Source organism: Gadus chalcogrammus, chromosome 3 (genome assembly GCF_026213295.1).
Source record: "Gadus chalcogrammus isolate NIFS_2021 chromosome 3, NIFS_Gcha_1.0, whole genome shotgun sequence".
In the NCBI taxonomy this organism is placed as follows: domain Eukaryota; kingdom Metazoa; phylum Chordata; class Actinopteri; order Gadiformes; family Gadidae; genus Gadus; species Gadus chalcogrammus.
The window spans coordinates 3525153-3813510 of NC_079414.1; the positions used below are offsets into that span (position 1 = coordinate 3525153).

Below are 288358 nucleotides of genomic sequence, written 5' to 3' on the forward strand. Positions count from 1 at the left end.
GGTTGGCTACTCCCACAGATCCAGCTCATGTACAGAGCAGCAATCTTAAATACGATCAGACCTTCATCACATTTTCCAATTCAGTCGGGCCTTGCCGTCCTATGGTAAATTTCCCTAAAAAAAACCAAAATGGGTGATTGAGTGCGGTATTTCAGTGTTTTACTTATTTGTATTAATATATTAATAAAGACCTGTTATTCTCAGTCCTTCATATGGGGGTGCCCCTTTTTTCAGGTCAGTGCAACTGCCCCTCAAAATTCTTGTGCACGTCCCTGCACACACAAATGAACGCAGACACATGCACACACACAACACACACACACAACACACAACACACAACACACACACACACACACACACACACACAAAGATAGGCACATATCTGTATGACAGTCAATCGTGGGCCTAATTCGTTTTTCATCATCAGTGCATCATTGATTGTCACAAACACCAACATTTACTGCAGTAGTAGGCTAGTTATATACCGCATGTTCAAACTGGCTGCGCCCGACCAGCACGAGAGCAACAACAACATTATCTCAGCTGTTGACGGACAGGGATCTGTTTCAGCAGGGCAGCACACACGTTCCTGTAGATATCCCGCACCGTCCCACTAGAAGCTGGTGTCGCCGCACCACATCACGGCGGGCAACAACTTGCCACGCGAGCCAGAACATTTAAATTCACTACGCACACGCACACGCACACGCACACACGCACACGCACACACACACACACACACACACACACACACACACACACACACACACACACCGACCTGGGGTGCGGAGGGGGAAGGGGGGGGGCGTTGAAGGCACACTTGGCCCCTGCAGCGCCAACACAGCCTCTGTCTACCGCTCCTCCGTCCGTTATACACACACTCTCCTTCCCGCGGTCATATCCCTGGCCTACACCAGCCCCGCTCATCTTCACACGCAGCCCGCTAGGCAGCACACGCATCCACACAGCCGGGCCGGTCAGCCACCACAGCTTCCAGAGGTCCCCCCTCCCCCCCACGCTCGCCGCCTGGTGCGTCTCTCTGCCCCGGGGTGGGAGCGCGTGGCGCCGTATTACCTTGAGCGCCTCGATGTCCAGAGACGTCGCCTGGTCCATCCCTGCAGACGACGCGCAATGCTCGGGTAAATCACGAGCCCACGGAGCCCGGAGGAGTCCCACGAGACGGGGAAAAGGAGCGGAAACAATGTCCTCCAAGTTGCGATTTAGGAATTAAAGCTGCAGTCACCGTCCGTTACCCAAACTAAGCCCAACATCCCGGTACCGGTCTCCCAGTACAGATCTTCCGGTCCCGGTCTCCCGTTACAGGTCTCCCGGTCCAGTTCTTCCGATCCCGGTCTCCCGCTGGCCGAGCGAACGGTGTACTCTCTGAAACCCCGCTTTGCGGACGGATCAGGACTCCATCTCACGGTGCTCAGATGTTTCTCCTGGTGCGTGCGGAGTGTGTGTCGGTTTCTCGGAGAGACGCTTCGTTCTGAGGGGAGCTGTCAGCCCACTGCTCGGTGAAATCCCGGGCTGAAGCGGGGGTCTCCGGTCCGCTGGATCCCGCGGGAGAAAAGTCGCCTCAGCTCTGCAGCGACGGAACCCCGAATCAGACAGACGATGCTCTGTCTGCTGCCTGTCTGCCTGCTGCCTGCTACCTGTCTGCCTGCTTCCCTGCCTGTCTGCCTGGGCGGCTTCCATGCGGCAAACCGCCAGAGATCAGCCCCTTGCGAAGGAGAGAGAGAGAGAGAGAGAGAGAGAGAGAGAGAGAGAGAGAGAGAGAGAGAGAGAGAGAGAGAGAGAGAGAGAGAGAGCTGCTTATGCTTTATTATTTTGGTGAGTGGCCTTAACGTTTGTGTGTGTGTGTGTGTGTGTGTGTGTGTGTGTGTGTGTGTGTGTGTGTGTGTGTGTGTGTGTGTGTGTGTGTGTGTGTGTGTGTGTGTGTGTGCGTTTGTGTGTATGCGTGTGTATGTTTGCGGGGGGGGGGCGCTCTAATCAAGCAGATGAATCGAAAACAGCTGTGAGTGAAAGCTGCTCCTGAGGCAGCCTGTGCTCCCTGGGCCAGCTCGAGGTTGGTGTGTGTGTGTGTGTGTGTGTGTGTCGGGGGGGTGTTATACATGTAGGGATGTGTATGTTGCAGGCAGGGCCGTCGGACTGCGGGGTAAAGGTGGACAGCTGTGGGGGGGCCCAAGGCAGAGGGGGGGCCCATGGCAAAAAAAAAAAAAAAAAAAGTATTTTATTTCTTTTGAATTATCCACCAGCCCATAGTGCTATGAGTCGCACAAGGCCACGTCCCCCGTCCCCCGTCCCCCCCGTCCCCGTCAACAATTGTTCTCTACCCCCCCCCCTCAACAATTGCTCTCTACCCCCCCCCCCCCCGTCAACAATTGTTCTCCCCCCCCCGTCAACAATCCAGCGCAGGGGGCTGGTAGGGGGAATTCGGGGGGGGGGGGGGGGGGGGGCATCAGTACTTCTTGTATACAGGGCCCAGGATTTGGTGCCACGGCCCTGGGTGCAGGTTTGGGGGGCCACGGAGGCCGGGGGGTGAGGGGGGTATCCACGTGCGGCGCAAAGTCTCTGAGTGGGACGTCTCTCTCTTCTCTCTCCTCTCTCTAATCTCTCTCTCCTCTCTTCTCTCTCTCCTCTCTCTCCTGTCTGTCCCTCCTCTGCTCTTCTCTCTCTCCTCTCTCCCTCACTGCTGCACCACGTGGTACCCCCCTGCCTACCGGCCGCTCTCCATACTCCAATAGCATCACTCAGTCCCCTTGCTGCGAGGAAAAAGACGACGTTAACAAATATTTCAGATAATTGCAGCCAACAGCTATTTTTTCATAAGAACTGAACAGACATGTATTCTTTTTCTTACAAAATGCGAACTTTGTATCTAGATAAATCTCACTGAGTGTGCGCAGCTCGGTTTTTTTTACATTTTTAATTGCTTTTAATCTATTTTGCCGTCTCAGCCTCAGAACCAGTCCGCTCTGCGTCTCACCTCCGGCCCCGTCACGGGTCGTCTGTACACGAGAAGACCTGGAACCTAGTGACGACTGCTGTCAAGGCCTCGGTCAATGTCACCCTTCTTTCACCTCCAAGGAGTTGCTGGTGGAGTTCCTCTCGGTCACCCCTCACACACGCACAGACACGCATGCACGTACACACGCACAAGCACACACACACACACACACACACACACAAACACGCACACACCTACACAAACACACACACACACACACGTACACTCCTGCAAACCCACCCACACATGTACACACATACACACACGTGCACACATACACACACATGCACACACACACACACGTACAAGCACGTACACGTACACGCACGCAGACACGCATGCACGTACACACGCACAAGCACACACACACACACACACACACACACAAACACGCACACACACCTACACAAACCCACACACACACACACGTACACTCCTGCAAACCCACCCACACATGTACACACATACACACACATGCACACACACACACACGTACAAGCACGTACACGTACACGCACGCACACACAAACACAAACACACGCATGCACTGATGAACATGAACACTGGACACACATGGATGCATGGACGTGCATACCAACGAGTGCAGACATTTTGAAAAGCACTCCAGGGAGGACAGAGGAACATTTGTTGAGAGATGAGATAACGGAGATCATGTTAATGAACACTCATCCCCTGTCTCTCTGCCACTCTCTTCCTCTGTCACACTCTCTTTCTCTTGCAACATTTATAGACTGCAGACCTATTTGTTTTCAGTTATTTATGCTTTTATTCTTGCCCTATCACCTGCTTATGTAATAGCACTGATTTGGAGCAAGGGATTTTCATTGGCACAGGAAAACCACATGTCCATCCTGTTTGTTGTCAAACGGTCTGTGATCATGTTTAGTTTTTTTCCTTATTCTGCTAAAGTGCTGCTTTTTGTCACCTGCTCCGTTATAGGGGCTGTAGGCAAGAGTAAGAGCTTATTTGAATGCAATCTGTTAGAAATGCGGCAGCCATCTGTCAACTGTTTCTGGGTGGGTGTACTGCTGGGGGAGAACATGGGTTTGAGGTGACTGCGGGGGCCTCTGTAGGAGCCCATAGACACCAGACCGCTCCTTGCTCAATTCTGACCAATCCAGGCTTCTCTTTCCTGCTCGGCCTGGGAAATCCATCTTTTCTTCCGGGGAGGGCTGGCAGAGAGGGGGGGGCTTCTTCCTCTTTTTTTCTCTCTCTCTCTACCAACCCCATTCAACATTGTGCGAAATACCCTTCAATATTCGGGGGGTCCCCATCCCTTGATTGTTGCGCAATACCGATCTAAATTATCTCAATATGCAGTTCACCCATCGGCGTCGAATACGCCGGGGACACGTCCCCACCAGATTTCATCATGAATCATTTTGTACCCACCACTTTAAAAAAATAAATAAAATAATATCAAGTTTAATTATTATGGATCATTACACGGGTCTTCTCAATGCCTTGGAACGCTCCGTTCACTTGCATGAGCTCTTCACAACTTCGCAGTGAATGCTAGATATAAGACTTTTTGCCTCTTATTATGGAAGCATATATGCAGCAAAATTCAAATGGCAATGCAATTTGCAATTCAATAAGTAATTACGTGATGCAATTGACAATGCCTTATGCAATTTCATAATGTAATTTATAAATACATTATTCAAAGTGTATTTTAATATGCAAAGTGACAATGCAATCCTCAATTAAATTTGCAAAAGTTATAACAATAAAAATAGAATAACATTTTGTCAAATTCTTTGAGTTCCTTTTTTCAAATTGAAAAGCTATAGCGTCCCCGTGATTGCAATCCGCTTCGCCAAGCTCCATGTGTTGCGATATTCAAATGACATTTCAATCCGTAAAACGAACGCTTTGCAAAAGATTTGGCAAAACGTTTTGCAAAACGTTTTCCAAAACGTTTTCCAAAAAGTCAATATGCAAAGTGGCAAACGTATCAGTCAATCAGCGTCTGGGCGGGAACTACGTCACTTTCTATTGCCTCCAAGGGTATCTCCACGGCGGGTCTCCCGACCCTATGTTTCGCACCCAGTGCCTGTAGCACTTGGGAAATCTTTCTGTTTACCACACTGGCGTCAAAACTTACCAGCGAGGATAAGTCGTCTATCCTATCTCCCAGAACACGCACTCTATCTACTGCATCTGTGTCTTCAACACGATTGTTCTCCACATCATCGGCCAAACTTCGGAGCGTATCAATAATCTCCATTGGTGACCACACTCAAAAAAATGTCTTTTTGGATTTACTTAAAAAAGTTATGTCAAGTGGTTCCACGCAACTGTGTTAAGTAACAGCTAAGGTTCTTTATTTTTTAATATGTACTAAATGAAATACAATAAATGTATATTCAATTTATAAAATACAATAAATGTATATTCAATTTAACTAGATTAGTTCATTTTTAGGGATTATTTTTACATTGAACCTACTTAATACTGTTGTGTATAACTTTAATAAATTCAACATAAGTGAATTGAGTAAATTCAATTAAACAATATTAGTTAATTATTATGGATTATTCTTACATTGAACCTACTAAATAATGTTATGTTCAACTCATTTAAGTTAAGTAGATAAGAAGAACACCATCATGATAAGTTAATTTTAAGTAAGATAGTTGCATGGAACCACACTTGACATAACATTCTTAAGTAAACTCACACTTAACACAACATTCTTAAATAGAACTCAGTAACTGAGTTGAATTTGTCCTAGTGAAATGCCTGGCTCTGTTAAATAGAAAAATAATGTTAAAATGGGAATCAAACAGTGTCTTATCAAAAAAATGCCTTTATTTAACATCAAATAGCATTTTCTGAAGAGTTATCTAGTCGCATAAATTGCAAGCAACTTCACAGAATGTAGTTTAACAGTTGCAATACATAAAATCTCAATTCCCTTGTATAGCCTCCTTGCTCGCACAAAAACTGTCCTTTAAAAGGTATAGTTCGGTATTTTTGAACCTGGGCCTTATTTCTGTCATGGGGTGCCTTAATCTACTAATTAGTAACATTTTGGTGAAGATCGGCGTAGTTTTGAAGCTGTTCAGACCATCTAGATGGGTATCAATTCCCATCAGGCCTTTCTGAAGAAATTCAAAACTGTACTTGAGATCAGGCGGGTAGCTCAAATTCAGATTGTAGATGAGCCCAAACAGCAGAGCAACGGCACAGGCGAGATCTCCAATGTGCTTGAGCATGACGACACCCTCAACAATGATCCCTACATCTTCTGGTGGATCGGAGGCATCTGCACCCTCATGTTTGATGACGTAGATCCCAAGGGCTGTCATATCCAGTTCGCTCTGGGCATTATCAAAGTTCACATCCTAAACCAGAACAAAAAGAGACTGTTATTGAGCATTAGATGTCATGTGTTGAACAGGTACATCTTTCTTTCTTTACTCCCATCATTAGCTTTTGTATTTTTGCTGCATATTTTTTTAACAAGTGTTATGGGGAACAGATTTAGCTTGGTAATGTCGATCAGATTTAGCTTGGTAATGTCGATCAAATGACTGCAGAGTCTGTGGTGAGCCTGTATTTCTATAAATGATTGGCTCCATGGTGCTCTCTGTGTTGCAGTAAATCAGGGAAACACAGAATTACAACCAGCTGTCACTTTAGTTTTGATAGCAATACAGGGTCAAGCAAGGGCAAAACCCTCTGTATTTAAAAATATGAAATATTTTAGAACAAAAACAGCCCAACTTCAGAGACTTGTAGAGAGAAATCAACCAGCACTTCAATCAACTTAATTTTAGTGTCTCAATTGTAAGACCTGGTAAACACTGTATTCAAATTTCAAGTTAAAATTGACCAACAAATATTTTCTTTAACAGCCTATTACACACTATAATTCATGCCAAATGTGGGCCATTGTTTTTGGAGAATAAAGTCCATTTGTTAATTCCTAGATGTTTTAATAATAAGTAGTGAATGTCAGACACATTTTTAAAATGTCCCTGCTTACCAAAGCTTTGAAGTTATCATGTCTTTTAATCTCCATATTTTACCATCATATTATATATAAGGAATATTATTATGTGATCCATTCCGCCATATTATTGCTACCAAAAATTCTATCATTGCCACAACGTTCCTCTTAAATCTACTGTACTTATTCTACGCTGTTAAATGGACATTTTCTTACACTTACCAGACATTCCTTGATGAGCTTCTCTGGGTCTTCATTTAAATACACAGCAAGTGATTTCAGGTTGCAAGCCCTCCTTGTAGCAATGGTGTCATTCTGTAAAAGAGGGAAATGTCACTGTACAACACTAAGCCTGTAGCTCATTGTAGCCTGACTCAGACATTTGTCTAAAACTCATTTCAAATGTTGTCTTGAGTGTAAAATCAGCAAATCTGAAACACTCCTCAAAAAAATAATCACAAACCTCGTTGATGGAAGCCATGATCTCTGCAATCTTGCGACCTGCTACTCCTCCCTTCTTAAGGCACACCCTGGACAGCTTAGCAGAGTGGTGGTCAAGTTCTGACATAAACTTGGACATCAGTGGGATGGTGGTAATACGTGTAAATTCTGTACTTATCTGGAAAGAAGAGTTGTGGGGAGGGGAGACAAACAACAACAACTTACAGCCTTTGGCAAGACAGAAATAATAAAAAGCTGCATGAAAAAATTTCTATCTTCAGTAGGGCTGGGTGATATTAGGTGTGATATCAAACTAAATGTAAATAATACAAACATTTACAAATGTGTGATGCCACTTGCAACATTCCAAATTCTGATACAATATTTGTTCAATATTGTTGTCATGTTGAGAGTTGGACACTTAATTCTGACCTACCTCACTTTCAGCAAAAAGAGCTGGCCATCTGCTTTGAAATTCTGCAATGGAGGGCATGTCGACTACAACTTCTTTCCTCCTGTAGGCAAAAGTTTTGTCCATCTTCACTTTTATGATTTGATTGTTGTCCCTCTTCTTGACCTCAGACAGTAATTCCAACCTCTCATTCTCAAGAGTCTCTTGGTTTTCGTCAACTGGATAGTCTGGCAAAAAATTCACCTCAGCTTTCCTCGGTTTCTTCACTTGATTTGGACTTGTGTGGCCTCCTCTGCGTTTCATGGAATTGATGCTCAATTCAGAGGTTATGTTTCTCAGGCTACTGCGATAATTTGCCATTTTATATTTTAAACTAATCTTCCAACCGTAGAATCCTGTCACAGAACCTTGCTCCTTTAGGCATGCATGTGTTTTAATCAAAGCCTCTGCAACATCATCAAACTCTGCACTTGTAGGGTATGCTTTGTACTTGATTATTACAGAAACCAAGGAGTCTAAAATTGCAGACTTGAGTTTTGGGCTTGGGTTGAGGAGGGTGCCATTTTTGTGATGTTCCTGATTGGCTTTCACAAGTTGCAGCTCTACTTCATAGGAAAACTGTGGAATAGGGAAGCTTGCTGGCCAGGCCTGAGATCTCAGCATCGAGGTTGGTGATGGTGATGAATCAGGGGTAGAGAGTATCTCGGTGTCGGTAGAAGAAAGGGAAGTGGATTCAACTGAGAGACTTCTCAGTACCTGAGGAGTACTACCTTCACCAGTTGCTTCCTGTGCATTTGTGATCACTTTAACCGTGCCCAAGTGTTGGAGAGCCGCTGTTGAGGTCAGATTTATAAATTCGTCAAAATCAACGTCCATGTATTGTAGCCGGAAGTCCTCTGCAACTGCACATTGTCTCTTGATCTCAAGTTTGAGGTCTTCTTCTGACTCTGGTATTCCAGAAGGCAGAGTCAATTTTTTGGAGTTGTTTTCTCCCATGATAATCCGAAGTTTAACTGGGGTTGTCATTTTTTGTCCAACCCAACAGTTACTCTACATACAAAAAAAGAAAAAACAGATTTAGACATAAGCAGTTATACAAGTCTCACAATACCTCTAGGGTGCAAGCATTATGTACTTATGTGGCTGAATGCAAGTGTTTGAATTTGCGAAAATTACTACTACTAAAATAATACTAGTGCAACAGATTTGCTTTACATTACCGTAGGAGTGTATGTATCTTTTCAAAGTCACCATGCAAACTCCTCCAATTCTGTAGTCAGATAGGGGGCAACGATCTGCTAGTTCACTTAACTCAATAAGAGAAACATTGGTTGGAGATGGATCCAATTGGAAGGCCCGGTAGTGTTCCCTGTACCATGACTTCATTTTTTTCACAATGAATTCTAATCCATCTTTTGAGACACACATCTGCACAATTTCTGCAAACTCTGGCAGACCACCAACTGATCCATGTGCTATTATCATGCTACTTCTGTAGTTTATGCCATCAACAGAGACATTCTGGGTCAGATTAACCACAGTAGCATCTGGGTACTTCTGAGTGAAGCTTAGTGCTACACCCTCTTTCAGGATTTCAACTGGAACTGTTGAGACACGTGCAACTTCCAGAGATGGTTTTTCACAACTTGATGTATGCATATAATAGCCTGTCATGAGTTGATGTTTATTGGCCAAAGAATGGGTTATGTTTATAAAGCAGTTTGTGTGCCTCACAACTTGCTTAAAAAATTCTCATTGTCCACAAGAAAACAAGAGGACCAAAGTGGCAAATCATTGATGGATAATGTTCGAGAAAGTGATGTTTTGGTAGCAGTCTTCTTTCTGGGAAAAGTTCTTGGAACCTATATCTGTGCTCTGATATTTTACTCTCCAAGTATGCAATTGACTCATTGGTATGGATGGGGCAAACTACCAAATCAACAATATCCTTCAAGTCTAGTATGAGTTGAGTTGCTGGTTCATCCTCTGGTGTCAGATTTCCAACAATAAGTGGTAACAACCCTTAATAGACACCAATTCTCGTGTGCATTGCCACCGATTGTTTTTTTACTTTGGAAGGTACGTGGTAACAAATGAGGGCGATTAGTCTTGTCTCCCCATTTGTATGGAAAACTCTGAATCGTCTGATTAAGAGTATCAAAAGAGAAATACTTCTTGGCAATTAAAACTCCAAAGCATTCAGCTAGCTCAACAGGCACTATGCCTTCGAAGAGATCATGCGCAAGATCAGGGGGGAAGCCTGAAGTAACCTTAAAGTGAGAAAGGCTTTCAGCTAAAACACATTTGTTTTTCACACCATAACAGTGTTTTCCTTCTTCAAGTGCCCTTGTTACATGAACACTATGCAACTCTTCAGTTCTCAGTTGAAATTCACCAAGAAGTTTTTACTTCTTTTGACTGAACCTCTTTACGTGTGGCAGTACAAAATCTACAGAAGTACTCTCCAGAAAAGTTTTCCACAAAACCGGCCAATCCGTGAACTCCAAGACTATCTGCCACTACACACTGGACTGTGCCTTTAATAAATGCTCCTAGATGGTCAATGAACACCCCTTCCTGCTCTAAAGTGACAAGGTCATTCAAAAGGGGCTGAAATATTTTCTGATAACCAAAGTTCTTTATATCATCACTTTTACATAACAATGCAAGATAAATTGAGGAGAGAGATGAATGAGAACCTGGTGGCAGGTTTCCTAGAACCCAATAAACTGAACAAAGTTTATGCTTTTTTCGGGATGTCCCCAATGGATTGCAGATTTCAAAGTCATCTATATAGAGGAACAAAGAGATTCTAAGTTCCTCACCAGATAGAAAATCACTGTTTAGAAAATGAAGACATCTCGAAAAGATACATACTGCTCCTGCTTTACTGAAGGCTGCTCTGCATGACTATCAACAACTTTATTGAGTATGTCCTTCTGTTTGAGTAACTGCTGTAATGATTTTAATATGGGAACATACTGAAAATACCTTTTTGTTTGGGACTCGAGTATGTATTCAATGGGATCAACCACATCGAAATGTTCCCTATAATACTGTCTCCGTTTGAAAGCAGTGCCTAGTGGGCCATTCTTTGCAGAAGCTTTTAACAAAGGGTTAAAAGAAGATAATGAGTTAGTCAGCTCTTTGATGACCAGCTGGTCTACACAGAGGTTGTGATTTTTGAAGGTATCTAGAATTACTTTTTTTGATACCGGTACAGATGCAGTGCTGATTAAAAAATGCAACTCTGTAAGCAGTTCATCAATTGCTGTGCTTGGAACGTGAAAATAATTTTCCAATTTTAGCAAAAGAGATGCAAATTTCAGCTCTATGGTTTTTGGTAAATCTTCAGGTTCTGTGTCAATTTCGATATCACCATCGGAATCTGCATTGCCATCTTCTGAGATTCTGTCATCTAGTGTGCCATCAGCTGAAGATTGAGGTTCACTTGTTTTTACAATGCCCACTTTAAAATCTTTTAATGTATATGGTTTGTGCTTCCTGTGTTTATGTGACTTAAAAGTACCATAAACATTTGTCTGAAACGAACATCCCTCAAACATACATTGCACCGTTTCGTGACTCTTAAGGTGGTTGTTGATGTGACAAAAATATTCTTGTGCTGAAGCTATGTCACTGCATGTACACAAATGACAATTAAAGATAACCACATTCACAGATTTTTGCACAGTTTGATTAGGATGAAATCTGCTTGAGTGACTATGAAGAGCATTCCATGTTTTGAAAACACAAGGGCAATGAGAATATGCACATGGGTGTCTGTGTCCAAAATGGCCATGAGCTAACCAGTAGTGCTTCAGAAGTAGAAACCGTGATGATGTCACTGTCTTGCACTGTTTGCATTGCCACATGAATGTCTGTAGAGAAAAAAGAAAGGGAAATGAGTCACTTATACAAAAGGTTTATCCACATGTGTAAAATTGAAACCAAAAAGTGCACAATGTGTGAAAGATTGAGTAACATTTGTTAATATATGGCTGTTGAAAAATTATATTTTTGGCCCGCTGTCCATGCTCAAATTGTTAATACTTTTAACTATTATTATGTGTCAGCAGTCGGAATATCTCTTTTAATATTTATTTATTGTTGCACTTCTTCTCCTGACCACAAATTAACATTGTATTACATTGGGGTAAGGGTGGCGCTGTTCAACTACTTCTTCTTCTTCTTCCTCTACTAACAGCGGTGCTTAACAACCAACGAAAAAGAGTGAGAAGACGCTGTGATGGAGCGCGTTTTCAAAAAACTAATTCATGATTTTTATTAATTCATACTATAAGTGCATATATGAAATATAAAAATGTTAATGTGTTGTGGGCCGGCTGAAATGGTCTCGCGGCCCGGAGGCCGGACGTTCCCCACCCCTGGCATTAAGAGAGGACACAGAAACTCCCGCTCTGTAAAACCCAACCTTCTGATTACTGTGGAGAAACTGTGTGTGTTCGAAACCGCCTAATTGCTTACTACCTACTAAATATTTGGCTTACTTCTCGAATCCTTAAATAATGATTGAGCAATCCATTTGAGTAATCGACGTTCAGAAGACCGTCCTTACTTAACCACCTCAGATGACGTGAATCAAATGACGTGTCAATAACCTACCAACCGGGCGCCGTTAATAAACATTATAAATAAATATATAAACGTCACAGTACACCTTCAACCTAAGGATTTGCGGTGATATGTTAAAACAATTGTTAAACAATTATTAAAAGCCCTGCTGCTGCGGCTCCCCGTTTAGCGCCATTGCTTCCACTGTTCTTTTGAATAGACGCAGTGCATTCTGGGGCAGTTTAGTACGTCTAGTAAGCCAGCGATGCTTACTCAAAATCTTTCCGGAAGTAGAAGACATTCGGATACTACTCACTTACCTAAACTCGCTTACTAAGTTCTCGCTTACTCAATTTGACGTCATAGTTAGTAGGAGTAGTAAGCAAGTACGCGGTGTTTGTTTCCACTGTTCTTCAAAATAGTCACTTACCGGCTACTTCCCCTGAACGTTCCTCTGATCCAACTGTCGCTCGCTCTGAGTGAGTGAGTGGTGGCAGGGCCACGGGGACGGTGTGTGCGCGTGTATGTGGAGGGGACGCGCATTTTCGCCCGCTCCTGGTTCACGTGATGGCTAAAAAAAAAAACCTCGCTTGTGTGTGCGCGCCGCTTACGTTAACGTTCATCATTTGCAAACGGATTCTTTCAGTTTAGCGTTCACAAAAATAGGAACGCTTTTAGTGCACAGCACTGCTCATATCACACAACCCAGTGAGACCTGACCGAAATGAACATGGGCTCTGCAAAACACACATGCCTCAACACACATCTCTACTCAGTTAGTAGATTTACTGATATAATCTGAGATGACGATTCTAAAACACTTTGCTGCTTTTATATTGACTATATATGTGTGTTTTGAGAGCTTTAGCAGCACAATTTATAACTAAAAACAACAAAATTGTAGAGAGCACAATACTTACATTAAGTAGACTTCATGGCCACGTTAGTTCTGCGGCAAGTGAGAAAATGGATGAGCACCACGTGGAGGTACGGCATCAAAAAATGACAATCTTCATTAAACAAACTATCTAATGCGTTTTATTCAAGAATGTTGTGTTGGCCCAATGAAAAGCTGTTGAGTAAACCTGCCAAAACACATTATTTCGTTCAAAAACCACAACTAACTCAATTAAATTTAGAAACACACACTAGTTAAGTAAATCTGATGAAAGAGGATTATTTTAACTCAACAATAGCAAGATTTCATTTTTTTGAGTGCATGGACCTGACACATACGAACTAGAAGCAGAGCCCGTCTACGAAGAGCCTGGGCACTTCCTATATGCCCCATTGTACCGATCTTGGTTGTAGTTCCATGAGACATCCACTGGGGGTGATCGCGTGCGAGTCCAGAATGAATGGGAGTCTATGGGGCTAGACGGCAAATTATGCCTCTTTCACCTGCTTGTCGTTGAAATATCGCAAATTTTATTGTAGATTCCGCAAGTTCAATATCGATTATGGTTCAAAAGTCAAATGAATGAGTACTTATGTCCTTTCGATTTCTTACAGTTTGGGCCGTTGTTGGCCATACACCCTAGCATTCTGCTAATGCAGTGGTTCTCAAACTTTTTACCATGAGTACCACCTTAGAAATGATTTGGCTCTCCAAGTACCACCGGAATTAAAATAAAGTGCGTAGGCCTATAACTACATAGAGTTTACACAGAAGCCATTAATATTAATAATACGTTTTATTACTCACATAACTTTACCTGACTGAAGCAACCAACTGTCTATAACTCATGTATTGTATTTAAACACTTGCAACGGGATAATACTAACAATTGAACAACTGCTTCAATAGGGCTACCCAGCAAATGGGGATATCATCTGGCATATAACATACCAGTCAATCTAGTGAGGTTATTAACAAGTATACTGCATTAAAGCATTCACAGCACTGAATATTAATTTTAACAACTGCAGTCAACCAATCATGTGAGGTTAATTTTACTGCATCAAAACATTCAAAGAATTGAACATGAATATTTAAATACTGGAGTCAAACAATCCTGTTATAAGCAATCATGCACAGCAAAGAGAGAAATCATGTGTAGGCCTACTGCAAAAACACTGTAATCAAACTATCATGAGTAAGAACAAGTGTATCATAGAAAAACAATGTATTCAGTATTAAAAAATACTGCAGTAAGTGCCATAAGGTCAGAATATAAACTATGTTTAGGTTTGAAGGAGAATGTACTCGGGCACACATTGAAAATTAGGCCTATCATGCTTAGTGAGAGGGGTACATGTCTGGGTCGATTGAGGTTAGCTTTAGCCTCAGACTTGGTTCTGTATCCAACCTGCTTCCAGAACACGAGATGAGGGGGGATGGCATCCCCCTTTGGAATTAAAATGATCAAAATCATCCCCCTTCTGAAACAGCCATCCCCCCTTCCCATCCCCTGTTATTTTATCAATTAATGTGGAAATATTACCGCTATTTCATTATAGCGGTTTCCTTTTTCAATTCGGCGCAAGCAACGTTACTTTTCCCAGGGACAGATTTGACAGCGATACTTCATCCTCGGGCAGCAGCTATTGCGCAAGCACGCAGGCGTACTTGCGAAATAGTGCCTCCACGAGCTCTCATTCCACACCGTACGAAACAGACACTGGTAGAGTGAAGCATTCTCTGCATCTCCGACATCGCTTCCGCAGGCAACTCTGTCCCCTTTTCTCCCTTTCATTCCAACCCGTGAGCAACGCTAGTCTCCCTTCTCTTCCGAATGCATTTTTGAAAAAAAAGAATAAGAATCAGTTTCTAAAATCCTTAAATGTGAAGCATGCCTCCGAATCGTGTGATGCGTCCGATCAGCTGCGTTTTTGGGGATAAAATAAGAGCGATGACATGACAGTAGTCATCGCTCTTATTTGCGACCAGAGAAGCCTGGTCGCAAATGGAATGAGAAAGCGCACAGCCTTGTCTGAAAGCGCAGGATATTCGCTGCGTCGCTGCATCCAAAAGTCCAGAAATGTCTGGCCTCTGAAGGCAGACTTCAACGTCTCGTCACAGGACGATTTTGTACAATTTTTGCTTCCCCTACTCATCGTCACAGCAGTTAGTCAATGCAGGTTTAAGATCATTGCATATGAACAAAACATTTTTTTAACGGTTGCTTCATCTTCAAAAAATTGCTTCAAAAAATCGTTCATACTCCGCGTACCACTAGAGGGCGCTCGCGTACAACCAGTGGTACGCGTACCACAGATTGAGAACGGCTGTGCTAATGAATGCTGATTGGTCAGGGACGGACTTGCGACTGATTACGACCAGAGACCCCTCTTGACGGTATCTGAAGCTGAAGCGCAATCAGAAACGTGTTAACTTCGACTTTCCGTCGAACTCAATTTTTGCGTACTGTATTTATATTTTCCTGCAGGCCCTTTTATTTTTTAGATAGTAGGCCCTATGTATGGTGAAAGTACATGGGCATAAATGGAATTTCTTCCATTTCTTGTGTTCAATGTTCAATGTGCTATATACATGGTAGGTACGGTATGACCACCTTAAATAATACAGTCAATGTCCCGCTCAATATCATTTCATCTGTCATTGTCTATTTTTCGAAAATAAAGATAGTTTAAAAAATAAATGCCTCGTAAATGTGCAATGATAAACTGCACTAACAGTGGAAACGGATTGTCCTTTTTTTCGTTTCCCAAGGACAGAAAAAGGTAACGTTCTTGCTTGCTCCTGTATGAATGGTCCTAGGCTACCTGAGGCTTCACCTGGTAAGGAAAGTTGCGCTGGAGCCCGGGTAATATCGCACATGGCTTATTCAAGATGCACGCTAGACATTCTCTAAAGTGTCGAGACTCAAGCACTTAACTTACCTTAACTGATTGTTCCATACAAATGGTTAGTTAACGATTTAACAACTTCAACATCTGCTATTACAGTCGTTATTTTTTTGTAGGACTTGGGCTAATGACCTTGCACAGAGGGAAAACCATCTACACCACTTGTCATTGATTTCTATGCATTCACTGATCTTTACAGATGGGTTTGTTTTAAGCCATTAAATATAATTGCTCTGCCCTGCAACACATTATAAGCTACACATGTTTGTTAAATGAGAAACATGGTCTGGGTCACATTGAAACAGTAACAGTTGTATAACAGTAATTATACAAACATTATACCAACATTGCAACAGGCAAGTTTATTCAAACATCACACTAACAAGAACACAATAAGAAGAGTATAAAAAAAAAGAGAAATGATTTAACAACACTGAAAATACTGAACAGAGGCAGGGGAAAAGGACAGAGGAAGAAGACTTGTCCGTTGTCACAGCATCAAGGTCCATAGAGATCAAGAAAGGAAGAGGCATGAGGAGGTGTACAACAGAACACTGCTCTCTAGCAGATTGTTTACTGATGTAAACTAAATTGATTCTAATCCAGGTTTCTATTTTAGGAGAAAGAAATGGCTCATAATCGTTACTAAAAAGAAAAATGCTTTATCATCGGCACTAGTGAGGATTAGAAAAAACACTCTCTGTAAGTAACATACATATGTAAAACATTCGCGCATTTCTTTTTTTTACATGAGCTCACTAAAACTCTGTAACTAGGGTATTAAGCAAAAAAAACCTTACCTCCAACAGCTGGTGTTATCGTTGCGGGAAAAGGGAAGTGCTTTAGAAACTGCCGTAAAGCAGTACCTCTGACAGTATGACAATGTGTGACGTCATCGCATGTTTTTAACGCCTTTTTAGAACAGATACGTGACCTTAAAAAATTCAATATTCAGCTGAGTTTATTATCTTAGCCCCACCTTTTGATAGCAACTTTCAAATTACTTGACAAAAAATTACATCGTGAGAAAAGTGGATTCTGAGGATAAAACCCCGTTGGCTCCCATTCATTCTGGACTCGCCTACGAGCGCCCCGCGTGGTCAGAGATTATTACTGCAACCAGTCCAGAAAACCGGAACTAACCCGCGAGTGCCCATTCTCCTCATATTAGACATAAGCTGTGTTCAAAATCGTTCCCTATACACTCGTTCCCTATTCCCTATATCGTGTACATGATATAGTGCACTATATAGGGAATAGGGAACGAGAATTTGGACACTACGCTGAACATTTCTAAACGTCATTTGCGTCAGTAAATGCACCGGGTATTTGTGTGACGCAGACAGATGCACCCACATCATGTAAACAAACCGGTCACTCACGACGAAAGCTGGAGGTTGTATTGATGTTGAATGTTACATTTCCTTGTTTAATTAATTTTGAATGTTAAATATTCTATGTCAAATCACAAATAAATTGTTGACATTTCTAAACGAAAGCTGGAGATTCCATCATTAAATGTATTATTTTTCGCGGTTATTCGGCTTCTTCTTCTCCCCTGGAAAAATACAACCGCATTGCATTGTGGTATACGGGTGTAACATTTAGGGAACATCGTATGTACCCTATTTTAAGTCCACTATATAGTGCCCTATATAGTGGACCACTGAGATTTCGAACACCCTACAAAATGGCGTGCACCCTATTTAGTGCACTACATCCATGATAGGGAACGATTTCGAACACAGCTCGTGTCTCTGCTAGAAGTGAACGTGTGAACAAGGAAATTACGAGCAAGTGACGTAGTTCCCGCCCAGACGCTGATTGGCTGATACGTTTGACACTTTGCATATTGACTTTTTGGAAAATGTTTTGGATTACGTTTTGGAAAACCTTTTGCAAAACGTTTTGCCAAATCTTTTGCAAAGCGTTCGTTTTGCGGATTGAAATGTCATTTGAATATCGCAACACACGGAGCGTGGCGAAGTGGATTGCAATCACGGGGACGCTATAGCTTTTCAATTTGAACAAAGGAACTCAAAGAATTTGACAAAATGTTATTCTATTTTTATTGTTATAACTTTTGCAAATTAATTGAGGATTGCATTGTCACTTTGCATATTGAAATACACTTTGAATAACGTATTTACCAATTACATTATAAAATTGCATAATGAATTGTCAATTGCATAATGTAATTGCAAATTGCATTGCCATTTGAATTTTGCTACATATATGCTTCCATATATAATGACGTCTTTTGTATCACTCCTCAGGAGGTCCGGTAACTTTTCAACCCCTGCTTCTTCGGTTGCTAAGAGACGTCAACGTCTTTGGCGGACTATTTCTCTGATGATCAACACTACGAATGATACATTGGCGATTTGGCAAGTAGCCAGTACTAATAATACCAATACTCTTTGGCTGGGATGAAGAGGCATCAGACAATCAAGTCATTTTAGCCTGAATACATAGGTAAGAAGCACCAGAGCAGGGTTGCTAGTACCATGGACAGTATCAGAACGATAACCTGTTGAACTAAATGGATGTGGTAGGCTACACCACGGGATGCATCTGCAGACCACTGCCACATAAATAAAGGTAAGACGCGATATTTAATTGAGGGGGGGAGTTCATGAGTTTTGGTCAGAATGCCTGATGTAGGCTAGTTTTGATGGAATGCGTGTTGTGAATTGAGAACAGCCAGCTCCCGATGTGATACAGCGTTCAGCTGTGCAACAAATATTTTTTTCTTTTTCAATCTTGACGACTTTTGTAGTGCTGGTTGTAGCCACACCTTTGGCCCTTCTGAACTTAAACACGCAGTCTTTTTTATGTTGTTAGCTTAGCCGTATCATGTCACGTTGTCAACATTGGATACATGGAGCAGAACATAGTGGGTCATATGTCCGATGCTTTTTGAAAACGTTTTCTTCATAAAACGTGCCAGACAGATTTTGTATAGGCTACATTTTATTCATTAGTAATTAGCTACATGGTAATGCCGTCTTTCAGAACCTTTCATTACCGGCACTAAAGAGAGAAAAAGGAAGCATCCTCATTGTACCCACTGGTGGATTTAATGATTCTGTGACCCAGTTCGCGTGATTCAGTTCGCCACGAGGAGTCGTTCACGAATCGTTGGTTCGTTCGTTCGTTCAGTCAAGTTTCCGGTAGCATTAACTCCACTGAGTCTGACTGACTCAGCTGAGAACCGTGCAATGGGGTCCATTCCATGATGCGATTTACCGCTACCGGAAACCAGGCTGAACGAACATACGATTCGTGAACGACTCCTCCCAGTTCAGCCGAGTTTCGGGTGAATCGATTCACCGGAAACTCGACTGAACGTGGAGGAGTCGTTCCCGATTCAGCCTAGTTTCCGGTAACGGTGAATCGCATCATGGAATGCACGCCATTGCACGGTTCTCAGCTGAGTCAGTCAGACTCAGTGGAGTTAGTGCTACCGGACACTCGTTTGTTCATTCAGTCGAGTTTCCGGTGAATCGAATGGTGAACGAGACGACCGAACGAACGAGAGAGACGAACCGGCTCGGTTCGTTCGTCCTAAAGACTTGTTCATTCGAACCGGTTCGCGAACGAACGAGCCAACAAAAAATGCACTTCCGAATGCGTCTCTGTCCCCAGCACATTTCAAACCAAACTGACGCCAATGAGTTCACCTATAACATTACAATATTTCATGGAAGCAAGCAATCAGTCAGTGCACTTGTGAATGAAAGCCTGCAGTATGACTGATCATTTGACATTATTTAACCATCCATCTAAATATAGCCTACATAACAATACACACACGCAGACAACAATTGTTGCTAATCCGATATGCTAGCCTATTCGTTAAGCAACACTTTAGCCGATTGGCAAAGTTGTGCATTACAATGCAAACACAACAATAATTGGCACCAATATGGCGCACTTAGAAGAGCAATCAACAACTGAATAAATGCCAGGAATAGCCTATCGGAGACTGGCACGCAATCAGTGCACTTGCGAATGAAAGCCTGCAGTATGACTGATCATTTGACATTATTTAACCATTCATCTAAATATGATCAAACAGATACATCATTGAACACATACACAAAGCACATTCGTCCAACCACGGTGGATGCTGACGTTTTACACAACAAGCCAAGCATCACCACGGCACGCTCTCTCACACGCACGTAAAAAATTAGGCCAACTCCTACTTGCAAGGCTAGGCTGCTTCACTTAGACCAAAACCAACCACAACGCCTTCATAACCATGCAGTATGCCGAAGCCGGAAAGGACATGCACGCACAGTCGGACAACAACCAACCACAACGCCTTCATAACCATGCAGTATGTCGAAGCCGGAAAGGACATGCACGCACAGTCGGACCACAACCAACCACAACGCCTTCATAACCATGCAGTATGCCGAAGCCGGAAAGGACATGCACACACAGTCTCACGCACCCATTTTATGCACAGTGCACCCTATGTCCCAGTTATACCACAAATCAGTCACTGCAAAGATTTAAGATAGCCTCTTAAGTTGGAATAACGCATCATAAATAGAGCATCCAAGATTATTGGCACACCCCTTCCATCCCTTGATTCACTCTACCACAAACGGACACTACGCAGAGCACGGAAAATCATCTCCGACCCCGCTCACCCTGCACACTATGCCTTCCAGCTACTGCCTTCTGGGAGGCGTTACAGGACAATTGCCTCCAGAACAACCCGGTTAAAAAACAGTTTCATCCCAACTGCAATAAACTTTCTGAACTCTGAACGTTAAGGATTAAGCATGGCCCTTATGTATTGTGTAGTGTGTATTTCTGTATGTATATTTGTGTTATATGTTTTGTAAGTTGGAACCTGTACCAAGCTGACAACAAATACCACCAGCTTGGCTGCGTGGTCATTAAAATAATCAATCATTCAATCAATCAATAGACCCAAAGTGTGTGATTGATACACTCTGGTTGAGCTTTCGATTGCCAGCCGTTTTTGGTATGACTTTTCAACATTACCTCTTTCTTCTGTTTGGCGAACATGGCTAATTTGCATAAGCACACAGGACTGTCTGGCTCCGCTTGGCAAAAAATAATGATATTTGTGAATAAATGTTTGGAATTCTGAATACTGGACATGGTGAGCTTAAAAACATTTAAGTGACCATTAGTGACAATAAAATATATACATATATATTTTTTTTACAAAATTTGAGACCCCCCTCAAATTTAGCTTTTTAGGCTTTCAGGGGGTTTCATTGGTAAATCGGTGGGGGTCGGACCCCCCAGTATTTTGCACACTGCCATTAAATTGTACCTACATAACCTTTAACCCTGTCTCTCTTTACTTATATCTTTAAATCCTGCCTACATAACCTTTCACCCTGTCTCTCTTCACCTATATCTTTAAATCGTGCCTACATCACCTTTAACCCTGTCTCTCTTCACCTATATCTTTAAATTGGACATCACCTCTAACCCTGTCTCTCTTCACCAGTGGCGGCCGGTGGTTTAAAAAGTGAGGGAGGAAGGACTGCGCGCTTGGTTGCCATTGGCCTGCTTGCACTTTAAGTAGCGTTTGGTGGCATACGTATGTGAGACTCAAGATGTTTCAGGGTGTTTTGGTGAATTACAAAATAACAGGGAGGGATAATTATGTGAATAAAATCTACGCAAATCCACCAGTGTCAGCATTGTACTTTGAAAGCTGATGGGCAGCATTTCTTGAAATGGACAACAAGGGCAGAAGGAAAGGACGCAAAGCCAATTAGTCAAATACGGCCTACTCTTGATTTGTCAAACTAAATAAAAAAATCTGGGCCTATCATTGCCCCTATTTTTGCCCTCAATGACTGAAGCTATGGTTGTAATTTGGCAATTTTTATTTTCAGCTACAGTTGTTTTTTAGAAAAATGAAGACACAAGACCAAAAGTGATGCCATTTAAAATGCATCATGCTCTGATTAATTCACTAACATCCTTTCCACAATATCAAACAGAGCGGTCAGAGTAACAAACAATTAAAAGAACAACAAGAACATTATTTCACAACTATTTACATGGGCTGTAAGCCTAACATCGTTTGAGGCAAATGTGGATTTTAATGGATCTTTCAGAAAGTTGGTCATGCTGTTAAACCATTTAAGATTGAGGAACTTCATTTATAGATCAAGTCGATCCTCCTCGCTGTTTGTGATGCAAAGATATCAGTCACCTCGTCATACCAAACTGGATATTTTTTAAGTGATTTCGAATTAGGCCTACGCAGGCCCGGAGTGGCTAATCGGGAGGACCGGGGGCCCGTTTCAGAAAGCAGGTTCAACAAACTCTGAGTTAAAACCTTAACTCTAGGTTGACCAACTCTGAGCTGTCAAACTCTAAGTTTTCGGTTTCAGAACAGGTTATAACACTTAGGTCAATCAACTCAGAGTCAAGGTAACCCTGAGTGAAGCCCGTGCATGAGGATATAAAAAGCCTTCATCAATGGAACACAGATAACATGATTCACCATGGCAATAAGGAGTAAACAGCCTCGATCCTCCTACTTCTCCCCAGTGGAGTTGGAAATATTAATGACTGCGTATGCAGAAAGTGAGCATATATTTTTTAAAAAGAAGCAATACTGTGGCAGCAGCAAAAGAGCGGGAGCTTGCGTGGCAGAAAATTGCTGACCGAGTCAATGCGTGAGTATTAATTGGAGAAAAAAAAGAAATGTTTTGTCTTGAATGTTCCACTTATTCAACAATTATATTCAATGTGTGTCTGTGAGCACAGGTGCAACCCAACAGGCACCAAACGGACTTGGCAGCAACTAAAGATGAAATATAAAAATGTAGTTCAAACAGGTAAGGTGTAATAAAGTACAAGCAATTGTGATGTAGTTTAGCCTGCCCTCATTAAACAGCATTTAGTGGCTACATTCAACATGTGATGCGTATATTTAAGTAATTAGGGAAATCTGCTAAAAAAAGAGAAATCCCAACACTGCCAGTATTTAATATTGTCTATATGAAAGCAACACATAAATGCCTTTTATACATACAAGTCTCCAAAGTTGTGTTTTCTGTATATATTTAAATTTGACCTCCATTATAGCCAACAGAAAAAAGGCTGAGGCCCGCAAAACAGGTGGCGGTCCACCACCACCACCTCTCACAGAGGCTGAAAAGATGGCCCTCAGTCAGAACATTGCTGAGGGCATCTCTGGGGGGAGCTCATCGGACCCACCCACGCCCCAGGACACAGGGGCCTACATAAGAGGTAAGTTATTCAAATGAATGGCATGTACGTGAAGGGAAAAACGGTCTGTCTAGTTACTGGATCAGATAAAATGAGACGGAGAGGTAATAAAGTCTATCGGCACGAGGACCTTGGATTTATTAAGTAAAGTGGCAACGGTTATACAGAGTCATAAAGCGTGAGAAATCGAATATGTCTAAGTCCCTAATCAGCGCTGATGGTTCGTCCAGAGCTTCGCCTCCGTGGAAGGTCTGCTTCAGAAGAAGGGGAAGAAGTGTCTGTGTGACACACTCTTATGCTGTATCTTCCTCTTGGTGAGGTGTGTGCGTTTGAGACGTATGTGGTTCTGTGTGTCTTTGCGTGACCTTGGCTCTCAGGCCCTAGTGTATCTTCTCGTGTTCTTCCTGATGGGGGAGCGCCTCAAAGAGTCTCCTGTTTGTGGCCCTCCCGTTCTGAGGATGAAACAGTGCATTGTCTGAGTGTTTACCATTTGCCTGGCGGAGAAATGGGGCCTTAGCTCTGGCCTCGACCTGACTATGTTATCATGTGTGTGTTATGTGTTTAAAAGTTGAATGTGACTGCCATGTGTTGTGCTCATCAGGCGTTAAGAGTTGACTATTGTAAGGTGACTGCCATGTGATGTGCTGATCAGGCTGGGGTAGGAGTTAGCTATATTTATAATGTACATGTGATGTGCTCAGCAGGTTATTTTGCCCAACATATCCCCCTCAAGTCGTCGCAAGACGACTTTTACTCATTAGGGATGCGAGGGATAGGACTCCAGCGCGGGACTATCATTATAACACTTTTAGAAGTAACAGAAAGAAGGCAAAACAATCATAAAAACAAACAACCATGAGTATGGGACTAAAACAACTCGCTGGACCGGGTGTATGGGGAACCACGTGGGAGAAACGCCACCCATGCTTCAGACATGGGTATGCCATACACACCCCACCTAGGGGGTGGCATCCACCCCGGCCTTACATCGCGAACAGACAATACCAACAATACTGGCCGCAGATAATACACAAAAAAGAGAAAAAAAAATAAAAAATAAAAAATAAAAATACAACAAGCATACAACAATACTAAAACAAATATCAAACGATACCAAAAAACAACAACAACCAACAACAAAACTAACACCAAACCCTAATAATAACAACGAAATGCAACAATAAAACAAACAGTAAACAATAAACAAAAATGCAACAATCACACAAATACTACACAATAACAATCACAGGAAAGAAATGCAGCCATGAAACGTGTCCCTAAATAATAGTAATAATAATAGAAAGATATGAGGTAGATAACGAATGGCAATCCCCCTCAACCCATCCCCAGATGACCACACACTAAGGATGTGAGGAGGAGTTAGCTGGTCGTGTAACAATAAGCAATCACACGCATGGGGTATTCGGGGTAGGCCCGGGGCACGGGAACAACTGAAACCACGGAATAGTCCTGAGCGTCATCACGGGCAGGTGGTCGCAAGGCGCCACCTGAGCATTAGACCCTTTTATTCAACTGCGCTCAGGACCTCAGCTGATAAACGGGCAATCAAGGCCCCTGGAATCTCGCCCGTGTGTATCCCCGAGCTCCATCTAGTGGGACAGCGATATAAACACAACATTTGCGTTCCCGGCGTCGGTTGCGTAGACGCGGGCATAGATATGGGAGCGGCTAAAAACAGTGAAGCGTACAGAAGCGAATACAGCCAGGGGCGCCCTCAAGCCTTAAGGGAACGGGCCGCAGCCCCTGGTGCCGGAACGCAGATCCCTGGTCCGGGCGACGTGGGTGCATCAGGTGCATCAGGTGGGAAGGGGCGGTGCCGTTGGCGGGGACGGGAATGCGGGAATGGGGCAGCCCACCTGGAGAGGTTACTAGCACGTCACAGGCGGGGGGGGGGGGGGGGGGGGGTCGTGGTGGGGTTTCAGCATACGGTGGTGGAAACAGGACGCCGGGGCCGTGCACCTGGAGAGGCCACTAGCACTCACGGGTAGATGTCCGGCTCGGCGAAGACACAGTCGAGCTCGTACTCAAAGTCAGGGGTTGCAGGGCGAGGGAGGCCATACTCACAGTCAAATTTTTCAGGCACCATCTGGTCGTCCAGGGGAAGCTCGTCCAGGCAATCCAGAAGGGGCATGAGGGGGGCTGCTTCGGAGTAGGGAGGGGGCTGTTGTTTCTCCTTTTCGAGGGCCGTGGTGATGAGGCGTGAGCAGAGGGTGCGGGCGCAGGGGATGCAGCTTCACCTGCAGCAGACCACAATCCCGACAAAGCCAGCCAGGGATGACAGGACGGCCATGAGAAGGCCCTTCCACTTGCCGAACATGTCAGTCATCCATTTCTCCATGGGGTTGTCGACCCCAGAGTCCTCTGCCATCTGGACGGAAAGAGCTCGAAGGCCGGCCAGGGCCCTTGTCACTGACACGTCAGGGGCCGTGTTGTTGGGATAAAAGTACAACATGTTGTCCTTATCATCCCACACACCCCTCCTTGCTCTGCCAATAGCATATCTATATCTATATAGTCCCTTGACCTTATCCGTGGAAAAATTGACAAACCGTTGCTGATTATAGTATATATTATTTATCCAATCAACATTTTTGTTAATAGTGGACCACCAAAACAGGACTGATTCAAACCCTGCCGAAATTTGATTGCATCATTCTTGGGTAGTTCGTCGGCTCCGGTCGTGTCTGCATCTGGCTCCTCCTCCGACCCTGGAACTTTGTGTTTCTCTTGCTGGAATTACAAACTTATGTACAACAGTTAGATGTTCAAACATATTTTCCTTAATTCTATTTCTAATTACTCTAATGGAAGTCCCTTTTGGGACCCTCGAATGTTAAGTGAAGGCATGGGTCGACCCTTAAGCATTTAATGCGGGGTTAGATGCGTCGTTCTGTTAGTTTTCATGCGATAACTCATTAGTGTAAACCGTAGTGCATTAGTCCTTTAATTTAGTACTCTAATTTAACTTTGTTAATCTTTGTCTCAAGCGTCCCATTCCTCTCTCCACCATACCTTGTGGTTTGAGGATTGTAGACACAGACTAGTCTTTATTCGACATGCAAATGTTGAATCACTTCAATCACTTCTCTGAATAAACGTTTTGTCTGAGCTTATTTCTGACGGAATTCCAAACCTTGTCGTGACTTCTCTAGTCCGAAACTTGATTACAGTAGCCGCACTTGGGTCTTTTGATGGGACTGCTTCTACCCATCTGTTGAACACTGTTCATTTTTATTTATTTATTTTTTATTTATTTATTTTTTTATTTTTTTATTTATTTATTACACTCATTTAGCTGGATGTCAATCATTGTTTGCAAGTATGGTGAAGAAAAACCTTGTTTTCTAATTATTATTATTATTATTATTATTATTATTATTATTATTATTTTAATTCTCCTCAATACCTCCCCCCTTGCGCAATGGTCAAAACCATGCGCATTAAATGATAAACAAATCTAAGAACGCCGTTGGTGAAACCAACGTCGAAACGTCTAACCTTAACCATCAGCAAACAAAACCAATCTTTTGGGAAGGGAAATCGAAACCAGTATGTCCAAAACCAAAGCCCAATATGGGTGGGTTTACCATCAGCCGCCTGAAACCACGCTGTTCCAAAGTCATGCACTAAACCGAAAAACGTACATGCGTTAGTGGGCTTCTATACCACAAAGGTAAAATAAAACAAAATAAAACGCGACATGCCCCGTTCCAAGACCACCTCTGCTGCCAGAGCTGACATGTCTGACTCCTGTTCCTCCTCCACCTTACACCCCACCCGGCACTTCCTATGATTGTTGCAGCTCGTGACTTCATGATCAAGTAAGCCAGTGCCCACAGCGACTCTGCCAAGTAATCGTGACTGTGCCTGCCTTAGGTCGTCCCGGGTGTCAAGGTGGGATCTTACCCGTCGTTGGCTAACCAGCCTTCCATACTGGCTCGCTGGAGGATGCCATACCTGGGATACAATCAATCCCCACCCATATGGTGGTATAGATCGCAAAGTGGAGGGATGGAGACAGAGTCTTCAGCCCCATCTGCCCTATGCAGCCAAGCGTGTGCGTAATGAATACACCTCAGGGAAACTATAAAACAAAAAGTCATTTATCAGAGTTAAAATTATTAAAGTGTTGCAGCAGCAGTAGTGGCATTTGAAAGGTAAACCCACTACTTCCGAATCCAAATTGACAACATAGCATGTAGGATCCCTTCCCAGCAGATGTGGCGTCAATCCACCTGTCATCCTTGACAAAAGAGATACACCCCATATTTTAATAGGTGTAGTCCTACTTGTACAGTTTATCAAGATTACTTTATTTTATTATTATTCTCCTTCTGTAATCATATCCATATTTATTCAATTATTCTTTCCTGTGTGAAAATAATATGAATCACTTAGTTAATAGCAACACCTTCTTTAGTCCAATTGCATTAGATTAGCATCACTGTTGTCCTATTAAAGTATCAACGTTATTGTCCTTATAACCTCCTCATGAACTTCGATGTTCTTCATCCTGAATGATAACTGTGTCAGGATGTTCATCATCCTGAATAAAAAACAAAACTAAAACTAAACTTAAAGAAAAACAAATTAGCCATAATGTGAATATCCGCTGCGTGTCTCCCTGTGACTCTCTCCCTCCTTCGGGAGAACACGCTCTCTCTCCCTCCTCAGTACGGGGTGCTGTTTGGTGCAAGACAACAGATAAGGGTGGAATGTGGCTTCTCTCTCTCTCTGCGTGTCTCCCTCCCACGTTGGGTGCGGCCATAACGCCTTGAAAGCGAGTGAGCTCTGGGGGCTGGGTGTGAGAGAAACCATGGGTAGTTCCTTTTCTCGGCCAGCAGAGGGGTTGTTCAGGTGAAACCTATGGACAGAGACTACAAAGAACTTCAAACATGGCAGACAGGGAACTACAAATTTATCAAAGCCTGAAAACTCAACAGAGCTCTACCTGCATTCCTTGGATATGTGGTATTTTATGCCGTATGGCCACCACACGCTTTCAGTTGAACACACTCTCTATTTCCTTTCTCTGTACTGTGTGTTAGTGTGTCTCTCTGTACTGCCTGAATGGTGTAGGTCGACAAATGGGGGGGGAAATGTGTTCTCTCTCTCTCACCCTTCCTCACTCCCCTTAGGGTCAAGCAGCAGCTAGGACCGTTAACAGATAAGCCTGGAATGCAACATCCTCAACTCTCCATCATGGAACAAGGCCTAATAACTATCTCTCACACACAAAAAGATCCTTCTGTCCCTTCATTCACAAATAACTTTTCACTTTATTATATATAACTTAATACTGCTCCACCTTTCCAAATTTCTATGTACACAAAACTACGAAGCTAACCACCGAAATTGGTACAGGCCTCGTCAGGCCGAACCAAAACACTCTCACAGGTTCTAACTTCCATACAATTCTAGGGAGGGGAACTACAACATGAGGTGGAGTAGAGGACTTCAAATATGGTGGACGGGGACCTCAAATGGGAGGACTACACATATGGGAAAGGGGATTACACTCTGGGCCTGAAAACCATACAGAGCCCCTTCTCGTGGTCCTGAAACAACCGTTCATTGTTAGAAAAACACGCACTCTATCACTACCTCCAACTGTCTAGAGGGAAAATGGTCCCTCTCGATCGTCCTCCGACTTTAGCTCTCCTTGCTATCTCTCTCGCTCCCTCTCACACACACCTACACACACACACACACCCAAACAGACCTTTCTCACTCTGTCTCCTCTAAACGCACACACAAACATCAGACACGGCAAAATAGCGTTGAGCATAGCAAAGCAAGCAAGCATTGCACACATAGCCGGGTTATCATTAATTGATTTATTTCTATATTTAACCGGCTCACAAATACGCTCGTCCTCTTTCTTTCTCTCTCTCTGGGCCTCTTACACACACACACACAGCCTCTGGGCCTCTTACACTCACACACACAGCCACTTCGTCACTCTCTCTCTGGGCCTCTTACACACACACACACACACACAGAAACATATAAACTCTTGCGTACGCGCACAGGGATGCACACAGTCTTTTTTCACACAGTCTCCCTTTCACTCATGCTCTCCTATTCTTCCACCCACGCTGACTCTCGTTCTCGACTCCATACACACGCACTTGCTCTCTGGTCGTGAAGGTGGGGGTGAGAGGTCTCTGCTATCCCTAGTCTGCGTCAGTTCAGGTGTCTGTCTGTCAGTCCCCGCATATGCAATGAATATATGGTCAAGAAATCGCTGTGCTTCTTCAGGCACCTCAGATTCACTTATCAAGGGCGGCGAGCCTTAGGCCTCGAGGGTGTTCTTTCACCACGCAACGAGCCTAGTTTATTTATTTAATACACAAACAAAGAGAAGGGTTCTAACCTTCTTGATACACAGGTGGGGCCTTTAACCCTCTTGATACACAGGTGGGGCCTTTAACCCTCTTGATACACAGGTGGGGCCTTTAACCCGCTTGATACACAGGTGGGGCCTTTAACCCGCTTGATACACTGGTGGGGCCTCAAACCCTCTTGATACACTGGTGGGGCCTTTAACCCGCTTGATACACTGGTGGGGCCTTTAACCCGCTTGATACACTGGTGGGGCCTTTAACCCGCTTGATACACAGGTGGGGCCTTTAACCCTCTTGATACACAGGTGGGGCCTTTAACCCGCTTGATACACAGGTGGGGCCTTTAACCCTCTTGATACACTGGTGGGGCCTTTAACCCGCTTGATACACTGGTGGGGCCTTTAACCCGCTTGATACACTGGTGTATTTATTACACATCCATTACTTGGCCATCGGTAGTCTCGTATCACTATGACCGATTCTTATAGGCCCTATGGTCTCGTCGGTATTCTTTCACCATGCAACGAGCCGATATTCGATGTGTCACGCGTTCAGGGTTAATCGGGTTTATGGGGAAATGCTGGAATTCAACTCTATTCGTCCCCACGAGATATCCCGTGGCGAACCGCTCTCACAGTCTCACCTCCTAATGTGGTTCCTATATAACTATGCAGAGTTTGGATTTTATCAACAGGTTCTGCCTACCTTTTGTTGGGCCCGAGGTGAGACTGCAGGAACCGGTCCGGTGCTCCGGGGTCCCGAGGTCGTGCCGCTCTCCGTCTCTCGTTTCCCAGTTGCGTGTTCAATTCAGAAAAAATCACGTCGAGGGTCACCAAATTGAAGGGAAAAACGGTCTGTCTAGTTACTGGATCAGATAAAATGAGACGGAGAGGTAATAAAGTCTATCGGCACGAGGACCTTGGATTTATTAAGTAAAGTGGCAACGGTTATACAGAGTCATAAAGCGTGAGAAATCGAATATGTCTAAGTCCCTAATCAGCGCTGATGGTTCGTCCAGAGCTTCGCCTCCGTGGAAGGTCTGCTTCAGAAGAAGGGGAAGAAGTGTCTGTGTGACACACTCTTATGCTGTATCTTCCTCTTGGTGAGGTGTGTGCGTTTGAGACGTATGTGGTTCTGTGTGTCTTTGCGTGACCTTGGCTCTCAGGCCCTAGTGTATCTTCTCGTGTTCTTCCTGATGGGGGAGCGCCTCAAAGAGTCTCCTGTTTGTGGCCCTCCCGTTCTGAGGATGAAACAGTGCATTGTCTGAGTGTTTACCATTTGCCTGGCGGAGAAATGGGGCCTTAGCTCTGGCCTCGACCTGACTATGTTATCATGTGTGTGTTATGTGTTTAAAAGTTGAATGTGACTGCCATGTGTTGTGCTCATCAGGCGTTAAGAGTTGACTATTGTAAGGTGACTGCCATGTGATGTGCTGATCAGGCTGGGGTAGGAGTTAGCTATATTTATAATGTACATGTGATGTGCTCAGCAGGTTATTTTGCCCAACATACGTTAATCCCTTTTCTAGTGTTCGCTCAGTAATGGCCACCCATTCATCTTAGACACAACTTGGCACACTGATTTTTCTTGTAGCAGTAGGCTACAGTTCTTCTCAATTGGCTGCTTTTGTTTTCAGATGTCAATCTATTTTAAGGTGACTCAGAGTTTGAAAATGGGTCACCTTGGGTATTGGGACCTGCACACTATTGTTACATTTTTTTAAATTAGGTGGGGCACTTTTCTGGGTAATCATCAACTGTTTAATCTTCATTTTCTACCAGTTACTGATGGTGTAATCTGTCTCGTGGAGCCTTCTGCCATAACAGACCTCCATGCTGTTGTAAGTACTCTTAATATTCCACCGATTTTTCATAATGGGTAGAATATAACACAAACATTCTGTTTCATTACAGGAGGATGATGAAGACACCTTATCAGCTGCCACAGAGAGCGAAGATGCAGAGAGGCCTGTTGAAGTATACACCTTTTTTTTTTAAATAACTTTGGCTTCAGTTAATAGTGGTGTTCCACAATACAACTTGCAACTTCTTTCTCTCTAACAGAGCAATGCTGGAAATTACAATGAGGAAGAAGGTCCATCAACCTCCACAGAACAGCTTACCTCAGTAAGATGTTGTTCAGCATTGACCCACAACTTACAATGACGCTAAGTAGACTTTGGGAAATTCAACGTCACTTATGTTCGTATAGCTCCCTGTGAAACAACTCTATAAGGTATGTTTGCAAGCACAAATCAACAAATTGCATCTGGAAATGGACCATATAAGGCTGCAGATCACAAAGACAAAAATGGAAACACAAATGCTGGACCATCAGTTAAAGGTGGGTGACGTGCCCACAGGTGGATGATTTTTTTATTGTTTCAACAACAAAGGATTAACAACTGTACAAAATGTGTCCTTTAAGGGAAAAAAAGAAGACCTCATAAAATGAGATGCATATTGTCTTTCTTTAACATTTGAGAGGTGATGGGTCAGTTAGAAATGATTGAAGCATTTCATGTCTCTAACAGCTCTTCCATCTCGTGCATCACCCGGGGGGGTAGGATTAATATCTGGATCATAGGGGGAAAGAGTAGGACATTGTTCTCCTCTAATAGTGGCAATGTTGTGGAGAACCACACATGCCACTATAATGTCACAAGCTCTTTCTGGGGTGACCCTGAGCCTACGAAGGCACTGGAACCGGGCCTTGAGTATCCCGATGGTCATCTCCACTCTGGCTCGTGTCCTGCAGTGAGGCAAGTTGTAGTGTTGCTGTGGGCCAGGCTCAGGGTCAGGGGTCAGCAGATAGCGCTGGCAGGGGTACCCTCTGTCTCCGAGTAGGTAACCATCGAACTCTCCTATGATAATACAAGATAGTTTATTTTCAGTTATTTCAGTTGCAATAGGAGGAAACTAAATATTGATCATAGGATGTAACTATATACTGTATATAAACTCACCATGGGCAAATCTGGCACTCAGTGTAGACTCACGAAACATTCGTGAGTCATGCACAGACCCAGGCCACTTTGCTTCCACATTGTTAATCATGTGGGCTCCATCACATATGATCTTCACAGTGGAGAACAGTAATTAGCTGTATAGTGAAGTATATTTAATTTGGAATGTTAAAGGCTACTATTAAGGCCTACCTGTACATTAATGCTGTGGACAGATTTCCTATTCACATAATCTCCTTCATTTATTGAAGGAGCTATGATAGGAATGTGAGTGCCATCTATGCAGCCAATCACACCTGGAAACCCTAAAATATATCAAATTGACTGATTAGTGCTTCAAGTCTCCAAGCTTTATGGCATAAATGAATTACTGCTTAAACTGATACCTGCAATTCTGTGGAACTCTTCTTTGAGAAGTCTGGTGGGTCTGTGACTTAGGAACACTACAAACGTGCATAGTAGCCGTTTCAGTGCAAGTGTCACATTTCGGACAGCCCGACAGACAGTTGCCTTGGACACATGCATTGCATCACCAACGTTATACAAAAAACTGCTGTTGGCAAAAAAGTGCAATACAAAGAATTTGCTCGGAACTGAGAGTGTGTCCACGATGTGTCATGTGAGCGATGTGAGGGCTGAGAATATTGTTTATATAAATTATTGATGATGCAGAGAAACGGAAACGCTCAAACAGGTACTCATCAGGGAATGATAAAACATCCAATCGGGGTCTAATAATCCTCTCCCGACTGATATTTCTGCGGAGTGGCTCTTCAATAAAAGGACACGCCATGTCTGCCACTGCCTTCATTCTGCAGGCTTCAACTTAAGAGCAGGAGAAACTCAGGGTTAGTTGATGAAAACCTGCCAGCGAGCAGGTTAGGTTCACGGAGTATGTTGCCAGGGTAACTGACTCAGAGTAAAGCTGAACTGGCTTTGTGAAACTGAAAAAACAGAGTTTCCCTCATCTCAGGGTTAACTAACTCAGAGTTTTCACTAAACGGAGGTTTAACAAACACTGAGGCCACGTTTATACGTAGCAGGGTATTTATAGAAACGAATATTTCCCCCCCTCCGTTTTCAAAAATAACATTGTGCACACAACATCGTTTTCAAAAAAGTTGTCGTTTACATCAAAACTGATTAATACGCCGTTGGGACATTATAACTATGCCAAACCTATGGGCGGCAGTGTAGGGAGAAGGATAAAGCCATGCAAGCCAATCAGAATCCTCAGAATCAACAACAACGAATAACACGAGCGTCTTCCTGTAACAAACAAACTGTAAACATAGGGCGCTCATATGACGTTAAGCATTTCCTGGCGCATAATGTGATGTTTCAGAACCTAAAACCCCGTTTCTACCCGTTGACACGACAACACGTAACCAGCGTTTTCAGAAATCTCCACTTTGGCCAGAGTTTTTAGAAATGATCGTTTTCTGTGACAAAAACTGCGTTTTCGTGTAAATGAGAGGCCAAACCGTGTGAAAATATCTGCGTTTTCCCTTCGTGTAAACGGGGCCTCAATTAACGCTGAACTCTAGGTTGATTGACCCTGTGCCGACCAACCCGGAGTTTTCGGTTCCACAGCAGCGGTTATGCATTAGTTCAATCAACTCGGGGTTGGTTAACACAGGGTTGTGCGCGTCCACGCCAAACCTAAAAAGACGTGATGTATGGATCATGGAAACCCTGATCGATATGGCGAAACGGGACGCTTATTTCAATGAAATGGAACTTCAGGTTCTCCTGGAGAGCTATGACGAGGAGAAGGACATTATCGCAAGAAAAGGGAACGCTAAAGCCTCTGCAACCCGGAGAACCAAAGCCTGGCAGCGGATCGCTGACCGCGTAAATGCGTTAGTTACACGTCAAAAGCATGATCCTTAATATTTGAGCCATGAATATATAGGTAAATATCCCAGTTAAGCATTCTTAAAGATCCTACCACACAACCCCTTTCTTCTAAAAAGATATGTACTCCGATTGCTTCCAAGCAGTCAGCGGATCAAGTATAAAAATGAAGTATAAAAAACATACAAACTGGTAAGCTTTTCCCACCATCGTATTGGTTTAAATTTAAATAAGCCATTTTTTTAAGCCAATCGTGAAAAGGCAGACAGTCGGCAGACTGGATCTGGCCCTCAAATTGTCTTGACCCCGGTGGAGGAGCTGTTAATAAACACAAATTCAGGGCGCCCTGGCATGGGGGGGGGGGTACCTGGAGGTACCTATCTCCTCAGAGAGTCAGGGGTCATACCCCACTGGTTTAATGTAGGTTTTTGTGTTGTTGTTTTTTTGCCTTCGAAGTATGCAAACCGTGTGCTTGCCACAGCGCATACTATTCCAAATGTTTCTTTTTTTGGTAACTGGGTAGAAAACCTAAAAGTGACAATTCATCAACTTGCTTGTAATAAAGCCGCCGGCTACGATCGAACATTCTCCAGTGGATGCAAGTCCGTCAGGACTATTTTATACTTTATGTTGTAAATGCCAAAATACAATACAAATCTTGGATGGGTCATCTGAAACGACTGAGATGTGCTCAGCATCTCCAACATATAGCCTAGATCAGGGGTTTTCAAAGTGTGAGAGGGTGAGCCCCCCCTCAGAGAAAAAAATTCAGCTGATTCATTCAGGGTCCCCGACTCTGAATTTTCTGAGTCGAATCAGATCTGCCTTTTCAGTCCAGAGATTCGACTATTCGGCGGGGTTTGTTTACCGGCGTCGCTATGGTGACCTAAATTATTATAAGCAACTGAAAACGATGCCGGTTTGAAACTAAAACTGTGATTCTGAAAAAAGTATAAATGCTATCAAAATTCCGTTTAGATAGCATTGAAGATACAAGTGTGTCGATTTGTTTAATGTTTTGAACGATGGTAAACTGTTGAAAAATGAATGAGTTACGATTACGAAGTCTAGAAGTAGGTGTATCAGAATGGGCTGACGTCTTCAATGAAAATGGCTGAAAACGAAGCGGTATGAAACTAAAACTGTGATTCTGAAGAAATTTTAGATGATATCGAAATTCTGTTTCGATATTATTGAAGATACAAGTGTGTAGATTTGATAAATGGTTTGCACGAAGATAAACGGTTGAAAATTGATTTAGTTATGTTACTTCTACAGTTGAAGTACGATTGATGATTTGAATCATCGACTTCCAAGGGTTTTTTCGGGTTTATTTTTCACGTCACGCCCCCCCCTGAATAACTCTGGCGCCCCCCAGGGGGGGCCCGCCCCACAGTTTGAAAACCACTGGCCTAGATATACCATTTGCAAAAAACGGAGGGCTACGCAAATAGTCTGGAGTGAACTGAGCCCAGGACCTCGATTGGTAGTGTTGGCTATGTGGCTATTTTAAATATAGGCTATTAAAGATTTGCGCGAGAATCTATATCTCTCCACTCCAGCAAAAAGTCATCCGATATGCCAAGATGTCGAGCCGTGGTCTTATCAATCGCTCCCGGTGGATTGCACGTATAATTTGCGCTCCGATATCAGCAGTTCTCTCATCAAAAGGGCATGCCATTGTGAACACATGAATTCTGCGGTGAACGCCGGTTTAAATACCCAAAACCGTGTTATGTTTCAAACTTAACCTGCGCAAAACCTGCTCCGACCAGGTTTGATTCAGAGCGTATGTTTCTATAGCAACTAACATACCGTGATCCTTTTGGAACGGAAAACCTAGGGTTACCGCAAACCCTGGGTTAACTTACCCGGTTATGTGATAAAACCGGCTTTGTGGAATACCCCTCTGCTTTCTGAAATGGGCCCCTGGACAATTCCCGGTGGGCCGGTCTGACTTTTGGGCCGCGAGGGCCGGTGTTCAATTATAATTTTTTATTTATTTTGTGCTGGTGTTCAGTCATGGCACTGAGTGGGTATCAAGTGTATGCTGTTACCGCTGTTACCGCTGGACGTCTCCACTTGCAGCTCTTTTCTTTTGTCATCTGTCATCATATCAGGGAGTTGGTGGTCTGTTTGATTATGTCAATGAAACTGGGACGCGGACACAGGTTAAGGGCACGCCCACCAACAAGAAACAGACGCAGACGCAGCCTGACGTAACGTCCGATCACACCGCAGACTTTCAGTGCGATTGTAGCCTAGCTCCAACCCCAGAAGTGCAAGAAAAATAATAATGCAAAATGGAAAATAAAAAGAGCAAGGGTGGCGCAGAAAAAGCGAGGATTAAAAAGTGAAAAGCCCTGGAGACACATGCAGCCAAATGTGCAAAAATCAGCAGCTTTTTCAATCAAACGTGCTCGCGGTATAAAACGACCAATGAAAACAATGAAACGGGTAAGACAAGATGTTGAACAAAATGCAACTTTACCTGCACCGTTCCAGTGAATTAATTAGCCTATCAAGTAAATTAATTGCGTGGCGTTGCAACGTATAGCCTGTCTAACCTAACGTTACATAATTTAAATAATATTATGATGCGACGCCACATAACTGGCCATAAACTTTGTCTTGTAGCCCCTCAGCCAAGCACCAGCCATGAGCCCACAGGTCTAGAGTGTGCAGGTAGGATTGCTCATTAAGTGAATGTTATTAGAATTAATATAATGAATAGTATTGTATAGTGTAGACCTAGCCTGGTCCTACCAGACTCTTACTTCATTTCATTTGCGCAGAGAGTCTGTTAGGGTTGAGGGTGCAGGCAGGCAGGTAGGACCCAGACGCAGACGGTTTAGGGAGAACAGCACTTTATTTATGCCTAAAGGCTAAGGCAAGGAACCAGGGAACTCAGGTGACAACAGGGAACAGGGAACACGCAGGACGAACAACCACAATGATAGCACAAGGAACAAAGGAAAGACAAGGGCTTAAAGGGACTCTCACCTTTGTTGCATTTGAGAATTACAGCACATTCAAATCATCCCGCCTTCCTCCAATGCCCCACCCCCTAAGCGTTATTTTTTAGTACAAAAGTTCTAGACTCCCATGGGTTATGTTTAGACTCCCATGGGTTGTGTTTAGACTCCAAGGGGTCATAATATCTACCAGGGGTCTAGTGAACAAGACATTTAGCAGGTGGCTCACTGTAATTTTATGGGCTTCGTGTGATACCGTTTTGAGGCCCCATGTTGAAGGACAGTGGTCCCACTGAGTATAAGAAAGGTGTATGAGCATTACAAGCAGAGTAGCGGGATAACGTAGCGTCCGAGGCCGAAATGGGTCCCCTAATCGGACTGAATGGTGCGGTTGTTTGCCAACGGTCTGGAGGTCTTCCTGGAGCTCCAGATTAGCGGGACAACGTCGCGTCTGAGCACGAAATGGGTCCCGTAATCGGACTGAGTGTGGCGGTTGGTTGCCAACGGTCTGGAGGTCTTCCTGGAGCTCCAGAGTAGCGGGACAACGTCGCGTCTGAGTCCGAAATGGGTCCCGTAATCGGACTGAGTGTGGCGGTTGGTTGCCAACGGTCTGGAGGTCTTCCTGGAGCTCCAGAGTAGGGGGACAACGTCGCGTCTGAGTCCGAAATGGGTCCCGTAATCGGACTGAGTGTGGCGGTTGGTTGCCAACGGTTTGGATGTCTTCCTGGAGCTCCAGAGTAGCGAGACAACGTTGCGTCCGAGTCCGAAATGGGTCCCGTAATCGGACTGAGTGTGGCGGTTGGTTGCCAACGGTCTGGAGGTCTTCCTGGAGCTCCAGAGTAGCGGGACAACGTCGCGTCAGAGTCCGAAATGGGTCCCGTAATCGGACTGAGTGGTGCGGTTGGGTGCCAACGGTCTGGAGGTCTTCCTGGAGCTCCAGAGTAGCGGGACAACTTCGCGTCTGAGGCCGAATCGGGTCCCCTTGTCGGACTGAATGGTGCAGTTGGTGGCCAACAGTCTGGAGGTCTTCCTGAGGCTCCAGAGGAGGGTAACTCTGTGAGTCCGAGTCCGAGATGAGTCCCCTAATCGGACTGAATGGTGCAGTTGGTGGCCAACAGTCTGGAGGTCTTCCTGAGGCTCCAGAGGAGGGTAACTGTGAGTCTGAGTCCGAGATGAGTCCCCTAATCGGAGTGAATGGTGCAGTTTTAGTACGCCGTGGACCACTTTGGTCTGCCATCGTCAGTCGCTACGGTCGCTACGGTCGCTTCTCGCTACTGTCTGCCGTGGAATCAAAACCAACCCTCTAGTTGAGGACGCGCCTTGATGACGCGGGCCCGAATGCGCCACAAGAAGCAGACGGAAAACCTTACATATCCATGCAGCAAACAGACAGGTCTGTCGGCCAATAAAGTCCTTCGGTCCAAAGAATTTTATTGGTTGAAGTTTTCACTAAATATTATGAGAGTAAAATAATTGTTTGTTATTACTCCTGGTGGGTCTGTCTTGCATATAAAGCCCAGTTCAGACCAAAGATTCACCTTGCAACGGCTTGCAACGAAACGGTTTTAGAACGTCGCAGGGGCGGTGTGAACGGGTCGTTGCAAGCTGTTGCAAGCCGTTGCAAGGCGTCGCAAGGAGTCGCCAGAGATTGAACATGTCAAATCGCAAGGTCCAGTTTTAGAACGCGGCGATTTAACTATTCCTCTTCAGCCAATCACAGCACAGAACAACTTGTACGTCACGGCCTTACTCCGTCCCGGTACCGTACTGTCCACTCCAGCATAAAACGAAGATTGAAGAAGGTTGGGGTTTGACTCATTTTCCCCGCATTTACAGTGTGGTCGCAGATTTCGACGGTCTGCTGTCATGAATTGTGACCCATCGGGGATTGCGACCTGCTGCTTGTGGACTCTGTGATGATCGCAGACATGAATAATTGTGTCCAAATACAAATATGAGGACGACAAATGACCTGAAAACATTTGGTTGGAGTTTGACTAATTTTCCCCGCATTTACAGTGTGGTCGCAGATTTCGACGGTCTGCTGTCATGAATTGTGACCCATCGGGAATTGCGACCTGCTGCTTGTGGACTCTGTGATGATCGCAGACATGAATAATTGTGTGCACATACAGATATGAGGACGACAAATGACCGGAAAATGCAATGTATCCAACAACGGGTAATCTAAACTAACTAAGCTCCAGCTATTTACTCCAATGCAGATGTAGTGGAGAATGACAAGACATAGTAACTCTAGCCTACTCAAGTAAAATAAAAATAAAACTAATTGCAAACCTAACTAATCGCAAACCTAACTAATCTAACCTAACCTACGCAAATGATGTTGCGGCTCTCAGCATGTGCCAGAGCGTTCACAGTTGCTATGGAAACCACCTAGCGTCGCAGCCCGTTGCAGCGCGTTGCAGCCAGTGTGACCTGCCCAGTTTTAGAACGTCGCAGCCCGTCTCGTTGCAAGGCGTTGCAAGGCGTTGCAAGGTGAATCTTTGGTCTGAACTGGGCTTTAGAGTGTTATTACCTTATTAATACCAATTCAACCTTATCCAAAAAAAAGTGTAAAAATGCAACAAAGGTGAGAGTCCCTTTAAGTAACAAACACAACGAGGAACAGCTGAGACACATTAGGGGAGGGAACAGTAATCAACACAGGAGGGAAACGCAGGGAAACACACCAAAACACGACAGACCATGACAGTACCCCCCCGCTTAAGGGTCGACTCCCAGGCGACCCACGACAAGCAAAAAAATGAAGAAAGTCAAACCCAAAACGGGTGGGTGGAGGGGCGCCAGGAGGGGGGAATCAAAAAAAAAAAAATGGACTGGGGCAGAGCGGAGGGACGACAGGCGGGCGGCCAGAAAACTGCCCCAGGGCATGGCAGGGAGCCTCAGGCGGACGGCCTGGGGGGCAAGCAGAGGCAGAGTGAAGGCGGAACCCTTCAGGAGGCCGGCGGCAAGGACGATGAGGGCTCAGTCCCTCAGGACGCCTGCAGCGGCAAGGAGACCCCTCTGAAGGCCAGCAGTGGCGAAGGCGGAAACCTTGAGGAGGCCGGCGAAGGCGAGGTAGAGGGCGGGTCCCCTCAGGAGGAAGGCCAGGTAGAGGGCGGGTCCCCTCAGGAGGAAGGCGAGGTGGAGGGCGGGTCCCCTCTGGAGGAAGGCGAGGTGGAGGGCGGGTCCCCTCTGGAGGAAGGAGAGGTAGAGGGCGGATCCCCTCTAGTGGAAGACCAGGAAGAGGGTGGGTCCCCTCTGGTGGAAGGCCAGGAAGAGGGCGGGTCCCCTCTGGTGGAAGGCCAGGAAGAGGGCGGGTCCCCTCTGGAGGAAGGCCAGGTAGAGGGCGGGTCCCCTCTGGTGGAAGGCCAGGTAGAGGGCGGGTCCCCTCTGTAGGAAGGCCAGGTAGAGGTCGGACCCCCTCTGTAGGAAGGCCAGGTAGAGGGCTGGTCCCCTCTGGAGGTAGGCGAGGTAGAGGGCAGACCCCCTCTGGAAGGCGGGACCCCTCAGGAAGGCAAGGTAGAGGGCTGGACCCCTCTGGAGGAAGAGGGCGTGCCCCTTCCAAAAGGTTTGGAAGGCGGGACCCCTCTAGAAGGCCTTGAAGAGGAACCCCCCTCGGGAAGGAGTGGAGGAGGGCCCCCACAGGCAGGAGCGGAGGGCGTGCCTCCCCTGGACGGTCTGGAGGGCGGGCCCCCTCCGGCAGGAGCAGAGGCCGGTCCCCCTCTGGAAGGAGCAGGGGGCGGGCCCCCTCAGGCAGGAGCGGAGGGCGTGCCTCCCCTGGACGGTCTGGAGGGCGGGCCCCCTCCGGCAGGAGCAGAGGCCGATCCCCCTCTGGAAGGGGCGGAGTGGGCTCAGGAACCGGACAGGGCTCGGGGACCGGAGTCAGTGCGGGTGCTGGAGTGCCAGGAGGAACCGGGTGGTACCCCAAACTCACCACCCCCACTCTGATTGTCCGCAAGGGAGGAGGCTGGTAGCTAGGGACCGGGGGCAGAGGCTGGTAGCGGGGGGCCGGGGGCAGAGGCTGGTAGCCGGGGGCAGAGGCTGGTAGCGGGGGGCCGGGGGCAGAGGCCGGTAGGGGAGGACCGGGGACAGAGGCTGGTAGCTAGGGGCCGGGGACAGAGGCTGGTAGCTGGGGGCCGGGGACAGAGGCTGGTAGCTGGGGGCCGGGGACAGAGGCTGGTAGCTGGGGGCCGGGGGCAGAGGCTGAGAACGGGGAACCGGGGGCAGAGGCTGAGAGCGGGGAACCGGGGGCAGAGGCTGAGAGCGGGGAACCGGGGGCAGAGGCTGGTAGCGGGGAACCGGAGGCAGAGGCTGGTAGCGGGGAACCGGGGGCAGAGGGTGAGAGTGGGAGCGTGGAGGCTTAGGCCGGTCACAAAAGTCCGGTGGCACCGGCATGTAGCTCTCAGGCCAAAAGACTGTGGGGCTGAGCAGCTCAACTGCCCACTCGGGCAAGGCGTCCTCCAACTCGGGCCTTGGAGAGACAGCCCTGCATGTACGCCCCACGATAGCCTCCTGCTCCTTCCTGCTGGGAATGTTCTCCCAAAAATCCATTGCTTTCATAATGAACCATAATAAATCCTCCAACTCACGGCTAAATTGATCGTCCGCTGGGTCCAATGATGGTGCTATCATTCTGTTAGGGTTGAGGGTGCAGGCAGGCAGGTAGGACCCAGACGCAGACGGTTTAGGGAGAACAGCACTTTATTTATGCCTAAAGGCTAAGGCAAGGAACCAGGGAACTCAGGTGGGAACAGGGAACACGCAGGACGAACAACCACAATTATAGCACAAGGAACAAAGGAAAGACAAGGGCTTAAGTAACAAACACAACGAGGAACAGCTGAGACAAATTAGGGGAGGGAACAGTAATCAACACAGGAGGGAAACGCAGGGAAACACACCAAAACACGACAGACCATGACAGAGTCTGGACCTACTCAATTGACAAACGTTAACTCACTTGAAGGCGGGTGTCTGTTGAAGTTTAAAACTATTGGATCTGCCCAGTGCCACTCTGGATCTGCCATAACCAATCTCTAACATTTGGCCGGTAATCACGTTGTGCGCAGGCTGTAAACAAACGAAACACCGTGCATGAAGATGCCCCTAAACGAGAGCTGACTTTAAGGATTCGATATCTGAACACTAATTTGCTTGATATTGCAGATAAGGACATGCTGATGTTGTATTTGTGAAATCTAAGTTCTGATTATGTTATTACAGAGTGCAACCCTTTTTATTTTATCAAATGTGATGTCATATTTTATTTATTCTTTTTATAATTTGTTGAAAAGGATGTTGTGTTGCAAAGAATAATGGTGGAGATGTGCACTCATGTTGAAATAAATCCCCATTGTGAAGCAACCATTACTTCCACTGAATTGGAATTATTTTAGAAAAAATACAGAGAATTAAAAGGCTTTAGAGAACAGTGCTCTATTGTATGCTTAACATGTAAAGTTATAATTACATTATTTAAATACGATAGGTTGTGATCTAAAGTGGGCCGGTCTGAGGCATGAAACTCCAGGGCTGAAAATGAGTCCCACTCCGGCCCTGGGCCTACGGCATGTGTAGCTCCACCTTTTTCGGCACCCTTTCAGATGGCTTGGTAACCCAACGGAGTACTGCAGAAAAATAGGTAGGCTCAGCGCGTTTAATTCAGGATCTTGACTAACTTTTGGCGGTGGAAAAGCCAATATAAGCAAACCGAGCTGCACCGAACCGCACTGCTCTGTAGAAACGCCAATATATGCGAACAGAGCCACACCGTACCGCAACAAACAGTACTGCACCGCGTGCTGGAAGCGAGGCATAAGACTGGGCGCCGGGTTTGTTGGTTCTCGTAGCCTAGACTTGAGGGATAACCCCTCCCTCCGGGCTGCTCCACAGTCAGTCACTTATTGGTTCATAGCGCAGCCAGGGCTCCAGCCTATTCCTGAATAGATTTAGGCGGGATTCAGACCCCTTAGTCCAGGGGTCTCAAACTCAATTTACCTGGGGGCCGCCGGAGGTAGAGACTGGGCCAGGCTGGGCCGCATCAATTATTCCACAGAAAAAAGTAGCACAACTGACCCAATCTAAGAGAATGATCAGGCTATCATTAGATCACGTTGGCTATGTAATCGCTGACCACAGGGGACTTTTCATAGTGGATGGTGGTAACCAGGAAATTTTAGCGTTCTTTGGCTTTTGTCGGGACTCAGGACACGCAACTCAAAATTGGGACTGTCTGGTCACCCTATCACAAGTGATAAAAAAGTGTGGCAAGCCACTTAGCAAAAATGTGCTTTTGACAACAACTCGCGGGCCGCACTAACAATAAACTTTGATATCAAGTAGGGGGCCACAAAATATCATCCCGCGGGCCTCAATTGGCCCCCGGTCCGCGAGTTTGAGGTCCCTGCCTAAGTCACACCCACTCAGAGGAGGAATTTCTGCCTCTCTACCATTGAAACCCATGTTATTCACCGGCCGCCAACACAGCTTGGAAAATGAATGGGAGTCAGTGGAGGCTGAGGGAGGTACGTTCTCAAGCAGTTATTACAATAGGCGATAGGGGGTGCTAATGTCCCTTTACCCAGGGAAATGAACATTACATATGCAAATCAATCAACATTTTTTATTCACAACAATGTTAAGGAGGATCTTTCTCTCTCTACTCACTGGAGAATCCTCCACTGGTCTTCATCTATTTCTTCAAATCGTACCTACATCACCTTTAGCGCTGTCTCTCTTTCTCCCAGATGTGCTGGCTCTATGCTTTGTATCCATTTTCCGTTGCAAAATTAATAATTTTTGTCAAGGCAAACATGTTTTTTTATCTATGAGGAAGCATTTATCCTCGGACAAACACATTGTATTTCTATTTTCTAAAAAATACTTTGACTTTGCGCTAAATTTTCTCCAACCATCCCTCTCTCTCTCTCTCTCTCTCGATCTCTCGATCTCTCGATCTCTCTCTCTCTCTCTCGATCTCTCTCTAACAAACACAAACACACATACACACCAATTACTTTCTGTAGTGCTTTCTCTTCTTAAACCACAAAGACATTTCTCTCTCACTCTCTCTCTCTATCTCCCTTCTAAACACACACACACACACACACACACACACACACACACACACACACACACACACACACACACACACACACACACACACACACACACACACACACACACACACACACACACACACACACACACAACCGGACCCTTTAGCCGCGCGCAGCGCGCACACGTCCTGTATTTGAATTAAACGGCTCAAGCATGCCCTGAATGCCTGTTACCACCTGACGCTTCGACCGGCACCTGCGGCTAAGTGAAGAAACCCAAAACAGAAAGGTATGATATCATAATGGATGTTGTTTTTGTCTTCTAATAACTGTGACTATCCCACCCATGACTATCTATTTTGCGAAGTTTAGAAGCAAGGTAGATCGGAGGAGAACATAGTAAACTGTTAAAATTGCTATATGCTATGCTGTATTTGATAACTACGTTGCGAGATTGTGTACAGTGTTTTAATATAATCTCTCTCTAGTCTCTACACGTATTTGTTTTTGCAACTTCGGATCGACTGTCATTAAAGAGGGAAAAATAATGAAGAGGAAGAAGGCAGACATAGCGTCCTTCTTCAGGGCAAGTGGAAAGAAGTCAGCTAAGGCAAAGAATGAGGGTGAGATGGAGAAAAAACAGGCAGAGAGCGAGGATGAGGAGCCCCCAGAGAGCAGCAATTTAAATGGACCTCCAGGTATACAGTATAGAGACTCACACATAGTACAGCTTGGTATGAGGTTATCTTATTTACAATTGGCTTAAAGTTTGTCTATTCATACAGGTCAGGTTGAAAGTGCATTGTAAAACATATCAGTTCGTTTTTTCAGTACATTAAAGTATGGCATATTTGTATTTGCTACCCAGAGACACTTTCACTAATATTATACTTTAGCTTATAGTGTGTTTGTTAAACACTATATAGCATGCATTATAAAACCTTTAGGAAAATTACCTGTACACCTTATTGTAATTATTTTTGATGTTTCTGAAAGATTGATCGAGAGCAGGACAGAAGAGTCCTCCCTGAGGAGTGGCCCCAGTGGATCCCCAGGTAAATTGTCAATCTTACATTGTATGTTGTACTCTTCTGCTAACTTTTTATCGATATTGTCCACAAGTTTATATTGTATATGTTTAATGCTGTAGAAAATGAATTTTAATCTTTTGTATCTGTGAAATACTTGGATAGTGGATCATTACACCTTGTGGAAAATACTTTAAACACCTATTAATGTTTTTAATATATATATTTAGATTCCCACAGAAGATTCAGACAGCGAGAGAGAGGAGCCTCCAACAACGAGTGGCGGCCCAAGGTACCTCCAGGTATACTCACTCTTTCAGACATACTGGACACTTTAATTCCACTTCAGTTTTGCCCAATCTGATACAGTGGCCTGATAATTCATAAACAGGTATGAGTCATACCACTCACCGTCCTCAACTGGAGTAGAGTTGGATGAATGGCCTCAAACCTATAACGTTTTAAGCAGATTATAGTGTTCAGATAATCCATTAGATGTAACATGGGATAGTACACTCCAATGTATGAGTTTATCTTGATTGTTATTAATCTCTGCTGTAATTTAATAATTGAATATGCCTTTTTTTCCATTTTCAAACAGACATTTCCAAATCAAGAACCGATAGATCTTTAGGGACATTCATTGAAGTGTTCAGTTTTAATGAGATGTCACTGTTTGGATTCTCTGTCTGATATGTGTAAATGTGGCTCAAACTTGAATCTAATCTTGCAGAGTCCGCCTAATACCCATTGTGAATATGATGTTTGTTATCATGTGTTTGATAGATGTTTATGGATCGAATTGAAGAAAAATTGACACTGCTTATTTAAACAGGCTGTTAATGCTTGTCATATTTACATTTGTTGGAATTCAGCAAATTGTATTCAGGATGTTATTTTATTTATTTTCATATTTCTATGCATTAGCTCAGTATTTTATACCTTTTGTTATTTAAAGATAAATCCATATTGTGATCAGACTTGATTAAAAAAACATTGCACTTCTAATTTTGTATCCTTGTTTTGTATTCCTGATGATACACTGAGAGAATTGACTTGGCTTGTCGCCATAAACTGAGGACATCTCTACTATAAAATAGAATACCTTGCTGTCAATGCATATCTGTACAGCCATTGTTCTACTCAGTCGTACAATACAAATAAAAACACAAATAGCAATCGGTAAATCAACACAGTTTAAAAACAAGTATGAATACAGAATAAGTGTATATTATTTTTTAAGTTTTAGCTTCTTTGTTACTTTGCCTTTATAAGAACAATTTAAATATATTGAATACTTTTCTATTGCACCTTCATCTGAATTCCGAATAATGTTGAGATGTTTCCTGTATGTGTCTTAAATAGCTCTGCATCTCCTGGTGAGACACATGCTTGCCACCCAAAAATTATCACTGGCCCCATCCTGGCCACCCCAATGGAAATTTCCTGGCTCCGCCACTGGTGTGAAGGATGAGAAGAAGTTTCCGTGGTCCCTCCAAAACCACCCGTGGAGCAATCAGGAATAGGATTTGTGCCTAGGTTATATTGAGCCTACGAGTTAATTCCCTTTGATTTATTAGATGAATTATTTAGTAAAGTAACATATTACTTACTTATCATTATTTAATTATAAATAATTAAATTCTGTTTTTTTAATTTGTTAATGCCAAATTATACTAAGCGAAAATGGTCTTATTCATATTCATTTATACCGTATTTATAACTATTCAATTCTGGTTTATTTGATCAAATAAATGGTGGTTATCCTTTGGACAAAACCTATTTATAGTACGGTGTTGTATGTATCGTTATTGTTCGTTTTGCAAGAGATAAAAACCTCTCCGCCTTCAAAAACTACAACATCCATAACCGTGAATGTAGTTCCTCTGCTAAGATTGGTGATCTTGGTAACCAATCCCTGGTCAGAGACGCCTCTGCAGCATCCGGACTCTCGTTCATCATGGCGATTGTTGTGAGGAAAAGCGCCGCTAAGCTGTCGGTGATGTCGGTGCTCCTCGTCCTGCTGCTGTGCGTGCTGCCAGGAGGAGGACAGAAGAAGAAGGAGGTACGGCCCCGCTCCTCTCCGTGTGTCTGTAAAGGATAGAGGAGGTGTCTGTAGATAGAAAGAGGAGGTAGAGGAGGTGTGAGCGGTCTGCATGGTGGAGAGGACGCTTCCGGATGCAGATCAGCATCTTTTATGTCGTCGTTGATTCCTGCAGCAATACCATCGTGTTATTGTATTACAAAATATTATGTAAAGAGAGAGTGTAAGACAAGATGAGGGTCAATGGACGCTTCAGATGTGTTCTCTGTTTAATTGCTGCTGGCTGTGTTGTGTGTCGCCGCCTGTCATTATGTTACACCTGTGCACGCGGACATCAGAGTGATGGTCGCGCGCTCTGTTTTCTAGTACGTTTCTCTGTTAGCTTATTCACTACACCATGCACTATACACTAAGCAGTAAGCACAATGCACTGCACTATGCATTATGCATAGTACACTATGCACCATACACTATGCACATACACTATGAACGTATAGTGCATAGTGTACTAAGCACTATACACTATGCACAATATACTATACACTCATCACTATGAACCATACACTATGCACCATACACTATACACTGCAATATCAGGGATGCAAACTACTCACTCTTTTGATACCACAATAGGTCGCTTGTGTGATTCATGCAAAGTCAAGGCTAATTCAGTAGCTCTTGTTCAGATGTTGTATGTTTATTGAACCAACATACATAAATTTCATATTTTCCATGCTTAAATGCATTTTTCACGTGTCTACTCTTGTTAAACGACAAAAAGAACAAGTCGTTTTAAAAAAAAACAACAGACACATGAGTGATTAGTATTTTTTTCAGTGCAAAGGGCCCACATACATCATCATTCAATGATGGCACAGAAATGAAAAACAGTGGCCCAACATTAAGTGCAACACCTATCATCATAATCAGTGCAGTTGTAGTGGCGACTTAAATTTGACTCTTTCATGACCTGACACATGGGTCTGCATTTGAATTATATGAACAGATACTCTATTTCCCATCTTGATTGAAAGTTAAGATTTTCTTGATCGAGTGTTCTTTACGTATTTACACTGCTCATGGACATGGCTCTCCTTGGCGCTATTGTTTGCATAAGAAGCGTCCCCTATCGGGGCACAGTATAATTACAATGACTGACTGATTCAGTTGCGGTAAAAATATTTAAATAATCTGCGGACCTGGCTGAGTTAGAATGCGGGCCACCATTTGTCCATCCCTGCACTATACTATACTAGGGTTGTGAATAACTCATATTTTTAATGGTCGAATAATCAGTGGGTGGTATGAACGAATAACCGATTATTCGATGTGTGCCGACATTCACAAAGGCAGCCATGGATCATCTTCAAGAAATCACTTAATATCTTAAATTAAAAAAAACATCTACCCGCTAAGTAGTTCCAGTCAAATTGTCTTTTGTGAAAAATGCATTAAACTGTAATCAGAAAACGCGGTTATATGCTATTAGGGATGGGCATTCGATTAAGTTGTCTTACTGTACGTCCACACCAGAAGCGAATTGAGCGACCAAATCGCTGGAAGTCATTCACTTTCTATGGGCAAGAGCGACCAAAGCGACCAAAGCGACCAACGCTACCAGCGGCCAAAGTTGAGCGACCAGAGCGTCAAAAAGAAGTTGAAAACTTTTTAACTTTATGCAAATGACTATGACTTGCTTCAGCGGCCAAACACTGACAGCCAATCGGAATGTAGACGCTCTTCGCTTGCGTGGATCCCAGGGAACACCGGCAGGCACATTGGTTCCTACCTACCTACCTTTATTCACTCACTGAACAAAATGTCGGCTGAAGTATTAATCGCGGCTGTAACTGGGCACCCGGTGTTGTATGAACCAACCCTTTTTCAGTTCAGAGATTGAAACGCCATAGTGGTTTGGATACCAAGTGATGACAAGCGGGAGTATTTATACATCTAGAACGTTCGTATTTAAGCGGGAATCATTTTCATTTGCTCTCCATGCCACCAATCTATCCAACCAATCGCGTGTAGCATGCTTTAAACAAAACCAAAAAAGTTTTTGAAATCGTCACATAAACAAACTAATCGACAAGACGAGGGATAAATGACAAGGGATATATCTCTTGTCTTTTATCCCTCTATTCCCCACTATTCACGGAGCCTGAGGTGAATAATTGTTAATTAAATAGTCTAGATAGATAGATAGCCTAGTCAAGTCTTTATTAATACCAAACGACACAAATCGTCGGGAATCCATTTAGGTGGTTCGGCCCACACAGGACAGTAGCCTACAAGACCACACAGAACAAGTCTGACTGGACATACACACAATACATCACATTACAACTAGACACGCGTTGATAGATAGACAGAAAGATAGGCCTAGATAGATAGATATGTTCCATTATTTGCCTTGCGGAGCCAACCAGTCCTGTGCACGAATGCAAATTAGCCATGTGCGCCAATGTCTATTTGTTTTGAGTGTGACGAATGAGTGCAGATCATGATTTGCAGATGCAGATCAGTGAAACATATAAACATATAGCTAGTGTGTGTGTTGCTTTGCAACAGTTCAGTCCCAGTCGCGGATCCATTTATATTTGCTGTGCCAAATAAATAATTAAATGAACAAACAAATGTTAACTAATTAATGGTTCTTGTAGAACTGTTGTATAAAAGCAATATCACACTCGAGGTTGTGCTGTTGTAGTGAATATCAGCACAGCTGTCATTATCTTCGGCACAATCACAGCCGTGCTGATACAACGCACTATCTCTCGTGTGATATTACTTAAGTATTTATATGCTATATTCAAAATGAAATGAAAAAACTAAAGCAGCGTGTTTTCCTAATTGGGATCTTTATTATCAGATGAACAACTCAGTTAAACCAGATCCGTTCAATAGTTATGCGCTACTCTGCTCTAAGCAACGGAGCATGCAGCTCGAAGCCGGTGCTCATAAACATTACTAACAATAAACACAACCCAAGTTACCTCCCAAAAGAATAACAACAATCATACAAAAAAACAATCATGTTACAACTTAACCAACCAGTCTACGGATTTTTGTTCAGAAAGATGAGCATGTTGACATGCTCTGGGATCAGACGCGACCGCAGCCTGGTGACCGTCAGTCCAGCCGCCGAAAACACCCGCTCTGAGGGGACCGACGTTACCGTGATGCACAAATACCTCCGTGCTAACTTGGCAAGTCGGGGGAACAACTTTATTTCTGCTTCGATGCTAACCTCGCCTTGAGTGGTAGGCCTATAGTGATGCTAACCTCGCCTTGAGTGGTAGGCCTATAGTGCTCCCCAAGAAGTCATTTTTTAAATAATAATGGTCCCACACCAGACTTCGCCGCGGCCTCGTCCGCTTTATGATTACATGGCTGTGTTCCAATATCCATACTATCCGTTCTTACTAGCCTAAGTTTGAGTACTTGGGGCGTTCCGATTCAGATTGGGCGAAAATAAGTGTACTGAAAACGGTCAAATTGCAAAGTGTGTGGCGATGTACACTTTTCGTACTCAACGGCAGCCACCTTAGCTACGTAGCGGAAGAGGGCTGAGCTAAAGTCGGCGCATTTTCCACATAACCTGCATTAATAGTAATTTTGTAGTTTTTATAGCTTTTTATAGCTGCTAGGCGTAAAGAGTTCACCATTCAAAGCGGGATGTTATTGCGGGGGAGGAGCCGCAAATTTAAATATTGCCCCCGTGTGTTTAATTGCGCACTGCATTAGTTTAATCGATGAAAAAATTACGGAATCGACGAAATTCTTGAAGATCAATTAGTCGATCGTTGATTAATCATGCCCATCCCAGACCCTATAGTATCTGTGGTATAAAGGCTGGGACGAATTTCAAATGATAAATATGTACAATGCATAACGCTTGCTCTCTGGCTGATAGCTGAGCGGACTACAATACCTCCCGTTACTATTCGTAGCTAAGGTCCGTCCTATTTACTGGAGGAGTGGACCTTACGGAAAGGTAATGATTGTTCCAGGTATTAGAACTCAGGCGTTACCAGGGAAATAAAGTTATGGCTTGTGAAAAACTTATATTTGAATGGGAAAAGTGTTAACGGTCCAAATGCTAAAAATCGATTTTGACCCTCGGGAACGAATAATGGAATAATCAAATATTCTGACTAGGGATCGACCGATACCGATTTTTTAGGGCCGATACCGATACCGATATTTTTTCATCAGCCTTAGCCGATACGCCGATACCGATTTTCTTGAGCCGATTTCTTTTTTTTTTTTTTTTTAAAGAAACATTTATTGAACTTCAATATAAAAAACAATATTTAACAAATAGTAAAAACAGGTGAAGTAGAACAAGTAAGAACAAGTAGATGAACAATATTTAACAAATAGTAAAAACAGGTGAGGTAGAACAAGTAAGAACAAGTAGATGAACAATATTTAACAAATATTAAAAACAGGTGAGGTAGAACAAGTAAAAAAAAAATAATAATAATCGGCGAGAAATAATCAAATATGCATTTTTTTTATTTATTAAGTTCCTTATGTTCTGTATCATTCACTAAAAAAGCATTAAATCATTCTTTAGTATGACCAACACAACACTGGAAGCAGTCAACATATATAAACTGCTCTTTCCTTTAGGCCAGGCCGATGTGTATTGATATTATGACATCTTTATTTAACTATGGAATTGTAAAAGAAAAAAAATATCGTACTTATCTCCAGTCAGTAATGGGAACAAATCAAAAAATAATGTATAAAAAAATTAAAAATATATATAATATTTTTCTTGCATTCTATTACCTCGCGGTTTGAATTTGATTAATCGTTCAGCCCTACTATGAATTATACACTATACTATACACTACAGTATGCACTATTTGCAATAGACTATGCACTATACTATACACTATGCACTGTGCACTATAGAATACCCTATAATATACACTATACACTATGCACTATACTATACATTATGCACTATACACTATGCACTCCGTGTGTTTACAATGACTGAGGGTATATATACTAGGGTTGCCGTGGTGTGGACATTTTCACACCGAGTAATACGCTTGTGTCAACACCGTTATTACCGGTATAAACGGTATTAACTTTGAAACTATAGGTCAACCGCCATCTTCTCCGTCAACTCCCCTGTCACACTCGGTGACAGCGGCTGGCCGCCAATTCTCGGCGTCTTATAACGTTCTATATATAATAGTATAATATAATTTTATATATCATAATATCACGGCCAAATGCTCTGTGCGCCTCCGGATGGCCGTGGCGCGGGGAGCTCACTTAGGGATTGGGCTTCGCGGGGTTTGTTTACCGGCGTTGCTATGGTTACCGGTCTTGTAAGGAAGCACGTCAATTCTCGGCGCGACAATTCTCCCACACAGCAGAACTGTGGCCTATTCTACACATTTTTAATTTTCTTGATTATAATTATATTATTCATTTTTACTGAATTTGTTTTTTATCACTGAAAAAAAAAAAAACTTGGTGTTGCCGGTGTGCAACACCGAGTAATCGGTGTTGGCCTCAACACCGGTAACACCGGTAATACCGTATACCGCGGCAACCCTTATATATACCTGCCTGAGTTCCCACTTCAATTTACCCTCTCGGACCCTACACATTTTGACGGTTTCATTTTGATGTAAATGTGATAGATGGCTCTGTGGTTCCAGGGGCGGGACTTTGGTAAAGGTGTTGCTGCGGTGTCTCTACAAAAGAGACAATGTAGCCATATCAACATGAGTAGTTCTAACTTGAAAGACAGTGAAATCTGCGAGCTGCTGATCATGTGAGAGAAGGTGATGCCGTCGCTTTAAACGATGACGGGGAAAGATGGTGTGATCTACGAGAAAAACGTAGAGGAACTTTCCTTGTGAGGCTTTGGTCAGGATAAAAACAAATGTTCAGCAAAATTTTGAATATGTTGGAGTTTTTGCACTTTTAAATAGTTGATCGCGTTTGTAGCCTACACTCAGATGTCAATCTTACATGCAAGTCTCTTGAATCATAAAAAAATAAAATCAATCGTATTATGCAAATGATTCTAAAGAGGTCTACTCACCATGCGTAGCCACACCTTCTCCATTGAACCAAGAAAGCCGTCTCCATGACGATGGGGGATTTTACCCCCTCGGTTTTACACAGGCAAGAGAGTGAAATTGCCGGGCGCGCCAAGCTGTGACCGAACCGGCTTGTCAGTGTAAAAATGCCTATAGAAGAAAAGACCCAACAGACCACCAACGTGGTCCGTGTTTTCAGGGCCAAGAAACTACAGCACAGCATCACAGATGAAACATGCAAGCACACATGACAGAAGAAAGACACACTCTGAATAGGAGTTAGACAGAGAGGCTGAGAACGAGGCTAGCAATCGTTGGAGACATGTGAAGGACACAGGATTCCAACGAGCATGGATTGCATAGTCTCTAATGGCAATTAACATGCAGGAAACCCAAATCTATTGTCCGTTGAATGGGCCTCTTTTCCTTTCTTCTCCTGGGCTCAGCTATCTGTATTTTAAAGACGAGACGGAGGATAGTTAATTGACAACACCTGCCACTAAACGCTTCCTCGTCTTCTTATCACATCCTCAAACACTCGCACCACCACACCTTTATTGAGGTTTTAATTAATCACTCATTAAAGACCGTAAAGGTAACAAGGGGGCCGGGGGACATTGAATATTATGCAGCATGTGGAGTATTGGCTGGTTGTCTGCTGTTGGCTGCTTGAAAGTCAAATGGTTCTTTCATGACTATTCAAAATATGATTGGAAGAATACACCGCTGGCATCCATCTATCCTTCTCTCTGACTAATAATACTCTCACCACAATAACACATTCCAACGCTGAATCATTCGGAATCCTTCTAGTGGCTGATTTGAGGATGGTTTCGTCTTCAGACCTACTTGCTGTTTTTTCTAATTGAGAAGCAACATTCTACCTTGGGGTTGTAATATTACGCTAGGGCTGCCCAATTATTGCATATTAATTGGTATTGTGATGTTTGCATTTGCAATTAACTAGGGATGCACCAAAATGAAAATTCTTGGCCAAAACCGAAAATGAGGAAATTATTATGCCAATTATTAGTACTACCATTGCTTGTATGGCTATGACTGTGTACTAACTTCATTAAAATCAAGGAATTGCAATTTTTGCAAATCGTTATACGTGGGTCTTTCTCAGAAATATTGAAAAACATCCACACCGCAGACATAATGGCGCTAATCCAGACAAGAGTGTGCTGGCCGCGCTTTTTGTTTGCGTCATCACAAATTTCTGTTTCGGCCGTGTTGTTTTTGGGCCATTTTCGGTGGCCGAAAATTCTTTTCACAATTTACCTGCTCTTGTTTTGAAGAGTAATAAGCGCGCCATTCTTTTCAATGGGAATTGCGACGGTCTCTATACTTTCAACATAAAGTGTACATATTAGGGATGGGCGTGAGGAATTGAAATTACTCGAGTACTCCTCGTTACAAATGAACTCGGTTGGTGGACAGGCAAACTCGAGTTTGCATATACACACAAACAAAGTTTTCTGAAGCAAATGTATACATTTTCTGTGCGGCGCCACTAACGCATGCCGTGGGCACAAAGCAAAAGAAATGTATCAAATTTCTGTGTGGCGCGTGCCGTGCCGTGTGCAGGCACGCCAGAATTCAAAAAGTTAAGAGATGGCGGTTAAAGCAAAGCGCAGCGAAGAATTGAAATACTTTCAAGAAATAGGAGGTCATAAGGTGAAATGTAAAATATGCCAAGCGAAATCGAGCTACCAGAGTACTACAAGTACTATGCGGCCACATATGCTCCTGAAACACAACGGTGAGTTCGGGAAAGCAGACCCGCAGCAACCAAGTGTGTCGGCTATTTTCACCGCCGCAAGACGCAGCTGTAATCCCGGCCGTGTAGAGAAGATCACAACGCTGAGTATTTCCATAGTCCATTTGCTGCCGTTTTATTTGCAGCTTTAAATTATTTGCAATGGTTAGGCTACTTGTTTTTTTTTTTGTTTTTTTTTACCGTTACAGGCCTTGGTTCAACGTAGGGATGGGCCGATAGTCGATTCTATCGACTATCGACGATAGATGGAATCCATCGTCGATCGTGTCAAGTAGCCGATAAAAAGACGATAATATTATATTTTAATATATATATATATATATTTTTTTTTTTATGATTATTTTTTTAAAAGCGCTGTGGTAGCTATTTTTTCAACTTAAAAAGCCCCGCAAATTGTAATTGAAATTAACTGGCACCGGTGGAAAACATACTATGTAGCGCTGACCTGCCGTATTCACTCACTGCTGCGAGAGGAGAGGGGAGGGGCTCGAAACCTACCGGTCTGCTCGCACGGCGAAATGACATCACACACACCCCGCTGCACCATTTCCGGGTTACAGCTGTGGTACATGAGCTGTGTTCGACTTCGAAATCGTTCCCTATTCACTCACTCACTATTCCCTATAGTGTTCATGATATAGTGCACTACATAGGGAACGTACAAACGAGAATTCGGACACTACGCTGAACATTTCTAAACGTAATTTGCGTCAGTAAATGCGCCGGGTATTTGTGTGACGCAGACAGATGCGCCCAGATTGTGTAAACTAACCGGGCACTCTAGAGGAAAGCTGGAGGTTGTTTTGATGTTGATGTTGATTGTTGATATTGTTGATATTTCTAAACGAAAGCCGGAGACTCCATCATTAAATGTAGTCGTTTTCGCCGCTTGCGGTTATTGAGCTTCGTCTTCTCCTCCGGAAAAACACGACTGCATTGCATTGTGGTATATGGGAGTAACACGTAGGGAACATCATATGTACACTCACATTTGGGTATTTTAAGTGCATATAGGGCATGAAATTAACCAGTGAGAATTCGAACAACACTACAAAATAGCGAGCACCCTATATAGTGCACTATATCCGTGATAGGGAACGATTTCGAACACAGCTACGAGCTGTGTGTCATCAGTGTGTGTCATGATGACAGCGCCGCCGGCGCAGACGCATCGAAACTTAAATCAGCGGCAGCTCACGGCTCACGCTGGTCCAAGGGGAAGACCATCGTATTTGTTTTTAAGAAAAAAATCGAAAAATAAAAACGCGATTTTTTTCAAAGCGATAAATTATTATAAATAATTAATATTATAAAATTATTATAAAGATGACCCCCCCGATAGTATCGACTATCGGCGATCGCTAGGGGGCGCTATCGGACGATGGAAGCTTGTAGACTATTGCCCAACCCTAGTTCAACGTGATTTAAATTGTGAGACGCATATTTATTTTTGTAAGGAAAATGTGTTTTGAACGTTTGCAAAAAGAAATAATGAATACTCTGATAACTCTGACTGTTTTGATGGAGAATAAGCATTACATGTTTGGTTGGTAATATTGCCGTTCATCATTAGGCCTATTCCTGCTGCAGATGCGTTGCATTCTAAAAATAGATTTGATTAAACGAGTACCCGATTTATCCTCGAGGAATTCCTTCGATCACTCGAGTTTGGAATTTACTACTCGTGCCCATCCCTTATATATATATATATATATATATATATATATATAAGTGTGGTGATCCACAAGTAAGACTGAGAGACATTCCAAGGAACTGTACCTTATAAGGGAAAGGTGTTATGGGATAGCAGTTCCGTTTGACCTCACTCGCGGCTCAGGTGATGTTATATATATTGAAGTGGAAGGTAAAGCTGACTCGACGCATCTCTGTCTCTTGTCTCCTCATTTATTGTGCTCCACATAAGCATCCATAAAGTAGCATGCCATGGGACCTTTAAATGTCGGCTTCTGTATTTCTGGTATCTCAACAATCCGAAAACAATCACTACCACATCAAGTCCATTTACTAGCCACATGCCAGCACATTCTGACCCTTCTATCTCCTATTTAATGGCTGATTTAAAATCCATACAGCCATAGAGATGATTCAGCAGCTCAAAGATTAACTTCACTTGCTCTCTATTATCACTTACGCAGCATGGCTATCAGGACAACCTCTCAGTGCAAAACCCTATCTGTATTTTAGCGTTCACCAATATTCAGCCTTTTCCTCAATATTGGAATTTATCTGGGCTTCCATAAGGGCTCTGCGGTAAAGGCCTCATACATCTTACATGTAGTGTGTCATGCCTACTTAGTCCATAGCCAATACGGGTGTACGGGTACACAAAAGTCACGGTTCGGACATTCCTCGGTTTTGAAGTCAAGGTACTGTACAGGACGGTACAGTTCATGGTTAAGTGGATCTTTTTTAAAAACTGCTTGTTTGTCAACAACGGAGAATGGCCGTAGGTCAGCAGCAATGAAAACACCAATAAACTTGGTTATGGTATTTGCATATCTGAATTCCTAGACAGAATGCGTGTACATGTTAAAGTGCTGTATGTTGAAACAGAGAGCCCTCTCCGTATCATTCTCCGTAGCTTACGTGCGCATCCAATATTATTGAACTATCCATCGACGCAATGGAGAAAGCAAAGGCTGTGATTGGTCCTTTAACTAAATAATTTCCGGAATCACTTCCCCGCTTTAACTTTGCACCTTATTTACTTTGTACATTGTTTACTTTGAACATTAAGGAGCAATAAAACACCAAATAAGATTTGAAAAGTTTTGGACGTTTATTTACAACACAACTGCCGCCGCGGCTCCTCCCCCGCAATAAACTTCCCGCTTTGAACGGTGAACTCTTTACGCCTAGCAGCTATAAAAGCTGTAAAATGTATAAAAACTACAAAATGACTCTATTAATGCGGGCTATGTGGAATTAGTCAACGTTTATTGTACTCAACATATAAGATTGATCGGCTGGCTAAATGCACTGTGTATCCGACATCCCGACCGAGAACTGCGAATGCTCGAGGGGTCTCCGTAGTTACGGAGTCGGATTACGGAGTCGGAGTAGTATACTTTCTTTAACGGTCCAGGGGGAACTCCGACTTCAACTTTTAAATTCCACGTCGCAAAACAAGCCTCTACATTCGCCATATTAACGCTATGTTCGCCACATTTACAAGCCTCCACCTCTGTAACCACCCAGATGTGTCTGTACCGTGACGGTTCGGTAAAAAAACGTGTATCGTTACACCCCTAATGGCCAATACCACAAGGCTTTATGAAGCCTCTGGGAGACCCTTCAAGGCTGCGACTGTTTATGCACAAAAAAATATTTAGATTCCACATAGTTTACTAATCAGGATTGGATTCAGAAACACATCTGTTTACATGAAGGGCACCACGTGCCCACATTGTCCCGGTCCGTTAACATGTAGCAGCTGTGGATTCATATCCCCGCTCCTTGTGCTCTTACACAGGTTTCAGCTTTGAACTGTGTACAATTGTACAATTTGCATGGTTTGTGACATCCTCACAAAGTAATGTCAACAAATGTTTAATATTAAGACTGCTCATCATAGACTGAATTTGTCTGTAAAATGTTTGCTTGTAATACTAATTTATTACTATGTGTGCCAATTATGGAACCAATTGCCCTCCTGACTATCCCCGGGAAGAGCGTTTCCTGTGTTCATGCTCAAGACTTCCTTGTTAATTAAGGGAGTTTTTTCTTGAGACTGTTACTTTGATTTAAGGATTACATTTGGGGTCACAATTGGCCCTTGGGAGATTCTTCTATCATGATGTATCCCAAGCCAGTCAATGTGGATGGATCGCTCTTGGTTGTAATGCCTGAGCAGGCATATTGGTTAGCAAGCAGCACCTGAAAGAGAGAGAGAGAGATACAAAGACACACACACAAGCACACACAGTCACATAGAGAGGCCATGACTGAGACATAAGGTGGTTATAATGTGAGGAATGGGCTCTCCCTGTCGGCGGCCCGGGGCCATGGCTGAGCTATGAGGATGGAGTTCTTATTTAGCTTGGAATGGACAAAATGGTGAAGCAGCATTTTGTATTCAAGTCTGTTAGTCTGTCTGCTTGCCTGCCTGCCTGTCTGGCTGTCTGCCTTCCTGTTTGTCTATCTGGCTGTCTGTCTGGTTGTCTGGCTGTTGGTCTGGCAGGCTGTAGTGTCTGTAATACATTGATACTGTAAAATAACATATGGCTACCACGACCATCATGTTTGTTGAGAGAAAATAAGTTGAAAGCGAAGTTCATGGTTGCTAAAACCCCAGGGTCACTAAGGAGTGTAGTATGTATGGCCCCTTCAGCCCACACAATTGTGATGAGATGCCAGTGTGAACCGGACTGATTGGAAGAGTCTATTATCAGTCCGGTTAACAACACCTGTATCTCATGTTTGTGGGCTGAATCCCAGCCTGTCTGTCCTTCCGTTGGTCAGTCGGTCTGTCCTTCTCTTTCCTTCTCTCCATTCTGCCCCAAGCTATTTATCTGGTTTAATGATCTGTGATTAAGCTGTTTACCCTTTTTATTGTTTTATTTCCTGGAGCTGCAGGGAGGAATGTTTGGTTGATGGATAGAAGAGGAGGAGACACTGCTGACGGGGCGAGTTGTGGATAACAGAAGGGAAGATAATGCTATAGAGGGGGGGAAAGAATGAAACCAAAAAGTAATTTAAGGCACCTCCACCACCACCCCCAGCTCCACCGGCCTCACCGCCACTCTCCTCCTCCTGTCTGCCCGCAGCGAGCGGGACGAATTATCAGGGACATGGAGGAGGAATATTTATACCTCTCTACCTGCTCCATGTCAGCTGGTCTGGAGTTTCCCTCCAGGCCGCGAGTCTGGCTGACTGCAGCACCTCGGAGACCCGCTGGAAGCCCTCCTCCCACCTCTGGGATCAGGGGCCAGAACAGAAAGAAGCACTCATAAAGACAAGTAGGATAAGAAAGGGGATCAAATGATGGAGAAAGACACGGAGGATGAGACTGAAAGAGAGGGAGGAGAGACAATGAGCAAAGAATAGAGAAGGAGAGTGAGAATGAGATTACTTTAGAGAGAGTAGGAAGAACTCAGAAATGGCCAAGTAGTGTCATAAATGGAAAGGGTTGCAACTACTGTCTGGGGAGCGTCCAAGCAGTGGATCAAAGTAAGCCTGGCTTGCTTTTCCGCATGCCTGCGTTTGCAACAATGACAGTAGCACCATAAACAAGCAGACCGCAGGGCTTAGCCAAGCACCCCCTGCTGGCTGTTCCACCCAGGCCTGGTGTGGTTAACACAGTGTAGGCACTGTGTGTGAGGCCTGCCCCTGCGCCCGGTTTAGTCATTGAGTCTATGAGCAGAAAACCTTTTCTCTTAGAATTTAATTTATTTTAAAGGAGTATTCCTGCCCTTTCATAAAAACAGTTAATCGTACAATTACAAATAGCTAATTTTGGATTAATATGTGTTTGTGATACTCATATTAATTAATTAATTAGCATAGCCATTGTGGCCCCTGCGGTGCTTTAGTGGGGCTCTCCTTGATGAGAGCCCGTTGTGGCCCCTGCGGTGCTTTAGTGGGGCTCCCCTTGGCCCCCCTGCGTTGCTTTGTGTGGGGACTGCTTTATTGGGGCTCCCCTGGGGTGCTTGGTCATCGGTCCCAGGCTTATGTCGAAACGTTACATCACTGCCCTAAGGTGAAACCTTTTGCAGGGAAAAATGAACGACAGCAATATATAGTTTCACTTGAATGGATATGGATTGTAATTATGCATGCAAAGTCCCTTGGTGCTTGGCTGGGAAACTTACTTTCAGGCACGGCCACAAATGCTTGTTTTGGAGAAACTGCTGGTCTGAAAGCTGCTGGTTGCTAAGCGACAACTGGAGAAACTACTTTGAATGAGCATTCCGCCTTTTCAACCTCTTACCCTAGTAGCTCTGTGCCAATTACATGTTTTCGTCAGAGTAAAACCAATGCAGAAATATGTACATGAGCCGTCGCATTGAGCATGCAACGAAGAAGTACATTTGGTTGTCTAAGGTGTAATCACAAGGGCATCGGCTACAGGTTCTGTGTGCCTGTGTGCGTGCGTGCATCCGTGCGGGAGTGCGGCCGTGTGTGACTGCGTGTGTATATGCATCTATAGTCATCATTATGGTAATGCTGTGGTCAACAGTATGCTATTCATTAGGTATATTTTCAGGAAACGTGGAATTAACTATATAGACATTCGAAGTTGAGTTGGAAAATATGTTTCTTGTTGCATACGGCATCCTGCCTGATAATTTGAACACAGTTCAACACATTCTTTATACCTTAACAACCCCACAATCTGGGTTGTGGTCAAACTGCCTAGATGGAGTAAATAAAAAAAGTTTGAAACTATTATTCGTTATTTTTTAATAATCCCAGTAACTGTAAATGCTGCAGTCGGCTTCTCTTCCCGGGGTTCACATATAAACAATAAGACCATAATTTCAATACTTATACAAAACAAATGTAATGAAAATGATAAGGGCGAAGACTAAATACAATAAACGATACAATGTACCGTCAAAAGGATATGATGAACATGGCTCCCTTTATACATTGATTATATATTCATGTTGACCCAAATGAGCAACACTGTCACTGAATTTTTTCTGAATTAATGAAGTGTCTTCAGATACTTTATTCACAGAAACTCTTGCCACCACTTTCATGGCTGTGGAAATGGAACCCAACTTAACCCTGTCTGGGCTTCTGAATCAGGTGGAGACCGTTCTTCTTGTGTCTGTCTCCTGATGGAGTCTTCGCAGTGAAAGGCAAGCATACCATGGTCCCGAAACTTTGGATCTATAGGTGTGGTTGTTATGCACAATGATAGGCCTATCTCACAAAAATCGGAAATGACGTCACACCGGGTAAACATTCTTCCGGCAAAGTCATTTCAGCTGTTGCCGTCAACACAAAAATGCAGCGTTTCTTCACCACTTCCCTGATGGGCTTTCCAAAATTACGATTTTAAGATGTGCAGAAGATTGTGGAGTCACACTCAGCAACACCACAGTCCAGGCTGAGAAAGGGGTACAAGTTCTTTGTGGAGGAGTTCGTACACAATTATCAAGGTAAGTGGTCTAAGGTGTTTTGTTGTTGTTAGTAGGCTACTCAATGGCCTTGCTCATTCATGTTTTGTGATGACAAGCAAACCATATACGATCCACATAAATCGTCAGAAATATTGTCTGTGTGTGAAATGTGTGTAAAATGATCATATTTGTTATGTGTAGACCATAATATTATGAATATAATTAGCCATGGTGGCTATGAAGTCTCCGTGTGTAGCGTTAGCATTTTAGCATTAGGTTAACCAAAGATAGGTTTAGCTAGTTATTTGCTGACTCGTTTTTGTCCGATCAGCGACATATTATTAACTTTATGTATATGCTCAGTGTCAAATATAGTTGATGGAAAGGTGGTAGTGAGAGGTAGATGCAACCGCTCGATGAGGAGGAATGAGGAGCCCCACATACTACAGGTTTCTGCCGAGTTAGGGCCCGTTGGCCCAAGTCTGTGTTTGTTTTGATAGTCTGTCTGGACTAACAACTGCAGTTGCAGTTTTCCTCTTCTGAAGTTCAGATCCTTTTCATTGTTCTTCAGTACAGTAGCGTGCTTAAGAATTGGCCCACCTAGCTTGCTGCAATGTTGTGGCTGTACAGACCTATGTATTTTTCTTCCTCTTCATTAAGGCACAAGCCGTAAATAAAGGAAATTTGTTCAGTGCATTAAAAGGACAAACATCTAGGCTAGTTCATGTTATAACATTGCTAAAACAACAGATGTAATGGTGGCCCAAGAGTTTTGCACAGAACTGTAAATGGCTTTTCTGCGGTTGCAGACTCCTTGCCAGTTTCCAAAAAGACCTTATATCAAGGTCCTACCTACTAAGTTCAGTAACTCAATTCTTATGGTGTTCACAGATCACCCTGGAGGCTGTTTTGATTTATTGATTCATTCTTTTAATGACCACACAGCCAGGCTGGTGGAATTTGTTGTCAGCTTGGTACAGGTTCCAACTTACAAAACATATAACACAGATATACATACAGAAATACACACTACACAATACATAAGGGCCATGCTTAATCCTTAACGTTCCGAGTTCAGAAAGTTTATTGCAGTTGGGATGAAACTGTTTTTTAACCGGGTTGTTCTGGAGGCAATTGTCCTGTAACGCCTCCCAGAGGGCAGTAGCTGGAAGGCATAGTGTGCAGGGTGAGTGGGGTCAGAGATGATTTTCCGTGCTCTGCGTAGTGTCCGTTTGTGGTAGAGTGAATCAAGGGATGGAAGGGGTGTGCCAATCATTTTGGATGCTCTATTTATGATGCGTTGAAGTTTCTTCCGGGAGAGTGAGTCTAGACTGCCGAACCAGACTGTGATGGAGAAGGTGAGGATGCTTTCTACGATGGCTGTGAAAGGAGAACAGAAGATGGGACCTTACCCTGAACTTCTTGAGCTGACGGAGATGGAAAAGTCTTTGCTGGGCTTTTTTGTAGATGTGGTCTGCGTTTATTTTCCATTTGAGGTTATTGCTGATGTGGGTTCCAAGGAGTTTGAATGTGTCAGTGATGGAGATGGATTCACCTTTAATGAGCACAGGAGTTTTGGGATGGTTGGCGTCTTGGGTCGATGATGAGTTCCGTTGTTTTTGATGAGTTGAGTATGAGATCATGGTCTGTACACCAGGTCACTGCTTGGTTGATCTGTGCACGGTATTCTGTTTCTTGGTTGTTGGTGATGAGTCCTATGATGGTTGAGTCGTCCGCGTACTTGTACAGGTTGACAGAGCTGTGGTGGGATGTGAGCTTGTTTGTGTAAAGGGAGAATAGCCAGGGTGAGAGAACACAGCCTTGGGGTGTGCCTGTACTGAGGAAGAGAGGGGAGGATGTGGTATTTTTGATCTTCACCTTTTGTTGCCTGTTCCAGAGAAAGCTTTGAATCCAGTGACAGATGCATGGGTCGATGTTCATGTCCAGTAATGTATTGAATAGTTTGGCCGGGTTTATTGTGTTGAATGCAGAGCTGAAATCCATGAACAGGATGCGGGCTTATGTGTTGGCGGACTCCAGGTGGTTCAGAATGTGATGAGTTGCTAAGATGACGGTGTCTTCAACTGACCTGTTGGCTCTGTATGCAAATTGATATGGGTCCATGAAGGGGGTGGTGACAGATTTCATGTGATTTAGTATGATGCGCTCAAATTATTTCATAACTGCTGATGTCAAGGCAATGGGTCTGTAGTCATTGAGGCAGGAGATGGTCTTGGTTTTGGGAACTGGGATGATGATGGATTCTTTGAAGCAGTTGGGTACTGAGCTTTGGCAGAGGGAGGAGTTGAAGATGTTGGTAAAAACCCCGGCCAGCTCCGCAGCACAGTGGTGGAGAACGGAGGGGCTAATGTTATCTGGGCCGGGGGCTTTATTCCTCTTAAGTCCCTTGAAGGTGCTCCTTACCTCCTCCTCGTAGATGGTGAAAGGGGGGGGGGGAGGGGGTCTGGGAGAGATGGTGGTGGAACCGGTGCCTGCTCAAACCTCCCATAGAAAGTGTTAAGTGAATCAGGAAGCTGATTGTCGCTGTCAGGTGTGGGGGTGGGTTTCTTTTTGTAGTTTGTCATGTTTTGTAATTTTTTCCAGATAGAGCGAGTGTCACTATTAGGGATTTGTTCTTCTAATTTAGTGGCATAGTTGGATTTGGCTCTTCTTATTGCAGATCTCAGTTTGTATTTGGCTGCCATATATTGTTCTTTATTTCCTGTCAAATGTGCTCTATTTTTCTCCTTTCTTATTATCTTAATGTCCTGGTTAAACCACGGTTTATTATTATTGTAGTGTTTGACTTTTTTGAGTGGAATGCACAGGTCAACGCAGTAATTGACGTATGACGTCACTGCTTCGGTGACGTCGTTCAGGTCACCTGCGGCATGGAAAATATCCCAGTCCGTGCACGCGAAACAACCCCGAAGTTGTTCAATGGCTTCGGGGGACCAGCACCCGAGAAAGGTTGTTGGTGTTTTGGAGGATTTAACTTTTTGCCTGTATTTTGGAATTAGCAGCAGCATTGCGTGGTCGGACCTGCCCAGCGGAGCCCTAGGGAAAGCACGGTAAGCCTCTCTGATGGAGGTGTAGCAGTGGTCAAGCGTGTTGGTCCCTCTGCTGGGGCAATTTACCTGCTGATGGTAGCCGGGGAGCTCAGATGATAGGTTGGTCTGGTTAAAGTCCCCGAGGACGATGACTGCTGTGTCCGGGTGTGAATTTTCCAGGAGACGTAGTTGGCTAACTCGGCTATGGTGGTGTTAGCGTTAGCCTCAGGTGGAATGTAAACACAGATCATAATAATTGATGCGAACTCCCGTGGGAGGAATGATGGTCTGCATTTGACAGTGAGGTATTCTAGGTGAGGGGAACATACATGTGTTAGTTCAGTAGAATTTGTGCACCAGCGTTCATTTATCATGATGCAAACACCAACGCCTTTTGCCTTGCCTGATAGTTTGGAAGATCTATCGGAACGATTAAATGTGAAGCCTTGAAAAATTACCGCTTGGTCTGGTACTGATTGATCCAGCCAGGTCTCTGTCAGGCAGATGGCAGAGCAGTCACTGTAGTCTTTGTCGGTTTGGATCATAAGTTGTAATTCGTCCATTTTGTGCCGGAGGGATCTTACGTTTGACAGCAGAAGGGCTGGGAGCGGTGGCCGGTAAGGTCGTCTCCTGAACCTGGCAAAGGTGCCGGAGCGGCGGCCCTTTTGGGCCGGCTGCCATGGTGTTGAGTGGCTTGCGCTGTCGATGTTTAATTCCAGTAATTTCTTCTCCAGCAAGGATGTAGATGGGCCCAGATCACTGTGAGAGGTGGATCTGAGGTTTAGAAGCTCCGATCGGGTGTACTGGATTATGCACGACACTTTACAAACAAATAACGCAGACACTAAAATGACAGACAGGAACACTGCTTGTACTGTGGCAAGCCTCACGGCCACCATCTTCCTATGCCTCAACTCCCCTCAAGAGAGAGAGAGAGGACAACTTGGTCTCTCAGAGCACAGCTGTAGCTGTGCTGCGGGCAAAGGCTTCTGTAGCCATGTAACCGCTCTGCTCTTCCAGACAGCGCATTATGTGCAGCTGGGCCTTGACGTGGTTCCACCTTCCCTGGTCTGTACCAGTCAACCACAGATGTGGCATCGACCGAGAACACAGGTGTGCTGTTGTGTCCTCTGTTCAAATCATACACTTCAGTTTTTGTCTAGAGTATATGAGCATTTCCTGTATGACTAAATTTTTGTTGTTCGTTTCAGGGAATCCATCCAGAGGCTGTGAGTGACCTTGTGGTGAAAAAACCCAAGTCGGTTGGGAAGAGTCAAGTCCACACTCTAAAGAGCGTATGCTGGTAAGACATTTGTTTTGCAATTTGCACTCACACTGTTAAACTTGCTCATTATGACAAGATGCATATTAGAATATATCTGTTATCACTACAATATAAAAAAAAACAGTCCCATTTTTATTTGACGTTTCCTCTAGGGCCCCTACCAGAACAACACATCTTGGCGTCTGGAGCAAAGCTGAGTGAGATTCCCCCTCGCCCCCTTTGATGTCCCACATCCTAGAGGGAATATCCAGCTTGGAGTTAGTACCATCTCAGCTGTGCTGACCTGGAAGTTGTCAGCAATGACCTCTTCTTTAAGGCCAGTTGCTACTCTACAACAGTAGATGAAAAACTCATCAATGACTGGAATCTTCCTTGAAGGGCTTGGTGTTGGAATTGCCTCTTGTCCAATCCTATGTGCTTTGCTCCATTAAACAATATATTGTGTTGAGGGGCAAACAGACTCCCAAAACACTTGAAACACTTCTTGAGATGGAAACCGAGTGTAATTTCATGGTCTGATCAGACACACGAAATCTGTTGAGGACAGTTTGTGGCCCCATGGATATTTCTTGCAGCTTTGCCTCCAGCTCAGCAATATACTCCAGGGCATCATCCAGTGCACCTACAAAAAAAGAAGACAAATCAGTCTTCATTACCATTCATTAGTATTCACCCTGTATTTTTATTGTATTGTTATTCTGTATACTTAACCGTTTATTTATATTTATTATTATTTATTTATTTGTACTGTTTTTTGTTTTTCTTTTTTTATATATTAACAACAGGTTAATTGTTGAGTGTTGTACATTGAGGGCAAAAACCAAAGTCAAATTCCTCGTTTCTTCGCAAACCTGGCCAATAAAGCTTTATCTGAATCTGATTTAATATGCAACCCCAGTTTAACAGTACGTCTGATGTTGATTGAATGTTTTAACGTTAACCATGCAATGTTTGGCAAAAGTATACAATAGCCCAACAAGTGTTGAACACAAATAACAGACATAACAGCTAGTTAGCACACATCTACTTACCGGCAGGGGGGCGTGTCGAGTAGTCATGTTCCCTGGTACCTCTCCGGTCCATTTGTGTTTTGTCCTCTCCTTCAGCTTTTCGAGCTGACACCCGTTTATACACAGGTGTTTTCTTCGGGGCTGTGGTGTAGCTGTTCCAGTCAAAACGACTGGGAACAGCTCCAGTATTCAGCGTAGCACTCCCGTCGTTATAATCAGCCGCTGAGAATTGCCGACTACAGACCAGTGTACTCCCCTTCTGAATTACGAAATTAACTCTGTCTGATCGCCCTGACCCACTGCTGTATTGGGTATTAGTTGGGAAGTCGTGGAAAGGTAAATACGGTTGTTTTTGGTTTTTGAATTGGCACATAGAGGTACACAACAGAAGCTTTTGTTTTTTGACTGCGCCATTGTCAAATATCATGGACTACTCGACCGGAAGTCCCTTTACCCGGTGAATGCAAAATCGAACACCGAACCAGGAAGTTGGGAGATAGGCCTATTGGAACGCAAACTCCTTATACCAGCTCCAGATGACCCTTAATCTGATCATCTTCTGGATATTCTACAGGTCTTCTCGGGCCGTAGTGGTAGGCCTCCTGCCTGACCTTCAGGACAGGACCCAATAGCTGAACAAGGAGGTTTTCAGAACAGTCCAGACCTTCACCGCATGTGAACGTGTTGTAAGTCCGATCCGGGGTCATTTAGATTTACAACAATTCAGGACATTTTCAAACCAGGTTTCTTTGGTTTCAGAGCATGTTTTTAGCAGCTGTCAATTCTGAGAAGCCTTTAGTTCTCTGCATTCTTAGTTCTAAAATGCCTGGATAAATCCTCCAGCAGACTCATTTGCACGCAAATACTTCCATTACTTTATACAATGAATTGAATCTAGCATGTAGAGCTGGATTCCCCCGCTGACTTGGTTATCTACATGCCGTGTGCCAGAGCAGTTCTCTGGCCGTCGCAGCACACTGAACAAGTACAATGTCTGATCAGGTACCAGATATGGCTGGGGGACAAGACGGTTTCAATTGAAAGCAATTTAGGGCTTGATTTGAAAATGGGCTGGGTTAAAACAGTGTTATTTTTGGGGCCTTGAGAAACAGCCTTCCTGAGCAGAGTACAGACCACCAGCTGGGAGGCTCTCTGGGCTGATTGTTTCCTCTACGTCTCTCTCCTATTAGCCCCAGTCATCTGAATTATTGATGTATTGTTTTCAGGGCTGTTGGTTTTTTCTCTCCTCCCAAGTGACAGATGGCTTGTGTTGTTAAGTAATTTCTCTACTCTCTCTCCACCCTCATCCCCCCTTTCTCCTCCCTCTCCCCCCTCTGTCCTTCTTTGACATTGTGGTAACAAATGTATCGCAGGATAAAAGGAAGTGTTAACTCTTCTTCCTGCGTTGTGTTTACAGGCCATCTCCATAGGCTTGACTGTGAACAACAAGTATTGTCACGCATCGCAGTGCCATCCATTTTGACCCCTCATATTGTGACGTTGACCGGGCTCTCCGTGGCTCGTCTGGTATTTCCACCAGGAGCCTCTTTGGTTGACTACAGCCGTAATGGTTTTGTCATTGAGGGTATCCTGAATTTCACTCCTTTTGTTTGCCTCGAAGACTTCTTTCTCGTCAATACTCAGCAGCATTGTCGATATCTGTTTGTCATTCTTCTGAATTGACTGGAGCTGGTACTCTAGTGAGCAACCGGTTCCTTCCAGCCTCAGATGCACAGTCCTTACTGCACAGCATTCAAATGTGGATTTGAAATGTGAATGTCAACCATACAAATGTAGCTTTGAAGCAGCACTGCTTTCTTTCTTACAGCACTCTGACTCTCAGACTTTGCAGAAGTTGCATTGTACGACCCTTTGTATTATCAACTGCATTTTGAGACTATAGCCCTGGGATGTGACTATAGCCCTGGGATGAGACTATAGTCTCATCCCAGGGCTATAGTCACATCCCAGGGCTATAGTATCATCACAGGGCAATAGTCGTATCCCAGGGCAATAGTCTCATCATCACAGGGCTATATTCTCACCAGAAGGCTGTAGTCTCATCAGAGGGCTATACTATCATCCTCACAGGGCTATAGTCTCATCAGAGGGCTATACTATCACCATCACAGGGCTATAGTTTCATCACAGGGCTTTAGTCTCATCATAGGGCTATACTCTCATCATCACAGGGCTATAGTCTCATCACTAGGCTTTAGTCTCATTAGAGGGCTATACTCTCATCATCACAGGGCTATAGTCTCTATCACATGGCTATAGTCTCATCACAGGGTTATAGTCTCATCAGAGGGCTATACTCTCATCATCACAGGGCTATAGTCTCATCACAGGGCTATAGTCTCATTAGAGGGCTCTAGGCTCATCAGAGGGCTATACTCATCACAGGGCTATACTCTCATCATCCCAGGGCTATAGTCTCATCATCACAGGGCTATAGTCTCATCCCAGGGCCCTGTGATCAAGGTCCCCCCCCTGTATGAATGATCTCTTCGCCTTGCACTGCGAGTCATGTAAAGTTATTTCATTAGTAACACGCTATTTTTCCATTCATACTTAGTTTATGTAAATCATTAATCTTTTCATGCGTTCAGAACCCTTGTCTATGCATCACATATCAAGTGGGGCAAGGCACAGGGCAGCAGCACTGAAGGTTGCTCTACAGTCTGAATGTTTGAACACAACAACATCAAAAAGCAGATAGGCCTACCTAGGATCCCGTATGTAGAAGTCTTAGTAATACACCGGGCAGAGCAACATCAACTACGCTGGACTTAAGTCTGACTTAATGTTTTATAATATATGTTTTACAGTATGCGCGGAACTGGTAACTGACGCCGGCAGGTCCATGCTTCATGCGTGCCCACAGCGACCCTACGAGCGCTATAGTATGAGCGACGACTGCTTTTATTTCTGCGGTAACGGTTCGACCAAATTCTGTCAAACTGTGTGTGGGAGCACTACACAATGCATAGAGCTAAAAAGTGTGTTTGTTGCAAAAGCGAAAATGGCGTGGCACGGAAGCGCAAAGGTAATGATACAACATTTGAAAAGATGTTGTATCGGAGTCATCCGTGACAAGGAAGGGGGCTGACAGCAGGGTAAGTCAATACAAAATCTCACATTTATTCAGTTTTCAAGTAAGAACATGCAACATAAGTCTCTCCTTTCTCTTGTTTGGTGTGTTAATGTATTCGTTATCCAGCTTTACAAGCATGAAAAGCTTATTATACTAACGTAAGCATTAGGTGTGTGTGTGTGTGTGTGTGTGTGTGTGTGTGTGTGTGTGTGTGTGTGTGTGTGTGTGTGTGTGTGTGTGTGTGTGTGTGTGTGTGTGTGTGTGTGTGTGTGTGTGTGTGTGTCCGCGTGCGTGCCCGCCCGCCCGCGACATACTATACTATATCTAGTATAGTATGTCGATACTATACTAGATATAGCACTATATTATATCTAGTATAGTGCTATTTTACATGCTAACATTAACATTGTCGCTGCAGAAAAAACAACCAACTATGAGTGGCTTCCTGATTGGAAGAACATCATGTACACCACAGCAAGCATCTGTCATGACAGATAGCATCCTTAACATGCTTGTCACTGACATGAGGCCTCTGTCAATGGTCGAAGATGACAGCTTCAAGACAATGACTCACACCTTGAATCCTGGTTATGGAAAGAAAATTTGAACAGACATTCAATGAAGTGAAGACTGCTTTAAACAACGGCAACAACAGCAAACTTGCTCTCCCCACTGATGTTTGGACAAGTGTAGCCATTGAGGCCTACCTCGGTGTTACTTGCCACTACATCACAGACGATTGGGACATGAAGTCAATCTGCCTCACTACCATGCCACTGCAGGACAGACATACTGGATCCAACATCGCAGAATGGTTGGAAGAAGTTGTAGCCAGGTTTGAAATCCCTCCTAGCAACATGATTGCCATAGTCCATGATAATGGTGCTGTCACACCAAAATTGTACCGGGGGCGAAAATTGTACCTCCTACATAATCCGAAAACATTACGTCATTGTTCGACGTGATTGTCCACTGCCAGGCAGATTTCAAAAAACATTTGCGCTCATGTTGCCAAAGGCGAAATGACATAATACAGATAACACTTGTTTTTACTTTATATTTGTATTGTATTGAATCTATCTAGTAAACTGAGTGTTTAAAGTGTATCATAATCTAGCTAGCTTGTGTTAATACACTCAGTTTACTAGCTAAATGCAATTAAACAATTAAATACAATACAAATATAAGTTAGCAACGCTAATAAATGTCATTTGTAAAATAAGTGATTTCTGCTTAATGTTATTTCGTCTTGTGACGCTCAATGAATGAGCGCGAATGTTGGCAATTGTTCATGAACCTTCCTACGTCATCGTTCGACGTGATTGTCCGTTGCCAGGCAACGTTCAACTAGATCGTCCGTTGCCAGGCGACGTTCGACGCAATTGTCCTTTGCCAGGCAGGTTTGGAATTTTGAACGCAGATTACGTAAGCGGTGAAATTTTCGCCCCCGGTACAATTTTGGTGTGACAGTGCCAATGTTGTGGCTGCGGCACGCATCCTGGAGGAGAAGAATAGGTGGTCATAGGAGAAGAGTGCATTGCAGTTGTCATACCTTGAAACTCGTGATCGATGCTGCAATCGAAGCATTGAAAAGGCTGTTGAGGCTGCAAGATGTCTCGTGGAACATTTAAAGAAAAAGTGAGCTAGCCAGCGGTAAGGTACGAGCAAAACTCCAACAAATGGTCACACCTGAGCACAGCCTTGTTCAAGATGAAAGCACAAGGCGGAACAGCACCTTTTATATGGTCAGTCAACTGATTGAGCAAAGATGGCCTGTAACAGCAACACTGTCTTACATCTCTGTCACACAGAAAGGAAAAAGGTACCATGATTTGAAACCAGAACAGTGAAAGAAGAACATTAGAAGAACATTTAAAAGCCCTCAAGGCTTTTGAATGTGCCACTGTGTTCATGCGTGCAGAGAAATACACAACAATATCTGCAATACCTCCACTTGTGAAGGGGCTATCCAAGTCCACCGAGAATGTTGCCTACGAGTCGGGGCCGTTGCAGGCTTTTCAACTCACTGCTCGTCACTTCCACCAATACAGCTTCTGCATCAACACCTCTTGCCACTCTACTTGATTCACTCCTTGGTTCCAGCAGTGAAGAAGGGGATGGATCAAGTGGAGATGATGATGATGTCAACACCAAAGTAGGAAAATAAGTCCTCAGAAACTTGCTAAGGAAGAAAACCCATTGCAGTGGTGGAAGAATAACAAGGACAAATATCCGATATTGGCCAAGCTAGCCAAGTCCTACTTACGCATCCCTGGCACCTCGACACCATCAGAGCGGCTGTTCTCTGCCGCAGGCAACGTAGCTTCCAAGAAGAGAGCAAGCCTTAGCCAGGTGTGTGTGTGTTAGAGCACCAGGCAAGAAGGCGTTAATGTCAAATGTTAATGTTGAAACAAATACAGTGTGGACAGATTGGTAACTTGCATTTTCCTTTATTTTTTATTATTTATTTATTGTTCTAACAGATCAGGCACTTCACTGAAAACTGAAAACGTAATTTTGTGCACTTTATAAAAGAAAGGAGCCTTTTAATTTTTGTATATGCTGTATATACATTTACATATAAAAATGTATATCATACATTGTATGTTTTTTTTTTTTTTTTTCCAGTGTTTGATATTTTTTAATATTAATATGACTTTTCATAGCTCAGGGACGTTGGAGCAATAACCTGTTTTTAAACTTCAGTCTGCACTGTGAAAGTAATGTTTTGTTTTTGAATAAAGATGCGGCAATTACAAATGTTTCTCTTTTTTATCCGATTCATCGATTAATCGAAAAAATTATCTACCAATTAATCGATTAATAAAATAATTGTTAGATGTAGCCCTAGATTCCTGTATTCTTTCACATCGTAATATATCTAGAAGAACAAAAGCATTGCAACGTCATGCCTTTGTGTTTATACACCCACTGACCTTGTTATGGTTCTAGACACACAGACAGCCATTACCTCTGCACAGGCCCTCCTCATTCATCTGGTCTCCCTGGCTTCGGGAGGGGCAATATGGGTGTGTTACAAGGACTAGTAGTTTCCTTTAGAATGCCTTGAGATAAAAGAGAAGTTATTACTGGCTGAATCCCATCTAATGCTTCGGGGGACAAACGATACTGTCGAATACAAGGCAAAGTAGCATCTGACTTTAATGTAACTTTAAGAGGTGGTGAAGAGTTTACAAATCCTGCATGATTTTTATGCATGGCCCATAGTTTAGATGGTACCTGGGATAAACTCTGGGGTGGACTGTTATCAGGAGACGGTGCTGGAGAGTGTTTTTCGAATGTACAACTCGAATTCGCAAACAACAGGGTTTTCAAATCTAGTCTCCAACCGTCAGACTGTAGCGTGTGCAGTATACCTGTAGAGGTCGCTGATGAACTAATGGGTTTTGTGTTGTGTAGGGTTTTAATCATGTTTTCTAATTATTGGGGTGTATGTGTTGGTGAAATAGCTAGTATGATGTGTGGTACTGTTGTATCATCGTGAAGGAGAGAAAATTGGTATTTTGTGAGAGACACAACTGCAGCACAACCGGCCTAACCAATGTATAGTTGCGTGATAGGATTAAATGCATCAGTGTGATTTAGAAACGAGCACGTCTTCTGTTGATATTCTATTGGTACGACGTCGTTAAACAATGTAGCGTTACAATGAAAGGTTTCAAAAGGCAACATTTGCGTTAGACCAACGGCGAGAGATGGGGACGTTTTAGACAAACTTTGAATGTTTTCGATATTGCAGATATCAACACTAGGTTTTCCTAACAATCTCCACAAGTAAGCAGTAGTTACTTCGGTATGCGTTAACAATTGGGAAGCCTGAATCAACTTATTATCGGGTATTTGCATAAACAAACCATCCGGAGTACCAAAAATTACTGCATTTAGTTTACACAACATATCTCTTCCCATTAAATTAACAGGAGAGGAGGGAGAGATTAAAAACTTCTGTTCAAACGGGACATGTGATACAATAGTAGGAACCGGCTTTGATATTGTTTCACTCATCGCTATGCCAGCAATACCAACCGTTCTCAATGTTTTGTTACTTTCTTGTAAAATACCAGTTTTGTTAATAGCTGATACTGTAGCACCAGAATCGACAAGAAATTCAAAATGGTTTTGTCCTACCTGCACGGAGCATTTAGGATTTTCGGTGGGGGTGGAAGACAGTTGAAGAAGCGTTGTCTGGATCGTTGTTTCCTTCTCCAAGGGGTCCTAGTAATGATTATACTCACCTGGGCATTGGAGGGGGTTCTTCATGGTGTGGGGGCGCGGACTGGTTCCATGCGCGGGGCCGACGGTTTGGCCTCGTCGCTGTGTTTCTTTCTGCAATATTTGACCAATCTTTTCGCAGTAATAGCATCTGGGGGGGTTTCCGTCACGTGTGTCCTTTCCATACAGGTCGCTGTGGTTATGGTTATCTTTAACTTGACTTTTTTTCGAATTAAAATCGTATTGGTCTCGGTCATTCTCATAAGTACGTTCTCTGTACTCCTGGGTCTGTTTTTTTTAACTGTCTTTTGTTCCGTTCTTTGTAGTTGTGCTGCAGAAACATTCCTGCTTGATGGTTACTTAGGTTAGTTTTCTTTTTATCTTTAAACATGCCTAAGCGTTCCATATTAGCCAATTGTGTGGTTAGTTGAGTTAGTGTTTTTTTCTGCCGTTGCAAATCAGTTAGAATGAGAAGAGAGGGAGTTTGTGGGTTAAGGCAGTTTATAAACGTTTGTACAGTAAACATCATATTTGAGTTAGGCCTGGGCGATATATCGATATTTTTTCAAACGCGATATGAAATGAGACCATATCGTCAACATCGATATAATTAAATTTGCGTTGAAATTACAGCACATTTGTCCCAAATAACACCAGTTTCGAACCGCGCCTGCCGCCTGCTATTTCGTAACTCTGCTTATGTCTCTCCCGCTCTGCCTCCGGCTCACACACACAGTCTCTACCTCCCCCCCCCCCGCCCCCCCCCCCCCCCCTCCACTGACTCACGTCACTTTTTGAAATCGCAAAACATGAGCCGTATTCGAAATCGTTCACTTTTCATTGGGTATTTTAAGTGCACTATATTCTGCATGAATTTAACCACTGAGAATTTGAATACCACTACAAAATGGCGAGCACCCTATATAGTGCACTATATCCGTGATAGGGAACGATTTCGAACACAGCTATGGAGTCCGCCTGCACAAGCAGCTCTGAGGAGCTTGTTTGCAAGCGAAAGACCAACGGCTCCACAGTATGGAAATGGTTTGGATATAAGGTGTCTGACGAATTACAAAATCACGTAATTTGTAGAGAGTGCTTAAAAACTGTCGCAACCAAAGGGTTGCAATTCTGTGCATAATATTCCGGAGGTGCACACAGCTTTTGGCCGTGATATTATATGTTATAATGTTCTCATATACGAGGCGGAGGCAGTTTCTAGTCCACGTTTTATTCAACCATCAAACTGTATTCAATTCTGAACGGTAGGAATAGTAATTGTAAATCGAATTGGTAGGTAGGTATAGTAATAACGGCAACTCCACAGTAACTTCAAGGTTTCTCACTCCGCGAGACCCAAACATAAAACATTAAAGGTCCCATGACATGAAAATATCACTTTATGAGGTTTTCTAACATAAATATGAGTTCCCCTAGTCTGCCTATGGTCCCCCAGTGGCTAAAACTTGCGTTTGGTGTAAAACGAGCACTAGCTGTTCTGCTCGCCTTTGAAAAAACGGAGGCTCAAGCGCGCTGATTTGGAATGTTTTTAGGTCCGTCACAAAGCATCTAAGCTCCTCCCCTTACTCTGCCTGGCCCGCCCAGAGACGTTGGCCCGCCAATGAGACACGACCGTGCGAGCGCCACATGTGTGTGTGAATACACACACTGTAATGCAAGTGTTTCTTGTCGGTTCTTTGACGTCTCTTGTATTTCCACAACGAGACTGTAGTGGGGGTTATCTGAGCCATGGTTGAGAAATAATTGGGGGAAAGGAACTTTGGCTTTGACTCGCTGAAGTACATGAACTGCGACATGCCTCCCGTGTGTTCTAGAATATTTACAGAACACGGCTAAAGGCTGTGTGCGCCTCGCCATTGCGATACATCCACTGTAAACAGAAGGCAGGGTACCATGGCTGCAAGCTGCTCAGGGCCACACCCCCACCCTCCTCCTTGACCCGCCTCGCTCCTCCTCATTTGCATTATAGCTACAGACACCAAAACAGCGCATTTGGGGGAAGCTCAATGTGCGACTGGCTCGGAGTGGCTGTAACTGCACCAAGGCAGAATTTCGGGAACGTCTTTGAATACTGTGTTAGTTGCCCACTAATACCTATATCAAAGAATACATAAAATAGCATGTCATGGGACATGACATGCAACGGCCCCCCCACGCAGTCGTTACGGTTCATAATATTTCGGAGGCGCACAAAGCTTTTGGCCGTGATGTTATATATTATAATGTTCTCAAATACGAGGCGGAGGCAGTGTCTAGTCCACAGTTTATTCAACCATCAAACTGTATTCAATTCCGAACGGTAGAAATAGTAATATCAAATCCATCCCCCCCCCCTCAAACATCGATATTTATCTTATATCGATATTCTGCTTGAAGATATCGAGATATGACTTTTGGTCCATATCGCCCAGCCCTAATTTGAGTCCATTGTTATTCCAGCGCTTTCCTCCCATGTGTGTCTAAAACGTTGAGAAAATTCTACGGGGGCTTCATCTGGTTTCTGTATGGTCTGAGTAACAATGGAAAAGTCAGCACGACTTGATGCTTCGGCTTTTACCACTCTTTCACAGACTGTGTCCAACCAAATGTCTAGGGAGATGTTGTTTCTTCTGATCCCCATTCGGCTCTTTGAGGGACGTGAAACAATTCTCGAACTAATTGCCATTTTGAACCGTATGCCAATTTTAGAATGATTAACACGTCTCCTGGTAATGGACTGTAAATTGTACACATTTGATTCAACCAATGTAAAAAAGGTGTTGGCGCGCGAAGGGGATCTGGAGCATCTTTGGCCATTGATTGCGCTTCACTTGGTGACCAAGGTTTCAATATCGCGGAGTCGCCTATTGTTATTTTCGGGCATTGCTCAATTTGACACGACTGTGAGGAGGTTGTAATGGGTATTGTTGGTGCAGCGCTAGACGCTGTACCTGAAGCACCGAGTTGATTAGATTCTTTGGATTTTCGGGTTGCGATTGCTATTGCGGCGAGTTCGGTGTCGTCTAGTCCGTTATCTGTGGGCAGTTTGGGAAACAATCCTGTACAGTCTTGGTTAACGGAAAGTCCTACTTTACGCGCTAGTTTCTGCAATCTGTTTAGGTCTATAACGAGTTGACGTTGGCTCCATACACAAAGTGTAGTGAGGACGGTTTTGTCTTTTATGTTGTTTTGGGCTGTTTTAATAGCGTCTACTTCTGCGGCTGTTAACTCTATTTCAGTCATTAATTTATCAACATGTTCTGCATTACTAGTTGCTGTTATGTCCAACAGAGCTGTTACAATTCTGGCCAATCTGGGTTGATTTGCATCGTTTTTTGGAAAATGTTAGACGCGATTTCTGGAGTTAAGTCTTGTTTACCTGGTTTCGGTATTGGGTGTCTTTTTTCCGTGCGAATCCATGCATCTAAACAATTCTGTGTGTAATGAAAATCCCATTTCGGATCTGGTCCAGATGTTATCGTTTCTTTTAATTCTTGTAGTTTGCAAGAATCAAAATAACCACCTATTGGCCAACAGCCATCTGTCCATTCATACACATCATAAGTAAATGGAAAAACCGAGTATATGCCTTCTTCTCTCAAGACTATATCTGCGGGGGATCTTGGTGGCACTATAGGATCGTTTTTTTTCTTACCATAGCGGGTTCTTACCAGGTCCGCTCTTTTTTTAATTTGCTTAGATACCGTTATTGTCACCTTAGCGTCCCGTTTTGATGAATGGGCGCCCATTTTACTTCCTTATGACTGTGGGAGTCAGACGTTCTCTTGGAAAGAAAACACAAACAAATTAATACAAATAAAGGAATACACACACAGCTGATACAACAGATAGGGATATACGAAACAAAACACAATCATTTGGGTTATAGTTTTACGTCATGAATTCTTTAATTCTAAAAGTATGTTAATGTATTTAATAATTTTAAAACATGTGGAACTCAACGTAAATGGAGACCACAGATCTGTTTGATAAAGAAACAAAGTAATGTTACCTAACTGAATAACATTAATCATTTTGTACAAAATCTGTAAATCAGAGTAAAGTCAATGTCTCAAAGGAGCCTGATTTATTTATTTCTATGTTAGTTTCAGGGTACTCACTCGTGGTTTGTCAATCAAACCTGTTTGAAGAAAAAACTTCTGTAGAGTTGAATTGTCCTCTGGCTCTGGATCATTGTCCTGAACTGCTACGTTTTTCGGGCATGCGTTCCTTGGACATTGCTATTTATCTGAAAAAAAATCTATACAATCTCTCAGATCATATTAATACAACTCAGCAGTAAATCTATTACGATCACATTCAAATACATTTAGAATTTCGGGACGGCGTAAAAACTGCTTCTCCAGCGCTGTGGAGAGAAGAAGGGTCTACAAGAGGTTGTAGACAACATGAAAGCAAAGCATGGAAAGAAAGTTTAGGATAGAAACACGGCGCGAAAAATACAAAACATAACAATTAGGATGAGACACAACGATGTTCTTTATATATTTTTTCTTTTCACAACCGAGGGGGGCCTATTCCCTCAGATGTTTCAGTGCCACACTTACTGCTGGCACTGTTTTCGGCCGTAAAGGCCGGACGTTATTTCTCTATTATATTTAGCTTTAACACTCGTCCACTTTTCTGAAACAAGATAAGTTTAGTAACATGACAAGAAAAGTTGAACAGTGGTTAAATCAAATTTTCCGCCGTCGTTGGTGTCTTTAGGTTGGGAGGCTCCTCTATTTTGTGTACATTGATTCATTCAGGCTCAAACAACATGAGGCCACTCAATTCATCCTACTTGGTCTTCCCGTGGGCGCAATCATCACCCCTATTTGAAATAGATCTCTTGTCTATATTCATCATACCAGTGATGATATGATGAGCAGTGCAAAAACCGCAAGCAGTGCAAAAACGGCGGTCAAAGGTCCGGGTCAGAATTGCTTATCTTCCGAGGGACATACACTACCCATATCATGTGAGGTCCAAAACTGGTTGGCCGTATGTGGGGTCCCAAACTGGTTTATTACTACTTACTGAATGGAATTTACTTGGAATTCTTACCAACCTAACTCTATCAATGTATGTAGTTCTCTGGAGGGTTATTACCCTTAATGAGAGTCGTATTTTAGCGAGTAGAGCCAATACAAAGGAGTCTCCGATGGTACAGGACATCCACTCGGATAGGAAACTCAAAACGTTGCAGTCCAAGGTCGTGATAAACCTCCGCCAACACTCCTACATACTTCACATAACAAGAGAGAGTCTGCAGTGCGGAATCTTGCTAATGATCCACAAGGCACAAGCTTCCCATTCGTAGGAACAAACAGTCTACTACCGGCCAATCCTTGATGCCTACGTAGTACGGATCATCAATTGGTAGGGATACCTAATTCTTGGATATTTTAGCAAAAAATATCAGACAGAGCCTCCGCCTAAATAAGAATTTAAATGAAACCTCATGCTTTTAGATCGCTCTTCCCGAGGGCGTCATATTCACCCTTATATAAAATAAACCACTTGTTTACATTCATCATACCAGAGGCAGGGCAATTATCCACTTATCCCCCCTTTCTTTTTAATGTACGAAGTTCTCTGGAGGGATTATTACCCTTAATGAGAGTCGTATTTTAGCGGGTAGAGTCAATACAAAGGAATTACCAATAGTATTGTACATCTACTCATAGGAATCTCAAAATGTTGCAGTCCAAGGTCGTTATAAACCTCCGCCAACACTCCTGCATACGTCACATTAAAAAGTGAGCTGAATATTTGTTTTAGTGCTAATCGCATCCAAAGGTCCGGGTCAGATACTATTCGCATGTGTTCATCCATTTTCCAAATTCCGGCAAATTCAGAGGGTCTGAATGGCAAGATAGTAATTAAAAAAAAAACATAACTTACCAGTCTGATGATCTCATATTGGGATCCTGCCGACAACGCCATTTGATGAAGAGAAACTTCTCTCGAGGACACGTCGGACAGCGAAATATTTGATTTAATCTTAAAGCATGATCATGGGAAAAGTACAGGCAGCAAAGTTACCAAGGATACATTTCATGAGACAATAGATGAACAAGATTCTTATAGGGAAACGTTTTCATTGTTGGTAGGGAGTGGGAGTGACCTTAGGCCAAGTAAATTTGCAATACAATAGGTGGAAATTGGACATATCTGCATGTCTGTAAGACATGGCTGTTAACAAGTTTACACAACAAAGATGTCAGTCGATTGGCCTGGTCTCAATACCAGACTCACTGGCTCCAGTGGGAATTCAAATCCGAATTACCTTAACCTCTCTCAGTTAGAGAGGAAGGGATGTGTTTTAAGATACAGGGAGAATGTATACAGTTCCTTCTAATGTGCATAATAATTATATAAACAAGGTTAATTTAATATTTATATGATTGTATATTTATAGTTATGATTGATATTTCCACGACAGGAGGACTCATTCAACTTTTTTACACTGCCAAATATTCACGTCTTATGCCTTTTTCCGCGCATTTACACTGACCGAGGTAATATACCGGCTTGATTTTGAACCCCAATTTACCCTCTTGGACCCAACACATATTAATAATAATAATAATAATAATTTTATTTAAAGGGCGCCTTTCAAGACACTCAAGGTCACCTTACAGAGCATAAAGTTATAAGACAGAGGTTAAACATGAAGAATTAATAACACTCAAAAGACGACTAAAGTGAAGGGGGGGACCTCACTAACCACCACCAATATGTAGCACCCACTTGGGTGATGCACGGCGACCAATCGACGCCCGAACGCTCACTACACACCAGCTTGAGGTGGAGAGTTAGGGATGAGGTGGAGAGTGAGGGAAAAGAACATTTAAACTATCGACAAATTCCCAGTAACAATCCGTCCAAGAAACATAGAAGACAGTGTGGGGAGACAGGACGGAGAGACTGTCAGGCGCTTGTTCACGGAGAGTCATGCGGCCCGCATTATATAAGAAAGTTTCAAAGCTAAGACAAGAGGGAACGAGGGGGAAAAAAATTGTCAATACCCCAAATATTGGTGGTTTCATTTTCATGTAAAGAGAATTAGACGGCATCACGGTTCCAGGGGCGGGACTTGGGTAGAGGTGTTAGGCTGCGTTGTCTCTACGACAGAGACAACTCAGGGATATCGACATGAGTAGTTTTAACGGGTGAGACGGCCAAATCCACAAGGTGCTGACCATCATGGGAGAGAAGGTGGTGCAGTCGCATTTAACGAAGACGGGGAAAGATGGTGCGAACTAGGGGAAAGGAGCAGAGGAACTTTCCTTATGATAAAAAACAAATGGTCAGCATAATAAAGAATATGTTGGCGTTTTTGCGTTTGTAGCCTAAACTCAGATGTATACTCATTCTTGCATGATAGTGGCTTAAATAATAAAATAATAAAAACATACAGAGAATGCAAATTATAAAGAAGTCTACTCTCCGCGGGTAGTCCCGCCTACTCCAAAGAACCGAGAAAGCCTGCTCCTTGACAAAGTGCGATTATACCCCCTCGGTTTTACGTAGGCAAGACAGTGAAATTGCAGGGTGTGCCAAGCCGCGACCATACCGCCTTGGCCGTGTGAAAATGTCTATTCTCCCTCCAGCTGGGCGTCTATGGCTACATTGGCTCTGTAATTTGGTTGTGTCTCCCTTGCTCCCTCATAACCTGTTCCCTATATAGTGAATGCTGTATAGTACAGTAGTTAGGGGATAGATATAGGGGGCCATTTGAACAATGATAATGTGCATCAATCCATCAGGGAGACGTTTTGTGGCATAAAGAAGCGCAAACAGTTGTTTCATGGTGACCGCTCATTTACATGAGATTTCTCTGCAGCAAAAGGTATGCTTTGGAAATACGTGCATTTGTTGGACCCTCATTAATGTTGCATTATGGGTATTACACTGTGCACTACATAGGGAACCATTTTATACACATTTTGTACATGACTACAAAACAGCCTTAATAGTGTGTTAAATAGGGCGCAAGTGGACACAAACACACACACTCCCTGTCTGGCTTTCTTGTGATTGACTCCATTCCTCATTGTACGACTGTATGAGTCTGGCCAAGCTTTTCACTCTCTTTTGTATTTGTTTGTTTCGTCTCAAGTTCTGTTTATCTGTCTCTCCCTCGGTCTTGTCCGTCTCCCTCAGTCTTGGTAACGGTACAACGATAACTCTTGTTGTTCCTCTCCTCTGTGCCTTTCTTTTGAAAGTTTCTCCCTCTCCCTTCTCTTCCCGACACCTAGTTTTTTTCACCATTTAACCTTTTGGAAAATGGCGTGTAATTTTCTTCAGTTGACAATGATGGAAGGCACAACTGCTCTTCCAACTGTGAAGGACATTAATACGATGCCCATTAGAAAGTTTCTGCTTTAGCTTAGTCCAGTCTGAATGACTGATGCATCAGAAAGATACAATGTATATACATACTACATAAAAGTGTTTTGAATTAGTTTTAATGTTTAGTTTATGTAGTATATTAGTTGATATACTTTAAGAGGGATGTGTGTACAGTATTCCACTTTTAAATGACCGTACATTAAATTATTCATCAGTCGTCCTATTTTGATCACATTAATAGTTCAAGAATAATCAAACCAATAAAGAAAAAGCACCGAAATGATTCCATTGGAAATTAAGGGAACAATTTGTAACATGTACTGAACAAAATCCTAGATTGACCATCATAATTCTTCAGAGTTTAGGGTAACATCCTGACTCTAAATACTTTCCCTTCCGGTCGGCCCGTTTGTTAGTCTGTTTGCCAGAGTGTTATGATTCCCTTTTGTCCAGATATGAAATATGTGCTGCAGCCATGAAGGCAAGAAGCCCACAAAGTAGATCCACCAAGATTGTACTGATTCTACCCAACCTGAGAAGCCTGGAATCAATGGAGCTGAACTTGAAGTTGGAGAAGGTCTCTAGCCTACAAGGATTTCAAGACCGACATGAGTTGGCAAATTAATTGCAAACCCGTTGTTAGCTGATCAAGTTACAGTGTAGGCCTTGTTGTCGTGTGTCGTTGTGTTAATTCTGCACTCACCTTAACCCAGTAATGTTCCCTCAGTTTCCTCAACCTGGCAACCCACGTGAGCTTGGACTCCGAGGAGGGGGGGCGGCCTGCAGTAAATTTTTTTAGCACACGGTGTCCATGTTACATATTGTACCGTTAAACCTTTGTACCAGATATGAGGCTGTTGCTCATGTTGGGTTTCGGATGTTTCTTTGTTACCTCTGATTGCAGCGAGGCCTATCTATCTGCATTGCTAATTAAGCTCAGTCTATAGCAAGCACTCCTGGCAGCTCAGTTCTTTAGGAGAGAGGCTGTTATCAGCGTGTTCCCATGTAGAATGGGTTTTATATATTTTATTCTTATGGGTGTCGAGCACACCAAACCCCCTGTGGGCTTCGATCCATGCTGTTTCCCCTACCCAGGCTGCTAGACACGCTGTTAATACAATGTTTACCAGTTCATCAGACACACACCACTTCATCACTTCGTGTACTGTCAGGGATGGAGAACGATATAGTACACCCAGAGAGAGTATAGTACACCCAACTAGATGTTAAAAACTAGATGAGGATGATTCCATGGCTGTCCTTGTGCAAACCAAACTGGGCATCTTTTGTTTACCTCTTTGAGACAACAAGGGAGCATAACAAAGGATTGTAAAGCAGCACTCTTCTTGAAGAATGGTGGCAATCAAATCTATTCATAAATACATTGAATGAAATCCTCTGGTAGATTACATTTGATTAATTCAGATGTCCATGTGAATCAACATAACAAGCCAATGGTTTAAAATATTAAGTATAATATAAGCATTTATTTAACAAAACAGCCAATATAAATGTTTTCAAAGGGCAGAAAATGTATTTATGATGTCCATGATCTTACTCCGCATGAGCAAGTGTGTTGTTGGAAACGGGATGTACGAATTCTTTGAGCAAACTTTTTTTAATGGATAAGTTTCTGTTGGATATCCATGGAAGGGTTTACGTTTCATTATGAAAAAGGTTCCAGGAGGATTCTGGTAGATTCCCGTCTCCTCTGGTGCAGGGTCATGAGAATCTTTACAATCAAATCACCATAAAAACAAACCGTGCTTTCTCATTATTGGGGTTTCAGTCTGACTAAAGCTGAAGTGGTGGGATGCGTCCTTTCCATCCCATTCTGTCCAGCTCCTGGAAAGCCTCTAAAGAGCTATTTATTGATCAAGTATAGCATGGTGTGTCAGTATATATTCATCCCTCAAACTTCAACAGTTTCAGTGTTCATTTGGACATTCATATTTCTCAATTATTAGGCTTTCTATGCATGAAGATACATAAAAATTAAAGTAAATTTTTTTTTAATCTTTGAATAAATTATCAAATAAGTGCTGACACAGCATATGAGCTTTCTTTTATTCAAGGCTTGATAACCCGCTTTCTTTTCTGTTTTTCTTTTCAAACAAATTTGAAAAGCTACAATTGCAGAGAGCGCGAGGTGGTCGGAGCTCGGCTTGCAGACTGTTTATCAGTTGGCTTCCGGAGCATAATTATGTTTCATTGTTGGGATACTACCTTAAATGTATGTCGTGCCACTTCACTGTGGCCCTAAACAATAAGCCCTGCTCCATGGGCAAGTTCAGAAGATGCAAACTCACTGGTTACAGCACCTCAGCACCAAGGCAAGGCAAGGCAACTTTATTTATATAGCACTTTTCATACACAAGGCAGACTCAAAGTGCTTCACATATAAACACTGTCATACAATAAAATAAAATAATAGATATTTAGCTGAAAGCTAAAGCAAACATAAAATAGAAAAAGGCATTTTAGTATTAAAATAGAAAATAAAGGCAAAGTAGAAAGTGCAATGTATTTAAGATTTAGCAGAAAGCTATAGCAAACAAAAGTCTTCAGTCTTGTTTTAAAGGTGCTCAGAGTTGGGGCAAGTCTTAAATCCTCTGGGAGTTTATTCCAGCTATTTGTTGCATAGTAACTAAATCCTGCTTTCCCATGTTTTGTGTTTACTCTGGGGATAATTAACAGATTGGTCTCAGAGGATCTTAGTGGTCTAGACGGCTGATGTAGTGGAAGCATATAAGTTAAATATTTTGGGCCTAAACCATGTAGGGATTTATAGGTTAGCAACATGATTTTAAAGTCAATTCTCTGACCTACAGGAAGCCAATGTAATGATTTCAGAATTGGTGTAATATGATCAAATTTTTTGGTCTTTGTTAGAACTCTAGCAGCAGCATTCTGAACAAGCTGAAGCTTCCTCAGAGTTTGTTTTGGGAGACCTGTAAGGAGACCATTGCAGTAATCAAGCTTACTAGTGATAAAGGCATGTACAAGTTTTTGTAAGTCTTCGGTGGACATGAGCCCTCTAAGTCTTGCTACATTTTTAAGGTGATAATATGCAGATTTTGTAACTGATTTGATGTGACTGTCGAAATGTAAATCTGAATCCATGATAACCCCTAGATTTCTGGCTTTGATTGAGGTTTTCAGGGACAGAGAGTGAAGGTGTTCGGTTACTTTAAGCCTTTCCGTTTTAGAACCAAATACAATTATCTCTGTTTTGTCCTCATTTAGTTGAAGGAAATTTCGGCACATCCATTCTTTCACTTGCTCAATGCACTGGCACAGCAGATCTATGGGCCGATAGTCATTTGGTGATAGCGATACATAGATTTGCGTGTCATCAGCATAGCAATGATTGTCAATATTGTTATTTTGCATGATTTGCCCTAGTGGGAGCATGTAGATGTTGAATAAAGAGGGTCCTAAGATCGAACCTTGTGGGACTCCACATGTCACGTTGGTTGATTCTGATACAAAGTCACCAATGGAAACAAAGTAGTTCCTATTTTGTAGGTAGGACCTGAACCAATTTAAGACGGTGCCTGAAAGCCCCACCAAGTTTTCTAACCTGTCCAGAAGTAATGTATGGTCTACAGAGTCGAATGCAGCACTGAGGTCAAGTAGCATTAGTATTGAGATTTTGCCAGAGTCTGTGTTAAGACGGATGTCGTTTACAACTTTAATAAGGGCGGTCTCCATGCTGTGCAGGGGTCGAAATCCTGATTGGAAGGTGTCATAGCAACCAGTTGATGCCAAGAAGTGATTAAGTTGCTGGAGGACAACTTTCTCAATGATTTTACTTATGAAGGGTAGATTTGATATTCGTCTGTAATTGTTAATAACAGAGGCATCTAGGCTCCGCTTTTTTAAAAGGGGTTTAATAACTGCAGTTTTCAAAGCTTTTGGGAACTATCAAAGCTTTTGTTAACTATCTGCAATATGTCTGCTGCTAGGCAGTCGAAAACATTCTTAAAGAGGTTGGTAGGTATTAGGGATGGGCATTTGAAGAAATTTCCTTGATCGAGCATCGCTAGAGTTATCGATCAATTATCGATTAATCATTAACTTTTTTCTAGGCTATATTGAAATTCCCGTTGGTAGAAAATGCAGCATGTTTTTATCAATGAAATCTTTATTCCAACAATAATGTATGGGCCAACATTAATACAATACAGTTAACTTGAAGACCTACAACTGTTTAACAGTTTTAAAATAATAAATACAGGCATTATAGGTTATAGGCCTATGCGGCGCTCGTAAAGTCCGAACAATGCGCCTACAGGCGCTCTTAAAGGTTTGGAAACGATTCAACAAGACTAAATCTGTAGCCTATTCCAATTACAATAAGTAGCCAACTTATCGGACAACAATAATCAAACAAAGGCAGTAGGCTAAAAGTGGGCATTAAACGGTATAACTGTTTTGAAAAGACGGGGGGAAAAAGGCCGACACATAATGCCTATAGGCTGCAGCCGGCGCGCGGAAAAGGCTCGCAACAAAAAGATGAGCCACCCATTTACAAACAATTGCATGAACTAGTCTATCTAAAAGCAATACCTTATTGAACATATATAAGGCTGAACTTGTTGCTAAAATATCACAGTTTTGGCAAAATGTAACGACTCCAAGAGGCACCAAGCCGAAAGAAAAGCGGAGCGAGAGACAACACATTAAGAAAAAAAAGAGCGACTCACATACGGTGGTGACTGTCCCTACTGTCCATAGCATAACTCCAGCCTACATATTTTTATTTAGGAATATAAGCATGTTAACATGCTCGCGGGTCAGATGCGAACGCAGCCTTGTAACTGTCAGTCCAGCAGCAGAAAACACCCGCTCTGACGGGACCGAAGTTGCGGGGATGCAGAGGTATTGTCGCGCTAACTTTGACAGGAACCTTCTTCCATTCACTTTCCACCAGTCGGCAGGGTGGTATTTCTCCCACATAGTGATATTCAATTAAATGCTTCAAGACTCACAGTATGCAACACAACGTCCTTTTGATCGATAACAATATAAATTGATCGACGCATTTCTTAACGATCGATTATCGAGCATCGATTAATTATGCCCATCCCTAGTAGGTATAGTATCAAGGCAACAGGTGGATGTCTTTAGTTGTGTCACAGTTTCCACAAGATTTTGAGAGTCTATAACAGGGGTTTTCAAGGGTTTTCAAGTGTGAGAGAGTGAGCCCCCCCTCAGAGAAAAAATTCAGCTGAGCCCCCCCCCCCCCCAAATATATTTTTTCTAAAGACCTGTATTTTGAAAGCTATCTTAATTATTTTACACATTTTAAATATCTCTGATCATAATTTTAAAACATTTGAAACATATTTTTTAAACATTTGAAACATATTTTTGAAACATATTTTTGAAACATATTAAACATATTTCTGAAACATTACAACATCTTTGTGCGTTTTTAAACACATTTCTTAACACAATTTAACAACTTTATCTAAGCATGTTTTAGCTTAACCTTTTTTAAATAGATTTGAACATCTTAATCTGTGTAAACTGCCAGTTTACACAGATTCATTCAGGGTCCCCGACTCTGAATTTTCAGAGTCGAATCAGATCTGCTTTTTCAGTCCAGAGATTTGACTATTCGGCGGGGTTTGTTTACCGGCGTTGCTATGGTGACCTAAATTATTATAAGCAACTGAAAACGATGCCGGTTTGAAACTAAAACTGTGATTCTGAAAAAAGTATAAATGCTATCAAAATTCCGTTTGGATAGTATTGAAGATACAAGTGCATAGATTTGTTCAATGGTTTGAACAATGGTAAACGGTTGAAAAATTAATGAGTTACGATGTCTAGAACTAGGTGTATCAGAATGGGCAGACGTCTTCAATGAAAACAGCTGAAAACGAAGCGGTATGAAACTAAAACGGTGGTTCTGAAGAAATTTTAAATGATATCGAAATTCTGTTTCGATATTATTGAAGATACAAGTGTGTAGATTTGTTAAATTGTTTGCACGAAGATAAACGGTTGAAAATTGATTTAGTTAGGTTACTTCTACAGTTGAAGTACGATTGATGATTTGAATCATCGACTTTCAGGTTTTTCTTCGGGTTGATTTTTTTCTCACGTCGCGCCCCCCCTGAAGAACTCTGGCGCCCCCCAGGGGGGGCGCGCCCCACAGTTTGAAAACCACTGGTCTATAACATTAAAGCATACCATCCTTGCCACGTTATTTTTGCCTGAACAGGGTGGTAGTCCAACATTTTTGTTTGAAGTGGAGATATTGATGGCGCGTCTGATACCTTCAATTTTATCAGTATAAAAAGCTGCAAACTCATTGCATTTCTGCGTGGAATGGAGATCAGGTGGAATTTGTGTTGGGGGGTTGGTCAGTCTGTCAACAGTTGCAAATAGGGTTTTTGCATTATTAGTGTTGGTTTTAATGATATTGGAGAAAAATGTTTCTCTAGCATTTTTTAAGTCTAAATTGTAGGCACGGAGGCTCTCTTTATAGATATCATGGTGAATATGAAGTTTTGTTTTACGCCAGATGCGTTCAACCTTCCTGCATTCTTTTTTCTGTGCTGTTACAGAAGCAGCTTTTCTCCAGGGTGCCTTTTGCTTTCCAGGAATCGTTTTAACCTTATAAGGTGCAATGACATCTATGACTTTCAAAATTTTCAAATTAAAGTTTTCTACAAGATCATCAGCAGAACATGGGTTTAGAGGTGGTAGCAAGGAGATGGCCTTTTTAAAAAGTACATTAGAATCTTCATTGATATACCGTTTTTTGACAGTGTTTGATTTTGTCTGTATGTCGGGAATAAAAGATATGTTAAAGAAAACATAAAAGTGGTCAGACAAGGAAGGATCAGTCACAGAGAGATCAGAAACATTGAGGCCCTTTGTGATAACCAGGTCTAGAGTGTGCCCCTTACAATGAGTAGCCTCTTTCACATGTTGAGACAGTTCAAATGTGTCCAAAATGGTAAAAAGTTTTTTTGCACACTTGTCATTCAAATCATCAGTATGAAAATTGAAGTCACCAGTTATAACTAGACAGTCAAATTCTGTGGAGATTCTAGACAATAATTCTGTGAAGTCATCGAAAAAATTTGCAGAATATGTGGGTGGCCTGTAAATAATTAATAGGAGAACTCTGGGGGAGCATTTCAATGCAGCACTAAGGTATTCAAACGATGGAAAATCACCAAATAACATCTCTTTCCCCTGAAATACATTTTTAAATATAGCTGCAACCCCTCCACCTCTTTTTCCAGATCTACATGCATCAAAAAAGTTATAGTCGGGAGGAGCTGTCTCTATCAGAACGGTTGCACTGTTATTTTGTTCCATCCATGTTTCAGTTAAAAACATAAAATCCAGTTTAGAAGTGTTAATAAAATCATTAACTAAAAATGATTTGTTATTAAGAGACCTCACATTAAGTAGAGCCACCCTGATGGTGCTGTTGATAGGCTTTAAGGTTGTTTTTGGTTTGGAGGCAATAGATATGAGATTTGTGAGGTTAGCAGTGTGTCTAAGTTTCCCTTTGTTTACTCTCTTAGTGGTTACAGCATGAATGCGAAAGTTGCCCTGCTTTGACGTAGGCTACCTTGGGTTTAGCAGATTATGTGAAACTTCCTTTATACTGTGTCTACGGCTGAACCTTTTTTTGTCTCAGTAATACTCAGGACTACTATCAGTACGGGGGGGGGGGTGGGGCGCCATCCTCCTGGGTGTTAGCAGCCTGCGGCCATGACGTGGCGATGCTATCATTGACACAGATGCAAGTTTGATGCCAGCATATTCCAGTTTCTTAAATTCGGCTGGAAAATTGCAAAGGGAGACATTGGAGCTGGAGTTGTTGTTGTGGCTATGGGAGAGATGAGGCTGGAGGTCATCGTCGATGGGGGAATGCAGAGGAGGGGGATGGCCGTTCCTCGCCAAGCCAGCATCAGCGATGGGGGAGGGCACAGTGTTGATGGCGTCGGGCGGGCTGTTGTCTCTCTTCAAGGTCTGTGGGCTGTCTGCTATCTGTGTGTCAGATAGTTGCAGAGTAGTTGTGTGGGGGAGGCTGTAGTCTCGCTTCTTCTCAACCTGTGCTCTGATTGTGGCCTGTGCGTCAGACCATGGCAAGATTGTGGCTTGTGCGTAAAGCGAGAAGAGAAGATTGTCCCTCAACAGTTTTGAGCCTAACCTGTTTGGGTGTAGGCCATCTGCTCTGAAAAGATATTTGCGCCCCCAGAATAAGTTGAAATTGTCAATAAAGTCCCTTCCTCTTTCATTGCAGACTCTGGAAAGCCATGTATTCAGTGCAAGTAGACGACTGAATCTGTTTATTCCCCTGTCAACTGTTGGTATGGGTCCACTGATGAAAGACTTGATGTGTATTTTGTCCAGTGTGTCCAATAGATCAGTGTAATCCCTCTTCAGAAGTTCTGACTGTTCTCTTTGAATATCATTAAATCCTGCATGCACAATAATCTGTGAGATTTTGGGGTTTTCCAATATGATTTTGGCTAGTTTATGGTTGATATCACTAACCATTCCATATGGGAAGATGCATGTTTTGATCTTCTTACCGGTTATATCCTTGATAGTTGAGTCTCCTATAATCAGAGTGTCTGGTTCATCTGTCTCTGGGATGGGCCCTTGTTGGACGGTGGCAGACACATGCGCAGCCCGCCTCCGTGGCGACTGGTTGTTCCGTCTCTGTCCGCACTGTCCATCCGGACGCATCTCGGGGCTCAGGGGTGCATCGGTGGCAGGCGCGTTCGTGGACTCTTGAAGTGGCAGGAACCGGTTCTTCAGTGGCAGGGTTAATTTCAGTGAGGGGCTAATCCGGCTGATACATGTAACTTTAGCTTTGGGTAGCTCAGCATTTGGTGTTGAGTGAACTTGTTGATTCACTTTGGTATGTTGCTTTGGCTTAGCGCCGACTCTGTGCCAGTGAGACGCAGCTGGAACTGTCTCTCTCTTGTCCAGCTTCGGGAAGGATACAGTGTAGCTTTGGTCATCTTGCTGTATCTGAGTGAGCTCAGCAAACTCACCCATCGGCACTGTATCCTGTAGGAGTCCTTTGCATTTTTCTACTGCTGCTAGTCTCGTTTCAATTAAAGCCAATGTCTGTTGCAGTTTGGCGCAGTCTGTGCATTTCCCAGTCTCCGTGCCTGAGATATCCGAATACGGAGGCATGTTGGCGATAGGAAAGTCCAAGGCTTTTTCTGCGGTCTGATCCAGGAGTAAAAAGTGCCAAAATATATTTTTGAATCGAGCGATTGAGGACGATGGAAACAAACTCAGGGCTCCAGAGTGCGCCTAATTTGGGCGCACATGCGCCTAGAATTCGGGGTAGTGCGACCAAATATTTTATTTGGGCGCACCGGTGCGACTGAAAATGTATCTGGTATAATTATTATTATTAATTTTTTTTACAGAGCAGTCTATTCATAATATTGTAATGACCACGGAAGAGGCAGTGAGTGAAGTATTGATTAGACAGCGATTTATTAGATACCTAAAATAAACCGGCAGTAACGGCGGTAAACAAACCCGCGAAGCCCAATCCAGGGGCCTGTACTACGAAGCTTCGATTAGAGGGTTAACGAGGTATGTTGAGCTGAAAGCCTGGGTTAGCTGTACCATGAAAGTCGATCTCTTTTAGCGTCGCAGTATCACCATGGTGACTTACGCTCGCAACCAAACCTGGTCGGGAGCAGCTTTTCAGCGAGTCTACGCGGAGATCGGCTACTTATATCGGCGTGCGCAGCTTCATAGCCCCTCCTCCGATAATGGCGTCACCATTTGTGGGTGTTCCCATGGACCTCGGCGCACTTATCGTACAGGCGTCTCTCCGGAGACAGAGGGTTTTTCGGGACAGAACCGATCCCTTGGCATTGTCTGACGATATTCTTTATGAGAGATACAGATTCGGCATTTATTTAAGGCATTTATTTAATGGTCAAAATATCATTAATCAATGGCGTAAATATCGACGGTGCAACCGGTGCAGCTGCCCGGTTGCCCCCCCCCGTCAACAACTCAGCGCAAGGCAGGCACGGTCCAACCCCCCCCCCCCGTCAACAACTCAAAACTTGGGTGTGCACCATAAATACGTGCTGGTGCACCCAAATTAAAAATGTAGGCGCACCAGTGCACCCAAGGAAAAAGTTAGTCTGGAGCCCTGATATATACTGTTGTAAATAAAATAAGATAAAGTAGATCTGAACGATGAATTAAGTAGTTTTTTCCAATGCCTAGCGGAGCTTCGGGAAACATGACCTCTCTCTCTGGTTACTGTGCACCAAGGGTAGAGGAAGACAGTGTTAAAGCTAGGATAGGATTTTACAAGGTTTGTCATATTATTTAAATTCTCTGTACATCCAGACAGCAATCCCTAACTCAAATGCTCTTGTAAAAAAAAAAGACATCTGTGAGCCTATCCAATCATATTATTCCCCCCAAATTAATTGGTAGGCCTAACTGTTTTCTACTACCTGCCAGCCCGGCTATACACGCTCTGCCCATCTCTCAGTGGTCAGACCAGTCTCTACAAGACAGCAGTTGCTGGTGCTAGCCGGCTAGTCGTGTGTTTAAGGGCTTTGGAGGGGGGCCTGAAGGGGGGGCTGAGATTTCATCTGCTGGATGCTATTGAAACCCAGCTTACTGTGACTGTTTTTTTCAGAACCATAATAAATAAAATTCAGATCTATAATATTTTTTATAAGGTTGTGAGATGTATATTGAGTGGTTTGGGGATGTCAATGGGAAGTTGGGATCCTGTAATAAGTGGATATAATTATGATGAATTTATGATTGTGCCCTCAGGCTTAAGGCTCATTATGCTAGGACAGAAATGGCAATAAACAATGATGACTTTTGCAAGCTTATTCAAGCCAAATATGTTGAAACACAAATAGGTTCAAATATATATCAAGTCTGTAAGGAACCAACATGTCGATTTCCAGAGAAAAAATAACTCCCAAATGAACAAAGACAATGGGCCCTATCTTGCATCCGGCGCAAGTGACTTGGTTTATACCTGGTTTAAAGTCAGTGGCGCGTTGTTCAGATGCTATTTTAAGGGCGCATGCATACATGCGCATGCGATGCATACGGATTGCTTGTGCACCTCGCGCATACACTTTGCTTCTCTCATCTACATAGCCGCACATTCTTGGTAAATTATTTGGGAAAGAACAGCTGATGCAGCGGTAATAAGTTGTACTTTTAAATCAATGCATCTGCAAACACCGTACAGCAAACACATATTTTCTTGACACAGACATCGTGTAGGCCTACATGCCCATAACTTTTAGGATTGATGAGTAGGCCTATTTGATCGTGAAAAACATTGTTTTACCGCGAGTGAGTGTTAAAAAGAATGAATGAATGCGGGCGCGCATGTGTGCTCTGTTTAAACACACGCAAACTAAACACTCTCATCATCATCTCATCTTCGTTCGCTTATCCGGGGTCGGGTCGCGGGGGGAGCAGCTCAAGCAGGGGGCCCCAGACTTCCCTTTCCCGGGCCACATTGACCAGCTCTGACGGGGGGATCCCGAGGCGTTCCCAGGCCAGTGTTGAGATATAATCTCTCCACCTAGTCCTGGGTCTTCCCCGAGGTCTCCTCCCCACTGGACGTGCCTGAAACACCTCCCAAGGAAGGCGCCCAGTGGGCATCGTTACCAGATGCCCGAACCACCTCAGCTGACTCCTTTCTAAGTAAAGGAGCAGCGGCTCTAATCCGAGTTCCTCACGGATGGCTGAGCTTCTCACCCTATCCCTAAGGGAGACGCCAGCCACCCTTCTGAGAAAACTCATCTCGGCCGCTTGTACCCGCAATCTCGTCCTTTCGGTCATCACCCAACCCTCATGACCATAGGTGAGGATAGGAACGAAGATCGACCGGTAGATCGAGAGCTTTGCCTTGCGGCTCAGCTCTTTTCGTAACAACGGTGCGGTAAAGCGAACGCAATACCGCTCCGATTCTCCGGCCAATCTCACGCTCCATAGTTCCCTCACTCGCGAACAAGACCCCGAGGTACTTGAACTCCTTCACTTGGGCAAACTAAACACGTAACGCATAATACAATCAATGGCAATGTCTATTACCGCGGGGACACATGCATATTAGGATAGCATACAATACTGATAAGAAACAATGTTTATAATGTATTGCGTATATCATTAAATAGAACCACAGTTACCGCATATCATATGTTATAGCCTATCATACGTTTTCTTTGCCGAAATTTATTTGAGGACTCAGTATTTCTGAAGTTGTGGAAGAAACCCCCTTATTCCATGTGTGAATTAGGCCATATTATTTGGCAATAAACTAAGCCATTTGCAGTTTGAAATTCATGTGCATCTGTCTCATCGGAGACTGCAGACGCGCTGTCAAAATATCAACTCGTCCGATTCAAATGCGCTCATGGCTCTTAAAGGGGATGGGAGCTGGCACTCTCATTGGTTTGTTGCACGTTACGCCCAAACCACACCTACGGGTAATTAGGCTGCTTCAGACCAACCCTTTTGACACTTGCGCCGCGGCCTAAGCGTCATTTATCCGCCTGTAAAATAGCGATAGCGCCGTAGAACCGCCCACAAAGCTACTTGCGTTTTGCGCTTCCCACTTGCGTTTCAGACCGTTAAAATAGGGCCCAATATCTGGAAACATTGAACAAAGTTGCCAGTTACAGCAATGGTAAATAGAAAATGAAAATGCCAACAATTAGAAGAAACTGTGATCATACAATGCATAGTGTTCTGCAAGATTTACTCAAGAGAGACAGTGATTATACAATACATAGTGTTCTGCAAGATCTTGTCCCTTGACCAAGAATGGTATTTGACAAACGATTTGCAGGCTTCCACAGTTGCTGGTTCAGCCTTGTCAAGTGGTGCAGTTTTTAAGATGTAATATGTTCAAAGTTTCAGCCATTTATCAGGTTAAATCCAGTGTTTTATAATAGTTTACAGATGTAAAACCAGCAGTTATGATTTTGTTTTAAATTTCGCTTTGAATTGATATCAGAATGATCATCAATGATTCAGAACACATTTGAAGTAAATCAGATAAAACGTAGTTAGCATGAGTCCAGAAACTTTATTGAATTGTAATAATCAATAATTGTTTGTACGCATAACAGAATCAAAATTGGTGGGCTGGTTGTTAATAGTTAATAAGACACTTAATTATGCTTATTAACATTAATTGGTGTTAATAAGACTATCCATACATCTATCGTGTTAATAATAACATAATAAACTTGTTTAATCTACTTCATTTAAGAATGGTTGATTCTGAATGGCTGGGAGGAGGTCATTAACCCGGCAGGTTGCCCGCTGACTTGTAGGTTCTACTTGCTGCTGACTGAGCACAGCGCCATCAAATAGTAGATCAATACGCCGCTTGTGTTTCAGCCTTCAAAACGAAAGCTGGTAAATTGTGAAAAATGCATTAAACTGTAATTGGAAAACGCGGTTATATACTATGGACCATATAGTAACTGTGGTATGTAGGCTGGGACGAATTTAAAATTATAAATATGTAAAACTTAATGTTGAAAGTATAAACCATCGCGATTCCCATTGAAACGAATGGCGCAGAGATTATTCTTCAAAACGAGAGCTGGTAAATCTTGAAAAATGAATTAAACTATAATCAGACAACGCAGTTTTATACTATAGACCCTAGAGTATCTGGTATAAAGGCTGGGACGAATTTCGAATTATAAATATGTAAATTCCATAACGTTAGCTCTCTGGCTTATAGCTCAGCGGACTAGAATACCTCACGTTGCCAAGCCGTAGCTAAGGTCCATCCTATTTACTGGAGGAGTGAACAACGTTTCCGTTGCATAAGAGCCTTACGTTACCAGGGAAACTCAATTATGGCATGTGAAAAACTTTATACTTGGATTGTAAATAGCATGAAAATATAAATTAATGATCTTCATTTCTTTTCTTTGGCAAGTGACCATGGTATAAGCGCGATAATGCCCTTAGAGGTGTCCAAAACATTTAGATCGAGTTTGATCGATCAAGTTTGATCGATCGTTAATAAAGGGGACTACTTTTTGAGGGAGATGAACTCAAACAGAGTATACATTTAATAAGCATGCAATACGAATAAGAAAAAGCATAATTATTAAAGTATTTTAATTGTATTATTATGTTAGCAAGCAAGAAGTAGAATAAACGGGATAATCTCCTCAAGGCAGGGCAATAAACAGTTAGATATGCACGGCTCGTGGAAGGTTACCGCCGTCCACGAGCCGGGCATATCAAACTGTTCATTGCCCTGCCTCTTGGTGATTATCCCTTACTTATTGTGATATTCTAAGACTTTTCATAAGCACTTATTAGAAACGTGTTAACTATTTATTCATTACTTAATAATATTAATAATAGTCTTATGAGTTTCTTATAGTTAATAAAAACATTACAAACCCATTGTCTTAAAAACGAACCTATTATGTCATTGTTAAAACTTTACTAAGCATTTTTTAGGCTTATTTATGTTAATAAATCTGCACATGTTGAGCGAGTGTGATCTGTTTTGTGCCTCATATAATATATCCTTTAAAGGCTTTTATTTTGAAGGTCGTTTTAAACCGGAAGTTATGTTTATTCAAGTGGATGACGGCTTGACGCATAAAGGCCATAAGGTGAACCAGGAAAAAGTGGCTAGAAAGTGATTTTCGTTCCCACGTCTGGGCACTACTCTTTTTTCGCATTTTTGTATAGACAATGTCATTCTGGACATCAGATTAAAAGTTCGCCGCAAAATATCCTGCAGTTTTTTTTAAGAGCCATAAATGTATGAAAATAGGAATTACAAAAAAACGAAAATCTTATCCAGCTGTTTTTTCTTGCATTTATCTAGAGCAGCATCAGCAGAGAGAGGTCATGTTTCCCGAAGCTCCGCTAGGCATTGGAAAAAACTACTTAATTCATCGTTCAGATCTATTTTATCTTATTTTATTTCATGATCATAATACCTAACAGTATATAGTTTGTTTTCGTCGTCCTCCATCGCTCGATTCAACAATACATTTTGGCACTTTTTACTCCCGGATCAGACCGCAGAAAAAGCCTTGGACTTTCCTATCGCCAACATGCCTCTGTACTCGGATATCTCAGGCACGGAGACTGGGAAATGCACAGACTGCACCAAACTGCGACAGACGGTGGCTTTAATGGAAACGAGACTAGCAGCATTAGAAAAATGCAAAGGACCCCTACAGGATACAGTGCCGATGGGTGAGTTTGCTGAGCTCACTCAGATACAGCAAGATGATCAAAGCTACACTGTATCCTTCCCGAAGCTGGACAAGAGAGAGACAGTTCCAGCTGCGTTTCACTGGCACAGAGTCGGCGCTAAGCCAAAACAACATACCAAAGTGAATCAACAAGATCACTCAACGCCAAATGCTAAACTACCCAAAGCTAAAGTTATCAGCCGGATTAGCCCGTCACTGAAATTAACCCTGCCACTGAAGAACCGGTTCCTGCCACTTCAAGAGTCCACGAACGAGCCTGCTACCCATGCACCCCTGAGCCCCGAGATGCGTCCGGACAGACAGTGCGGACAGAGACGGAACATGAACCAGTCGCCATGGAGGCGAGCTGCGCATGCCTCGGCCACCTGTGCACCCCTGACCCCTGAAATGTGTCCGGACAGACGGTACGGAGAGACATGGAACAACCAGTCGCCACGGAGGCGGGCTGCGCATGTGTCTGCCACCGTCCAACAAGGGCCCATCTCAGAGGAAGCAGATGAACCAGACACTCTGATTATAGGAGACTCAACCATCAAGGATATAACCGGTAAGAAGATCAAAACATGCAACTTCCCATATGGAATGGTTAGTGTTATCAACCATAAACTAGCCAAAATCATATTGGAAAACCCCAAAATCTCAGATTATTGTGCATGGAGGATTTAGTGATATTCAAAGAGAACAGTCAGAACTTCTGAAGAGGGATTACGCTGATCTATTGGATACACTGGACAAAATACACATCAACTCATTCATCAGTGGACCCATACCAGCAGTTGACAGGGGAATAAACAGATTCAGTCTTCTACTTGCACTGAATACATGGCTTTCCAGAGTCTGCAATGAAAGAGGAAGGGGCTTTATTGACAATTTCAACTTATTCTGGGGGCGTAAATATCTTTTCAGAGCAGATGGCCTACACCCAAACAGGTTAGGCTCAAAAATGTTGAGGGACAATCTTCTCTTCTCGCTTTACGCACAGGCCACAATCTTGCCATGGTCTGACGCACAGGCCACAATCGGAGCACAGATTGAGAAGAAGCGAGACTACAGCCTCCCCCACACATCTACTCTGCCACTATCTGACACACAGATAGCAGACAGCCCACAGACCTTGAAGAGAGACAACAGCCCGCCCGACGGCATCAACACTGTGCCTTCCCCAATCGCTGATGCTGGCTTGACGAGGAACGGCCACCCCCCTCCTCTGCATTACAGACCAAAGACCTTGAAGAGAGACAACAGCCTGCCCGACACCATGGACACCGTGCCCTCCCCCATCGCCGATGCTGGCTTCGCGAGGAACGGCCACCCCCCTCGTCATCTCTCCCATAGCCACAACAACTCCAGCTCCACTGTCTCCTCCCTTTGCGATTTTTCAGCTGAATTTAAGAAACAGGAATATGTAGGCATCAAACTTGCATCTGTGTCAATGATAGCATCGCCAGGTCATTCCCACAGGCTGATAACACCAAAGCGGAGGGCGCCCCAGCCCCCCGCCCCCTGTACTGATAGTAGTCCTGAGTATTACTGAGACAAAAAAGGGTTCAGCCGTAGACAAAGTATAAAGGACGTTTCGCATAATCTGCTGAACCCAAGGTTATGTCAAAACATGGCAACTTTTGCATTCCTGCTGTAACCACTAAGAGAGTAAACAAAGGGAAACTTAGACACACTGCTAACCTCACAAATCTCATACATATTTCCCCCAAACCAAAAACAACCTTAAAGCCTATCAACAACACCATCAGGATGGGTCTACTTAATGTGAGGTCTCTTAATAACAAATCATTTTTAGTTAATGATTTTATTACCACCTCTAAACTGGATTTTATGTTTTTAACTGAAACATGGCTGGAACAAAATAACAGTGCAACCGTTCCGATAGAGACAGCTCCTCCCAACTATAACTTTTTTGATGCATTTAGATCTGGAAAAAGAGGTGGAGGGGTTGCTGTTATATTTAAAAATGATTTTCAGGGGAAACAGATGTTATTTGGTGATTTTCCATCATTCAAATATTATACTATTAATTATTTACAGGCCACCCACATACTCTGCACATTTTTTCGATGAATTCACAGAATTATTGTCTAGCATCTCCACAGACTTTGACTGTCTAGTTATAACTGGTGATTTTCATACTGATGATTTGAATGACAAGTGTGCAAAAAAACTTTTTACCATTTTGGACACATTTGAACTGTCCCAACATGTGAAAGAGACTACTCATTGTAAGGGCCACACTATAGACCTGGTTATCACAAAGGGCCTCAATGTTTCTGATCTCTCTGTGACTGATCCTTCCTTGTCTGACCACTTTTGTGTTTTCTTTAATATATCTTTTATTCCCAACATACAGACAAAATCAAATACTGTCAAAAAACGGTATATCAATGAAGAATCGTATGTACTTTTTAGAAAGGCCATCTCCTTACTACCACCTCTCAACCCATGTTCTGCTGATGATCTTGTAGAAAACTTTAATTTGAACATTTTGAAAGTCATGGATGTCATTGCACCTTACAAGGTTAAAACGATTTCTGGAAAGCAAAAGGCACCCTGGAGAAAAGCAGCTTCTGTAACAGCACAGAAAAAAGAATGCAGGAAGGTTGAACGCATCTGGCGTAAAACAAAACTTCATATTCACCATGATATCTACAAAGAGAGCCTCCGTGCCTACAATTCAGACTTAAAAAGTGCTAGAGAAACATTTTTCTCCAATATCATTAAATCCAATAATAATAATGCAAAAATCCTATTTGCAACTGTTGACAGACTGACAAACCCCCCAACACAAATTCCACCTGATCTCCATTCCACGCAGAAATGCAATGAGTTTGCAGCTTTTTATACTGATAAAATTGAAGGCATCAGACGCGCCATCAATATCTCCACTTCAAACAAAAATGTTGGACTACCACCCTGTTCAGGCAAAAGTAACGTGGCAGGGATGGCATGCTTTAATGTTATTGACTCTAAAACTCTTGTGGAAACTGTTACACAACTAAACTGTGGAGTCCCACAAGGTTCGATCTAAGGACCCTCTTTATTCAACATCTTCATGCTCCCACTAGGGCAAATCATGCATAATAACAATATTGACCATCATTGCTATGCTGATGACACGCAAATCTATGTATCGCTATCACCAAATGACTATCGGCCCATAGATCTGCTGTGCCAGTGCATTGAGCAAGGGAAAGACTGGATGTGCCGAAATTTCCTTCAGCTAAATTAGGATAAAACAGAGATAATTGTATTTGGTGCTAAAACGGAAAGGCTTAAAGTAACCCAACACCTTCACTCTCTGTCCCTGAAAACCTAAATCAAAGCCAGAAACCTAGGGGTTATCATGGATTCTGATTTACATTTCGACAGTCACATCAAATCAGTTACAAAATCTGCATATTATCAAAAAAAACTTGTGTACAAAAACTTATACATGCCTTTATCACTAGTAAGCTTGATTACTGCAATGGTCTCCTTACAGGTCTCCCAAAACAAACTCTAAGGAAGCTTCAGCTTGTTCAGAATGCTGCTGCTAGAGTTTTAACAAAGACCAAAAAATTTGAACATATTACACCAATTCTTAAATCATTACATTGGCTTCCTGTAGGTCAGAGAATTGATTTTAAAATCATGTTGCTAACCTATAAATCCCTACATGGTTTAGGCCCAAAATATTTAACTGATATGCTTCCACTACATAAGCCTTCTAGAACACTAAGATCTTCTGAGACCAATCTGTTAATTATCCCCAGAGTAAACACGAAACATGGGAAAACAGGATTTAGTTACTATGCAACAAATAGCTGGAATAAACTCCCTGAGGATTTAAGACTTGCCCCAACTCTGAGCACCTTCAAAAAAAGATTGAAGACTTTTATGTTTCCTTTAGCTTTCTGCTCCTGAGTTTGTATTTGTATAAGGGTTAGAGTCCTGCGTTTGTTTGTATTTGTATAAGGGTTAGAGTCCTGAGTTTAGTTTGTATTTGTATAAGGATTAGAGTCCTGAGTTTGTAGAATAAGGCCTTTGGTCAGGGTTAGAGTCCTAGAATATTGTAATAGCATGTCATCCAAGTGATTTGTTCATCTTTGCTAGTTTGTCAATGTTGATACGTGTACCTTTATTTTACTAAAATGCCTTTTTAACTTTCCCTTTATTTTCTATTTTTACCAGAAAAATACATGATCTGATACCAGAGAGAAAGGTTGCTGGGCTAGAGTCCTAGAAGCTGGGTTAGAGTCCTAGAATATTGTCCTTTAGGTCGGGTTGTAGTCCCGACTTGGGTTCCAGAGAGTCTGTTGATCTGATCTTAAATAACTTTCAATTTAATTTTCTCACTTTCTTAAATACATTGCACTTTCAATTTTACTTACTAAAAAGCCTTTTTAACTTTCTATTTTACTCATTTCTTTGCATATGTTTTCTTTTACCTATCTATTATTTTATTTTATTGTATAACAATGTTTATATGTGAAGCACTTTGAGTCTGCCTTGTGTATGAAAAGTGCTATATAAATAAAGTTGCCTTGCCTTTAAATGTATTTACATTCATTCTGGAAACATAATCTCTCCCACAAATTGACATTCATACATATACCTAACATTTGAGATAAGTATTTTAGCATTAATATACTTTCATTTGAATTTAAACCATGAAATGTACAAAAGAAATGAGAAAAACGCTTCAAAATAAGTGAATAGCAACCTGTACAATTGAACATACACATGGTACATTTTGCTTAACAATGATGTTTTATCCATTAAAAATTTCAGTAGATACTGTGTTATAAGAGGAAGTAAAATAAATAAATAAATAAAGAACGCTTTGGCCCAAAATGGATGACATCAATCAAAATATTGAATAATGCCGAAAATTGATAATACAACAAAAACTGCATTACAGTTCAGAATCTGTACACAATATGTTATAAAACAATATTTACCTGAACAAAACAATGTGTTGGTGTCACAGCAGGTCTTGAGTATTTTTTTAATATTTTTTTTTATTATTTTGTCTTAGCTTTGCACATTGTTAAAGCCATATCTCAGGAATTATTTGATACATTTTCCTCAAATTTGGCACAAACTCAAACTATGATTATTATAATTTTTTTAAGGTCAAGTGCACTGTAACCTCACATTTTATTTTTAAAGTATTTAACATAAGTAACTAAAAAAGAAATTGCAAAATACTTTTTTATTAGAGAACTAACTGATTATCGGTTCTCTAATAAAATTCTGAACGAGGGAGACATTGTTAATCTCTTAGCTATCACTATCATCAGAGCCATCTTCCCATGTGCTTTTATCCTCTTTTTCCATGGAAATATTGGCACAATTTTGGCACCGACACAAATCAGTACAGGACAGTCTTGCAGACATACAGGAACATCTTCCTGTCTCACATTTGCTCTACTTGCAGCTGCAGTGGACTACTTTTAACACACTCTCAGGGGCAGGATTTGTAGTCATCCATGTAACTTTTAACTCCCCATCCTCAACGTGCCATCCATTACCATTGGGTGAAGGGACAGACATTATACCTTTGAGAGAATGTCTCATTATTGCAGCCTGGTAGTTTGCCCTTTTGCAGTGTTGGTGCAGGGCATCACTTGTAGGGGGCATTGAGAGTTCCGGCAAAGCTGATGATGCCATGCAGAATGCTCTGTACCTTGCATCGTTGACATTTTCTGCAGATGATTGGCCATACAATTGGCACACATATTTGCTCAGCACATCAAATGTTGACTGGTCCAATTCAAAACTGCTTCCCAGATGTGTAAATGCAGACAGGTATTCTTCCTTTTCGCAAGCAACAGAAAAAACGTCTTTCTTTTCCCCTTGCCATGAAAGGCGCTTGTGGAGTCGCAACCTGAGAAGGTATGAATTCCAATAAGTGCCAAACACACACCGTTTCCGAGGGCTGTTGACAACTTAACAAGGTCAATGATTCTTGTCCTGTTGCCAACTCCCGTGAAGAAAATCAAGCTACATGGAAGATCTCTCCGCAGACTTAAAGCAATAACTGCCACATCTGTATCAGGGCTCTTAATGATGACTGTTTCATGTTCCTGTGCAGCATGATGTGCATGTAAGAACACCCTTGTGTCACATTCCTCATGATCACATTCAAGATCCTTAACAGCAATTACAGTTTGTGAACCATCTGTTACTTTGTGACACAGTTCTCCATGTGCTATGTAAACAGTCAAGTCTTTGCCCACAACAGTTAGATCAGCATCTTTCCACGCATCAAAGAGGAATTCAGCCAGTGCCGCTTTGTTTGTTCCATCAGATAGAAACTTTTTCCATTGAGTTGGTGTCTTCTGGGTCCTTCCATAAATTTGCACCTGTTGTGTGCCACCAACAGCTCTACGTGACCGTTCTACATTCTTAATGCTGATTTCAGGATACTGGTCTATCACAAAGTCTACCCTTTCACACTTTTGTACTGCAGAGCCAGCTTAACTAAGTACTAGGGGTGTGACGATACACTCAGCTCACGAGACGAGACGAAACATGATATTTGGTTCCCGAGAACGAGACGAGACGAGATTTTAAGAAAACTACAATGACAAAATAGAGCTGTCAAGCGATTAAAATATTTAATCCTTGATTTTTTTGTCCCATAATTCTTCTCATTTTAATTCTCTTATCAACATGGTGAAGTGCATCGGCTTGCCTTGTGCAAATGATTTTTTATTGATAACAACATTGGCATATACTGATCATAACAGCACGATACAAAAAAAGAGCCTATAGTGCAATTAAACGACTGCTTTGAACAAATGTCATTTGAACTTGTCATTACTGCTACTTTGTTTTGAGCGAAGAAAAAAAAAAAATATATATATACATTTTTAAACGCCGTTAAAATTGGTTTGCGTTAACGCCGTTAATAACGCGTTTAACTGACAGCTCTACAAAAGTATATGACTGGACCAACAGACTTTTATTTAACAGAGTTGCACATGCATTTTGAAATGTTTCATTATAACTCTTTACATGCATGAAATTGAAACTAAAACTAAAATTTATAAAAGTTGAAGTAAAATAAATTAAATTAAATAATTCTCTTTTTTTCAAGTGTAAACAATATTATGTGCAAAAGGGTGTGACGATACACTCAGCTCACGAGACGAGACGAGACACGATATTGGGTTCACGAGAACGAGACAAGACGAGATTTTAAGAAAACTACAATGACAAAATATATGACTGGACCAACAGACTTTTATTTAACCGAGTTGCACATGCAATTTTAAATGCTTTATTATAACTCTTTACATGCATGAAATTGAAACTAAAACTAAAATTTATAAAAGTTAAAGTAAAATAAAGTAATTAAATAATTCTAATTTCTAAACGTCATTTGCGTCAGTAAATGCGCCGGGTATTTGTGTGATGTAGACAGATGCGCCCACATCATGTAAACAAACCGGGAACTCACGAGGAAAGCTGGAGGTTGTATTGTTGTTGAATGTTACATTTCCTTGTTCAAGTTTTTTTTAAATTAATTTTGAACGAAAGCCGGAGACATCATTAAATGTATCCCTTTTCGCACTTATTCAGCTTCTTCTTCTCCTCCGGAACTACATGACCGCATAGCATTGTGGTATACGGGAGTAACATGTAGGGAACATCGTATGTACACTAAAATTTTGGGTATTTTAAGTGCACCATATAGTGCATGAAATTAACCAGTGAGAATTCGAACACCACTACAAAATGGTGAGCACCCTATCTAATGCACTATATCCTTGATAGGGAACGATTTTGAACACAGCTTATGGCTGCTTTCGCTGCTTCCCCTGCTTCCCCTCCTTCTCCTCCTCTTCTAATTTTCCTTCTCCTTCTTTAGGTTCTGGTAGTCTAGACGTAGCAAATGCGCATTACTGCCCCCACAGGGCAGAAATAGAAGTTTGGATAGCTCAAAAATCTCGGGAAACTGATTTTTAACGGGACGGGTAATATCGTCGAGTTTAATCTCGCGAGATCTCGTGGCACGAGATCTCGTCACACTCCTACGTACTGTAGTATGGTGTCAGCGAGCTCTCCAAAGGTGGGTGGTCTGGACTGAAGGGCTTGTATGACCGCCATGCTATCGAACAGAATAGCTCCATTTGCTGGGATTTTATCAACTAGGCAGTCCCCACCTTTAGCCTCTAATAAATCCTTGAGAGCTGATTTGTTAGTTTTGGCAAGTGAACCATCCATACTGGCTAGAGGATAGGAAACCGTTCCCAGTGAGTAGGATAGAATCTCCCTAAGGTCAATTTTTCTACTCTGGCCTATTATGAGCAGTCTCAATTCAATTCAATTCAATTTTATTTTATTTGTATAGCCCTTAATCACCATTACAGTCTCAAAGGGCTTAACAGGCCAAAAATACACGGGCAAGAAAAAACTCCCTTGAATCAGCAAGGAAGAAATCTTGAGAAGAAACGCAGTGTAGGGGATCCCTTCTTCCAGGGATGGTCAGGAGTGCAATGGGTGCCACAATTGACATACAGGTAAATACATGCACATCATATTAAAATGGTGATGGGGTTCTGGCCGGTTTTCCATGAGGAGAGTCCAGGCATCCAGTCCAGTACCCGCAACACGCTAGTCTGGAGAACAGCTTCTTGTCAGCCCGTAGAATCACATCCTTGCCCGCTGCAGATTTCTTCTTCGTCTTTGCCTGGTCACTAAAGGTTTTCAGTTTAAGCGCCTTGATGGGAAAGAATATGTCGACAGATTTTGACAAAAGTCGCTGGTCCATAAACTCTTTGACAGCTTTTTCCCATTTGTCTGGAGCTGCGAGCAAATCCTTCTGGATTTCTTCAACTGCTACTGTCCCAGAGCTAAGACACACAATACTTTTGTGGTGTGTGTCGAAAGGGTTCAGCATTGGATCTCGGGTGGAACTTATTCTTGTCACAGCCTTTTCATCAGCATGAATCCGTGTGCTGTCAAGGTCTTTCCGTTTCCGTTGTTCAGGAGATTTACCTGCCATTGACTCACATTGTCTTGTTATAGCAGCCCTTTCATTTTGTGATAATATCCAGCGATAAACTGCAGCTCGATTCTGTGTTATCCCTGTCCATCCACTAGGGGTGCAACGGATCACAAAGCTCACGGTTCGGATCGGATCACGGTTTTTGAGTCACGGGTCGGATCATTTTCGGACCAACAACAACAATGAAGATAACAAGACAAATGTGACTTTAAATAAAATCTTCAACTGTGTAAAAACAAAATAAAGTGACAAATTAGTTAATAATCCTGCTTCCTTTAAGCATGGTCAATATTTAAAAAAATTGCAATCTGAGGCATTATTATCATTATTCCTTCTTCTTTTTAACATGGATAGGATAGTAAATAATCCCTAACCCTGGATTTACAATTCAGGATGTCTGCATTTCCTGGGGAGAGTTTAGAGTCTACACTCTCCCAAGGCAATGCAGACATCCTTATCTTCTTTTTTTTTAGTTTGGTAGCGAAATACAGTTTCTGTGGTGTTTTATTTGGCATTTTGTAAATCCATTGATTTCGGTTGGGAGACTCATTGCTCATTGCAAGGGGGGTTGGTTGTAGTCTTTTCGCTCGGTTCTAGCCCTACTGTTGATACGGCGAACCGAGCGAAAAGACTACAACCAAACCTAAACACGTCCGGTTCCGGTTTACGTTCAATGGGATTTACGGAACGCCAAATAAAACACAACAGAAACTGTATTTCGCTACGATACTTGATGATGTTGCTAATACCGGAATTGTCCTCTAAACATGCGCTGATCACGTCAACGCACAACATTTCAGCCGATCAGCCGATCCGCGGATCACTTGCGTCCCGAACCGTGATGGTTGATCCGTACGGATCACGGGAAACCCGTGAACCGTTGCACCACTACCATCCACCTTTTGTCTTGGAATCTCGGTTGCATGTTTGCTCAATAGCCTGGTCACAGGCAATCGAGGCAAATCCATGGACACTTTGACGTTGGACAGTCCACTGGCCTTTAACGCTGAGGTCGTTGTGGCAAGGATGTGTTCCAGGCAAATTGACCATTTCCAGCCAGTATGCAGGTAGATACCTAGCATAGTTCACACGATCATAGGCAAAAAACATCGGCATCATCAATCGAACTGTTGACAGGTGGAGTTGCCAGTCAGATTCTCTTGTTGCTCTCACAAACAGAAGAGTGTTTGAACCATATCGATGTATGAACTCCAGAATGCAAATGTTTGGTTGACTGCACTTCTCCTTTCCACATATTCTGCATACTTACAACAGATTTTTTCAAATTTGTCATTAGCACCCAAAACTTTGATTGTTCCCTCTGGGAATACACATTTTATCTCCTCAATAACATCCAAACACTCATGTCTCTCCACTGGTGGCAAAGAGTCCAGGAAGGTGTTTACTCTGGCGCGTTGCAGACACTCGTACATAAGCTTGTGCGCACTTATGCTGCGGTTATACTGATGACCACTGATCACCCCATTGATGGATCCTGGGGCAACCACTTCAGACTCAATGAGTATTACTTGCAGTCCTGCATCTCCAAACCTTTTTCCTAGAATACCGAGGTAGGACATGCATGTGTGAAACTCGCCTAATCTTATCACTAGACGCTTTGTCAAGTCTTCGTCTTTCCAACGGATTTGTTGAGCTTTGGCATATATAGCTTGGTCAAATACTAACACGACATGGTCCAGTTCAAGCCGATCAGCAATTTGGACACTTCGCTTCAGAATTGTGTTTACCGTTGACATCTCTGTCGGTGAAGCCACAATGACTGGAAGATAATGCAGTGCTGACTTTTGCAGAGTAGCATCTCCTTGAAGCAATGTATGGAAACCTGTCCAGCTTGGGACTGTGCATCGTTCAGCAGCTATGTATTTTACAAAAACATATGCCAGTTCAGTTTGGGCTGCAGACACGGTGTTAAATCTGTATGTTTCCAGCTGCAGTGGAATGCTATGATGATGAAACAAGTTCTGTGGCCCTTGTCTTTTAGACTGTTGGTAGTGTTCTACAGGAGTGCTAGGGGGTGCTTTGAATGAGGACACTCCTTTCTGTAGTGGTCGTCTGTTTGTTCTTGACGCAGGTTCAGCGACAGAACTTTGCAGCATAATGCCATTTGTATGGTGAGTAGTTCCACGACCTGACAGTGTCTCCTCCCCAAAGTCAATATTGTCCCACACCAGTATTGTAGGATTCTTCTTCGAGAATTCAACCGGGATTTTGTCTCTGCCCTCTAGTAGTTGTAGTTGGGCAAGGCTAGTGTCTAGACTGACAACTGTGTCCCATGAAGCACAATGCCCTAGTCCACTCAGCAGTGACACAACCTGTGAGGAACCTGTTAAATGCCGAATACTTAGACCATGACATAATGATTTGGGTGTCTGCCTCCGACCTTTAGATGCAAGATACATAATGTCTTGACAAACAGATATCACTTTTAGGTTCAAATCTTCTGGAATATCAACATAACAGGCTAATGTTGGTTCCCCTGTTGCACCTACAATCCAAGCAATAACATTGTACAGTTCAAGTGGCACAACAGATTTTGCATCGGACACATTTAAATCATCTGATGTGGGTGGCCAGGGGCACGTCATACCGGGAGAGTCACATAGTAGCTGCTTCAATATCAGCGCTGCACTATAAAGTGTCCTTGTCTTCTCAGTCGTTTGCGGACCAGCTGTTGTTCTTGCCATGTGTTCAGTGTCACTTTCAGCTTGGCTTACTTCAGTTGACTCAGTTGTGTCTGTACCTGATGGATGAGGTAGCCTGTCTATCAGCTTATCTGCAGACAATGTCTCAACAAAAACCAGTTCGCAGATGTTGCGCTTGCCGGGGCAGTGAAACACCAGTTGGGGAAAGTCCAGGGTCAGCCTTCTCTTTAATTTATCCTGCCTGCAACATAAGAACACAGTGAAAGAGGAGCACAAGGGTGTAAATAAAGATATATTCATGCTGAAAAGTATTAGTAGTTTAAATATACTATCAAAGTCTTTTTATTTATTTTTTTGATATTTTCCAGCATAAAAGTGTGTTACATCGCTGCCAAAAAAAGCTTCTGTTGTTACCTGTAGTTTGAAGCATCACGATCTTCATGTTTTTGCACCGTATTTAAAAACATTCGTCGTAGCTGGTTCATTCTCAGCACCTCCTGATTTACAATTATCCTTAGGCGGATGATCCTCTCGCAGAATATGTTGTAGCTGGCATCAAATGTTGGTTCACTTCTGAAAACACACACGCACGCACGCACACGCACACGCACACACACTTAATATGTGCCAAAAGGTATGCAGTCAATATTGTAGCTACATACTAACAGCCTTTAGTGCATCTAAAACAAATGTAATATCATAATACCATTCAAAAAGTGAAACTTTTATTTATTCTATATTCATTTCATTATTCTTGACACTATCTGTCATGCATCTAGAATATGAATTGTAATTTATAATGTGTATATAATTGATAATGCAATTTAATAACTCACACTTCTTTGTCTGCGGTTCCAGTAACTGTTACAGCAGATTTTGTCAGGAACCTGGTGTACTGTCTGTAAGAGGACTTGTGGTACCGCACCTCCATGGCAACACAGTCTCTGTCTTGAATATGCAAGAGAATGCTACTGCCTTGCTTTATCCTGGCAGCGTTCATCAACAGGCCTAAAAATAAAAGATGATTAAATGGTTTGTAAGTGCTACGTGTACTGTGTGTGTGTGTGTGTGTGTGTGTGTGTGTGTGTGTGTGTGTGTGTGTGTGTGTGTGTGTGTGTGTGTGTGTGTGTGTGTGTGTGTGTGTGTGTGTGTGTGTGTGTGTTTACCTGCTGAAAGCGTTTCTGCCTGTGAAAGATGGTCCTTCTGCCGTTTGCCTCCCACAGTAACGCTCTTGTCCGTTTTCTTGCAAATTATACAAAAGGCAGGGAGCACAGGGCCAGCAGAACCGATAGGCAGGCCCGTCTTCGATCTTAGTTTTTTTCGTGGAATGTCACTTGTCGAGCCTGAGTGTTGTCCGATGCCACAGACTCATCTTGACCCACAAATGGCCCGTTTTTCGGCAGAATCCAATCGCTTTTTATCAATGAACCACTGGTAACAAGTGAAACCCAGCGTCATCAGGAATATCGTTATATTCGACATCGATGCAGGATTTGAATGTCTCGGCTACTTTATGAGACTCGCCATGACAGCAAAGCCACCGTTGTAAACAATTCCTGTATGTATCCCACCTTGTGATAGTGAAATCATTCACCTCTTCATTCCGTACAGACGTAACATGCATGTCGTATATTTTGTTGGTCTTTTTTCGAACTTTTTTAAGATGTTTCAGATGTTTTAGAGTATTTACCTCTTCATCGCTAGACTCAGTTGACATCGCCATCTCGGATCTGCGCGGCTACCTAATTGGTCGAATGTGAAGCACATGACAAAAACGTCGCCTTTCGGGATGAAAATATTCTTACGCTAATCAAGAAATAGTCCCGACTTTAAACACTAATTAAAAAAATACTGCAGGATGTCAAGTGGAGAACTTTTTTTTTCTCGTTGAATACCAAAATATCTTTTTTAAGGACCAAAAATTATTTAGTGCCCAGACATGGGAACGAGATGAAACGAAAAACGGGTTCACCTTATGGCCTAATATGCTTGATGAAGTGTTTGACGAACGTTTGGAGAACTTGTCGGAATCGTCGGCGCGAGCACCCAAGACCAACAACTGACAAACAAAATACAAGATTTGTCTAGTCGGTTTTTTTAAATGTTGATGTTCCAGAATACATTCTGAAGTTCTTAAAATTAAAAAAGAATCATATTTTTCAAAAGATGTGATTCACCACCATTGTATTTACGGTATATGTACTTTTTATTTTACCTTTTATCAATCTTGATAATATATCGCACTCATTAACTGTTATTAAGTGAAAATCAAAGGACTTATTAACCTTAATAAGCATTGTTCCCGCTTTAGATCCCATACCTGCAAAATGCATAATTAGCAGTTTAATAAAGGACTTGTTAACCTTAATAAGCACTATTCCTGCTTTAGATCTCGTGCCTGCAAAATGCATAATTAGCAGTTTAATAAAGGACTTATTAAACTTAATAATCATGGTTCCCGCTTTAGATCTCGTATCTGCAAAATGCATAATTAGCAGTTTAATAAAGAAATTATTAACCTTAATAAGCAGGGTTCCCGCTTTAGATCCCGTACCTGCAAAATGCATAATTGGCAGTTTAACAAAGGATTTATTAACCTTAAAGATCCCATGCCATTCTATTGTATGATGCTTTAATATAGGTATTAGTGGGCCACAAACACAGTATTCAAAGACGTCCCCGAAATTCAGCCGTGGTGCAGAGTTACAGTCACTCCGAAACAGTCGCACATTGAGCTTCCCCCAAACGCGCTGTTTCGGTGGGCGTGTCAAGGCAGGTCAAGGAGGGGGGGTGGGGGTGTGGCCCTGAGCAGCTTGTAGCCACTACCATGCGCTCTGTATACGGTGGGCGTGTCAAGGAGGGGGGTGGGGGTGTGGCCCTGAGCAGCTTGTAGCCACTGACAGTACCATGCGCTCTGTTTACGGTGGATGTATCGCAATGGCTCGTAGAAACCCATATTATACATAGATATCTATATCATATAATATATAATATTATCACCTGGCCCTGAGCAGCTTGTAGCCACGGTACCATGCGCTCTGTTTACGGTGGATGTATCGCAATGGCTCTTAGAAACCCATATTATACATAGATATCTATATCATATAATATATAATATATATTATCACGGCCAAAAGCTGTGTGAGCCTCCAGACGATAGGTTATTATGAATCTCAAACGACCGCGTCTACTTCAGATTGATGTGGAAGTGGAAGAACCAGAGTCCTTTGTGATTCATTATATCGTCTGGACGCGCACACAGCTTTTGGCCGTGATGTATTATTTGATATAGATATCTATGTATTATATGATATTATTTAGATATAGAGCAGAGCTCCAGGTCTGTAACGCAAGTGTTGTACACTTCCTTGTTATTTGGATAACCGTTCTGCTGTTGGTGTTATGGCATAACACGTCGGACTCTCGTCTCTGGTATTTCTACAACGAGACTCGTAGTGGGGGTTATCTCAGCCATGGTTGAGAATGAATTGGGGGAAAGGAACTTTGGCTTTGACTCCCTGAAGTAGGCTACATGAACCACGACATGGAGGAGAAAGGGATTGTTGGCCGCGAATGTATCCCGCTTGAGCCCTGCTTCCCGCCGCCTCGGCAGCGGTCAGCGCTAATCACCGCATCCTGAAGCCGAGGCGGTGGTCCATAGGCAGCGAGACTCCGGCGGGAGACGACCGCGGTCAACAATCCCTTTCTCCTCCATGTCGTGGTTCATGACTTCAGGGAGTCAAAGCCAAAGTTCCTTTCCCCCAATTCATTCTCAACCATGGCTGAGATAACCCCCACTACAGGTCTAGTTGTAGAAATACCAGAGACGAGAGTCCGACGTGCTATGCGCCATCACACCAACAGCAGAACGGTTATCCAAATAACAAGGAAGTGTACAACACTTGCGTTACAGTCCTGGAGCTCTATATCTAAATAATATCATATAATACATAGATATCTATAACAAATAATACATATTATCACGGCCAAAAGCTGTGTGCACGTCCAGACGATATAATGAATCACAAAGGACTTCGTCGGGTTCTCCGACGTCTCTGGTTCTTCCACTTCCACATCAATCTGTAGTAGACAGAACCGCGCGCTGCCTGCTGCCTGCTGCCTGCTGCCTGCTGCCGGCGCAAGGCACCACCGCCCGGCTCTGGTTCGCGGCGGTGGTGCCTCGCGCCGCGGCAACCGGCGGCAGGCAGCATGTCGCAGTTCATGTACTTCGATGTCGTTCTGCCATTGCATTCAAAATTCTGTAACTAGCCTGTTACTACGAACTAAGCAACTACCATACACGTATTAGCATTTAGCACTAGCTCAATCACGACTCCTTCAGAATTCTTGTGGGTGGTTACGAACCAACCAAGTGGGCAGGGCCATGAATAATAGTTTGACAACGCTACGTCACAGTGTCACCTTATCCAGATCGGCTCATTTCTTCTGCCTTTTTCCTTTCATTGCCTATTGCATTCAGCAGACAAACTGCATAGATTTCAAACTTACCACAGCTCACAAACTTATTCAGACCTATGTTATTTAACAAACAACAGGAAAAATGTGATTTTAATGGCATGGGCTCTTTAATGAAGATTAAAAAAATATATATATGTAAATATTATTAAAAGGACCTTAATATAAAGCGTTACCGGACAACTCTAAATAAAACAGAAGGTTAATTATGGTCTATATATAACATACAATTATTTATTATCTGAACGAAATGGTGATGAACATGCAACAGAACCAACACTGAATCAAAAAAAAAAAAATCAAAACAACTGCTGTGATTCCTATCTTATCAAATTCTGATGTTTCGAACCCATCTCAAACCTTTTAGAGGTAAAAAAAAAGTAAAAACTGCTGTGTGATGTTTGGGAGAATTATCTTCGCTCAGGCAGTGCTTAGCAACCATGACACCGGATCTTCTTAGAGCCCTCTTTTCACTGTGCTGATAGGCGTCATATCTTTAGCTAAGATACAGTACGTAATGCTATGTTATTCCTTTCTATGGTTTCCATTTCCCAGGGCTGGAAAAGCAGGCACGTTGTTGCTTGTCAAACTTCGGAGGTTTGACTAGCAATAACTAGGCTGTCAGCTGCTACTTGGGGAGGCACGATAGTGTCACCTCAAGCTTTAGGAGTGCTCTGTGGGGTGGAACCTTTCTGATGGTGGAAGAGGTTTCTGGTGTTTCCTGGTCGCCAACGTATTTTCACCTTATGCTAATCTGTGCTTCTCAGACTTCGGAGCCAAACATTTTAAAATAACCAAAGTTGTACGACCAATCTTAGGTACAATTTCTTCGTAATTGACAACAATTTTCCCTCACTCTGTTTTGCCCCCGGTCATTTTCTTCTGAGCAGTGTTGTGCTACTCCACACAATCTTGTGATGTTGTGAATGGCAACGTTTTGGCTGGACATTTTGGACTAATTTTGCCAACAGAATGGTCTGAACGGTGCTCTGAGTACTGGGATTTCTATATAGGACTTCCCCCAGTTTGAGTGTGGGGCGCTGCGTGCACCACGCGCTGATGTAGCCACCCCACTCTGCTGGACTCTGGGCCACTGCTGACGTAGCCTCCACCCTGCTGGACTCTGGGCCTCTGGGCTGACATAGCCTCCACTCTGCTGGACTCGGGGCCTCTGCTGATGTAGCCTCCAGTCTGCTGGACTCTGGGCCCCTGCTGACGTAGCCTCCCCTCTGCAGGACTCTGGGTCTTTGGGCTAACGTAGCCTCCACTCTGCTGGACTCTGGGCCTCGGGGCTAACGTAACCTCTCAATCTGCTGGACTCTGGGCCTCTGCTGACATAGCCTCTCATTCTGCTGGACTCTGGGACTCTGCTGACGTAGCCTCCGCTCTGCTGGACTCTTGGCCTCTGGGCTGACATAGCCTCCACTCTGCTGGACTCTTTTCTGTTCAGGGTATGGGGGAGCTACGCAGGGTCGGTGATGATGCTATTCGTCCCGATGGATATCCAGCCCTAATTAACATTGAAGCAATTCCACCAGAAAATAAAAGGATCTATCACACTGAAAGTAGGGGTGTACACAAAAGTCACAGTTTGGTACGTACCTTGGTTTTGAAGTCACGGTACGGTCCAGGACGGTACGGTTCCTAGTTAAGGGGCGAAATTAATAAAAAACTGCTTGTTTATCAACAACGGAGAATGGCCGTAGACTTCAGCAATGAAAACACCAATAGACTTGGTTATGGCATTTGGCCGTACTGAATTCCCAGACAGGGGTTGTTGAAATAGTGTCGTGAGCTGGGTTTGCACAGTTCTTTTTTTTTCACAGCAACGGTGATGGTAACACCTGGATGGTGCCTTTTCAAATGCGTGTGCTTGTTAAAGTGTTGTACGTAGACACAGAGAGCCCTCTCTGTAGCCGGAGAGCCTGTCAGAGCAATATTTTTTAACTATCCGTCGACGCAACGGAGACGGCAAGGGCTGTGATTGGTCTTCTAACAAAATAATTTCCGGAATCACTTCTCCGGTTTGACTTTGCACCTCATTTACTTTGTACATTGTTTACTTTGCACATTGAGGACCAATAAAACACCAAATAAGATTTGAAAAGCTTTGAAAGTTTACCTACAACACTACTTGCATGGTTTGTAGTCAACATATAAGATCGATCGGGCGGTGAATTGCATTGTGTATCCGACATCCCGACGGCGATCTGCGAATGCTCGAGGGGTTTCCGTAGCTACGTAATCGGATTACGGATTCGGGGTTGTATACTTTGGCTAAATGGTCCAGGGGAAAGTCTAAAGTTTATATTTCGCATCGCAAAAACAAGCCTTTACATTCGGCATATCAACGCTATGTACGCCACATTTACACAGCGCGGTCCACCTCTGTAACCACCCAGAAGTTTTGGTTCAAATAAGTGTATCGTTACACCCCAACTGCAAAGTTGGTCTTCACAACTTTAGTTTAGCTGCTATATATATAGCACAAGTGGACATGATTAACATGCGTAGCCCATGACTGCAGACCTTCTACCTGTCCCTTACGCCGGGATTCCACCAGACGCGTTACGGCCGCGGAACGGCTGCGCCGCGGAACGGCTGCGACTTCTGCCCTGTGTTCATTTCCACCGGGCGCGGAACGGCAGCGCAGAACTGCCTTGCGAGCCAGCCGTATTCACGCGAGATCACGCGATAATCCTAAACCTAATGTGTTCACCTTCCACTCCCAAAACTACTGCAATTAATTGCCACGCTTTGTCCTTCCGGCTATTGTCCTTAAAAGGATGATTTGGTACATAAATGACTTCATGTTTCTAAACTTCGACAATGAGTCTCTCGTCGTCCATGTTGCCGACCCTCTGAGACCCTTTGATTGATTGACTGCTGACCTGGTGCCACCGGTCATGACGTAATAATGTTGATGTGAAGTTGTGATAGGCTACATGAGCTGAGTATTGTGTTTTATTTTGAAAATTGACCGGATGCTCTATGGCTTTTACTTTTTCACTTCCTGTCCGGCTCGATCTGCTCTGTTGAAATTGATGCGGTTCAGCAACGGCTCGCGTCAAAAATAGAAGTGCTACGGAATGATAGCGCTGCGGCGCGGCGAGCCACTCCTGGGACGCTGCTGAGACGTTCCGCAGCACGCCTGGTGGAAATGGTCTCATTGATTAGAGTGGCAGCGATCAGCTGTGGTGACCGCGGCGCAGCTGTTCCGCAGCCATAACGCGGCCGTAACACGTCCGGTGGAATCGGGCCGTTAGCCTGTGTCCTTCTCCCCCCATCTACGCTCCCATTCCTCCTGTTTCCTAACTTTGTAACGACACATTTCCATGGTCTCGACCTCCTCCAAAAACATCAGTACTATAGAGGCGCTCCACCCTCTCTGTTTCTTCTCCTCAACTATTCTCGTATTACCATTCTGCCTAAGTTTACGACTTTTAATAAAATCTCCCCCGCCCCAAAAAAGAAAACAAACTAATCTTTCTCTTTGTGTGTGGTGTGCTTCTGGGGAGGTCACATGCTAGTGATAGCCTTTAATCAGTACAGAAACTGTCCTCTGGCCAGGGCATCTCTGTATCTTTGTATTTATTTATGCATTCATTTATTTGATTATTTTTAATCTGAGGGATGTGCCGATGGTTATGCCAGGGGTCGGGTTAATGGGACGCTCAGCCCTACTTGTTCTCTTAAATTGGAATTCTAATGACAAGCGCACACTTTGAATTATTTTGACCCTGAAAAATGTGGAGTCTGAAAATCCAGACAATTTTGGGGTGTAATTTTGCTCAAAGCATTTTGTTGATGGAGGTATTTAACTGTACTTTTTCTACAAAGCGAGGAAGAGAAAGTGTGAACAAAACAAAGGTGGAGAGGTAGGGAATGGAGAAACCTTCTGGGGGAGACTGAAGGAGAGCGCTCCTCTGCATCTTGATGAATTTGCCTTCAATGAGGTTGAATACACAGCAGTCCCATTCTGGACTGACGCGTCTCTGGGATTCACCAGACACCTAATGCCCTCTGCTGTGTTGGCTATACTCTGTCAAACCAATTCGATTTAAAGACATAAAGAAGAAAAAGAATATACCAATAGTCTTTATCGTTTAATATCCTCCAAAAAGGCGGGTTGTTATAACTCTTCATTTCATCTTTGAGAAAGAGGCACCCAAGGATAAAAACAACCGTAGTGAAGGGAAGTTATCTCCAAAGTTTCTAAAGACTGTTGGTAACCAATATTTTAGGTTAACCCTTCTCAGGGGCCAGCTTGTTTAGTGTGCTTTCCTTCAACCCCCCAGGTCTTAGACAGAGAGGGAAACTAGGACTATGTTGGCCAGCATTCAGAGGGCCTCTTCTTTTATATGAAGTATTTCTAAGCACATCTGTGTGTTATGGTTTGATCCTTCTATATTATGTTGGTAATATTGGAAGATCTTCCAGCCTACTGCTTTTTTCAAAGTCGATCTGTTTTATTGTGGAATGTGATTTTAGGCTTGCCTGTTCAGTCTACATGGAAGAAACTTTTTTATAGAATTCCAACACCTAACCGTCCCCTATTTGTATACATTATTAACCTGGTGTGCTCTGTTAAAGATATGTTGAATAGTACTGTAGTACTGATAAGGTGAATCTATTTAATTCTATGTTATCTGGAGCACTGGAAGGTAATTACGTTTTCTCTAATCAGTTTGTCACAAGTCCGGACGGATGGATCATTCTACCGAAAGACTGTTTTGGACAGACTAATTGGGCATCATTTCTGAGGCTTATAGAAGTGGTAGGCTAATGTCAAATATGCCATATGCCATGAGGAATTGAATGGGGTTGTCAAAAAATAGGCCAGTATATTGCAAAATGTTAATGAAATGAAATGTAGGGGATGAGAAATGTCCCCACATTTGTCACTTCCCCGTGGGGAACGGGGCGAGGCAGAGCCGGTACCGTGTTCACACACAGCTGCCACTGCTGTGGACTACATCAGAGCTCCTTCATGGGGGACGGCTAGTGAGCAAGGGCAGAGTCAGGCAATGATCAGGACCTAACCAATGCTAAAGCAGTGATTATCTGATCATGCTGTTATGGGCTGCATAACGTGTCCATGCACACCATATCATCTTTAATAATTTATGCAGGCGGATCTTGAAGGTTGTTTTGGAACCCTGTTTTAGTACAAAGTTGTTTTCTTGCTTTAATAAAAAACATTGGGGATTCACCACATGCTGCCTTCAATGAAGTCCCTTTGTCCTGATACACATAGCCCTGTTTGGCAGTCAATCATTATAATTAATTTACCTTATATTAACTCAAGTTAATAACTCAAGTTATTATAAGAGATCAAGAAAAATCAGCAAAACCCAATAAATGAGAAGGCAATGTGTTTGCTGATTATGGTACTTTGTACTTCCTGAAGCTTTTTGACACATCATGGCCGTCAGCTCGCAGAATGTCTGGGTTCCAGAGACAGTCAGGGAGCGGGTTGGCGAACCCAGACACGCATGTCGCTGGCGGTGTGAACCTAGTTTTGGGGGGCGGCAGATCTCCCAGACCGTGGCAGTGGCTGACATTAGCTCTTACAGTGGAGGTTCGGCCTTTAATGAGTTTCTATTAGGGGTGTGACGAGATCTCGTGCCACGAGATCTTGCGAGATTAACCTTGACGATATTACCCGTCGCGTTAAAAATCTGTCTCGCGAGATTTGTGATTTATCCAAACTTCTATTTGTCGCCTGTGGAGGCAGTATTGCGCCTTTGCTACATCTAGCCTGCCAGAACCTAAAGAAGGAGAAGGAAAATAAGAGGAGGAGAAGGAGGGGAAGCAGGGGGAGCATCGAAAGCAGCCATAAGCTGTGTTCGAAGTCGTTCCCTATCACGGATATAGTGTACTATATAGGGTGCTCACCATTTTGTAGTGGTGTTCGAATTCTCAGTGGTTAATTTCATGCACTATATAATGCACTTAAAATACCCAAAATTTGAGTGTACATACGATGTACCCTACATGTTACTCCCGTATACCACAATGCAATGCGGTCGTGTTTTTCCGGAGGAGAAGAAGAGGCTGAATAACCGCGAAAACAAATACATTTAATCAAAGTACCTTTGGGTACTTTGATTTGGTTTTGCACATAATATTGTTTGCAAATTATTTAATTTAATTTATTTTACTTTAACTTTTATACATTTTAGTTTTAGTTTCAATTTCATGCATGTAAAGAGTTATAATAAAACATTTCAAAATGCATGCGCGACTTGGTTAAATAAAAGTCTGTTGGTCCAGTCATATATTTTGTCACTGTAGTCTTCTTAAAATCTCGTCTCATCTCGTTCTCATGAACCCAATATCGTGTCTCGTCTCGTCTCGTGAGCCGAGTGTATCGTCACACCCCTAGTTTCTATCCAACTGTTTTGGTTTGTGTGGTTGTGTGTGCATACAGATTTGGTGCATGTGTTTGCCGTCGCCTGATATATACCCAAATTTGAATACAGGAATTCTTAGTGCTGCAGAACTTGATCCTCCAATGAAAATCGCTTGGAGAGCATGGCTAAGCTAGCATGGCTGTCTGCGCTGTGACGTCTGCACGAGGGGGGACAGATGCTCAGAGCCAGGTGCTGTGCTGTCATGAGTTTGACAAGGGCAGTTCGAGGCGGGCAGCAGTGGACTCCTCCGGTTGTATTCTCTGATGGCTCTCTTGAGCTTCTTTCTCGTTCTCAATGGTATTCTCCTGCCATTTGATAATAACACAATGGATTCCAGCACCCCTACCCTTTAACGTGTCCTCATCCACTGGATCTTCCCAAGGTTTCTGCCACTGGGCTCTTGGGATTATTTACTCTTTTGGGTGTCATCCAATCTCTGGACCCTGCAGCCTTTTGAGACTGTGTTAGGATTAGTGCCCTATAGGTACACATGGCTGCTGCTATACTCTACTACATGCACTAAGACATCTGGCCTGCTTACATGAGGCCTGTTATCATGCAAATGCTGGGAGCTTGACACAGGTAATTGCGGTGGACGTTTAGCAAATTGGACTTGCTGGCAGTGATGCTACCCCATGCTGATGGAGGCTGGTTATCAGCCACATGCTGTAGATTACGTAAATATTTGACCCAGGCTTAATACAGGCTTTGAGACCTTATCCCAGGGGTCGGCAACTTAGTTTGACATCGGGCCATTTTTTTTTCCAGCTGGGTGGCAGGTCAGAACATTATCAAAGGCTAGTTCAAAAAATGTATGAATGAAAGTGCATCTGGAACTGCGACGCAGGCCCGTCAGCTGGCTTAGTCATATGCCTACCAAGCACTTGATGACTCTTAAAAGACAGTACATATAAAAAAGTGTATGCCCTAATCACATAAATGTCATGCCTGATCACGTTATAAACAGAAAACGTGATTGTGATTATTGCATTAAAAAAGAAAAATAAGTTATTTCATAATGTAGCCGAGCGGGGGACATCCCGTTGGTATTTGAATAACTTTATTTGATCTCGTCCCCGAATAACTCTTAGTCTTAACCTTAAATATGAAGATAAAGTGAAAAAGTTGTGCAGTTGTCAGCCTGGTTCTCCAGCGGAGTCTGCCAGGTAAAAGTGTCAGTAGAAAGGGTCTCATAATGCAAAGGCCACGTGTTTGCCGCTCCTCCTTTCCTGTCGGCATATTTGGCAGTGTATATGGCGTCTTATGCACAGCAAAATCATGAGCAGTTCCAACTCAAGAGAAAGTGAAATGCGCGAGCTGCTGATCATGTGAGAGAAGGTAATGGAGTCGTATTAAACAAAGACGTTGAAAGATGTGCGGTCTACGAGAGAGACGCAGAGGAACTGTCCTTACAAGGCTTTTGTCGGGATATGAAACAAGGGGTCAGCAAAATAAAGAATATGTTGGCGTTATTGCACTTGTACATAAGCGCGTTTGTAGCCTACACTCACAGTGTAGGCTACAAACTGAGTTCACAGGCGTGAACTCAAAAAAATGAGTTCACAGGCGTGAACTCATTCTTGCATGCGGTTGTCTTCATTCATAAAAAAATAAAGACATTAGGGAATATGCTATTCTAAAGAGGTCTAGAATCCCAGCACAGCCCCGCCTTCTCCAGTGAACCAAGAAAGCCAGCGCCGTGACGAACGGGGGATTGAGATAAGACGGTGAAATCGCCAAGCGTGCCAAGCTTGGACCGAACCGGCTTGGCAGTGTAGAAAGGCCTTATGCTGGAGAGAGGGCAGTAGTGCGCAACTAAAAAAGCAGCCACCAACACTTCACGCAACACAATGGCGGGCCAGATATTTTTTCTTGCGGGCCAGTTATGGCACGCGGGCCGCCAGTTGCCGACCCCTGCCTTATCCCATTGGAGCGCCCTGGATGATTTTGTCAATAGAATAAACAAATTCCTTCCTTAAGGGCACCAGTGCGCCGGTACAAACTACACCCAGAGCAGCTGTGCACTGAACTAACTATCTAATACTGATATTGATTTGGTTTCAATTGAGTTGAATATGGCAATAAGGCAACTGCTGAAGGATACAATCATCCAACTAAAGGGTTGGCAGAATTAACCCACACGCAAGCACACATACTTAAACACACTGATCCATTCCTGTTCACACACTAGACCTTGAGCTTTTCCCTTTGAGGGGGCAGAACACATTGCCAGCCCGTCTCACCCATGACTGCAGTGGCCTTCAGTGGTGTGGTGAGGTGAGCCCTTCTTCCTGGTCATGTTGTTGAAGGACAGGCCTCTGTTTCTCCTCTTTCCTGTCTCCTTCCTGTTGTTTAACCAGCCCACCGTGTGTTCTTTAAACATGACTGATCCTCATCCTTGCCCCCAAGGCTCATGAGGGCCATCTGCACTGTGAGAGCTACAATCATTTCCAGGGACCCGTTTATTCCTGAAGAATTTCATCTTGTGTTGCAAATCGTATTGCACATGTTGTGTGTGTGTGTAAGTGAGTGATTTACCCAGTTGATCTGCTATCCATGGTTAGTCCATTCCCAGTAATCCCTCCCAAATGATATAGAATGCAGTGTGAGGGAGATGGAGGAGGATATGAGGAAGAAAACAAGTAGGACGGAGCGATGGAGAGGGATCATGTGTTTAGAAAGATGGACGGAAGGGGAGATCAGAAGAGGTAGACGGGAGGGTGAGCGAAATCTAATTTAATGAGAAAGAGACAGATAGCAAATATATTACCAGAGAGAAAGACGTGAGAGAAAGATTAATACAAGATGACTACGGGGCCCGGGCTGTATCTCAAAACACCAGAAATAATGACACATTAGGTCTACATGCAGACCTGCTCCATGGTCTTTCCCTAATAGTGGAGACATCCCTGGTTTTTATGACAAATAACACCCAACAAACTAATTCTCTCTCTCTCTCTCTCTCTCTCTCTCTCTCTCTCTCTCTCTCTCTCTCTCTCTCTCTCTCTCTCTCTCTCTCTCTCTCTCTCTCTCTCTCTCTCTCTCTCTCTCTCTCTCTCTCTCATTCCTTATTCTCACACTTGAAAGGATTGGAGTAATTTGTTGGGTACAACATTCGGTCTTTGTTTTCCTCTGGGAGGATTGCTGGGATGATTTGTAAACAACGCCACCGGCCCCACTTTACACCCATCGCCAGCGGTGATGGAGCGGGCAGAAATGCAGACGATAACCACATTGGGAGAGAAGAAGCGATTGGCTCATCCAAACGGACGTAAGGAGCAGTCGGGTCTGGAAGGAGCTTATCTGTGAGAACTGAACGGAGCTGAATGTCTTCCTGCTGCCTGCTGGACGCTATACATAACTGTGGGATTGTGATGTGCAGTGCCGCTGCTAGCTATTTTGGGGCCCCCCCCCCGAAAAAAAGCATTGGTTTCTGCCAGTTTAATCTTTTATTAAAACGCAAAAGTTAAATCTACTTTGTAAACACAAGTATTGGAATGTCCAATTTTTTTTAATTAAATAGTTATCCATAAATACAAACTTAAAACCAGAAGTATACAAGTAAGAAAAATTCTTCTATGAAGCAAAGATTTACAAGCAGAAACTATTTACACAAATATTTACACACTTTACTTTGTAAACAAAGACAGCCTATTTTTTTTTTTTTTCTTTTTTTTTTTTTGGGGGGGGCCCTCAGGACTTGAGGCCCTACGCGCAGCGCGTAGTGCGCGTTATGGGAGCGGCGGCACTGGTGATGTGCAATGATGTGCAAACAGTTTTATCTCTGGGAAAATTGCAAAGATTGGTGTGTGGTTATGTCTATTTCCAATCCATGGCCAAGTTGTGATGCTGTTAAGGCTATGAGCAGCGGTAGTAAGCCACACATTGACTCTTCAACAGCCAGCATTAAACAACAGAAAAGGTGTGAGGGTGACACCCGAAAGGTGGGGTTTTAGACCTCTCCAAGGACAGATTACACACATGTCCTCCTGGAACAAACTACCTTTCCCTTGAATTCATCTTTTCGAGGACCTTGAGTGGTGCAGAGAGTGAGAATACAAATCAAGTTAATGCTGAATGAAGCCTCTTCTCCTGGCGAGTAAAGGGCTCCTGCCTCCTACTCAGGCTCTCAGACCTGTGGTGGGAGCTTTGGCGTCGCACAAGACTTTAGTGTCCACATGTTCACCTGCACACAAAAACACCCACCCCGGTACAAATAAGACTTATCGGAGTGCAATTAGCATTGCTCATTAGGGCCTGCTTGCTGTGTTTTAACAGACACAGTTCCCAAAGCAGAATAATATGTTCTCTATTATTCAGTTGGAGGCTGTCCCAGAACAAGGGGGGAAAAGCCACTTTGTATGAGGGCCTTGGACGGCGGTCCGGAGCTGGGAGGCACCCCCTGTTGGGATGCTGCCAGCCTTCTCTCTTGCCTCGGCTTTTCATCCTTATACCTGATCCTTTTCTTTACTTCAGGCTTTATGGATTTTGGCATTACAGTTGACTGCAATATTATGTGTGTAATTTATTAACCTTCACTTTATAACTCTCTATCTTATTTCAAGGCTGAAACACACAACCACGACATGACAACATAATTCCTTGACATAAATTCCTGATTTACTCAACAAACAAAAGAGTCATGGTCATCAACCATGGTCAAGTTCAATGCCTCACGACTCATCAACTGTTTAAGTCATAAGGTTAAAATCATTGTTAATCCACAGTATCAAATCCTAGAGTCATCAGGTGTGGACCTTTAACCAATCAGGCTCCAATCTGCTGCCCCCCCCCCCAGTATCACACGTGTCCCAGCAGGGGCTGCCTGCAGGAGGACCGGTTGGCTCTCCTTCACTGAGGGGCTCCTGGGGCCCCCTGTATCATGAGGCTCCTCCGCTCTGATAGGGGGGCCGTGCCTAATGGCTGGAGTAATGGATCTGATCGTCCTGGCTGGCTGTGGGAATGGCTCATTGACAGGCAGACTAGAACATCCTCCGCCTCACCCTCCCTCCTCTACCCTTCTCTCTCTATCTCTCCATCACTCTCTCTATCTCTCTCCATCACTCTCTCTTTATCACCCTCTCTCTATCACTCTCTCGCTCTTCGATTTAATCTTTTTTTTTACGCTGCTTGTAGCACTTTACCATTGTTTTTGTTAGAAGAAAATACTTTTACTGAGCTGTTCTTGTTTTGCCATGTTTCATTTATCAATTGAGTGTGTGGGTGTGGGTGTGTGTGTGTGTGTGTGTGTGTGTTCCAAAACTAGCTAGTGGGAGTAACAGGATTATTATATAGATGGAGAAGCAGAGAGGGGGGTGAGCAAAACATATTGATAGACCACTAGTATTGCGCTTTCTCTCTTCACACCTCCCTCCCTCTCTCCCTCCCGCCCTCCCTCCTTCCATCTGTGCTTACTGGAGGAGAAAATAAATAGTTTTAACGGTCAGAGGCCTGGTCTGGGTTTACTTGTTGTTACTGTGTGTGTGTGTGTGTGTGTGTGTGTGTGTGTGTGTGTGTGTGTGTGTCATGAGGTTGCGCAGGTCATCCCTCAGCTACATTGTGGCTGTGGCCCTCATACCCCTGTCCTTGAGCAAGGCACCAGTCGTGGGTGTGTGGAGGTGCGATTCGATGGTTAACGTGAGGAGGAATAGTACTAGTTCTCAGTATCGATCCACCAGGGTCTGAGCCTACCCTGTGAACATGCCTAAATAAATGCAAATTAATTAGAATCAAATTAATTTGTATGGCAAAAACAAAATCGTAATCGATCCGGGTCTGTGTGTGTGTGTGCGCACGCTGCATTCTTTATGTACAGGATTATTGCAGCTGGTTAAAAGTTAATAAACTAAATAATTAAGCTTTGATTCATCCTCTGTTGCTGGAGAAATGCAGATAAAGAGAGATGGGGGAGAGAGATGTCGATTGAGGAATGAACGGATGGAGGGGAGAGGCGGGGGTTACAAAAGGGTGAGAGCTGAAGAGAGAATAAGATGTGGGAGATGTCAGAGAAAGCAACGGAGCGAGAGATGCGAGTGACCAAGGATGGGCTTGAGATGCCCTCAAGGGAGAGAGTGTCACACATGTTGGAGAGAGCGTCACTCATGTTGGAGAGAGCGTCACTCATGTTGGAGAGTGCGTCACACATGTTGGAGAGAGTGTCACACATGTTGGAGAGAGTGTTACACATGTTGGAGAGAGCGTTACACGTGTTGGAGAGAGCGTTACACGTGTTGGAGGGAGTGCTACACGTGTTGGAGGGAGCGTTACACGTGTTGGAGAGAGCGCTACGCGTGCTGGAGAGAGCGCTACGCGTGCTGGAGAGAGCGCTAAGTGTGTTGGAGAGAGCGCTACACGCGTTAGAGAAAGCATTACACGTGTTGGAGAGAGCGTCACACATGTTGGAGAGGGCGTTGCAATTGTTGGACAGGGATGCCCAGCAGAGAAGGGCATTAATATCAGTCCAATGTGAGGATGGTGATTCAGAAGGCACTTGTCAGCCCTACGCACAGCGCCACTTGGTCCTCGCATGAAGCTCATATTGACTGATATTATCACCAGGTGGTATTACCGGGTAGAGCATGTGTACAATTAAGGCTTAGTCCTGATCGCAGCGACCAGGGTTTGATCCTGCCTGTGGTCCTTTGCTGCATGTCTTCCTCTCTATATCTTCCATGCCTTCCTGTCTATCTCAATCAAAAGAAATAAAATAAACAAAAATAAAGCATAAAAATGCACAAAAAAGTAAAAAGGAACACCTAATGTGTTTGAGGTGAGGTGGCAGGTTGGGGGTGCTAGCCTTGGGATGGGCGGATTGTCGGACAGGAGAGCACTGTAGCTCTGAGTCTGGAAGTCCTGGGCGAGGATCTGCTTAATGACTGGATGAAAGTGGAGATATAACTTATAACATACAACACTGAAATAAGGTAGGGAGCACCCAAATCAAACACGTCCAACCTCCATCTAGTTAGCAACAGGAGTCATGTATTTGATGTTTCTGAGCCCGCAGGACTGGCAAGAATTTTTCAGAGAGAGAGGGGACCTCACCTACATTAAAAACACACAGTCAGATAAAAGCTTTCCCTCACACCCAAAACCACCCATATCCTCCCCATACCAACCATTAGTTATTAGAAAATAAACAGTTACAGTTAGGGTCATTCATATACACATAGACACAGAAAAGGAAAGAAACAAAAAAAATACAAATAATAATCAAGCAGGAGGAAAATAATTGCGGCTTCTATGCACATGATTAAGGAGAGACCGCTTTAACTAATGAAAAGAGGAAATGGCTCTAAGAGACCTAGGTAAGCCATTCCAAGTAGAAGGGGCTTTACATTATAAGACGCTCTTCATAATTTCTTTGGCTATTCGTGGAACAAAAAGAAAATATGGTCCGTATATCGACTTAGGCTATAGGATGACCCAGGTGAAAAAATATTATACTCCAACTACACTTTGAAAGGATGTACTAAGTACACTATAGTAGGGCCCGACCGATATTGATTTTTGAGTGCCGATGCCGATGCCGATTATTTTCAGAGAAAAACTACGATTACGATTTAATCGGCCGATTAAAAACAAAACACAAAAAAGCATATAAAACATAGTTTTTGATACCTTAAATATACTTTAAACACTTTTGACGAATATGTGAATTGAATGCAGAACCTTTGAGTGTTTTAGAATACATTTACAGTCAAAAATTAGTGTAATGTAAAATGTAAAATAAATAACTAACTCCCAATGTGCTGCGCTCGTGAGCAGTGACTAACACGTGCTTGCTGAGCAGTATGGTCTCACCGTTAGAGTCTACAGTATAACAAATGAACATGGCCTGGGACCTAAAGAAAAACAGGCACAACATGCTCAAACAACGCGTCTTGTGTACATTGGTGAGGTGAGCGCGCAGCTGCCTGAGCGAGCGTGCTTTCATGTTGTACGGTAAAATTCAATCTCCTCTTTTTTACTCCAGCTGAAGTTGTTAGTTAGCAAGGAGCGCAATCTGCAGGATACTAAGCGCAATAACATTTCTAAAAAAAAAATAATAATCGGTTGTAATCTGCGTCTTTTTGGCAGATGTTAAATCGGCAGGCCGATGAATCGGTCGGGCCCTACACTTTAGTATGTAACTGTATTATATTCTAATTTCGTCGTATACCAAAATGTACTAAGGTATACCTTAAGTACTACTATAGATATTAGGGATGGGCACGAGTAGTAAATTCCAAACTCGAGTGATCGACGGAATTCCTCGAGGATCAATCGAGTACTCGTTTATACAAATCCATTTTTAGAATGCAACGCATCTGCAGCAGGAATAGGCCTAATGATGAACGGCAATATTACCAACCAAACATGTAATGCTTATTCTCCATCAAAACAGTCAGAGTTATCAGAGTAATCTTTATTTATTTTTTCAAACGTTCAAAACACATTTTCCTTACAAAAATAAATATGCGTCTCACAATTTAAATCACGTCGAACCAAGGCCTGTAATGGTTTAAAAAAAAAAAAAAAGTAGCCTAACCATTGCAAATAATTTAAAGCTGCAAATAAAATGGCAGCAAATGGACAATGGAAATACTCAGCGTTGTGACCTTCTCTACCCGGCCGGGATTACACACGCGTCTTGCGGCGGTGAAAATAGCCGACACACTTGGTTTCTGCGGGTCTGCTTTCCCGAACTCACCGTTGTGTTTCAGGAGCATATGTTGCCGCATAGTACTTGTAGTACTCTGGTAGCTCGATTTCGCTTGGCAGATTTTACATTTCACCTTATGATCTCCTATTTCTTTAAAGTATTTAAATTCTTCGCTGCGCTTTGCTTTAACCGCCATCTCTTAACTTTTTGAATTCTGGCGTGCCTGCACACGGCACGGCACGCGCCACACAGAAATTTCATACATTTCATTTGCTTTGTGCCCACGGCATGCGTTAGTGGCATCGCACAGAGAATTGATACATTTGCTTCAGAAAACTTTGTTTGTGTGTGTATATGCAAACTCGAGTTTGCCTGTCCACCAACCGAGTTCATTTGTAACGAGGAGTACTTGAGTAATCGATTCCTCACGCCCATCCCTAATAGTTATACTTCAGTATACTCCAAGTGCAAATAGTATGCTAAAATGGCACAACTTTTGACAACCTTTTGAGTGTACTGAAGTGCACCAGTGAAGAGTATGATTTCTAGCATTCGAAACACACTTGCAGTACAATTGCATTGTATCACAAGTGTGTTTGAAATATACTTAAAAAGGGCATTACAGTTCAATTGATATTAGTATAGAAGTCTACTTTGAACACACTATTATCATACTTCTGTCATATTTCAAATTAAATTCAAATACACTTTCTGACTATATTTAGTACTGCTGCCTGGATGATTTTAAGGGCCAGTTCCTCCTGTGTGAAAAGCTCCCCCAGTGCAGACGTCGACATGCCTAGTCACAGCAGTCTATGAAGGTATCAATGTAAAATCAAAGAAAGAAAATCTAAATAAGTTGAAATATGACAGAGGTTTGATAATAGTTTGTTCAAAATACACTTCTATACTCAGATCAATTTAAATCTAATGCCTTTTTAAATATATTTCAAACACACTGGTGATATAATACAATTGTACTGCAATGATTTCAAATGCTAAGAATAATAGTTTTCACTGGTTGTGCCATTTTAGCATACTATTTAAACTTGGGAGTATACTGAAGTACTTCTATAGTAGTACTTAAGGTATACTTTAGTACATTTTGGCATACTTGAATTTGACGAAATTAGTACAAAATACAATTACATATTAAAAGTATACTTAACCCCTAACCCTATCCTTTCAAAAGTATAGTTGAAGCGTAATATTTGTTATCTGTAAACGTATTTATCTCCACTGATCTACTGTCATGATTAAGATTAATCCAGAGCTAGGCACTGAAGCACTAAGATCATCTTAATGCTAAGTGCTTAGGTTAGTCTATTAAGGGATTGGTACGTAAAGAATGGTTAACAATTATTCACACTCCAAAAATAAGCAAAATAACACTTTTTGCCGGGATTTATTTGTTTTTGTCAGCGGTTTGTTTTATTAGCGTGACGAGACAACCGTCACTCGCTGAAAAACAATATCCCGAGTTTGATAGCGAACAAATCAAATTGCATCATCTTAGGAGGTTCACGTGTAGCATATACTAAGAAGTATTATAGCAAGCTTTCCAAAAGCATAGCAAAATCATTTACCAAACACAGTGAGCTGCTACTGAAGCTGAAGATACCGTCAGTAACCAATGGTCAGCATGGTCAGAGCTGCTACTGAAGCTAAAGCTACCGTCAGTAACCAATGCAATCAGCGGTCAGTTATATCTGGGGCCACTACTGCAGGGCTGCTAATGAGGTAAAGTTAGATTGTGAAACCTAGCACACAAACAAATGGCCTACTAGAGGCTACCAACGCATATTTGTTTCAATAAAATCCTGGTTAAATTAACACACTAAAGATGACTACTGAGCCTTGTAACCGTTTATCTTACCTAAAGTAATGGAGGATTCGTCCTCTTGAGGAGACGCTGGTCCATCTTGGCCTTGCGAACACGGTACAGCGTCCGCCCTTTTGGTTCCTCCATGCTCAATGAGGTGCTTGATTCATGTAGCTCGAATTACATGGAATTATACACGGAAACATAATCCTCCCGCATTTCTTCAGACAATACGTGCGTGTAGTGTAGTCATACTTTTGAACGCCTTGGTGGCGTCGCGTCTTGGCCCGCTGAACAGCTTGCTCCGTCAGACACGCAACGCGGCTCAACATAACCACAGACTATATGGGTTGTAGCTGCTGCGGTACTGGGCCAATAATGGCGCATTAAATCGAAGAACGTTGCAGTAATTGGTTGCGCGCAAAATCATTAAAAAAAAAAGAAAGTCATTAATGAAGTATAGAATGCAGGTATTATTTGAACGGAGAAGTTTCGATGCTACTTGATAATGGGTTGTTTTGGTCGATACCTTAGTACCAACACCCAGCCCTACAGAACCTGTACTATAATGTTAAATAGTTGTTCTGAACCAGACATACAGTACATAAAAATACATTTCTATTCTGTAGAATAAGCAGTGATGAATTACTTCATATACACTTCCACTCTACATTATAGTATGAAAACATTATGCTAAAAGTACATGCCTTTGATGCCGAAATTGTGATATAAATGTATTTCAAATACATTTGAATACATTTTTATTAACAAAATGGAACACTTTAAAAGTACTAAATATGGTCAGAATATTTGAATTTACCGTATTGGTCCGAATATAAGACAGCCTTTTTTCCCCTCGAAATAGGTCAGAAAAAGTCGGGTCGTATTATATTCGGGTTCTAGTATTCAGAGCACAGTTTCTCTTCTTCGCCTCTCCCTTTAAATGTCAATACACATTCGCGGCCGCAGGTGGTGCCAGGAATTTGTTCCGGGAAAAAGTAGTCCAGCATCCTTAACAACCAGACCGTTACCAGTGTTTAAAGACAGGCTGACCATTTAGAGACAAGTGGCTCAAAAGTGGGTCAGGTCAATCAACAACAGCGGAGGAGCTATGATGCCTTTTTTTAAATGATGGTCGTCAATAAGGCAGAGTCAAGTAACAACTGCCAAGCTGCCAAGAAGTTCGGGGTCACGGAGTGTAACGTAAGAAGATGGCGAGCACCAAAACAACGTCTCGAAGATGCCAACAGTCAGCACAAATCCTACCGTGGTCGTTTCAGTGAGGTTGACCGGAGTTTTTGAATACGTCAGAGAAAACGCGCTTTGGGAGGAGCCAGTGGAAGTGGAGCAGCTGGGGAGCGATGACAGCGAGAGCGAACACAGCTGGGCAGAGGACGTGTGTGAGGATAGAGAGACATCGGAGGAGAAGTTTGGCGAGTTTTAGTTAAGTTTAGTTAAATATGTGGCCTGTATTTTCTCTGTTATTTAAAAATGTTCACAATGTTGCTTGATTATTGCTTGATATTAATTTTGAATCATACTGTACATATTTTGCCTTGAAAGTGCCGTGGCCTTTACTGGCATTATTATTATTGTCATTAATATAACAAGTGTTTAATTCACTGTGTTTTTAATATAGTTATTTTAAAATAATAAAAAGTTATTTGTACTGCAAATCTGGTTTGCAAATCTTTTTTTCTAAATGTTTGTGTTGAAAAACGGGGGGTCATCTTATAATCAGGGTCGTCTTATATTCTGACCAATACAATATATGACAGAGGTATGATAATAGTGTGTTCAAAATTGACTTACATACTACTATAAATTGAACTGTAATACCTTTTTAATTATATTTCAAACACACTCGTGGTATAATGCAATTGTACTGCAAGTGTGTTTCGAATGCTAGAAATCATACTTTTCACTGGTTTACTTAAGTACACTTAAAGGTTGTCCAAAGTTGTGCCATTTTAGCATACTATTTACACTTAAAGTATACCGAAGTAATTCTATAGTAGTACTTGAGGTATGCCTTAGTACATTTTGGTATACTTGAATGCGACAAAATTAGGACATAATTCAGTTACATACTAAAAGTGTACTTAGTACATCCTTCAAAAGTGTAGTTATAATATTTTTTCACCTGTGCCCTTATCCAGAGCTGGTTTACCAGCACACAACGTTTAAAACTGAGCAAAATCGATATAATGTCAATCAATAGTAAAGTATTTGATATGATGGTTGATTCTTTATATTGAGTAAAACGTTCATGTTCCGCCATGTTGATGCATATCACTAGTTAACAATATGTCACCAACTGGGCTATCAAAATCTGGCCCCAGTCGCCAAAATGTTATCCCCATAATTCCTAGCGATCTGAACGCGCCATAAGTTTATGCATTTGAAGGGAACCAAAGAACAACTTAAATTTTTTAATAAAGTACTATTCAAGTGTTCTACAATACACTTTTAGCTAAATTAAAGTAGTACAGTAACCTACCACTAGAAGTATTTGCAATTTTGTACACTTTCTCACTTGAATACAGCTTAAAATGAAATTACAATAAAATGAACTTTATCTAAGTATACTTAAATCCAATTATAATGAAGTGAAAATTAAGTAAACTTCCAAAAGCATTTGAATTGTGTATTACAAAGGACTCAAAAATAAGTTTACTTTTCATAAGTACACTAAATTACGACTTTAAATATTTGCAACTTAGTAAACCTTTTCTAAGTACAAAGAAATACAGCTTAAAATGAACTTGTATTAAAGTGAACTTTATGGAAGTATACTTAAATACACTTCTAATGAAGTGAAATTAAAGTAAACTTTATGAAAGCATTTTAATAGTGTATTACAAAATACTTGAAAATAGGTGTACTTTTCATAAATACTCATAATAATTCAAATGAAATTGCATCAAGTATACTTAAATACACTTCTGATGAAGTATAATTAAAGTGCATTTTAATAAAGCATTTTAATAGTGCCTTACAAGTGAAACTGAGTGTGGACTGAATTTCAGGTATGTCGTTTTTAGATGTATCAATAACTTTCATCTGCATATAGATGAATCTGACAGTCTGAGCAAATTTGTGGGAGATCATTTGTAAAGATGGAAAATAAAAGAGGCCCCAAGGAAGAACCCTGCGGGACACCCGTGTCAATTATTCTGGGCTGGGGAGAGCAGAATTGAGAGACACACTTTGACGACTGTAATGAAGAGTTAAACCAAAGATCATCTGATTTGGAAAGAACAATGGCATACAGTTTGTCGAGAAGAACATAATGGTTGACCTTGTCAAACACCTTAGTGAGGTCAATAAAAATTGCACCAGTAGACCTGTTGTTATCTTTTGCAACAAATATATCATTGGTAATAGTGCTGCATGATTAATCCAATCGCAATCGCAATCGCGATATTTGCTTTTAAAGAAAAAAATATGTATATATTTTTTTATTATTTATTCTATTTATTTTATTTAGTTATACTATTGAGAAAACCTGACAAGTTTGCCGAGCAGAAATACCTTTATTTTGAAAAAGATATATTTTTATTATTTATTACATTTTGTAAGATATTGTTATTTTGAAAACAGTGCTGTACACATTTTTTAGTTCTTGTATTTTATATTCTAGTTAAATTGTGGATGTTTGAGTTGAGAAATAAACATTCTAAAATTATCAGTAATCTGTGCGCATTTTACCTTGATAACCAAGTAAGTAGACTCATGACACCATATGTTTATTATATCGCAATCGCAATATTGTCCACACTAATTGCAATATGACTTTTTCACCAAATTGTGCAGCACTAATTGGTAAATGATATGATGTTGTAGAGTGATTAGGTCAAAATCCAGATTGATTTGGAGTCAAGAGGGAGAGATCGCTAATATATTTAGACAGTTGCTTAAAAATAAGCTTTTCAATTATCTTTGCTATATTATTGATTATGGAAATTGACCTGTAATTGTTGACATCGAGTGAGTCACCACCTTAGTAGAATGGAATTACTTTTGCAAATGTCCACTTTAATGGAGTAACACAGGTAGAAAGTGATACATTAAATGAGTCACAGAGTAGGAATGTTAGTATGTGAACAGGGAGTTTAATAAACTTAATATCCAGACCATCAGGGTCAGCACCATTAGAAGACTTTATTTCTGAGATGGCCTGTTGAAAATCAGAGGGATGAAATGTTGAGAATGAGAATAGATTATTGTTAAAAGTATTTGTTGTGGTAGAATATAAAAGCTCAGATGACTGTGAACAACAAGTTGAGGAAAAGTGCTGGTTCAGGGCATTGGCCATTGAGAACGGGTCAGAGATAATGTTGTGAACTCCGAGTTTGTCTGTAAGACTTGTTGGTTTTGTTAATTAAAGAGTTACATTTCTTCCAGAATTGCCTAGGGTTTCTGATGTCAACTGATAAAGAATGTTTATAATAATTTGATTTAGAATTCCTCGTTTTGGTTATACAGGTATTTCTTAATTTCGTATGTTCAGACCAATCACCTTTGTCATATGGTATCTGACCTAGGCCTATTTTTTTGAATAAATGTATCTAACACCATCAATACAAGGTAATTGACTACCCTTGACCTTAACAGAAGTCCATGGTTCATGGTTGTCCATGACCCTAAGAACCTCAGAGTGAAAGAAGTTCCAACATAAGGTATAATTTGAAATCTTGACCAGTTAATGCTTATTAAATCTTGGATGAAAGCCTCTGTATTAAGTTTTTTGCTCTGCCTTATCCTAATAACTTTAGGTGGCAAACGGGGTAGTCTTATTTTCCAAACACAAAAAACAATTGAGTGATCACTAAAACAAACAGGTAATACACCAGATTGAGATATTCTATTTGGGTGGGTAACCAAGATCCAGTCCAAAAGAGACTTGGACTTAGGAGTCGGATCAGTAATGAGTTGAGTAAAGTTTAGACTATTAAATATTTATTTTTCTCATGGGAAGACGAACAATCCAGCCAATTACGATTGAAATCACCCATTAAAATCCACAAATTTGCGTAGTCTAAATAACTAATAGTAGCAAGGATACAATTTGTTGATTCAAAAGGGGAATTTGGGGGTCTATAGATGTTACCTATGGTTATTCGCTTTGTTTCATGAAACGCAATATTAACAAATAAGCATTCAAAATGAAAAGCTCTCTCCTTTGGCATAATTAGTTCAGAAGATAAGTGTGAAGAGATATAGGTGGCCACACCCCCACCTCGAGTAGCTCTGTCTGCTCTATACAGAGTATAACCATCAAGTTTAACATCAGCATCAGATATTTCACTATTCAGCCATGTTTCAGAAAGTGTAATAATGCTTGGCTTATTGTAAGAAAGCCAAGCTCTTAGTAAATCAATTTTATGTGTCAAACTCCTAATATTTAAATGAATAATGAATAAACCTTTACCTATACTGATTTATCAAAGAAGAATAGACAGGAGGCTCGGGGAGAGAAGGCAAGATGACATTTACATACCTCCATGTACACACAAAGACACATAAACTGATCACACCAAAGCATAACCTAGAATTGTAATAATAAAAATAGAATGCAGGCATCAGGTCGCAGAATATTAAATGAAATATCGTTCATATTTTCGTGTGTACAGACCTCATTATGAGACAGTATATAGGCTATAGCAAAATGAGAAAAGCTAAGTAGCCTAGGCTAAATACATTACACTCATTGGTAACAGTAGGTTAGGCTTCAATATGAAGCTGCATAAACAAATTAAAGAAATAGTCTATGCTCAGTACATTTCATTCATGGGTGACAGGCCTAGACAAATTAAGGCAAGGCAAAGCAACTTTATTTATATAGCACTTTTCAAACACAAGGCAGACTCAAAGTGCTTCACATATAAACATTGTCATACAATAAAATAAAATAATAGATAAGTAAAGGAAAACATATGCAAAGAAACGGGTCAAATAGAAAGTTAAAAATCAAATCATATAACATACCCAAATTATCTGACCCTTCAAAATCAGCAAAATAAATTTCAATTGCGCTACTACAGGCTAATGAACATCATCAAAAATATTTTTTGGTTATGTTTTTTTAAATAGTAGACTACCATAAGCAAGACAGAAGCAGTCCATTCAGGTATGCATTGTAATTCCTGGAGAAACGTTTCAGCCTCTCCAGGGGTTTTGCACAGCACCGATTTGCCATAGGCGATGATCTTGAGTCTGGCAGGATAATGCAGGGAATATTCCATGTCAAGTTCACAGAGTTTCTTTTTGACATCATCAAACTCCCGACATTTGTTGAGTAGACTGTTACTGAAATCCAGGAAGATATGGACACGTTCGTCTTTGTACTTGAGTTCTTTGATTCCAAGGGCAAGTCGTAGGATGTTAAACTTATCCTGGAGACTGAGGATCTCACCAGGATAGGCCTCTTTGTAGATTGTATTAGTCTGGTGTTAGTCTTGTCTCAGTCTGGTATCCGTCTGGTATCTGTCTGATCTTAGTCTGGTCTCACTCTGGTCTTTGTATGGTCTTTGTCTGGTCTTAGTCTGTTCTTAGTCTGGTCTCACTCTGGTGCTAGTCTGGTCTCAGTCTGGTCTTAGTCTGGTCTCAGTCTGGACTCAGTATGTCGTTAGTCTGGTGTCATTCTGGTGTTAGTAGGTTTTAGTCTTGTTTAGTCTGGTGTTAGTCTATGGAAGTATATCTGTCTCATCGGATTTGGAAAATAAAAAGCCATTGAATTTTAAGCATTGAATATTTATGCTTTGAAATAACGTGTCTGAATTGTTTGCCTCTAAAATGAACTCTTTAAATATTCAACAAATAATTTTCACCTTATTTTTCAATGCAAAACCTAATATTATCAAAACCTATTTAACCTAATATATATATTCAATGTAAAAAAATTCAACATGCAAAATTCAGATGCAAAATTCAATGCATAAATTTCAACTTAAATATTTTCCACATCCCAAAATTCCACATGCCAAATTCAGCTACAAAATTCATTGTATGAAATTCAGTGTTAACATCCGGCGACCCATGTAAGAACAATCAATTCTAGATGCTAGGATCAAGCAAGGAGAGTGAGCGGCAATTGGAGCGTCACTTCAGGGAATGCAATGGTGACCTTAACCTGTTGTACGATACCATATGCTCTTACGTCACATTCTGTGCTGATAGTGTTATTCCCACCAAACAATTTAAGATCTTTGCAAACAATAAGCCATGGATAACCAAAGACCTTAAGAACTGTCTCAATTTAAAAAAGTTTGCATTCATCCAGGGTGACCAGCAGAGAGTTAAAGAGCTGAAAAAGGAGCTAAAGCAGAAGACCAAGCTGGCCAAGCTCAACTACAAAAACAAAATGGAGGAGAAGTTCATCAGTGGAGATATAAGGCATGCATGGAGGAGCGTTAACACCATGATGGGCAGGAATAAGAACACTGCTGCAGTACAATGCCCAGACAATGCTGCCTTTGCTGAAGAACTCAACACCTTCTATGCCAGATTCAACAACACTGACTCTATGGAGGAAATGGTCACTCTCCTATACCCCCCAGAATCTATCTGCATAGAAGAGAAGCGGGTTATATCCATCTTTTCCCATCTCCATTCCTCCAAAGCTCCTGGACCAGATGGGCTGAAGGGCAGAATACTGAAGGAGTGTGCAAGTCAGCTGGGTGGTGTAATGACGGAAATGTTTCAGCTCTTCCTAGATGCCAGTTTTGTTCCCAGGGCGTGGAAGGAGATCACCATCATCCCTGTTCCCAAAAAGCCCCGGGCTAAAGTTCTGAACGACTTCAGACCAGTGGCACTCACCTCTATCCTGTGCAAATGCATGGAGAGAGTTGTTGCAGGAGAGCTCACCACCACCATCGGTGAGAATCTGGATCCACTGCAGTTTGCCTACAAGCCAAAACGAGGTGTGGAGGACGCTACATTACATCTACTGGATACCATCACAAAGCACCTGGACTCCCAGAACTCCTTGGTCAGGATCTTATTCATGGACTTCTCGTCAGCATTTAATACAGTTAACATCAACACACTCCTGCATCGCCTTCAGCAGCTTCAGGTCAACCCAGCACTGACACTTTGGATCAAGGAGTTTTTAAAGGACAGACCCCAGCATGTAAAGGTCCAGGGTGTAACATCGTCCAACATCATCCTTAACACTTGAGTCCCACAGGGTTGTGTCTTGTCTCCCATCTTGTTCTTAATATACACCAATGAGATCACATGCAACATCAGTGGATTCAAGCTATTTAAATATGCAGATGATCTGGCCTTGGTGGCCAAACTGACAGATCAAAGCACCCTGTCCAAGTACACCCAATATATCACTGAAATGGCCCTGTGGTTCAAAGAAAGCTCACTGCAGTTGAACATCAGCAAAACCAAAGAACTGTGTTGCCATAGGAGGAGGGCATCTAACACCCCACATCCACTTTCCTCACCTTTGACCCTGGAAGGACAAGTAGTTGAACAGGTGGTGAAGTTCAAATACCTTGGCACAGAGATCGACCAACGTCTGTCCTTTAGCCAGCATGCAGATGGGGTTTACAAGAAGGGACAACAACGTATGTATCTCCTGAGGAAACTAGACACCTTCAATGTCAGTAAAGACATTTTGTCAACTGCCTACCAATCTCTGGTGGAATCCATCATCACTTGCAACATTACATCCTGGTACGGCTTCCTCACAAACGCAAGCAAAAGCAGACTTAATAGATTAACTAAGCAAGCAAGCAAGCTAATAGGAATACACCAGAAAGCGCTGGAGGATCTGTATATCCAGGCAGTGGGAAGGAAGACCAACTCCATCCTCTTAGATCCCTCCCACCCACTCCATCCTTGTTTTGATCTACTTCCTTCTGGCAGAAGATTCAGAATGCCTTTGGCCAGGAAAGCTATCTACAAAAAATCATTCATCCCCATAGCTATACACACACAGAACACTCATTCCTCAAAGAACTCACACAAATAACACACACACACACACACACACACACACACACACACACACACACACACACACACACACACACACACACACACACACACACACACACACACACCTCCAAGCCTTCAGTCAAAAGACAATTTTCTAGTATGGCAACATACTAGACAATAAAGCTTTTTGAATCTTGAATCTTTTTTAATCTTGAATCTTGAATCTTGTTGGATACCCGACTCTGATCCGGGATGGCTTGTGCAACGTTGGTTTCAGCCATGTCAAACGGCAACAGCTGTGATGATGGGTCTTTCTTTCTTGATACAAACGTTAATTCTAAACAGCATTTTACACAGTAGCCTATAATAGGAAATGCTCAAAGGTAAATCAACGTAATTAAACACTGACTGTATCTTATGGGGAAAGAAGCAACGTTGGTGGACTGTACTTAACGCCCTTTCCATTGTATGGGTCTGTAAAATGCTAATCAAATCAAATCAAATTTATTTATTAAGCACATTTAATAACAAGGTACGAGGGGGCGGTATTATGTTTTATTTATGTTTTTTATTATAATGCACAGTTGTTTTTTACATCAGTTATCAAATAAACAATGAACCTTTATGTGAAGTTTGTGTGATTACAGAGACTTGGGTGGATTTGCATGCAGCTTAAGGGTAATTGTAGTGGTTTAAGTGCCCCATTTATTAGGGCACAAATTGCGATCCGAGGTCGAGCTGGGTGATTAATCGATTTTTAATCTTAATTCGAATTTATGGTTTAGGTCAAATATATTGGTTGCCAAAGTCTGTTGTAACCAAAAGCAGCAGCCAAACATATTAATCCCAACATCTTAAACTGAGGCACGCAGCAGAGTGGGAGATGTTTGTTATTTATTTTTCTTTTGTGAATAATTTTTATTGTTTTTATTATTAAATCCAAACTTAAAAAATATTTATATATTAATCGTTCATAGAAAAAGAATCGATTCAAATCGATAATCAGGGTTTTGTAGGCCAAATCGCTCAGCCCAAGGTCCCTTTTCCTAGGTTTGGTGTGATGCTGGGGCGATCTGAAGCCTGCTGTAAACTGTGCAACGAGAGTGCAGAGCCGCTCTTGTATCATGTATCATGCCACTCATATCAGGCATTTGCCTCAGCTACTCAACATGCTATTGCCCGGTGTCACAAAACAAATGCACCCCTTACGAGTGATCGATGATGGTACAGATTTCACGTTTGTTGCGTGCATGTTTCCGCACATGAACAACTTCATGCCTGTCTATGCTTCAAAATCGTGCATGTTGAATTAATTGTGCAACAGCGGAATTCGGTGTAATAGCCGTTGTCGCTGGACATGGCTAAAACCTGCTTTGCACATGCCTTCCCGCATCAGAGTCGGACGGGTATCGAATGAGGGATGCTCTTATTCCCTCTCGCTCTCCTTGCTTGACCGCAATCTATCATCTAGGATTGAAATCTCTTCCTTGGGTCCCCGGATGTTAACATTGAATTTCACATATTGAATTTTGCAGCTGAATTTGGCATGTTGAATTTTGGGACGTGGAAAATATTTTTATCTTTAGTTTTATACATAGATTTTTGCATCTGAATTTTGCATATTGAATTTTCTAAAGTTGAATATTAGATTTAGAATTTGTGAACATTGAAAAATAACGGTGACAATTATTTGTTGAAAATTGAAAGAGTTAAATTCCGAGGCAAAAAATTCAGATCCGTTATTTAAATGCATTTCCGTGTTCTGTGTTCAAAATTCAATTGCTTTTTATATTCAAAAACAGATGAGACACATTTATACCCATATTAGTCTGGTCTCAGTCTGGTCTTAGTCTGGTTTTAGTCTGGGTTTAGTCTTGTCTCAGTCTGGTCTTAAAGCGGTCTGTGTTTGTTAACAGCAGGCGGTTCCAGGCAGTTGTAAACATTTTATCTTTTAAGTTGCAAACCGCGGTGGGGCGGAGCAACAGGGGCAATCAATGTTTCCGAATTGCTTTAAAGATCCGTAAAGTGAATGTGTCCTGATGGATGAAGAAGCCCATCCGTCGGTGGGTGGATTATTTTGTCTGTTATACGGCTTTCCAAGGGAAAACGGGGGAGGGAATGTCTGGGAGACGCAGAGACAGATTCTGCGTCAGAGATCGCACTTGGAGCATTCCCCTGTGTTGATATCAATATCTTTATGGAAAGAATAATACAACCCCCTACTGGGATCCGGTAGAGCAATGTGTGTATTTGTGTGTGTGTGTTTGAAGAAGGGCCGAAGGAAGAGGAAGAGCGAAGAGAAGATAATGTATTAACTATAGAGGAGTGAAATGGAGAATACATTATTACTTTTTGATGGACATGCAAATGCATGCATGTGTCCCACACCACAATCATGCGAGTAAAGAATGTTTCCTCATAAATGCACACACTCACACACACACATACACACCTAGAAGCACGCACACACACTTTCCTACGTGACCTATATTATGAGATCACCAGGCTGTGTGTGTGGGTGTTCTTTACCTTATACATGTTTTGACCTGAAGCCTGAGTGGATGTAATCATCAACGACACTCCCCTGCAGAGCTGTGTGCTCCTGCATCCCTTGACCTTGACTAGTGTGTTCATGTAAAGCATGAACACACTAGCAGCATCAGTTCACTTTTTATTTCTCAAAGCTACTACTGACTGATGCTGACAGATGACTTATCACAATGTTTTCTTGTCTTCTTTTCATGTGTTTCTCTCAGATACCAAACCGACCACAGCGATGTAAATACCGTCTGATAACTGATCTCATCCTCTGGTATGTTCCCTCAGAACCTGCTGTCGGAGAAGGTGGAGCAGCTGATGGAGTGGTCCTCCAGGCGCTCTGTGGTCCGCATGAACGGAGACAAGTTCCGGCGCTTCGTCAAGGCACCGCCCAGAAACTACTCGGTCATCGTGATGTTCACTGCCCTGCAGCCGCAAAGGCAGTGCTCCGTCTGCAGGTACACACCAAACACAACGCACCCAAATCAACACACACACACAAAAATCCAGACACACACACACACACATACACATACACTTATTACACACAAACGTAAAAATGAACACACACACTCACAGATGAACAGACACACGTACAAATCAACACACACACACAAATTAACTCACTTATTCAACCACTCACTCACTCATTCACTCACAAATTAACAGTGTTGGGCGTAACGCGTTACAAAAGTAACGCGTTACCGTAATATGTTACATTTAGGCAGTAACGGAGTAATACAATGCGTTACTAACTATATTTCGGTAATATTATTACAGCTACTGAGTCCGGTAACGCGTTACAATCATGGACACAATAAAAGATGGACCACGGACTGGAAAGTGGCCGCCCATTCATTCCTATACAAACTGCTCAGTGGCGCAGGGTAACATACAGGAGCGATTTGCTTCCGCGTTATGGGGCCAAGACACGTGGCCTAGTCCGTGACGTACCGGATGCAGAAATATAGAAAACATGCGTGCCCATCCCCCCACTCCGGTCCAACAACAATATAAAATGATACCATAATGCACCTGTTCTTTGTCTTTGGATCTTTTGAATAAATGGATCAATACATGATGAATCACAATGATCGCAAGCAGAGGACCGTGAGAGTTATTGAGCAGCAGATGAACCAGTCCAAAAATCGGACACGTTAACGGAGCACTGAACTAGGCCCTCTCGGATGCCATTTGGTTCACTACCACTCCTTTCAGCTGCACACCCCTCTTCCCCAGCGAGATAACGGCTAATAAAACGCTTGAGGTGGCGTTTTGAAAAGAAAAAACTTACATTTTTTAGGACATGGCATGAAGGTAAATTTTTGCGGAGACACATTCCTGTTCCCCACTTGTATTGGAGTGAACGGAGATATCTACTTCTGGGTCCCATGATTTGAGGGACCCGTCCACAGCCCGCTTAAACAGCTGCAATACCAGGCTTGGCCGCTGAGCAATGGTGGATTGCGGAAATATGCAGTGTTCCTGGGGGCTTGGTTACAATCCGAGCCACACAGACTCCAGCCCTTGTTTGGCTGTATATTTTGTCTATTAAAGGTCCCATGACATGCTATTTTATGCATTCTTTAATATAGGTATTAGTGGGCAACTAACACAGTATTCAAAGACGTTCCCGAAATTCAGCCGTGGTGCAGAGTTACAGCCACTCCGAGCCAGTCGAACATTGAGCTTCCCCCAAAGGCGCTGTTTTGGTGTCTGTAGCTATAATGCAAATGAGGAGGAGCGAGGCGGGTCAAGGAGGAGGGTGGGGGTGTGGCCCTGAGCAGCTTGCAGCCACGGTACCATGCGCTCTGTTTACAATGGATGTATCGCAATGGCGAAGCGCACACAGCCTTTAGCCGTGTTCTGTAAATATTCTAGAACACACGGGAGTCCTGGAGCTCTATATCTAAATATTATCATATGGCCTACAAAGATATCTATATCATATAATATATATTATCACGGCCAAAAGCTGTATGAGCCGATATCATGAATCTCAAACGACCGCGTTGGGTTCTCCGACGTTCCTGGTTTCTTCAACGTCCTCATCAATGTGAATTAGACTGAACCGCGACAAGGAGGAGAAAGGGATCGTTGCCGGGCAGCGCTTAGGCACCTCCGCCTCCGGCGGTGGTCCCTCAGCGGGGCTCAAGCGGGAGACATTCGCCGCCAACAATCCCTTTCTCCTCCATGTCACGGTTCATGTTCTTGAGGGAGTCAAAGCCAAAGTTCCTTCCCCCCAATTCATTCTCAACCTTGGCTGAGATAACCCCCAATACGAGTCTCGTTGTAGAAATACCAGAGACGAGAGTCCGACGTGTTATGCGCCATAACACCAAAAGCAGAACGGTTATCCAAATAACAAGGAAGTGTACAACACTTGCGTTACAGTCCTGGAGCTTTATATCTAAATAATATCATATAATACATAGAAATCTATATCATTTAATACATATTATCACGGCCAAAAGCTGTGTGCGCCTCCAGACGATATTATGAATCACAAACGACTTTGTCGGGTTCTGCGACGTCTCTGGTTCTTCCACTTTCACATCAACCTGAAGTCGACTGAACCGCGAGCTGCCTGCTGCCGGCTGCCCGCTGCCGGGCGGTGGTGCCTGGTCGAGTCTCATTGGCGGGCCAACGTCTCTGGGCGGGCCAGGCAGAGTAAGGGGAGGAGCTGAGATTCTTGGTGACGTCCTAAATACAGACATTCCAAATCAGCGCACTTGAGCCTCCGTTTTTTCAAAGGCGAGCAGAACAGCTAGTGCTCGTTTTACACCAAACGCAAGTTTTAGCCACTGGGGGACCATAGGCAGGCTAGGGGAACTCATATTTATGTTAGGAAACCTCATAAAGTGAGATTTTCATGTCATGGGACCTTTAAGACTTTGTTGTTTGGTCCTAACCAAAACATTAATAGGCTCTAATCATAAGTTCCTTGTAAAGTCTCTGTGGGACTGAAATGTTGAATGTGTTTCATTATTTATGCTGTTCTCATGCTCTTTTTTATTACTGCTATTTACTGCTATTTCAGGGCAGGATATATGCTCAGGTTCTAATACTTAATGGTCCATACTTAATTACAAAACATGCCCTGTCTGGTGGCTGTTAGACGTCATTCTTGAAGTGCACTTTTATTTTATTATTATTTTATGAAAATAAAATGACACTCGGCAATGACTTCCAATTGGATTAAGGAGCGTTTACTCTATTAGAAGTGTGGAGCGCTCTGTGGCTGAGTAAGCAACCAACAACAGCCATTCAACAGCTGGCTCACTCATAACCAGCCAACGCAGGGATAGCAATATCTCCATACTGCCGTTTTTCATGACATGAAGCACCACAAGTAGAGGAGGAGGCCTCAATGCTCCACCGTTACCGCGGTCGTTGGAGGGGATGTCAGTGGGACATCTACTGAGGAAACAAAGAACAGCTATCTAGTTCCCCATCTGCCAAGTGTCATAGATACAGACAGGTGTGTGAAGTGAACGCTGCCAGCTGTGTTGTGCATTTTTTGAAAAATAAATAAATATAGAAATGACCCCAATGCCGGTAGGAGTCATGCTGGTGTATCTCTGTACTCATGCTGGTGTACGTATGCAGCTTCAGACTGAGGGATCCTATTAGTGATCCTGTTGTAAAGTTATTCCTATTGTATTATGAATGGAGGCTGAGAGGAGCCTGAACATTGATCACAGGACATAGGGATCATGATATGAGACATGATGATACATTATTATCACGTGTATTTACGAGGGCAAGACACACCAACCATCAAATGATATCAATCTTCTGGAGGACTTGGGAGCTGAAGTGAGCTGCAGAGACACCTAGCAGCGGGCACCGGGTCAGGGTAACATTTTGCCGCCCTGGTCGGTTATGAGTATTGGTTAATTAGACGGAGCCGCACTCTAAAGCCACTTCTCTGCTGTTACTGGAAACATGAGGCTGGTGTTGTAATGCCTGGTATCCTCTGCCTCTGGCTGCGTCTCGCTGGTCACGGCGTTTCGACACCTTGTTCCAGGGTTCCCTCCCTCTGCCCCTCGCTGGTCCAGGCGCTCTGACACCTGGTCCCAGGGTTCCCCCTCCCTCTGCCCCTCGCTGGTCCAGGCGTTCCGACACCTGGTCCCAGCGTTCCCTCCCTCTGCCCCTCGCTGGTCCAGGCGTTCTGACAACTGGTCCCAGCGTTCCCTCCCTCTGCCCCTCACTGGTCCAGGCGTTCCGACATCTGGTCCCAGCGTTCCCTCCCTCTGGCCCTCGCTGGTCCAGGCGTTCCAGCACCTGGTCCCAGCGTTCCCTCTGTCTGCTCTCGCTGGTCCAGGTGTGCCGACACCTTGTTCAATCGTTCCCTCCCTCTGCCCCTTACTGGTCCAGGCGTTCCAATATCTGGTCCAAGCGTTCCCTCCCTCTGCCCCTTGCTGGTCCAGGCATTCCGAAACCTGGTCCAAGCATTCCCTCCTTCCGCCCCTCACTGTTCCAGGCGTTCCAGCACCTGGTCCCAGCATTCCCTCCCTCTGCCCCTTGCTGGTCCAGGCTTTCCGACACCTGGTCCCATCATTCCCTCTCTCTGTCCCTCGCTGGTCCAGGCATTCCGACACCTTGTTCAATCGTTCCCTCCCTCTGCCCCTCACTAGTTCAGGCTTTCCGACACCTGGTCCCAGCGTTCCCTTCCTCTGCCCCTAACTAATCCAGGCATTCCAACACCTGTTCCCAGCGTTCCCTCCCTCTGGCCCTCGCTGGTCCAGGCGTTCCGACACCTGGTCCCAGCGTTCCCTTCCTCTGCCCCTAACTGGTCCAGGCATTCCAACACCTGGTCCCAGCGTTGCCTCCCTCTGCCCCTCGCCGGTCCAGGCTTGCGTTCCGACTCCTGGTCCAAGCATTCCCTGCCTTTACCTCTCGCTGGTCCAGGCATTCCAACACCTGGTCCCAGCGTTCCCTACCTCTGCCTCTCGCTGGTCTACACCTTGCCCCAGCGTTCCCTCCCTGGCTTCAGATGGAGGGCATCTCACCGTTGGAGATGTTTTTGTGCATAAGGATCATTCTTCTTGCCGTATCATTATTCTGGTGATCGACGTTATAGTTATTATTTTTCCCATTCCATTCCAGTAAGTAGGAAGGCAAACATTCATTTGGCTCCATCAGCTGTCAAATCTGTTTGTTTTCCTTCACATCCAATCCGTTTGCCAGCCAAGCGTTGGGTCCAAATCTCCCAGGGTGCGCAGTTGATAAAACCCTCCAAGATATGCAAATTAATCTGCATAAATTCATCATTTTGTGAACCCTCCCAGATATTATGGAAATACTTGTAACAGTAGCAACAACAACAATAAGAACAATGCTGTGTTAAAACACTGCACTGAAAAAACTGAGAGAAATTGCTTTGGGGCTAAGATGTCCCACTGTTTCTGAACCATGGACATTTCCCCAACTAGTTTTGTAGATATTGCTATGTCTAAGCCCCACAGACAAAACAAATAATCCCCCTATAAATGAATGGTCTTTATTTATTTTCTATGGCAAGTGACCATGGTATAAGAGGGATAATGCTCTTGGACACCTGTCCAACATTAGTTCCGTCCGTTAATTCTTGTTTATTTGAATGGGTAAAAATGTTAACGGTCCAAATGTTAAAAATCTACTTTGACCCTCGGGAACGAATAATCAAATAATCGAATATTCTGTCCCATCCCTATTTTCGACCATTCCAGAACCATGGAAAGGTCTCTAGTAGGGATGGGCATAATTAATCGATGCTCGATAATTGATCGTTAAGAAATGCGTTGATCAATTTATATTGTTATCGATCAAAAGGACGTTGTGTTGCATACTGTGAGTCTTGAAGCATTTAATTGAATATCACTATGTGGGAGAAATACCACCCTGCCGACTGGTGGAAAGTGAATGGAAGAAGGTTCCCCAGGCTGTCAAAGTTAGCGCGACAATACCTCTGCATCCCCGCAACTTCGGTCCCGTCAGAGCGGGTGTTTTCTGCTGCTGGACTGACAGTTACAAGGCTGCGTTCGCGTCTGACCCCCGAGCATGTTAACATGCTTATATTCCTAAACAAAAATATGTAGGCTGGAGTTACTGTATGCAATGGACAGTAGGGACAGTCACCACGGTATGTGAGTCGCTCTTTTTTTTCTTAATATGTTGTCTCTCGCTCCGCTTTTCTTTCGCCTTGGTGCCTCTTGGAGTTGTTACATTTTGCCAAAACTGTGATATTTTAGCAACAAGTTCAAGCTTATATATGTTCAATAAGGTATTGCTTTTAGATAGACTAGTTCATGCAATTGTTTGTAAATGGGTGGCTCATCTTTTTCTTGCGAGCCTTTTCCGCGCGCCGGCTGCAGCCTATAGGCATTATATGTCGGCCTTTTTTCCCCCTTTTTTTCAAAACAGTTATACAGTTTAATGCCCACTTTTAGCCTACTGCCTTTGTTTGATTATTGTTGTCCGATAAGTTGGCTACTTATTGTAATTGGAATAGGCTACAGATTTAGTCTTGTTGAATCGTTTCCAAACCTTTGTTCGGACTTTACGAGCGCCGCATAGGCCTGTAACCTATAATGCCTGTATTTATTATTTTAAAACTGTTAAACAGTTGTAGGTCTTCAAGTTAACTGTATTGTATTAATGTTGGCCCATACATTATTGTTGGAACAAAGATTTCATTGATAAAAACATGCTACATTTTGTATTTTCTACCAACGGGAATTTCAATATAGCCTATAGAAAAAGTTAATGATTAATCGATAATGGATCGATAACTCGATCAATGCTCGATCAATGCGCGATGCTCGATCAAGGAAATTTCTTCAAATGCCCATCCCTAGTCTCTAGTAGTAACTGCTTTAGAGCAGCATTAGAACCATGGACTGGTCTTTAGCAGTAATGGTGCGGCCACACCAACCGCGTTACTCGCGTTGGATAACGCGAGTAACGCGCCTAACCTGTCGCTTGATCAGTGTGTGGTGGTTCAACGCTTCCAACGCGCCAACGCAGCTAGATGAGTCCATGTCCATGCCAGTGAACAGAGCGTTCCCTCTTCGTCATAACTATCAAACCAAACATCCTTCACATTCACCGAGCGAACATTATGAAAGTAAAATGCACATTTCTCGCTAAAAATGTTTCCATAAACGCATTTAATGGCGTAACTATGTAACTATTTCCACCCAGAATAAAGAAAGATGTCGGCCGTGGCTGCGCTGGAGTCCGAGGAAGGAAACCCAAACGCCGCCGTGTTTGGGTGCATAATAGAGTTTAGATCGGGTTAGATTAAATAATCTCGGATATAAATAACAATAATCGGGTTAAATAACTTCACATGGTGTGTCTGGTGTGTTTCCAGCATTCGCAGTGTTGATCAGCAGAGATATAGTCAGCCAAGACGTTGAGGTTGCTTAGCAACCAGAGACTCTGTCCATGCAAGTGAACGGAGCGTTCCCTCTTCGTCATAACTATCAAACCAAACATCCTTCACATTCACCGAGCGAACATTATGAAAGTAAAATGCACATTTCTCGCTAGAAATGTTTCCATAAACGCATTTAATGGCGTAACTTTGTTACTATTTCCACCCAGAATAAAGAAAGATGTCGGCCGAATGCTTCTGTGCAAGCTCACTACTCTCTGCCAGTGACGTCGGGTCAAGCTCCACGCTGATTGGCTATCGCGGCTAAGCGTCACGCATTGGAGCGTTGAAAGTTCAATTTTCTGAACTCCGGGCGTTGGTGCGTTGGGCGCGTTACTGCGTTTACGTGCGTAATTACGTGCAACTGCCGCGTCTAACGCCCCCAACGCAACGCTTCAACGCTTCAACGCATGTAATGGTGCGGCCACACGAACCGCGTTACTCGCGTTGGATAACGCGAGTAACGCGCCTAACCTGACGCTTGATCAGTGTGTGGTGGTTCAACGCTTCCAACGCGTCAACGCGCCAACGCAGCTAGATGAGTCCATGTCCATGCAAGTGAACGGAGCGTTCCCTCTTCGTCATAACTATCAAGCCAAACATCCTTCACATTCACCGAGCGAACATTATGAAAGTAAAATGCACATTTCTCGCTAAAAATGTTTCCATAAACGCATTTAATGGCGTAACTATGTAACTATTTCCCCCCAGAATAAAGAAAGATGTCGGCCGTGGCTGCGCTGGAGTCCGAGGTAGGAAACCCAAACGCCGCCGTGTTTGGGTGCATGATAGAGCTTAGATCGGGTTAGATTAAATAATCTCGGATATAAATAACAATAATCGGGTTAAATAACTTCACATGGTGTGTTTCCAGCATTCGCAGTGTTGATCAGCAGAGATATAGTCCCCCAAGACGTTGAGGTTGCTTAGCAACCAGAGACTCTGTCCATGCAAGTGAACGGAGCGTTCCCTCTTCATCATAACTATCAAACCAAACATTCTTCACATTCACCGAGCGAACATTATGAAAGTAAAATGCACATTTCTCACTAGAAATGTTTCCATAAACGCATTTAATGGCGTAACTATGTTACTATTTCCACCCAGAATAAAGAAAGATGTCGGCCGTATGCTTCTGTGCAAGCTCACTACTCTCTGCCAGTGACGTCGGGTCAAGCTCCACACTGATTGGCTACCGCGGCTAAGCGTCACGCGTTGGAGCGTTGAAAGTTCAATTTTCTGAACTACGGGCGTTGGTGCGTTGGGCGCGTTACTGCGTTTACGTGCAACTGCCGCGCCTAACGCCCCCAACGCAACGCTTCAACGCTTCAACGCGTGTACCGTGCCTAGACCAATGGTTCCCTATGCAAAAATGCCGATTTTCAACGCCCCTAACGCGAGCAACGCGGTTGGTGTGGCCGTACCTTAACACGCCTAGACCAATGGTTCCCTATGCAAAAATGACGATTTTCAATGCCCCTAACGCAAGTAACGCGGTTGGTGTGGCCGTCCCTTAACTGTTTGAAACCATTCCAGAACCATGGACAGGTCTCTAGTAGTAACTTTTTTTGACCATTCCAGAACCATGGAAAGGTCTCTAGTAGTAACTGTTTTAGAACATTCCAGAACCATGGACAGGCCTCTAGTAGTAACTGTTTTAGACCATTCCAGAACCATGGACAGGTATCTAGCAGTAACTGTTTTAGAGCAGCATTCGAACCATGGACAGGTCTCTAGTATCAACTGTTTTAGACCATTCCAGAACCATGGACAGGTCTCCAGTGTTTCTAAAAACTTTTTTCCGCCAAATCACACAAAATAGATACATTTGTCAGCGCGCTACCTTTTTTTCTCTCGGACAGCGAGTTAAAAGACACACATCGCTACAGCGCCAACATAGCCCTGCCTTCTGTCACTCACTCGCAGTGCGGTCTCTGGCAGTGATTCGGCACTAGTCTCATTGACCTATTTGACGTGTAAGCTGAAGGTTAGCCAGCACAGCTAGCATCTCAAGTGCAACACCTCCGCGACCGGTTTAGGTAGAGAAGGAAAACAGAGTAGTGACGGAGGAGTGCAGTTTAGAAGTACTTTGGATTGAGGCAAATTACCAAGGAAAGTCAAAAGACTCATGTAAAGTCATATGCATGAACACGGTTTCGGGTTTCATAACTGCACATAAACAGCAATAGCGTACTAAACTGCAACTAAACATGGTGTTTACAATCAATGACTAAGAGAAGGTTTCTGAGGAAAAAGGTAAATTGAATTGTGTTCTGATTGAATTGAATTAAATCAGAACACATCTTCTTCAGCCCAATCTAGTGGCCATATATATATTTTTTATATATATTTTTATATATTTTTTATGTACATATTTGAGAGTGCTTGGCTTGGTGTCATTCGATTATATTCGCCCTGAACTTTAAAGGGATACTTCACCCATTTAGAACCGGCGTTATATCATTATAAAATCGCTATTGTAATATAAATAAATATATAAATAAATATCAGTCTAAACCAGTCTCCCCTTGGCCCATTTTTTCTCATCTAATTTTCTCCCGAAATGACGTCAAATGACGCGTTTGACGTGATTTCGGGAGAAACCTCTTGTCCCGCTAGAAGGGCCGAGGACTACAACACACTTTTGGTGGCAAATTTTTCCACCAATAAGGAATGAGAGGGGGCGGGAGCTCGCGTACTGAGGGAATGAGGGGGACGGGAAAGCGACAGGTGGGCGGGGCAGCGAGCGCAATGCACTGTGGTAGTTGGAAGTTTTCTTACTTTGAGCCAGAGAGACCATGAAAACACTCTTTCTGCCTTTTTTCAGGCTAGGATGAACCGATTTAAAAAAAAAAAAAAAAACATTTATAATACATTGAATTATTTAATTCATAAAACCTTCATATTCCCACCAGTGAAGTATCTCTTTAAATAGAGGTTTCAAGTGTCAAAATTGTAAGATATCAACCTATTTGTGCCACATAGTACGATAGTGCTACCAACTGATAATGACCTACTGATCATTATTTCAGGTGGAAATGTAATCTTCCACTTACGCTGTGTTCCAGCTTTATTCACTCTTACCAAGTAGTATCCACATTGAGTATTTCACTTGCACAACAATCTTTCTATTGGCACCAAGATTTCATATTATAGCCCTTGTAGTTGTGGAGATATACTCTATACTCTCAGGGGCCTGGCAAAATGAGGCCCGTTCACGATTCCGATTTTAATTTGGGCATATGAACATGACATTCGGGCAAGTCGAACATGACCTGTACTTGCCTTATGGGCACGTGCTTTTGAAACCTTAGTGTCAACCCCTGAGTAGTAACTGTTTTAGAGCTAGCAGCATTAGAACCATGGACACTGGACAGGTCTCTAGTAGTAACTGTTTTAAAGCAGCATTAGAACCATGGACAGGTCTATATAGCAACTGTTTGAGAGCATTCCACATCCATGGACAGGTCTCTAGTAGTAACTGTTTGAGAGCATTCCAGATCCATGGAGAGGTCTCTGAAATTAACAGTTTGAGAGCATTCCAGAGCCATGGAAGGTCTTTAGTAGTAACTGTTTTAGAGCAGCATTAGAACCATGGACAGTGCTCTAGTAGTAACTGTTTTATAGCATTCTAGAACCATGGGCAGGTCTCTAGGAAAAACAAACCCTCAGGAACAGTGCATACTTCTGCAATCCACCAGTGCTCAGCGGCCAAGCCTGGTATTGCAGCTGTTTAAGCGGGCTGTGGACGGGTCCCTTGATTCAAGGGGCTCAGAAGTAGATATCTCCGTTCACTCCAATACAAGTGGGGAACAGGAATGTGTCTCCGCAAAAAAGTTTAGTTTTCTCTTTTCAAAACGCCACCTCAAGCGTTTTATTAGCCGTTTTATGTAATTATTTTTTGCTGAAGAAGGAGGGGTGGGCAGTTGAAAGGAGTCGTAGGGAAACATGTTGTTTCGGCCCGGCATTCGAGAGGGCCTAGTGCACGGCTCCGTTAACTTCTCGTGTCCGAGGTTTTTCCTTTTACTTAACATTAATGACGTTGATGGTTTTTAGGCACTGTGGTGACTTTTTATCACAAAGTGTTTTAGTCATAAAGGGATTTTTATACTGGTTCAGCTGCTGCTCAATGACTCTCACGTTCCTCTGCTTGCGATCATTGCGATTCACCATTTATTAATCCATTTATTCAAAAGATCCAAAGACAAAGAACGGGTGCATTACGGTGTCATTTTTATAATATTGTTAATAGCCTAATAAACATTTCAGTTGTTTTAGTATTTAATTTTTCATTTGCTTGTTTAGCTATGTATGACACTTAACAATGTTGGTGTAGGCCTATTACAAATATTTATGTGGGTAGGCTACTCCAACCTCGTTACTGATCGATACGTAAACATTTATTTGTATATAAATTATTGATAGCATTTTTCGTAAATAGTTGGATGGAATCTGTTTCTTAAGCAATAACATTGAACTGTATTTTTTTCTAGGCCAACATACATTTACTATCTTGTTGGTATTATATGTTATATGGAGCAATCTTTCATATTTATGAAGTTAACTTATACTTCCATGGTCGGTAAACAATGTGACTGCGATCGCTCAGACCTCTCGCTTATGATGCTACAATGCTAAAAAACAAGAATATTTCTGCATCCGATACGTCATGAACTAGGGCGTGGCTAGGCTCCCGTGATGCGGAAGCATATCGCTCCTTCATGTGACCCTGCGCCATTGAGCAGTTTACATAGGAATGAATCGGTGCCATTTTGGAATCCGATGTCCATTCTATCATATGTCCATAACTGTTTTAGAGCAGCATACCAGAACCATGGACAGGTCCCTAGTAGTAACTGTTTTAGAGCAGCATTAGAACCATGGACAGGTCTCTAGTAGTATCTGTTTTAGAGCTAGCAGCATTAGAACCATGGACAGGTCTCTAGTATAAACTGTTTTAGAGCAGCATTAGCACCATGGACAGGACTCTAGTAGTAACTGTTTTAGAGCAGCATCAATATGAAGGTATTATTGTAGCAAAAGTCCTTAGCATGCGTACACTAAATTCACAAAGGTTTAGCAGTAAATCTGAAGTCGTATATATTTATTTTGCATCTGTACACTAAAGTTACAAATGTGTAACAGTAAATTTGAAGTCGTAAATATTTTTTCTATAATTTTAAACACAAAATAGGGGATACAAGTCCTTTGTTACAAGACTTTGTGCATGACTCTTTGAAATTGTGATGCACAGGATAGGATTTGTGCACCCCAACTTCAAAGAGTCATGCACCATGTTGTTTTTCTCGCAGATACTTTTGCAACACGTCCATGGGCGTGACAAAATTGCAGCATAAACTAATGAAAGTTGCCGGCAGGGGGTGCATTTTTTAAGCTACACTGGGAACCATCCAAGCATATTCTCTTCTTTTCTGGAGTCTTGACAGAAGAGAAGAGGGCATCCTACACGACGGAGGTGGGTATCTTACATTATGTTAATGAAATTACTTAGGAGGAGTAAGTAGGAAGGAGTTTGGAAGCGCGGATGCATCCAATGCATGCATCCAGTGCATGCACGTTTAGATTTCACCACGTTCATCCAAGGCTGAACTTGTTTTTCAAAATTTAGGTCATCAACGAGTTGAATGAATGAACGAATGATGAATATAGGATCCAAACAATTTTTTTATAATTTCGGGGAATTCAGTTGAACTAAGTAATTTCATTTAACATAATGTAAGATACCCACCTCCGTCGTGTAGGATGCCCTCTTCTCTTCTGTCAAGACTCCAAAAAGGAAGAGTAAATGCTTGGATGGGTCCCAGTGTAGTTTGAAAAATGCACACCCTGCCAGCGACTTTCATTGGTTTATGCTGCAATTTTGTCCCGTCCACTGAAGCTCTGTGTCTACAGATACAAATCACTTGGCTACACTTGTACCACCTAGACGTGTTGCAAAAGTATCTGCAAGAAAACAGCTGACACTCGTAGCAGCAGATTCTAGCAGTTGTATTAATGGACTTGTGCTCGCTCATTAAAATGCTCAAAGAACATAGCGATCTATATGATTTTATTTGTGAGGAAATATTTCACAGATGTGCAACTTCGGATGCATTCGTTCACATTTGGGTTTATGAATGCACAGATTTTGTGCATGTTCTCAGATTATGAAACTCGGGTGTGCAAATGTGTTTTGCACCAACTGCGCTGCAATGATTGTAGCAAATGTCTCAAGTGCATGACTCTTTGAATTTGTGATGCACAGGATAGGATTTGTGCACCTGTAACAAAGGACTTGTGAACTTGTAGACCCTATTTTGTGTTTACAATGGCAGAAAAAATATTTATGATTTCAAATTTACTGTTACACATTTGTGACTTTAGTGTACACATGCAAAAGACTTTTGCAATATATATATATATATTGTTGCAGACGCCATGGAGGAGTGCGGGGAGTGGTAGGTTATTCTGGGGATCGTTAAGCAGGGGTGCTTGGGCTTAAGAGGGCGAGCAAACAGTCGTGTAGGGGAAGGAAGGCTAGAGAAGCTTACGCTAGCAAAGGACCGGCAGGATCTGTGTGATCGCCTGGCAGCGTGCTACGCCCTGAGAGAGAGAGACAGGTGGAAGGTGTTGGACGGACATTGAACTGGAGCATAAAGGAGGTGGACGACCCTTTTCCCACCCTGGTTCGGTTCACTCGGTAAATAAACCACTCTGCTACTCTCTGTGTGTTGTCATTTTATCCATCCGACTTGGTAGCGTGGAAACCCCACACCCACTGGCCCGCTACAATATATATATATATGTACGTATGTATTCTAAGTTTTTTGTAAACAATAAACAATAGGAGAATGATACAAGTCATGGTCACTCAAAGCTCATCCTACTGACTCTTGTAAAGTATAAAAACATATATTTATTTTTCCTAATTTATTTTTGTCTTCGTTGCCACTTGTGCATAGAGGCTGGCATTTGATTAAGGAAAATTCAGCAGGAACACTGTGACACATGCAGATACACACACACGTGTCCATGCATGCACACACTCACTAACACCAAACTGCTCAACAGAATGGCTCCCTTGAGAACATGCACATAAACTATTTTTATCTCTCCTGCCATGCGTTAATACGGGCATAACTGGAGCTCCTTCTCACCATTTAAAACACACACACACTCCTACCCCCTTTACATATTCATCTCATTATCTATCTATCTATCTTAAGAGCCTTTCCAGACCCCCCCCCCCCCCCCAAAATGGACTGCTTGTTTGAATCAGATGCAGCGCGCACATTACTTAATAATGTCAACACTTGTAGCGGAGGAGAGAGAGGGGGAGAGATGGAGAGGGTGGCAGAGAGAGAGGTAGACAGGCTGATCGGGAGTGAGAGACAGACCCGATCTTCCCGATTGGGAAGATTGAGAGAGCGAGAAGGACCCCAAATGATGGGAGCTTGTTAAATGCTGAGTTGGGAGCTGGTGTTAAAGGGAAACTTCACCCATTTCCATTAAGCGTTGTATCGTTAGAAACCCACTCGAATTTTTTGAATGGTCGTGCATCATTACCTTATTCCATCACTTCCTGTTTAAGATGACGCAATATGACGATTTTTGCGTAGAAGTAAATAGGAAGTGTAATGGCCCGTTCAGACTACAAGATTTCAGCCCGATTTTGCCCCGATTCTTTCGTCGCAGACAAATTTGCGAATCGTACATGATTTTGACAGGTCGGCGACGAGACGAGGTCTTGTAATGTGACATGCTTGTGATCTGCGATGTTTTCGTCAGCGACGTTCGAAAACCCCACGACGAAAAGTTTGGCATGGCCGAATTTTTTGGGGATTCGCATGACGTATACATTGTTGACATGAGGGAACCACGCCCCCAGTTAGGTGAGGGAAGCCCGCGAACAGCTGGAGCTCACGCGCAGTGTTTACCAACTGACTTCACTGCACTACACTGAGTAGGAGTATCTACTGCAAAAATGAATGCGATCAATAACAAGAAGAATGCTAATAAAGAAAACTATAGAAAATGGAGTGGAAATGTGGCAGCAACGTCACTGCATTTTCGACGTGTCCTCGAAGGACTTTCACGATAGGGTGAAAAGGGATACAGCCTGGCGAGAAATAGCCGACACCCTTGACCTACCTGGTAAGTTTGGAGCCATCAGCTGTTGACGTGCTAATAGCTATCATAACCTATCATAAACCGTCTCTGTGCAAAGGACCGCCAGCATAATGCCTATAGCTAGGTACTCTGGATCCAGTGTTGACACTTTGTTGCTAGGCTACGTTGTTGCTGCCTCTACTTTGTATAGTTCATGTCACGCGCAACACAACTACTGTGAGGAATTGCCGCATTGAGCAGATATAAAAACTACTGGAACCTTTATGACAAAAATGTAAAAAGCATTTATGTTGGTTCTAAATCCTAGATTTTCAAAATATCTTGCAAACTTGAATGATACAAAGAAGAGAGCATCGCACCCTCGAATCTTGTAGTGTGGCCAGTCTTACGACGAGACAAGGCCCGATTTCCTGGTTCTGTGATCGTATAGTGTGACATGTTAAATCGTGGAGGAATTTCTGAGAACCGTGTAGTCTTTACCGGCCATAAGAGGGGAGGATTGTAACGTCAGTGGGTCCCACCCCCCTATAGGGGGTGGGACCCACTGACGCTACAGACCTATTAGAGCAGTGCCAGTGGGTGGGACTTCACCAGCAGAAACTAACATCCACAGCATCTGAAGCTAGGCTAACAGAGGCTGTTGATAAAACTGAAGTACAATGGCGGAAGGTACAGGATCTGACAAAGAAGATGGCACCATTTCGAAAGAAATACAAACAAGGACTAATTCACTGAGTTCACCAACTAATACTCTTCACTAGAAATGTTGTGTGAAATGATTTTCAAGCAGTCTTGCGGTATCAGCTTGGTAGATGGAACAGTGAGGTGTCCGATAGGCGGAGATCTAGATCAGCGGGAGTGGCCAACGAAGCTGTGCATCGTGGTGCATGGTGGAAGTTGTTGTCTTCAATCCAAAAGCGCCAAAAAGCGGTCACTTTCTGCCTTTTCTCGGTCAAGACGGCACCAAATTAGAATTTTATTTTATTATTCGATTACACATAGGACCCAATTTCAATACATATTCATGCCTCCATCGGTGAAATGCTCCTTTAAGAGATCATGCAATGAGCTAGGCAACTAATCACCTCGCCCCTACCCGCTCCATCACTTCATCTCTCTCACTCTGTCTCTACCTCTCTCACATTCCCTGACTCTCTCTCGTCCCTACCACTCTCTCTCGTTCACTGACTCTCTCTCTCTGTCCATATCTCTCTCTATCTCGTCCCTACGACTCTCTCTCTCTGCCTCTACCTCTCTCTCGTTCCCTGAATCTCTCTCTCCGTCCCTACTTCTCTCTCTCTGTATCTAGCTCTCTCGTTCTCTGGCTCTCTCTCTCCATCCCTACCTCTTTGTCTCTACCTCTCTCCTTCCCTTACTTTCTCTGTCTCGTTGTCTATACCTCTCTCGTTCCCTGGCTCTCTCGTCTTCTGTACCTCTCTCGTTCCCTGACTCTCTCTCTGTCTCTAGCTCTCTCGTTCACTGACACTCTCTCCATCCCTACCTCTCTCTCTCTCTGTCTCTCTCTCTCTCGTTCACTGACTCTCTTCTGCCCTACCTCTCTCTCGTCCCCTGACTCTCTTTGTCTCTCGTCCCTACCTCACCTCCTTCCCTGACTCTCTCTCGTCACCTCTACCTCTCTCGTTCCCTGACTCTCTCTCGTTGTCTATACCTCTCTTGATTCCCTGGCTCTCTCGTCGTCTATACCTCTCTCGTTCTGACTCTCTCTCGTTGCTTCTACCTCTCTCCTTCCCTGACTCTCTTGTCCCTGCCTCTCCATCCTTCCCTGACTCTCTCGTCGCCCCTACCTCTCTCCTTCCCTGACTCTCTCGTCATCCCTACCTCTCTCCTTTCCTGACTCTCTCTCTCGTCATTTCTACCTCTCTCCTTCCCTGACTCTCTCTCGTCCCTACCTCTCTCCTTCCCTTTCTCTCACTCTCTCTCGTCCCTACCTCTCTCCTTCCCTGACTCTCATCGTCTATACCTCTCTCATTCCCTGACTCTCTCTCGTCCCTACCTCTCCCTCCTTCCCTGACTCTCTCACCACCTCTAACTCTCTGCTTCCCTAACTCTCTCTTTCATCACCCTGTGTTTTTTTACCAGGAATAGCTGATGCGCATAAGACTACGAGTTTATGTCTGGTGTTCGGAACCTGATTTCAGTTGGCACATCCGTAGCTCCATAAAAATGTCGTCCTCTTTAAATTTGGTATATAGTTTTATACTGCTTCTTGGTGGGAACTTTAAAGCCTACTGTGTCAATAGTGCCTCTGTGTGAGGTTGAATAAAGATCACTTTTATCTTACCAAGCATTCTTTTAATGCATACAAGCACAGACACACGCACATACGCACCCACCCAAGCACACTGGAAGGCCGACATACATTTATGCACACAAGGACACAGCAAAATACACAAAAACACGGAAACACAAAAAGACAATTACACCCGGACACACACGTGCGTACGTGAAACACACACACTCCCTCAGTTGCACAGGAGTTTATGGGTGCATTTGATGGGCTGTTTTAACACCCTGTGGGGCAGAATAACTCAAGTTAACATGTTTACGGTGACCACTTGCTTTTACAGCCATTACACTCAACCACTGGCAGAGGACGAGTAGAGAACCGCATATAATAATAATAAACACACACACAAACACACACACGCAGGCATCATTTCAGATATTTTTGCAGTTTAAAACAACACATTGTTTTTTGTAAAGACTATAAATGTGAATCCTATAAACCATATCAAACAGACGCTTGGCTCTGTTCACACATCTTGGGTATCTGGATTTGACACCATTTCTTTCCGCCTGTTCAGACGGGGGTGCTTACAAGATATCTCTGGTTATTATGCACCCACACATATGGCCATGCACCACATCAATGGTTTGAACATCTCCAAGAAGGAGGGAAATGCAGCAAGCGCACCGGACCAGCTTACATCGCTCTGGATAAGGCTGGGAATCCTGTTTAACAGGAGGATTTCAAGGGCTAGGATTCCACCTGGTTAACAGGAGGATTTCAAGGGCTAGGAATCCTCCTGGTTAACAGGAGGATTTTGAGGGCTATGAATCCTGTATAGCTAAGCGTATTGGGGGCTTCAGAGTTGTTAGCATATGACACGCGCATGCTTTATATTGGTTGAGGGTTAGTGTACACCACCTCTGAAAGTGGGCGGACACCACTCGCATTTTGAGAACTCTCTTTACGATCCTGCTCCCAAAAGAGGGACATGGAAGGCTTTAGTAAACAAGTCGTCTCCCCTGCAGTTCTCATGGTTTCACAGGTGTTCTGTTAATAATTAGGAAAGGTTCTAGTTTGCTGTAACTGTGCGTGGCCAGAGACACTGAGATGGTTAAAAGGTCTATGTAGGATGGTTGTCTTGGTAACTCCATTACTCCAGACTGATTGACAATACTTTACTAATCTTTGGGAAAGTCATTTCTATCAATAAATCTGATAAAACAATACATGTAGGACAGAATAATACACACATCACACACACACACACACACACACACACATACACACACACAACTCCCCACTTACAATCGATATGCAAGTAGTCACACAGAACATCATTTTTTGTTTGTTGTTGTCAATCTCAATTCCACTCAAATCTGTCCAGAAAAACTAAGATACAACCCATGCGCGGATAAAGATTAAAATGACGTGATTTAGAATACTGCCATGAAAAATATATTGGATGAGGCAGCTACTGGGAACATACTTAATATTATGCACAATCTTTGAAAGGCATAAAGTGGCTACAGAGCTAGTCCAGAGCATCTTCATTCTCACACCTGTAAAGGAACAACACTGGTCTGAGTCTACTGTAGATGAATAGAAAATGCCAAAGCAGAATGCTGTTCAAGGATAAGAATAATTTGCTACTTTGTGTAACAGATGAACAGTGTACAAACTGCCGATGGATAATATTTCTAAGGTGGGAGAAATTCCCTCTTCAAAGTATCAGAATAGCCCTTCAGAGTGGAGGGCTTGAACCCAGACCTGCTCCAATGGTTGGAGAGCCGTTGATGGGGTGTTAATCTCTCTGCAGAGCCCCCTGGCCCCGGTGTAAAAAACATACCCAAGGCCCTGACAGACACCCCACTGAGACCCCTCCAAGGGGCCGGCGCTGCGGAAACAAGGTTTACCACAGAAGGGTCTCACCCCCACAAGTAGAACAAATACTAGAGGGGGGCCGACCCCAGACACTTCGTGAAGGACGCAGTGTGAGCCAGAGATAAACAGAGAGAGAGAGCGACTGAAGGGAGGTTCAGACAGAGAGCCTGTGAGCCAAGGAGCATTGATCACATTCAAATTGAAAATGTTGAAATGAGAGAGGTTGAGACTGGGAGAGAAAAGGAGACAGAGAGGGATCAAGAGAGGAACTGAGAGTCTGGAAGGGAGAGGGAGAGACTGAGGGAGACGGAGGGACAGAGTATGAGATGGGGAGGGAGGGAGAGATGGGGACTGTACCAGACATAGTATTATCTATCAGGCAGCAGGCTGTGATGATTGCTTCCTTCTTTCATGGTTGAGATGAAGGGCAGGCAGGCTGGGTGAGTTAAAGGGCAGTTAAGAGGAGAAACACACATGTCCATAAAACAAGGAGAGGAGAGCAATAAGGTTAATTTTTCGCTGTTGCCCGTCATCGTCATCGTTCAGAAATACACTCTTATTACTTACTCTTACTCTTATCTTCTGTTAACGTCTCTCCACTGGTCTCTATACCTCATCCCACTGTCTCTCCCCTATCCTCATTATGTGGCCTGTCTCCAAAGTAAGGCATAATTTATAATGGGATCTTTAAATATCTAAGTGGTGTAAGGTAATAATGTATAATTTATTACTTGATCTTATAATATTATATATAAATATTTTTATAATTGTTATAATGAGATATTAAAGCGGTTAGATTCAAGAGAGCAGAGAATAATGTAAACTCCCCCCGCTACGTTTCTCAGCTTTGAGAAGTGTTGAATTCCATGAACCTGTGATTGACAGGCAAGATGGATTCTCTGAACTAATACAGGGCGGAGTTGACCTTGTTATATTAAAGGTCTAAACTGTAAACTGTACAGGGGTAGAAACAGATATTCTCACAGAGCATTCATTCACTAAAGCTGACGGATGGCTGTCACAAACTACCCTCAAATGAGGTATGAGGTGTTGGTGGTGGCGGTCTGTGGTGTTGTTGGTGGTGGTCTATAGTGGTGGTGGTGGTGGTTGTCTGTGCTGGTGGTGGTGGTGGTTGTCTGTGCTGGTGGTGGTGGTGGTTGTCTGTTGTCTGTGGTGGTGGTCTGTTGTGGTGGTCTGTGGTAGTGTTCGGTGGTCTGTGTTGGTCGTCTGTGGTGGTGTTGGTGGTGGTGGTCTGTGGTGGTTGTCTCTGTCTCCCTACCCCCGTCTGCAGGACACACCCTTGTCAGTGTGCTGTGAGATGCTCCCTGCTGCCAGCAGCGGGCTGTGAAACACGGCGAGGGGATATTTATTTATCTGGATTGTTATTTCTGGCTGATTTGTATTCCGTCTCGCTGCTCTTTGATGCCTGACTGACAATGCACAATGATAACACAATATCCAGATGTCCCAGGTGTCTGCGTTTGTGACGCCATGTTTTGAAGTATGTGCAGAGATGAGAAACATTTCTCAAGAATCTTGACATGCCATTTGATTTAGGATCAAAGGAAAACATGGGTTTGTTGGCTGCTAAGATTATTTACAAAAAAACTGAAAATCCCACCTACAAGCACAATGTAGGCTGTTTCCTGGAACATCTGAGCATGCCTTTCAATCAGCACAATGAGTCTCTATCTCTACCTATCAATCCATTGATCTCTAGTGAAGAGAGAAGGATAAACCTGTGCGAGGAATCAATTTGCATTCATTCATTCTTTTAAACACAGTTAAACTGTTTTCTCACTATCAAATACTCGTCAATCTGAAAAGTTATGGGATTGTACATGATGTCTATGTCAAAAATATATTTGTTTGCTGTACGGTGTTTGCAGATGAATTGTTTTAAAAGTACAACTTCTTACCGCTGTATCAGCTGTTCTTTCCCAAATAATTTAACCAACATTATAATTTACCCTAAAACAAGATTTTGATTTGGAAGGCTGGGATATAGCCTACTTTGCTCGAGTTTATTATTGTTATTACTATTATTTGAACGCATGGCATAGCCTACTAAAGTGTTAATTCATGCAGCCCCTATGGAAAAAATCCTTTTCCACATTCCACATCATCATCATCAGAATACTAAAATTTTCGTTTGCATGTTTGTTCTGTGCATAGCCTACTGGTGTGTAAGCAACACCAATCCGCTGGTGCACTTCGACCAGGTATTTGCCGGTCAGTGGCAATTGCTTTTTTGATCAGTAAAATAGCATCATGTATAATTTGCGCCGGAACGTGACCCTTCTTTGGTGTGGTGGCACGGGTTTGCTGCGGGGAAAATTCAGCTTTACGCCGAGTGCAAACTAGCAACGATACATGCGTCAGTGTAGAAAGTAAATTGCGCTGGGTGCAAGATAGGGCCCTATGTCTCTCTCTCAATCTCTCTCAATCTCTCTCTCCCTCTCTCTCTCTCTAGGCAGGCCAATGAGGAGTACCAGGTGCTGGCTAACTCCTGGCGTTACTCCTCTGCGTTCTCCAACAAGCTCTTCTTCACTGTGGTGGACTACGACGAAGGAGCAGACGTGTTCCAGCAGGTATCCCCTCTGTCCGTCTGGTTAGAGATACAGCCTCAAGCCCACACACCTGACACACGTACACAGGACCACCTCAACCCCTTCATAGTCACGTGTTGGACCAGGAATGTGGATCTCTTGGACAACGGATTGTGAAGTTCATGACTGCGAGGTTAATGCCTGGCCAATGTCTGATAGAGGGTTAAAGGATAACATTTTGTATTTTTCCACTTTGAGCCTGTTGTCTGATCATTGAGGGTCTTAGAGAGTATGGAGCTCTACCTCTGCTGTCCACTGACAGCTGGAAGGCGTTCCTCTTGTTGAAGGATCCCCCAGTGTACCTCCTCTGAATGGGCGTGCTTTATATTCTACATCATATTCTATCATTATGAAAATTAGAGATGCTCCGATCAGCATTTTCGGGGCCGATCACCGATTATCGATCCCCTAAACCATGATCTGCTGATTGCCGATCACTGGCAACACACAATGGAAAGGAATGGGAATCTTCCATTTATTTTTTCTATAATCTGGATAGGTGGAACTGGCAAGCACCAGTTTCTGTTCCAATAGACTCTTTATTTTTTCCTCTTTAGATCCCAATGACTGAAACATGTTGCTAAATGCATTCATCAAAGCCTCCGTGTACGGTACTGAAATGTGCCTGCACGCATACTGTGTATTAACAGTACTGAAATGTGCCTGCGTGCATACTGCTGTATTATGGCACTGAAATGGTACTGTATTTGGATCCCATGTCTAAGAGAGGGTTAAGCTTTTCGGACACGTAGTATAACGCCACGGTGTGTGACACATTTCATATACGGCGATTATAACGTTCCTACACAACAACGGATCTAGAAAAGTACAATAAAGTCGGCGCGGGTCGTAACCATAGGGATAACACCCCCCCAACCCCCCTTCCTAGAACTCTCAGCCAAAAAAATAACTCATAGCGTTTGAATTCCAGCAGAGACAGTGGGCTCATTTCCACTCGTATTGTTTTTAGGGGGAAAAAGATTTGAGTTTTTTTTCTGTGGTAAGATGTTGTTGAGATTATTCCTGCATCCCCTTTCTTAATTTCGTTGTTCTTTTGTATTTTTACATTTATTTCATTTGTTGTTTTATTTACACCATACAAATACACAAGGTATAATCTGCCTGTGCATACAAATACAAACAGGGGCATATGCACACAGTCTGACACACAAATACTTGTGAAACTCCTACACCATGGTATACATAATCAGCGGTCACCATGGCAACGCAGGCCCCTAGGGGCCGACAATCACAACAGAATTGTCTTGCGGTGACAGAGCGTGGAATCACAACCTAATGAGGCTTTGGTGTTGGGAGACAGCGGGCGTGCAACCAAACCATCCCCTCCTCCCTCTCTCTCTCCCTCTCCCCTAGTCCTTCTTTCTTTCTCTCTCTCTCTCTCTCTCTCTCTCTCTCTCTCTCTCTCTCTCTCTCTCTCTCTCTCTCTCTCTCTCTCTCTCTCTCTCTCTCTCTATCTATCTACCCCTCTCTCTCACCCTCTCTATCTCTCTCAATCTTGCTTTCTCCCTCCCCTCGTCTCTCTCTCTCTTTCTCTTTCTCTTTCTCTTCCTCTTTCTCTCTCCCTCCCCTCGTCTCTCTCTCTCCCTCCCTTCTTCTCTCTCTCTATCTCTCTCTCTCTCCCTCTCCCTCCCCTTGCTGCTGTCACTCTCTCTTCTGCTCAGCCTGTTTCCTCGATTTATTGGGTTCCTTATCCTCCATACCCCCCCCCTTTGGTTTCATAAGGTATTTTCCCATTCTTCCATTATCAACTGCTTGATATTCACTGGATGTGCTTCATGCGTGTGATAACTTCCATGTCTAACTAAGGCTCAGCCCCGTTCTGGTTCCATCTCTTTATTGTGTTGCTCTGTGTGTCTCTCTCTCCCCCTATCTCTCTATCTCTCCCATCTCTGAGTAAGAACAGAGGTCTCTTCCCCTCCTTTGCCCTCACGGTAGAGCCAGTGGCTGCTTTCTTGTAATTAAGAGAATTAGCATAACCACAGGCTTCTCCTCAGCTATAACTGTTATAGCATACATCCAGCGCGGCCCAAACGGATCTCCTCTCCATTCCCTCTCCTCTTTCCGCTCATATCTTGTCTCCTCCTCTCTCCTCTCCTTGCTTGTAGCCTTGCCTCTCCCCTCCTCCCCTCTTCTCCTCACCTTAAAGATACTTTAGTGATTAATACCCAACACTGAAGAGGCTCACACATCCAGTGACTCGTGATTATATAATCCTCATTCCCACTTAAATGGCATACTAACACACAATTACACACTCAAACCACGCACACATCATTAAACACTACGCAGGCCCATGTACAGCATTACTGACCGTGTGTGGAGGCCAGGAAAAAGCTTTAGATCTGTCTTAACGACGGACCAACATCCCCCCCGCTCACCCCATCCACATAGTGTCCGTCCGGCCCGCAGGACCGAGCCCCCCGTGCCCAGTAGAAACCAATGCTGCTTCCACCTTCATGTACCACCAAGGAGAGAGAGCAGAATGGATTATCCACACTGATAAGAAGGCGGCCTCATGTTAACTACTGTGAAACTAACACAGTTTCTTCCTCGTTCCCTCCATCTATTCCTACTTCTCCCTTCTCCTGATCTCTGGTCCCAGTGTGTCTCTATTCCCCGCTCTGCATCCTCTTCTCTCCATCTCTCCATCTGTTTCTTCAAACTGCATTAGCAGCTGGCCATGAATGTGGCCACCGAGGGACTTCAGTTGGCTACATGGAGCTATACCATGACATGAAGTACATCACTTAGCTTTTGTTTGGTATTCTATGCCTTCAATGGCTTCAGGATCTCTGCATTTTAAATAATAATTTTTAATAACTAATAGCTCTCTCTCCCCCTCTCCCTCTCTCCCCAAGCTCAACATGAACAGCGCTCCCACCTTCATGCACTTCCCGGCCAAAGGGAAGCCCAAGCGCGCAGACACCTTCGATCTCCAGAGGATCGGCTTTGCTTCGGAGCAGCTGGCCAAGTGGATCGCCGACCGCACAGACGTGCAGGTAGCTGATGCACACAGACCCCCACTGCACACAGACCCCCACTGCACACAGACCCCCACTGCACACGGACCCCCACTGCACACAAAACCCCACTGCACACAAAACCCCACTGCACACAGACCCCCACTGAACACGGAACCCCACTGCACACAGAACTAGGGCCTGCTGCCCTAGTGCCAAACCAACCATCGCACCACCGCGTGTACTGCCAACACACATCGTTGTTCATACCCACAAAGTACAGACACATGACCTTTGAGTGCAGAGCAGAGATGTGTTTCTGTATCCTGTGTATATTGTGTTGGTGTGCACAGGCATTCACAGATAATAACTGCTAATGTTGCAGAGGTTGGGGGATCAAAATGGTGTTCCAGATTGTTATAGCAGCCCTTCCCGATATCCACCTGACCTTTTCGCCCGAACCGCTGTACCGCTCTACCACTTTAGTGGCCCCGTGAGACCATCAGATTCGCCAACAAACAGGGCAGGAAATTGACTTTGCTCATGCTGAATCTCGTTGGAAACAAAGCAAAAAGATATTCTCCTCTGATAGAAATGCAGATTTTGTTCAACTTTCAACGTCCTTAGTCATTCTATCTTTGATCAAACCGGTTTGATTGGCCCGTTGATGGCTACGCTCTCCTTGAGCGCTGCCTTTGTGTTGAGATCCTGCGGACTGCTGCATTCTTGTCCGTTATGAAAGGAATCTCCTGCCCCCTGGCTCTGATTGGTCCTTTCAGTTACTGTATTTTTAAAGAGAGGAGGCCGGTCTACAGAGAGAACAGGACCTGAACCAAGAACAGGCCGGTCTATAGAAAGAACAGGACCTGAACTAAGACCAGGCCGGTCTACAGAGAGAACAGGACCTGAACTAAGACCAGGCCGGTCTACCGAGAGAACAGGACCTGAAGTAAGACCAGGCTGGTCTACAGAGAGAACAGGACCTGAACTAAGACCAGGCCGGACTCACCTTCAGTGCCACCAAACAACACTGTGAAAGTCTTTATTCATGTCTGCCTTCACAGGTTTATTCATCAATTTTTGCTCTTTAACCATTTATTTACACAGGGGAAAGCAACCCAAATATCCCATGATCATTAGCTGTTCCTGAAAAACCGATACCAAAAGCTTGTTAATTGATCAGTCAATTAACACAGCAGATCTCACAGCCTGTTCATACAAAACATAATTAAAGTTTCTAAATACCGATGATTATCCATGAATTTATGGTATTACTTTATACACAAAACGCACAATGAATGAATTCTAACTATGGTTTTAATTCCTTCATAGTGCATTGCTGATAATAAGTCGGAACGCTGTTGACAGACAGCGTCTCCATGGGCCGCTGGCTCGACAGCGGCCCATGGGTTTGCACTCTGGCTTCTTTTCCTCTACTTATTAGAGACGCAAGGCAATTCATCAAGGATAACAAGAGCAGGTCTCACTCCCTCGCAGCTGACAGCGGCAGCCTAGGATCCTTTATTGATACGTCGGCAAACCGGAGGCCTTCCTCATGCAGCCTGCTTTACATGCAGGGGCCCTACTGTAGGGAGATCCAGACTGCACTTAGACTAAGTACCAGCTACCGGCCACCTCAGCCGCGTGTCGCTTACATCAGATCAAAACAGAGGAGAGCACAGGGAATAGAAGACAGATAAACGATAAAAGAAAGGAGTAGATTGGGGCAGATGATTTAATAGAGGTAATGGGGGAACCTTAAGACTGAGGAGAGTGCCTAAAGTGGCTGGAATGGCTCAGCTTGGGGGGATTCGTCTTCATGTGGCGCCACGTAGCACTGGGCTTGGGCATTCTAGAAATGGCAATGAGGATGGATGATGGAGCAGGAGTAGGGCTAGCGGCCGCTAATCTCCGCCACATCCATCACTTTGTTGGGCCTTTTATGTCCAGCATTAGGCTACATAGGAGGGATGGATGGCATTAATTTGGCCCAAATTGATGTAGATGTCTCTCTCTCTGTCTCTCTCTCTCTCTCTCTCTCTCTCTCTCTCTCTCTCTCTCTCTCTCTCTCTCTCTCTCTCTCTCTCTCTCTCTCTCTCTCTCTCTCTCTCGCCCCACCCTCCCAGCTGATTGTGCATGGCCAATCTCCATTTGTGTTGGTTATCTTCAAACCATCTTTTCCCTTTGTAGCCCTTATTTGTGTCTTGAGGGCGGATCAGTGACTCTGAGGAGCCCTGTAGCACTCGGCCAGGTGGCTGAACATCTTGTCAGCAGACCCCCTCCTGCCGCTCGGCCAGGTGGCTGAACACTGTGTCAGCAGACCACCTCCTGCAGGACGGGGGTCCCTCGGGCACACACTGCTCTCCAGCAATGCAGAGTCAGAGCGTCGCTGGGTTGTCATGGTATCCAAGCTGGCTTTTTACTCCCATTATGTATGTTGAACTAAAGCAAGAGTTGACACTCTCTGTATATAGCATAATAATGTAAACAAAGGTTGTTAAACCTCTAGAGAGCAAAATGCTCAACATTGATTCATATGCAGAAGGAATTCAAATGGCCTTGTCGTTTCATTAGAAAAGTGTCGAAAAGTTCCTCTGTACTTTCCGTGGGCCAAACTGAACGTTTTTTTGTTAATGCAGCTTGGGCTGAAAGCCTCCTCACAGCAGTGTGCTGGAGTTGTGTCTGTGGCCCCTGCTCTGTGGGCCGGACACAAAGGATCCTGGATGGGCTACTTATTCTTCCTGAAAATAACTTACACAAAAACACTAAGCTGGTAGCCTTCCTCGGAACAGTATTGAATTAAAGTCTTTAGGGTTTGTTTTATTCAGGGAGACTCTTTCAGATATACTTGTCTTTTGTGTCAAATATGCCCTTCATTCTTGTCAAAAGACTCTCTCTGTCCTTTTTCTCTCTCTCTGTACTTCCCTATTGTCTTACTCAACCTCTACACTCAACCTCCTGGCCCGTCCTCTATTCTCTGTTGAACAGATTTACAATTGTGTTTTCTACAAACCTGTGTAAGGAATAGTTTGTTTCCGGCTAACTCTCTGTCTGACTATATCTCTCCCCCTCCCCCCCCCCCCCCCCCCCCCCCCCCCCCCCCCCCCCCCCCCCCCCCCCCCCCCCCCCCCCCCCCCCCCTCTCTCTCTCTCTCTCTCTCTCTCTCTCTCTCTCTCTCTCTCTCTCTCTCTCTCTCCTTCTCTCAATATCTTTCTCTATCTCTCTCTCACCCCCTCCCTCTCTCCCGCTCTTTCTAATTCTCTCTCTCACTCCCTCCCTCTCCCCGCTCTTTGCCCCTCCCCCCCCCCCCCTCTCTCCTTCAGATCCGTGTGTTCCGTCCTCCTAACTACTCCGGCACCATAGCTCTGGCTCTGCTGGTGTCCCTGGTGGGGGGTCTGCTGTACCTACGCCGCAACAACCTGGAGTTTATCTACAACAAGACCGGCTGGGCCATGGCCGCCCTGGTGGGTTGCACGCACACGCACACAGACACATACACGCACGCACGCACGCACGCACGCACGCACGCACGCACGCACGCACGCACGCACGCACGCACGCACGCACGCACGCACGCACGCACGCACGCACGCACGCACGCACGCACGCACGCACGCACGCACGCACGCACGCACGCACGCACGCACGCACGCACGCACGCACGCACGCACGCACACACTCACACTCACAGAGACAGACATGCACACATGCAAACACACACACACACTCTATCAAACACGCACAGACAAGCACACACACCAGCATAATCTCACACACATACACACAAACACAGGCACACGCAACAGCACACACACAACCTGACTGGAACAAGGTCACTGCATAACAAGGCATGTGTTTTGCTTCACGCACACACTGCTGGCTCATGGAAAAGCAGAGAGAACTAAGACCCTGTGTCCTTCACAGTGTGTGGTGTTCGCCATGACGTCAGGACAGATGTGGAACCACATCAGAGGACCACCCTACGCCCACAAGAACCCCCAGAACGGACAAGTGGTACGTCTGCCCCTTCGCTCCCCTTGGCTGGTCCTAGGGCTCTGCAAAGGGAGCAGGAGGCTGTACATTTGTGTGTGTGTGCATGTTAGTGCATGTGTGAGTCTGATAGGTGATGTGCTAGACTTGGTCTACAGACCTCTGCTGATACACTGCGGGCCAGCTGTCACGTGGTCCCTGTCAAGGCTGTGTGTGTGTGTGTGTGTGTGTGCGCGTGTGCGTGTGCGTGTGTGTGTGTGTGTGTGTGTGTGTGTGTGTATGTGTATGTGTATGTGTATGTGTGTGTGTGTGTGTGTGTGTGTGTGTGTGTGTGTGTGTGTGTGTGTGTGTGTGTGTGTGTGTGTGTGTGGTGTGTGTCAGAGTTACAGCTGGAGTATAAGAGTGCTTGTGGTAGGGAGAGTATATTTGTCTAGGCGGCTGGGACGCCATCCAGAAATAACAAGGGAGGGAGAGAGAGATAGAGAAAACAGTCAGGTGGTCAGCCTTTGTCTGTATGGGAACACAATTCTCTAAACCTGTCCTAAAAAAAACGCCTTACCCAGAGGCAAGGGAGATTACCACTGCATGTCCGTACTGTGTGTGTGTGTCAATACTGTGCATGTCAGTAGTGTGTGTCAGCAGTTTGTATGTCGGTAGTGTCTATGTCAGTAGTGTGTCTGACTGTGTGTGTGTCAGTATTGTGTATGTCAGTACTGGGTATGTCAGCAGTGTGTGTGTGTGTGGTTGTGTGTGTGTGTGTGTGTGTGTGTGCATGTTAGTAGTGTGTGTATGTCAGTAGCGTGTGTCATTATTGTGTATGTCAGTAGTGTGTGTTTGTGTGTTTTTAGTGTTTTTTCAGTAAGGTGTGTGTCTTCAGTAGTTTGTGTGTCAGTATTGTGTGTGTCAGTGGTGTGTGTGTAAGTCAGTGGTGTCTATGTCTGTAGTTGTATGTGTCAGTGGTGGCATTGTGACTGGAGGTGGGGTCACAGAGATACTTTTAGGACCAGCTTCCTCATGTAGAACAGTGTTGAATTGGCTGAATAGGCTGAAATTACTCTTTGAGTGCTGCAGGAGTGGCCAGGTCTATACATAATCTAGCTTCAGGAAAAAGCACACACACACACACACACACACACACACACACACACACACACATAAACAGTGATGAATAATGCTTGTGTTTTTCTTCCTCTGCTTTAACGCCCTCTCTTATCATGGCCATGGGGAAAAGGTCAGCAACACTGGCTGCTTCGTGCAGTCCAGTCATCCCCTATGGACACACACACACTATCTCCGTCCACACACGCATACACACACAAATACTAATCTATGTCTGCACTTTATATCAAACCCACTTTCTTTCTACATGCAAACAAACAATATGTCGAAGCGCACATAAAGCATTCTTAAAATGACATACAAACAGAACATTCAACTTTGGCGATACACAGAACAACCAAAGATTCACCTGCCACCACAACAGCATGTGGCATTGGCTCCCAGCTTTCCGTGAGCTTTTGAATCCGTTAGTTCTTGTGTGTTTGTGGTGAGAATGCAAACACACAACAAGCGAATCAATGAGAGGAATGAGTACCAAAGGCATGTATACACACCACGCCAGCTCCTCCTCAGGTGTCCGCCTGGCTTCAGAAACTGACACACTATATTCGATTTGATTCCACTAAGATTAAGTTTGTGATCATGACAATACAAGTGTTGCAGAAGCAAGGATGCTGTTAGCCCATTGCTCTATTTATTTTTGAATTGTGTGTCTGCTTCCACGGCTATATAAATGACAGAAAGATTGACAAATGATACAAAAGATAAAATTATTTTTTCTAGGAGAAAACACACGATGATGTTCTTTGCTTAGAAAGTTCTCTCGCTTTTCGTGTTTCTCCCATTCTCTATTCTTCCTCCACCCAACACAGAGTGGAGAGACAAGACCCCCCAAGCCCCTGTAGCCCAGTTTGCAGACCAGGACCCCGAGAGCCCAAGTCCCAGCGACATTGTGTACATCAATCATTCAGAGACCATGCAGATTATGTATTTTTTCTTTCTCTCTCTCCAAGCAGACACAAACTGTAGCGAATATTCTGCTCGCTCACACACAAAAACTAGAGACGGAGCCAAAAAGTAATTGTTAATTCCTCAACTGTATATTTCCATTAAAGAACACCCATTTAAAAAAATGCACACTCAAAAATGGATTGCAGTAATATCCTTAAAAAAAACGGACCAATAAGGGATAGAAGAAATGGGTCCAATTTGGATTGACATTCAATCTCATTATGAATCTGTAACACATGCAGCTTAATAATTGCATCGTGTTCAAGCAAGTGATAAAAAACACCTCGATGAGGGTTGTTTGAGGCCCATTGTGATCAATGTCCTGTGCCACCATGCAAACAAACACATGATTGTCTTCGCCCCTTTTGTCGCCCTATATGAATGTACGTGTAAATATGTATGACAGCAATTTTTTTTGCATACAAGCCAGTGTTTATTCCATGATTCATGTTTACAGCTCCAAACGCACCAACAAACACTCGTACGCCATCACGCTTGTTCACACCCACCGTCATTTGCTCTCACACTCTGCCCCCACCAGCTCTGTGTAGGGTGGCGGTGAAGGAGTGTGTAAAGGTGAAGAGGTCAGAGAGGACCTGGAGGGACGTGCTCACATGACTGGATGCATGTTTTACAGCGTTATGATGAAACCAGGAACATGAATACAAACGGCTGGATAAAACGCCCGAGATGAATCCATTTAGAGATGGGGTGTGAGTGTGTGAGTGTCATCCCTGAACCACTCTGAGAGGGCTGAGGCCAGAGCTCCACCTGGATCCATCCTTGCAGTGCCTCCTTCAACATGTCATTATCTTCTTAGTCTTCTAGAGGTTGCAAGAAAATCCACAAACAACATGCATATATGTCACTCATAATATTAATAATATTCATCTGGTGACACACACAAACACACACACTGCCTTTTCCTGTGAAGTGGGTACCCTTATCTTTCTCTCTTTCTGTCTCCTTCCCTTTTTTTTCACTTTCTCAAGTTCTCTCTCTTTCTGTCTCATTGGCTTGTGACCTTTTACGGAAACAAAAAAAACAAATGATCATAAACACACACACACACACACACACTTGCAAACATACACACATGCACACCCTAACGCAAACATGCACACACGCAATATACACGCATATACACATATGTACACACAAACTGCTGCACAATTTAACAAAGACACAAACCATGTGAGCCGGTGTTTACAGGAGGCAGACACGCGCCCTGCGACCGGGCCGGCAGCGCTGTGGAGCTATTTGTAAAGGTTATCTGGCTGCTAGCTATTAGCACGGCCCGCCGCCACTGATGGCCCCCGAGAGGCATCAAGCAAGGGAGAGTGTGTGTGTGTGTGTGTGTGTGTGTGTGTGTGTGTGTGTGTGTGTGTGTGTACTCAAGTCCTTATGTGCCTGGCAGGCCAATATATGCACATGTTCGGAGCTGCCTTGATTCGTTTGAAAGTCTGACAAATTGGCTGCTTGAAGCAATAGGATTTCAACTAATGTAAACAAGACCTTTAAATGTCAATGTATTCAAAAACTAACACACACACACACACATCACACACATACACTAACAGCTTAGTTGAAAATACCGTAAAGCTGGCTTTGAAATAATAAATACTACTGGAATATTAGGCAACCTACTTGCTGCTTCCTGCATCCAGAGTAGATATGGGGACCACCAGGGCGGAGGGCTTCCTTAGAATCACACGCATCTCATGCTATTCCTCTTCAATGCTTTATATTGAAGTTTAACTAATTCCGGTGAACACATTTTTAGACTCTCTGCCATAGCTAAATTGTCAATGTGTCAGTCAAAGAGGAGCGCTGATTTCAAAGGGCCGTTAGAAAACACACTAAACACTGTGTATATAGAGAAGCACAGTTCACATCGGATACCTGCACACACATACATACAGACACAACAATGTTCAGTGTTCTATTAACACAAGTAAGCTGCTCTTACTCAAAACCAAGCCACAAACAAACACACACACACACACACAAGCCACACACAGACACACACACGCACACACAAGCGTCACACACACACACATACAAGGTACACACACACACACACACACACAAGCCTACCTGCCGCGTGAATTCAATACTGTCAACATCACAGCTGTTTACCTTCCCCCCAGCGCCAACACAAAGGAGGCACTCTCCATTCTGTACAAGTCTGTGAGTACACTACAAAACACACACCCGGACTCGGTCTGCGTAATCGCTGGCGATTTTAATCAGGCCAAATTGAAAACAGTAATGCCACACTATCACAAGTGTGTGAACTTTGCAACAAGGGGAGAGAACACACTTGACCAGGTCTACATCAATATCAGACAGGCCTTCAGAGCTGTTCCCCACCCCCACCTGGGTTCATCAGACCATCTCTCTGTTATGCTAATCCCAGCCTACAGACCTCTGTTGACGAGAAGCAAGCCAACTGAGACAGATCAGGGCCTGGCCAGAGGGCTCCACAGCAGCTCTACAGGACTGTTTTGAATGCACAGACTGGTCGGTTTTCAGGGAGGCGGCCACCACCAACCAGGACGTCAACCTCACCGAATACACAGACTCTGTTACTGGATACATAACAAAATGCATGGAAGATGTAACCGTCACCAAGGACATTACAGTGAGAGCAAACGAAAAACCCTGGTTCACCAGGGAGGTACGTGAGCTCCTGAGGGCACGCAACATTGCTTTCAAGTCTGGGGACAAGGAGGCCCTCAAGTCTGCCAGGGCCAACTTGCACCGGGGCGTGAGAGCAGCCAAGCGTGCATATGGACAAAAAATAAACTCATACTTCACTGACACAAAGGACCCAAGACGCCTGTGGCAAGGCATCCAGTCAGTCATAGACTACAAACCATCCCCCCCACTGTGTGAGGACAACACAGACTTCCTCAACTCACTCAACACCTTCTTCAGCCGGTTTGAAGAAAATAACACCACAACACCCAAAAAAGCCTGGCTCATCTGGAGAATAAAAACAGTCACGCGCGGATGCTGTTCATAGACTTCAGCTCTGCGTTCAACACCGTCATCCCCCAACATCTGGTGGACAAGCTGAGTAAAAATAGGCATCAGCACTTCACTGTGCAACTGGCTGCTGGACTTTCTTACTAACAGACCGCAGACAGTCAGAGTCGGAAGCAACTCCTCAGCGACCACCATCATAAACACGGGGGTGCCGCAAGGATGTGTGCTATCCCCCCTGCTGTTCACGCTGATGACCCACGACTGCTGTGCCAAATTTGAAACGAATCACATCATCAAATTTGCAGATGACACAACAGTGGTGGGCCTCATCAAAGACAATGATGACTCAGCATACAGAGAGGAGGTACAGCTACTCATCAACTGGTGTGAGAGGAACAATCTGCTTCTCAACGTCAACAAAACAAAAGAAATTACTGTAGACTTCAGGAAGGAACAACCAACACACATCCCACTCATCATCAACGGCAGTGCAGTAGAGTCTGTGAAAAGCACAAAGTTCCTGGGAGTGCACATCACGAATGACCTCTCATGGACTACCAACACCACCGCGCTGGTCAAGAAGGCGCAGACACGACTCTACTTCCTGAGAAGGATGAGAAGAGCTGACCTCCCCACTTCTGCCCTCACCACCTTCTTCAGAGGTGCTATTGAGAGCATCCTGACCAGCAACGTCTCTGTCTGGCATGGCAGCTGTCTAGCTGCAGACAAGAAGGCACTGCAGAGGGTGGTGAGGACAGCAGAAAAGATCATCAGGTCACCCCTACCAGCCATTCAGAAACTGTACACTTCACACTGTTCCAAGCGGGCAATGAACATCATCAAAGACACAACTCATCCAGCACACAGTCTGTTCTCCCTTCTACCATCAGGGAAGCGGTACCGCAGCCTGCGGTCCCGCACAAGCAGACTGAGTAACAGCTTCTTTCCACAAGCCATCAGACTCATCAACACACTGAAGAAAACCACATGAACTTCACCATGTCACTGGCACTTTACTGTTGCACTTTACTTTACTGTTGCACCTTGTGACCACTGATTGTACTTCTGCTGCTGTGTGTGTGTGTGTGTGTGTGTGTGTGTGTGTGTGTGTGTGTGTGTGTGTGTGTGTGTGTGTGTGTGTGTGTGTGTGTGTGTGTGTGTGTGTGTGTGTGTGTGTGTGTGTGTGTGAGAGTTTATTGTCAATGTCTTATTTAAATGTTTTTTTTAACTACACATTGGAGTCTGGCCAAACGCAATTTCAAACTTCTGTGCTAACCCTGTTACATAGATTTTTTGACAATAAAGTACACTTGAACTTGAACACTTGAACTTGAACAAGCCATCCATTCACACGCACAAACATGCAATTATTGACAAATTCACATATACTTTGGACATCCAGTGAGGAACCAGATCTGTGAACTGAGTATTAAACATATGTGGTGTTTAACATATGTAACCAGTCAAATTACATCTCTTTACATGCGAAGAAGGGGGTTATCCCTTGGTTATTAAGAGTTGTTTGCTACACAGAAAGGTCTTTCCATGTGTTTCCATGAGCGTTTTGTAAAGTGCTTGTTAAGGTGCGGTAGGATCAAGAGTTCATGTGGGGGCCTTCTGTGGCCCCTGTCGTCTCCGCGAGAAGCACTGGTAGAAGGTCTGTTCTGCCTCAGCAGGCGCTGGTCTAGGAACCAGGCCATGTGATTTCAGATGTTCCTCTCATTTCTGACTCATCAATGCATCTCTTCTCGCCTGTCAATCTCCCACACACAGTGATGGCATCTCAGTGGCGTCAGGCGGGGAAATGCAAAGATAATTATTCATAAAACATTGAATGTTGGTCCCTTTCTCTCTCTCTCTCTACTTTCCTCCTTCAGGTCATCCTTCAGTTGTATCTCACCACATTCACACATCCAGGCCCAGACACTAGTCAGGAAACAGCCTTCTGAGATCCAAGTTTATTCAGACAAATAAAGAATACAGAATCAAATCTAAATATGTCAAGTCAATACACATTGTACATCTCTAAGAAACTTAGAAATATTAGAAATAGATTAAGGATATACAAATACTACCAAGCTACATAGTAATAGTTACACTCAAATATATATCTATTCCTAGAGTAAATACAGAAATCTAAACCGCATGCTTCACGGGCTGGGCTGCTCCACAGCACACAGTACCTAAACTACATCATTGCTACACAACATACTAGGATATTGAAATAACGTGTGCCTACAAACTTTAGCACTACTGAACTCTCCTTCCTGGCTGGAAAACGCCATCACATAATTCAACAAACCAGACGGGGCGCCAAACCAACGATCACATGAGGAGCAGAACACTCTCAGTCACTTAGTGGGTGAATGCCAAATGTGTGCATCATAGTGCACTTATGAACGGAGTCCCTCTCATGTCAATCAGATTCATTTCAAGTGGTCAGCCCTGGAACCAGGGATTCTTCATGCTAGTGGTCTGTTGTATGTTAAAGGTGTTTGTCTGCGTGTGCGTGTGCGTGTGCCTGTGCGTGCGCGCCTCTGTCTGCATTCATACACGTTGGTGCACATCAGTCCTGACGTGTTGGAGCCTGCAGCAGACGGCTAAATCATTACGTGCGTCGCAACCCTCAAGCACAAGCCGCCTGCCTCTGAAGGCGGAGGAACGCAACGCCGCCTGACAGCATTCATATCCATAGTTTCACCCCCGCAATTAAATATTGACGCTCCGCCAGTGTGTGTCTGTCAGAGGCCCAGACAGCCTCCTGCCAGGCGCCTCACACCGCCGTGAGCCCGCCTCAGAATAGCAAAGAGAGCCAGCAGGAGAGACGCCAGGGGTGTCCATGTAGTCTGAGGCCTGAGGGTCTGCATCACTACGACAACAACACATGCTCAAGAGCAACATAACAACACAACAACCTCCCATCTCCGGTCTTTATCCTAAGCCTTCTTCGGTCTTTATCCTCCCGCTCTCCGGCCTTTACCATCCCGCTCTCCGGCCTTTATCCTCTGCTCTCCGGCCTTTATCCTCAGCTCTCTATGGCCTTTATCCTCCTGCTCTCCGGCCTTTATGCTCAGCTCTCTCCGGCCTTTATGCTCCCGCTCTCCAGCCTTTATACTCTGCTCTCCGGCCTTTATCATCCGCTCTCCGGCCTTTATCCTCCACTCTCTCCTGCCTTTATCCTCCGTCTCCGGCCTTTATCCTCCGCTCTCCGGCCTTTATTCACCCTCTCCGGCCTTTATCCTCCGCTCTCCAGCCTTTATTACCCCTCCCGGGCTTTATTCTCCGCTCTCCGGTCTTTATCCTCAGCTCTCTCCGGCCTTTATCCTCCTGCTCTCCAGCATTTATGCTCCCGCTCTCCGACCTTTATCCTCCGCTCTCCGGCCTTTATCCTCAGCTCTCTCTGGCCTTTATCCTCAGCTCTCTCCGGCCTTTACCTTCAGCCCTAAAACAATATGCAAATATTTGTATTTCAATACTAGTTCACGAGAACAGATAGAATAGAGACAGAATATGCACGCGGTAGAGTATGTTGAATTTGAACACGCATGCTTGGTTGTGTTGAGTTTGTGTGTGTGTGGGGTTATGCTCTAGGGTTAGGATGACCTGCTGCCCACTCAATGAAACTCGATCCACCGTGCCTGCCCACACATGTGCCTTCTCTCTGACTCACAACACACACACATGCACGTGCACAGACAGGCACACAAACACACACAGGAGCCCATTGAGGGTAGCACACAGACAGAATTGGTACGTGTCTTCTGCAGAACGGAGATAGTATTTAGAGGAGCCACTCTGTTTACCTGATGCTTCCTGCCGTCATGTAAGGATGACTTCCTTCCTGTTTTTGCGAAAAGTGTCAATTCACATTCCTATGCTAATGCTGCGGTCAGCCTTTGTGTTTGGATTGAATGTAGACCAACATTTTCTTAATAAATCTCTCTCTCTCTCTTTCAGAGTTACATCCACGGCAGCAGTCAGGCCCAGTTTGTGGCTGAGTCCCACATCATTCTGTTGCTGAGTATCCTTCTGTGTGTGTGTGTCAGTGTGTGTGTGATTGTGCATGTAATATGTGTCAATTGACCCAAATTACTTAACCATTGTTTATTGTCCAACAGATAGTTTTCACTGAGAACTAATTTCATGTTCAATTCAAACCATTTGCAAATGTCTGTCTGAAGTGCTGGGTATGATTTGATTTACATTTAATACAATAACAATATCCCAGCAGGCTCATTCTGCTTCGCTTCAAAAGCATTGGAATTGTAAAATGTTCCTCATACGTGTATAAACACACACACACACACACACACACACACACACACACACACACACACACACACACACACATCACCTGCTTATGTACATTTGCAAGTGCAGACATCAACACAGGCTGACACACGTGAAAATGGGGCGTTACACAAACACACTGACGGATGCAGGTGAACACAAACGCAAAATCATCAATGTGCAAACACCCCTGTCCGTCGCTGTCGTGTCTGGTCGCTGCCAGAGAGGCCTTTCATATTTGAACCTTGTTTTAATGATCATAAAGTAGCGTTAAATGCGGCAAACAGCGAACAGCGAACAACTTCACTAAGGTCAAGTCTTTGTGATTTTATCTTTTAATTACTTCTTCTAGATATCTTGTTTTAATTAGGTATTCAATAAAAATTCACGATAAACGAAGCTTAGAGCAATATCAACGGTGAAGAGACCAGCCACAGTTACAAACCTGTCGCGCTTTTAGAGAATGTTTGGCCTCTTTTCTTTTACTGGTCAACTAGTTGTTCACAAACCTTCCAGCTACCCGTCAGGGGAAGGAGGGGTAAGTAGCATGTGAAGCTGCTTATCTGGGGTCAGTTCTAGTGGAACTCCACCGGATCACGTGGTCAAGTCAGCATAGAATCACATCCATTCCTCCCCCACTCATTGGCTCCGGTAATAAAGACCTGATTGAGCTTTACATCAGGCCATGGAACTAGCTACCTCTACCTTTTGTAAGTGTGTGTGTGTGCGTGCGTGCATGTGTGTGTGTGTGTGTGTGTGTGTATGTGTGCGCCTGCAGTAACAGCTGGTCTCCACGAGACAGCCTGCAAGTCCAGCATGTGTTGTTCCCTTGACAACTGTATCCCAGATGCAGCCATCACCATGGGGATGGTGCTGTTGAACGAGGCGGCTACCTCCAAAGGAGATGTGGGCAAGAGAAGGAGTAAGTTTCTCTTTCTCTCTTTATTCACTGCAGGCATTTAACCAATCACTCATTGCTAAAGTGACTTAGGCTTCAAAGGCTTTCAAATAAACGCAAAATAGCTGACGCAAACTGTGCAGGGGCAAGAGACAGAGCCCAACGTGGAATAAGAATAAATACCGTTCTGCCAAACACCCATATTCTGTGGGAAATTCCATGAATTGATCAACCCCCCCTCGCATGGATGGCTCCCACCAGAAAGGAGAGCAGTGCTGTGTGAGGCCAGTGGATCTCTTCAGGTTCACTCCTACCTCCTATTCTGATAGACGATTCCTGGAGATGCCTGAGAAGCTGGGGGGGAGGGGGCACATTTTATTATGGCTTGTGCAAACGGAAACACACTACCATTCCACACCGTCGTGACCTGTGTCCGCACAGCTGTCCATCGGCCCGTGGACGTGAGGTCACGCTTCAGGAGGACCATCTCGCTGGCCTCTCCAGGTAGTGCTGCTCGCACCATTCACTGAAGAAGGCTTTGTTCTACGAAACCGAGTCAAGGTGTTCAGCGGCACCCTTCTGAGGCTGTCGGATGTGGTGTGTGCATGGAGAGACACATTCATCATTACCATGTCATCAGCCCTGGCCATTTCCTTTTGACGGGAGGACGTTCCGAGGCAGAGCACTCTCGCCCTTTAGCGTGGATATAAGGGCTTGTTCATCAGGTCCGTAACTGTTGATTAAACACAAGGAGCCTGTTTGAATCCAGCCTGCTTCACGTGTGTGGTGAACTGAAGCAGCTCCTCCCTGCGTCTTCATTTAAACCCTGCAACACGCGCACAGTTCAGGCAGGGCAAACACTTGAAGGCAGTGTAAAGATGAACACACACGGCCCATGCGCAGGGTTCCACGCACACACACACACACACGTACACATCCTTACCGGGAAATGGACACACACGTGAAGGCACACACTGAAGTATTCTGTTTCTCCCACGCAGTCTCTTAGAGATGTTCTAAAAGCCATAATTAAAAGATAATGACGCGCACACAGGCCCTTCGCACACGCAAACAAACAGACACACACACACACACACACACACACACACACACACACACACACACACACACACACACACACACACACACACACCACTCCATACACACACTACCTCACACATGCACACACCTGTAAGTATCAGTAAAAACTTAGGCATATAATTATCCCCCCACCACTACACCTCCACCAAACAACCTCCATTACACCACCACCACAACCACTACACCTCCAACTCCCCCACTACCACTACACCTCTAGCACTAACACCTCCAGCTCCACCACAACCACTACACCTCTAGCACTAACACCTCCAGCTCCACCACTCACACCTGCAAACTTGTCGCTTTTCGGCGACAATTTTCTTGGTCAATTGGGTCAATTGGGTCATCCACTTGAATCGCGTAGAATCTGAGAGTTTTTTAGGTGTGTGTGGGGGGGGGGGGGGGGTGCGGGGAAGGCTTATTGCATAATTGTTATGATTCACATTTCTCTGGGACAATCGGAATCTCAGCACTGGCTTCAGAATCTTGAAGCACACAGCGCCAACTGAGCTTGCCTTTGGATTTGAAGTAGGGGTGTAGGCCTACGGAATAGAAAGTACACCAGTGGGAATTTGCGCTACGGTATGGATTTTGACGTTACCGTGAGACCGGTGTGACCGGTAGACAATGTTGTGTGTAACGCGTAACAAAGTAAGTAATGCGTTAATACAGTAACCTAACTACTTTTTCATGTAAAAAGTGAAGTTACGCGCAACTACTGAAAATATAGTAACAAAACATACCGGTAGTTCCTTTTTCAATTCGGTACCACATTACTTTTCCCAGGGACAGATTGACAGCGATACTGCCTTCTCAGGCAGTATGCTATTGCGCAAGCACGCAGGCGCGCAGCAAGGGCTCCTGCGTGCTTGTGCAATAGTCCCTTCACGAGCTCTCATTCCACAACGTACGAGACAGACGCTGGTAGGCAAGGCAAGGCAAGGCAACTTTATTTATATAGCACTTTTCATACACAAGGCAGACTCAAAGTGCTTCACATATAAACATTGTCATACAATAAAATAAAATAATAGGTAAGTAAAAGAAAAACACAGCAAAAAAAAATAGAGAGTTAAAAAGGCATTTTAGTATTAAAATAGAAAATAAAGGCAAAGTTATTTAGCAGAAAGCTTTAGCAAACATAAAAGTCTTCAGTCTTGTTTTAAAGGTGCTCAGAGTTGGGGCAAGTCTTAAATCCTCTGGGATTTTATTCCAGCTATTTGTTGCGTAGTAACTAAATCCTGCTTTCCCATGTTTTGTGTTTACTCTGGGGATAATTAACAGATTGGTCTCAGAGCTACTTAGTGGTCTAAAAGGCTGATGTAGTGGAAGCATATCAGTTAAATATTTTGGGCCTAAACCATGTAGGGATTTATAGGCAAGCAACATGATTTTAAAATCAATTCTCTGACTTACAGGAAGCCAATGTAACGATTTCAGAATTGGTGTAATATGATCAAATTTTTTGGTCTTTGTTAGAACTCTAGCAGCAGCATTCTGAACAAGCTGAAGCTTCCTCAGAGTTTGTTTTGGGAGACCTGTAAGGAGACCATTGCAGTAATCAAGCTTACTAGTGATAAAGGCATGTACAAGTTTTTGTAAGTCTTCGGTGGACATGGGCCCTCTAAGTCTTGCTACATTTTTGAGGTGATAATATGCCGATTTTGTAACTGATTTGATGTGACTGTCAAAATGTAAATCTGAATCCATGATAACCCCTAGATTTCTGGCTTTGATTGAGGTTTTCAGGGACAGAGAGTGAAGGTGTTCGGTTACTTTAAGCCTTTCCGTTTTAGAACCAAATACAATTATCTCTGTTTTGTCCTCATTTAGTTGAAGGAAATTTCGGCACATCCATTCCTTCACTTGCTCAATGCACTGGCACAGCAGATCTATGGGCCGATAGTCATTTGGTGATAGCGATACATAGATTTGCGTGTCATCAGCATAGCAATGATGGTCAATATTGTTATTTTGCATGATTTGCCCTAGTGGGAGCATGTAGATGTTGAATAAAGAGGGTCCTAAGATCGAACCTTGTGGGACTCCACATGTCACGTTGGTTGATTCTGATACAAAGTCGCCAATGGAAACAAAGTAGTTCCTATTTTGTAGGTAAGACCTGAACCAATTTAAGACAGTGCCTGAAAGCCCCACCCAGTTTTCTAACCTTTCCAGAAGTAATGTATGGTCTACAGTGTCGAATGGTAGCGCAAATCTGTCTCTGCAATCAGACATTGCTTCCGCAGGGATTTTGAAAGCAAGTCCTTACAACAAAATGCCAGTGGTGGAACGAGATGACAAACGCCGTCACTGTTTAACTGTCTAAGGACATGGTTCCCTTTCACCATGTCGATAGAAAGGGCTTTAAAGAGATGGTCAAAACACTCGATCCCAGGTACGCGTTACATGCCCGCACACCCTTCAGCCAAATTGAGATGCCAAAACTATACGGCAAGGTCCGCAAGCAAGTGGAGAAACAAATCCATGCTATTAAACATTAGTGTTTTTCAGAGATGGAAGTAACTTGAGAAAATATTTTAAAAAATATTATGCGGTTTTGCTGCCTTTCCAGTATTTTACCCCTTCAGAGGTATTTATATCGAAATTAGAAGATAAAATAAACATACTGTGATATAATACCGTTACCGTCTATGCCTCAAATCATACCGTGATACACATTTTAGTCCATACCGTATGGCCCTAATTTGAAGGAACTATCTTGTGTTAAATTCGAGGTAAGACAAGTATTTTGGAGCAAGAACAACAGCTATTTGTTTGCTTGATTCAACTAACGTTAGCTACCGCTTTTTGATGTGATATAATTTGCAATAATATTGTATTTTTAGGACTGAGTCAACGCCGAGTACTGCACGAACGTAGACCTTGCATAAAGTTAGTAAATTCTAACAACATAGGGCTATTTAGATAAATAATCTGGTAAGGGTGTTGTCCTAGGCTAATACACCAACAGCAAATTTCTGTATAATAAAAGGCTACATTTTGCATTGAAGTCTGTCATTAGAAATCGTTCCATTGTATTGTGTTCTACAACCTCCGTAATGAATTTTCACGCTAAATCCCGTCCAGGGTAGCTCAGAATTCGAGTAGCCGTATACTTCGAAAAAGCGATCAGTCCTTGGACCGATGATTCCCCCCCCCCCCCCCCCCGACACTGACACTGTCACCTTTTTTACTCTCTACTCCACCACGACATCACCACCTCCACCACTACACCTCCACCACTACACCTCCTCCACCACCTCCACCACTACACCTCCACCACAACCATTACACCTCCACCACAACAACTACACCTCCACCACAACCACTACACCTCTAGCACTAACAACTCCACCTCCACCACAACCACTACATCACCACCTCCACCACTACACCTCCACTGCTACACCTCCACCACAACCACTACACCTCCACCAACACCACTACACCACCACCACTACACCTCTAGCACTAACACCACCACCTCCACCACCACTACTACACCTCTACCACCACCACTACACCTCCACCACCACTACACCTCTGGCAATAACACCTCTACACCCACCACCACACCTCCACTACTAACCCCTCCACCACAAAGCCTCCACCACCAACGCTACACCTCTACTTCTAAATCTCCACCAACACCACTACACCCCCACTACTAAGGTCTCCGCCACAACACCTCCAGCACCACCACTACACCTCCGTTACTGAATCTCCACCACATCCACCTCCACCGCTAACACCACCTCCACCAATTCACCAGCTCCACCACCATCACTATACCTGCACTACTTACACCAGCTCCAACACTAACACCACCACCATCACTACACCTCCACCACTAACACCACCTCCACCACTATCACTACACCTCCAGCAATAACACCACCACCTCCATAACTATCTCCACTACACCTCCACCACAAAACCTCCACCTTCAACATCAGCAACTACTAAACCCTGTGGTCTCTCTTCACCTCCCTCTCAGTACCCCACTGTGTCATGTGGTCTCTTTTCTCTGTCCTCTCTCTCCTCTGAGTCCTCTCCTCTCTGTCCTCTCTCTCGACTCTCTCCTCTCTGTCCTCTCTCTCTCCTCTCTGTCCTCTATCTCATCTCTGTCCTCTTCTTCCTCCTCTCCCTCCTCTTCCTCCTCGCCCTCCTCTCTGTCCCCTCTCTCCTCTCCTCTCTCTCCTCACCCTTCCTCTGTCCTGTCCTCTCCGTCCTGTCCTCTCCGTCCTGTCCTGTCCTCTCCGTCCTGTTCTGCCCTCTCCGTCCTGCTTTGTCCTCTCTGTGCAGCTGTGTCTGTCGTCCCATTAGGAGAGGCCAATCATGCAGATGTACTCTGACTGCAGCAGGAGGGAGGGGCAGAGTGTTAAGATATGTGACGTCTCTCTCCTGTTCGGTCTGCTTTTCTTTTTTCTTTCATTAACCTTGCTGCTTATAGGGGCATCTTCTAGTGAATCTTATTACCTAGCAGAGGTGGCGAATGCTAGTATTCCATCACTCACAACAATATAAAGCCTGCACACATACACACACAGTTCTATTCAACACAGACAAAATGCTCCTCAACACACTGCTCCTGAAAACACACACACACACACACACACACACACACACACACACACACACACACACACACACACACACACCTGAAGATTTTTTTTAGCAGGGCACCTTGTCACACTTTTCACTCAAAATGTAAGAACAAAGTCTAATTTCCATGTCTTTTTTCAGTAGAGACTTTAAGGCATTTAAATAGTGATTGTACACATGTGACACCTTGCCCCAATATCAGGTGAGTTGTCACACAATGTGGGGTAGGGTGTCACACTGTTTTCAGCAAATAAAACAAGAATCTCTCTCTCACTTTCACTCTCACTCTCTGTTACGGCTCAAGACGGGGTGAACCCAAACGCACGGCACAAATGACGACAGGACGAGGTTCAGGAATGGCGACTCGAACGAGAATAACGAGAGTATCTAGAAAGGGCTAGAGAGGTCGGACGATAACTTAACCAGGTAAGTATAGCTGACGATCTGGCGACGAATGGTTGAATGACTGGGGAAGATATACAGGTGGGCGTGATTGGTGATGATGGTCAGGTGCGGGTGATCACCGTGGCTGGGTTGGGGAGTTCAGCAGGCCACGCCCCCGTACATGAAACAGAACATGACAAAGACAGACAAGACTAACAGAGAAAACTAGTGGCAGCTAGGATCCGGTGGGAGAGACCGTGACAGTACCCCCCCCTCTACGAACGCCACCTGGTGGACGTCTGGCAGTAGGATGCGCTTTATGGAAATCCGAAATCAATGTATCATCCATGATCATATTCCGTGACACCCATTGCCGGTGTTCTGGTCCGTAACCCTCCCAGTCCACCACGCCCCCTAGGACGTACGTCCAGCAACTGCCGGACCGTCCACGCCGGGTGATTGTCAATGATGCACGGTGAAGGTGGCGCAGGCGTAGCGACCGCCAGAGGACTGGAGGAGACAGGCTTGATCTATGACACATGAAACGTGGGGTGAACCCGAAGAGAGGGAGGGAGCCGGAGACGTACAGCACAAGGGTTTATGATGGCCTCGATTTCAAAAGGTCCAATGAACCGGGGCGCGAGTTTCCGAGAGGCTACCTTCAACTGGAGATCCTTAGTTGAGAGCCAGACCTTCTGGCCGGGGACGTAATGAGGTGCCGGTGTCCGGTGGTGATTGGCCTGTCGCTGGGAGCGGGTGGAAGCCCGAAGCAGCGCAGCCCGAGCCTTGTTCCATGTTTGTTGGCAGCGTAGGATGTGGGACCGAACTGAAGGAACAGCAATCTCTGCCTCCTGCGAGGGAAACAGCGGGGGCTGTTAGCCCAGGGAGCAGAGAAAGGGAGACATTCCGGTAGGGTCATTTCTGTGTGTGTTGTGTGCGTACTCAACCCAAGGAAGATGAAGGCTCCATGAAGCGGGATTGGCGGCTGTGACGCAGCGTAGCATGCCCTCCAGTTCCTGGATTGCCCGCTCCGCCTGGCCGTTGGTCTGAGGATGATATCCAGAGGAGAGACTGGCTGTGGTTCCCAGGGCCAAACAGAAGGCTCGCCACACCTGGGAGATAAATTGGGGGCCCCGGTCCGACACGATGTCTGCAGGGATGCTGTGTATTCGGAAAACCTGAGGGATCATCAGCTCTGCAGTCTCTCTCACAGAGGGAAGTCCGGGTAGTGCGATGAAGTGGGCTGCCTTCGAAAAACGATCAATTATGGTTACCTCTGGATGGAGGGAGACCGGTAACGAAATCCAGGGTGATGTTGGACCACGGACGACTGGGGATGGGGAGCGGGCGAAGCAGTTCTGACCGGGGTCTGTTGGTTGTTTTGTTGCGCGCACAGGTGGTACATGCGGCGATGAAAGACCGGGTGTCTCGGTCCATGGTAGGCCACCAGAACCGGTGTTGCAGGAAAGCCAGGGTCCGGTTGATCCCGGGATGACAAGCCAGCCTCGACGAGTGACCCCACTGTAACACGTCTGAACGGACTGCATCCGGAACGAACAACCGACCGGGAGGGCCCGTGCCCGGATCGGCCTGATGAGCCTGGGCCTGGGTAACCAAGGACTCAATCTTCCAGACCACTGAGCCCACCACACAAGTGGGTGGTAGAATGGAGTCCAAACCAGAGCACTCCTCGTCCACGGAGTGCAAACGGGACAATGCGTCCTGCTTGGTGTTGCGGGAACCTGGGCGATAGGAAAGCGACCAAAAAATAGAGCCCACATTGCCTGGCGGGAGTTGAGAGGTTTTGCAGATTGAATATAACTTAGATTCTTGTGGTCCGTCCACACGACGAACGGCAGTTCCGCCCCCTCCAGCCAGTGACGCCACTCCTCGAGCGCGAGCTTGACGGCGAGGAGCTCCCGATTTCCCACGTCGTAGTTCCGCTCTGGGGGAGATAGCCCTCGAGAGAGGAAAGCACAAGGGTGAAGCTTACCGTCCGAGGCTGAGCGTTGGGACAGTACAGCTCCAACCCCAGTGTGCGATGCGTCGACCTCCACCACGAATTGCAGCTTGCCATCGGGCTGCGTGAGAACCGGAGCGGAGACCAAGCGTCGCTTCAACACCTCGAAGGCCGCCGCGGCCTCCGAGGTCCATCTGAAGGTCACCTTGACGGAGGTCAGCGCTGTGAGGGGCGCGGCGATGCGGCTGAAGTTCCTAATGAACCTTCTGTAGAAGTTTGCAAACCCCAGAAAGCGTTGGAGCTGCTTGCGATTGGTGGGAGTAGGCCAATCAGCTACAGCAGTTACCTTCCCTGGATCCATCTCCAGCCTCCCCTGGCCGATAATGAATCCCAGGAAGGTCACCGATGGCACATGGAATTCGCATTTCTCCGCCTTGACAAATAGTCGATTCTCCAAGAGATGCTGCAGTACTTGACGGACATGCAGCTTGTGTTCTGCGAGGGACCGGGAGAAAATCAGGATATCATCAATGTACACGAACACAAACTGATGGAGCATGTCTCTCAATACGTCATTGACCAGGGCCTGAAATACTGCAGGGGCATTTGTAAGTCCAAAAAGCATCACCAGGTACTCGAAATGAACTAATGGGGTAGTGAAGCCTTGGTCCCTGCGGACCAAGTGGTAGGCGTTACGGAGGTCCAGCTTGGTAAAAAACTGTAGCTCCCCGCAGAGGAACAGAGGCAGAGTCTATGAGGGGCAACGAGTACTTGTTCTTAATCGTAATGTCGTTGAGTCCCCTATAATCAATGCAGGGGCGAAAGGACTTGTCCTTCTTGGAAACAAAAAAAAACCCTGCTCCTACCGGTGAAGATGAGGGACGAATAATCCCCGCGGCAAGAGAGTCCCGGATATACCCCTCCATGGCCTCTCGTTCTGGAAGTGAGAGGTTAAACAGGCGGCTGCTAGGGAGTGGGGAACCAGGAAGTCCAGGGTAGTCCAGGGGCACCAACGTGAGGTCCGGGGACTCCGGGACCGTCGGTGGAACGACTGCCGTAGGTGCTGAGGTGGAGCGTAAACAGTTCAATAGGCAATGGGTACTCCAAGCAGTGATCTTACCAGAGGCCCACTCCAAACTGGGGTTATGAAGACGAAGCCAGGGATGGCCCAGGACCAAAGGAGTCTGGGGTGAGTCGAGGAGGTGAAACGAAATCTTTTCCTGATGGTTACCGGAAAGCAGCAAGGACATGGGAGCGGTCTTATGCTCAATCCTGTCCAGGTGCAATCCGTTGAGCGCACTCACCTCCATAGACACGTTGAGTGGGATAACGTCTACTCCCAGCTGTCGAGCCACCTTTCGGTCCAAAAAACTCTCGTCTGCTCCGGAATCGACGAGGGCGGAGAGGGGCAAGGAGCGGTTCTGCCACGACAGAGTGGCCTTGAGCAGAGTACGGGAGTTAGAATAATTAGGGACACAACTCGATCGATAAACTTGCATGTATTGTGGCCCGTCCTTCCACAATACATGCAAGCGCCCGTCCGTCGCCGCTGGTCGCGTTCCTCTAAGGTTAGGTGAACGCGCCCCAGCTGCATGGGCTCTGGCTCGGGAAGGCTCGGAGGTTCACGAAAGGCCTCGGTAATCCGCGGCGGAGGTCTCACTGTCGTGTGCTGGGAAGGAAAAGATGACGGGGTCCGGACGACACTTTCCCTCCTTCGCTCCCGAATGCGGTTGTCCAATTGCATGGCGAGAGTAATGAGTGCCTCTAAGTCGGACGGCTCGTCCCACAACGCGATCTCATCCCGTAGATGATCAGCAAGGGAGCGCTGAAAAACGTCTCTCAGAGCGTCGTCACGCCAGCCGCTCTCTGCTGCGTAGATACGGAAATCAATCACAAGCTCTGCCACGCTGCGACTGCCCTGGCGTAAATCCAAAAGTCTCTGTGCAGCCTCTCGCCCCCGAACTGGATGATCGAACGTCCGTCGCAGCACCGTAGTAAAAGCTAAATAGTTCGAGGCCTTGGGACCCCCGCGGTCCATCTCAGCCGAAGCCCAGGTAAGCGCCACCCCCCGAAGGCAGGCGACGAGGTAGGCGACGCGGGAGGTCTCGGTGGCGTAGGTGAGGTGCTGCTGCTGGAAAACTCCTCCTACCTGGAGAAGAAATCCATGACAGGCTCCTGGATCGCCCCCATATGGTGCCGGGGTTGGGACGTAGGGCTCCCGACGTACGATAGGGGCCGTAGCGGGGGGATCCACGGACGAACCAGGGGAATGGATCGAGAGTGTCAGCCGGGACTCGAGGGACGACATTGCCGGAGCAAACCGGGCTAGGCTTGCGGAAGCCTCCTTCAGGTTCCGGGAATGTTCTACCCCGAGGCCGTCTTGGCGGCGTACCTCCTGGGTTAAATTCGCTAAGCGAGCGGCCAAGGGATTGGCTGCGTCATTTGTGTCGGCTGAGTCCATCTTTTGGCCAGATCGTACTGTTACGGCTCAAGACGGGGTGAACCCAAACGCACGGCACAAATGACGAGGACGAGGTTGGTAGCAATTAAACAGTTTATTGCTACACAGAGCAGAGGAGAATGTTCGTGGCGATCCGGAGTTGGTGGGTCGGGTAGATTGCCGGACAGATAGTCACCCTCGACGGTTCGGAGGAACTGGTATTCCGGCAGGAGAGGGGAGTCGAGTGGTGGACGTGACAACGATGACTGAGGAGGGAAACAACAGGATCCGGTGGGAGAGACCGTGACACTCTCACTCTCTCACACACACACACACACACACACACACACACACACACACACACACACACACACACACACACACACACACACACACACACACACACACACACACACACACACACACATTTGTTGCGCACATAATTTCATTATACATTTGTCACACCTACAAAATAGTGTAAAATTGTCTTTAAAGATCCCATGCCATTCTATTGTATGATGCTTTAATATTGGTATTAGTGGGCCACAAACACAGTATTCAAAGACGTCCCCGAAATTCAGCCGTGGTGCAGAGTTACAGTCACTCCGAAACAGTCGCACATTGAGCTTCCCCCAAACGCGCTGTTTCGGTGGGCGTGTCAAGGCAGGTCAAGGAGGGGGGGTGGGGGTGTGGCCCTGAGCAGCTTGTAGCCACTACCATGCGCTCTGTATACGGTGGGCGTGTCAAGGCAGGTCAAGGAGGGGGGTGGGGGTGTGGCCCTGAGCAGCTTGTAGCCACTGACAGTACCATGCGCTCTGTTTACGGTGGATGTATCGCAATGGCTCGTAGAAACCCATATTATACATAGATATCTATATCATATAATATATAATATTATCACCTGGCCCTGAGCAGCTTGTAGCCACGGTACCATGCGCTCTGTTTACGGTGGATGTATCGCAATGGCTCTTAGAAACCCATATTATACATAGATATCTATATCATATAATATATAATATATATTATCACGGCCAAAAGCTGTGTGAGCCTCCAGACGATAGGTTATTATGAATCTCAAACGACCGCGTCTACTTCAGATTGATGTGGAAGTGGAAGAACCAGAGTCCTTTGTGATTCATTATATCGTCTGGACGCGCACACAGCTTTTGGCCATGATGTATTATTTGATATAGATATCTATGTATTATATGATATTATTTAGATATAGAGCAGAGCTCCAGGTCTGTAACGCAAGTGTTGTACACTTCCTTGTTATTTGGATAACCGTTCTGCTGTTGGTGTTATGGCATAACACGTCGGACTCTCGTCTCTGGTATTTCTACAACGAGACTCGTAGTGGGGGTTATCTCAGCCATGGTTGAGAATGAATTGGGGGAAAGGAACTTTGGCTTTGACTCTAGGAACTTTGGCTTTGACTTCGCGGCGGTGGTGCCTCGCGCCGCGGCAACCGGCGGCAGGCAGCATGTCGCAGTTCATGTACTTCGATGTCGTTCTGCCATTGCATTCAAAATTCTGTAACTAGCCTGTTACTACGAACTAAGCAACTACCATACACGTATTAGCATTTAGCACTAGCTCAATCACGACTCCTTCAGAATTCTTGTGGGTGGTTACGAACCAACCAAGTGGGCAGGGCCATGAATAATAGTTTGACAACGCTACGTCACAGTGTCACCTTATCCAGATCGGCTCATTTCTTCTGCCTTTTTCCTTTCATTGCCTATTGCATTCAGCAGACAAACTGCATAGATTTCAAACTTACCACAGCTCACAAACTTATTCAGACCTATGTTATTTAACAAACAACAGGAAAAATGTGATTTTAATGGCATGGGCTCTTTAAGTTCCTTGACTTTCTAAGATTATCTATCACACATACACAGGGGAGTTGAAGACATCACCTGTTTTGTCTGTGCAACAGTTTTCTTCATAATCCTGATTAGTAATAGCATTCCTCTGCGACACTTTAATGGAACACCGTACTCCTGAGGGATCCACACACACACGCACGCACGCACACACAGGAATGCACACATTACAAGCCCATTACAGGTATAGAGGTGTGTTCAGGCGTCTGCACACACAGCATGCATTATTAATCAGTCCCTCCAAGATTTCGCCTAACCCTAAAATGCCTGATGTTGCGTGAGCTTTTCCAAAAAGTTTCATGCGATTCCAGTGCGAGAGGAAGTTAAAGTTTTCCTGATATTAAATATGAACTTATATCTGCAATTTTCCCAGAGTAATTTGTTAAATATTAAGTTATTACTGAAAAAAACATTAATTAAAAGAACAGAAACACTGAGAAAAGGTCCTATGAATAATTGATTCTGGATTCTTTCTGCGCTGGCAATTGACTTGGATGTCATAGTGATCTGCCTCGTCGTCTGACGTACTGCCTGCAGTTCTGCAGTTCTGTAGTTATGTTTTGCGGTGGCAGAATGCTTATCACTGGAAGATTTCACTTATGTTCCACCACAATAGCTGCGTTTCCATCTAAAAAGTGATGCGAATCTTTGGACAGTTCGCAAAAAAGTAATTTGAATTAGGTGCGTTTCCATCAAGTGCTTGGAGCGGGTAAATACCCTAGTTCTGCCTGGAGGTGGCGCTGTAGGCAAAAAAATTATGCTGATACTTGGCTGTAATAAATGGTAGAAGTAGAAAAGCTGTATCGTTGTTTGAGAGCTTTCCACATACTCCTCAACACATTCCAGGGCTTGTTGTATCCTTTTTGTAACATCATCTCTCTTAGGTCCTGATAAATAGTGGAAATACGTTGTTGTTTTCCATCTAAAATAGCTGTTAGGTTATTTTCTTGGATGAGAGCAAGGAATAGTTTAATCTCTTCGTCGGTCCACACGTATCTAGTATTTACATTGGCCATCTGTTCGATGTACGTAATTAAAGGATATATTTAAAGGATATACAAATGGTTAGAAATAGATACGTCGTTTCTCGAACACGTATCGTTGTTTGAGAGCACAATAGGGTGTTGACATTACACGTTGATGTCGGCAGGGTTGCTATGGGCGGTCGTTATGCGGAAAAATTGCTTTTAACCAAATGATGTTGGTTAAAATTGCGACACCGCTCTGAATTTGCAGTGATTGGTTGATGGTGCGTTGAAGTTGCAAATCGCAACATTGCGAAATCCTGGAGGGTCTGATTATTAGATCCAGACCAGATCCATGTGTGAATCATATTGTATGTTCAATTAAATTCAATTCAATTTTATTTGTATAGCCCTTAATCACCATTACAGTCTTAAAGGGCTAACAGGCCAAATATTTATAACACTTTACCCAAGCCCCCACAAAGGCAAGAAAAAACTCCCTTAAATCAGCATGGAAGAAATCTTGAGAAGAAACGCATAGTAGGGGATCCCTTCTTCCAGGGATGATCAGGAGTGCAATGAGTGCCATAATTGTTATGCCACCAATATGTCATATATACCCATCATATATACAGCCCATCATATATACCAGATGGGCTTGTGAGGGAAGGATGCAGTGATAGCAAGAAGAATGGATGTACTAGAAGGACAGATAATCAGATGGATGGATGGATATATCAGGTGGACAGATAGCAGATGGATGGATAGATGTTCTAGATGGACTGACGAATGGATGGATGGATGTACTAGATGGACAGATAAACGGATGGATGGCTGTACTAGATGGACAAACAGACGGATGGATAGACAGATGGATGGATGGATGGCTGTACTAGATGGACAGACAGACGGATCGATGTACTAGATTGACAGACTGATGGACGGATGTACTAGATAGACAGATGGATGACTAGAATGGATAAATACAAACTCACACACACACAAACACACAGGGATACATTCCGCACTGTTCAAGCAGATCAGTGGCACATCTACTCCACCTGGCGGTTGAGCTGACGGCCAATGGGGCTCAGCCCTCAGATCATTAGCATGCTAATTGAAGACTGCTACTGTTTAAACAGAAATTCTCCTTTTCTCCTCAATATTTTCTACCCAGATATACCCAGACTGTGTGTTTTGCTCCCAATGAATTGTAGAGCGTACTTTAGTTGGACACTGCGTGTCATTAAGGCAGCCATAGGCCTCCATATTTATCCCTTAATATTGATGTTTGACTTCACCTCTCTGTCCAAATTTGTCCGTCATCTTTTCTCCTAACATTCATTTCATTTCAAATAAGATGTTTCATGCCTGCATCTGAGTAGGCCTGTTGTAGGGTATAGTGTATATAGCTATATTTATTTGACACCACTCCTAACTTATGTTTTTGTGTGTGTGTGTATGTGTGTGTGTGCGCGTATGCGTATGTGCGTGCGCGTATGTGTGTGTGTGAGTGCTTGCGTGTGTATTTGTGTGTGTGTGTGTGTGTGCGGTTGTGTGTGTGGGTGTGTGCTTCTGTGTGTGCGTGTGTGTGTGTGTTCCTACAGTCATCTGTCTGGTGGGGCTGGGCCTGGTGGTGTTCTTCTTCAGCTTCCTCCTCTCCATCTTCAGGTCCAAGTACCATGGATACCCTTACAGGTAACCATGGCAACACCACTGTACCGCAGGGCTCTCACAGGCTGTACATGGTTCACACTCTGCTGTTCACAATATTAAATCAATACGCACCACTTAGGCAATACCATGGACCGCCCCAAAAACCATCCATCAGTGCACACTAAATAATATAAATTATCTGCTATAGTATTGGCCCACAGCGTAAACTGCTGTGGTTTTGGCTTGATTCCATATTACTGATTGACTCTGCTCACCGGTTAAACAAGTGTTGCAGTGAAATTGTCCACACAACGATTTGTTTTAGATAAACTGTTAGTCGTTTAACTCGCTGTTTCAGCTCCACTTTGAACACTGAAAAGGAGTTTTGGCCCCAGAGTTCCAGGGACGAGGGGGACCTGGTATCCCCATGGTTACGGCTCGTGGCAGCGCTGGGAAAGTTTTCAAGCTAGCACCGTGATGAGCCTAATAATGATTGATGTTGTGTATGAACTTATCACACCGTAGCATTACGGTGAGGGTCCGAGAAGCTTACCTCTGGGACAAAGCAAATGCTGCTGCTCAGACGAAGCTCAACGCACACACACACACACACACACACATCTTGTTGGTTGGAGGGGGTCAATCCTTTTTTTCGTTTTTATTGTATGTGACAGCGACAAAATGACAGAGGTTGCTATGCTTGCGTTGCTATTAACTTCTATTTTTTGCATATGTTTTTCTTTTACTTACATATTATTTTATTTTATTGTATGACAATGTTTATATGTGAAGCACTTTGGGTCTGCCTTGTGTATGAAAAGTGCTATATAAATAAAGTTGCTCTCTCTCTCTCTCTCTCTCTCTCTCTCTCTCTCTCTCTCTTTCAGCTTCCTCATTAAGTGAGAGAAGAAAGCGTGGAGGGGAGGAGGAACTTGAAGAGGAGGAAGCACATTTCTGTTGTGTAGACTGCATAGTGTTTTCATCAACTGTTGCTGTCATGTCCAAACTCCGAACTGAAACTGAAATAAATTATTCTGTCTGTTTACACTGAGTAAAGAAGCGCCTTGTCTCCTACTTCCAATGTTCTTGATAACGTAACGATCTCCAAAGTATGGCTACGTCTAGCGCTCTGAATAGTGTTTATGCAGTGTGTGAATGTGTCTTTATGATGCCCTTAACATAAATGCAAACCAAACGATTCTTCCCGGTTGAAGGACCTGGATAGCGGGCTACTGATTACATCTGAGCAGCTTGAATGCAGCAGAGATACCATGTTGGGCTGTGTTTACAGACTGCTCTGTCTGCTGTTCGTCACTGCTGATACAGGCTTGTTGGTCAGGGAGACCACCCCGCGCAAAGCTGGAGGAAAAGGAGAAGCTATGTCATCCAATAGCTAGAGGTGTGGCCTGTAATAGCAAGGGGTGTGGCCTTGAATAACTAGGGGTGGGGTCCCTAATAGCTAAGGGTTTGGTCTGTAATAGCTAGGGGTGTGGTCTGTCATAGATAGGGGTGTAATCTGTTATAGCTTTGGGTATGTTCTATAATAGATAGGGGTTTGGTCTGTAATAGATATGGATGGGGCCCTGTAATAGCAAGGGCTGTTGTCGGTTTAAGAACCATTTGAAATGCTTATTTTTTAAAAACGGATCCTATTTTAAGTAAATAGGATCCGTTTTTAAATAGGTGCAGAAACCTTGCGTTAATGCAGTGGGATCTCAGGACGCCGTGACTCCTCACCGGTTCTTCTCCTCTCCCCTCCTCCTTCATGTAATGGATCCACTGACTGGCTGAGCAGCCGCTCAAACTCAGTATAGAAGGGTGGGCCTGAGTACATGTAATCCAGCGATCATGTTTCCTGATGGGACTGATGTTACAGCCGAGCACGGCCGAGCGGGCCGCAGTGGGCTCAGCGGGATCCCCCTCCATGGGTATCACTGTAGCTGCTAAATCTGATGTTTAGATGAAGCCATGAGAGAACCCCTGATGGGGAACAGCAGCCCCCGGGCACAGGTCCGGACCGGGCTGAGAAACGCTCTGGAGAAAGTTCAAACACATTCATGGACATGCATCAACTAAGGATGAATGTTTAATGAAAAGAGCCAACCCCTAGTTTAATGGTAAGAGCCGACCGCTTGTTTAAGGAAAGAGATTAGCCCTAGTTTAAGTAAAGAGCTGAGTCCTAGTTTAAGGAAAGAGCTTAGAACCGGCCTCAAGGTGCCTCTAGGAACCCAGAGACCCCTCAGAACCTCCTTAGAACCGGTCTCAAGGTGCCTCAAGGTACTTCCCAGATGATGTCATGGTCTACGACAGCGGGGAGAAGCCAAGTGTCCAAAGATGATTGATGTTGTCTTTAGGGTGGAAACCTATAGGTCAAAGCTTATAAGAGTGTGATGAAGACCCAATGATAAACTGCGTCCTCTCTAGAGGGGTCTGTCCGTTCTGGGCTCCTGTAAAACCTGTGGGTGTGCAACATTGTCTCAATGGAGGAAGACCCTCCCTATGGAGTTATGAGGTCCTCTTTCTAGGGAACAGTCTAACAGATATTTTACCATTTTATTTTCATGGGATTAACAAAAATATTCTTATGAATATGTAACAAAGCTAGTGCTACACACCACCTAGGTGGCTTTTAAAGGCTCCTCCAGACAAGGACACAGGGTGGTGGTGTTGAAGCTGGTTAATTTTAAAGGTTTATAGATAATGATACATGACCTGGTGCTCCATGTTGCCATGCAGGAGATCTCCCCGAGTGTGTGTGGAGATGGCCGGTTCAACCTGTTGTACACTGATTACTCAATGTGCAACAGGTGTGCAGCCTCACCCGGTACCAGAGACCAGACACGGCCAGGTGAGGCTGCTTCAACCAGCCATCAGCCGAACGCTGCAGTTTGTAGAAAAGTCATAAATCCTATCCTACACATGACATTTGGGATTCTGCAAGCCTGCTTAGGCTTGTCCTAAAAACACTGGGATGCCATTTCCCCCTGCATACAGGCTGTTTGACAAAGGCCTGAGCCCTATGAGCTCATTAGCATACATGTACTCCCATTACAGCCATATATGGTCATACAACAGGAAACAAATGTATTAGAGAAAATGGAAAGAGTTTATTAAAGCGTGAGAAGAAGAACATGAGGGAAAACGCTAGATAGTTAAATATCTCTGCCTCTCAGTCCATCTGCTGATGTAACCTTTTCACTATGTCCACTTATCTTTCCTCTAATGTCCAGGGGCCGTATTCACAAAGCACTTTATCTTACCGCTAGGAGTGCTCCTAACTCGCGCTAAAACAATTTTACGTAGGACTTTTTTCTTAAAAGTTATTCACAAAGCCGCTGAGACCTACTCTTACTAAGGATGAATCACCAGGAGTGAACTAAGAGGGACGCGCCGTTGCTATGGATTACGTCGATTCACGTGCACGAGTTTAGAAGCGGTCAGTGCGGTGATTGGTTGTTTAGACAAGCACACTAAATCACAGAAAAACAAGGAAATAGCCTAGGCTAGAAATTAATTCCTATTAAGTAGTTATAGTGCAGTTAGCACAATACACGCATGGTGACAAGTTTGTGCAGACCACGATAATGACGTTGTAGCCTGCACGTTCAAGAGAGAGAGAGAGAGAGAGAAAGCAAACAATATTAACACGTAAAATTGAAAAATGTAAAGAAAATAAATGTTATGAACTACATAAATGTGTGTTGACTGATTTGTGCCAAGGTGTTTACCTAAAATGTGTATTCACAAAGTGATCCCTAAATGCCAGTCCACTCGGTTCATCTCATCTCATCTCATCTTCGTCCGCTTATCCGGGGTCGGGTCGCGGGGGGAGCAGCTCAAGCAGGGGGCCCCAGGCCAGTGTTGAGATATAATCTCTCCACCTAGTCCTGGGTCTTCCCCAAGGTCTCCTCCCCACTGGACGTGCCTGAAACACCTCCCTAGGGAGGCGCCCAGCGGGCATCCTTGCCTTGGCGGTGTGGAACCGCGGTGTGGAACCGCTCCACTCGGTTCCACACAGACAAATTCATTGTCATGTTGATCGCCATCATCATCATCGTGGTCATCGTCCTCTTCATCGTCGGCTGTGGAACGTTCCTCCGCTTGCAGAGGTTGTGTAGAATGGCACATACATTGATGGCTGTGCTTGCCCTCTCTGGGGTGAGGCCGCGGCGTATTTCGCCGTGGAGGACATTTCATTCCATCTGCCCAATTCCTCTCTCCACAACATTTTGTGTATGTTTGTGTGCTCTAACATAAATGGAGGAAAACAGTAAACAATAATAATTATGGATTCAACAAATAAAAGGCGTCAAAGAGTCAATACGATGGGCCGATTGCTCTGTCAGTTAGCATTGCGCTAGCTGTGCTGCGCTTTAAAACCATACTCCTTAAAACAGAGGTTTTAGAGTGTAACACGCAGCTGCGCACGAGGTTGAACGTGATTGCTGTGTAACGACTCGTACAGGATCAGCTGATTCCTAACTGACTCGTTTTAAACTGCTTGGAAACCGGAAATACTCTGATTTCTAGGATACCCCAGAGCAGATGCAGTCTTTACTTCATGGTGGAGGCATTTTGTGCTATAAATACCAACAAAAACTTAATAGGAATGTAAAATGAACTTTAATATAATAAAAACGCTAATAATGTTGACATATATTATGATATAGTCTAGCTACTTTTTGTGGAAATCTGAGTCTGGAATCTGCCCTAACCTACGTCAATCAAATACTTGTCATTGTTTTCTCTTGGTGTGTGTATGCAAACGTGATTACTTAATTAACTGAAGACGAACTAATAGGCCTATGTGAGTAATTAGGGTAATGTCACGCCTTTCAATTCTCGGAGAAGGAGAGTTACCTTTTTATGTTTCGTTGAATGATACGATCCTCTGTGCGTTCATTTATTTTTTTTACATACAAATAATCTGTTCTTTGTAGAGTTTTAGTTGGGCACTTTAAGCAACTCCTATATTGTAGCCTGTATTGTACTGAAGGCCTACACAGTAAAAAATAAAAAGTTGAGCAAACTCAAAATTGCAAGGCAACTTACTGCAATCAATTTTTGAGTTTTGAGCCCATCAAAAAGGTCATTTTCTTCTTTAGAAAAACTTGAAAGTTAGAGTTATACCAACTAAGATTTTTATATTTTACAAACTCAAAAAAATAAGTCAGGGACGTTAACTTAATATTTCAAATTCAGGTTAATATTATTTAAAAAAAAAAACATTTCAAAGAATGCAAAACGAGTTTTAAGTTCACTTTATTAAAATTAATAATTTGAAACTTCCATTTTACATTTCTGAATGCCAGACAGCAATAGAACAAGCAACTTGTAGCTAGTTCAGCAGCAGAGAATCGCTGTCTAAATGCAGCAAACCAAAGTGCAGAACAAGTTTGACATTATGGTCAAACTTGTTCTGCACGAGACGGGAGCACAGGTTAAACGGCGACGCAACTCTCGTGCCTCATACACCGCACGATCCCGAGAGCTGCCTTTATTTAACACACACCCGCAACACATAGCGCACCGCACACCCAACCAACGGACATGCAAGTCTCGGTAACGGTGGCGGCAACACTACGCACAATAAACAACACACAAACAATAAAGACCCCAAACCCGTTAACCCAACTTAACCTAACAGAAACAAATTGACAAAAGGCAATAAACCACTTTTTCCCAACCGGCATCACGAATACCCAGACTCCCCGGGGGGTAGTGTCGAAATGCGCATGTGCACCGTAGTTGGCCCAGCCTCAGACAGAGTGGTGCGTTTTAATATCCATCCGTCTCGGAGGTCCAAGGACGTTGCCTAGCGACACGCACAAACACGCCCCTTTTCCTCGGACGGCGATCTCGCCATCTCGGTTGAACTCAGTGGTGACCGAGTGAAATTCCGAGACAGAATTCAAGATGGCTGCGCCCATTGTGACTTGAAGTATGAACTGTTTTCATTGTGCTTGGACCACTTTGGTGGTTTACATGGTAATTTCAATCACTCGTATTACTGCAATACCTTACTGCGTCCGTATCTCTGCCTATGTACACCAATATATTGTATTTGTGTACAGCACTTTGGTCAACTACTGTTGTTTTAAATGTGCTATATAAATAAACTTGACTTGACTTGACTATGGCCTATAGCCTACTTATATTGGATCGCCTGGTCCTCTGCCAATGCTACCGCGACAACAGCTTTCCGGGTGGCGTCCATGTTTTCCTCCAACGACCGAGCGAAATAATAAAACGCTTGAAGCGTGGGCGTGGCATCAGATCCGAGATCCGAGTCGGTTCGCAGAGAATACTCGAACGCACCCTTACGTCCTACGTCACTCGCTATGGGTGTGCATGTGTGCGCGTAGCCGTTTGTCTCAGGGATCTGTGCACGAACTCACTTGCACTACAGGATTACGAGCGTCAGTGTCGTACGCGATGGAGGGTGGGTGACATTCCTACAGTCTGTGATGATAGGCTATATTTCTACAAATGACATGACGAAACAACACGAACTAAGCTAACATTAGACTATATCCATACCAGATAACGCCATACCAGCTAACCCTAACTATTTATATTAAACTCTGAACCACTTTGCAACAGGCAACTGTGTGTTGGTGTGTCTTATTGCTTCCCACGTCTGCGTCTGCATCTTTCCCACTCCTGGCTAAATAGTTTCAGCTTTTGTACTGTATATCAGAAATGATCACCCTGTACCACACTGCTGACTTGTTGATGTTTTGTGAGCACTCAGGCATTTCTCTAGGTATCTTAAGTTTCCTACTGGAGTCATCAAAACTTTGAACTTTGTTATTGTAAGAAATATTGTGTTGCAAAAACACTTTGTGTCTTACCCTTACCGTTACCCTAACCTTAACCCCAGTAACAATGAGTTGTTCTCTGACCACTAACCCATCAGGTCTTAGTTCAAGAGTTAACCACTTGAGAATCTTCAAACTTCGGTTGCCTAGAAATTGTAAAGACAGTGATGTGTGTACATTGTGCGAGTATCCGTCACTCGCGATGTGTGTGCAGTCCAAAATGAAAGAAAAAACCTTGCATCACTAGGGAATCGAACCCCCAATCATCAGTCTTTAAACGTTGGTCGTTGGTAACTGTAAACAAAGAGATCGCATTTTGTTTAACTGCTAACTAACAAACGGGTTTATGCGTTCACTGAACAAAGATTATGGAAATAAAAGACCACTTTTCCATCAGAAAAATCATCAGAACCGTTATTACCAACCCATAGACACTAAAAGCCAAAACCTTTCTCACATGCACACCCATCGCGAGTGACGGCTACGCGCACACATGCACACCCATAGCGAGTGACGTAGGACGTAAAGTCCCGCCCAGGTCGAAGTGGCGTCGATTTAGAGAGTCCCGACTTAAACCCGTGTGTCTTGCTAACAAAGAGACTACAGTGAGCCCAACTCTTGACCCAAAACTCAACATTGTTGGTTGGACTAAATTGCATTGCACAGTTGACATGAATACTTAAAGGCCCACTATGCAACTTCGGGAATTTCTTCGCTGTTTTTTTGGTTTTGGCACGCACATTTCTCTACACAGCGCCCCCTACAGCTTCGTAGTAGATATTTTACAACACTGTCGTAACAACTCGTTGACGAACCTTCCCCATGCACTTCTACGCGAGCCATGTGCATTTGTTTTCAAAGAACCCGGCGAATGCGTGGAGCCATGTCCGAAGTAAATGTTCATAAAGTGTAGGCAAGGTTATACATTTTTTAAATGGTGTATTTGTATTGCAATAAACATAAAGCCATCCTTTTTATAGTTGACGGGGAGAATTTATATCCTAGATTATAATTGTTTTATCTTAGGTTGAACAGAACAATCAGTGTGAGAGTGTTGGCCAACATAATAATCTAAATAAACAAGAACCTGGATTCGGGGATTCAGTTTGTATCTGGGGGACGAGACAGACGAACAGCAAAACACCAATGGAAACAAAGGTGTTTACATGGTTGCAACCAAGCAAGCTAGAAACATACAGGGCTCACAACAAAACGGTCGAGAAAACAATTTTTACAGGGCTCACAACAAAATGGTTGAGCAAACACATTTGTACAGAGACTATCAACATCAAGAATACCACGAGGACAAAGTTCACCCAAGGGTACTTTCAATTTCAAAAGCAACACGACCAAGTCGGAGTCTGATTTGAAGTCTTCTTTTTCTTTCAGTTCACGCTATTCCTGAAAATCTTGCCCAACGTTTACTCGTGTCTGGCCTCTCTGTCGGTCAGTCTCCCTTTTCTCTTCTTCTGTTCCTCCGACATTGGGTTTCTCTGTCTCTTTTTAGTCGGCTGATCTATGATGAATGTAACAATCCCTTAGTTACTTGTGTTTATATCGAGCCGGTTCCGTGTTTGGGGGTCTGTGCCGCAAAGCAATTCGTTACTTCGCGAGACCCGAGACTCCCGCGAGAGTGGGCGGCGGGTTGCCGGCAGAAACATATTCATTTTCTCCGCCAAGATGCGCAAGGGGGAGTTGAAACAACGAACAATCGAACAAAAATGTATAATGGAACCATCGCAATGACTCCTAGCCTGTTATATTAAGGTAAATCAAGCCAAAAAAGTTGCATAGTTCCCCTTTCACTCGTGTCTGATCTCTTTTCTGGTCCATTCTTCTTTTGTTCCAACGACAGTCGCCTCTTGGGTCCCTTATCAGTCGATTGATCCATGATGAATGCAACAATTGCCTCGCAACTGGCTGTTTATATCTAGCCGGTGCCATGTTTGGGTGTGTGTCTGTGCCGTAAAGCATTTTCGAAACTACAATCTGACTACATTTTCGAGGATACTTCCGCTGCGTCACATCCGGATTGGCTCGGTCCGAACAGATCAAGTTGCATATGCGCTTTTTCACTGGAGAGGCGACATGGGTAAATGACACACCCACCAATCGACCCAGAAATGGATGCAGAACCATCAGCATAACTCTCAACCTGCATACTTAATGTAATTTTTGCTAAAAAAGTTGCATAGTGGGCCTTTAATGTTTTATATTCATTTTACTCAGAAATCATAATGAGACCAACAATTTTAAGTTTTCGTTTTAACAGTGTACCTGCAATTGCCATGAAGTTGGCTTTGATCCTGTGTAATTGTTGAATGTCCAAAGGAAACCGGATAAACTGTTGGATGATATGTGGTCTAGAGAGCGCTTTGATAGTTTGGTTTATGGCATGGCTGACTGTTGGTTACGATATTCCTAAAGCATCGGTATTGCAAAGTTGCATTTACCCTGTTGCTAAATAACGTAGTGTTGCCAAACATTTTATTTCGGGACTAATCAGATTATTCCTGTTAGTCGGGGATGTTATTGCATCCCGCACTAACTCCACAACAAGTTGAATACCCTCACGATTTAGCCTATATCTTTTCATTACCTCATAGTCTTCCATTGTCTCCAAAACATTTAGTCTAGCAGCCATTTTACGATTCTTTGTGAATAGGTCTTACTGAGTTAGGAGTCCTCTTGAGGACTTTTAAGCTCTCCTAGACTTAGGTGCTACTTTTAGGCCTAAAATACTTTGTGAATTGCTCTTAGTGAAAAAAGGTAGGAGTCCTAAATTTAAGATTGACGCGCCAATTATTTTTAGGAGTTACTCCCAAATTCGCCAGTTAGGCCCTACTTTTAGTCCTAAGATCCTTTGTGAATACGGCCCCTGATCTCTTCTGGCATGTTGACACATTATCTGTCTTAATATTTCTATCTTCTGCACCACAGTTCCTAGAATGTTATAAAATATTATAAAAGCATACCGTCGCCCCAATCTACAGCCACAACGGTTTCCCAACATGGGTTATGTTCTGCATACATAAAGTAGTTTGTGGAACCTGCATAGAGTAGGACGAGGGGCCCCTAAAGGTGTGTCGCTTCCATTTATGACCTAATCAAAAATAACAAACAATATGCAAAATCTGCCTGACTCCATTTCTTCAATGTATTTTCATTCTAGGGAAATGCATGGATCAACCGCACTGCAAATGTAATGGAGAAAGAAAGAATATACATTATTTATTATATTAAGTTATTAAACGAGGCAAAGGGACAAAACTGCAGTACTAGCTAAGTCTTCCCAAGTGGAGCAAAGTGGGCTGAATCCTGTGACCCCTGCAGGGCCACAGACACTGCCCTGACTTGTGGAGGAATGATATAAAACCAGAATGCACACAGGGTTAATGCAGATAAAAGTAGATGAGACAACACCAGCCATTGTCCTTATAAGGCTGGTCAACAATCATCTCAACAATCGCCCTTTTATGACAGCTTTCTAGTGACGGAGACATACAAGACATAACGTCCGGTTAAGGGTCTTATCGTTGTAATGGTTCAACTCTTAATTTGGTCTGCCTGTGTGACTAGTTTGGTTTTGTGTGTTTCTGCAGCACAGTCTTAAAGTTAGACAGGAAATCATCGTCTGATATCCATTTATCTAGTTGAGAAAGCAAAACATTAGCTTTATGTTTTGCGCTTTACCGGGGGGCCAGCGGGGCATGATGGGGTCTTCACATGGTACAGTGTGTGGGGGCTGTTTAAGCCACTGCACGCTCCTCTTCAGTGTTGGTTAAGTTACTTTTAAAAGTAATTAGTTACAGTTACAAATTACTTCTCCCAAAAAGTAATTGAGTTAGTAACTCAGTTACCACATTGTTAAAGTAATTAGTTACTCAGCAAAGTGGCGTTATTTTTCATGTTTTATAACGCTGTTACGTTCTGTAACATCTTTAACGTCAAAGATGTTTATATTAACTGATTGAAGAATAAAAACACTATATACAGTATTTTAGAACATTTGGTATTTATTTGAACTCAATAGATTGCAGTCTGCCATATGATGCATAGAATTAAAACATAAAAAAAAATATTGAAAATAAAATTCAAGTGCAAATGTAAACTTGGGTAAAAAGAAACAACGGAAAATCTGACCATTAAGTAGTGCAATTCTCTGTAGGCTACTTGTATACCATTGCACAATAAACAGAACACTATCCAACTCTTAAATATTCAGTAGAGTAACAAAATTAAATATTGAAAATAAAATAATATTCACACACTTTGCATTCAAGTACAAAACCAAATACCCAAAAAAGTAAACTTGGGTAAAAATGAAACAAAGGAAAACTTGACCTTTAAGTAGTGCAATTCTCTGTACCTGTATACCATTGCACAATAAACATAACACTATCCAACTCTTAAATATTCAGTGACAAAATGAAATGTTAAAAAGAAATAATATTCAGCTATTCACACCTTAATCTATCTATACTGAAATACTCCTCTCATGATCTCATCTAACGATTAAACCAGTGGTTTTAACGTAGGAGGAGAAGCTTTTCAAATCTTTTGTCTGACAGCCTGTTCCTCTTCGGAGAGAAAACAAGTTTGCCCAGGCTGAACAGTCTCTCAACAGGTGCACTAGATGGAGTAGCAGCATTGTAACGTAGTGCAATTTTCTTGATGAGAGGAAATCCACACAGAGAGTTTAAGTTTTGCGCTGAAGATCTAATATAGTCTGCCACTTGTTTTTCTGCTGAAGAGGAGGTGTCCTCTTCATCCTCCTCAAAAGCAAAGAAATCGCTCTCTTTGGCTGAATCTGTGTGATGTGAAGATTTGCTGCTGGTACCTGGCTGTGGTTCTTCATGGACAATTTTACGGCACTCTGCCAGCAAACTTGCCCTAGCCTTATTCTTTAACTCCTGTGACCGCAGCCAGCGAAGTTTGAATTTTGGAAGAGTTACGGCAGCAAGTATCGCCTCTTCATTTCCCAGGACATCAGCAAATCTGGTTTTGAAATTATAAAAAATAATCACATTAAATGTATGTATCCACACAAATCAGTGTTATTATTATTATTATTATTATTATTATTATTATTATTATTATTATTATTATAATTAGTAGTATTTATTATTATGAGTACTACAGCAATGTTCACTTAATAAATAAAAAGTATTCAATTCATGGGTTCTTACTTTGACTATGGCGTCAGGAAGGTCCCTCAGTATTTGCAGGCCACTTTTAAGGGCTTCTGTCTTCAGCATTAATGTCTCCATCGTTGGTAGGAGTGTACCATGAAAACAGTTGTCTTCTCCCTGAAGTATATCTAAAGCAACTGTAAGGGGCTACATCGCAGTACAGTACTCCTTTAAAAACTGGCGTTCCCTTTCTGTTATCGCTGTCAGTCCTAATTTGGAGGAGATGGTGTTAAGGTCTGCCATGGATATTCCACAGATTCGAGCCAGGGCATCATAGAAGGAATTCCATCGTGTTGTACAAGGTACAAGCAGCTTTTTTGACACCAACTCATCAACTGTTTCAGTAGCCAAAGATGATCGACTAGTCTTGTTCCATAGGGCAGTAACAGCCTTTGATGCAGGTTGCGACAGCAGCCATTTGTCAACATCTGTGCATGAAATCAAATTTAGTGTGTGTGATGCAGATCTCTTGTGGGGGGGCAAAGTGATCACAACATCAGCATCATCAGCAGTTGCATGTAGAGCATCATTAATGTCTGTAAATGTCACCTCATCTTCATCATCTTCAGGATCACTCTCAAGTGGCTGGTACCTCTTATGCTTTAACGAAATTAGAGCCATTATCAGTCACTGTTGCTGTGATTTTGTGTGTTATCCCATATGTGTGAGTGTATATTGTCAAGCTCAACTGCAATGGCGTCATGAGTATGATGCCCCTTAAAACGTCTGCAGGCAAGAGCTGCTTTCTCTCATTCCATGTTATTTGGATCGATCCAATGTGCTGTCACACCCATGTAACTTTTATTGTGGGCAGTCCAGATGTCTGCTGTAGTTGAAATGTACTCTAATTCCTCCAATGACTTTTTGAGCTCAATATTATTTTTTTCGTATTCACTGTCGAGGTATTTAGCAAAAGTGTTTCGGCATGGGGCAACCCCCTGTCCTCCTCCTCGTATTGGTATTTTAGCAAGGATAGCTCTGAATGACTTAGACTCCACAGTGGACAGGGGTAGCATGTTTCCAACAACATACCCTGCAATCAGTGTGTTCAGCTCGGCCTTGGTCACCTGTTGCTGATGCTGACCCGAAAAATCGAGCATTGTTTGTTTAAGAGTGTCCCGTTTCCTTCTCTGGAGCTCACGCTAGCTGCATTTGGGCTTGGGGTTGGGTTAGCAGCTGCATCAGCAACAAGTGTCATATTAGCATGGGTTGATATAAGGTGCTTTATGAGATTTTAGTTACTTGAGGCAGGCGTGGATAAAGTTTTTTTTCCCTGGGCATAGCGTGCATGATACATAAACATTATTGCCTTTAATTTCCAAGAGTGAGAAGTAGTGCCGGTACTTCAGGTTATTGAACGCTACTTTCGAATTTCCCTGGCTCGTCGCCATTGTCGCTGTCTTGAGCTGTAGTCAGAGCGTGCAGTGGCTGTTTCCCAATGTCAAGGAAGCATGCTCAACGGCCGCCCTTTTAAGGACGCTACGTCATAGAACGCCGACAAGCACTGTTCCAATGTTGAGGACACTCGAAAGCCGCGCCATTTTTGCGTCCTTTGTTTTTGAGAATTCCGAGATTTTTCGAGGATGCATCGCTGCATCCTAGACGAGCCAAAACTACCCACAATCCTCTGCGTTCACTGGGCGGGTTCTTGAAAATGGCAGAGCAGTACACGTTCAAATAGCGAGGTTATATTAGCTTTCAGAAATATTTTGTGCCGTATTGCTTTTTATAGATTCATCATGTTAATGCAAATAATCAAGCCTAAAGACCTGTGCCACTTTTCAAACGTTTTTGCAACTTAATGATACGTTGCTATATTTTGCTTGGACGTAGCTGGTGTTAAACACCACTGTCACCAATGTCAATTTACTCGCTCACAAGATTACATTATTTATGTATACCTATTTATGTTTGTGTTGAATCGTTTTTTTTCGGGTCAGCCCAGCAAACGGAGGCTTTTGTGTGCCTTAGGGTGGCGCACAAACATTTGTTTACCGGTGGAAGGGATAGTGCCACTATCCAATGTTGTAAAATTAATGCACAACCGATCAATTGCAATGTTTGTAATTTTTAATGAACGTATATAATTGTATTTTATATTATATACTTATGTGTTCAAAGCACTGGTAGATTGTAGGCATAGATGAATAAATGAAAATCAGTTAAATAATATATCCAAATAAATACATGTTTATCATCTCTTTCTTTGTCTTTTTTCCCCTGCATAATAGTAATCAACCGTACTGTAAATGTGATGCATGAATTAAGTTCTCAGACAATTTCACTTAGTTTTATAAAAATTGAATGGATTTTCCTTTTAATAAAGACGATTCGATCAACCGCAACAAAGCTTTTGTGACTTCCCCAAAGAGGCTCCATGCGAAGGAGACATGACCGCATTCATAACAGACAAAAGTCAAATAAATATCGATCAGCTTGATTGCTGCCATGTTTTATTCATAAGCGCACATGTGTTTACAAGCGGACACGCAGTATTAAAAAGCGGAAGCGCTTCCACACTACCAAGTCGTTCCAAAGTCTGAACGTTACAAATGCTAGGAAGCACTCGAGCTAGCACTCTAGTCTCATCTCCATAGGACGCGACTAGCAAGGACGCGTCCTAGCAAGGCTGCAGGCTACACTTTGGGAAACAGCCACTGAGACAGCGTGAGCAGGGCATCCGCCCACCCAGCCGATCATCATCGCGTTTGCAACGGTGTCATCATCCCCACGCCCCTGCTCTCTCCACGCAGCTGGGGGGTAATATGACACTGCACGCTTCATTCAACCAAATTGTAGTAACGCGCCACTTTACATTATCAGTAACGATAACGGCGTTGCAACGATGACAAAAGTAATTAATTAGATTACTCCGTTGCTGAAAAAGAACTCTGTTAGTAACGCCGTTATACTTAATCGCCGTTACTGCCAACACTGCTTCTCTTACCGCTTGGCTCCTAGTGTGGCCCCACGGTCCGCCTGGTCTGACTGTCTTGAGCGCAATCTTTCTGCTCGGTGTGAGCTTCACGGCCATCCTGCTGAGCTCATCTCGTCTGAACGCAAGCGTCTTTCTGCTCGCCCACAACATGCTAATGGCCACCGGCCAGCTGCTCTGATCTTGCAGCAAGGTTGCATCAGGAGCAGGTTGGCCAGACTGTGTGTGTCTTCATCTACGTGTCTGTGTGTATGTATAATGTGTGTAAGTGTGTTTATCTGTGTGTGTGTGTGTGTGTGTGTGTGTGTGTGTGTGTGTGTGTGTGTGTGTGTGTGTGTGTGTGTGTGTGTGTGTGTGTGTGTGTGTGTATAATTGTGTATGTGTGTTTATCTGTCTGTGTGTGTGTGTGTGTGTGTGTGTGTGTGTGTGTGTGTGTGTGTGTGTGTGTGTGTGTGTGTGTGTGTGCGTGTGTGTGTGTGTGTGTGTGTGTGTGTGTGTGTGTGTGTGTGTGTGTCTTTATCGGTGCATTTGTGTCTATGTGTGTGTCTCTATCTAGGTGTGTGTCTGTGTGTATACAGTATGTGTGTCAGTGTGTGTGTTTTTATCTGTGTGTGTATGTGTATGATGTGTTTGTGTGTGTGTCTTTATCTGTGTGTGTTTGTGTCTTTACCGGTGCGTTTGTGTCGTTGTCTTTATCTGTGTGTGTGTGTGTGTGTGTGTGTGTGTGTGTGTGTGTGTGTGTGTGTGTGTGTGTGTGCATACAGTATGTGTGTCTGTGTGTGTGTCTTTATCTGTGTGTGTGTGTGTGTGTGTGTGTGTGTGTGTGTGTGCATACAGTATGTGTGTCTGTGTGTGTGTCTTTATCTGTGTGTGTGTGTGTGTGTGTGTGTCTGTGTGTGTGTCTGTATGTGTGTGTGTGCTTGTGTTTATCTGTGTGTGTGTGTGTGTGTGTGTCTTTATCTGTGTGTGTGTGTGTCAGTGTGTGTGTTTCTTTATCTGTGTGGGTACGTCTTTTTCTGTGTGTGTGTGTGTGTGTTTTCAAGTAGGGTTGATTCATCGTGTCCTTAAGACATGTATACAAAGGAGGTTTTATATTTACTTGATAAAGCACTTGTATAAGAACCAATGCATAAAATGTGTTAAACAATAAGGTATAAAAATACTGTGTCGACCATCTAGGTGTGTGTGAAACTTGAAACTTACAGGCACACCCTGAGTTTTGAACGCACTATATGCCTGTGGTGGCGAAATGAAGTATTGCTTGTTATGCTCATGTACGGTTCAGCTAGAATTTATTTGAGGACAACTCACTGCTCAGCTAGAGTTTACTTGAGGACAACTTACGGTTCATGTGAGGACACACCAGCTGGATTCATGTGATGTCATTAGTGGTCGTGTAGAAGTTGGCCAAGATCAAATTAGTCCCTATGAAAAGGCATGCCGAATGAAGAAACGAAGAGTCCCCCGGTGTGGGGACTCCATCGCTGACGTCTCCTGGACTTCATGGATAAAGACCCAGATGCCGGACTTCATGGATAGAGACCCAGATGCCGGACCTCATTGATAAAGACCCGGATGCCGGACTTCATGGATAAATACATAGAAACTGACCACAAAGACCCATGGACCAGGACCAGAACCAAGACCAAGACCACGACATAGACCCAGAAAATAGTAGAATGAGGAAAAGACGAGGACCCAGAAAATCTGAAGAAAATAACCTCTCTCCAAATACTCCGCAGCCCGTTAGAAGCAAGCCTTATCTACTGGTCCACGAAGGGAGGATTCCTACCATAGCCCTGCAGGGCTATGAAGGCTACCAGCTGTGGGACCAAATAAGTAGACACTTTCGGCCGTGAAAAAAGATCGAGTTTTCTCTCTCTTTCCCTCGTTCATTAGAACCACCATCCCATATGAAGCGGTAGAATCCAATACCAAAATACTATTTTTTTATATTTTTATCTGCTTATTGCAATGTTCCAAATATTAATCCTGCAAATAAAACTACAATCAAACCATCCTTTTTCTATCAATTAGTGAATATCTATTTGAAGAAGATTAGAATAGCGCTTTGTGATCAGTCAACAGAATCAGCATAAGCATCGTGGATCTTAGAGGTTACTTAGTCAGGTTCAAAGAAACATATCCCTAGAGTTAGTTAATCCAAACTCTTAAACAATCCTGCATGCATCCCAGGGGAGAGCTATCCAACAGACGCTATCGGCAGCCACAGCCCTGACCAGGGTTATTCTCAAGGGTGGGACGCCGAAGCAAGCGGGGTAGGTGTCTGGAAAATATGATAGTTAGCGCTGGGCGAGTCTCCCCACCGACCGTGAGGCGATATAGTCGACGGATCTAACAGTGTGTGTGTGTGTGTGTGTGTGTGTGTGTGTGTGTGTGTGTGTGTGTGTTATGAGTCATTATCTTGGTGTGTGTGTGTGTGTTATTTTGCACCTTCCCACAGAACAAACACACAACATTCCGTGGCAGTAGACTTTAAACATGTGTGTGTGAGTGTGTGTCTGCCTTGGTCCAGCGCGATTCCGTTTCTACTCTGCTGTGATGTGAGCGTGAATGTCGATGTGAAACACTTTGTAATCCCTGTGTTTCAGACTCCTGTCAGAGGACAACCGTTATGCCAACCACCTGTCAGTCATGTTTATTAGTGTCTGTGCGTGTGTGTGTGTGTGTGTGTGTGTTGTGGCATCCCGCCACGTAAACCTCGGCCTGGACAGGCACGAGGTACCGTGAAGGACGGGGTATACCACCCCCACCCACCAGCCGGCGACCGAGAGCATCCCTTTCGCCTCCCCAATCAGGGTGATTGGTGGACACCTGGCCGGTGGCAGAGGAGCCATCTTAAAGGGAGGTCGAGGACAGACAGCAACACGGCACAGCACGGCACGGGAGCAAGGAGGAAGTGCTCGTGTCCGGGAGAAGCTAGAGACCAGAGGCCCACGGAGGCCCTAGAGACTGCGAGCTCCTTGATTGTTTAAGTTGATTGTTAAATAAATGCCTGCAATGGCTTTAACCCCTGCTCAAAGTGTCGTATATCGGTGGAACCCGGCCCAATCGAGTACTGGGTTGCCACACATGGTGGAGAATACAGGCACCGGAAGAACCCACTACGAACCCCCGGTAAGACCCCACCAGTTCGGAATGCAGAACCCAGACGGGACTGATGCTGCCGCCACCGCGAGGGACGCCGCCGCCGCCGCCACCGCGAGGGACGCCGCCGCCGCCGTGAGGGACGCCGCCGCCGCCGCAAGGGACGTCGCCCTTGCTGGCGACATGCTGGGCGCAGGGAACGTCCGGTAGTCCGACCATCCCGGCGCGGGTGATGAACCGGGACACGCAGGCCCTCCTGGACACCGGCAGTGTGGTTACCCTCCTTCGCCCCGACCTGGCGGGTGGGAAGGCAGGGGAACCAATGGAGGTGGCCTGCGTCCACGGGGACACCCGGACGTACCCAACGTGCCACGTGGTTGTCCGCACCCCACACGGAGTGTTCACGATCCGGGCGGGGATTGTTCCGCAGCTACCGGTCCCGTTGGTAATGAGGGACTGCCCGATTTTCCGCCGGTTTTGGGACCCGGCACTAGAGTCCCGGGGCAGGAGAGATGCGGTTGCCGTCGCGGCGAGAGATGCGGTTGCCGTCGCGGCGAGAGATGCGGTTGCCGTCGCGGCGAGAGATGCGGTTGCCGTCGCGGCGAGAGATGCGGTTGCCGTCGCGGCGAGAGATGCGGCTGCCGTCGCGGCGAGAGATGCGGCCGCCGTCGCGGCGAGAGATGCGGCCGCCGTCGCGGCAAGGGATGCGGCCGCCATCGCGGCAAGGGATGCGGCCGGCGCCGCCACGGCAAGGGACGCGGCCGCCGCCGCCGCGAGGGACGCAGCCGCCGCCGCAGGAGACACCCGGCCCCGTCGAGATACCTGCCCGGGCGGGTCCCTCGTCTACCTGAGGCTTGGTCAAAGGGTGGAGGAGTGTGGCATCCCGCCACGTAAACCTCGGCCTGGACAGGCCCGAGGTACCGTGAAGGACGGGGTATACCACCCTCACCCACCAGCCGGCGACCGAGAGCATCCCTTTCGCCTCCCCAATCAGGGTGATTGGTGGACACCTGGCCGGTGGCAGAGGAGCCATCTTAAAGGGAGGTCGAGGACAGACAGCAGCACGGCACAGCACGGCACGGGAGCAAGGAGGAAGTGCTCGTGTCCGGGAGAGGCTAGAGGCCAGAGGCCCACGGAGGCCCTAGAGACTGCGAGCACCTTGATTGTTTAAGTTGATTGTTAAATAATTGCCTGCAATGGCTTTAACCCCTGCTCAAAGTGTCGTATATCAGTGGAACCCGGCCCAATCGAGTACTGGGTTGCCTGAGTGTGTGTGTGTGTGTTTGTGTTTGTTTGCTTGCGTGTGTGCGTCTGCATGTGCCTGTAGGCATGACATAATGGGCAAGTCAGAGTCTGTATACGATTAGGGAGATTTAGATCTGTTTAATTTGTGTGTGTGTGTGTGTGGTAACTCCCACTCCCCCCTCCTGCCCTGGCATTGCTTCTCCGGTCTTGTTGAACTGAGTCTGATAATAGCCGCAATATGTTCTGCATGACGATGCCTCTCTATCTCCCCTGCAGGTCGGAGAACTGATGAGCAGACTGAGGGGCCAGCGGGTTTACTCTCTCCACTACTTCAAAACACCAAATGTATGAATTTGCAGAAATAACACATCCACAATTAATCATGCACAGTCACATTCATACTCACACTCAGACTCACACTATCAATCACATGCACACACTGACACTCATACTAACTCCCAAGGAAGGCAATGATGAATGTTCAATTTGTTCAGTTTTCACAATATTGTTTTGTTATTTGAGTGTCTATAGTTTTGTATTTTTATTTATTACAATTATTGAAATGTTCCTGTTCAACACGGTGAATAAAGTCCAGCAAAGCCTTTCTCTGAACTGTCAGGGAGGTGGTTTTTACATCATGACTCCATAACCCTGAAATATTGATGTGTCAAATTGTACCTATGGATTTTGAGTAAAACTTTTAATCGGCACATTAAATTCGAGATAAACCCACTCTGAAAAACTTTTTTTTAAAGAACGTACAGTAATGCACTTGCTATGCACATGCTCAGCATTATTACCTCTCTGCATGTGGAGAAGAAGCAAGATCGTGGCGAGATGATATAAAGGTAGAGCTGACTGGTATTTTGCAAAACGCTTTTATTAGGCCCTGTCCACACGAAGCTGATTTCGTGGCGAAACCGCAAAGGTCTTGTACAGTTCGGCCTTCTGTCCACACGAAGCCGGCGAATCCGCTGACCGAAACCGTAAACTTCTGAAACCACCCTCGGAGGTGGTTTCAAATCTAGAACTTGTCAAAGGTCAAAAGGAGCCGGCACCACGCCGCTTATGAGATAACAAAAAGTTAATGTGTATTTCTCTCATAACTTTTTGTCATTATTTATTTATTTATTTTTATATCCCACCACCACCCCCTCTTCGGAGGACAACTTTATTTTTATTCAACAAAATTTGATTTACAAAAGTAAGAAATAGGAGAGAGTAATAATAATTATAATAATGATAATAATGAAAAAGAAGATAAAAAAGGAGATTGAAGTGGCTCCGAACCCATATACCCAAGTGCGCAAGACACACACACACAAAAAAAATAAAATTACAGACACAAAGAAAGAAAAACACAGAAACAAGCTTTAACATACATACTGACAGACACAGGGACGCACAGTCAGACAGGCAGACAGAGACAAATGGTGGAGAAATGTGGAGTGGTAGATGTGGTCTGAAAGGAGGAGTATGGTGCTATGTGTGTAGGGTAGGTATATGCAAGTGTGTAGCTATAAGGTGTTGTTTGGGGAAAGGGAACGTGTGTGTGTGGGGGGGGAACTAGAGAGAGTTAGGAGGGGAAGAGGGGGGGTGAGGGGGGGGGCTTCGAATGTACATGGCTTACCTTAACTGTTGAATTTGTAGAAATGTTATGAGGGGATTCCAGATTTCTTTAAAGGCGGAGATATTGTTCTTTTTATATGCAGCAGTTTCTTCTGTCAGGATGAATTCTGCGATTAAGTTGGTCCAATGGTTGAAGTGGCAAGATGATTTAGATTTCCAGTTTTGAAAGACTATTTTCTTGGTGATAGCTAGAGAGACAAGGACTGGGGTTTTGTATTTTAAGGGGAAGGGGGAATCTGAGGTGTCTCCTAGAAGACAGAGTGCTGGAGACAGTGGGACTCTGCAGTCCAGGACCGAAGATAGTGTGTTAGTTACTGTGTTCCAGAGAGAGTGAACAGGTTGACAGAGCCAAGTTGCATGGAAATAGCAACTTGGCTCTGTCAATGCTCCCCGAAGCGCACTGTGAGCAAGTGTCTGTGTCAGATAATCCCATTTTAAACATTTCACTCTGAGTGATGTGTGATCTGTGGATAGTTTTATATTGTATGAGTTGTAAGTTAGTGTTGGTGGTTATAGTGAAGACGTTTCTGCAGATTTGGGTCCAGAAATCGGGGTCGGGAGACAGAGTTAAGTCGCCCTCCCATTTGTTTTTCGGAAGCGTTATTGTGGGGTTAGATGTGGCGATGATTCTGTAGAGTTTTGATATAAGTTTTTTGGGGGTTGGGTATGTCCAGTAACTGTTCGCTGGTTTTGGAAGGTTGTAGGGTGTTTGTTAATTTTAATTTGCATTTGATTAGGACTTTAAGCTGTTGGTAGTGGAGAAATTGGTCTGTCCCAATCCCACATTTTTGGATTATTGCTTTGAATTCGTGATTTTCAAAAACGTGATGGAGGTGGGTAATGCCCTTTTGCTGCCATTTGGGGAGATAGATCGGTGTATTGTGCAGACGGAAGTCCGGGTTGTGCCAGATGGGTGTATGCCGGTGCTAGTGATGATTTGGTGATTTTGTTGGCTTTCCACCAGGCTGTCAGAGTTGTGGATATTGTGATGTTATGGTAGAAGCCCAATTTTTTGATTGACTGTGGTAGAAAGGGGAGGTCTGTGATTGATTTGGGGGAGCATAATTTTTGTTCAAGATCGAGCCATGGGTTGGAATATGTCTGTTGTTGAGTCCATTTATATAGGTATTGTAATTGATTTGGCAGAAAATAGTGCATGAAATTGGGTGCTTCCAGTCCGCCTAATGGTGCGGCCACACCAACCGCGAGTACCGCGCCTAACCTGACGCTTGACCAGTGTGTGGTGGTTCAACGCTCCAACGCGTCAACGCGCCAACGCAGCTAGATGAGTCCATTGTCCATGCAAGTGAACGGAGCGTTCCCTCTTCGTCATAACTATCAAACCAAACATCCTTCACATTCACTGAACGAACATTATGAAAGTAAAATTCACATTTCTCGCTAGAAATGTTTCCATAAACGCATTTAATGGCGTAACTATGTTACTATTTCCACCCAGAAGAAAAAAGAAAGATGTCGGCCGTATGCTTCTGTGCAAGCTCACTACTCTCTGCCAGTGACGTCGGGTCAAGCTCCACGCTGATTGGCTACCGCGGCTAAGCGTCACGCGTTGGAGCGTTGAAAGTTCAATTTTCTGAACTCCGGGCGTTGGTGCGTTGGGCGCGTTACTGCGTTTACGTGCGTAATTACGTGCAACTGCCGCGCCTAAAGGCGGCTGCATGCTTCAGCGTTGGTGTTACGTTGTTGCGCAAAATGTACTCAAAGCAATTCATGCTCCCTTTTAGGTTGCGCGTGTTGCGCGTGTTGCCAAGCAATTTACCGCCAGAACAGTAGGTGGAGTAATATGTGGAGGAAAGTTTTTCGTTGAAGACGACCTCAAGAATGACGTCTTTGTCTGTGGGAGTCGTTGGTTTGTTTATGTGCCAGATCGTGTTCTCCCCATACACAGTGAATGATGGCAACAGACAGAGGAACAGGGGTGAAGAAGTTGTTGATCATTGGGGTTGTATAAATGTGCATATCTCTCTACATTTTAAAACGAAATAATGTGTTGGCAGCAAAGTTAACTTCACTTCACGTTAATGATTTTGTATATGAGCCTGCCGGGTGATACTCCAGACAGGAAGTAGTAACCAGACCAGCAGACCAATCACAGCCTTGCAGGCTGGGCGGCTCGCGTAAAAGCTTACGTAAAAAATGACGCAAGTCTAGAAAAATCGCCCGACGCACGCAAGACGTGAGAAGTCGCGCAAGGGCCTCTTGCGCTTGCGCTTAAGCTTACGTAACTGAGCATAAATCAGCCTTAACGCCCCCAACGCAACGCTTCAACGGGTGTACCGCGCCTAGACCAATGGTTCCCTATGCAAAAATGCCGATTTTCAATGCCCCTAACGCGAGCAACGCGGTTGGTGTGGCCGTACCTTAAGTGTTTTGAGTTCTGGAGTGTTGAGAGTGCTATCCTTGGTTTTTTATCTTTCCAGTAAAAGTGGGTGGTGAGAGAGTCTAATTTCTTTAACCAATTGTCTGTTGGGGTTGTCGGTAACATTGAGAATAGGTAATTAATCTGGGGGAGGGTTTTCATTTTGACTGTAGCAATTCGGCCTATGAGTGTGAGTGGTAGCTTGTTCCATCGTTTATAATCATCTTCTATTTTCTTGATGAGTGGGGCATAGTTGAGGTTGAATAGCTCTGACAGCCTGGGGGAAATTGTGATACCTAGGTATTTTATGTTGCCTATGTTGTTAATAATAACTTTTTGTCATTATTAAAAAGAGGCCTGATTCTCAGATATGCATGATGGCTAGGGTGTAGGTCTGGGAAGAACCTCAGGCCAAAATCTTGCAAGCCAGCCGCTGGGTGAGGTGAAACGAGATGGAGCACTTGCTGAGTCATTTCCTGTATGGCTGGAGCCACAGGTTGAAGCGTATATGCGTCCTTTGAGAACCTCTTTGATATATAAGAGACCCCAAGAAGAATCGGAGAAACACTCCCATTCAGAATGCATTGGTTTACATTTCGTTCTTTGGAGCACGGTTCGTTTTATTCAGTTTTTGAGGAGGTGCTTCAAAGATGCTAATTTTTCCATCCATCCAAAATCCAATGGAAAAACCCGTTGGCTTTTTGTCAAGGGAACCCAGGGCGACGATCACTTTCGGGTTGGCCAACATAGTCATCCCTCCACCACTCTATAGTGGTGGAGGGATGACTATGTTGAAACTGATAAATCACGCCGTGTTGTTGTGGACAAAAAAGCACAGCGGCGCCTATTTCACCTTAGGCGTCTGAAAAAGTTTGGCATGGGGCCCAAGATCCTGGGGGCCTTCTTCAGAGGCACAACGGAGAGCATATTGACTGGATGCATCACTGCCTGGTACGGGAACTGCACTGCCCAAAGCCGCAAAATGCTGCAAAGGGTAGTGCGGACAGCTGAGAGGATCAGCGGATGTGAGCTTCCCTCCATCCAGGAAACCTACAAGGCCCGGTGTGTCAGGAAGGCCCTCCGAATCATTGGGGACCCCAGCCACCCCAACCAGAAACTGTTTGAGCTACTGCCGTCAGGGAGGCGGTACCAAAGCCTAAGGGCCAAAACCCAGAGGATGACAAGCAGTTTTTTCCCCCAAGCAGTCAGACTCCTGGAAAAACACACTACCCCCCAACCATCCACACGCACACCACAACAACAGACTGTTGTTACTTTTTAGTATTATTGATGCTGCTACTTACTTATTTATTTATTTATTTTTTACTTTGTTCCTTTTCATATGGTTTCTTATTCTTATTCTTATTTATTTTATCTTTTACTGTTGCTGCTATGTGAATGTTGAGGAACCAAGCCTAAGATTTTTACTCTTGAGTACTGTACTATAAGATGTAATAAAAGTGATTCTGATTCTGATTCTGATTCTGATTCTGACAAACTGATGGAAAGATGTGACATTTTTTGTGTTCAGGAGACGTTCCTGGCTAAACAAGACCTAGGAGGACTAAATTCTATACATATGGACTTTCATGGGGCAGGTGAATCAACAACTGACTTGAGCGCTAAAGTCGTCCGGGGGAGGATCCCAGGGGGCGTGGCCACCATGTGGAATAAAAAATATGACCAGTTGGTTAATGTTATATGACTGGGAGCTGACTGGGCTATTGGACTTGAGCTGTGTTGTAATGATAAGAAAATCATTATTTTAAATGTCTATACGCCATATGAGTGCATGAAAAATGAGGATGAGTACCTCAGTAGATTGGCATTTATCATGTCTTTTATTCAGGACAATCCTTCTACCTGCATATATGTTATTGGTGACATGAATGCTGATGTAACTGATGCCAACTCTTCATTTGGTAAACATTTGGCTCAGTTTTGTTCAGACAGTGGATTGATTTTATCAAGTAAATTACTATTGCCAAATGATAGTTATACCTATATCAGCGAGGCCTGGCACTCTACTTCGTGGCTAGATCACTGCCTTTGTACAGTGGATGCCCATGACTCCATTGCTATTATGAAGATTGAGTATGATCTGGCTACTACGGACCATATACCCTTTCACATGGTCTTGAACACCGGCAATTTACCTGTGTTGTTGCCTGTGGATAAAGGCATTGATGTAGGAAAAATAGATTGGACGAAACTGTCTAGCACAGATCTTAATAAATATGTTAGTGATACTGATGCTTTTCTGTGTAATATTCAGGTACCAAGAGATGCCTTATGGTGTCGGGATATGAACTGTAAAGATGATCAACATGGTAAACAGTTATGTTCTTTGTATGAAGCAATTGTACAGTCTCTTAAAAATTCGAGCAGGTCACTATATAAACATAGGACTAAAGTCTTCAATGCTAAGCCTGGTTGGAAGGACCAAGTAGAAGAGCTCCATGCAGAGGCCCGAAATGCTTTAAAGAATGGGCTGAGTCTGGCAAAAGCAGGCATGGCCCTTTATTTGAAAATAAAAAATGCACTAATGCTAGATTTAAAAATGCACTTCGCTACATCAAAAGAAATGAAAACATGATGAGGTCAGATTCACTGGCAAGGAAGCTGCAAAAAAATAATTGTAATGATTTCTGGAAAGAAATAAAAACTATTAATAATTGCAAAAAATCTCTTCCATCTAATATAGATGGTGTGAGTGGTCCTGATGAAATTTCACAGTTATGGCGGAAACAATACTCTGAACTGTTAAACTGTGTAAAAGGTAATATGTTTGTAGTGGATAGTGTAGATTTTAATGATGATGTTATTGTCACTGCTGCTGAAGTCATCTCATCTCATCTCATTTTCGTCCGCTTATCCGGGGTCGGGTCGCGGGGGGAGCAGCTCAAGCAGGGGGCCCCAGACTTCCCTTTCCCGGGCCACATTGACCAACTCTGACGGGGGGATCCCGAGGCATTCCCAGGCCAGTGTTGAGATATAATCTCTCCACCTAGTCCTGGGTCTTCCCCCCACTGGACGTGCCTGAAACACCTCCCAAGGAAGGCGCCCAGTGGGCATCCTTACCAGATGCCCGAACCACCTCAGCTGACTCCTTTCTAAGTAGAGGATCAGCGGCTCTAATCCGAGTTCCTCACGGATGGCTGAGCTTCTCACCCTATCCCTAAGGGAGACGCCAGCCACCCTTCTGAGAAAACTCATCTCGGCCGCTTGTACCCGCGATCTCGTCCTTTCGGTCATCACCCAGCCCTCATGACCATAGGTGAGGATAGGAACGAAGATCGACCGGTAGATCGAGAGCTTTGCCTTGCGGCTCAGCTCTCTTTTCGTTACAACGGTGTGGTAAAGCGAACGCAATACCGCCCCCGCTGCTCCGATTCTCCGGCCAATCTCACGCTCCATAGTACCCTCACTCGCGAACAAGACCCCGAGGTACTTGAACTCCTTCACTTGGGCTAAGGACTCATTTCCTACCCGGAGTAAGCAATCCATCGGTTTCCTGCTAAGAGTCATGGCCTCAGATTTAGCGGTGCTGATCCTCATCCCAGCCGCTTCACACTCGGCCGCCAGCCGATCCAGTGAGTGCTGAAGGTCACAGGCCGATGATCCAATGAGGACCACATCATCTGCAAAAAGCAGTGACGAGATCCTCAGACCACCGAACTGCAACCCCTCCCCACCACGACTACGCCTCGATATCCTGTCCAGGTATATCACAAACAGGATTGGTGACAAGGCGCAGCCCTGGCGGAGACCAGCACCCACTGAGAACGAAACTGACTGGCTGCCGAGGACGCAAACACAGCTCTCGCTTTGGGAGTACAGGGATTGGATGGCCCTGAGGATAGACCCCCTTACCCCATACTCCCGCAGCATCTCCCACAGTTTCTCCCGGGGGACCCGGTCATACGCCTTCTCCAGATCCACAAAACACATGTAGACCGGATGGGCATACTCACAGGCCCCCTCCAGGATCCTTGCGAGAGTGAAGAGCTGGTCCGTAGTTCCAGGTCCGGGGCGAAAACCGCATTGTTCCTCTTCAATCTGAGGTTCGACGATCGGCCGAACCCTCCTTTCCAACACCTTGGAGTAGACTTTACCAGGGAGGCTGAGAAGTGTGATACCCCGGTAATTGGCACACACTCTCTGGTCCCCCTTTTTGAACAGGGGAACCACCACCCCGGTTTGCCACTCCTTTGGCACTGTACCCGACTCCCACGCGATGTTGAATAGGCGTGTCAACCATGACAGCCCCTCAACACCCAGAGCCTTTAGCATTTCTGGCTGGATCTCATCAATCCCTGGGGCTTTGCCACTGCGGATATGTTTGACTACCTCAGTGACCTCCACCAGGGAAATTTACGACGAAACACCATCAACCTCGAGCTCTGCCTCCAACATAGAGGGCGCGTTATTCGGATTCAGGAGTTCCTCAAAGTGTTCCTTCCAACGTCCGACGACATCCTCAGTTGAGGTCAACAGAGTCCCATCCTTACTGTACACAGCTTGTATGGTTCCCCATTTCCCCCTCCTGAGGTGCCGGATAGTCTTCCAGAAACACTTTGGTGCCGACCGAAAGTCCTTCTCCATGGCCTCTCCGAACTTCTCCCACACCCGCTGCTTAGCCTCCGACACGGCAGTAGCTGCAGCCCTTCGGGCCTGTCGGTACCCTGCAACCGAGTCAGGAGTCCTCCAGGATATCATATCCCGGAAGACCTCCTTCTTCAATCGGACGGCTTCCCTGACCACCGGTGTCAACCACGGTGTCCGAGGGTTACCGCCCCTTGAGGAGCCTAAGACCCTGAGGCCACAGCTAGCCACCGCAGCTTCAGCAATGGAGGCTCAATGCCCCCAACCTCCACAGGAATGCCAGAAAAACTCCGCCGGAGGTGTGAGTTGAAGATACCTAGGAAGGGGGGCCTCCTCCAGACGTTCCCAGTTCACCCGCACTACTCGTTTGGGCTTACCAGGTCTATCCGGAAATTTCCCCCATTCCCTGATCCAACTCACAACCAGATGGTGGTCGGTTGACAGTTCCGCCCCTCTCTTTACCCGAGTGTCCAAAACATGCGGCCTCAGATCAGATGACACGATCACAAAATCGATCATTGATCTTCGGCCTAGGGTACTCTGGTACCAGGTACACTTATGAGCACCCTTATGTTCGAACATGGTGTTTGTTATGGATAATCCATGACTAGCACAGAAGTCCAATAACAAACGACCGCTCGGGTTTAGATCAGGGAGGCCGTTCCTCCCCACCACGCCTCTCCAGGTGTCTCCATCGTTGCCCACGTGGGCGTTGAAGTCACCCAGCAGAACTACGGAGTCCCCTACTGGAGCCCCATACAGGACTCCATTCAGGGTCTCCAAGAAGGCCGAGTACTCTGAGCTGCTGTTTGGTGCATACGCACAAACAACAGTCAGAGTTTTCCCCCCTACAACCCTTAGGCGCAGGGAGGCGACCCTCTCGTCTACCGGGGTAAACTCCAACACCGCGGCGCTCAGCCGGGGATTTATGAGTATCCCCACACCCGCCCGGCGCCTCACGCCCTTGGCAACTCCGGAGAAGAATAGAGTCCAACCCTTATCCAGGAGTACAGTACCAGAGCTGAGACTGTGCGTGGAGGTAAGCCCCACCAGATCTAACTGATAGCGCTCCACCTCCCTCACAAGCTCCGGTTCCTTTCCCCACAGCGAGGTGACGTTCCACGTCCCCAGAGCCAGCTTCTGCCGCCCGGGTCTGGTCCGTCGAGACCCCTGACCTTCGCTGCCACCCATGTGGCTGCGCACCCGACCCCAACGGGTCTTCCCACAGGTGGTGGGCCCATGGGATGAAGAGAGGGGGGGTGCCACGTAGTTTGTTCGGGCTATGCCCGACCGGGCTCCGTGGCAAACCCGGCCACCAGGCGCTCGCCATCGAGCCCTCCGTCTGGGCCTGGCTCCAGACGGGGGCCCCGGGCTTCCTCCGGGCCGGATCACATCTCCTCTTCTTTCGTTGTTCATTGGGGATTTTTTAACCATTCCTAGTCTGGCCCCTCACCTGAGACCACTCTGCCATGAGAGACCCTACTAGGAGCACAAGGCTCCAGACAACACAGCAAACCTCTCCACCACGATAAGGTGACGGTTCCAGGAGAGGCTGCTGAAGTCCATGAAGCTATATTGAAGTTAAGAGATAACAAGGCCTGTGGTCAGGATGATATTACAGCTGAACATGTTAAACTTGCCAGTAAGAAATTATACCCTCTGGTGGCTCTATGTTACACAGGCCTTTTTGTTCATGGAGTGTTACCAGATTCTATGCTCTCTGTTGTGCTAGTACCAGTGATAAAAGATAAAGTGGGGAAGCTAAACAGCTCTGATAATTACAGGCCAATAGCTCTGGCCAGTGTCATGTCCAAAGTAATGGAGACAGTTCTACTGAGTAGACTTGAGAGGTATGTCCTATCTACTGACCACCAATTTGGTTTTAAAAGAAAGCATGGTACTGATTTATGTATTTTTGCACTAAAGGAAATTTTAGATAAATATAATATTATTTATATTTATTTATTTATATTTTATATATTTATATAATTTCACAATGTTCATGTGTTTTTATTGATGCTTCTAAAGCATTTGATCGTGTTAATCATGGGAAATTGTTTTTAAAATTGTCTAAAAGTGGGGTCCCTGGTTTTTTAATTAGAATCTTGGTCTATTGGTACTCACATCAGGCAATGAGGGTGAGAAGGGGGAGTGTAACATCTGATCCCTTCCATGTTACCAATGGCGTTGGCCAGGGCGGAATTTTGTCTCCTTTTCTTTTTAATATGTATATGAATGACTTGTCTTTGATTTTAAATGCATCTGGTACAGGCTGTAGGATTGGGGACTCACTCATTAACCACCTTATGTACGCAGATGATCTGGTCATCTTTAGTCCATATAGTGCTGGTCTACAACAGCTTCTGAGAGTATGCACACAGTATGGTGATGATTTTGACATAAAATACAACGCAAAAAAGAGTAAGATCATGATTGTCAGAAGCAGAGGAGACAGACAGTCAACCTTCCCTGACTTCTATCTGTCTGGCACTGCACTCAATGTGTGCAGTGAAATTACATACTTGGGCCATATTATGTCAAATGACCTGTCTGATGACATGGATATCTATAGGCAGCGTCGGAAGCTGTATGCACAAGCAAACATGCTCTGCCGTAGGTTTAGTATGTGCTCTGTACCTGTTAAAATCTCACTCTTTCGAGCGTATTGTACGCCGTCGCCGCTGTATGCTGCCCACCTGTGGTGTCGTTATAAACAAGGCAGCATTAGAAAGCTTACAGTGGCCTATAATGATAGCATGAGGCTACTGCTGAGAGCTCCAAGAAGCTCCAGCGCAAGCCAAATGTTTGTAAGTGTTGGGGTCCCTACCTGCTCTGCTGTGTTACGTGGCCTGATATGTATGGATTTATGTGTAGGGCATCTGAGTCCGAAAATAACTTAATTGCAGTTTTGGCCAACCCTCTATGCCAGTGGTTTTCAAACTGTGGGGCGCGCCCCCCCCTGGGGGGCGCCAGAGTTCTTCAGGGGGGGCGCGACGTGAGAAAAAAATAAACCCGAAGAAAACCCTGAAAGACTATGGCCGTTTCTCAATTCGTAGCACGCGTACTACGGACTCGATGACTTGCTAGCACGTACTTGGCAAGTCTGTACTTCAAGCACATACTTGCGAGCATGCGAGTACGTACCTGCAATTGGAACAGCAGCGGACTCGATGACGTCACCACCTCTGCTCGTCCGTTAACTGTGCTACGGCCTCATTTAGGCATATACTACTGAACAATATAAACAAATGATATAAAACAAAATCCCAGCCTCTTTCATTTTCAAATAGTATATAAATATTCCGATTGAATAACAATTGAAAAGATATGAGTGTCCTGTCATGTGTATAAGCTATACACACACGACCTTACATATATATATTTATATATTATTATTATTATTAATATTATTATTATTATTATTATTATTATTATATTAGGCCTATATATTATATATTATATAAATATATATATAAGTTAAGAGTAACTTAAGCTACAGTTGGAACTTGTGCGTCTTCTCCATATTGTCCGCCCTCGTACTGCTACGAGTGCGAAATGCATCCTGGGATTTATAGCGGGAGCAAGCACACACGAGCCACCTCCGATGCATGCTCGGTGAAACGGCGATATCGAGCACGCATCCAGAACACTTCCGGGTTTTACGACAGTACTCGCTTGATGCGTGCTTCGAATTGGAACAGTGCTCGGGCAACGACTGATGACGTTTCACGAGTCCACGAGCACCCACAAGTACGCGAATTGAGAAACGGCTGATGATTCAAATCATCAGTCGTACTTCAACTGTAGAAGTAACATAACTAAATCAATTTTCAACCGTTTATCTTCGTGCAAACAATTTAACAAATCTACACACTTGTATCTTCAATAATATCGAAACAGAATTTCGATATCATTTAAAATGTCTTCAGAATCACAGTTTTAGTTTCAAACCGGCGTCGTTTTCAGTTGGTTATAATAATTGAGGTCACCATAGCAACGCCGGTAAACAAACCCCGCCGAATAGTCGAATCTCTGGACTGAAAAGGCAGATCTGATTCGACTCAGAAAATTCAGAGTCGGGGACCCAGAATGAATCTGTAAACTGGCAGTTTACACAGATTAAGATGTTCAAATGTATTTAAAAAAGGTTAAGCTCAAACATGCTTAGATAAAGTTGTTACATTTTGTTGTTTAAAAACGCAAAAAGATGTAATGTTTCAGAAATATGTTTAAAAAATATGTTAAAAAATTTGTTTCAAATGTTTCAAAAATATGTTCCAAATGTTTTAAAATTATGATCGGAGATGTTTGAAATGTGTAAAATAATTAAAATAGCTTTCAAAACACAGGTATTTAGAAAAAAAAATTGGGGGGGGGGGGGCTCAGCTGAATTTTTTTCTCTGAGGGGGTGCTCACTCTCTCACACTTTGAAAACCCCTGCTCTATGCAGTTCGGTTAGATTTTCTTCCGGACTGTGGAACCATTGGCGATCATGTCTGTATGCTCGGCACTGAATATTGTGAATTTGTGTATTTTTTTACTCTGTGTTTGGTTATTTGGTTATTTTGTTTGCGTTGATATGGATCCTCCTGGGTCTGAAATAATGAATTATATATATATAGGCCTACTGTAAAAACACATGTTCAAGTTGAATGATAATGCATGAATTTATTCTTTATTCTGCAATAGCATACAAGACTTTTGGCCAGTCTTTTAGCAGCCCAAATAAAAAAAACATTCCATCTTGGCCATTGTTTTGAAAGCAATAATATTTGGGTGAATATTTATTTTGTTTTATTTTTGTTATTTTGTTTGTTTTAGCAGCGAAATGCATTGTGTCTGTGTGTGTGTCTGTGTGTGTGTGTGTGTGTGTGTGTGTGTGTGTGTGTGTGTGTGTGTGTGTGTGTGTGTGTGTGTGTGTGTGTGTGTGTGTGTGTGTGTGTGTGTGTGTGTGTATAACACGCTATTTTGTGTGGAAATGCGACGTAATTCAGTGTTCACGAAAACGTTGTCAACGTATGCTTTTGGTGACTGGGTTGGCTGGGTCGGATATACGTGTTTCTAACAAGATAATATCATTAAAAGTTACATAAAGTAACGGTTTAATAACACAAACGCAGGAAACACGTGAGCTGCTAGTTTAGCGAAAGCAGCGTCCCTAGCAACCTGACGTTGTTGAAACATGCGAGCGAGCCGATAAAATCTTCCTAATAACTATAAAACTAAAGATCAGACACAATCACTGACTGAAGATGATGCAAGTAAAAAGTATATTTCTCGCTAGAAATGTTATTAGAAAGACGTTTAATGGTGAATCGGTCCAAAAATATTGCATTTCCAATTCAGATAATAAAGATTAATAAAGATCATAGGCCTAGACACATTCACTGACTGAAGATTATTCAAGGAAAAAGTGCATTTATCGATAGAAATGTCCTTCAAAACACGTTTAATGGTGATTCTGTCCTAAAATATTGCATTTCCCATTCAGATAATAAAGATTAATAAAGATCATACACATTCACTTACTGGAAATTATGCAAGGAAAAGGTATATTTCTCGCTAGAAATGTTATTAGAAACATGTTTAATGGTGTATCTGTCCTAAAATATTGCATTTCCCATTCAGATAATAAAGATTAATATAGGCTACGTAACAATTTCACCAAATGCTAGGAGAACGTCTCGCCCCCTGTTGGTGCTATTCCTCCATTAATTTAGAATGGAGAAGAAAGCGTGTAGGCCTACTCCTCACGCTTTGGTCAGGCAAAGCGTGACCCTGAACACGCCTTGCGATGTGGACCAACGTATCTATTTCACGCCTTGGCGTGATACCGGGTTGGTGTGACTGAGTTTTCAAGAAGATTATACAATACATATTACACCCCAACTGTTTCTGCGCTGGGTTTTGAAATACCCAAGAGAACCGTGACCCGCGCATTTGAGGTTTGCTCCCGCGACTCCGTTTTTAAAACAAACCGTGAAGCTTGCAACCCTGCATCACCGTCACCTTCGCCGTACTGGCAGTGATGGGAAGTTTCCAAATAATTATAATTCATGTATTGTATATAACCAGGAATTTATGTATTGTTCAACCTTGTTGGTTGTTCAATAAAACGTATTCACGGCCAAGATACGTGTTACAGACAAAATACGTTAAATGAAACGTTCCCCGAAATGGCAATATGCCTTAATGACAATAATGTACTATACGTTGACATTTAACATATCTGGGATACGTTTCAACCAAACATAATCCTAGAAATAAATAAATGGCAAAAAATAGGCTGAGAACTAACGTATTTGCGATACGTTCAATAAAACGTAATCACGGTCAAAATACGTTTTTTGCCAAACGTAATTGAGAATGCCGAATAGTTCTCTGGGAACGTAATTTTGATGAGACAGGGTTGTCTGTCTGGCTCCTCTTGGGATTTATTGTTATTGACACAATGTATTGTTTGGAAAGGGGAGGCATGTTCGCTCATGCTAGATAAATTAATTAAATGAGATGTGCACAGTTCCGAGCATCTCTGAGGAGTTCTGAGATTTTCTGAGGAGTTCTGAGATGTTCAGAGGCGTTCTGAGATGTTCTGAGCAGTTCTGAGGAGTTCTGAGCAGTTCTGAGTCGTTCTGAGCCATGCTGAAGAAATAGGAATACCCAGACCAAGGTGCACCCTGAGTGTACGTTGGCTGAGCGGGTCTGAACCAAGGCAGCAGCCCCCAGAGCAAAGTGTCCCCCCGCTGCAGCCTGGGTTATTCTGGCAGAAATCTCACTTCCTGAATCCGTGAATGAACACTGATTGCCTGGGAAATCCCTTCCATCTCTCCATCCGCCCCCCTGCTGGGCTGTGGCAGGCAGCCGGTCAAAGCCTCCCGCTGCAGGACACGGCCAGGGGGCTGCTGCTGTGTGGAGGGGGAGATGGCATCTGTATCTGTGTTCAACTATGTGTGTGTGTGTGTGTGTGTGTGTGTGTGTGTGTGTGTGTGTGTGTGTGCGTGTGTGTGTTTCACGGGTCACTGCCAATCCACTTTGTTTCCTAGTGAAAACCCAGTGGATTGGAAACACATTTTCACCTCACGCTCACACACAGGCTCATCTAATGCACACTTAGACGAGCACATGCACAGATAACACACACTCACACATGAATATACTGTCTTGTTATTGGCCATTTCTCTCTCTCTCTCTCTCTCTCTCTCTCTCTCTCTCTCTCTCTCTCTCTCTCTGTCCCCTAAGAAAAGCCAAAGACAAGGCTTTAGTATGTGCCACTCGACATTTGCCGAAACCCATCCTCTGCTCGTTAGAAACCGATAAGACTCGTTAGGAAACGTAACTTCTGCTGATTTATGGACCACATTTCAATTGTTCACACTTTTGGCCTCAAACTAATGGAGACATTTAGAGACGTACATTGGTGGCATTTAACATTTATGCAAGTCTCTCTCTTCTTCCTGTACGTATGGGTCGATCCGCTGTGTGTGTGTGTGTGTGTGTGTGTGTGTGTGTGTGTGTGTGTGTGTGTGTGTGTGTGTGTGTGTCTAACCCTAACCCTGTTGTTTGTAAAGAAGCTAATGTAGCTAACAATAACAATGACTAGCCAATGAGAAACGGGAAGCTACTACGACCAAAAGGGGTCATGCCTCCGCAAATGCTGCAAGAAAGCTGGAAGATTTACAACTTACGACTTGTACGTACCGGCGTACAATACAAATGGATAACACCCAGTCCTTTCTTTCTGGGGTCATAAAGGTCCCCTATTGGTCCAGCAGGTGTGAAGGTGATATTCTAGTACAAGGCTCTTCATGATGTAGCCTCTAAAGGTACGGCCACACCAAACGCGTTACCCGCGTATGACGCGTATAAAATCGGCAATTTTTCCATAGGGAACCATTGGTTTACGCGCGTATGAGGCGCGTACATGCGTTACATGCGTATAAGCAATATTTTACTCGCGTTAGGGGCGTATGAGGCGCGTATATATACGCGCGTACATATACGCGCATACGCGAGGAGTTAAAAAAATTGAACTTTTTACGCTCATACGCGTGATACTTAGCCGCAATAGCCAATCAGCGTGGAGCTTGACCCGACGTCACTGGCAGAGAGTAGTGACCCTTGCACAGAAGCATACGGCCGACATCTTTTTTTATTCTGGGTGGAAATAGTAACATAGTTACGCCATTAAATGCGTTTATGGAAACATTTTTAGCGAGAAAGGTGCATTTTACTTTCATAATGTTCACTCGGTGAATGTGAAGGATGTTTGGTTTGATAGTTATGACGAAGAGTGAACGCTCCGTTCACTTGCATGGACAGAGTCTCTGGTTGCTAAGCAACCTCAACGTCTTGGCAGACTATTTCTCTGCCGATCAACACTACGAATGCTGGAAACACACCAGACACACCATGTGAAGTTATTTAACCCGATTATTGTTATTTATATCCGAGATTATTTAATCTAACCCGATCCAAGCTCTATCATGCACCCAAACACGGCGGCGTTTGGGTTTCCTTCCTCGGACTCCTAAATCCAGCGCAGCCACAGGCGCGTAGCTGCGTACGTAGGACCATTTTTGACACAAAATGGTCAAGCAACATTTTAGCTGCGTTAGGGGCGTATGAGCTGCGTATGGTACGCACTTGGTGTGTTCGCACCTTAAGGCATGGCTTCTCAAAGTGCGGCCCGCGGGCCAATGGCGGTCCTCAGAAACATTCCTGGCGGCCCGCAATGACATACAGATGTAAGTAAAAATAAAAAAATATATATATTTTTTTATTATTATTTTATCAATTTAATTCAAACAAAAATAAATAAATATAAAGAGAAAAGTCGACTCTCTAGCTTTCAATTAAATCCTGTTACATTTGTTAGTTTTAATCCAACTTTACATTACTTTGAAAGGATGAACCTCAGTTTTCGTGATTTAGACCCCACTTGACCTCACTCCCAGAGGTCCACGGTACAATTTTTTTTTCACCACTGGGACGCCGACGGCGTTTGCCGCCTATTTTCGTTTTCCTTTAGCGGCCCTCAGTCAAATTATGTGTTCCTAAATTGGCCCTCAGCTGTCAAAACTTTAAGAACCCCTGCTCTAAGGACATGAGCGTGATGCACGCCTCTCTGGAGGAGAGCAGCGGCTCTGCTGTACAGAGAGATCCATTGATTTACACACACAGAGAGCAGCGTAATTACCTCACATGCCATTTCCTTGCAGCGAGTGGTTGCACAGGTGGCAGCCAATCAAATCCCAATGCTAATTAGGGGATGCATGTTAAACATGTGTTGCTCGTTCGCAAACCGATTTCCGATTTATTTGACAGAATTAAACGGGCATTTAAACCAATTAGCACATCATGTACTGGAGCAAGGTGTCGTGAGGAAACGACCACCAAGGATGGATGCATTGTTTGACATATAGACACACACAGCTGCAATCAGAGCCTCAATAATGTTTTTTTAAACGTAAGATTCAAGATTCAAGATTCAAGATTCAAAAAGCTTTATTGTCTAGTATGTTGCCATACTAGAAAATTGTCTTTTGACTGAAGGCTTGGAGGTGTGTGTGTGTGTGTGTGTGTGTGTGTGTGTGTGTGTGTGTGTGTGTGTGTGTGTGTGTGTGTGTGTGTGTGTGTGTGTGTGTGTGTGTGTGTGTGTGTGTGTTATTTGTGTGAGTTCTTTGAGGAATGAGTGTTCTGTGTGTGTATAGCTATGGGGATGAATGATTTTTTGTAGATAGCTTTCCTGGCCAAAGGCATTCTGAATCTTCTGCCAGAAGGAAGTAGATCAAAACAAGGATGGAGTGGGTGGGAGGGATCTAAGAGGATGGAGTTGGTCTTCCTTCCCACTGCTTGGATATACAGATCCTCCAGCGCTTTCTGGTGTATTCCTATTAGCTTGCTTGCTTGCTTAGTTAATCTATTAAGTCTGCTTTTGCTTGCGTTTGTGAGGAAGCCGTACCAGGATGTAATGTTGCAAGTGATGATGGATTCCACCAGAGATTGGTAGGCAGTTGACAAAATGTCTTTGCTGACATTGAAGGTGTCTAGTTTCCTCAGGAGATACATACGTTGTTGTCCCTTCTTGTAAACCCCATCTGCATGCTGGCTAAAGGACAGACGTTGGTCGATCTCTGTGCCAAGGTATTTGAACTTCACCACCTGTTCAACCACTTGTCCTTCCAGGGTCAAAGGTGAGGAAAGTGGATGTGGGGTGTTGGATGCCCTCCTCCTATGGCAACACAGTTCTTTGGTTTTGCTGATGTTCAACTGCAGTGAGCTTTCTTTGAACCACAGGGCCATTTCAGTGATATATTGGGTGTACTTGGACAGGGTGCTTTGATCTGTCAGTTTGGCCACCAAGGCCAGATCATCTGCATATTTAAATAGCTTGAATCCACTGATGTTGCATGTGATCTCATTGGTGTATATTGAGAACAAGATGGGAGACAAGACACAACCCTGTGGGACTCCAGTGTTAAGGATGATGTTGGACGATGTTACACCCTGGACCTTTACATGCTGGGGTCTGTCCTTTAAAAACTCCTTGATCCAAAGTGTCAGTGCTGGGTTGACCTGAAGCTGCTGAAGGCGATGCAGGAGTGTGTTGATGTTAACTGTATTAAATGCTGACGAGAAGTCCATGAATAAGACCCTGACCAAGGAGTTCTGGGAGTCCAGGTGCTTTGTGATGGTATCCAGTAGATGTAATGTAGCGTCCTCCACACCTCGTTTTGGCTTGTAGGCAAACTGCAGTGGATCCAGATTCTCACCGATGGTGGTGGTGAGCTCTCCTGCAACAACTCTCTCCATGCATTTGCACAGGATAGAGGTGAGTGCCACTGGTCTGAAGTCGTTCAGAGCTTTAGCCCGGGGCTTTTTGGGAACAGGGATGATGGTGGTCTCCTTCCACGCCCTGGGAACAAAACTGGCATCTAGGAAGAGCTGAAACATTTCCGTCATTACACCGCCCAGCTGACTTGCACACTCCTTCAGTATTCTGCCCTTCAGCCCATCTGGTCCAGGAGCTTTGGAGGAATGGAGATGGGAAAAGATGGATATAACCCGCTTCTCTTCTATGCAGATAGATTCTGGGGGGTATAGGAGAGTGACCATTTCCTCCATAGAGTCAGTGTTGTTGAATCTGGCATAGAAGGTGTTGAGTTCTTCAGCAAAGGCAGCAGGGTCTGGGCATGGTACTGCAGCAGTGTTCTTATTCCTGCCCATCATGGTGTTTAGGCTCCTCCATGCATGCCTTATATCTCCACTGATGAACTTCTCCTCCATTTTGTTTTTGTAGTTGAGCTTGGCCAGCTTGGTCTTCTGCTTTAGCTCCTTTTTCAGCTCTTTAACTCTCTGCTGGTCACCCTGGATGAATGCAAACTTAATAACCTCTGACTAGCCCACAGACCCTGTGTTTATCAACCGACCTAATCCATGGGGCCGGAATGGATTCTAAATGCAGGTTAAATGAATTGGTTTCCCTTTTAAATCTGAGGTTAAATGTTATTTACCTGTTTAGCCAAATGGAGAGGAAAGAAAGTTGTTGTTTTTTATTTCCCTGTAGGGCTGGCGTACGCCCCTCATTTATTCTTCTGATAAATAAATGCTGTGGCTAATGAGGCTGGGGGTTGGAGACTATACGTATGGGTGTGTGTGTGTGTGTGTGTGTGTGTGTGTGTGTGTGTGTGTGTGTGTGTGTGTGTGTGTGTGTGTGTGTGTGTGTGTGTGTGTGTGTGTGCGCGTGTGTGTGCACACCCACCTGCTGTGTATGTTTGTGTGTGTGTGCACACTTTGTATCCTGCAAGCTAATTTCTATATTTTGTGAGACTCAATTCAATTCAATTCAATTCAAATCACTTTATTCATCCACGAGGGCCTATTTAAAGGGGGCACATGACAGCAGCTTAAAAAACACAAGACACAGTCAACAAACATAAGCAACCACACACTGTATAATCAACAACACACGCATCGCACTCACACCCATTATAAAGTGCATTGCAACATGTTATTCTGCATGTTAAGTTAGTAGTCAGCATTAAGGAGCTGGACAGCCCTGGGGATGAAGGTTGCCTCCCTCCTTTGTTTCCGACAGAATGGACAGCGGAGTCTGCGTCCTGAGGGGAGCCACTCAAACTCAGTAAACAGGATATGGGAGGGGGCATGAAGAATCCTATGGGCAGATTTTACAGTCTGTTGGTCATATAGGGGGGAGAGAGCTCGGACAGGCTGCCCAATGATCTTTGAGCAGACCTTAACCACATTCAACAGGCGGTTCTTGTTTTGCAGGGTGATGGAGTGGAACCAGCTAGTGAAAGAAAAAGGTTATTACATTTTCAATGAAGGCATAATAGAATGTGGTGAGAATGTCCTTATTGATCCCAAATGATTTCAGCTTCCTGAGTAGATATTGTCTCTGATGGCACTTTTTAAGGATTTCCTCTGCGTTAGAGGAGAACTCCAGCAGGTTGTCAAATAATGTTCCCAGGTAATTGTATTATTCTACTTTCTCCACTGGCTCCCCCTGGATGATAGTGGTGACTGCCTCAGCCATCTGTTTCTGTTTGGGGGAGAAGGTCACAATCGTATCCTTGGTTTTAGTGATGTTGAGCTCAAGACCAGAGCCTTCACACCATTCTGTAAAGTCCTGCAGAGCTGAGCTGTGATGTTGTGTGTGGCTGGGAAGCAGAGACAGGAGGACTGTGTCATCAGCAAATTTCACAATGTGACAATCATGCTGGGTGGATCTGCAGTCATGTGTGTAGAGAATGAAGAGGTGTGGGGAGAGGACACATCCTTGTGGAGAGCCCGTGGAGGTGAAGAGGGTATTGGACAGGGTGTGTTTCACCAACACCCTCTGTGACCTGTTGGTGAGGAAGTCAATAATCAGCAGAGTGAGTTGGTGGTTGAGATGGAAGCGTGTGATTAGCTTCTCAGCCAGAATGTGTGGCTGCATGCTGTTGAATGCTGATGAGAAGTCTGCAAACAGAAGTCTGGCTGTGGTCTTGGGGATTACAAGATGCTTGTGGATGGTGTTTATCATAAATATTTTCGCGTCATCAACTCCCCTACCAGCCTGCTAAGCAAACTGCAGTGGGTCCATCATCGAGCCAGTTGCCAGATGTGATCCTTGATGATTCTTTTCATGGCCTTCATGACCAGAGAGGTGAGAGCCACAGGTCTGAGGTCATTCAGGACCTTAGTGGTGACCTTCTTTGGGATGGGAATCACTGTTGAGTGTTTCCACATCGCAGGGACTGTGCTGCTGGTCAAAGAGCCCTGGAACAGATGCTGGCACACACCTCCCAGCTGCTCAGTACAGTGCCATAGGGTCTGCCCACAGATGTTGTCAGGTCCTGGAGTTGTGTTCTTTTTAGTCCTTTTGAGGGCCCTCATCACCTCTGATGCATTGATGGTGAGGACAGAGTCATCAGGTCTGAGTGAGGAGATGATTGATTCCAGCTTGGTGCCGTTGTCCTTTTCAAATCTTGAGAAGAAAGAGTTGAGATCGTTCGGGAGCAGGCGCGTGCCGTCCATATGGGCAGTTGGGGGGGCGAACTCCCTGCAAAAGCAAAAAAAAAATGTTCCTCAGTAAATCATTGCTCCAAGTTTATTTTTAATAATGTGATTGTCACATTAACTACCTGAAGTTTCTGTAGGCTTTCCGACTATTTTTGGTCTGTTGATATCAAATTGATGGTGGCGATTCAAGTTGAGTTTAACGTGTCATGCAATGTGGGGCAGGGGAGCTCAACGACCGCGTCCCTCCGTATGTTTCTCACATAACCCTGCAGGCTGCAATAAGAATTGCAATCTGCGCTATAAGACGCCCATATGGTCGTAAAGTAGTCTGCCCCATGGTCATATTCTAGGACTGTTGTTGTTTAAAATCGAATTACTCGGCTTGTATCTTTCGGCATTGAAGCCTATTTATTTATTTCAACAGGTATTAAAATTGGGTAACCATTCCTTTTACAGTCCCCTAATAACTAGGTATTTACCCGGTACATACATGGTAAATCATAGTGTATTACTGGGTTACCACTGGTAATAAGAAGGTAAATACAGAGGTAGTTACCCGGCAAATAAATGGTAAATCATAGTGTATTACTGGGTAATTACCACTGGTAATAAGAAGGTAAATACAGAGGAATTATCCGGTAAATTATAGTGTATTACTGTGTAATTACCACTGATAATAAGAAGGTAAATACAGAGGAATTACAGCTGAAGTACTAAGTAAAACCTCCACTATTACCCATCAACTCAACTAAGTAGCGTGTAGTTGTAACTGTTTTAGGTTGGTAATAACTCCGATATTGTGTTCTTCCTAGGAAATTAGGCAACCAATTCTTAGAAACACCCATTATCCAAGGTTTATGTTGTTAACAGCCCGAGGTTAATGATGTACTATCTAGAAATTAGCATAGTACTTTCCAATAAAATACTTTTTCTTAGTTATCATTCTTAGCTACACCCATTTAGAAAGGGTTTATTCGATTTACCACTATGGAATTACTTACCTGGTAACAACCTCTGCAGGAAGTTTTCCTCTAGTGTTATGGTACATCTTCTTAAATACTGGGTACAAAGCCGTTTGTTTCCATGGTATTACCAGGTTCTTACCATATAATTTATAATAGATACATTCCATTATCCATGCAGTCAACACAAACTTGTACCATGTACGTTCTGCGACGTTACCAAGTAAAACACGACAACTTACCCAGTAATTAAGCTGAATCGGTACTGTAAAAGGAAGCCTTGTTTGTTTCAATGGTATTACCATGTTCTTACCATATAATTTGTAATACATTATTCCCTTTTCCATGCAGTCAACACAAACTTGTACCATGTACGTTCTGCGACATTACCAAGTAAAACACGACAATTTACCCAGTAATTAAGCTGAAACTGTACTGTAAAAGGTAGCCTCGTTTGTTTCCATGGTATTACCAGGTTCTTACCATATAATTTGTAATACATAATTCCCTTTTCCATGCAGTCAACACAAACTTGTACCATGTACGTTCTGCGACGTTACCAAGTAAAACACGACAATTTACCCAGTAATTAAGCTGAAACTGTACTGTAAAAGGAAGCCTCCTTTGTTTCCATGGTATTACCAGGTTCTTACCATATAATTTGTAATACATTATTCCCTTTTCCATGCAGTCAACACAAACTTGTACCATGTACGTTCTGCGACGTTACCAAGTAAAACACGACAATTTACCCAGTAAGTAAGCTGAAACTGTACTGTGAAAGGAAGCCTCATTTGTTTCCATGGTATTACCAGGCTCTTACCATATAATTTGTAATACATTATTCCCTTTTCCATGCAGTCAACACAAACTTGTACCATGTACGTTCTGCGACGTTACCAAGTAAAACATGACAATTTACCCAGTAATTAAGCTGAAACTGTACTGTAAAAGGAAGCCTCGTTTGTTTCCATGGTATTACCAGGTTCTTACCATATAATTTGTAATACATTATTCCCTTTTCCATGCAGTCAACACAAACTTGTACCATGTACGTTCTGCAACGTTACCAAGTAAAACACGACAATTTACCCAGTAATTAAGCTGAAACTGTACTGTAAAAGGAAGCATTGTTTGTTTCCATGGTATTACCAGGTTCTTACCATATAATTTGTAATACATTATTCCCTTTTCCATGCAGTCAACACAAACTTGTACCATGTACGTTCTGCAACGTTACCAAGTAAAACACGACAATTTACCCAGTAAGCTGAAACTGTACTGTAAAAGGAAGCCTTGTTTGTTTCCATGGTATTACCAGGCTCTTACCATACAAGTTGTAACTGGTTATTCCCTTTTCCATGCAATCAACAAAAAACATATATGTTCTGCAACATCGTTCACCAGTAGTTAAGCACTTTAATTGTTTTTATAAAACCCCAAACCACTGTTGATGAAAGGCATATTAAAATTAAACAAAATCAAAGGCTTATCTTTCAAACAATGTATATCTCACAAACAGGCACTGAACACTGAAGAAATCGGACAAAAAAAAGAGCCGTCCACATCTACTCAATTTAAATGTTACTGATGGTATTTTCATAAAACACATGACAGTGTTATGGCAAGTGACCACAATGAAGACTGCTTCAACCTCTACAATTTGAATAAGTGGTGAATGCCATGCAGCAATCTGCCTATGGGAGCATCTTTGTGGTGATTCGCAAACCAATGAGTCCACTCGATGAATGATAGATGACTCTTTAGTGTCTTCTCTGTGAGGTATCCCTGCAGTCTCCACATCTGGGATTTGAAGGCTGACCAAGACCTGACCAGGTACCTCCAAATCTCCCCCCTTCCATACTGTAATAAAGAATCAGAAGACAAGAAAATAAACATTAGGACTGTCAATTAATGAACATTTCTAGAACATGTAGAACTCAAAGATTATAGTAGTATAGTTAAGAAAGGATGCTGGTCCTCTGGCCATTGTGTTTGGTCATATTGAAAAGAGAAAAAGGCATAGCCATAAATACAGTTAATAGGACGGGAGGGGACTGGCTGTTAGCTCCGGTTAGCCCTTTAGCATTGAGCTAGCGGAGCTTCTGTCATTCAAGTAACTCGGACATGTTTAATCGGGCTCTCTCCCATAAGTACAGTTAATAGGACGGGAAGAGACAGGCTCTGTTAGCCCTGGTTAGCACGATGCTAAAGAGCAGCTCTACCGGAGCATGCCACCTCAACAGGTGCAAGTTAGCCTCCGGTTTGATATTCGCCGGATATTCGGTTTACCACCCAATCAGATTCATCAACATAAGTGCAATACATTACGGGCTTAGTATGTTGAGGACGGTTTAGGACACCGTATCGCGAAAATCACAAACACATGTTGTCGCCATCGATGTCTGTGCAACAACTTCATTTACGTTCTGGCTGCTACCTGTTTTAGGGACCGTCAACAAGTTACACTCACCGACTGGTGACAGAGACGTTACCATGGAATTGTTTCTGGAAATAAATCATATAAAATAACATAAAAATCACTAAAAAATAAATTTTGTCACCTGATTGTAGTAGTAGTTTCCAATGGTGGGCTGCTACTTACTGCAGGTAACTTTGCTAATATATTGCATTATTGTTAAACGGGATGCAATTAATAATTTCAAATATAGTTTAGTCGATTTTTGTAGAATATTAAACTATTAACTACATTATGATTAACTATATTGCAATATATTTGTGTGATTAGTTTCCTGAAACAATTCCATGGTAACGTCTCTGCCACCAGTCGGTGAGTGTAATTTGTTGACGGTCCCTAAAACAGGTAGCAGCCAGAACGTCAAATTACGTAGGAAAGTTCTTGAACATTTGCGTCCTACGTCATTTGACGCGATCGCCCGTTTCCCGGCAACAGACGATCGCGTCGTCTGTTGCTATTCAATTAAACAATTAAATACAATACAAATATAAAGTAAAAACAAGTGTTATCTAGTGATCCGTTATCTGTATTATGTTATTTCGTCTTTTGGAAACATGAGCCAAATGTTTTTTGCAACCTGCCCGGCAACAGACGATCGCGTCGTTTGTTGCCAGGCAGGTTGTCAAGATGTAAACAACTGATGACGTAGGCCGGTAAAATTTTCGCCCCCGGTACAATTTTAACGTGACAGCGCCAACATGTGTTTGTGATTTTTCGCGATACGGTGTCCTAAACCGTCCTCAACATACTAAGCCCGTAATGTATTGCACTTATGTTGATCAATCTGATTGGGTGGTAAACCGAATATCAAACCGGAGGCTAACTTGCACCTGTTGAGGTGGCATGCTCCGGTAGAGCTGCTCTTTAGCATCGCGCTAACCGGGGCTAACAGAGCCTGTCTCTTCCCGTCCTATTAACTGTACTTATGGGAGAGAGCCCGATTAAATCCGGATATTTTAATAAATTCGGTGTTATAGGTTTTAAACAACGTGTCCGAGTTATTTGAATGACAGAAGCTCCGCTAGCTCGATGCTAAAGCGACCTCGAGATAGTTATCCATGCCTTTATTACTTCACGGCTGGATTATTGCAATTCCCTCTACCTTGGCCTCCCCCAATCCTCACTCAGACGTCTGCAGCTGGTCCAAAATGCAGCTGCGCGTCTTTTAACTGGCACCAGGAGGCACGAGCACATCACACCCATTCTGGCCTCCTTGCACTGGCTCCCAGTTATTTTTAGGATCCAATTTAAAATTGTTTTATTTGTTTATAAGGCACTCAATGGGCTGGCCCCGGCCTATATCACTGAGCTTGTTCAGCCCCACTCTGCCCAAAGGTCCCTCAGATCCTCTAACAAAGGGCTTCTGTTTGTGCCACACTCACGGCTCAAGCAGAGAGGTGATAGAGCCTTTGCCATTGCTGCTCCACGTCTGTGGAACCAGCTCCCCCTGGACATTAGATCCGCCCCCTCCATTTCTGCCTTCAAATCTAGGCTAAAAACCCACCTCTACTCCCTGGCCTTCCTTGCCCCTTGACCTTTTAGCCTACCTCCTGTTCATGTCTGTGTGGTATGCCCTGGAAATGAATGTTCCCCCTTTGTATTACTATGACCTCTATATATTGTTGTGTTGTTGTATTTTATTCACTTTTTTTTTATCTTTATTTATTATTATAATTATAATTATTATTATTGTTATTTTTAATTATCATTATTATTTTTATTATTTTTATCTTATTGTACAGCACTTTGGTCAGTGTATGCTGTGTGTATATGTGCTCTATAAATAAAACTTACTTACTTACTTACTAAAGGGCTAACCGGAGCTATCAGCCTGTCCCCTCTCGTCCTATTAACTGTATTTATGGCTATGTCTTTTTCTCTTTTCAATATGACCAAACACAATGGCCAGAGGACCAGCATCCTTTCTTAACTGATAAACAATATAATCTCGGAGTTCTACATGTTCTAGAAATGTTCATTAATTGACTGTCCTAATGTTTATTTTCTTGTCTTCTGATTCTTTATTACAGTATGGAAGGGGAGATTTGGAGGTACCTGGTCAGATCTTGGTCAGCCTTCAAATCCCAGATGTGGAGACTGCAGGGATACCTCACAGAGAAGACACTAAAGAGTCATCTCTCATTCATCGAGTGGACTCGTTGGTTTGCGAATGACCACAAAGATGCTCCCATAGGCAGATTGCTGCATGGCATTCACCACTTATTCAAATTGTAGAGGTTGAGGCAGTCTTCCTTGTGGTCACTTGCCATAACACTGTCATGTGTTTTATGAAAACACCATCAGTAACATTTAAATTGAGTTGATGTGGACGGCTCTTTTTTTGTCCGATTTCTTCAGTGTTCAGTGCCTGTTTGTGAGATATGCATTGTTTGAAAGATAAGCCTAATATTGTTTAATTTTAATATGCCCTTCATCAACAGTGGTTTCGGGTTTTATAACAACAATTAAAGTGCTTAACTACTGGTGAACGATGTTGCAGAACATATATGGTTTGTGTTGATTGCATGGAGAAGGGAATAACCAGTTACAACTTGTATGGTAAGAGCCTGGTAATACCATGGAAACAAACGAGGCTTCCTTTTACAGTACAGTTTCAGCTTACTTACTGGGTAAATTGTCGTGTTTCACTTGGTAACGTCACAGAACGTACATGGTACAAGTTTGTGTTGACTGCATGGAAAAGGGAATAATGTATTACAAATTATATGGTAAGAACCTGGTAATACCATGGAAACAAACGAGGCTTCCTTTTACAGTACAGTTTGAGCTTAATTACTGGGTAAATTGTCGTGTTTTACTTGGTAACATCGCAGAACGTACATGGTACAAGTTTGTGTTGACTGCATGGAAAAGGGAATAATGTATTACAAATTATATGGTAAGAACCTGGTAATACCATTGAAACAAACGAGGCTTCCTTTTACAGTACAGATTCAGCTTAATTACTGGATAAATTGTCGTGTTTTACTTGGTAACGTCGCAGAACGTTCATGGTACAATTTTGTGTTGACTGCATGGAAAAGGGAATAATGTATTACAAATTATATGGTCAGAACATGGTAATACCATGGAAACAAACGAGGCTTCCTTACAGTACAGTTTCAGCTTAATTACTGGGTAAATTGTCGTGTTTTACTTGGTAACGTCGCAGAACGTACATGGTACAAGCTTGTGTTGACTGCATGGACAATGGAATGTATCTATTATAAATAATATGGTAAGAACCTGGTAATACCATGGAAACAAACAAGGCTTCCTTTTACAGTACAATTTCAGCTTACTTGCTGGGTAAATTGTCGTGTTTTACTTGGTAATGTCGCAGAACGTACATGGTACAAGCTTGTGTTGACTGCATGGATAATGGAATGTATCTATTATAAATTATATGGTAAGAACCTGGTAATACCATGGAAACAAACGGCTTCTTACCCAGTATTTAAGAAGATGTACCATGACACTAGAGGAAAACCGATTCCTGCAGAGGTTGTTACCAGGTAAGTAATTCCATAGTGGTAAATCGAATAAACCCTTTCTAAATGGGTGTAGCTATGAATAATAACTAAGTAAAAGTATTTTATTGGAATGTACTATGCTAATTTCTAGATAGTACATCATTACATTTGGGTTGTTACCAACATAAACCTTGGATAATAGGTGTTTCTAAGAATTGGTTGCCTAATTTCCTAGGAAGTACACAATATCGGAGTCATTACCAACCTAAAACAGTTACAACTACACGCTAGTTGAGTTGATGGGTAATAGTGGAGGTTTTACTTGGTACATAAGCTGTAATTCCTCTGTATGTACCTTCTTATTACCAGTGGTAATTACACAGTAATACACTATAATTTACCGGGTAACTACCTCTGTATTTACCTTCTTATTACCAGTGGTAATTACGAATTACCCAGTAATACACTATGATTTACCATGTATGTACCGGGTAAATACTTAGTAATTAGGGGACTGTAAAAGGAAGGGTTACCTAAAATGGTACCTGATTTCATACCTGATTTAAACAGCTGTTATTGAGAAATACCTGATTTCAAAAGAGCTGTTATTGAGAGATTTGCACACTGTCACCGCCCGGCTCTTGACGGTGGCAAAGATGGGAGACCAGACTAAAGAGTGAAATTAGCTTACATTTATTCACAAACCAAGAGTATAAACAACCAAACATATATATAAATGTCAGTAATCAGTAGTGTAAGCATGTGTGTGAATGCGTGTCAAACAAATAGAAAAAAAGCAATGGCTGCATCAACAAGAGCCAGCCCAGATCTGCAGAAGGGTGAGCCTTAAATAGCACCACACCAGCCCAGGTGTCTCATCAGGAAGATGACCCTCCCACGACCTGGAACCTGCAAAGGGAGAGCAAAGCAGCAAAGAACACAGAGGCCCCTAGTGGAGTGGTGGGGTCGTCACACCCTCCCCCTTAAAAACGGGATTCCCACCAGGAATGCCGACCAACCACAACTACACAAAATGTTATTCAAGTATAGCCCACGTGTTCAACCAAATATTTACAAAAAAAATTCTACCAAGGACATACAATACCCCCCTCAAAATAATCCAGTTCAACCATTTGCATAATACTGACCCGCTCTGAAGAACATACCTGGCCACCAAGCAGACCCCACTGTAACCCAGCAACTCCCGCGCCTGGAGAAGCAGTTTAAGAGTACAGCAAAGAGCCATGAAACCAGGAAATTGTAACCTTACAAGTGAATCAAGGTGTTCTCGACAAAGCATCCGCCACAACATTTCGAGAGCCTTTTATGTGACGGATGTCCAAACAATATGGCTGCAGGAACAAAACCCATCTCATCAATCTACGGTTTGGGCAATGTAGAGACTGCAAAAAGGTGATAGGATTGTGATCTGTATAAACCACCAAGGGGATGCTACCAGAATCAAGGTAGACTTCAAAATGCTGTAACGCCCAAATGAGTGCTAGCGTTTCCTTCTCAATGACAGAATAGTTCCTCTGAAAGGAATTCAATTTCTTGGAGTAGAAAGTCACCGGTCGTTCAACTCCACCATCATCATTTTGGGACAAGACAGCACCTACCCCCACGTCGCTCGCATCTACATGTAGAATAAAAGGATTATCCATTTGCGGAGCAGCTAGAATGGGAGGAGAGCACAGAACATTTTTTATGTTCTCAAAAGCTTGCTGACAGGCCAACGACCAGATGTATTTCGCTTTTCCTTTTAACAAATCTGTTAAAGGGGCTGCCACTGTTGAGAAGCTTTCGCAGAAACTGCGGTAATAGCCCACCAGACCCAGAAAACGTTGCAGTTCCTTTTTATTGGCTGGCACAGGATACTTTGCTATAGCAGAGACTTTTGCTTGCACTGGCCGCACTTGCCCCTGACCCACTACTTTACCTAGGTAGGTGACAGTAGCCTTAGCAAACTCACACTTTGCCAAATTTACTGTAAGACGCGCTTCACTCAGACGTTCAAACAACATCCTGATGCGAACCAAATGCTCCTCCCAGGTATTGCTATAAACCACAACGTCATCCAAGTAAACGGCACATCCTTCAAGCCCAGACACAACAATATTCATTAACCGCTGGAACGTTGCAGGTGCATTCCGCAGTCCAAAGCTCATCACGTTGTAGGAAAACAAGCCAAAGGGTGTGATAAAAGCAGATATCTCCTTTGCTCGTTTTGACAGCGGTACTTGCCAGTAACCCTTCAGCAAATCGAATTTGCTGACATACTTTGCTGAACCAACCTGATCCACACAATCTTCCATGCGCGGCAGTGGATATGCATCAGGCTTGGTGACTGCGTTTACCTTCCGATAGTCTGTACAAAACCGAGGACTCTTATCAGACTTATCCACCAACAAGCAAGGGGATGCCCAACTAGACGACGAGGGCTCTGCAATATCATTCTCAAGCATGTACTTTATTTCTGATTCCATCACCTTACGTTTTCCCTCAGACACCCGATAAAAACGCTGGCAAATAGGCTGTACATCACCTACAACGATGTCATGTTCAATCAAATGCGTTTGGCTCGGTGTATCACCAAACAGCCCATGATAGCCGGCAATTAGCGTAGACAACTCAGCACGCCTCTCAACTGACAGCTGACCAAGCAAAGTGTCTAGGTTACGCAGCGTCTCAGAGTTTTTTAACCGGCCTCGCAGCAAACTCTCATCCGGTGGGGTCACACCATCATCCTCCTGCACAACCGAATGCTGTGGAGAACCGCTTTCCACTGTGGCTGCCACCGAAACTGACCTAACCGACCGGTCCTGCTCCTTGCCACTTGAATCAGAAACCGGTGGCGCACGCTCAAAATAGGGTTTCAACAGATTAACATGGCAGAGTTGAGTCGATTTCCTTCGTTTAGGTGTTGACAACAAGTAGTTCTGCTCTGAAACCTGCCGCAACACTGTGAAAGGACCAGTGAATTTTGCCTGAAATGGAGAAGTCACCATAGGCAACAAAGCTAACACGCGATCACCAGGACTAAACTGATGCTGCTCAGCTTTCCGGTCATACAGACGCTTCATTTTTACCTGCGCAGAGGCCAACTCCTCCTTAGCCAACTCTCCTGCTGCATACAACCGATGTCGAAAACCATTAATGTAATCAATCAAATTTACAGGCGGTTCATGTTTTGCAACAGGATCATGCACTAAAGTCAACGGCCCACGCACCGTGTGCCCGAAAACAAGTTTGTTGGGGCTGAAACCCGTGCTCTCTTGCTCCACCTCCCTAGCGGCTAGCAGCAACCATGGAAGCCCCTCTTCCCAGTCCTGGTTCATCTCAACGCAATACCCACGCAACAGAGACTTCAAAGTCTGGTGAAATCTTTCCAGGGCCCCTTGACTCTGAGGATGATATGCGGAAGCCTGGTTATGTTTAACCCTTAACTGCTTTAGCACTTGAGCAAACAGCCGAGAAGAAAAATTTGAGCCCTGATCACTCTGAATTACTTTCGGTATACCGAAAATGGAGATGAACTGCGTGAGCGCCTTTACCACCGACTTAGCAGTAATGCTACGCAATGGATAGGCAGCCGGGTACCTTGTACTTCGACACATGACGGTCAGTAAGTATTTACTACCTGATTTAGAACAAGGTAAAGGGCCCACACAGTCTACAATCAGATGCTCAAATGGTTGTGCAATAGCTGGAATAGGGTACAGTGGAGCTGGCTTAATAACCTGATTTGGTTTCCCAGTTAGCTGACATGTAAAACATGTTCTAATGTAGCTGGACACATCACTCTTCACACGAGGCCAGAAAAAGTAACACAAAATATATACATATGTTTTACGCACTCCCAAATGCCCACAGTGATCATGGGCGGCCTTCAGAACCTCAGTGCGAAATTTAGATGGGACAACAACCTGCAACACTGGATCACCAACAAAATTGTCCCCATGTGGCATCCACTTCCTCACCAACAATCCATCCTGCACAAAATAACCATTAGCAGCGCTCCTTCCATCTGCATCAGTGACAACCCTGTCATACAGTGATTTCAAGGAGGAATCTGCTCTCTGTTCTGCCATGAGGTCACTGCAGGAAACAGACAAAAGAGGATCAGGAAAGGACACCGGGAATGTCTCCTTGTCACCCTTTTCAATCTGGTCAAGGTCCCGTTCAGCATGGCGCATGGCCCGTGTTACTGCACAAGCGGGGAACACCTCAGGAAACCCACATGCACCTTCATCCAGCTGTCCTATAACCAAGGGTGAAGTAGTCACAATGGGCGGTGGTGAACCCTTAGCCCACACACGACTGCCTGCCAGATCATTCCCTAGAATGATATCTACACCATCAACAGGCAATGCAGGGCGCACTCCCATAGCAACTTCACCCTGGACCAAACCACAGTTTAACACAAATTTGTGCAATGGAACAGGTGACGCTGTCAAACTCATGCCTCTCATGAGGACATAATCTCCTGTATCAGATTGATGAGAAAAAGGCAACACCGAACTCACAATATATGAATTAAAAGCAGCAGTATCCCTTAGGATTTTTACAGGTACAGAACTGTCGCTGCCCACCAAAGACACACTCCCATCAGACAGAAAAGCAGAGAACGAGTCCTTCAAACCGTCCATAACTTCAGCCTCCACCTGCTGACAAGAAATAGGCCCGACATATGGCACAGAGGTAGCACACACATTCGACCTAACCTGTACTCCTTCCTTCCCACGTCCAGCTTTGGGACAGTCAGCCTTCCAATGCCCCTGGCCCTTGCAGAAGTGGCACACCTTCCCTAAGTCCAATGGCACTCGACCCTGCACCGAACGCCCTGGTCTACTCAGGCCATGATAAAGCGTTTCCTCCCACTTACTTGCAGTACTGAGCAACCCGGTATCGCTCCTGCTATCTCTACCGCTATTCTCACGTTCACTCCTGTGTGTGAGCACATACTCATCTGTTAGGGTGGCAGCTTCTGCCGCAGTCTTCACTTTATGCTCACTGATATAAACAGCAATATGACTAGGAACAGAGTTTTTAAATTGTTCCAAAACAATCAGATCACATAGAGCATCAAAAGTATCTACCTTCACAGCAGAACCCCAGCGACTGAAATGAGTACACTGCTCCCTCGCAAACTCAACATGTGTCTGCCTACTCGACTTCTCCCATGTCCGGAACCTCTGCCTATATGCCTCAGGTACAAGCTCATATGCGCGCAACACTGAAGCTTTAACTGTCGCATATTCTCTACTCTCAACTATAGTTAGAGCAGAGTACGCCTCCTGTGCCTTACCCGTCAACACACACTGCAAAAGTAACGTGCGATCGGAGTCGGACCACCCCCTACTCTCGGCCACACGCTCGAAGAGTGAAAAAAAAACGTCTGGGTCCTGCTCACAGAACCGAGGAACCAACCGCAAGCTACCCACAGCATCAAATACACCAGAGACCCTTGGAGAAAAACTCACCCCTGTCTCAGATCCACCCAAACTCAGCCTACGCTCCTCCAACTCAAGTCGCTTCCGCTCCATAACGAATTTCTCTCGTTCCGTTTTCGCTCTCTCCCATTCCGTTTCCAGCAGAAGCAACTCCCTCCTCTGCTCAAACGTCAAACCAACTTCACTCAAAAGCGCATCCGAAACATCCAGCCGGGCACCAGCAACCTGCAATTTAGGTCTGAGAACCCCTGTTTCAAACAGATTAGCTTTCACAATTGCCTTAATGTTTTCCTTCATTCTTTTATCCCCAACATCCAACTCATAATACTCTGCAATTTTCACTAACTGTTCACGTGAGCAGCGCTCCAGCCACTCCTCTGATGGAGCTCGCAAAAAATCCTCCACACTAGCCATTCTCAGCTCCAGCCAACCAAACCGTTACCGTGGTCTTGTCCCTCTAACTGCCTAATCAAAACTAACTAACTCACCCCCTAGTCTTCAGGCGTTTTTGCGGTGGGTATTTACGCACTGAAACCCGCAAGCCCGGTGGAGCAAGCAGTAAATGCCGACCCCACCAGCAGCTTGGGACGTGCTCCCGAGACAACTGCTCCAGCCACATTTAACACCACACTACAAAAGCCCCCAGCAATCTTCCAAGGGAAGTTGCTCTTCACCTATCAGGGACAAAACAACGGCAACTCTAATGATCACACATAGGACAAAGCACAGAAAACACTCCCTTTAGCACAATTTCCTCCTGTTACAGCCACTTAAATTAACCAATACAAAATGGATTGCTTACCCTCTAGTCCAAGTCTCCCGCGTCAACAGAATGTGAAGTCATTCACCAATCACTGAACTTAACAAGCTACAACCGCTCACTAACGTAAAACCTAACAGATCTTACCAACTACCCAAATACAAACCCCGGTCAACCGGAAATGGACGAGCCCCCACTTGTCACCGCCCGGCTCTTGACGGTGGCAAAGATGGGAGACCAGACTAAAGAGTGAAATTAGCTTACATTTATTCACAAACCAAGAGTATAAACAACCAAACATATATATAAATGTCAGTAATCAGTAGTGTAAGCATGTGTGTGAATGTGTGTCAAACAAATAGAAAAAAAGCAATGGCTGCATCAACAAGAGCCAGCCCAGATCTGCAGAAGGGTGAGCCTTAAATAGCACCACACCAGCCCAGGTGTCTCATCAGGAAGATGACCCTCCCACGACCTGGAACCTGCAAAGGGAGAGCAAAGCAGCAAAGAACACAGAGGCCCCTAGTGGAGTGGTGGGGTCGTCACACAAGTTCCCAATCGAAGGTCTGCTTGATTGAAGACTTGTATTTCTACTTTTCATGTATTTGCAATGAACTCGCTTAGCCTGTTGTTAAATTTTTGTTAGATTGTTAAAATAAAATATGGAAGATATAACTTCCCTATAATGTCGAATTTGTCCTTTAAAATTTTTGACTTTGCAGAGTTGGTTTTTTCATTGCACATGCCCTATTTCAATTAGCCCGACATCTAATGAAGAGTGTTGCGGATGGCACTTCAAAAGCTTGCAGTAACATTAGGCTATTCGTTTATTTTTAATTCTTACTCACAATTATTTTAGTATTAATGTATTAATGTAGCTATACTTGGAGCTAGCAAAATATACATGTTAAAAATATATATAAATTGTGGGTGTGTTCATACGCCAGTAGTTTCTGCCCCACCGAAATTAAGGGGAACCGCATGCTACTGTTCGGGAGAGAAGTAGAGCTGCTGCCTGCCACCTGGATGGGTTTACGGCTGGTAGTGACAGAGTTCACTGCTGCCATGTTCTTGATGCTCTGCCAAGCTGCACGGAGGTTCCCCTTTTCAAAGGTCTGCTCCACCTTGTTTTTATACTTCAGCTTGGCAATTTTTATGGCCCGCTTGACCTGGGACTGAACCGTAGCATTTATCCAGTTTTTATCAAGACGGGTGGTGCAGTTGACATACTGGGAGAACCCTTTAAATGATTTGTCTATTGAACAATGGTTGAAGTCACCCATGATAAATTTGGGGGCGTCTGGGGATATCAGTTCAAGTCTGTCAAGTGATAGCAGACTTAGAAGGGACGCAGGGAGACAGCCAGGAGTTCGATGTCAGAATTGCACCGTTCTTCCCTGACAACAAATGCACCAGCGTGCACCAGCGTGGGTTGATGTAAAGGCAGACACCACCGCCATGGTGTTTACCAGTCAGTCCAGGGTCTCGGCCTAACCTTATAGGAGACCCGAAACCATCTATGTGCAGGCTGTCACTGCTGTCATTCCCAGTCAGCCACGTTTCAGTAAAAGCAAGCATGGAATCAGTCCGATATTCGTACAGATGAAAAACGTTGGCTTGCAGTTCGTCAGTCTTGTTGCGCAATGAGAGCACGTTAGCAAGGATCACAGAGGGGAGTTTGTCAGTCTTGTTGCGCAATGAGCGCACGTTAGCAAGGATCACAGAGGGGAGTGCACAGTGTTTACTTTCTCCTCGCCTAAGTCTTGCTTTAATTCCACCTTTATTCCTCCCCCGTCTCGACACCTTCTTTCTATTGTTGTGCAGGGTGTCTGTCCGGTTGGGTGGATGTTTACGTTGTAACTCCTCCGGCAGCTTGTCTGTGACAGCAGCATGGTGTGAGTTGTATCGCAGCTTTAGTAAAAAGTCCCTGGAGTAAGTGATCCGCTGGTTGTCCGGAAGACTGAATCCATATGTTGTAGAGGGTAGATAATCCAATACGAGTAGTAGAAGTACGGAAATCCATAAAGTCCATGTGAAGTCCATGCTTTGGAACGCTGTGAACGCCAAGCTAGCTGGCTAATTAGCTTTAGCTCGTTAGTCTGGTGTGTGTGAGGTTGTGCCAACACCCACACAAGAAACCACAAAGTACTGGGCTAAACGGCAGCAGTTGGCCGTCAGTCAATACGCAATACGCGATACACTCTCACAACTCAACTCACGTAACACCAAAGAGACTACAGACAAGCAAACAAACAAAGCTACTCTGCACCGACCGGTCGACCGCACGAGCAGCGACTTAATATAATTTTCTATATCATAGAAAAGACTGAAGGCTTTGAGGCAGCAAAAATCTGGGGTTATATAGATCTGAGTGCAGCCCTAACCTTATGCTAACTATAACGACTATAACTTTTTTGATGCATGTAGATCTGGAAAAAGAGGTGGAGGGGTTGCTGCTATATTTAAAAATGTATTTCAGGGGAAACAGATGTTATTTGGTGATTTTCCATCGTTCGAATACCTTAGTGCTGTATTGAAATGCTCCCCCAGAGTTCTCCTATTAATTATTTACAGGCCACCCACATATTCTGCAAATTTTTTCGATGACTTCACAGAATTATTGTCTAGCATCTCCACAGAATTTGACTGTCTAGTTTTAACTGGTGACTTCAATTTTCATACTGATGATTTGAATGACAAGTGTGCAAAAAAACTTTTTACCATTTTTCACACATTTGAACTGTCTCAACATGTGAAAGAGGCTACTCATTGTAAGGGGCACACTCTAGACCTGGTTATCACAAAGGGCCTCAATGTTTCTGATCTCTCTGTGACTGATCCTTCCTTGTCTGACCACTTTTGTGTTTTCTTTAACATATCTTTTATTCCCGACATACAGACAAAATCAAACACTGTCAAAAAACGGTATATCAATGAAGATTCTAATGTACTTTTTAAAAGGGCCATCTCCTTGCTACCACCTCTAAACCCATGTTCTGCTGATGATCTTGTAGAAAACTTTAATTTGAAAATTTTGAAAGTCATAGATGTCATTGCACCTTATAAGGTTAAAACGATTTCTGGAAAGCAAAAGGCACCCTGGAGAAAAGCTGCTTCTGTAACAGCACAGAAAAAAGAATGCAGGAAGGTTGAACGCATCTGGCGTAAAACAAAACTTCATATTCACCATGATATCTATAAAGAGAGCCTCCGTGCCTACAATTTAGACTTAAAAAATGCTAGAGAAACATTTTTCTCCAATATCATTAAAACCAACACTAATAATGCAAAAACCCTTTTTGCAACTGTTGACAGACTGACCAACCCCCCAACAGAAATTCCACCTGATCTCCATTCCACGCAGAAATGCAATGAGTTTGCAGCTTTTTATATTGATAAAATTGAAGGTATCAGACGCGCCATCAATATCTCCACGTCAAACAAAAATGTTGGACTACCACCCTGTTCAGGCAAAAATTACGTGGCAAGGATGGCATGCTTTGATGTTATAGACTCTCAAAATCTTGTGGAAACTGTGACACAACTAAAGCCATCCACCTGTTGCCTTGATACTATACCTACCAACCTCTTTAAGAATGTTTTCGACTGCCTAGCAGTAGACATATTGCAGATAGTTAACAACTCTCTCCAGTCAGGCAAGTTCCCAAAAGCTTTGAAAACTGCAGTTATTAAACCCCTTTTAAAAAAGCGGTCATGCAAAATAACAATATTGACCATCATTGCTATGCTGATGACACGCAAATCTATGTATCGCTATCACCAAATGACTATCGGCCCATAGATCTGCTGTGCCAGTGCATTGAGCAAGTGAAGGAATGGATGTGCCGAAATTTCCTTCAACTAAATGAGGACAAAACAGAGATAATTGTATTTGGTTCTAAAAAGGAAAGGCTTAAAGTAACCCAACACCTTCACTCTCTGTCCCTGAAAACCTCAATCAAAGCCAGAAATCTAGGGGTTATCATGGATTCGGATTTACATTTTGACAGTCACATCAAATCAGTTACAAAATCGGCATATTATCACCTTAAAAATGTAGCAAGACTTAGAGGGCTCATGTCCACCGAAGACTTACAAAAACTTGTACATGCCTTTATCACTAGTAAGCTTGATTACTGCAATGGTCTCCTTACAGGTCTCCCAAAACAAACTCTGAGGAAGCTTCAGCTTGTTCAGAATGCTGCTGCTAGAGTTCTAACAAAGACCAAAAAATTTGATCATATTACACCAATTCTGAAATCGTTACATTGGCTTCCTGTAGGTCAGAGAATTGATTTTAAAATCATGTTGCTAATCTATAAATCCCTACATGGTTTAGGCCCAAAATATTTAACTGATATGCTTCCACTACATCAGCCTTCTAGACCACTAAGATCCTCTGAGACCAATCTGTTAATTATCCCCAGAGTAAACACAAAACATGGGAAAGCAGGATTTAGTTACTATGCAACAAATAGCTGGAATAAACTCCCAGAGGATTTAAGACTTGCCCCAACTCTGAGCACCTTTAAAACAAGACTGAAGACTTTTATGTTTGCTATAGCCTTCTGCTAAAATCTTAAATACATTGCACTTTCTAAAAAGCTTTTTAACTTTGCCTCTATTTTCTATTTTAATACTAAAATGCCTTTTTCTATTTTACCCATTTCTTTGCATATGTTTTTCTTTTACTTATCTATTATTTTATTTTATTGTATGACAATGCTTATATGTGAAGCACTTTGAGTCTGCCTTGTGTATGAAAAGTGCTATATAAATAAAGTTGCCTTGCCTTGCCTTGCCTAACAGTCCGAGAAGCCAAGCGCTTTCCTGCCGGAGCGCCCCGACTCTGTGGAGCAAAGCATGGCAGCAACAATCGTCTGAAGGTTAACACCACCTGGCTCTAACGTGGCCCGGGCAGACCAGTGGAGCTCCAGGCCTCAGGGGCTGACTTGCCTTTAGTCCAAGTGACTCTTCTTGTACAGATGTACAGAGGAACCATCAGATATGTGGTGGGGGAGTTATTCAGCCAACCAATCACATGACTCTCTGGCCACGCCTTGTGTGGACTGTGCTCTATTCCACCCGTGATGTAAACGCCGGCACTTCGGCTCAGAACTTAAATACTTTACATGCTTGTCCTCTCTCAAGCCTGATGGTTTTTAAATGCTTTTGTATTGTCTGAAAGTTCCCTCACTGATTTCAATTATGTCTTACACTCCAGGAAATATGAACTGGAGTAAATCAGGAGGTGTTAAGCCAAACCCTTGTCCTGGCATGGAAGAAGGGGAAGGGGAAAATAAAAAAAACAGTTTTCCGTTGATCTGTACATAGGCGTCGATTACGGGGGGGACGGGGGGGACATGTCCCCCCCACTTTTTAAAATACGACTTTTGCGACCGAAAAAAAAAAAAAATCTCCCCACATACTCAACCGAAATCGTTGAGTCTAAATCATGCGATAGGCGCGCACGAAGACATCCTCACAAGTCACAGCATGCACAACAGCTGGCTGTGAGTGGAGCAAATGAGGGGGCGGGATTCTGATCATCAGTATCTCTCATTCAGTGCCGCGCCGCGCGAGCACCTGTGGTTAGTCATTCCAGCAGGCCTACTACACTTGGCAGTTGGAAGGCAGCCTAATAGTTGTTTTACAGACGCTTTCCACACACTTCGCAGCAGCATTGAAGACGACAAGCGTCAAGAAAGTCGACTCCTCAAAAATGTACAAGGTAACTATTCCTAACAGTTAGTTTATAATGTTTCCTCAGAGCATAGGCTAGCTAGGCAAGACCACGTTGTAGCTAATTGTTTGCGGTTACAGTGTTAACTAATTTGGAGTGAGCGAAAGTGAATAATATTAGCTGCTATCAGTTTTAGGGCTGGCCCGAATTATTCGAATACTCGTTCGGAAAAATAGTATTCGAAGCTTGAATCAGTATTCGGAGCTTTGTTTATTTTTTTTCCACGTGAGGTAGGCCTACGTGACGTTACCAGAGCGAGGGAGGCAAACTATACGCGACACCAAGCAGAGAAGCGAGAGAGGTGGAGGAAGAATAGATATCTTGTTGTTTCCCTTTACTTTATAACACAACATTAGCGGGATCTCGGGAGGAAAAGTAATGCTTAGCGAAATGCTAACCTTAGCTTAGTTGTTTGTTGACTGATGACCAAAGACGGGTTAACTATTTTATGAATTGTAAAGAATCAGGAAAACAAGTATTTGAAATGGATTATGGATTATTTATTAATTATTCTGAACCACACTGAACTGTTTGATTAGCCTACTACATTATTACAACATTACCAAGAGTATTGTAATCCAAAATTAAGAATGTGGCAGCACTGAACTTGGGCCGTGTGTGTGTGTGTGTGTGTGTGTGTGTGTGTGTGTGTGTGTGTGTGTCTTTAGGTTGGAGAGTTAAAATTGGCCAAAAACATGCACCCGCCTCTCAGATGTGCCAATGAAAGCTGTCGCTATTTCCCTTTTGTCCAAGGCCTTCAGTGTATCCCTGTGGATATGGCAGACTGCAGTGCTGTTGAGCCTCAACTGGGTCATTGTTGTCCTCAGCCAATTCTTCAGCCGTCGCAGAGCACTGAAGCTCCTTTCTGCCTCACAGGATGAAACTGGGACCACGAGTAGCAGTCTCACCAGAGTCTCCACCTGTGAGAAGAGCCCTCTGACCTCTGGTGGCATGCCTCTGAGAATTTGGACAGCTTCTTTGCATGAAGTGTAGGTGTTATTTGCTTTAAACATGGCCAATTGAATTTGTAGTGCCTGTAGGTCCAGTTCTGGGTACAAGCTCACCACCATATTTTTGTTTCCGGTAATCAGCAGCTCCTCCAGCTTGACCAGATTTCCCAGGCTCACCTGATCAAAACGCTCATGAAGCTGGGTGGTCACCATGTCAATGGCACTGAAAAACTGGACCCGGAAATACTCCTCTGGTGTCGCAGGAGTATGATGCTTGGCAGGACCACCATGTTTCCTGGATGGCATTCGGACATGAGGTAACTGTATTTGCTGGAGATCCAAGTCTGCGGCAAAATCCACAGCTTTGTCATAGACGGCCTTGAACGCAGCATCGGCCCTCGAAGAGAGAAAGCCCTGCCTAACATATTCAACGGCTTTCAGCATTCCACTGATGGTCTTCCCTCTTGCCTGCAGACTTGAGTTCAGCCCCTCCAACCTTGTGATGACTTCTTGACCCAGGAGAAGGCCAAGAACGGTGTTTCCATTTTCCAGCTTCTGAAGAACACCATGTGCTCTAGAGGCAGTGTTGTCGTTGACCTTTGCAGCGGAGGCCATCTCCTCCAGCGCACTCAAGATGGCGTTGTACTGGCTGAGGACTGCTCTGATGGCTGGAGCACGCACAGTCCATCTGGTGGCACACAGAGGCTTGATGGAGGTGAAGGAGCCTGTGGTGGACATGGCAATGTCTTTGAAAGTGGTCTTGCATTTTCCAGACTGGGCAAGTAAGCATCCCAGCTCATGGATCCAATGCAGGGCATCCCTTATCACCGGTGTGGATTTGCACGTAGCCTGTGTGACAAGGTTTACACAGTGTGGGCCACAGTGGACAAAGTTGGCCAATGGTTGCTGTCTCCGGATCAGAGCTTGTGTCCCTGACAAGTGCCCCGACATGTTGGCTGCGCCATCGTAGGTCTGCCCACGAAGACCAGAGAACGGCATTTTTAGACGGAGCAGCACATCAGAGGCAATTCTAAAAAGGTGCTCACCGGTCGTTGAAGAGGCCTCGTACAGACCAACAAAGTCCTCCCTTGGCGCAAGGTCAGCATCCACATACCGGAGGCAAATTGAAATCTGTTCCGTGCCAGATATATCCTGTGTTCCGTCCATTATCAAGGAGTACTGCAGTACAGGTAAAGCATGGATGTTTTTAGCTATTTGCCTGATAATAGCGTTGCTCATTAACTGCAGTATCTCATTCTGACACTCAGGACTTGTGTAGGCATGGTTTCTCAGCAACCAGCTTGCCAGTTTTGGGTCACTCTCAGCCTTCTCCTCCAGATGCTGCTTGAAGTTTCCCTCATCATTGTCATGGCCTCTGAGAGCTAATCCCTGTCTAGCAAGGTACCTCAGTGAACTCAAAATCTTTACCAGTGCTGACCTGGCTGCTTCTTGTGATTTTTCTGAGATGCTGCAAAGTTGCATCCTGACAGAGTTGTGTGTATGTGTGTGTTTGTTTACAGCAACAATGTGTGCCTTACTGTTGGTGTGCTTGTCGAACGCCCCCCTACCCTTCTTCCAGTTCCTGAACCCCAAGGAAATGAAGGTTTGTTCTGTATTTCTGGCCATTGTTGGAATATTATGTTTAAAGGCCTTTACACAGTAGAAACACAAAACTCCTTTAATTTCAGAACTGTAATGTAGCCAGGGGTAGTCTTTGAACCTGCTCTCCTGGAATCGGAGAGTGCGGTTGGGCAGAGTTTGTGGCTCAATTAGCTGTGCATCTGGTTGGTATGGGGAAACTAAAATATCCTCAGGGGTATTGAGCTCTTCCTCTGTTTGGGAAGGGTTATCCTGTTGTCCCTCCTGCTGAGGCACCTCCTCCTGTAATGTAGTCAGTGACATGGATGATAATTTGGTAGTATTTCTTTAAATAGTTCCCTGAAATGTTTTATTTATGTTTTTTGTTCATAATTGCACTTAATATTTGTTGTAGTTATAGCCCTGCCGACTTCACTATAATTGTCTGTAGTGTATGTTTTAAATTGTGCAATAGCATTTTTTTTTTTTTAGAAACCTCACCTGCTGCACCTCTACATTCTCAACCCCCTGTTCCTGAGCTTCTTTGTTCAGTTCTGTTCCACTCAGTTCCGGTTCCTTATGAAAATGTTAAACTTTGTTAGTAATGTTTCATGTTATAGTTTCTGAATGTTCAAGTTTTCCTTATGTGACCCTCACCTCCACAGCTCCCGGTCCCTGCACTTCTTTGTTTTGTTCTGTTGCACTTGGTTCCTTTTCCTGATGACAGATGGTTCATAAATAAAACAAACATTTATTGGCACTTGTGTTTGGTTTTTATTTAACGTTTTAGCATAGATTTGGGGTAAATCGTACTTGTTTTTTGCATAGTTTTAGGGTATATTCTGTTTTTTCTTATGAATAGTATGGATAATCATATAGGGACATCTAGTGGTAAATCTGCAGATTTCAAACGTGTGAAAAACGCAATTTGGTATCTAGTCGTTTGATTTGTCGACTGTCAGCCACTGTAGAAACATGGCGTTGTAAAATGACATGAGTCTGCATTCCCATGGTGGCGCATGCAGATCGAACATTGTGAAATGAGAGAACGTGAACTTGGAAGGCTAGCTTTTATGACTTCTAGTACTTGCGAAGGCTAACGCAATATTGTGGAATTAACTTGAGATATATATTTAACAGGAACACTAGAAACAATCGCTACTGTACAAAAGGTATTCCACGTGACTCAACCAATAAAAGTGGAAGACAAATTTGTAGTAGGCAAAGCATAGACTAGCTAAAGCCGGTATGTAGCTAACTGCAGTGTAACTGCTAGCTGACCGTTAACGTTAGCAGTAGATGAGAACTAGCAGTTAACCGAGTTAATATCAAACATCGTAAAACAAGTTGATTTGTAGATTTCTCTAAACTTACAGCGCATTTTTGCTTGCTGAAAAAGGATCGTATATTGCTTCCCGCTTTTCTCTTAGACATTATGGATCCACTTGAATAGCCTTATAATAGCGAATTTTTGTTGTTTTTATATCATCGCGAGGGGGAGAGGGCAGGCTGCTACGTGGGCTGTCTGTACACACAGCGATTGTGATCATCTGATTCTGGTTGGTGCTCAAGATATAGATTGCAGCTAGTAGCAGCTACACACGGTTCGATTGCTATGCCAATGTGGTTAGAGTTGTTTTGTCTGATTGAGATATTTGACGTTGGACTTGGAGCCAGTGGTAGGCCTATCCTGACATAAATATCGTATAACCTGCTGTGTGATTATCTAAACTCTAGGGGATTTTATTTGCGGGCAATTTGCTCATGATGTAACGAGTGAAGTGTGAATTGGTCCTTCGCGAGTGTTTACTGGTGGTCAGGATTTGGCAGATCATGCAATTCTCCTCTGGGTGCTTGTTTTTTTCATTTTTTAATGCAGCATAACATTATGCTACCAGCAACCCTTGCTCTTCTTCAAAAGGCTGATGCTCAGTAGTACCTCGTTTCATTTCGTAGCCTACCCCCTTTACAGTCTGCAATTGATTGTCTGGTAAACTTTGTTGATGTCAAGATAAGTGTTAAATTGCCAACACTTTTCTTTGTCCTGTGTGTATTAGTATTACATATCCCGAGCGCCAATACCCTGGTGTTTCCAACGTCGTTTTGCAAAACAAGCCAAAACACAAACTGGTTTTTCAACACCTGACAATACACTGCAGAGCATATTTTAATGCAGCGTTGAATGGATGAATAGCTTACATAAGGGTACCCACCACTTTTCAAACCACACTCAAGCTTATGGTTATTGTCCCCACCACTTCTAAAAACAAACTGACGCCCTTGGATCTGTACCCTGTACTACGAACTTCAATTAGTGGGTTAGTGTCGGAGATTAATCGAGATTTAAAACACTTAGACTAATTCAAGAGAGAGAGAGAGTAAAATAAAACGAGGGGTCCGGAGCAAGAATTGACAAAAGACTTTATCATGCAGAAAAACAACAACGATAACAGCCGAGTAGGTCTTAAGAGTCACTGCCTTGCCAACAGATTTGAGCCTCTTCTTAAACACACAAGAGCACAGTCCTCAGCAGTTTCTTGTTTTTCTAGGTGTCCACACATAATAAAACACAAATACTTCTAAACAGATGGTCACCGAGATAGTCTAGGACCCAGGAAGTGGAGTCAGCATGCATTGTCTCAGTAGACAACTGCTCCTGGGGGGTTGCGCCCCAACCCCTGCTCTGACCCAAGACTCCCAGGCCTCGTGACCAGCCCTGGATCAAAATCCAAGACGCTTTACATGTTTTCTACCATTAGATATACAGGCCTAATTTTAATCATAGTTTACCATAGAATATAATCATTCATTTCTACCACACATCCCCCCTTGATGGGGCCAATAAGGTTCCAACAAATTACTTGGATTATTGCTAAGCCTATATGCTACTAAGCCCTTGCCAAATTGACACCACATCTGGTCATCGGTAAAAACCTCAGAGCTTTGACAGGGATTTCAACCTGATTTTAGGCCAAAAAGATTTACCAAATGCAGTGTATTATTAACACTCTAATCCCTACAAGTTGTTTCATATGTAATCATAAAACCTTTCTAATCATAATAACACAATATTCTATATTCATCATGCAACTATATCAAATGTGTATCTAGAATACCTACATAATAATCATAAACAGCATAATAATCAATAATCATTCAGCATGCATTGAAAATTGGCGTTTCAAAAATATGTGACACCATATTATACATTAAAAATTGACATAACATACATTCAATAATGTAAAACATAATAAAAATTAAAAACTAAGATTGTCAACAAGCTTGCATGGATTTGAATAGCTCTGATTATCGTCATATACCGGTATACTATATAACGTGGGGGGTTTGGGCATCGTGGTTGTTGCTTCTGTTTGCAGTAGGGATGTGTCGGTCGCGACTGATTCGTTACAACGAACGAATCCCGAACGTGAACGACAAGAACTGGTTCCCCAAAACAAGAAGAACTGGTTCTTTGATTCTTTTTTTTTAACCAAACATATGGTCACGTAAATAAAATATACAAACGAACAGAGCTCCGTCTCCCCGCGACTTATATTGATTGAGTCTACAACTTCCTCAAAGATTCAGCCAATGAGAGGTAGCAATGGTGTTGGAATGGCACCTGGGTAAACCAATGACAAGGCGGTACCGTCGAATATGCGCGCTTTCTCTCTCTGACGTATCTTGGGTCATACCATTCGACTCATATATCCCCCTACATTTTTTCGAAAATAGACTTGACCTCCATCTGTTTATTGGATAAACGCATTTCCCAATCCCAGGAGTCTTTGCTCCATTCTATGTCAATTTAAGAACAAACAAAGAAATTAAACTGCAGTTCGTATTTTTTATTTATGACCATGCAAGTTCTGTAATGCCTGAACAATGAAGAATTAAATGTAAAGTAAAATAAAATTATAAATGTAAAACCATGAATGAAATATAGAGAGTAAGCAAGTGGTATAAATATTGGTGGGACGTTCAACATACTATATAGCAGGCATCTCCAAACGGCGGAATGCGGTCTTGATGGTCCTATCCGGACTCACGACCAATTAAAAAAAGATGTAATCTGACGTGACGAACGAATCAAATTAACGAATCGTTATAGTGAACTGAACTGAAATAACTAGTTCCCGGAAAAGAATCATTTTGCCCATCCCTAGTTTGCAGCCACCAGCCCTGAAACCCATTAGTCCAATGTCCATTTGTTCACACTGTCTGAAATGGTTGTGGTTCACATGGAGGGGTCTGATTCTCACATTCCGGTCTCCTCTCTAGTTTCACTCCAATCTATCTCCCCATAGAGCATCCTCTCCCAGTCACCCGACTCCTCTATGCCAGACACCATTTCATTGAATTAAATTGGATATGTAATTCACACTGATCTTTCCTATGCACATGTTCATGATTCTGGCGGAAGGTTAATGCACATAACGGTTGGTTATCCGACATTACAGTAAACACAAATTCATTAACTTGGTCTCGCGGTGGTATCTGAGCATATAAGACTATTTTCCCTTTCTTGTTGACTATTCCTGAATGATTTTGGGCCGGATTATCCTGTGTTCCTCTCTGGCTTTCTTCAGTAGGCCTACCACCCCCTAATTCCTGGCCCTTCCAGGTTTGTGTTGTCCCCGTGGTTTCATCCTTCCTCGGGGTCTGTGCTTGTGCCAGCGAAATCTGGCACAACCCGTAAAGGATCAGAAACAGGCTCCCCGTTTTCAGCATCATCATGCTGCTGTATCTCTTGGCTCGACTGGATCTGGTCCTGGGGCAGCTGGTCAGCCCCACGTGTGTCTGCGTCTGGCTCCTCCTCCTCACGGTCGTCTCTGGCTTTGGGTTGAGCAGCTTTAGTGCAGTGGTTGAGATGATACCACGTGGCACTTCCTTCCACTTGGATGGCTGTTGGTGTTGCGCTGGTGACTTTGTATGGCCCTTCTCGCCTAGGCTCGTGGTCACCCGGCTCCGACCCCCTTGGTGGCTCCTTCTCCAACTCTGGAACTCTGCCTTTCTCTTGTTGAAAAATAAGCCTGTGTATGCCAGTTAGTTGTCCCATATAACGTCTTAATTCAGTTTCCAATTGTTCTAATGGAGGTCCTTTATGAGGCCCTCGAATGACAGGTGAAGGCATGGGTCGACCCGTAAACATTTCATGCGGGGTTAGATGCGTCGTTCTGTTAGTTTTCATGCGATAACTCATTAGTGTCAGTCGTAGTGCATTAGTCCTTTAATTTAGTACTCTAATTTAATTTTGTTAATCTTTGTCTTAAGCGTCCGATTCCTCTCTCCACCATACCTTGTGGTTTGAGGAATGTAGACACAGCCTAATCTTTGTTTGACATGCCGATGTTAAATCACTTGTTTGATTGTTTTCTGAAAAAACGCTGCTCTGTCGCCTGAGCTAATTTGTGACGGAATTCCAAACCTTGGCATGACTTCTCTAGTCAGAACCTTGATTACCGTAGCCGCACTTTGGTCTTCTGATGGGACTGCTTCTACCCATCTGTTGAACACTGTTTTTTCCAAATATTTCACACTCATTTAGTTGGATGTCAATCATTGTTTGCAAGTATGGTGAAGAAAAACCTTGTTTTCAAAATTTTTCCAAATTGTCCTCAATACCTCCCCCCTTTCGCAATGGTCAAAAACATGCGCATTAAATGATAAGCAAATCTAATAACGCCGTTGGTGCACCCAACGTCGAAAGTCTAACCTTAAGCATCAGCAAACTGAAACCAATCTTTTGGGAAGGGAAATCGAAACCATTATGTCCAACTCCTAAACCCAATATGGGTGGGTTTACCATCAGCCGCCCGAAACCACGCTGTTCCAAAGTCATGCACTAAACCGAAAAAACTTACATGCGTTAGTGGCCTTCTATGCCACAAAGGTAAAATAAAATGAAATAAAACGCGACATGCCCCGTTTCAAAACGACCTCTGCTGCCAGAGCTGACATATCTGACTCCTGTTCCCCCTCCACCTTTCATCAGCCGGCTTTTCCTATGATGGTTGCAGTCCGTCACTCCATGATCAAGTGAGCCAGTGCTCACAGTGACTCTGCCAAGTAATCGTGACTGTGCCTGAATTAGGTTGTCCCGGGCTTCAAGGTGGGATCTTACCCGTCGTTGGCTAACCAGCCTTCCATACTGGCTTATTGCAGGATGCCGTACCTGGGATACGATCAATCCCCACCTATATGGTGGTATAGATCGCAAAGTGGAGGGATGGAGACAGAGTCTTCAGCCGCATCTGCCTTATGCAGCCATATGTGTGCGTCATGAATGCACATCAGGGCGACTATAAAACAAAATATAATTTATCAGTTAAAATTATTAAAGTGTTGCAGCAGTATTAGTGGCATTTGAAGGTAAACCCACTACTTCCGAATCCAATTTGACAACATAGCATGTATGACTCCTTCCCAGCAGATGTGGCGTCAATCCACCTACTGTCCTTTACTAGGGAGATGTGAAAGAAAACAAAAATCACAATATTAAAACTTGCATTTTCAATATTGGGCGACTCACTTTTGTCTTAACCGTTAAAAATCACAATTCTTTTCATAATCCTACCCGATTGCCCTTCACTATCTATTTAAATTGGACGACCTAATTAAACCTTTTATTCTACCTATTGCTTGCATTTAGTGTTTTCCATATTTTGATTCACTACTATACCAAACCCAAATCCTCTATGTTGATCTTAACTAGTTTATTCAACACTGAATTGATACATTGTTTCTATTTACTAATTAACCATATTGTTTTATCTGAAGTGTGCTTGGGTATCCCCTTGTGTACTCAGTCACTTGGAGTAGGAGAGGATTCTCCCCTACCTCGGCAGCCCTGACACACACATGAGAACAGGCTCACACACACCCTTTTTTATTTTATTTTACTTATTTATTTTAAATGACATTTGTCATTGTGGATAACCTAAATTAGAAATTTGGATAACGTTTTATCATACTTATTTGGTCTAATTTTTAAGTATTGCCGATTGTTTTTTCTAAATTATAAGATCACTTTTAATAAATTGTCTATTACTTATCATAATCTTGAAGGAAATATTTTATTTGTGTTGTCATCTTGGCACCTAGACCTCGTCAGGTCCAAGCACCAAAATAACATCCACCTATCCACGCAGAATCCATGGGTTGGGTCCGCTCCTCGTTTGATGAGTCACTTTACCCTGGCGCCATTGAACCCATTGACTCCTGTGGAGTGTGGTGTGCAGACAATTTTTAACGCTAATTGCTCATGTTTGAGTCTAAATAATTATTCCTAAATCCTGTAATCACCATTTAACTTGCTCAGGGACACATCAACACTCAGCTAGGAGAGATGGGGATCGAACCAGCAACCCTTCGGTTACTAGACAACTGCTCTACCTCCTGAGCTAAACGACCCCAGCCACCTCTCCGCTGATTTATTACCTCCGGCTCGGTCCTCATCCACCCTTTTTGCTTTCTATACATTCCTCTCCCTTCTCCAAACACCTTCTCTCTCCGATCCAACCCGTTGTCTCACCAGTGCTCTGTGTACAAAGATGTAATGATATATACCATATGGTGTTCCGACGCGTTGGAGAGTCTCCAAGAACCACAGAATCACCCATCCCAGTGGTGGTTCTACGTTTTTTCTAAAACAGTGGACAAGGGTTACATTCAGGAACCAATTACAGAGTACATCCAAACGCACAAATAATCTATTAAACACAATGCAAATTCAATCTCTTTCTCTCTGTTGGACACACTCCAAAACTAGATTATTAATCTTAAAAGGCCATCGAAAGATATGAATGTCCCCAAAGAAAATTCTAACCGGAAAGCCTTCTCCAATCTCATCGCCAAATCTCGTTGCCAATCCACACACTCTTCCTCTTCTCTGTCTCACTCTTCACAAATCACTTCATCTGACCCCTCTAACTCAACTCAATGTAACTCTTTCTCACTCACTCACTCACTCACTCACTCACTCACTCACTCACTCACTCACTCACTCACTCACTCATTCACTCACTCATTCGCTCACATATACAACTTAAAATAAGAATGGAGCTATACCTATGACTTGGAGCTGTCATAGGTATTAACTGCGTGTGTTCCGATAATCCTAAAGTTTTGGTGAATTTTCCTGCCATGGGGAGGTGAGAGGCATAATTTGGACCTACGCAAGTGTTAGTGGCTCCAGTGTGGGCCATCATTGGCATGCCTCTATAATTTATCAGAACCTGCAGCATTGGTTCCTCATCAGCTTGTTTTGTGATTGCTACAAGCTGACCCTCCCCCTGTGGATTCTCTGGGCACCCCTAGTATCCCTGTCCCATAAAGGGACCTGCCTGGTAGCTACCTCCTTGTTCCTGTCTTCCCTGATAGCTGTTACCCTGTCCTTGCTGTGGTGGATAGGGGTTAGCCAAACAATTCCTCCTAATATGTCCTTCCATGTTGCACCCATAACATATTAAAGGACCTCTGCGTTGTCCTTGGGATCCTTGTTGTTGATTGTTTATATACTGACCTTTGGGCCCCTTATTCTGATTCTGCCTATTCCCATTTGTTGGGTTCCCAGTATTATGTAGGTGTATCTGAATGGTGTATATGAATGGTGGAGTGGGTGACCATTGGCTCTGAGGCTGTTGTACTGGGGTAGAGAATGCCTGTTGAGGAGGTTGGGTTTGTGGTGCGCCCTGCTGGACGGCTTGCAATATTGTATTAACAGACTCGGAAACAACCGCCTGTTTTTTCTTCTCCTTTTCTCTTTTTGTGAGTTCTTCCAACTGAAGCTGAGATAGCTTACTCTGCACCTCTTTGCTTTGTTCCTGTATTTTGTGTTCATTTTGCCGATATTTGTCCACTGCATGAACCACATGATCGCAGAATTCTCTATGAGTTTTATTTGTAACCAGTCCAACCACATCATCCAGCTTAACTTTGATTGGGCTAGGTAGAATCTCTATCACAGAGTTTCTGAACATGACCGAAAACACAGGATGGATCTCAGGATCCTCATTCGTCTCCAAGCGCCATCTGTCCAATTGGGCCTGGAGGTAGGATGCAGGATTCTCTGTGTCATTGATGGGGAGGCCTCTCATGTTTTTATGATCGATATGGGTAGGGAACTCCCTTCTGAGTGTGGTCCACATCGCCACTCTGTAGTAATCAAGTGTAGTCCCATCATGCATTCCGTCCATTATATCCAACCCTCCATTCCTCAGTACAGACTCCATTTTAGATAACCCCAATACTCTTGCCAACAGAGCTTTCAGGTCCCCCACTGCCTTTAGCTTTCCCACTGTGAGTTCCTCAAATGTTCGAATCCATTTAGACGCCCCGTTATGAATGTTAGGGAGTTTAGAAATAACTCCCTCCAAGTCCTGTGAACCCCACGGTTGATAGTGGACATGTTGTCCTTTGACTAGAATAGGATAATTACCTGGGAGGGTGTCGGGTGCCTTTCTTCCCCTTCGTGCTCTCCTTAGTTTCCCCCGTGACTGGAGTACTAGGGGGCTTTGTATTGATGTACTGCAGCCAGACACCTCTGTGCCTGGGTCCCCACTGACCCTCCCTTGTGTGTTACATTTATTATCTCCTTCATCTAGTGTGACTTCCCCTTTAAATTCCACGTTGTCTGTTATCAGTGGATGCATGTTAGTTGGTTTGTACGGCGGTGGCTCAAGCTTCAGAGGCAAAGGTTGAGCCTCTTCTGCCTTTGTGATTATTTTTCTGGCCACTCGTTGTAATGCGCGCCACCTCTCTCCCTCCATTTCAAACAAAGCTAGCACTAACCTTTCCCTGTCTCTCATCTCTAAGGCCTTTTTCCCACTTCTGTTAGGTTTGTAGTTCCTTATTACTACCTCCATGTCCCTACACATTATTGGATCAAAAGTCCCTCCCATGGGCCATATCGTGCTTGTTTTAGCTGTTCCTTTCTCCCATTTCTCAGAGATCCTTGTTATCTCATCCCTGAGCAATGGATTGTTTTTGCTCAAAATCTCTACCGCTGTTGGTGCCATTTTAAATTATTACTATTAATTATTATTAATTGATTTGAGTTTATCCTACTAGTTAGTTTAAATACTTTATTATCTCTAAGCTACAAATGTGAACTCTTCCCAAGCGCTCGTCTCCCTCCCGAAGTTTGGAATGTGGCCCCAACCCTTCACTGTTATTTTTAACCCTGGCCTGCAGGCTCCTGCTCGTACCCTGTGAGATTGCTCGTGCACGTGCAGTTAGAGTCAGCGCGGGGATGTTTAAGTCAAAGAAGACTTACACATTTATTCAATACTTCAACAAATTAACTATTCTCTATCCGTCTAATTTATTTATGATTATCAACTACTTCAAACAAATTAACTATTCTCTGTCCGCCTAATTTATTTATGACAGAATCAACAAAAAATAAACCGGGTCGTAAAAATCTCCGAGGTAACTTAATCCTAACACGACTTAAATACAGACAATAAGCCGATTCATACAATTTCTTTATATTATATTGAAAAATGTCCGAATTGTTTGTAATTAATTACAAATAAAAGGTTGACCGAGCGTAGAAACTGGCCTTTTGGTTAAAATATGAACAGTCGGATGGATAATCAATCAACCAGAATTTCAAACAAGAACCTATTGCCACACAGCACCAAGATCAGAGTTACAGACTGGCCCTTTCTTTAGATCCAACACTGCAGCGTGATTGGAAGATTAGCGGGTCAAAACTCATTCAAACGGAACGTCAAACGACAAGCCCATTCTTTTAAAATAATGGCTGAATACATAACCATTCGAACAGATTAAGAACAAACAAGAAACTTCTCAAAACACCAAGATCAGGATTAGCTAATCACCTGAAGCGGTATCCCAACCAAGAGACTTATCTATTCAAAAAGTGCGAGAAGCCTGTTTTCTCAAAATAGCAAGATCGGAATCAGAAATTCACCTGGTGTAGGATCTGCAGGTCAACTGCACCAAGATGAGCATTTAAAATTCACTAGTCAGTATCCCAAGAAAGCTCCTCAAATAAAAACGACTGAATTAATTCCCAACTGACAACTCAACTCCAAATAGGATACTGTCAGAAAAGATCCTACAGGTCTGTTTCTTTCGACCTGCGGGCCTGCTGGCCCTGTCCTTGTTAGAACTTTCCACTAATTCGTTCCTCCACAAGACAGTCACAGGACTTACAGTAAGCTTATTTAACCAAAACACCAAAACACCAAATAACAACAACTCGTATCAAAATCGGGAGCCACAAAGCGTCTTGGTCATTTAGAACCACAGACGCGCGTATGGCCCATGTGCGCGCGCACGTCAATCTCTCCCGCGGAGCCCCCGTATCTCTCACTCGCTCATTTATCTATAATTTTAGTTTGTTTGATCAAAGAGACACTTTACCTGCTGCTGAGCGTTTCAGACGGGGCAAGAACAGATCAAACGACTCTATCCTATATATGGCAAGACAACTTACCGTTGAGCTCTGGTCGTATGATCCGTTCGAGTCCCGTCCTCTGGCCCGGCAGCTGGAGAGTCCCTATTTCATCCTGTTCGTGACGCCAATTATGTCAGAGATTAATCGAGATTTAAAACACTTAGACTAATTCAAGAGAGAGAGAGAGAGTAAAATAAAACGAGGGGTCCGGAGCAAGAATTGACAAAAGACTTTATCGTGCAGAAAAACAACAACGATAACAGCCGAGTAGGTCTTAAGAGTCACTGCCTTGCCAACAGATTCAAGCCTCTTCTTAAACACACAAAAGCACAGTCCTCAGCAGTTTCTTGTTTTTCTAGGTGTCCACACATAATAAAACACAAATACTTCTAAACAGATGGTCACCGAGATAGTCTAGGACCCAGGAAGTGGAGTCAGCATGCATTAGGGTGACCAGATTTGAGTTTGTGAAAAAGAGGACACTTCGTCGCGGGGGGGGGGGGGGTCGTATTTGGAGGATCATTATCGTGGCTCTGGCAACCCTGAGATCGGTCGCCCAATGACAGACTCTCTCTACAGTCAGCTCGCGCAAGAAGGTGGAACGTAAGGGAGATACCATTTCCAGAACTTGGAAGGCGTAATAACCATAGACATATACAATGGTAATAACTAGTAGGTTATGTGAAAGACCCAGAAACACAAATATGCGACGAGGCAAAAACAAATATGCGACGAGATAATGTCCGAAAACCGGACATTATCATCAATTAATAAAACCCCCCCGGACGCCCCGGACGGGACGTAAAAAGTGGACATGTCCGGGGAAAAGAGGACGTTTGGTCACCCTAGCATGCATTGTCTCAGTAGACAACTGCTCCTGGGGGGTTGCGCCCCAAGCCCTGCTCTGACCCAAGACTCCCAGGCCTCGTGACCAGCCCTGGATCAAAATCCAAGACGCTTTACATGTTTTCTACCATTAGATATACAGGCCTAATTTTAATCATAGTTTACCATAGAATATAATCATTAATTTCTACCACATTAGCAAGGTATGTTGCGCTCAAAACCTGGGTTAGCTGTGACACAAAAGTCGATCTCTTTTAGCGTTGCTGTATCACCATGGTGACTTATGCTGTCAACCAAACCTGGTTGGGAGCAGGTTTTCAGCTAAGCTTATCAGGTAAGATTGGCGTGCGCAGCTTCGTAGCCCCTTCTTTGACAATGTCGTCACCATTTCATGGGTGTTCCCTTGGACCTCGGAGCTGGAGCCTCTACGAATTCTCTTTTTTGCATTGGAAATTTCCTTTCCTATGGAGATGACCCGTAAGTGCTTGGAGGAAAAGTTCTAAAAATGCTTAGGAAAGGAGCCTCGATGCTTCCTTTAACCCTCCTTTAGCATAGGTTACTCCTGAGCTGCCTTTGCGAATGGAAAGGAGATAGTGGTATCCCATCATTTTTTACGGTGGCAATATTTAAAGCAACATGCCACCGACGTTTACCGACTCTACGCGAAGACGCTTGAGGGACGCGGTAAAGCAGAAGAATAGAAGCGAAGAAAATACAATTGATAAAGATGGACACCAATTCCAGAAACATAATTAATTGAATATAAATGAATTCATTTATTGCTGGTTAGTAAGCACATAAAATACACCATAAGAAAAGAAAATGTCAGCGGTTAATTTCAACATCAACATATGTTTAGCATCTTTTTTTTCACATGTAAATTGGATTTTAAGTGGCCTAAAATATTCCCGTTGGCCAAGTCCGACCTAAGTGATTCTCACTCTTGGCGATAACCTGCTTGAAATCAATACGACAAGAACGCCTGGATCAAATAGCGCTTGTTTTGGTCAATCTTGGGAAAATTGTAGTTTCAGACTAGAGAGGCTAGAGGTCGGCAATACCTGCTGTCGCGCAATGACGTCGGTTAGGAACAGTGGAGTCTAATTCATTTTAAATAGTCCTGTCTTTTCCTATGCTCGAAAGGAAGCACCTTTTCATCTCTCCTTGACCCGATGACGTTTGCCACAAAGGTTAAGGAAAGGAGGCATAAAGGTTAGGAGATTTGAATATTCGTAGAGGCCCCCGGTATCGCAGAGGGTCTTTCGGGACAGATACCTTGGCATTGCCTGATAATATTATTTTTGAGAGATACAGGTTCTCATCAGAGGGTATTCGCTATTTGATCGTCAATGTTTGACCTTATGTAGACAATGCTTACTGTTGCAGAGTTCGTCTCCCAAGTGATGCGTATTAATGTGAAGTTTAAAAAGTACCAATTCTTATTTTATATTGAATACTCATTCACTAAAGTTTATGGAATTTTTTTTTTGTGCTTATTTCAAACTTGAACCAATGTTCTCAAGACCGTGCCGGCACCACATCTATGGGGGTAAAAGGCATGTTGATGGACCGGCGAGATTTGAATATGTCTTATATTAATCCACTACGCCACCACTGCTAATGGTTAGCGGTTGTCATAGGGTGAATTTAAAGTGAATTCCCTAAAGTATCGAATAAGGCAGGATGGACGTTGCTTTTGCAATTTGAAATCGTAATCACTCTATTGAGATTAATGGCATAGTTTTTAGGCAATATGCTGAATCTTTTCACTTACGCAGAGTGTTGCCACAGTTACCTTGAAAAAGTATTCCGATTGCTGATTACTAGTTACTAGTTATAGTAACTTAGTTACTTGACTGATTACTTGATTTTAAAAGTAACACTAAGTTAGATTACAAGTTACTTTATTAGTTACATTTAGTTGCGACAACACCCCCTGCCGCCTCAAAATAAAAAATGACAACCGGTTTTGCCAATGCTAACTTCCCCCCCCCCCTGTCAACAATTGTTCTTCAACCCCCTCCCTCGGCAACAATCATGATCCACCCCCTCACCCCTTCCTCCCTCCTCAATAATTCTGCGCATGTGGCTGGTAGGGGGAATTCGGGGGGGGGCGAACAGTGCCTCTTGTATACAGGGCCCAGAATTTGGTGCTATGGCCCTGGGTGCACACACTGACACACTGCTTTCAACTGCTTCAGCCAACTTTTAATGCTCAGACTTTTATCACTGCACGCTCACCGGACGCATCTCCACGTGCGTGACGTAAACAGCGCATTCTAGCGCTCGAGCTGGACCTCCCCGTGGGTTTAGTTATCTGGTGATAACGTAGAGGCTCCCACGCACTCTCTCTGCTGCCGTCACTCCAGTGCAACACACACACACACACGCAGCACCGCGCGACTAATTCCGCCGCTAATAACAACTGGTGGCGCGAACTCTGGAGAGACAAGGTCGACACCCGCCTCTGATAGATTGAAGTCTTTGGAGACTTATGCTTCACACACTCTAGCACAAACAGGCAGACAGACAGACAGACAGACAGACAGACAGACAGACAGACAGACAGACAGACAGACAGACAGACAGACTTTGATGAGTAACATTAATCTGATTACTGGTTTGGAAATAGCAACGCGTTAGATTACTCGTTACTGAAAAAAGTGGTCCGAGGCCAGTAACGCCTTACTGGCATCACTGCTTACGAATATACACTATTGGCTGTTTTTGCCAGCATGCCTCCCTAGCCTTATTATGTGCAATTTTATTGCCCCTAGCTGTTATCTGATTATTGAACTCCTCAAAGGAGCACCGATCCTGATCATCTGTGCAAACAATAAACCTTTGGACTTCCCTGTCACCATTGTCAGTCTGTGCAATTGGGTTCTGCCTAACCCCCCCCGTTACAGCACGATCTGGCCAAGAATGGACCCAGCCCAAGCTGAAGATCGGATCTCCTGAGTAGAGTGCCCTGCACCAGGTGATGGCCGCTATCACGGCTGCCACGGCACAGAATCAGCGGGACCTGGCGAACACATCCGCCAGGAATTTGCCAAAGCCCAAGTTGTTGCCGCCGCTCCACCTCTCAGCCCTTCGCCCCATGTGCCCAATGTGGGGATTCCCGAGCGTTATGATGGCGACCCTACCACTTGTAACGCCTTCTTGTGCATCTTCTCCATCATCTTCGCCCTTCAACCACTCACCTTCGCCTCCGAAGAAGCCCGGGTGGCTTACAACATCAACCACCTCTCTGGGCGGGCGCGTCTCTGGGGCATCGCTGAGTGGCAGAGAGGGACCCCCACCTGCCGCTCTTTCCAGACCTTTGCCGACGAGCTCAGAAGAGTCTTCGGTACCGGACCTCTGGGGGCCGAAGCCGGACGGGAACTGTCGGCCCTTTCCCAGGCGAGCCCCTCAGTCACAGATTGCTCTTGACTTCCGTACCAGGGCCGCCATGAGCAATTGGAACCCATCCGCTCTCCGTGATGTCTTCTTTCGGGGTCTGGCTGGGCACATCAAGGACGAGCTTGTCCAAAGGCCACACTGTCGTCCTCACCATCGTAAATCGATTTAGTAAACCTGCCTATTTCATTCCCTTTGCTAAACTCCCCTCTGCCAGGGAGACTGCGAAAATGGCCCTCCACCGCGTCTTCCGCCTGGAGAGGGTGAACCAAGATCTGGGGATCCTGGTGAACCGGAATCCGGCTTCCTGGTCCGACCAGCTAGTGTGGGTAGAGGACGCGGTCTAACCCTCCACCCTCCCAGCTCGGCCTAGGACGTCAGGAGCCGTCCCTTGCTGGGGGGGGTACTGTCATGGTCCGCTCCTGATTTGCCCGTTCACCTGTCTGCCAAGCTGATCTCACCTAATTAGCTCAACCACCTTCACCTGTGCTCCCTCTACATAAATCCTTTCTCTCCACTCAGACTCTGCCAGATCGTCTCTCGTTACTCACAGAGCTTTCCCGCAACTCCAGAACTGTTTCTACAACACTGATCCTGCCTGTTCCCGAACCCTCGCCTGTCTGACCACCTGCCTGTTGTCGAGTCCCTGCCCGCCTCTCTGCTTCCCTGTTTCCTGCTCCTCGCCTGCCTGTCTGCCCTCCTGATACCGATCCCTCGCCTACCCGACTACCCGCCCGTCGACGGAACCCCCAGTCTACCTGATTGCCTGCTGGTCCCCGAACTCTTGCCTGCCCCTGTTTACTCAGCCTGACCGATCCTGATCATCTGTGCAAACAATAAACCTTTGGACTGCCCTGTCACCATTGTCAGTCTGTGCACTTGGGTTATGCCTAACCCCCCCAATTAAACTAAGGTTCATCACTCATGCTCTGACACATCATTGCTCTTTGTAGACCAACACCTAATCTCACTACTGTGCAGGCTCTTCCACTTGCAGTTTTGTGTTTATAAAAGCCTTCCTGGCATTTTACCAACAAAAGCATCTGTTGGCCATGCCCTTGGCTCCCAGTGTACGTCTCTGACCAGTTCCCAATATCCGCATAGAGCTAGGCAGAGAAGAGATATCAGCAATTTTTTCCAAATGAACTTTCTTTAACTGTGTTGATACTTTCATCAAGAGCCTAGAGACACCCTTTATAGCCTGTAAGATACTTTTGTAGACACTTTCCTGGTGCATCTAACCCTATAGATTTATTGTTATCTGTGGAAACTTGAGGTACAGAACACAGGTACAATGTGTAGTAACTGTGTTCTGTACTAAATCCTAATATCACCATGATATTGTTATCAGAAATGAAGGAAACAGGCCAAGGTGAAATAGTGGCTTCTCCAACAACAATTCTACAGCCAGTATATTCACCTTTGAAATGTCCTTTCTGTATGTACGGCGGTTTCTGTTGGGCCTCTATCTCATGAGTCACCGTCCTCCCGGTACCCCAGGAGGCCAGATATGAAACAAACTGTGGAAGCCGTGGAAACAAGCGAATCAACTGAAATGATCCTGTCCTAATGATCTATCTCACTATCTTTTCCTTCTCTCTGATTTCACCTCCACTGTGTCAACAACCAAATCTGCTTTCTACCGGACCAAAATCAACTCCTCCGCCTCAAACCCCAGGAAACTGTTTTCCCTGTTCTCGTCCCTCCTCAACCCTCCCTCACCTCCTTCCTGCCTCACTGGGGAGGCCTTTGTTACCTACTTTACCCAGAAAGTGAAGGACATTAGCTCCTCTTTTATCCCTGCCTACATCCTCCCTCCTCCGATCCCCTCCTCTGACTTTACCCAATTTATCCCTCTCACCTCTGACGAGGTCAACAGAATAATAACATCTAACCATGCCACCACCTGCGCCCTTGACCCTATCCCCTCCTCTCTCCTCCAGGATGTTTCAAGCGACATCCTGCCATTTCTCACCTCACTTATCAACTCCTCCCTCACCTCAGGCATTGTTCCAGTGTCTTTCAAGCCAGAATAAAGCCTCTCCTCAAAAAACCAACTCTTAATACCACCGACATCCAGAACTACAGACCGGTATCTCTTCTTTCATTCCTCTCTAAAACACTGGAACGTGCCATTGCTAACCAACTGTCCTCCTATCTCTCATCTAACAACCTGCTTCACCCTCACCAGTCAGGCTTCAAGAAGGCACACTCCACTGAGACGGCTCTCCTCCCGGTGACTGAGTCCCTCCGTGCTATCAGAGCCTCATCCCTCTCTTCGGTTCTCATTCTCCTCGACCTGTCCGCAGCATTTGACACGGTGAACCACCAGATCCTCCTTGCCACTCTTGCTGAACTTGGCATTGCTGAATCTGCTCTTTCCTGGTTCACATCCTACCTGACGAACCGCACCTATCAAGTAACATGGAATGGCTCCTTGTCCGAACCTTGCATGCTTGAAACTGGTGTCCCTCAAGGCTCTGTACTGGGGCCTCTTCTGTTCTCCCTCTATATCAGATCTCTGGGCTCTGTAATTACATCACACGGCTTTTCCCTGTCACTGCTATGCTGATGACACTCAGCTTTTTCTCTCTTTCCCCTCATCTGATAATGCCCTGATTGCAACACGCATATCGGAATGTCTGGCGGACGTCAGCACCTGGACAACTGCCCATCACCTAAGGCTTAACCTCAACAAAACCGAGCTCCTCCTAATCCCAGGGAAAGATAGCCCACACATGGATTTACTGGTCATTAGTAGGGATGTGTCGGTCGCGACTGATTCGTTACAACGAACGAATCCCGAACGTGAACGACAAGAACTGGTTCCCCAAAACAAGAAGAACTGGTTCTTTGATTCTTTTTCGACCAATCAAAAAAAAAAAAAATTATAAAAAAAAGTTTTTTTATTTTAAATTTTTTTTAAGATGTAATCTGACGTAACGAACGAATCAAAACGAACGAATCAAATAAACGAATCGTTATAGTGAACTGAACTGAAAGAACTAGTTCCCGGAAAAGAATCATTTTGCCCATCCCTAGTCATTAGGGGTGTAACGGTGCATGTATTTGTATTGAACCGTTTCGGTACGGGGTGCTCGGTTTGGTGCGGAGGCGTACCGAAAGTTTCAATACGGACATATTAAGTAGAGGACCGCATGTGTGGAACATGCTGCGGCCGCACATTCACAGTTGCGCATGTAAATGTCAATTCTGCTAGATTATACACATCCTAAAAAGCCTCTTCTACAACGCTCCGTGTCCTGTTCCGAACTGAAACACTGGGACATGTTAAAGCTGCATTTGAAAGATGGAGACAGCTTAGAACGCAGAAGGGTTGTAGCAGGTTAGACTAAATGTAATGTTGGGGTGCCACGTGCCAGTCAGAGTCAAGTCTGACAAAGTAAAATAAAACATAACCGAAAATTTCTTAGTTAACCCACACAAATTAATAACCAGGCAGATGAAACAGCAACAATAAATCACAAAGACAATCCAGCAATGCGATCTCCACAATATATTTGCATAATAATTATCCACAGTGCAAACAAGAAGAAAATAAATGCAGCGTGTGTACGCAACAGACGTCTGTCTGTTCCTCGTTTAATCCATGTTTAATCCATTTGGGATCCAATTCAGTTTTGGGTTTTACCGCGAACTCCAACAGAAAAATAAGGAAATAAATCACAATAACCAGCGTCTCTCGACCCGGTGTAGCAACAACCCACCCAAAACAAAAATACACGGTCAGGGCCAGCGAACGGCATAGGCGAGCTAGGCGACCGCCTAGGGCGACAAATGCGTTGGGGGCGCCCTCTGGTGGCGCCCTTTGGTGGCGCCCTTAATTAAAAAATATATCAATTAAAATATACGACGCGAACGGAGAAGCGAGGGGGCGCGGGAGCAATTGTCAGGGCGGCCCGAAACCCCCGAAACCCCCCCCCCCCCAAGACCTGTCCAGGGCGCAAGTTGATTTCGAGTCGCCTAGGGCTCCGAAACGGCCAGTGCCGGCCCTGCTCACGGTAGCCTACCGAAGTTGTTTAAGTGATTCAGAGTCAGAGTCAGAGTCAGTCAGTCGTGATATGCCGGTTCCCATGAAGCAACGTCCGTTAGGGAAATGAAGACATCAACAGGCAATCGCAGACGTGCCGGCGAAACTCCCGTGACGAGGATGTAAAGCATCAGACGGCTATATCGCAGACTTCAACCAAACGCTTAACGCCGTGGTCCGACTTCTTCTTCACGGACTCTCCTTCGAGCGCTTTATTCTCTCCTTTTTCGGTGACTTGCACTCGCTACTCATGTCCTTCCTGAAGGACGGATTTTAAAATGTGCGGAATCGGTGGGCAGTTTATTTCCATTGGAGTAGGAGATGAATGGGGGTGGATGACGGAGGAAGATGAATGGAGGTGTGTTTTAATGGAAAGGGGTGTAGCCATTTGTGATTCTGACAACGCGGCCGCTACATGGTTTAAGGACACTGTGTAATATTTTAAGTCATTTATTACCTCAAATCAACGTATTCATTCATAAATAAGTCCTCATTGGTGTAAAATGATCTCTGCCAAAAATCTCACTTATCCTCCTGAGCGAAGAATAAATTATATGTAGTTACGTAGGATGGGTAAGCTTCATGGAGGCTTCCATGTTCTTCCGGTCTAAGAACTGCCGAGAGGGACAAAAAACACTACGTGGTACAGGAAATGCAAACGCGTTTTCACTCTGAGCCAGTGTGAATGATGACTGAAATCATTCATTATCTTGCTCGAGGAATAATTACTCATACTTCATTAGCTTACACTAATGATTCAATGCAGTTTGAAATTTGTTTGAAATAACGAACCTCATCATCACTCGAATGACTCGATGAGGTAGTATTGGATGTCATGACACAGCTTCTTGGCACATACTGCCCACCGTAGTTTTTGAACAAGCGAGCACTATTAGTTTGAATGCAATATACAATTGTACCACTAGATGGGAGTCATTTTTACACAGTGTCCCTTTAAAGATAGATTCCACTTGAATAAGTTTATATATGGCAAACATTTGATAAATTGCAAATGTATACATTACCTTACAATGTAATACTTGATGTCGCTTGTCATTGTCAAAATATAATAAACAGGCTTGTCTCAAAATATAACGGGGAACTCGCACATCTTTCTTCAATATCGTGGATTGGGAATGGTGTAAGCGTTTCAAATCTTTTCCAGATGGTGGAGGTGGTGGAGATGGAGGTGGGTAGAGGTGGTAGAGATGTTGGTGTTTGTGTTAGAGATGGTGGTGGTGGAAGTGGAGCCCAGCCATGGGCTATGAACAGACGTAGGCGGGATCCAGATCCCTTAGCTATTCACACCCACTCAGAGGAGGACTCCTCTCTCCCAATGAACCCCATGTTATTCACCGGCCGCCAACACTTTCGGGGAAATGAATGGGAGTCAATGGAGGCTGACGGAGGAACGTCCTCCCTGAACTAATTGTCAATAGGCGATAGGGGGTGCTAATATCCCTTTACTTAGGGAAACACACATTACATATACAAAGGCAATAAAGTATTCATTTAAGGGCATTAATTCATTAGTAGTCTGGGCAATCTAAATTTTTTATTCTCATCAATGAGAGGGAGGAGAGAGGGAGGAGCAGAGAGGGAGGAGCAGAGAGGGAGGAGCAGAGAGGGAGCATATTTTGGTTTGTTCATTTGAGGGTCTTCTGCTCGTCCTTCTGCTGACTCAAAGCCATGCTTGAAGCAACATCAGAGTGATCGGCCCACAAAGCCATGAGGAAGAGCGGGTTCTATCCCCCAGACCAGTAGGGTTCCTTAAAGGACAAGGGAGATGTATGAAACACTATTTGTTCATCATTTGTTCAAGGTGAGATGAATGAGGTGCCACTGATTCAGGTCGGTATATGTCAACTTTACGACTGACTGAAGCGTGGAATGGATTGAACTTAAATTAGAAACGCAGAGGATGTACAGCGGCGAGAGGAACTCGGGATAAGAGGGTCGGATTGGTTCTATTTCTGCTCAACACAGCTGAGCTCAAGGTACAATCACACCAGGAGTGAAAACCAATCATCTTGGTGCTAGCATCCAATTCACACACACACAGACACACGCACAAACTAAAGCACGGACACACAAACAAGCACACACACACTCAACTACATATGCACACACACATAGGGTTGTCCATATGTAGTTGTTAAGTTGTTTAGTTAAAGGCACACACACCCACACACACAACACAAAAAAAAACACACACACACACTCAAGCACTACACTGAACCACATAGACATGCACACACAGACACAAACACATCCAACAAGACCAATATATTCTGTCCCAGGGATATGGTGTAGAGCGTACACTATTTCTGCAAAATTGATAGATCATAGTGAAGGTTTAGCAACTGCAGCCCGACGTGCCAGATTAATACGTCCAGAACACCAGCAGACGCACCGACGTGCCTCACACATGGACACACCGCTCGCACATACCAGGACATAGATTTACAATAACCTGATGCAAATGAGCTGCATGCACAAGGGTGCACTCTGATACATCTGGCGAGGCACACACACACACACACACACACACACACACACACACACACACACACACACACACACACACACACACACACACACACACACACACACACAAACCCTGGCTAATTCTATGTTGCATATCCACGGTGATGCATGAGCCTATGAGGAAGCTGTGTATTTAAGCCCAGAGCTGCTGAGGCGAACGCTGATTGATCTAATGGTGACGTATTAACCTTGCGAGATAAATGTGTTTATTTTGGCCGAAGACTTTGCAGGATGAAATGAGTGACGGCCTGGAAGAGACTAAGGAGGCTGTAGTTAGCGGTGGATCTTATTGTAACACCATATCTCTTCAGAAGACCAGGTCATCATTTCACCCTCTCTGCCTGCTTTACCTGACATACTAATGATGTAAGATATGACTGCAAGCTATGGTTGATGCTAGTGCCCAGGAAGTGTTAAAGGCCCAGCCCCATGTTGTTTGAAGATGTTTTATGTCCTTGGGGGACACCAGAGGAAGAAGACAAACAGGCTGTTTGAATGCCTGGTACTTCAGGTAAACACCTGCCAGGTAGGTTGTGTTCTTTGCCGATTCACTTGTTTGTCATCGTACAAGCTGCTGGCGACAGAATACTGCAAGGTCAGAACAATCAGGAAAAAACACTCACTTGCTGAAAGTTTTAATGTGGAGTTTAATTTGCTTTTAATTTATTCAAATTTTAATCACTTTGGATGCGCTCCTTTGCAATTTATTAACTGTCAAAAATATCACAGCACCTTGATGACAGTTGTTTACAACTGCAAATATTGATGTGTCTCTCAAAGAGATGGACAGGCTGTGTGTGTTTATGTGTGTGTGTGTGTGTGTGTATTTGTGTGTGTGTGTGTGTGTGTGTGTGTGTGTGCGTGCGTCTGTGTGGCGTGCGTGTCTGTGTGTTTTAGCATGTGCTTGTGTGAATGTGTGTTTGTGTATGTGCATGTTTGAGTGTGTGTGTGTTTGTGTGTGCATGCATCTGCATGTGTGTGTGTGTGTGTGTGTGTGTGTGTATGTGTGTGTGTGCGTGAATGTATGTGTGTGTGTGTGTGTGTGTGTGTGTGTGTGTGTGTGTCTTATGTAACTGTCTTGTTCTAATTGCTAGAGATTGTCTGTAACCCTGAGGCTGTTGTCTGCCAATCTGCTACTAAAGGGATTTTCAAATGTAATAATGATAAATAACACATGCACATGAATTGCCAACAATGAAACAAACACACACGCACACACACACACAGATTTTATTGTGTGTCTCAGTGGTCGACATATTGTGTGTCTGCATGTTTGTGTGTGGTGTGTGTGTGCGTGCTCGCTCGCGTGTGTTTCTGTTTGCATGTATACATTCCCCCAGGTCACAGCAAGCAGGAATCCTGCAGCCACATATGGTCAGACATATGGTTGTCCTGTCTGCTAGCATCACAAATACGCACGCACGCACACACACAAGCGCGCACGCACACACACACACACACACACGTGCGCACATGCACACTCGCACACACCCTCTTGTTTTCGACAGTGGGTATTCTCAACAGTATCAGAAAATAAATCGATCATCTATCCCAAACTCTCTCTCTCTCTCTCTCTCTCTCTCTCTCTCTCTCTCTCATTTCAAACGAGCCATTAAATGTTCATCAGCTTGTGTTCAGTCCCCCAGTTTGATTAACTATGTGTACACACAAATGCAGGTCTGACACCGTGCACACAGGCCCATGGAGGCCAGGCTCTGCAGCCAGCGCCCTATACATCACACGCCTTTCCTGTGGCTGCTCATTGGAGCCCACCTTCATAGGCAGATGAATCACAAGAAGCATTATTGCTACATCACCGATGGCTGTATAGCACACAAACACACACACACACACACACACACACACACACACACACACACACACACACACGCACACGGGTCATATACTCAACTGAGGTCATTGACTTTGTAACTCTAAACGGCTACATACACATTTACAGTTGGACTGACCATCAATTGAGTAGTTAACCGAGATCAAACAGTGAGCTCCTCTGTGTGGCCGCATCCATTCCCATATGCTATTGGAAGCCTATTCATTTCATACAAGGTCCTGGGAGGAGCCCTTCACCCTCCCAGCCCTGTGACACAGGTCTGATTCCCGACCGGGGTTTCCCCTATGCACAGGTCTGCTTGTGCATGGGAGTACATGGGTGTGTACATGTGTCCTCTAACCCGGGCTGTCCTCCAGCCCGACTCCTACAGCTGCTCCGCTCTCTATTGAATATCAATGATGTTGTGATCCGCACAGACCCTGCAGGATCAACACATTTCCACCGCTCTCTCTTCAAACCATCTGTTGTTTTACTGCAAACACAGAAGGTTACTGGGAGAAAGTACCACACAGAGATGTCAGTACAGCCAGGCCGCGCCACTCTTAAATGGGAGTTACATCATCGATAGATCTGCGTACAACTACTTCTGTCTTCATACCCTTCTTGCTTGTTTAACCCGAAAACACCACAGCTACAACCATCCTTTTGAATGCTGTGCTTGCTGCCACTTTACATCCACCCAATCAGTCTTCTGATAGCGGTTCTGCCACATCCTGAAGAACTAGCTGTAGTGATGGTTGAAAGGTTCAAAACATATTTTTTCGTGATTGTAATTTCAATTCAATGAGGGCCTACTTTGATACAAACAAAAAAAAGTTGTTACATTACATCATTCTTAATGTTAAATAAAAAATAATACAAAATTGCAAGAGATTCACAAATCTTTTTGTAAACGACTGAAATGTCTTATATTTACCCATGTCAATGTGTTTCAGCTGGTAATAGACACTGGATGGGATATAATCTATGTAATTTGATACTCATAAATGTGCTCAACTCATTTTAAGGCATATAAAACGTTTCAGTACCAAGATTCGGCTTCAGATCATTTTCTGGCAGGAGGGAAACGACTGAAATGTCTTATATTTGCCCATGTGAAGGTGTTTCAGCTGGTAATACGCACTGGAGGGGATATAAATCTATGTAATGTGATACTCATGAATGTTCTCAACTCATTTTAAGGCATATAAAACATTTCAGTACAAAGAGAGGGCCTGAGATCATTTTCTGGCAGGAGAGAAACGACCTAAATGTCTTATATTTACCCATGTCAATGTGTTTCAGCTGGTAATAGACACTGGATGGGATATAATCTATGTAATTTGATACTCATGAATGTTCTCAACTCATTTTAAGGCATATAAAACATTTCAATACCAAGATTCGGCTTCAGATCATTTTCTGGCAGGAGGGAAACGACTGAAATGTCTTATATTTACCCATGTCAATGTGTTTCAGCTGGTAACAGACACTGGATGGGATATAATCTATGTCCCTGCCAGACCTCCAATTCGGAGATGTTTACATTTATCTTGTGGAGAATCCCTCCCTTTACACAGCCGCCAGGATGAGAGCATACAAAAGTACGGACAGTTATATGTATTTTCAATCTGGATGGGTCAATAATGCTGCCGTTTGGGAAGTGAAGGACAAGAAATTCTTCATTGCCAAAGCGAAGGTGAGTGTTAATTAGCGTTAGCTAACGTTGATCGGTAGCGTGTCTATGTTTCCCGGGTCCTATGTTCCCCGGGTCCTCTTTGTATGAGACTGGGGAACATAGGACTCTTTTTAAAAAAAAAGGGTCCTATGTTCCCCGCTTTTCCCAAAAAGGGTCCTATGTTCCCCAATATGTATGTGACCGGGGAACATAGGACCCTTTTTCAAAAAAAGGGTTCTATGTTCCCCGGTCTGTTACATTTTCCATCATTACTGCCAAATTCCGGCCGAGATAACTACCATTGCATGTCTTTACCTTTTGAGGAAGAGGGAGGCACACAGAGCTTTTGGCCATGATATTATTATACTATTATATTATATTATATACTATCATATAAAGAGCTACGGGAGTCGCAAACGGCAACAATCACTTTATCCTCCATGCTGCAGTTCACCCCGGACTGCACTGCACTGAGTTGGCCGGTTGGCTGATTGGCTGTTACGTTACACATGTCACTCAGTGGCCACGCTGTTGAACGCCGATTGGCTGTCATCACGCGAATATCGCGTCAAAGTTTAAATATTTTTAAAGATTGATAGATTGCGGGGAACATAGGACCCTTTTCCCAGAAAAGGGTCCTATGTTCCCCGCTTTTCCGAAAAAGGGTCCTATGCTCCCCGGTATGTATGGCTACAGGGGAACATAGGACCCTTTTTGGGAAAAACAGGGAACATAGGACCTTTTTTTTTAAAAATGGGTCCCCGAGCAGGGAACATAGGACCCGGGGAACATAGGGATGACCCCCGTTGATCTGGGTTGTTAGTGTCAGTTCACTTTTTCAGGCAGCGTTCTAGGGCAGTAGTGAGAATGCATGAATATTTTGGTAAGGTGGACACAGTCCCTTATAACATAAATCTAATCAAAAAGTTCTCCTTCCCAAATGTCAGGTAAACCATTCCTACAGGTTAAATGACTCCCAGTTGACAGCTTTGGTTGCTGTCGAGAAAGAGGGATTGGTGCGATTTGGCCACTGTACATGTATGGCCGGTTTAGGGGAAGTGTGTTCACATGTAGGTGCCATACTCTACGCTTTGCTAGCAGCTGTGAACAAACTGAGTGGCACTGCATGCACTGATAAGGCCTGTAGCTGGAACGAGCCTAGTATGGCAGCCATGAGGACAGTAGGGTATGCAGAAGGGAGCCAGATAGGTTTCACAAAGGCCCAGAGAAAGAGATCTGCTGATGGTTGTGGTGACCTCCCCCCGGTCCAGATTCCACCTCCAACCCCAGATGAATGCACAGCACTCTACAGTATGCTACATTCATCTGAAGGCACTGAAAAGCAACCTGTCAAAAGTTCAATTTTGTCTGTTATCCCTGGCCATGCAAAGAGGTATATACCTCGAGCAGTGCAACTGAACATCCCAGCACCCTTAGGCCAGATGTACAAGCCCCAGCACAGGTCACTGTCACACCAAGAACTGCAGGCAAAGAGTGAGGAAGTGTTTACAGGGTTAAGCAAAATAGAAGAACGGGTACAATTTAACATCAGTCAGTAAATGTGATTGAAGATATCACTTTACAAAAACAAATGATTTATTATTACAATTTAAGGACCAATTATTCAAAGAAAAAATTTGTAAAAAGGTAATAAAACAC

The 288358-nt window shown here is 43.9% G+C and overlaps 2 protein-coding genes and 2 long non-coding RNA genes across 5 annotated transcripts; 3 read left to right on the plus strand and 1 right to left on the minus strand.

Moving 5' to 3' along the window:
- Window positions 1-44882: 44882 nt before the first annotated feature.
- LOC130378227 (uncharacterized) lies at window positions 44883-46492 on the plus strand. 2 transcript variants are annotated; one of them, XR_008894583.1, is made up of 4 exons: window positions 44883-44990; window positions 45698-45756; window positions 45960-46031; window positions 46331-46492. It is a non-coding gene; the product is annotated as an uncharacterized LOC130378227 (long non-coding RNA). The 2 variants fall into 2 exon arrangements; XR_008894577.1 differs by lacking the exon at window positions 44883-44990 and having other exon boundaries at window positions 45419-45756.
- A 1184-nt stretch (window positions 46493-47676) lies between these two features.
- LOC130378211 (tumor suppressor candidate 3) lies at window positions 47677-199154 on the plus strand. Its single transcript, XM_056585097.1, has 10 exons — window positions 47677-47794; window positions 143854-144023; window positions 165724-165841; window positions 168739-168879; window positions 172164-172304; window positions 172765-172854; window positions 181849-181912; window positions 183029-183103; window positions 198034-198124; window positions 198970-199154. Exons 1-10 carry the CDS (start codon window positions 47690-47692, stop codon window positions 198983-198985), a joined length of 1011 nt encoding a protein of 336 aa, XP_056441072.1. The 5' UTR covers window positions 47677-47689; the 3' UTR covers window positions 198986-199154.
- LOC130378243 (uncharacterized) lies at window positions 65210-69328 on the plus strand. The gene is made up of 3 exons (XR_008894592.1): window positions 65210-66887; window positions 66986-67077; window positions 67212-69328. It is a non-coding gene; the product is annotated as an uncharacterized LOC130378243 (long non-coding RNA).
- Window positions 199155-263359: 64205 nt separating the features above from the next.
- Window positions 263360-270620, minus strand: LOC130378202 (uncharacterized). The gene is made up of 2 exons (XM_056585091.1): window positions 268489-270620; window positions 263360-267382 (listed from the first exon to the last, which is right to left on the minus strand). The coding sequence occupies exon 1, from the start codon at window positions 270570-270572 to the stop codon at window positions 269235-269237; it is 1338 nt and encodes a 445-aa protein (XP_056441066.1). The 5' UTR covers window positions 270573-270620; the 3' UTR covers window positions 263360-267382; window positions 268489-269234.
- Window positions 270621-288358: the final 17738 nt, after the last annotated feature.

What these genes read in the sequence shown, in the direction of transcription:
- LOC130378211 (XM_056585097.1), top strand. Translation starts at nt 47,690, where the DNA reads ATGGCGATTGTTGTGAGGAAAAGCGCCGCTAAGCTGTCGGTGATGTCG. An exon ending in AGGCAGTGCTCCGTCTGCAG is followed by an intron (nt 144,024 to 165,723) that starts GTACACACCAAA and finishes CTCTCTCTCTAG; the next exon opens with GCAGGCCAATGAGGAGTACC. An exon ending in GAGCAGACGTGTTCCAGCAG is followed by an intron (nt 165,842 to 168,738) that starts GTATCCCCTCTG and finishes TCTCTCCCCAAG; the next exon opens with CTCAACATGAACAGCGCTCC.
- LOC130378202 (XM_056585091.1), bottom strand. Translation starts at nt 270,572, where the DNA reads ATGCATCCACTGATAACAGACAACGTGGAATTTAAAGGGGAAGTCACA.